This window comes from Frieseomelitta varia, unplaced genomic scaffold, assembly GCF_011392965.1.
Source record: "Frieseomelitta varia isolate USP_RPSP 00005682 unplaced genomic scaffold, Fvar_1.2 scaffold_954, whole genome shotgun sequence".
Lineage (NCBI taxonomy): Eukaryota > Metazoa > Arthropoda > Insecta > Hymenoptera > Apidae > Frieseomelitta > Frieseomelitta varia.
In genome coordinates this window covers 346,816-563,181 of record NW_025110761.1, presented here as the reverse complement: position 1 = coordinate 563,181, position 216,366 = coordinate 346,816, and the positions used below count along the sequence as shown (strand labels likewise).

General features: G+C 25.5%; 8 protein-coding genes and 2 long non-coding RNA genes across 19 annotated transcripts; 5 read left to right on the top strand and 5 right to left on the bottom strand.

Moving 5' to 3' along the window:
• Nucleotides 1-69,186: 69,186 nt before the first annotated feature.
• LOC122538047 (spindle assembly abnormal protein 6 homolog) lies at nt 69,187-73,443 on the top strand. The gene is made up of 4 exons (XM_043671774.1): nt 69,187-69,569; nt 69,789-70,315; nt 71,582-72,330; nt 72,531-73,443. The coding sequence occupies exons 1-4, from the start codon at nt 69,378-69,380 to the stop codon at nt 73,076-73,078; spliced, it is 2,016 nt and encodes a 671-aa protein (XP_043527709.1). The 5' UTR covers nt 69,187-69,377; the 3' UTR covers nt 73,079-73,443.
• Nucleotides 73,444-75,817: 2,374 nt separating this feature from the next.
• Nucleotides 75,818-78,676, bottom strand: LOC122538043 (pleckstrin homology domain-containing family M member 1). Of its 3 annotated transcripts, XM_043671769.1 has the most exons (4): nt 77,193-78,674; nt 76,822-77,114; nt 76,079-76,714; nt 75,818-76,005 (listed from the first exon to the last, which is right to left on the bottom strand). In XM_043671769.1, exons 1-4 carry the CDS (start codon nt 78,115-78,117, stop codon nt 75,841-75,843), a joined length of 2,019 nt encoding a protein of 672 aa, XP_043527704.1. In that variant the 5' UTR covers nt 78,118-78,674; the 3' UTR covers nt 75,818-75,840. The 3 variants fall into 3 exon arrangements, with proteins under 3 accessions (XP_043527704.1, XP_043527705.1, XP_043527703.1); XM_043671770.1 differs by having other exon boundaries at nt 75,818-76,022; nt 76,822-78,676; XM_043671768.1 differs by having other exon boundaries at nt 76,822-78,674.
• A 1,441-nt stretch (nt 78,677-80,117) lies between these two features.
• Nucleotides 80,118-80,811, top strand: LOC122538044. Its single transcript, XR_006308770.1, has 3 exons — nt 80,118-80,246; nt 80,335-80,501; nt 80,604-80,811. It is a non-coding gene; the product is annotated as an uncharacterized LOC122538044 (long non-coding RNA).
• A 2,577-nt stretch (nt 80,812-83,388) lies between these two features.
• Nucleotides 83,389-132,811, top strand: LOC122538045 (serine/threonine-protein kinase PLK1-like). 2 transcript variants are annotated; one of them, XM_043671772.1, is made up of 8 exons: nt 83,389-84,816; nt 117,692-117,796; nt 118,432-118,548; nt 124,041-124,255; nt 127,544-127,976; nt 130,845-131,290; nt 131,591-131,724; nt 132,182-132,811. In XM_043671772.1, exons 1-8 carry the CDS (start codon nt 84,034-84,036, stop codon nt 132,523-132,525), a joined length of 2,577 nt encoding a protein of 858 aa, XP_043527707.1. In that variant the 5' UTR covers nt 83,389-84,033; the 3' UTR covers nt 132,526-132,811. The 2 variants fall into 2 exon arrangements, with proteins under 2 accessions (XP_043527707.1, XP_043527708.1); XM_043671773.1 differs by having other exon boundaries at nt 83,393-84,816; nt 131,594-131,724.
• Nucleotides 99,045-99,411, bottom strand: LOC122538046. Its single transcript, XR_006308771.1, has 2 exons — nt 99,347-99,411; nt 99,045-99,247 (listed from the first exon to the last, which is right to left on the bottom strand). It is a non-coding gene; the product is annotated as an uncharacterized LOC122538046 (long non-coding RNA).
• Nucleotides 132,812-137,848: 5,037 nt separating the features above from the next.
• On the bottom strand, nt 137,849-162,824 carry LOC122538039 (fibrillin-2-like). The gene is made up of 19 exons (XM_043671765.1): nt 162,295-162,824; nt 158,973-159,278; nt 156,979-157,224; nt 156,058-156,205; nt 154,835-155,049; nt 153,885-154,046; nt 151,267-151,419; nt 150,991-151,128; nt 150,255-150,510; nt 150,016-150,188; nt 149,532-149,836; nt 148,756-149,330; nt 148,266-148,360; nt 146,954-147,291; nt 145,538-145,989; nt 143,334-143,661; nt 141,544-141,796; nt 140,661-140,790; nt 137,849-139,299 (listed from the first exon to the last, which is right to left on the bottom strand). The coding sequence occupies exons 1-19, from the start codon at nt 162,395-162,397 to the stop codon at nt 138,894-138,896; spliced, it is 4,782 nt and encodes a 1,593-aa protein (XP_043527700.1). The 5' UTR covers nt 162,398-162,824; the 3' UTR covers nt 137,849-138,893.
• Nucleotides 162,825-166,777: 3,953 nt separating this feature from the next.
• Nucleotides 166,778-171,738, bottom strand: LOC122538055 (protein SET). Of its 2 annotated transcripts, none has more exons than XM_043671792.1 (5): nt 171,355-171,738; nt 170,549-170,738; nt 169,474-169,679; nt 169,067-169,328; nt 166,778-168,962 (listed from the first exon to the last, which is right to left on the bottom strand). In XM_043671792.1, the coding sequence occupies exons 1-5, from the start codon at nt 171,610-171,612 to the stop codon at nt 168,937-168,939; spliced, it is 942 nt and encodes a 313-aa protein (XP_043527727.1). In that variant the 5' UTR covers nt 171,613-171,738; the 3' UTR covers nt 166,778-168,936. The 2 variants fall into 2 exon arrangements, with proteins under 2 accessions (XP_043527727.1, XP_043527728.1); XM_043671793.1 differs by having other exon boundaries at nt 169,474-169,670; nt 171,355-171,737.
• A 3,536-nt stretch (nt 171,739-175,274) lies between these two features.
• On the bottom strand, nt 175,275-201,436 carry LOC122538052 (carnitine O-palmitoyltransferase 1, liver isoform). 3 transcript variants are annotated; one of them, XM_043671786.1, is made up of 15 exons: nt 201,236-201,436; nt 188,552-188,713; nt 188,176-188,312; nt 187,812-188,088; nt 187,259-187,582; nt 186,807-187,006; nt 181,194-181,398; nt 181,018-181,125; nt 180,915-180,940; nt 179,181-179,246; nt 176,968-177,082; nt 176,469-176,738; nt 175,753-175,902; nt 175,468-175,677; nt 175,275-175,386 (listed from the first exon to the last, which is right to left on the bottom strand). In XM_043671786.1, exons 2-15 carry the CDS (start codon nt 188,690-188,692, stop codon nt 175,282-175,284), a joined length of 2,334 nt encoding a protein of 777 aa, XP_043527721.1. In that variant the 5' UTR covers nt 188,693-188,713; nt 201,236-201,436; the 3' UTR covers nt 175,275-175,281. The 3 variants fall into 3 exon arrangements, with proteins under 3 accessions (XP_043527721.1, XP_043527720.1, XP_043527722.1); XM_043671785.1 differs by having other exon boundaries at nt 201,130-201,320; XM_043671787.1 differs by lacking the exon at nt 179,181-179,246 and adding an exon at nt 178,724-178,786 and having other exon boundaries at nt 201,130-201,320.
• LOC122538053 (gephyrin) lies at nt 201,428-205,959 on the top strand. Of its 4 annotated transcripts, none has more exons than XM_043671789.1 (12): nt 201,658-201,676; nt 202,164-202,244; nt 202,486-202,637; nt 202,743-202,930; nt 203,290-203,497; nt 204,107-204,391; nt 204,457-204,523; nt 204,586-204,700; nt 204,804-205,079; nt 205,154-205,293; nt 205,375-205,562; nt 205,627-205,958. In XM_043671789.1, exons 2-12 carry the CDS (start codon nt 202,214-202,216, stop codon nt 205,858-205,860), a joined length of 1,884 nt encoding a protein of 627 aa, XP_043527724.1. In that variant the 5' UTR covers nt 201,658-201,676; nt 202,164-202,213; the 3' UTR covers nt 205,861-205,958. The 4 variants fall into 4 exon arrangements, with proteins under 4 accessions (XP_043527725.1, XP_043527724.1, XP_043527723.1 ...); XM_043671788.1 differs by lacking the exon at nt 201,658-201,676 and adding an exon at nt 201,954-201,971 and having other exon boundaries at nt 202,152-202,244; XM_043671790.1 differs by lacking the exons at nt 201,658-201,676; nt 202,164-202,244 and adding an exon at nt 201,428-201,452 and having other exon boundaries at nt 205,627-205,959.
• Nucleotides 205,960-206,320: 361 nt separating this feature from the next.
• Nucleotides 206,321-210,872, top strand: LOC122538038 (biorientation of chromosomes in cell division protein 1-like 1). Its single transcript, XM_043671764.1, has 6 exons — nt 206,321-206,664; nt 207,510-209,937; nt 210,013-210,146; nt 210,298-210,433; nt 210,580-210,760; nt 210,851-210,872. Exons 2-6 carry the CDS (start codon nt 207,645-207,647, stop codon nt 210,870-210,872), a joined length of 2,766 nt encoding a protein of 921 aa, XP_043527699.1. The 5' UTR covers nt 206,321-206,664; nt 207,510-207,644.
• The last annotated feature ends 5,494 nt before the right edge of the window (nt 210,873-216,366 follow it).

The window sequence follows — 216,366 nt, the reverse complement described above, 5'->3', positions numbered from 1 at the left end:
TTCCAAAACACATAAATTACCAACCCTGACCCAACTTATGCACTCATACATGGACACGCAGGTTTTTTGAAACTTTTCCTGCGAATACTACCACAAGCTCACATAAGTCACAAAAACGCAAAAGTAGCACAACATACTAAAATCTCTCATTTTTAATGCAGGTAAAGGGTGGAAATAGCCCAAGGCATTGCAACTACAACAAGCCAAAAGAGCAAAAAAAAAAAATTTTTTCTTTCGAACTCGTCGGTATGATATCACTGAATAGAAATTATTAAGAAGTACTAAACTTATCATTTGTTTTGCCTGGATTACATTTAAATATACTTAAAACTGAGAAAATGTTGCAATTTGGGGCAAAAAATTCTCAACGTGCGTGACACGTCATTCTAGCACAAGAGGTTAATGTAAGAACCGGAATACCAAAAACTCTATATGCCCATTTTGCCACTTTGAACTATATCTACAACATTCAACAGTCATCCTTCATTTGTCCATAATCCTTTATTATTAAATTTCCTTTTACATTCAGTTGGTATAATGATTCTCTAGAAAAACATTTACTATCAACTCTTTCTTTAAAAACCTAAAGCGATACAGCTGACTTGTATTTTTTTTTTTTATAATAATACGAGATATTTCTCATTATAAAAGTGTAACCATAATCTCTAAATTATATTAGCTATATTAACACATTGTATTCCAGGAAAGTCATTAATGGTAAAATGTTAGTAAATTATAGTTTAAAGGATAGATAAAAAATTTTTGAAATTATTCAATTATACACATTATACACAGTTTACTTTAGTTTTCAAATAAAAACAAATGAAAAGAGCAGTTAATATAATATAATACATCGCAATAATACGATATACTAAAAAAAGCTGAAAACTGACAGTTACCCTATAGTAAATTATTTACGGAATTAACAGATTTTGTTAATGTACCATTTGTTTTCACAAAAATATTACAAGAAAACTAAGTGTGCCAATACTTTTTAGATTCACTGTGTAAGATTCGATAGTAATGAAAGTGATCTGAAAAATGAAATGTCAGCACTTATAAATTATTAAACCGTTGGAAGAATGTTGTAAAATAAGAAGATTCATATTCCGATAAATTCATGTATTTCGCATGAAAAAATGACATGATTTTCTGGATACCTAATATGAGAAAAAAGGAATATGGAAAATGGAATATGGAGAAAATACATTTAGAAAAATATGTAATTGTCAAGCTTGGAAAAGAGGAAAGCCTAGAGAAATTAAATTGGCACTTATTTATAGAAACGTGTTTTTTTCTGATTAATATTCCAATCAACAGAGAAACGAATCGAAGGGAGAACGATGCATTGTGATCTTCTTCCTTGAGAACGTACAATCTCGTTCCAGCATGCTGCATAAAGATCGTGAATGAAGATTCATCATTGGGACTATAATTTCGAAGTTTTCTGTATCGTTAGCGTCCGCAACCAATGAAACTTTTATTTCACCGAGAAAATTTCGCATTTGAAATCGGTAAGACTGAAAAAACAAAAGATAAGTTCGCGAATATTTACTTGGTTTCCTCTTGACATTCAAATATTCAGTTTGTTTCGCTCATAAATCTTTCATTCGATTCGACTTCTCTGATACTGACGATACATTGAAAATCTATTCATTGACTTCTATATGAAAATGTAAAGACTATGCAGATTTTGATAAAATGTCGTTGAAAATGTTGAAATAAATTTCGAATAATTATTTATAATCTCTGAAGTAACGTAAGATGCGTTTCATTCTATTTTTAATAATAAATTTCAAACATTTTACTTAAAAAAAAGAGAGAAATGAGTTTTCAAAAATAACTGTCTCTATTAATTGTTTAAGTTAATTAACATAACTAATGCTATTTTCATCATTGGAGGCATTCTACAAGTTTAACATCATAAATAAATATAATAGGAAAATATTTAATTAAGTAATGTGGATTATCACATACCATGGAAGTAATAGTATTGTATTATTAATTATTATTAATCATATCATCAAGCAAAAAATTTTACTATTTCTAAAAGAAATATCTTAGTAAATCTTAATAAATTAAAGTTTAAGATAAATAGTTAATACTAAAATAATGTTCAAACATTCAATATCATGTATGTACAATACTACTGTACGTTGTAGAATATATATATATATATATATATATAATTCTTAAAAAAAAGAAAGAGGTAGCTGGAGAGGTGGGGTGGGGAGGGGGCAGCAATTATTTTTATAATAAGAGAAATAAAAATCTACATACAATCTTTTTATAAAAAGAATTAAAATCTTTGTAATAATATAAAAATTATGAAATACATTTCCATTAATTCTTTTTCAATATTTCTAGATTTTCCTTATACATATTTATATGTATAAGTTCAAAAATAAAAATTTAAAACATTATTAGTAATGTCAGTACTTTAGATAATAATCACAACATTGGAATATAATATTAATAACGTTAATGTTTGTGAATAATAAAAAAACAAATATGATATATTCTTTGTTAAGAAGTGTACTAAAACAACTACGTACTATGTATTTAGATATTTTAAATTTAATTATATTTGTCAAAAATTTTATCGAATCATTTTAACGTCCTTAAAAGTTTAAAACTCTGTTGAAACAGATTATCAAATTTTAAATATGTAATGAAATTATACATGATGAATCGCATCTTATAATAAAAGAATTTCAGTAAAATTATTGTAGCGTGTATATTCCACGAAATTATCTATTATACCCATTTCACTTATAGCGGGTACAAATGATTTCAGCAAATTAGGGGATAATTTTTTATAAAGAAATAAGATATAGAACAAAATCGTTCAAAATTTAGTTTTCGAAAACTAAATTTAGTTTTCAGGATTGAAAATTTATCAAGTGTATTTACATATATGGATAATTCTAGATTAAATAGCAATGAATGGACAATATAGCTCTACATATATAAGAAATATGTGAGAAAATATGTAAGAAACATGAAAAAAATTTTTTTCGTTTCGAAGTCTGATTCTGAAAAAAAATAAACTTTGAACATATTTAATACATGTGTACTCGATAAATTTTCGAATCTAATTTTCTCAGAAATAACAAAAATTTATTTCACGTTCGTTACTTATTTTCACAATTATTTACTTTTATTTAAAATTCACTGCAAGTATTAGGATAGGATTGTTGAAAATTAAATAAAACGGAATAAAATGGAATAAAAAAATTTTATTCTAGATATACTTTATTCTTATTTTTTTACTAGGAGAAAGAACCTGAACCTCATTTCCGGTTGACATATTATTCGTACTGTATATAAAATTAATATTGAATATAAAATTAATTAAGATATAAAACTGATATAAAATTAATCAAGATATGCCTACATTTATAAGAATTCTTATACAAAATGAAAATTATACCGAAATTTCTACGCAATGGGTTTACTAACTGAATTGAATTATAATTTTGTTCCTATTAAAGATAGAAAAATTGTAGAAGATATTTTTGTGTTATTTAATAAGTTTTATTACCATGTAGTGCAATTTTTTTTATAGAAATGCTTGTTTTTTTAGATAAAACTCTATGATTTTTTCTGTATGAATTGATTACTCAAAATAAAAAAGAAATACGAATTAGGAAAAACTCAATATTTTTCAAAATATTAATTTTTATATATTTTACATTCTAAATATTTTCTTACTCGTTTTCTTAGATTTTCCATTAGTTATTCAGCATTCACATTTGAACAATTTTTTCAATTTTCAATTTTAAAAATTTTACAAGAAAAAGTTCAAGAAAGTTTAAATTTGGTACAGTGATCAAGATATTGAACTGTACCAAACGATTTTTCTCCACGTATGTACTGAATGTCTAAGAATTATACAGTTAGTTTGTTAAACAATGCAAAATTTCTTTTTGCGATTTTTTTTTGCGATCTTTAATAGAAACAAAATTGTAGTCCAATTACTAAACTCACTTTGTGTAATTATGTATATATATGTTTCTCAAAATTATTTTTGCCAAGAAAACTGGAATTTCTCTATTTATATCACTTACCTGATAAAGCTAGTACAGACATTCCCAATGTTCAAAGTGATCGGTTATTAAATTGAATTCTCTTGCTTGCAAGTATTAAGAAAGATAGAAGATTTACCATTAACCATGCTAAACTTGAAAATAAACTGTACCTGAAACAAAAAAATGTAAAAATGTGAGAAAAATAATAAAAGATCCTTCAATGTATATTCTAAAAAGGATAATTACAAGTATTTTATACAGTTAACTTGGAGAACGAATCAATCAGCAAGACTTTGTGCTAACTATAGTCACGAGACCTGAGAAGGAATTCACGAAGGACGTCAACTATTTAAACATGTTCCGACTATGTATCCCTTCGTAAATTTCTGTAGCTTTGATATATTTCTTTTCTTCCTTTTTTTCTCCAATGTTTGCTATCAATGTGCTACAATGTTTTATTTGCAATTTAATTACATCGATTATTCATTCAAATATATTTCGATTATTGATTCTATATGCTATGTACTACGAATATATTATATACTATATACTGTGAATATACTATACTTTTATGTGGGTAACAAAACGAAAAAAATTGTTCAAAATTTTAAACAAACGCAAATATTAAAATTATCTGTATGAGAAATATTGAAATTAATTACAAATACATACAACTGATGTTGTACTTTCTATTATGATTTAGATATGAAATTAGAAATTTTTAATATATAGACACATATAATTTATATTATAATATCATTTATCCATATATCTATATCTCTATATATATCGTAAAATTATCCTAAAATTACAAAAATATATTTTTATATAAAATTTCAAACAAAGAAAAAAATATATATATACAAATAATAAATAAGTAAAATGAGTAAAAATACTCACTGATAACTTTGAACAATGGAAGATCAAACAAAAAAGATATTTTAATATTTATAAATACTATGAAACAATTGTGACCAAATCTTGTCATGATAGAAACTATAAAAAAATTCTCGAGAAGTATATATACTTTTATTGGAGAAGTATTAAACCTTTAAAGGATGGGGAGCTTATTTTTAAGCTTTATACTGTTTTCGTACCGATTTTTACATTTAATGGCTTGACAGAAAGAACTCGATCCGAGGATAATATGCATCCTATTGCTTGTCATTTAAAAATATCATCGAAAAATCCTTTAAAACAAAGTGTAATCTGTTCGAAAAAACATATTTGTCACAAATTAACGTTTATGCGTCGTGAATGTAATACACCTCAGTATATTGCGCCTTATCATCATCGGAATATATCATCAAAAATTAATTTTTTCTTATTATAAAGTAATAAATCCAAAACAAAGATAATAGATTAATCACAACCTTTTTATAGACTCCAGACTCGCTTATTTTTCGTAATTTAATACTATGACAAATACATTTGTCCTTATTTGTAAATATAAAAATTAATAGGAAAACTAGTCTATTCTTTGGAAAAGGTCAATATGCATATACATACATATACAGAATGTTACATGTATATTACATGAGAACAGTGGATATCTTACAAGAACTTCATATTATGAAAAAAATATTATTCTTAGGACATTATATGGCATAAATATTTTTTACGTTGGTAATGTCAAGCTAATTTTTTTAAATAAAATCTTATATTTTTTTATTTATTGTGTGGTAACGTTTGTTGGAATGAATTCAGCAACCCTGCTCTGTGATATTATCTTAAGAAACAGTATCACAAAATAATGAAATAATTTCGTGAACATGAACATGAACTCTCATTTAAATGTAACATGGTAGTAGCATACATATACAGAATGTATTAAATTTAAATGTCAAAACTTTGAGAGAGTGTAAAAAATCGATATGAATTAAGGAAAAAATCCTTTAAATATTTGTTCGTTTTTACTTCATTTTAAAGAAAATCGTGAAAAAAAAAGAGAAAAAAGTTTTCATTTTCTCATTTTCTCATTTACTCTTTCAATAAATTTATTCGATGCCAATTAACTCAGGAGAATAACTGAGAGATCAAATCGTAGTTTGAACATCATTAGAACAATCTAGCTGCAATCAGAATAGTCAAGTGTTGTAATGCTTGCATTGCTGCAAGAGCCTAGCATTTTGAACACTGTCTTCATTAAAATACGTGTAGATGATATTATAAGCTGATGATATGAGTAGTAAAATAGATAATATAATATAAATATGTGTAAATAAGTAAGTGTAAAAATGAAAACTTTTTTGTTTCTTTCCTCGCAAATATGTATACGATTGCTCACCACGAAATTATTAAAATATTTACAAAAATTTGTTTTAACATATCACATATTGACGTGCGTTACGAAAAATAACACATTTTTCGAACAACAACATGTTTCGAATTACCATAGTAAACTCGTTACAATTTACATTTCGCCACGAGTAGTAACATATTACGAACGCTGCAATGAAAGACAGCACGTTTCGAACAAACACGTTTGACTTTAGGCACTTATCGAGACAATTTAACTGATTTCTTGTTAAAATTCAATGCTTCATTCGAGAGATAAGTATGCAGCTAGATATTAATTCCGTTGGAGTAATATGATTAAGGTAAGTGATGATCCAAGGTTCAAAATAAAAATTTTAAAACGATATATTTCAAATCAGGACATTGTAAAATGCGTATGATGCAAAAATTCGATTCCTGTAAAAAAGAACGAAGACTTACCGCCAATGGTATCTAGAATAGAACAATTCAATTTTATAATGATACTGTTAATTAAATGAATTGGTTTATATTTATCCTTGATTAAATTTCACTTATTGAAATAAATTGGCTAAAAAAATGGTTTATTGCTTTATTTTTGCAATAGAGTCCTAGACAATTTATAAAACATGATATCTCTCGTAGCTAAAAGTATATTGTATTATTGTTCGCAGCAAAGTATCAAAATGTGTCGTTTTCCATCGCGAAAAAGCGTAACACGTTATCTTTTGTGACTATAAATGAGAGCATGTCACTTTTCAGAACCAGAATCGAAATATTCAAACTATTTGTAGTCAGGAAGAGTAGAATTTGGAAACAAACGAAACATAACGTATGCTAATATGTCATATAAAATATAAATATTGTAAAATTTCATAAACACTGTAATAAAAAAATCCGACTACTGTGGTTGTATTGGTGAAATTTTAAATGAACCTGAAAGTATGTATATATAGGAATTACAAGACATCTAATACAAATATTACAAAATTTAATAAATAATCAATTATTCATTTTATCAATAAGCCACAGTATCGAGTTGGACTATATTCAACACTAATTATATGCTTCAAATGGCTATTCATGTTATGTACTAATTTTTTTATTAAATATATGTTTGTAATAAATATCGCGTCATTATCGTATCGTATCGTTTGTATTATATCAGATTAATTTCAAAGTTTATCAATATATACTCATGAGAGTCACAAAGTGTATGTAATATATACATAAACGTTGTTTTTTGAATATTTTCGTGAATCACTATACAATAGAGTGAATCACCTAAGACTAGAAATTGAAATATTTTCGGAACGATTAATTATATCCAAAATTGTTTTAGACAAAAGTTGAATTATTATTAATTGAGTATTAATTATTATTTTTTAATATTATTACGGAAGGTGTTCAAAGGTCATGTTTGCTTTTCTTAAATAAAATGGTACATTGTTTAATAGATTATTCGATTCAGCTCGCCATTCTCCATAAAAAAATATCAAACTATTCGTACCGCAAAACCATTAGCTCAAGAGATATTATTTTAATTAAAATAATTCGGAGTAATCCTCGTAGAGTATCAAATTTATCTATAATAGCAATATTAGTAATAACAAGGATTGTGTAACGTTTTTAAAATTAATTATTTATTTTGATTAGAATACAACAGATATTTATTTCATTATTATATAATTAAAAAAATAGTTATTGCAAAGTGTGCTCAAAGTGATGACCATTAATATCTAAACACTTTTGTAATCTGACTTTCAACAAATATTTCACATTACTTGGTAGAAATAATATTTTTACATTCTTTGACAATTGTTGAGGTAAGTCTTGAGCAGGTTGTTGATACATTAACGTAGACTTTAATTTTTAGAGTCGGCTACAGAGAAAGACCTAATGAATTCAAATCTGGTGAATGGGATAATCAGAGACACAAAACACCATCTGACATCTAAAGAGCATGAAACTGAGCAAAGAAATTCGAACAAGTATCACACTGTAGTATTTTAGTTAAAATATCTTCTAAACTAATAGTTTTCCAGCACAAATGGTTTAATACTTTTTTATAGAGAATGACGAGCTGAATCGATTAATGGATCAAAAAATAAACCTTTCCATTTGAAAGACTAAAAGTCTATCTCGATAAAAAAATCAAAATAACAATAAAATAATTATATCCTCTTAAAAACGATGCAATTTCTGTTTGAAACATTTTTTCATACAACAAATAACTTACGACTTATTTCAATACTTATTTCAAGTTGTCAGGTCATGAGATTCACCCTGTATTATTAAATTTTTCTTTTTCTTGTTAATTTAATGTTATATCGTGGATTATATAAAATGTGAATGTTACATATTTCATTTATTAAATGCAATAGTATTATAAATATAGCTATCTGAAGATTCATTGTAACTATAATGTCATTTTTCAAAAGAATCAATCGTGAAGACTTTATCCCTCGTAACGAACAGAATATAGAATACGATGCAACAATACAAAATTTGGTCTTGAGTTTAAGGTGATCTTAAATTAAGATCAAGATCAAGAATTTGATAGCAAAATTTTTTAACAAATCTCCACCGATCTAGAGCTTTAGAATCACGGCTATGATGGCCACCGTAATTTCCCAATGTAATTTCCCATTTATATAAATTTGTGAGGCAAATACTTCATTAACATTTTAAATTCCAAAGATTTGTATTTATAAATATATTTGATTGAATAAATGAAACATATATATATATATATGTATATATTTATTTATCTACAAATTAATACTTCAAGCGTCAGCTATTTTGTTGGAAATTTTACCTAACCTGCCGCAATATTTACGAATTTTGTAGAAATATAGAAAAAAAAATAGAAATATATTTTTTTTCTGCACGAAGACGCATTTAAGCGGGCCAGACGCGTTTATCGTCAGTCCACATATTACGTCTTAAAACGGATCCAGTGCTTTAAATGTTACGACTTTATTATTTAAATTCAATATGTTGACAAACAAATGCAGAAATCGTTCTTATTTGAATAATAAGATCGTCTCCCAGAACTGGGGAACGTGGCACTCGAAGTATTAATAAAACCTCTTGCGTTTACTAATCTTGCTTTCTCCGTTTACACAATAGGAATTCAATTCAAATAAATGGATCAAATTAGCAAAGATTCGTCTAATCGGATATTGATCAAACTCTGGATTCAATAAGTGGAACGAAGTTTTTTCATATAAACGAAGCTCAGTCATATACATCGATCATATTATGAACAATATTTTTAAGTACTACAGGTACTTGAGCAAAAGTTCGATTTCGTTATCCTTTTGCACTGTACGTGTATTTTGTTTATATTATGTTTATAAATATTTCATTTGATTATCATTAAAGTCGAGTTACTTTTTCTCCAAAATAAAAATATTTATATTATGCGTTATGATGAGATTTCTCTAACAATAAGACAATTAAGATTAATTCTCTAAACAAAATCAAACATGAGCATATTTATTAATAATATGTCGATATCACCTCGAACGATATCAAAGATTTTACAATCTTCAAATCGAATAATTAATGCATTGTAATGTATTGATGAAATTAATGATTGACTGAAAAAAAAGATTAGCGTAATTTTTATCAGAATGTGACAAGAGTTACATACGCTATTTGTATCTTTATAACTACGTACATAGATCTACATGTGATAGGCTTGTTTTTCATTGTTTAAGAAGAATAATCGTAATACTTCAATTCGTAATACTAATCAATAAAGGAACGCAAAAAATATTAACGGCGCCATAAAGACAATTATCAAGATATCTTTAATATATAATCGCTATCGCATATCGTGATAACTGTAATCTGTGAATAGCACGGTAAGTAAACAAAAATTTCGTAAGATCGTGTTGCGTAGAAAGACCACCGCAGGTTACATCAAATGAAGGAACTAGAAAAACGTGTTGACCTTTCTGTGTTTCTTAGATAATAAATTTCTATTTCATCTTATAATGCAAGATAAGTACATATAACTAATTTCTAATTAATTTGCAAAAAAATCTGTCTATAAGAAATAAATAATTAAGTTAAATGATTAAATCAAATGTAACAAGTTTATAATTGTATTAATATTGTAGTATTTCATTTACATATATGTACGTATATGGCAATTTTTTAACAACTTTTAAACGAGTAGTTTCATTAATAGAAACACATTAAAAAATAATAAAATAAAACTAATAAAATAATTATATGAAATTATTAATATAGATAATAATTTTATATAATCGTTTAATAATATAAATAATAATAAAAAATAATAAAATAATAACACAATATATAACCAATATAATAACGTATATTATCCAAGTTTTATTCGAAAATTTTATTCGAAAATTGTACGGTAGATGTATATATTGATGCTGAAAGGGAATGCATATATTATATACAGGATGATTCATGTTGTAAAAAGTCATATCTTATTATTATATACAGGATGATTCAATTGTAAAAAGTCATATCCTTTCTTTTAATTACGGAAATATCTTATTATTATATACAGAATGATTCAATTGTAAAAAGTCATATCTTTTTTTTTTAATTACGGAAAATATAAAAGAAAAATATGAACGATTGAAAATGGACTGTTTATTAACGATCATATATTATCATATATCAACTACAATAATAATAATACACATCGACATATATTATCATATATCAACTACAATAATAATAATACACATAATACAATCTCAAATACAAGTGCATTTTATACAATTGCATTATTTTTTTAAATGGAAACAGTCTTCTTTCTCACGTACATAAAATCTTCTCGTTATTGAGTCTTACATAAAAAGATATTAAGAAGATATGAATGATTAATATAAAAAATATTTCAATTTTAATTTTGTAAAACTTATTTTCTGAGGAAATACGGAAAGATGCACATGCAGCTCAAGTTCGTTTTCGTTTTCTTTCATACGATAAATCCTCTAAAATTGAAGTAAAAAAGAAGAAATTGTTTTTAAATTCATCAATTTTTGATCATGTGACCCTATTACTTTTTTACATGGAATGAGAGGGTTTGATGTACGCAAAAAGAAAGAGAGGTTTTCAAAGAGAGGTAATGATTACAGTATAACATTTCCATCAGAAATGTTAAAGTAAAAAAATAGAAAAAATTTATAATACAATAAATTGCATAAGCTCTTATTTATATATTTTATAAAAAATCATTTAAATCTCTAGAAATGCACTATAATAATATAATATAAAAAAAAATCTGTAACATTTATAACAAAAATTATAAATTGATCTTTTTGATCACGTTAAAAAAGTAGTAAAGCAAGTGTAAAATGCACATACATACATTGTTATAGTTCCGCGAAAAATATAATACATAAAAAGATCATCACCTTGAATAAATTATCTTTTGCTTCCAATATTTTTTTCTAATTTTAAACAAAAGAAAGACATGACTTGTTAAATGCAATTACATGAGTCACGCACATCTTTATTTTCACAAGATCGTAAAAGTTTAATAAATGCAATAATAAATCTAACAGAAATTTATGTAATTATATATTTTAATTATATATTTATATATTTATATTAATCTATGTGCATTGAAAAATTATTAATTTAAAAACTATTTTAATTTTAATTTTGAAAAATTTATCACATAAAAAACTAGGAAAGATAGAAATTTATATTGTTTTTGTTTTTCGTGCAATAGGTTTTATAAAATTAAAGTTAAAATATCTCCTAAATTAATAATCTTTCAACGTAAATAAGTTATACTTCTTTATAAAGAACATTGATCTTTATAAAGAATGGATTGTCATCTTCCAAAATTCTACCAACTATAAAAAAATTATTAATGCTATATTATAGCTATTTAGTTATATAGCTATATTATAGCTATTTAGTTATATAGCTATTTAATTATATAGCTATATTTTATATTGAACAAGTTTTGTTAATAAAGTTTTTTCATATTTTTAAAAACAACGAAGACATTCAAATGTTAGTTCTTATTGGATCACCGTGTATATAAAATACAAAGATACATTCTTTACAGTACCTACACTACTGGCCAAAAGTTTGGAATCACTTGCAGATTTTTATCAAAATCGAATATTCTTACATTTCGTACTGATGCACTGCTAGTATACTACGTATTAAGAAGAATGTAAAAATTTTAAGATATTTAATTGTATTGTTTCATTGAAAACACTCTTGTATAGATTATAATCTCAATTTAAAGTAACGTTAAACGTGAACCTTCCTACCACGTAAAATGACTATCTGTTTTCGCGTTATATAGGGTTACCTGATTCTTTTGTTTATCCAATGAGTTTAGTACTACAATATTAAACGCCGATTAGTTGACGCTGACACTGAGAAAATTGATAAAAGTCACATTTACCATACATTGTTATCATTCTCGTTCACGAAGGCATTCAACTGAGATCAGCAATTAAAATTGTGCCTCCAATATTTGAAAATGGCAAAAACGAAACAGATTAGTATTGAAACTAGAAGTGCTATTATCACACTTAGAAAAGAAGATTATTCTTTGCGGAATATTGCATGCAAATTGAATATATCATACAAGGCAGTTCAGCGTACGGTAAAACGTTTTGAGAGCTCTGGCTGATTAAACTACAATCAGGAAGACCCAGGATAACGTCGAAGGCTGAAGATATTAGAATACAGATTATATGCAAACTTAACAGACGACTAACGGCTTCACAAATTCGTACAGATCTTAATCATAGTAGATCGACTTCAGTATCTCTGACTACAGTGAAAAGACGACTAAGAGCTGGTTGTTTAAACGGCTGCATAGCTGTCAGGAAACCATTACTTTCATAAAAAAATCGCAAAATGCAGTTGGATTGGGCAAAAAGTCACAAAAATTGGACATTTGAAAACATTTGAGAGTCCTTTGGACTGACAAGTTCAAGTTTGAAGTATTTGGGTCGCACCGAAGAACATTTGTTCGTCGATCTGTAGGACAAAAAATGTTGGCAGAATTTATTGTACCGACTGTCAAACATGGTGAAGGCTTAGTTATGGTGCGGGGGGTTTCTCGACCGTTGGAATAGGAGAACTGATAAAGTAGAGAATACAATGAGAAAGGAGGACTATAAGCAGATAGTTGAGCAACATGCCATACCACCAGGTTGCCATTTAATAGGTCGAAATTTTATTATGCAGCAGGATAAGGACCCTAAGCACTCATCTAAATTGTATAAAGGGTTCTTGTTGCTAAAAGAAATACAGGGGGGGGGGGGTTTGAAGAACATGAGATAACCATCACAGTTGCCAGATTTGAATCCAATCGAGCTTTTATGGGAAGAGATAGCAATATCCGATTTCACTGACACCAAAGGAACACCTTTGGCAAATACTACAAGAAGCGTAGAAGAATATAAAATTAGAAACAATTAAAAAACTCATTGCCCAGAATGTGCCAGGCAGTTATTAGAAGCAAAGGCGGCTTTTTCAATGAAAAGGCGATTTAAGAGAAATATCTGTTTCTTTATGAAAAAACGAAAGAAAATGTAAAAATTGTTGTCTAGACGCTTTAATAAATAAAATATCCTCAGTTCCTGTAAAAATGTGTAATTTCCTTTAATATATGTAGTTTTCCTTAAAACTCGTAGTGATTTCAAACTTTTGGCCAGTAGTGTATATATTTTCCCATAAAGAAATCCACTAAATAAGAAGCAATTGTATATTTATTTTATTATCAACAATTTATATTATTGAAGTCTTAAAGAAAATGCAATAATTTAAATTTTTTAAACAATATCTAATATCGTAACTATCTAATATCATAAATAAATAGATTGTAAGTACATTGTACATTAAGTATCAGAAATAAAAAAATGAAAATGAGTACAAATAACATTGCTTATTATTATTTATTTAAATAATAAAATATAAAACACAGATAATTGTTTTATGTATTAAAATTTTCCACTGTATGAGAAAATATCATTTTATAAATAATGCATGATTGATTTTCATAGTCATATGAAAGTGCCTAAAAATACAAAATATAAACAAATGTATTTTGTCAAACTATATATAATATAATATAACGCTAACCAGTACTGAAACAATAAAACATTCAATTAATGGGAAAAACATGGTGTAGGCTCAGTTAGTATCCAAAATAGACTTTGTACAATTATCCGATACATTTATGTAATAAATGAATGTATACAGGAAGAAATAATATTACCATTTTTGATCGCGTATTTTGTTCCTGAATAATATGTATCGATTTTATTAAATTGTATAATTGAGGGGAAATAGAAAAATAACTGTCATTTGCTCGTATCGAAATAATACAAGTGAACGTAGGTAAAAATTTTTCTCACGCATGATACGAAGAAAACTGAAACTTTATGATCACAATTATACTATTATTTAAAAATACTTATAAAAAATTATAAAATAATTTTTAAATTAATTATCAAAATACTTAATTATAATCATAAATTATTATTATAAATACTTAATTATTCTATTATTTAAAAATACTCAAACTCTTGTTTATTTTTTAACAAGACGTATCACGGGTAAATCAAATTGTAATGACTTTGTTTTCCATAATCATCAGAGTTAATTTATGTAGCATAAGTACAGGACTAATTAAAAATATGTAAAATGAAAAAATATATATATATATGCAATAAATGCAATAAATGTTGTTACTATTATAAACCGATCAAACAATATTTATGTTATATAAATATGTAGTACATCCATCTTCTTCCATTTCGTATCAGACCGATCGGAAATCGACCAGATAAATTGTATTTCCGACATTGTCGACGCGAGACAAATACATGTACAAAGAGTTTGTTTTTATCGAGACAGTCACCTTTTACATTTTACATCATGGAAAAAAAGAGAACGCTTTGCAAAAGCTTAACTTGTCAAGTACTTTGTTTTTTCAGTTTGCTCGCGTTAAGAAAACATTGTCTTCGACATAAATAGCACGCAAATCGATACCGTAATTAATGCAATTAACCGAACATTTGACAATTGAAGTGCAATTTTAAATTCATATAGTAAAAATATTGCGAAATTATCATATCGGAATATAATCGCAGCAGAATTTTCTACACAAATAAATAAATTATTTTACAGTAAAACTTCACTTGAACATTACTACAAAAACAAATTGAAAATTACGATAAAACGGATAATAGTAAAAATTATTAAAAGTATTTATTTTGGAACTAGCATAAATAAAATTAATAATTTTCATTGAAACGTATGATAACTTATTTAACAGAACGTGTGACCAACACGATTGCATATTTTTGCAACTACACCATTGCATTCTGTAACTATACCATTAAATATTCATTCATTAACCTATTAACTAATGTCAAATCCAGTTATATAACGATGAAACACAATGGATGAAGTAAGATACAAAACAATTTCATTGCATATGTGATATATATATAACAGAATGTCCCAGAAGTCATGATACAAATTAGATCAGAACAATTCTGTTCAGCGCACAATAAGACGAAAATTAAGAATGACAAAATTGCGTTGAGGGTTTAGTTTTTCGAAAAGAATGCATTTGAAAATCAGTTGAATACACGTGTACCGAACTGATAATTGTCTAATTATAAATCGCCAGAGTTTATTTATTATTATTATTTATCCATAAACACGTTCTTGGGACATACTAAACGTAATAACTTAGATAAAAAAGTTAGCGTATCGCATCATGTCAATCACTTGATAGGAACCAGGTAATGGTTTGATTAACATAATATAGTTACCAATGTAGTATCCAGATAGTAAACGAAACCTGACATCGTATCGAATAGAAAAACAATCACGATAGGAAATTTATTAATTTAATTTTTAGTGAAATTTATTAATTTAATTTGCATGTGTACTCGATTAATTTTCAAGTACATTTTTCTCAAAAACGAATGTAACGCAATATTGTCATTATTTTGAATCACAGAATCTCGCCTTAGCTCAATTTGTATCATGATATGGAACAGTGTGTATAATATGTATGTATATAGGAGAAATCGGAACAAGATGTATACAATAATGAAAGATGAAATTATCTATGCATTATGCATATGTAGTTCGATCAGAGCAAAATGTATGAAATTTATTGTTTAATTTTTTATCACTGTACGCTGATTAGTTAACATTTGTTGAGGTTAAATTTAATCATTTTTGTATGAAGAAAAAGTAAATATTCGTCCGACAATTCAATCTCTATATCTTGGATGAGTTTTACTTTTTATTGAATCATTTGAAAATAAAATAATTACATTTCGTTCGTATTATATTATTAATGTTTCACATTCTTCCTCTGGAGGCGAATATATCACAGTCGTACAACTAATTAATGTTAAAATCTTTTTTTACAAAAAAACTGTAGAAAAATATGCATTTACAAATAAAGATATTTGGAATACAGAGAAAACTGATAGTTTAGAGTTTAGGAAAAAAAAAGTAAATCTATAATTAAAGAAATGAAAAAATATAAATAAAAAACCAATTTAAAAACCGAAGATGCTAATTTTTGTAGCAGATCGATATGAAATTTTCTTTCGGAAGGATAGAGGGGAAAGTGTAATCATCTTAAATATAAAAAATTTTAAATTTTAAATTTCTATTAATGTTCGAGATATTAATAAAAACTTTCGGTTTTATAGCATTAGATTCTGCGTATACATATCAGCCTATCTGTAATCTGTAGTGTCCCATCTACTATCAATTTCTTTCTTTTTAATTTTCCTGCGTTACTCCTTAAAAACATAGAAGGTGGAATTGTGTTTGTGCTATATATTTTCCCGGCCCCTGTCTAAAATTTAACAAACTGATTCATATACTGATGATAAACTAATATTTCTTTACTTTGAGCACAATACTTGTGTTTAAATAAATAATAAGATTTAGCATTTGAATTTCTCACTATACGTTATTTTGTCTAAATCTGTGGAACATCGAAATTACAATAAAAAATGAAAATTGACAATAAATGATTTTATATGGGATATCCTTTAGATACTGTCGTCGACTCCGCTACTGTGTTGACGGTTATTCCACAGTCACCGATAACAACTACGCAGCAAGGACTGTTATATTACTAATATTTGTAAATGCAGAATTCAATATATTATAATGAAAGTTTTCTATCAATATCTCGGAATAATAAATATCCAAAATTAAAATTTTATATCTTACCCTCCAATCTATTCTCTATTTCCTAAAAATTTCATGTCGAACCGCTACCAGGACCTTTCGGAATTTTATCCAAAACGAATAGTAAATCTAGCCTACACATGATAAAAATAAATTAGAATCAAAAAGCGAGGACATTTTGCATTTAATTTATCTTCGGCTATTCTCAAAATCTAAACCAGTAAAGAGTGTCAATGTAGGTATATCTTGTATTACAAAAATATTCCTAATTATTAGATTTCAAGTTTTTATGCAAATTCAGTTTTTGTGAAAATAATCTAAAAAATAGAATCTATGCGGAAGTATGTTTCATATATTAAATGTTATCAATAGATATTATATTTTCGATATTTTAAAATGTATAAATATCAATTCTTACTTAAACTTGAAAAATGATTAATTTTGTCAATTAAATTTATATACATCATTTATGTAACTAAGTTACGATTATATTATGGCCAATTTGGAGGTTGATATACAGGGTGTTTCCGAAATTGTGCTACAACTGCTCAGAGTTATTTAAAAATAAGTTGAAAAAAAAGATACAACTTCCAGCAAAACATATTGAAATGATGAAAATTAAACTGTTAGTGAAAAAATTTTATTCTACACTTTTTGCTTATTTTTAAATATAACAAACGCTCTCCTGTTAATTATTCTGTTGCGTCTAGAATTAGTTAAAATCAAATATTTAGTCCAGAATTAGTAAATTTTTAAACTCGATTTTCTTGAAAACGAAACCTTAAGTCAGAAAAATTTATTCTTTTCTTTTCGACTCATTGTTTCGTGTAAAATCTCCTGCTGGTCAATTGTATAATACACACACACACACACACAATTTCGGAAACATCCTATATGTTTGATAAGAGAAGTTGTTTGTGTCGCCGATACAGGTATTAGAAGTACATGTTTGAAAATGTAATATAAATACAGTTCTATCTCTTTTGGTCGTCTATTGATTGCCTCGTTTCCTAAGTGTCTTTTCGAAACGGACCTCGAATTTCTGAATTACTTTTGAGAAGTGGGAATGAGCATTTGATGTTGCCGACAGACTCTAATGTTTTTATAGAATATATGGCCAAGTTTCATTTGAAATAGAGATAACATTTGGAGTAATGAATCATTTCCATTAATTTATTATTTTTATTTTAAAAATAACATTCAAAAAGTAACTTTATCTTACGCCCGAATCAAATAAACGATTTGGAAATCATTTTTTTATTTAAATTAATTCGTCGAAGTAAAGTAACAAATAACACAAAATAAAATAAAAAATTATTTTCTTTGATTGTCAAATAAAATAATTTCTGGCTCAAATAAAACTAACAGAAAATTATTTCTAAGTAACATCAAACCATGTGAAATGCTGTATTAAATTGTTTAAATAATTTTTCAAATATTTTATTTCAATAATCTTCAATTCCTTATTTTGTAACGCCTTACATTCCCGCGTCAATGACGCAATTTGTTTATTTTAACGTTTTGGCTGTCAACATTATAAAATTGTAAAGCATCACCAGTGGCTTGAACAAGGTCCTTAAAATACACGAAACGGTATCTTGAAGCACACAAAAATCGTGGTGTGAAAGCGTCGTTCATAAGACTACATTTCGGTATTCATCATATGTGTCTCGCTGCACGAGTATCCCAGACAGAAAGGCGATTCTGAATAATTGTGTGGCTCCATAAGACCAAAGTTGGGCATTATTCGAATAACATTACGAATAAATTCTTCGAATAAAATTTTATTCGAGTAACATTTCGAATAAATTCTTTAAATAAAATTTTATTCGCATAATATTTCGAATAAAATCTTATTTGAATAATGCCCAACTGTGACTGTAGAGAAGAGGCCGTGAAGCCATTTCTTGTGAAATCTCGAAATAATCAATTCGGCTACATTTACTCATCATTGAACTCCATATAACGAATAAAGCTATGTTCGAATAAAATCGTTATTCGTAAATAACGAATAGTTTTTCTTCGAATAAAATCGTTATTCGTTATTTACGAATAAATTTGACAGATTTATTCGTTATTCGTTGTTCGAATAAAATATGCCCAACTCTGCATAGGACTATATGTATTTTCAATATTCGGTATACGTGTACAAGTATCGCCGTATCGAAAAGGCCTTGATTAGTTATGATTCTAATAAAGTAGTTAAGCTCCTAGTAACTGCAGAAATAGAGGAGTTCAGATCAGAGAAGCGTTACGATAAAGTATTACTAAAAAATGACTTTAGCTAATAGCAAATGTAGAAATGCCCCTATAAACAACATGAAATAATATATTTTGAATTATAAAAATAATTAGCAATAGTCACATTAGTTTATAAGATTATCAACCATCTGTCGCTAATTTTGAAATAAATCAATCTATAAGCTCCTTTATCATTATACATACTGATTATAGAATAAATTTTATCATTATACTTTTATTAATTTTATCAATAAAAAAAAAAGTATACATATGTACCTGAGGATAATACTTACTACTGTGCTAATAGAATATTTACGTCAGATATGAGAGAATAATTATAATTATAATTATAACATTGTCATATTCATAATAATGTAATAGAATTAAGTTCTTTCGTATCGATACTGAAATATATTTTCATCAGATCATTGACATTTATCGTCATGCCTATAGTATACGTCGTATAGAAACTATATGATGACGATAATATATAAATACGTCATATAATATACAAACAATATCGTGACGATAAACTATATATTTATGTCGATAATATATAAGATGATTTAAACAATAAGATGGTTTTCTTGACGAAATATTTTATCATACGCAGTTAAGGGATTAATCATTCAAAATAAATTTTGAAGATTATTGTATAAATTAATATAAATTGGTTTTAATAATGTTGAAATCGAGAATTTAATCACAATCGATTGTCGAAAAACCATTCAAGCCTAAACGTACATCTATAACATCTCTTGTAATAATTCGTATATGCATGTTTTGATATACATTATATATCTATTCTAAAACTTTTTCATCACATAAACTAAATATATATCTACTTCAAAATTCTACTTTAAAATTATAATTTAAAAATATAATTTATTTACTTAGCAAATAAATTTGTTTAACTAATATGTAAGATGAAACAATACATTCATCCAGTAAATATATCTATACTTGTATCGCATATTTCTTCGTATAATATTATTTTTGAAATACTACACTTTTTAGTATATAGTGGCATAAATAAATATTTATACTATATTTTGATATAAAATATATACACACGAAATAAGAAAAAGCAATGTATAAAATAACATAACAATAATTATAATAAAATATTTCAGTTGTTATCATTCAATTAACAAATTATTGTTATTTATTTATTTAGAAACTAATTCCGATGTTACAAATTTGTATCACAGTAAAACTTAAAACTATTCACATATTTTGATATTGCACAAGCTGATTTGTAACAAGCGAAAATGTACAAGTAAAAAAGAGTTTTAAATGTATATGATTAATTTAAACAACGAATAACAAATTTTATTTATTCTTTCATACATCCATTTTTTTTTTCTTTTGAATTTTAAAGTCATGGACCTTTTGTTCACAATGAGAATGAGGAAGACATTATTCACAAACAAGTATGATAATATATATGAAATTATATACGATATAAATTGTACGTATAATAAAATAAGCTGAAGAAGGATTAAATATAACCAAAACGATCTGACGTAAGTATTTGTTAGTGAACACAATAAAACTAGTTATAGTGACATGTAATGAAATCACTTTGCAGCAGTCGGTAGAAAGAAGCGTCGAAGAAAATTTCACTTCCGGCAATGCTGTCAAGATACATTGATGTTGCTTCGACTCTGTCAAAGAGGAAGGGGAAACACTAAAGAAAAAGAAGGACGAGCTATGATGGATGGAAGAATATCAATTTCCCAACTCGTGTCGTGAGTTCCTCGCAATGTCTGCATTTCCACTTTCCTTGTGCCCCTTCCTTCTTTCCTTCTCACGCAAGTATATATATATGTACATAGATTTATTCTACTAACATTTCGACACAATATATAATTTCTGGAATTAATTGTGAAAAAAACCAGTCGAGAATTAATTGCAAAAGAAAACTACGTACGAACTTGTATCTTAATATATAGCTTAAAATAGAATACGGACAAAACTAGCTTTAAAAGATAAGTGATAAGAACATTTTTAGAAAACAGTATCATATTTAATAAAAGCAATGAATAAATATAAAATATATTTCAGAATAGACTATTGTCACCAATTTGATAGTAATAGATCATTAATATTCATTGTATCTTAAAGAGAACTTTCTTTTATCTGCATGTTGATTAGCAAACAAAAGATTTTCATGTTTATATTTGGATTGTTTTACATTTTCATACAATGAGCATGTCATGAGCCGAGTGATTAATATTGTAAATAATAATTGAAACGGTTATGTAGCCTGATAAATATTGATTGATTTATTGAATTAACTAAACATCATGAATGAAGCTACATTAGATTTAAATATTAATTTTAGTGTTCGGTTTAGTCATCACTTAAACCATATAACAATTTGTCAAAGTAAATTATTTTCCTTTTTTTTCAAATATATATATATGCTGATTTGTACAAATATACATACAGAATTATACAAAATTTATAATTTTTTTAATATATGCTATTATTTTATCACGCTGGTATTAAATTATTTTTTTATATTTCTAAAACTTTTTGGGCTTCTCTTATATATTAATACATTGTATTTTATAATAAAAGTATACATGTATATATATAAAATGGACTATAAATTCATTACGTAAAAATTATGATAACATCAAAGATTTCGGATGTACTATCTTTTTGTTGTTTTTTGTGAACTGTGTATAATTTGAAACTGTTCTCTAGGACCTACATAAAATTAATATCTTTTTTAAAAACATTGTATCATTACTTCGATTACTTATGGATAATTTTTTTCGTACATACGTATGTATTAAATCGTGACTGGTTGCATTTGCTGCTTTATAAAAGGCCGTCAAAAGTTTTTAAAATTTTATCTGAATAAATAAAATATGACTCGTGAAAGATCTTATCTTGAATACTAATACATACATGATGCATTAGGTTCTTTACATATATAATAAAAAAAATAAAATATATAATATAAATAAACTTCAGGTTTCCAAGTTTTTATTTGGCAAATAATTTCATCTTTTACTTTGTTTCTAACTATATCTCTACATATTAAGTGAATACCGGCTTAGCATAAAAGTAAATACAAAAAGAATGAAATGGATTTATATTCATTCAGTTCATTCAGTTTGTATCGCAATGCTATCAGCTGAAAATTATTTTAAAAATGTATCATAAAAAAACGAATCAACAGTACTTGAAACAGTTTTTAGATAATCGGTATTGTGTGACATACTACTATGTTTTGTTTAAAAAATATTTTCATTATATTTGAATTAAACTGAATTAATATATTGAATTAAGTTTTTTATATTGAACTAAGATGCAAAATATATTCACAATTAAAAACACTATAGTTGAATTGCACACAATGTTTACTACACGTACAAACGAAGACACGTAATTTGCAGTAAAATAGAAAAATTATAAACAAATTCATTATAAACAAAGATACAGAAAGAAAGAAACAATTGAGAACTACAATTATAACTGAAAAGAAAAAAAGAAGACGCAGGTAGTTTAACAAATTTCGTTTCCGAGGGATTCGTAATACTTTCTTGGTCGAGCGACGAACAAAGGAAAGAGCCAAGAGAGATTTGGCAACAAGGGAAGCCTTTCGAAAAGGATACACCATAGTGGCAATGATGGTGGCCAAGCAGGATGCTTCCACCCTCCAAAAAACATCTGTCGGAACACACAGCCTGCATAAACGCACGTTCGGTCTTTCTTTGTCAGCACCAGCTGTATGCCACGAAAAATACCATCGGTTCCTAAATGCTACTCACTAAAACACTCATAGCGTGTAAAAAATTCAGGTAAAAGCCGATAGCTTATTTTTGCAGACCTTTGACGGAAATCTTTTCGGCGAAATCTTTTCAAATTATACTTCGAAATAATATAATTTCTACCTCGATATTTCCACAATTATATGTTGCAGATTGATTTTCCTTTCTTTTTTTTTTTTTTTTTTAATGTTCGCAACTAAACAAATCAAGTTGCGCAATTGTAATAATAAAGTGAAACTTTAATTTTTTGTTTTAACACGGAGGCAAAATAAATTTGTATTATTAAACAAGTTTGTTTATTTCATTTACAATATATATTTAAAATCAGAAAATAAAACCAACATTTTCATAACATAAGCCGAACAATGCAAAAATATAATGAAGGAAAAAATTATTTAACGCTCCGTTGGCTCCATCATGGAGAGACATTTATCATCTGTATCGTAAGTCCAGTGGTTCCACTGTGGAGACATTTGTAGTTAACGGGATTACGTTTAAGATGCTTTTTTTTATTTTCGACGTTAATAATTTGTTTCTATACTTGAAACGTACTGTTTCTGCATTATTGATTAGGATTATAGATTATTTTTTTATTTCTTTTTTTACCGATAAAAGCATGGAAAAAGAAAATTGTTTTAATGAAAATTTAGAGCTGAGTAAAAGTGAAGACTTTTTCAATTTATCAATTAAAAGATAATTTAAATATTTTATCATCTAATGAGATTTTGATTCTGATAGTTTCAGTAGTGGTAGCAAAATCACAATACGAAATAGATGAAAAATGAGAGTTGCTGAAAGTGAAAGCGAAGATTTACTAGAAACCGTAAATGAAAATGGTGTGATGTTACAGAAAATTGAGAGATGTCAGAAAGAATAAATTTTTGTGCATGGCCAAGAGTTGTTGGACCACAAGTTCCTTCAAATATTGTTAAACGACTACATTATTTCATATTGTTTTTCACGAACCAATTGTTAAATGTGATCACAGAAACAAATAACTAAAAACATATATATTCTAAAATCAAAACAACAACGAATAATTCTATTTGGCAAACTTGGTGTGTTGTAAATGATGAACTCCAGAGTTATCATCAATATGGGTAAAATGAGTCTATCACAAAAACAAGAATACTAGTCGACGAATAATAAAATTCCTTTTTGTTCTAATATATTTACAAGAAAAAGATTTAACCAAATAGTCTGTATGCTACATCCAAAAAACATTTAATTCTCCGAATAAAGATATTAGAACTCGTATTCAACGAGTGAGTAATTTTTTGGAATATATAAATACAAAATTTTCGGATTATTTTATTCCTGAAGAAAATATCTGCGTTGATGGAATCTAACAAGCGAATACTGTGATACCTGTCCAAATAAGCCAAGAATGCACATTGGAGAATGTTTTGAAAGATATCACAACAAAGTGAACTTTAAAATGTAATATTAAATCTTAAATTTAAATTAAAACAAAACATATTTATAAAATAAAGAAAAAAAGAGAAAAAAATCATAAACAGCTGTTTTTCTTTTTTAAACGAAATTTCATTTCTGGCACTTGTCTACAAGCTCTTTCTTGTAGACAAGTGCTGGACCTGCTAGACGTATCAAACAAATAAACGAAGTTTCTAAAGGTTAATAAATATTTATTTTACCCTTAACTAATATCATCAGATGATAATAATATTAGAACCACAAAAATTTAAATTTTATATTATACAATTTTGAAATTTGTAATTTGATTTAATTTCACTGCGGAATCTCTATCGGAGAAAATATAAAATGTTTGTACTATTCTATGCATGATGACGTAATATCGAAACTTTCATTAAAATAATTCTGAATATATATTATAGTATTTTATTAAAAAAAAAAAAAAAACACTATGTAAATATTTAAAAAAATATTTTAAAAAATTTATTTTATTTAAAAAAAGTTATTGACATTTAATTTACTGAATGTACTGAATAACAAAAAGTATTTTTTACTGAATAATAAAGGTATGTTTTACAAAATCTATTTAGTTTTTTTATTTAAGAAAGTGGAAAAAAAGTAATAATTGATATCTTTTAGTCAACAGAATTTATTGAGTAGTGGTATATAGTGATATTATCATATGGAAAAAAATCTTGGAAATATAAAGGAAAACTTTTCAAATGTCAAGATGTTAACAAGGCCGGATGTTAACAATGCCTTACAATGGTAAGAATAGAAAGGAGTCTGGTGCATGAACCTGTAAGCCCTGACCTGAAGCATAGATTATAGATCAAACCTTGTCTCCGCAATATGAAAACGAATTTACTAGAAAGACCATTCATTCATTGAACAATACATATTCTATGTCAGACAAAGAAAAGGACGAAATCACTGAAAAATCCACATCTATTATAATACATATCCTTGAATACAGAAAGTACGAAAATTCCTGAATTTTCTTTGTCACTCATATTTTATTAATATTTTAAAAATTCGAATATTTTACTTTATTCATTGGAAATACTTTTCACGCTATATTCATCTATTTCAAGCAAGATACAATGTGTGTTTATATATTCATATTTATAATTATATTTATAATACAATGTGTGTTTGTATATTTATATTTATATTTATATTTATAATATGTTTTATGTTATTTAAAAATTGAAGTGACATTTGATGTTTCAATATAGTTCAACAATATGGTTCAGAATTCAATTATCATTTAATATCACATTCTTTTGTAAAAACATTTTGCTTAATGAAAAATTCTCTACCGAAGATTTATATTTGTAGGAATAAAATGACTTATCATAATTGCACATATAACTTTATGTCGTTTAAATAAATTCAAATATTTTACATTATTTCTTATGAAATAACATAAGCGATTTAAACATTTTATCTTTCAATTTCCTTAAAGATTTCACTCATTCTAATATACTTCTTATTGACATGGTAGAAAGAAGAAAGGTTAAATATGTAGGAAACAGCTAAATAGTAACAATTAATATAATAGTTAATTGATTAGGAAAGATACTATAGACCAGAGTCGGCTAACTGGCTGCCCGCGGGACCGTATGTCCGGGCCCTTCTCCCTACTTTTCTGATCGCTAGCGCTATCCCCTCCACTACATCGATCTCTCCAGTACATTGAAATTTCCTAGTCGTGCATGAGCCCCATTCTTTCATCAAATAGAGAAAGTAGTTTGTATAGTCCGTTGCGGCAGAACAAAATAAACCGAGTGGAAGCTAATTTTCATGGTGGAGGAACCGGCAGACTGATTGTGAGTGCTGCCCACGGCGGGGAAGAAGTTCGCCGCATCTGCTATAGACTATAGATGTAAGATTTCCAAAGCAACTTACTTCGTTTGATTATTGTAAATTATATTACTAAAAATAATAAATAAGAATACATGCAATAGAAAATGATACAAAATATGAAATTAAAACTTTTAAAATATTTTTTAAAATAAAATTTAATAATAAAAAGACTTTTACAATCTTATTGAAGTACAAATTAATCTTTATTATTTATTACAAAGAAAATTGGATACTTGGATATTATACATTACATATTAACAGAAAGATCTTGTAGCGTCAGTATTGATGTTTTCTCGCAACTGGCTGTTCGGCTATCGGTTTTAATGAATTTAATAAGCTAACTTCTCCTATCCTAGTGTTTAAAACTAATATCTGTTAGGTTTTCTTATATATTTTCTACTTTTTTTGGCTAACCTACAAATGGCCATAATATTTAACAAAAATTACTTTACAAAAAAAAGCTTGAAATATATAATATCTATTTTGAAATTAATTATTTCTAATTATGCAATTGAAAAGAGCTTATTTTACATTACATAAAAAATAACAATAAAACTGAATCTTTTTAAAAAAGATTGTTTTTTAACAATACAGTTTCCGCTTCAATAACTTAAATATCACGATTTTTCAATTCAAAATAATTTTACTAGTGTATCAATTTTTACTAAATTGAAATAAACGCAATCACAAAAATTAAAGTAAAAAGCAAAAATAATTTGTTGGTATCTTTACAGTCCCTTAGCTTCTATTAAGTGTTTTCAATGAAGTATTTCTCAATCGACGATGTCTCGTATTTACCTGAAACAAAAAATTAAGAATACTTTCAATAATCAATTATTATGCTCAAAAACATATATTTATATCTTATATTATGCATCAAAATATTTATTTTTATCCAAAATTGATCGAAGAGTGATAGATCTTATATCTATGTATCTCACGACATATATTAACTGTTATAAATACATGTATATATATGAAACGAATTGTTTTGATCAGTTCAATGATTATGAAGAGTTATAGGTCACAGTTTACAAAAGGAGAAATAAGAAATAAATACTGCAGAGATAAATCGGAGTAAGACAGGAAATGGTACCACCATTGGATTTCTTGTGGGTCAGGAACGTGGGTAGAAGAAACTAGAGCGCCCCTCCTACGAAACCTGCCCCTCCTCATTTCTACTTTCACCCTGTACTGATCCTTCTGCATTTATCCAGCTTTGTGAAAAGCATAGACTGGAAAATATTTGCTGAGAGTAGGTAGACTCTACCAATACACACTCTACGTTATTTTTTACACAAAAAACGAAAAAGCGTTGGCAGCGAGTACTTGAACAACACTGACTGTTTACATATTATAAGATTAGACAATAATACATGAAAGATCATTTATATTTATAGGAATATCACGAACTGAAGAAGAAAATATCATTTTAAGTCATAGAATATACAAAAAAATGTATTATCAGACCTAACAATTTTTACTAGAACAGTTAAAAGTACATACTATAAAAGGTATTCTTACAAAGATATATCTACGGTATGAAAAAATAACTGATAACAGATATTTGTGATTGATAAACATGGGTGGGTCGTTTTCCTCACGTTTCAAAAGTAAATCACTTATGATTTATGCGTTTAACCAGATGAACTTCTTTAAGTTGGTGTAGTATCCAAACATCGAGTTTACTCATTTACTATCCAAATGCCTTTAAATGATTTTCCACACTTGATTTTGATATGTTTAAAATTTCTGCAATGTCTCGAGTGTAGTGACGATTTGCATCGATTAATGCCTTTATTTTGTCGCTATCAATCTTCATTGGTCTTTCTGAACGCGGTGTCTTTAATGTTGAAATCACCAGAACAAAAATTTGGCAAACAACTTTTAGTACACGCGCTCTGATAAAGCATCTTCACCATGCACATGATATTCACAAATCTTTTTATGCGCGCTTGCGTCGCGTTTTTCCCTTTTTAAAAATAAACCAGCAAAATATGTCGAAAATGTTCGTTTTAATTTTTCATTTTTAAATTAAGTTGCAATAAAAAAAAAACACGACCAATTTGCACACAATTTTTTGAGAAAGTAAATTTGAAATGTCCTCTGTCAAGTGAATGAACGATCTCTAAAACGATTGAACTTACATTTACATACAGAGTCATTTACATTTCAAAACGCCTACAGTATCTGCAGGCAAAAACCGCACGGACTTATTGGCCAACCTAATACGTATGTATGTATATAGGGTGTTTCCGCAATTATTTCCCATCATTTTTATCGCAAGTAATAAACTTCAGAAAAACACGGAAAAGGAAAAAGTTTCACTATTATTCATGGGCAATATGCTGATGAAAATAAATTTTTTAAATTTACAATATTGTTCAAGAAATGGAGATCTTTTTAAATTAGTACCTATATTTTTTTTTATAGATTATAATAGCCGCAGCTGAAACGAATCCGTCGATCTCCTATATGATAGGATTAAATGAATAAAGGGGTCAGAAATGAAGAAAATATTGTCTGAAGAGTCTGTAGCATTTCAATTACTTCAGTACACAGAATTCTAAAACTAAATAAATACAGAGGTTACAAATCTTATACAATGAAAATCTCATTGAGAACTGTAGTGATAATTGTAATAACAAATCTCTGATTCAATCAATTAAAAAAAAAAAAATGATCTACAAAGACGTATGGAAATTGAAAACTGACAGCTTTTTTTACTCGGGGATTTTCAGTGCTCCACGTATGCGTATTATGATGACTTGTTATTGTATTATTGTTTTCAGGTAAATAGAAATTAGGATCATCATTATTGCTTTTTAATATCCAATTACAAAATTCCATACGTTTGAAATAAAGAATATAATCTTAAAACGGTATTGAAGAATCAGATGCAGATTTTTTGACAGTGATTCGTAAATTATAATTACAGATATAATAAATTACGTAAATTTATGTCGATAAAGAAGTCGATTTGTTCTCTTCACTTATATATATATATTTTATATTCTTTATTTATTTATTTATTTTTTTTAATAGGGAAAATAAAAAAAGAATATGAAACTAAAACATTTTTTTAAAAATGTTTAACAATATATTACACGTACAGAAGATTAAAAAATAAATATAAAATAATCTAATGTTTGAAAAGTTCTAACTAAATTTTCTGAATTTATTGGAAATATTAAAATATACACGTACAAATATATGCATATACTATATATATATATATATATATATATATATATATATATATATATATATATATATGTATATCACTAATTTAACTTGTTACTCAGAAGTTTCGAATAATGAAAATTCAAGACGAAAGCTGGTTAACAATTCTGAATCTTTCTAAGCTGACGAAATTTCAACTGTAATTTTAACTTTCATTATGCCATTCAAAATAACATTAATTAAATAACGAGTAGCTATCAAAGAACTCGAATATAAGGTTTTAGATAAATTCGTACTATATTGCTACAAGAATAAGTAAGGGATACATATATAATTTCAGTACATATATGTTTTATACAAAACATATATGTACTGAAACATGTTTTGTACAAAAACAAACATTATTTATATCATATGTATATTATTTGATAGTTAATAAGAATACGAAAAGATAACCGCAATAATTAAAAAGTAATTATAAATATAATATAAATAATTCTGTACTTAAAATAATAATAAAATTGAAAATGATAACAAATCCTGTTCAATGAAGTATATTTTAATAATAATGACATTACTTCGTAAGCATGGATATAATAACGTAATAATGCGTTTAAGCATATAATAACATAAAAATGCGCAAGATTACATAAAATGCGAATACATGAAGGACGATGATTTAATAACACTATTACATTCAAATTAATATTAATGCTTAATATGACAACAAAAGCCGGAAGTTCGATAGTTGAAGACATTGACATTCCTAATGAATCTACTTAAACCGAACGACGCCAAGCCCATACCTACAGTCTTGAACAAAGAACTTGAATACTAATCATCACTTATTATCTCTACCTGTCGCGCTATTTCTATCGACGAGTCTGGTCGAGTGTCATTCAGTGTTTCTACTTTTAATGAAAATTAAATCATATAGGACAGCTCATAGTAGTACTATTGTGATTTTCCATTAAAAAAAAGAAAAGGATTATTTGTTTTTCTAGCTTTTCAGGTAATTTCCAAAATTCTGAAGTACGTTTGATATACTTATTAACTTTTTTATATTATATTTTTTATATTATATGCCGAATGAATTACTTGAAATATTTTCTAAACGATTAATAATATATAAAACTTTCTCGTGTTATTATCATTGTTGCTATTACAGACAAATTCGATACTCTACGAACTTATTATTTTAATTAAAATATTTTTTGAATTAATATTTCTTTGGTATAATATAATATTTTATTAATATAATAAAATATTTGTATAAATACTTTGATACTCTATTATAAAGAGCTGAATTGATTAGTTATTAAAAATATACGATTTCATTTAAAAAAAACAAACTTGATTTTCAAACGCTTTCTATATATCAATATTAGGATTATAATTATGATTAATGCCTCTCTCGAAACTACTCAATTTTTGTCTAAAACATTTTTGAATATAAGTAATCGTTTCGAAAATATTTCAGTTTCTAGTCTTAAGTGACTTATCTGACATATATAACTATATATTATATTACATAATCATTCGTATAAAACTAAATCGTGTAAAATTATGAAACTTTTTGTGTATAAAAATAAAAATTCAAAAAGAAAAGTTCGTAAAGATCTTCAAGCATGTCAAGTAAACATGTGTTAAATATCTAACATTCAGTTAATTAATTTATAACTCTTCTCCTTCCTATTTTGCATATCATTCTATTAATTTATTATCAATATGATCCTTCCTCTAGTATAAAGTATTGCACTTTATTAATCATCAATCTGCTAACAATCTTTCTCAGCCTCGTCGAGTAATTTCTCTTTAAATAAATATCAACGCAATTATATTCTCGGATAAAAAATTAACACACATATATTATCTTTTTTCTCAAAAAGAAAGTGTACTCATAATATTTAAATTGTAAATCTAATAATCTATCGATTTTCGAAAACGAAGTCTTATTTTAAAAAATTTTATTGTTTATATTTTATTTTTTCAGAAAGATCAGACTTTATTTCATATTTGTATACTTTACAAGACACTCTGTAGAATCTAATTTCGAAAGTTACAGAATAAATTTATGAAATTCACATTACGATTACGTCATCTCTTTATATAGCTGATATAATTCTTATAGTTGACATGATGTGTAAAATAAATAATAAAGGAAATATGGAGATAAAAGATTGTTACAAAAATCTATCAATTATTACATTACAAAGAGACATCACAGATAACTACTGTGAATTCCAAAAAGCAATATTTATTATTATCGTTACATATACCATAAAAAAATTATGAGAAACTAATTAATTTAAATAATTTATATTAAACTACTTAAATCAAACAATTTCCAATATATTAAAACAAAAAATTATCAAATCTAAGAGAAATGTTTTTAAATCGTCTTACTTTAGTTTAATAAACGAATTGTATAATTTTTACAATTTTATGAGTCTGAATAAAAATTCTGAATTATCTATAATGAATTTGAACGACACATATTACGACATGTTATTACGTCTGTATTGAATAACAGAGACCCCTATTTTCAGATACTGCGTTTCTTTGATAATTATCGATTGAATATTACGCAATAAAGGCCATAAATACTTGTTTGATTTGTCTCCACTCGAGGGTTTGAATTGAATCGAATCTCTGAAACAACGAACAACCTTTTGCAGCTGCTATAACATGTGGTCTGCGGCCACGGAAATTTGCTTCCTGATCTTTGTATGTATGTATAATAGTTCTATTGTAACAGATCGTAAAATGGACAAGCTAATTTCATTACTTACAAAATCTTTTTTATTTTTAATAATAAAAATTGAAAATGAGAAAAATATTAATGACAAAGAAAAAAATATTAAAATATTAAACATTATTTATCCTACAGTAAGTAAGCAATTTTTTTCTAAAGGAAAATATTTTTTAATATTTCAAAATCACCAATGTTCCTTAAATAATACCGTATACTGTCATCATAAGATATGTTTGTAATTAATAAAATTGATGAATTTTCTTCTAAAATAATATGCTCTATGAATTTATTATTGACAAAAATCAAGATATTATTTATCTCTATTACATTATTTTCATGTTGATGCTTCATTTATTTTTAAATTTATTTCTATAATATTTACATACAAAATTTGTCTTCAATAATTTCATGTATTGAATACGTTTAAAGAAATTCATGATTATCGAAAAAGTTGTGTTAACACAATTAATTAGGAATTCTCAACATATAAAAATACATTTAATATATAAAGAATTAGTAGTCAATAAACCGCAGATTTTTATGCAAATCCTTATTTTCATATTCTAATTAAAATCAAATTATAATTATTATAATTAAAAAATAAAATCTTGATAAAACATTGTCCCACATACAAAATATTATAAAAAGCATTATATTTTGAATATTTTATCTATATATTTTTCATATTACATATTACTTAATTTCACGTTTTATTTCCCATAGATGCATAAAAGTCCGCAATCTGATGATTCATTTCTCAATAATTTGTAAACTTTGACAAAATTTACTTTTGTTAAAAATTAATCAAAATAAAAAAAAACTTACAAACGATGGTGTGTGTGTATATATATATATACACATTTGTATATAAGTGACTTTCAAATCACTTGGCGATATATATATATGTTTAAAAAGGCAAAGAGAGATAGTAGTAGATGTTAAGCAAGGTAGACAAAGCATCTTCAATCATAATGTAGAATTTCCACGAGTTAGCAGTATACTGTACAGCTTATTCTATTTCATTGTAACTGGTTTGTGAAGAGATTACGCATGGCGACCATTTACAAAACAATGTGTATACATAGATATATTCAACTAGTTGCACTCTTTTGTTTCACAAACTTGAGAGACACGCTCTATATTTCTTTCTTGTGTTTCTACTAAATTTTGAAAAATTATTACAAAGTATTTAAATATATCAATAAAAAAATGTTACATAAATCATGCAAATAATTATTAAAAAGGTAGAATGAGTAAAACATTCCTCACATTTCCACAACTGTTTCATCGAAAGATAACGATGAAATTGTTTTTTAAATTAAATATTTAATTTAGTAATTCTTTTTAGATACATACTTTCAAACTTTCCATAATTCTATGATGAAATATGATAATGAAACATATTTATAGAATTATATTCTAAATTTACAAAAATAATTACAATAATCAGTTCTTCGTCAAATTATATTAAAAGCATTATAAATTAATATAATTATTTTTAAGCTTAAACAAGAAATCAATTTTTAAAATGAAATTTTAATTCTTATCTTCTTAATATCAACATAATATTACGAAGTAACAAAACACACGTTGTTAACAAGCAAAATAATGGAAACAAAAAATTAAAATTCTAATAAAGAATGAATTCAAACAAAGGGAATTAAATTCTGCTTTACAGAGAGCGCATATTGTTTGTTACTGGAGCACAATAAATGTTTGAAAATTCTGTCAGAAGAATGCCTTCAAGTTATATCAAGATAATGAAATATACCCGATCCAAATATATGAAAGAAAAAACATATAAAATAACGGAAAAGATTATAAAATATAAATTTTTTTATAAATGTTTTTGTTTATTTCAGTCCAATTTATTTTAACTCATCTAATCAAGATATCAATTTTTTCCAACCTATTTAACTATGATTTTTATTAAAGAAACATGATTGATTATGAATTACAAATATAGAACATACACAATCTATATAGTTAAAGAGAATGACTAATTAGAATTTAAACAGTTTTTTATAAGTGAGGTAAGAGTTTATATTTTTAGGATCTTTTACTGTGTGTATACATACATTGTAATTAACACAGTTTACAAAGATGTAATTATATAAACTCATGAAATATAGAGAAAAATATATGTATAGAAAATACAAAGAATATATATAATTAAATACATAATTGTTCTTTTTGGCTTTGTTTGTTTAACATTTTTTCAAACTTTCCTTGTAAATAGCAAATATATATAGATACATGTACACAGTATCAAATACTAAATATATTATTAAATATTTATTATTATTAAATATTATTAAATATTTATTAACTAGAAAGGAAAAACTGATTCGCATATATATATATATATATATATATGAATTTTTCTTTTTCTTTATATAATCCTGATATTAGATAAAAATTCTAATATTAAATTCTTCAATTTTTTTCACAAAATAAATTAAATTAAATCGTTAAAAATGAATATTCAATACATACAATATGTGTATTTTCAGTGTTTAAGTCCAAGCAGATGTTACCGATGCCATTGTCAAAAATGAATTTTTATAAGTACAGTATGCGTTCACTTATTCAAAGTAAGAAACTAACAACAGCTGATATCATAACGAGGGATCGCTTATTGCATTACATGCTCCAGGTGTTTGGCAAAGACAACGACCATATTCTGAGGGTAAAAAAATAGGACACTGTTACATCGATTCTACATTGTTTTAAGTTTGATACTTGTACGTATTTATATTAAAACTAGTGCGCAACATGAATTTTACCCAGTGTACTTTACTAAATAACAAATAAACAATAAACTTGCAGTTTATTATTTTTATAATTTCTAAGCTAATATGAAATATGAACGATTCATAGACAATTTATATTATATTTATATTCATAGACAATTATTTTAACAATTTATTTTAACAACTTATAATTTTTCATCAGTGTCTAAACAACACACAAATCTTTAATAAATAAATCTACTTTTAGTATATAAAATTTTATTATCCTTATTATGGATTATGAATCCTTAGTATATGATAGTCCAATCGTAAATTTACTGTCACATAAATCTCATATTACACAAATGTATTCATTCAGCTGACAGTATATAAACTAGAAAAATCTGTTGAGATCCAAGCAAGACACAAGTTTATTTCATCTGCTATTAGTCGTTGTTGAATGTATGAGAATAGGCGATTGAATAATAATATTTCTAAATGGTTTTACAAGCATTTACATATATTTTTCAGAGACAAAGGGCAAGAGATGCGGCCTTGTGAATCTTATCATATATAGTTTTTGTACTCTAATTAAACAATCTAATCTATTGTTTGTGGCTACTCTGTTTGGGCAACCATGTGATACACAAAGAGCGGATAGAGTCATCCGACAGACGTATTCTGTAAACTGAATGTATTTAGTTTACAAAAGTAAGTTGAACCTATCACGGATTTTGTTGTTCTCTTAGAAACTAAACGGAAAGAGGTTGTTAATAGCAATAACAGTGGAATAGAAATTTCAATGTTGTAACATTAAGGAGATCTTACAACTTCAAAAATCATAAATCACGTACGATGTTAATGTGATTCTGTACAAATAAACAAGATGTAATTAAACATCAAAGATGGTTATACTAGGTTGGTAAGCAGTCGCAATACAGGCATGAGTCTCTTCCTATTTTTAATAGTACTAAATAGAACACTTTTTAAGAGCATGCCCTTTGAACAAGTGGAAGAATTACGTGGGACGAGCATCTCTGTAACGCCTGAACGCTGCTGCGCTTGATTCATGGTAAAAGGATGAACTGGCACAGAGAGAGAGAGAGAGAGAGAGAGAGAGAGAGAGAGAGAGAGAGAGAGAGAAAGACGCGAGGAAGGGACAAGCCGAAGGGAACAAATAAAACTAGACTGTAGAGACAGCTGGTCGCTGGGGCTCTATTCCTCCCCCTTCTCGCAGGGAGAGACATGGCACGGCGACGGCGAACAACAAGCCCATATGACGCACGCACGAATACACACAACCGTGTTGCTTGAACGTGACACGACGCACATGCACATCAACTACCTGCCTTCCTATATTCTGATCACCCTCCAAGATTACTGATATATGTATATCAGCGATCCTGAAAATTCATTCAATTTACTCTTTTCCATTCAAGTCAAATTTTCTCTATAGTTTCACGAACTAAACACGATTACATTCATTTTAGAATGCGAACTATACCTCGCAATTTAATGGATATCGTAAGATATTTTAAATAGCATACAATTTTTATTGCTTTTTAAAAGTATCAGGTATCAAGTATCAGTAGTTAAATGCGCAAATAAGTTGAACTAAAATATGTCCTACTTTTTAAGTTCTTTTAAAGAGATGAAGCAGATCTCTTTAAATAATACATATTAATATCAATATCAAAATAAAATATGTTCAATTAAAACTAGTTTACAAATTAATATTTGAAAAATAAGATTTCAAATTCGAAATTAATCCTTATGATAAAAGTGCGGTTTACATAATAATATAAATATTCATTATAAATAGATAATAATAAATAATAAATAATTTATAGTTTATAATTAATAAATATTTATGTTTGGAAGAATATTAAAATGTTAAAGCACACAACAGAACATATGTTACTCTTCTGCGCACACAAACAGCATACGTGACTATTGTCATGTACTTCTAAATTATACAGCTTGAGAAAATAATTTCTGTACATGATGGTAATTTATAATGTAAAATATGTAACAATAGATTAGTAAAATGAGAAAATTTAACTAATTTAAAATTATAATTTACATTTCTTAAAAAATATGTTATACAGTCGCGTCGGTATTTAAGTTGACGCTTACTCTTTTCGGGAAATTTAAGCTAAAAAATTTGTAAATGATATTTGATTTAGGAACGGAGTCATTTATTTCATTGTTATAACTATAACAGAGGCGATACATAATGAATGAACATAAACAATAAATAAAACAAAGTAAAAATAATAAATTTTTGTATTTCATCATAACGGTAATTAAGTTGACGATAAATATTTCTATGAATTGCAATATAAAATATAATGAATTTTAAATTAATTAATAAGAGGTTTGATAACCCTTGGCTTTAATAACCTCTAGTAAGCGATGAGGCATACTATTTATTAATTTTTTTAGTGTATCTGCCGTAATTTCATTCCACTTGCTTTTTATGGCTGTAATGAATTTCGATTTTGTGTATCTCTGATTTTTTGGCATTTGTTGCTCAAGTTCATCCCATAGATGCTCTATAGGATTTAAATCCGAGCTCTGAGGTGGCCAAGGGAGAATGAAAGTACTGTTTTCTTCGAAAAATTTGTTAACTATTCTTGCTGTGTGTTTCGGGTCGTTATTATGTTGAAACAAATAGGCCCTGTCAACTCCAAATTTTTCAATTGATTGAAATAAATTTTCATTTAATAACTCAATATATTTGGCAGCAGTCAGTCTTCCATCAATAATAGATAAATTTCCTACTTGGGTGTCATTGAAACAACCCCATATCTTTATATTCCCACCGCCGTGTTTGACAGTGGGTGTTATTAGTGTCTGTTTGAAAGCATCGCCCTTTTTCCTCCATACATATTTTTTCCTTTTGTTTTAATTCAATTCAAATTTCGATTCATCACTCCAAATTATTGATTTCCAAAATGAAATCGGCTTATTGTAATGTTCTTTAGCAAAATTTAGACGTTTCAGTGCATTCACTTTTGAAATGTATGGTCTATTTCTAGATCCGTCCATAAATATTGCTCTCATTAATGCGAGATTTGATTTGCGTGATCGATATTGGTAGATAAAAATTTTTTTTAATTTGTTGTGCTGTAATGAACGGATTTTTTTTTTACTTCATTAGTGATTAGCCGATCTTCGCGAGCAGTTGTTTTCCTTTTTCTACCCGATTTCACCCGAATTTTCAGGTTTACCTGTCTTTTGTAATTTTTGGCATATCTTTCTAACACCTTCTTTTGATATTCTAAACTTATGTGCAATTTGTTGCAAACTTTTTCCTTCCATTCTTCTTTTGTAAATGTGTAACCTGTCGGATACTTGTAGCTCTCTAGTTTTCGGCATACTATAAATAAAAGGCACTTATTGTCAAGAAAAAAATGTGTGAAAATAACCTACGGATCATTAACCTACTAATGAAATTAAAAAATAATTAAAGGATGATGATATTTCATTCATAAAATAAAAGATCTATTGCGTCAACTTACTTTCCGTCAGGTCTATATTTGACAAAAAATGCTTAAATGTACAATAACTTTGTTTCTTATAATGCTAATGCTTCAGCTGTTTGCAGGTAACTAAGACATTAAGCACTTAATGTAGACAGAAAACAAAAGAATTTTAAGTTATGTAAGAACGTCACTATAGCAAAGAAAACACAACGCACCCTTCAAATTTGCCGTCGCCAACTTAAATACCGGCGCAACTGTATATATATATATAATGTAATTATAATGAATAAAATATAATAAACATATGTGATTATTTTAACGATAATATTTAGATATATCTATTTATGTAAATAAGAACTTTTATACATATGTCTAGCTAACAACTCACAAAACTCATTCATATTTGCTGAATTCTTGAATGTCAAGTAGAATCTCCAATTTTAAACGTTATAAGTTGAATATTAATTGAAAATTGGCAAACTTCCTATTATATTAATCTGAGAGAAGCTGCATTTAAAGTGAAGTATCATATTTTGGAATAGAATATTCTTTGGATATATCAAATCACAAACAAAACATATAAAACACGTGCAAAGAGAATGTCATATTATATTAGTCGTAAATCAGCATTTCAGTTACTCCACGGATGCAATAATCATATTAATTAGTTAAAACGCAATTTCAAAATTTGATTCAAAATGAAATGCAAATTATAAACGCAATTTATTACAATTTTCGTCTATATAGTTATTGTAATAATTTCTTTCAAGGATATATTCATTTACTTCGATGCAAGTAAGATAGGCTTTTTCCACTTCTGCTGACCATTTAATTTTTTTAAGATTGATATAGAAAAGAGATAACAATAAATTTGTTGATTATTTTTCACATTTGATTTTTTTTTCGTAATTTGAGTAATACGATATCATTACAGAATATTAACGAAAGTCATTAAATTTCACATATATTGAATATTATATATTCAAAATTATTAAATGTTCAATTTATACACTTTAAGAGTATGAAAATACCATGATATAAAAAAAAAAAAACCACTTTAATACTATTCTCAGAAATTTTAACGAAGCAGATCAGTACATATAACGCATATATACAGTTATTTTGTGATAACGATGATAAAAAGCTATATGATTAATGCACTATATGTCTAAACATACTAATTTACATTATTATCGTATGTTTTGCTAGTATTAAAACCATCCAAGTAGCAGAGAAACCACTAATGCGATAGGTGTTTTGAGTGCGAGTCAGGCTTCGATTGTTGTTGAATGGTTTCCGTTTCCATCGCTTTAAAAGCTTGAAACCCGCAATGCTTTGGAAAGGGGAAAAATCGTTTGGCAGAATTTTACTCTTTCTCTTTTCTTGTTTGCACAGGAAACGAGAAAAACACAGAGAACGTGGCCGCGCCAGAGGATGAGAAACGGTGTAGTGAAACGAGGTCAAACTGCGAGGTCGAACTTCTTTTATCGTCTTTCCTTTGAAAATATCATATATGTATTTTTGTTCGTGCACGCGCTTCCAACTTTCAAGTTGAGTTTTAAATCTGCATTTCGTGCTATTTTTTAATTACCAATTTCATATGTAATGAAAATGTTATAAATACATTTAAATACTTGGTATCAAGTTTAAAAAAAGGAAAAATAATTGGAATTATAATTGTAACTATAGTTAGTACAATATTAAAAAATTTACTATGTCATTAAATCGAAGAACTGATTTTCGAGTGTATCATCATCGAGGTAGCATTTGAACGAAATAATTAATTACTTAAAAAAATAGAACGATTCTGATAAAAGAATCAACTGACAAACAAATCCGTCTGACTGAAATTTACTTCAACACAAAAATAAGTATAAATAGTTACAGAGATAAAAATACAATTAATCACATGATAAGCACACAATTAAAAAGTGATAAAAGTGCATATACGCTATCGTGCTAAGTGCATATAATAAAAATGATCTGTACATTTATGCCCAAGAAATTAATTTAAATTAAATTCCTGGTATAGTTTAATATGTAATACCTAAAGTATCACTATGTGTAGTGTGAAAAAATATCTATGTAGTTCAGGAATAGTAAAAATATGTTTAAAAAATTGCTTGAAACATTGATCACATAATTATTTTAGAGTTAAATGTGTTCGCGCGCGTGTTGAGCGGTACGAGGTTTGAGAGTGGTTTGCGTTGTGGACTGTACATCTTTTCCCTTGGTGTTAATTATAAGTATCGCGAGAGGACTATGCAGCTTGGACGTCGGACCAATTCTGACTCGTAAGCTCTCTCGGTTCCCTTTCCATCGACTTTTGGAAATCGCGGGCCCAAGGTGGGGCACAAAGGGCGGAAAATACATAAACTTTCTCCGGCGAGAATACACCCAGACCGTGGGCATTGTAGGATGGAAACTCTCTCGAACAAAATGTTATTGACTTTTGGCGAAATATTGTAGATAATATTAATGTAAGAGCTAGTGGAACATTATTACATTGATATATTTAATATCAATGTAATTATGATTTGTATTATCTGTATGATCTCTATTATCTGTATTTAAATAACATTCACATATAATTACAAATCAAATTGATATTAAAAATTATTAAAAACTATATTAATATTAATTTTAATTTTCACTCAATATCATTAAGTAATAGATTTGAATTAGTTAGAATATCTAATTTTTATTTTCATTCTATATTACAATAAAATAAAAAACATTAAAATATTAAGAAGAATTAATATTATTGCCATAATATAATATTAAATGCTTTTGGCAAATGCCAATATAAAAAATTTCATTCATAAAAATATTCGAGTTTATTGACCAATTAAATCTTTAATAAAAACTATAATTTTAGTCTTATATAATTATTGCTTCCAGAATTTTCCTCCAACCATTAATATATTTATTGTCCTCATTTTTATAATCATATAATTTTAATTTTAGAAATTGCAGTATAGATATACCTAAGTCAATAAGTTCACGAAATTCTTCTGCGACATGTTTATCTTCGTCCATTATGTTTATTCACAAACAGTTGAACACGTTTATCGATTATCAGTATCTTTTAATTATTCTATGCAGAAGTAGAGACCTGAGTTTACAGCTTTATCATTATTTGCAACAATATATCCCCAGTATAGTGACTCTACATATAGAATATCGGTTCGGACAGGAGTTTATGCGTATCAAATAAGCTTTCTTCGTATCTCATTTGTATTATTTTTTTTGTTGAATATAAATTCATTGAAAGATAAGCGAGTTATAGTAAGAAAAGCAACAGATAAATCTGGATGTCACTGATGGCTTGATAGCTGCAGAGATAATGTTCAATCACAGTACATGTTATTCAATTTTTATATGTCAAATAATGTACTTGAAAATTTGATAATATGATAAAAGAATTATAAATTATTTAAAAGGATTATCTATAAAATATTTTCGATGAAAGATTTTCATTCCACAATTTCGTTAAGAAGAAAAAACAGTGATTATGAATTTCGTATTATTCATTTTAACCAATATCAATTTTATACGATATGTAAAATCATGTAGATCGCAATCAATGTTGAAAAGTAAAACACTGTTTTCTTAAATTCTAATTTCATGAACAATGATATATTAAAGATATGCAGTAATGATATACTTATAGATATGCAGTAATGATATACAAATATGTTTCAGTAACTTCAAGTTACAATGTAATACAATCTAAACAGAATATTGCTCACCCCGCAAGCATGCAGGTATCAGAGTTCTACTCTTTCAATTACTTATTATTAGTTTCATATCGAGTTTCGACTGTGATGAAATTGAAATTAATAATCAATAATAATGTAACATTCGTTTTCAGAAAATTTCATCTCTCAAAAGGAATTTCATTAATATTATTGACATTTACTAAATGTCATTTAGTAATAATAATAATCTAAGAAGCAATACTTTTAATGAATTTTATTTGTTATTAATTCTATTCTATCATTTATCTGATCTTTTTTTATCTAAACTGACACCAAAATTTAGTAAATACATACTTTTGCTAATCATTCATCACATTCATCGTAAAACTAAAAATGTTCATAAAATAAAACATTTTTTTATAAAATTGAATAAATAATTGTAAAAATATTTAACAATACAAATTAATACATTAATCTACTAATTCATTATTAATATCAAGTAAGTCTACAAATTAATGCCCTATTAATGTAGGATCTCATATTAATTAAAACAAACTTTTTTGTTTTTGATATAGAACATAAATTGATACTAATCACGAAAATACAAATATTTTAATAAATATATCTATACGGTTTTATACTGGATTGGAATTCATATGTATATTTTGCATATAAAAATTTTAATATATTTTATTTAAACAAGAAGTTAACAAGAATATTGTTTCTATATCTTATAAATGTCTAGGTTCATATCTGTTACCAAAAATATTGTTTCTATATCTTATAAAATCATATATCTGCTTCAAATATACTAATATTATTAGATGTATAATTTAAGCCCTTCATAAGCCTAAACGAAATATATCGCGCCGTTTAAGGCTTTTTCATAAATTTCATCATGTAATATACTAGAACTTCATTTATATAAACTTATTGGGAAACAAATAATTTATTATAATTAGAATTGAAATGTTACGAGTCCATTGATTCTCCCCACTACTAATGATTTTTCATTCATATAATAAGAATTCAGAATTCAAATAGAAAAAGTTCATTTAATCAGATACTAACTAAAATTTATTTTAAACAAATGAAGTTCATATAAATGGAGTTCTATCAAATATCTGTAACTAATTCTTCTCGTATAACTAACAAAAGATAATCTCCAATCCGGAAATTTATAATATTCACATTCACATATGTATTTTCAAAATTATTTATTAAATTCCTGTATTTCTCGAGAAAATAAAAGAAAAATTCGTAATTATATTTAAAAAAGTTTTAATAAAAATCAGTTATATCTTGTCATCTTTTTCTTTTGTCTTATCTTTTTTCATCTACTGTATAATAAAAGACAAAATCTCATATGTACGTTCGTTATGTAACGTACATCTGATGTAACAGAATCCAGAAATTATTCGATTGTCGAAGCAGAGTATTATGCAATTTCTTATTTACTTAAAATATCGCACGTGAAAAAATAGCTTGCGAGTTAATCGAAAAATTGCCGAATATTCAGAATTCGATTTCACACCTACAGAATGACTTTCGATAGGAAAAAAAAATGTCATACCTCTGAATATGTTCTCTTACAGAACATAAAAAAAATACATTTTTATAATTTTCTAAATTTCTAAATTGCGGATCATCTCTTGTAAGTGAAATAAATGAGATATGATGTTGTGCATAAAAACAACAAAACAATACCGTGTTTCCTACTATCTTTGCATACTATGCAGTGTTTCGTTAGTTATTTTCTCTTTGGCGTCCGCGATATTTCAAGGAAAACGTCAGAATTGCAGACGAGATGGGTTGGTACGTATTTTTTTAATGTATTCTCATTTCTGACTTTTATACGACATTCTGTGTTTTTCTATTAAATCACGAACGATATCTTATACTGTTTATCTCCAATACAGTACTTACTCTCTTACAATTAGTAAAAACATTGCCACATTACGAGAGAATTATAAAACGAAGAACATTTTTTATGGATTTGATTCATGCAATCCACGCGTGGTGGTTGTAGTCCAAAACTGTATTGAATGTTTTATACGTTCTCCTTCAATTTTCTTTAATTCTTCTAAACGAGACAAGATGTCCCAAATTTAAACGGCTAAATTTCGAGTGCTTAATCTATAAGCAAAAAGAACAATATATATGTGTATAAAAATTCAACAAACGAAAGAAAAGAATTAAAACAAATATTGTATGCATAATATTTGTAAGTGATGATACGTTTTCTATTACAGTACACAGAAATTGAATGTACTATTACATTAGTGTAATTAAGTACATAATTTTTATTATGTAGTAATTTCATGTTGTTCTAAATTTTTATAATTTTTAATTCTTCGTTTCAAACTTTATTTTCTTACACTCTTATTAATGAATAATAGAATTATGAAGTTCTTCTAAAAATTTCACTGATTTTGAATTTCAATAAAACTATTTTCGTGCGTAAAAATCGGATAATCAAATAATAAAAAAAAAAATACATTGTTAAATCGCTTTCACAGATACAATATTCCGTTTATATCTCTGTAAGAAGCTGGCGAATTTTTATATAACATTTTTCTCTTTTTTGCCAAGAGATTAACTCTTTGTAATTTAGCTGTTTAAATTTCGGACACCCTGTGTTATATTATGCAGTAATTAGAATATTATTTTCTAAATTTTTTGGAGTTATTTACATACATGGTTCACTTATTCGTCGCAAAACATTGATTTCTTATTTAATCGAGCATTACACGTATTTGTAGGTTTTTGTACAGTTTTTTTTTTTTTTTTTCATATAAAGTCGGAGATAACTACTAGTTATCCAAAAACATCAATCTTTATGTAATATACATTGATCCACGAAAGTATTTAAAACGTAATATACTTATAATGGAAATGGACATAGAATCTCCAGGATAATAGATATTTTTAAATTTCTGTATGTATGATACTTGAGATACTTATGAGGATTATGTATGTTAATTTCATTACAATTGAACAACTGAGATGCAATGAATTCTAAAGGAGAATGATTTTATTATAACTAATACAAAATCATAGGTCACAAAAGTATTGAAAATCTAAATGAATCTTTCATATTAACTACAATTCTAGTAACTGGAGAACGTAAACAAAGATTACTCACTTCATATGCAATTAGTCTGCTGCAAAGACAATGTAGTATTTATGTTATAATTATATTCTTCTAAAATCAAGCTCATAAAATGAATCACAAAGAGTCGAAATTAAAAAGAGCAGAAAGAGAATCGATAACAAAATGGTACAAGGAAAATCTGCAAAGAATATTTTGAAATTTATAGATAGAAACATACAATTTATTATATCCTTAAAATATATAAAAATGAAGAAAATATTGCGAATAAATCTCTACTGGACGACCAAATCAACGTAGAAAGAAGAAAAGATTAATTCGTCATATTCAAAAAAGGACTATAATTACTTCCAAACAACAGCGTTATTGGTAGCAACACAGTTTAACAAAGAACTACATTCAGAATTATATCGTAGATTACTGAGAAAACACGGTTTAAATTCACGAGTTCCAAGGAAAAAATTATTCACTAGTAAAACGAATCAAGTCTTACGTTCAAAATACGTTAGCAAAGATAATTTATTAACAAAGATAATTCTTTATAGGAATAAAACAAAAAATAAGGGATTACATCCAAAAAATCCACGGCCTACAGTAAAGTATGGTGGAGGATTGGTGATGGTATGGGACTGCGTGATAGCAGGTGAAATGGAAAATCTTATTTTTATTGATGGGATTTTAGATAATAAATGTGAAATATTTGAAAATATTTGAAAGAAAATGATGGACAAGTTAAATTTGCCAGAAAATGATTACTTTCAACGAGTTCAAAGCATTTGACTAAAATTGTTAAATTATATTACTAAAATTGTTAAATTATATTAACACTTCATATACATTATCGCATCCAACACAAAGTTCTGACCTCAATCACGTCCCATAGAACATTTTTGGAATGAGATTAACTTGGACAGAAGATTAAGAATTATAAAAATTCGAAAGACAAATTAAAGTAAAAAATTCGTCGTGAAATATGGTAATCTATTGATGTAAATATTACTTCAAAATTATGGAAAATCATTTTCGAGAAGTGATAAACGCAAAAAATGAATCGACTTCTTACTGAAAATTCCAAAAATATTTTTATGATGTAATCATTGTGAATATTTTTGTGATGAATTTGTATTGTAAATACAATATAAAATAAATAAATAAAATACATAAAATTCAAATGCATGTTGTGATGATTTTATTGAAATTAATAGAAATTTAAAAATTAATGGAAATTAATAGACATTTGAAAATATCTATTCCAAAGATACTGTGTCTATTTTCATTGTAGGTATATCACGTTTTAAATACTTTTGTGGGCCAGTGTATTCGATAAATTTAATACAATTAAACCAATCGATATATTATATAATACCACGCTTCCAACATATAACTTTATGTCATAAACACAATCGAATTCACATAGAACGTAACTTTCCAGCGCGAATTTCTTCCGTTTAGGTGGACTAAACTATTTTGATAATAGTCGATCTTTCCACAATATCAAACTTTCATCAACTACAACATAATTACTTTCCCGAATGCTTCTTATGCTTCTTACAACCGCTGTATTAGCATGTTAATAAACGGTTGTATTTTACAATTTTCATCACTGTCATATTAATTATCTACATCAGTAAAATGTAAATGTTTCTAAATATTTATGAATTTCTTTCTGGTCATAACTTTTATACATTGATATTTCAGAAAGCCGTCCACCAAGATCATTAATTTTACATACTCTATTGAAAATCTTTCTGTCGTTTATATTTATTTGTGTATTTTACTATTAATTGGAAGAAGTTTTTCATTGAAAAAGTTTTAATCAAATGAAGGATTCGTATAATTTATCATTTTTGGCATGAAATTTTCTTGATGTTGGAATCTTACATTCCCTATCTTTCAGCTGTTCAGTTTTTCTGATAATAGGAATTCATCATGAAAGAGTGCGGTATTACTATATACATATTTACTACCTCTGTTTTTCATTGATGATCACTGCTATCATTGTCTTGTACTTGTAATCGTATTTTTTAATTTTTTACTGAACGTTTCTGCAACACTTTTAAATAACGAATCAAGATTAAACTCCTATACGATAAGTCCTTTTACAACTTTAATATTTACAACATGGGATATGCAATTTAATTCTTTGAACTCTGGAAGTAACAATACAAATTTTTTATAAAAAATTGAAAATTGTTTTAAGAATTATCACTCTTTAAAATATTATAAAAAATAAATTATATTATAACAATAATGATAAACAAATAAAAAATATCGAATTTTACCGCTGTACATTAATTTACCTAATTTATCTTAAAACAAATACAAGTGGACGCGCAACAACATTAAAAACAAATCAAGTTCAAAAGATTAATGATGTACAGAATAACATTATTAATACACGTGGCATGAGCAACAAAAGACAATTATAAAAAAAGACATATTTAACTATTGGTATAAAATAGACAAGATATCTTAATAAAATCATTAAGAGACTGATATCGAGTCGCAAAGTATCTCATCGGGAATGTTAAATCGACAGATATTAGATCAGAAAATATTATCAAGAGTTATGAAGGCATTAAGTAAATATGCCAGAAAATATAAAAAGTAATACAGGGTGTTCCGTAACTGGTGGTAGAAACCGAATAGAAAATGATTTTACGTAAAAAGAAACGAAAAGAAAAAATAAAGAATTTTTCCACTAAGGCCTTTGTTTCCGAGAAAATCGAATTTGAAAAATTATCAAATATATTCGAATTTAACACTAGAACTACCAGAGTGGTCAAAATGATTAATTTATAATTTTCTATGGAAATTTTATTCATTTATAACAGCGTATTTTTAGACACTCGAGTGATTTTTAATAAAATATATAAACAGAAGTTTGTGTTCTTTATCGTATTATTGATTTCTACTTGTATGTTGCACTTTAATTTCTTTGCCACAAATATTATGCTTTGGTCGTCGGTAGTTCTAGTGTTAATTAATTTCGTACTGAATAGGTACGAACAATTAACATAGTGATATTCTATACGTAAAAATAAGTAAAAAGCGTAAAGAATAAAATTATTCTATTTAAAGACTTAGAATATGTTTCGTTAAAAATTATCTTAGTACACGTATACTTGACAAATTTTCAAATATCGATTGCTCAAAAGTGAAGCATCTTCGAGAAAAATTTCATTTTATCTTCCTTATATAATATATTTTCGCACGTAGATCTGTCAATTTTCTTCTATCGCGTCTAGAATTAACTAAATTCAAATATACTAGATAAATTTTTAAATTCGAGTTTCTCGAAAATGAAGGCTTTAATTAAAATTTTATTCTTTCTTTTTGATTCATTTTTTTATGTAGAATTACTTCCTACTTGGTTATACCGAAACATCCTGTTACGAACATTCGGATATTAAATATCAAAACTGCTACAATTTTGTAAAAAGGAATCGTATAATAATCTTAAGCATAATTTTTAAAGCTTAAAGTCTCTACTTTCAAAATATCTTGTTCATTTTATTCTAAAATTTTTTTAAAAACAGGTGAGTAAGTAAAGACTTTTTTTCACGAAAATGTTATAAATTGTCATAATATATGATTTCCTTTTGAAATTATAACAGTTTCCATATTCAGTATTCAAATATTTAAATGTCCACATATTAATGGGATTCACTGTAAATACGTAAATACTTTGAATTTTCTTCTCAATGAACATTTATGAACTAATTAATCACAATAATTGATTATAAATGTATATTGGTCCGGAATTTTATTACAAAATATAAAATTAAAATTAATTTTCATTTTTAATGCATATCATTATAATCAGCTAGAATAATAATATTATTACCTTATAATTTATTGCAAATAACAAAGTTAAACAATTTTCTCCCCACAAGAAGAAATTTATAAACTAACTTTAGAAAAATACAATAATTACAATAAATTAGAAATTATTTGTATTTTATTAAATGTCGATTATTATTACGAATAATCTATGCAGATAATCTATGTTATTCACATCTGACTAATTTTTATTTCATCAATTTTTAGTTAAAATAAATTACTGCGTGAAAATTTTTTACAAAATAACAATGGCATTTCTTAGCAAAAGACAATCGTTTTTTTACATTAATTTTATTAATACACGGTTTGTATATAGCATTACAGCACTTTAATCCAGCATCATTTAGTCTTCGTATAATTACTTTTGTGGAAACGTTTAAATCTAATGTTTCTCGCACAGATTATTATATCTTGTCACTTTCAAATAATACGGTCTTGTATGGTAATCCTGCGTTTTCGTTCACGATTATATTTTAGTCTTATGTTTTTCGAGTTAAATACTTTTTATAAATCCTTCCTACTGCACAAAAACAATTAATCGTCGAATTTGATTTAAAATTTCTTCCGTTTTCGACATTGCGCTACTATTTTACAAACGATATTAATTTTGCACAAATAGAATTGATACTGAGAAGATTGTTTGAATTTTTGCAAGTGTTACAGAGTGTTTGTTTACATTTCTTGTCTCGTTGAAACCAAGAATGAAACCAATTTTATTGTTCCACTTATTTTTTTCTTCCTTCACAAATAATTGAGTTTCATGTTTAATATCGCTTGTTCGGGCAAAATGTAAATATAAATTTCAATTATTCACTAAATAATCTATGTACTATATGAGGATATATAATAAATGAAATTTCATATATTAATAAAATTTTATTATATAAGGACATAACGCTAGTTTTAATTCATTTAAAATTCATTGACAATTACTGCCACCTCCTGTCCACATAGTTTTGTCCCCAATTGTACGTAAAATACATATGTAAAATAAAATTACATATTTTTCTGCTTTTTAAGAGTTTGAAATTATTACAATATAAATGTTGAAAGCAGAAAATACACTGACACATATGACAAAATAACTTTATTCATATTATAAATAACTTTATTACAAAAATACATAGAAATAACGAAAAAATTAAAACATAAAGTAGAAATTTCATTCGGCATACAACTGAGATTCACCATGTACCCCGAGTTTGGTATACGCGGCATTTAAAAAAATAAATGAATAAACTATGTATTATAAAAAGAAGAAACAATCAGTTGCATGCGAGTATTCGATCTGGCATCTTGATCATATTTATTTGTGATTGTTAGAAGGTATAATATAAAACTGCTGTAAAAATTCTCTTTATTCGAAGTGATTTTCATTTATTTTATGTGACCTATGAGTAATTACAACACTTACCAAGATGAATCCATCGATTTCAACTTTCAAATGTCTAACAACGAAGAAAATCAATCCATTTCTCAACCATATACATCTATGATTACAAGTATGTAAAATTTTTTAAAAAGAAGTTCGAGCGATAACGGTTCACATACATGTTTGTACATGTATATTTTACATTTACGAAAACTTTAGTGAATATCAATAATCTAACTCAAATGAATGCAAATTCTTTCATGTCAAAGAATAATATTTAATGGGAAAAATTAATAAAAATTCTAATAACATAATCAAAAACATTAGCAATATAATTAAAACAGAGCAAAACGATCTTCAATCAGATGTTCTGATAAACTTCCGTTCACTTAATTAGTTCAGTTAATAAGTTTTTAAAAGATGTATTTAGAGTCGAAAACTCTATTAAAATAACACATGATTATTCTCATAATATTCTTACACTAAAATGTTAGTTGAAAACTAAAGGAACAAACATACAAAACAGAATCGATAAAATTTCTAGAATATTCAATACTGCTACGTTTTATTCACACACATCTGTGTTGTTCCACACGTTATTCTCGACAGACTGTGAATTGATTGAAATCAAGATTAAAGAATCATCACGCATATCCTTTGCTTATCTCAACTACAAAGCTTGCTTAATAAACAACTATCAGCTAGTAACAGCAAAATGTGTCTGCAAGGAACTAAAACAAATCAAACAATTAAAATTGAAGGTTATAATTCATTTATTACAAACTTAAAACATCCAAATCACTAGTGGAGAAGTGACTATATTAATTTATTAATAACCTCCTAATAAAATAACTTTCCAATTACTTATTTATTTTATTTATTAATAACCTTAATGGTTAAAGAAATATGAATTATTTTTAATATGTATAATATGTAATAATGATAATAATATTTTTAATTATGTATTAATATGTAATAATGATAAAAGTATATCCGAACATACAAGTCTATAGTATCTATATATGTTCCTAGCAATTACCAACTAAATGAATCAGGACTAAATCACTCAATTTATCAAAATCTTTCATATTCAGAGATGTTAACAGTTATAATATTCTTTTGAACTCTGATTCAGGTAAGAAAGTTAGAAAAAGTTATTCTGAATTATAAAATAATCTTCGTAAATGATTTTAAAAAAACTCACGTTAACCAATAAAACTTTCAGTACAGTCTATCTCTATACAATGCAAATACCTACAAATGCGAATGTATTTATACTAGTAAACGAATTATTTAAAATTGAAGAATTAACAAATGTAAGAATATCTTAAGAATAAGAATAACTCAATGGAATTCCAAATAGAAGTGCAAATATATCTTTTCATGGTGTCTAATATTCATTAAAAGTTTACATCTTCATATGAAAAAACGTAGTGTTCCCGGAATCATAGAATGGAAAAAATGATTAATCATAGACTTTGTTGGAATCTAACAACATATCTCCATATCAAAGTGGTTTCATATCATTTTATTTTATCATAAATCAATTAATAAATATAAAATCATTTACATGTGACAGCAACTAAATAAATTTTAATAATATTAATAGTAATGACTGAAATTTAGCCTTTCACAAAGATTTTCATGTATTCATTGAAAACATACTAAAAGCAAAGTGTACAACAACTTATCCAATCTTAAAATCGATTTAAAATACTAAAAATAATAGCTGCCAATATATGAAAGACAAATAAACAAACACATACTTACACATAATGTAACATTTCAAATATATTACTAAATTACCTAACAACATTTGAAGTTAATAATAAAATAATATTATATACTATGATTTCTCGTGTAACCGACATGGTAACGTTGCTTCTACGAATCCATTTTTGTTGTTTAAGGTAATAATAACAAGGAAAAGCCAAACCGAATGGAGGTTCGCGGATTTATCACACGCCTACGTTGCAAACGAACCGGTTCTTCGTATACATCTACTGCCTATCTATTCAATAGCTCGTTTCAATCAGATCGACGGCGAATTTTACCACCGCTCTCTAATCTGATCACAGAAACAGGACTTTGAAAGTAGTTTCTTCGAGAAAGGCACAATAAATAGGTACACGTAAATTTAATTGCGGCTGTATTTAAATTATTTATATCGAATAAATTACTAAACTCATAAGGATTACTGAAACGTATCATGAATTTTATCATCAAGTAGTAAATAATTTTTTCTTCTAGTATTCTGTTGAAATTAAATTTATACTGAATAAAATTTCACGTTTGTATAAAAAAATTCGTTTTACGTGTACCAATATTTAATGTTTAATATTTTGTTACTTTTCATGTCTAAGAAATGTACACGATACTTTGTAGCATTGTTGAGTTCCAAAGAAGACACAAGTATATTTCGTCTGCTATTAGTTGTTATTGGATATATGAGAATAGACGACTGAATGGTAATAATTCTATATTTTCACAAGTATTTATAGTTTGTAGAGGACAAAAAATGCAAATGACGCGTCCTTGTGAATCTTATATTATGGCTTTCGTACACTGACTAGGCAATCTAATCGACTATTTGTTAAACCTGCTGTTTAAGTAACTATGTAATTCACAGAGTCATCCGGTAGCATAAAACCACAATTATTATAGAACCAAACTTATCATCATACTATATGATGATATATAATAATTATATCGTATCATATCATATATATAAATTATTTTTTTTACAGATTTCACAAATTTAGATAACGTTGCGATATGCATAATATATCCTCCGCGTATAATATAAAAATACAGTAGACATAGTAAACAAAATTTGTAAAGGTAAAAAAAAGCAATTTCAACGAACACATACGCGAGTGTTTTATATGCAGTGCACAATGCGTACGTATACAAATGTACGTGTATGTAGAGAAGCACAGCGTGGGAAGGCATGGGAAAATTGTATAGAAGGACCAGGGGAAGGGGAAACTACAGACAGAAGGGAACGTCGACTCGTTGGACGCTCCGTTGAAGCGCAGAGAGGCAAGCAGCGGAGGGTCTTTCACGATGAGTGGGGCACCACAGAGCGAAGGGAGAGCAAGGGAGGCAAATAGTGAGGCGGCGAGCCAGACCTGCGCTGCCTCCAGCGCTTCAGGATTAAGGCCCGTTACGCAACGTAATAACCCACTGAATGTTTTTTAAAAAACATCGTGCAGGTACAAACTAGTCAGAAACTAGTCGGCACAAACTTGTTATAAATCCTACCAGTGAAAAAATTGATGCGCAACTATCATGCTTTTATTTTCTTTCCTTTGTTTTACACCTTATATATGTTATTCAATTTTATTAATTATTTATTAATTTATGTATTCCTGCAAAGCAACATTGTTTCAATTCATAGTGAATAATACCATCAAAAACGTAGCATATAATAACATGATACTATCTAAACATCAACATTGTATCTGAATACACAAACAGCAGCGCAATTCTTACCCATGTTATTGAATTGTCTTATGTACTCCATAAAATAAAAAAATTCCAACTTTCGTTACCCATTCATAGTGAGTTTTCAAATTAAAATACTTCAATTTAATTCTTCGATACTATGAAACGAAATCTAATCTCTATCAATGCTTTCTGATATTCTCTGTATGCGCGTAGGCACAAGCGTACATTATATACGTTACAACGTTGCCGAATTTCTGCCAAGCAGAGAAAAATGGCCACCGAACAGGAACAGAGAGAAACGAGGGTAAAAAGAGACGCACACAGAGAAGGGAGAATGAGAAAGAGAAAAGAGATGAAAGTTAGAAAAAGAAAAAGAGACAAAAGCCACTGTGTGAGAGAGAAGCGTGAAAGCCACTAATACCGTGAGCAAAAGAGGGGACAAGATGAAAGGGGAGGATACTCGACCCAGTAGCGTAACTACCATGAAGCAAATATGTATAAGTAGATATATATATATATATATATATGTATATATATATATATTATATATAATGGAAACTGATCAATCTACGATTCTTGATGAATAATAATGAAAATTACGAAACAATGTTAACAAGAAGAGAGCATAGATATTTAAAGCGAAAATTTAGAAAAAAAATGATTCGACAATTCGAGATTATAAAAACTGTTTTAAATTTACACTTTTTATTTAGAATTAGATTCACACACGAATAAATAAATTCTTAAATATAATATAAGGACAATATCAAGTAAAAAGTTTAAAAGGCTGTGTATGAATTATTTAGAAATATTTCAATCAAGTATATTATCGTATAGAGACTATATATATACTAGTATATTAATAAATTCGTAAATATTTTGTTATATTATAATTCTACGCAGCATTGTAATTCTACATATTTTATGATGTTATGTATTTATAAATTGTATTATAATAAATAAAACTACGTGATAATTCAAATCGTTTGGTAACTTAATAACATCAGTCCTAGTAGTTTTGTAACTAGATTTTACATATTAATGAATGTATTATTCAGTAAAATAAAAGTGTACTACTGAAAACAAGTTCTCGTTCATCCTGCTGCGGACATTTTTTGTGAATGCTCGAGAAGGGAATCGAGCGACCGTATGTTCCCCTCTTTTGATTACGCCATTGGCTCAACCCAGCGAGGCAGCACGAGGCAACCGGCTGCGCTGTTGCCAAGCGGAAATCACAGACCTACGGCATTTTCTTCTTCCACGAAGATGTGTTGCGTTCGCTTACCGTGTTGCCTCCAGTATCAAGTATGCTCAGAAATAAGTATCCCGATAATTAAATTAATCTTATTTAATACTATTTGATATAAACCATTAATCTGAAATTATCTTGCCTAAAGTATTAATCACTGCTACCAATACTGCTACCAAAATATTTTTAGACTAGACTTAGTAAATCCTCAAATTTAGGACATCTAGCAGAAATTTCCTATTATTGAAAATAGACTTGTCTTTCAACTAAATTGAGATGGTGCAACAGAGAAATAGTAAATATTATACAGGTAATCTACATTCGAAGATCGATACGTGTAGAAAGTGAAATTCTAAAATTATCAGATAATGATTTTAATACTTTCACTGTTACTACTACAACGTCAATAATTGACAGGTTTTATAAATCAGAGAAATCGCAATAGAATTCGACTGAAATACTATTACTCAATATTTTTGTACTAACAAATAACATATCATTTAAATTATTTATCTTCTGAAATAAATAAATATACATAACAAATGCAATATTAAAATAGTAACATTTATGTATATTGCTAATAGTAAAAGTACATACATTGAAACAATTAAAAAATCATCAAAAAATTATAAAAAATAAACAAAATATTATGGCGTTTTTGGAGTTCTTAAGAAATATTTGTTTTGTACAGCGTAATAAAAATTCATATTTGCAATGTTTTGGTACGTTTCATGTTTCAAGAATAGAAAATCTTGAACAACTTGTTGCTAATAATTATCAATCTCCATGTTTTATAAAAATTTTTAATTAAATGGAAGAATAGAAGCATATTTGTAGATTTATCAAAATGATTCATACAAACATTATCTATTTGATCAAATATGTAATTTTAATTTTTTTAAATTATGCTCTTGTCTAATGAATTAAACTACTGATATGAATAATTTTTCAATTATTATTACCTGCTGCTACTGAGTATAGTGCGTGCGGAATAAAGTTTGGCAGAAAGTAATTAGAATTTCAGCTGCGTAGAACTACCATCTAAACTTCCTAGTGTTCATCAGCTGGCACAAGCTAAATTTAACGAACATAAAGTTTTACAATAAAAACAAATTCAAACGAACGAATAAACTAATATTAGTTTATATTTAATTTATGCAGAAATTTATAGAAAAAAATTAATAAATTATCACTTTTCAAATAACATGCCTACCAATAATTTATTGATTATTGATTAATTGTATATATTTTCTTGAAATTGTTTTTTAAATAATATACATTATTTACAAGTTTATATACATCGTTTTTGAAATTAATACATTCGATATTTCTAATTTCACATATCGATCTTCGTAATTGAAATTAATTCAATACACTACACGATACAATAAAAATATATAATTGAAATATAGTAGTTATATGAAAAAAAATATCACTGAGCTTGAAAAAAAATGACCTTGTAAAAAATATTCTTACCAGTTATTGGCCTTGTGGATACCATTCATTCATGTTAGACAAAAAATATTTTGTATCATTGTAATATCAAGATTTAAGCGACCTCTTTTAAATGGATCACCCTGTATAATACCGTTTAATTACTCCCTGGGAAATATTTTTCTATCTCTAGCTGCTCAAAAATATATGTCTGTAATTTTATCGAGTCATGTATGAAACGTGCAGAGACAGAACACTAACAGTACAATGAATGTACTCGCTATTTTATATAAGTTTATAATAATTAAATACAAAATAAATTGTATTTAGTCAGCAAAATAAAAATCTATAAGATCGAAAATATCGATAAAATATTATTATTGTACGTATTATGCTAGCTACTCTTCTATACCACATACACCGGGTCGCGAAGATAAATTTAAAAATATGCAAATACAAAATTAAATTATTGCATGTATTACGGTTATTTCTCGCGTTCCAGATATTGCCTCAGAATTGAAATGCGTGTCTTTTGACATAAAAAATTAAACATACATTTCTGTTTAAAAAAGAGTGCGGCGATATCTGACGTAACGACCTCGAAAAAATATCACGTAAATCGCAATTTTATAATACGTCTTCGTGACGATTTTCAACGAAAGCAATAATTTACACCGTAGAAAAAAAAATTCGAACGCGAATGTTTGTTTTCTACTATAATGTCTTCAGAATATCGAAACAAGAATATCAATAGAGCAATACCACCACGGTGGCCAGTTTCGACAAATCCACATTGAAAAAAAAAAAGCCAATATGAAATAGAGGTCGATAGCGTGATGTCCTCGAAGCCAATCGGCAATTTTACAATGCCGTGGCCTCTCACATGAAAGATGTACATGGTATACACTCATGGTATATACGGATGCTCTGTTGCCACGTCTTGATTCAGTATAGACTAACAAAATACGTTTTCCCCACGGATCCTCAACTTTATACAGCACCACTGACTGATCTTAAGGCGACGTCAGCGATATGAGTATATCTCTTTAAGCAAAGCACTCCGCTTTAGCTGTTGATTCTCGAAATTATGCTGTATATTCAATTATTATCCGAGCTAAACTTTTAATCAATAACTACGCTTGTCTACATTTTTAGCAACTAAATAGCTTCAGTAAAAATAATTGATTATAAATTGTCAATATTCTATGAACATTGAATGCTGTTTTCTTTAAAACAGAACATTTTATTTAAAATATTTTGCATCTTTTTTATCATACGAGCTAAATCTAAAAACCACATTTATCAACATTCATAAATTGATAATAAGAAAAGAATAAAAACAACGTTGTTACAAATATTATTTTTAAAATTTATTTTATTATTATTTTCCTATAACTTTCCATTTATTTCGTATTCATTAAATTTCATGCATCAATTTGTATTTATATAATTTATGACCGTAATTAATATAAAATATTGATTTTTGATTCGATTTTCTTGAAAATCACACTCGACATTTCTTGTAACAGGAATAATTATTCAATCTTTGTATTTTAGGCTCCAAATGATTAAAAAGTAAATTGTAAGTTTTACTATTCGACTAAATAGCATTTAAAGTTACAAACCTTCAAATTTTCGGGTTCTATAAATTATACATAAGTTCTATAAATTATACATAATTCTACGTACATAATTTCTTTTTTTTTTAACTAAATCTTATGTACAGAAAGCTAAAAGAAAATTTATAGATTATTAAAATTATAGAAATCACATTGTGTTTAGAATTAATAATAAAAATTGAAATAACAATTTTTATAAATATATCTCAAAAATCATTTTTCTTACGTAATCTTCTTTTCACTTATCAATACAAACGTTTACATATGTTTAAAAGTAATAATCAAAAGTAATGATCTTAAACATCTATTTGTATTATTTTCATCACATGTAAACTTTACATATGGAAATATTCGCAAGAGTCCATTGTTTTTATTTTACATCATCAATTGCATTTTCATTTATAAAATTTAATTACAGAATATGATTTCTTTCATTATATGTGAAAATAGCAGTAGTTCTGTTATGCAGTAAAACCCATTATAGTTATGCAGTAAAACTCGTTAAAATTATCAAATAATTAGATATAATTGTACAATTTAAGTTGTCAACGAAAGTCATTTATTTTTATCATGTAATTACCAGATGTAAATGTTAAAAAAAAAAGAACTAAAACTTGGAATCCTTAAACACTGTAAATGAACAAAAATTTTTTGGCGTTATACTATGTCAACACTAACAGATACACTTCTCGACTCCAAAACAAGCCATGCCAGCTAAAACCTGTCTTTAGTTACCTCTTTCCCTATTCCGAGAAAGACAGGTAGTTAGAAGAGCGGACTTTCAAACATGGTGTAGAAGGATAACTAAACTTAAGAAAAAAAAATCTTGCTTAAAAAAAAAATATAATTTTCTTCAACTAAAAATTTTTCTTGTGCATCTATTTACGTGTTATTTATCAAGAATAAAATTATTTATTGTTTGTACACCTATAACAGTAGGATATTTTTATTAAAAACCTTACAGAAACTTACTATCCTATACGATTACATTAAATTTAAATCAGTTCTGTGAGATTAAAACATTGCACCTTTGCATTCAATTCATTAATGCAAATAATGGTATAAATCAAATAATTTATAATAGAAAATATACGATTTCACTTAGAAAAACAAACTTGATCTTTAAATGCTTTCTGTGCATCAATACTAAAAAATAATAATTGTATGAATTAACCCTCTTGAAATTATTCAACTTTTGTTTCAAATATTTTCAAATATTAATCGTTTTGAAAATATTTCAGCTTCTAGTCTTAGATGACTCATGGTATATCACATTATATACATAGGCATATTATTTAATTTTATATTATCTAGTAATGTAGTATACATGAAAAATGAATATTGCAAATTATATAATATAAAAATAAGACTATATATTTATGATAAAATAAACATATTTATGCTTTTTTATATTTTTCTGGTTCAAAATTTAACTGTAACACTATGCTTATTTCAATTTCCCTCATATACAATAAACAAATCCCGTGAAATATGTAAATATATTGTGAATTAAACTTCAAGAAATAAAACTGATACAAGTTGAAAATAAAGAATACATTACTGTTTTATACAGAATGTTTCAGTTTTCATGGTACAACTGAGAAAGATATGGTTTTACATGAGAAAGTAAACAGAAAATACAAAATAAAATTTCTAGAAAATTGAATATTTTGAATATTTCTTAAATATATGTACTTAAATTGGACTAATAATACTGGATATGATAATCGACAATACGACATTCTACGTACAATATAAGTAAGAAATATAAAAATATAGAATAAAATTTTTGTTTCCCAGAAAATTCAACTTGAAAATTTATCAAATAAATATTAAGATAATTTTTAATGAAATATACCCAAAGTCTATTTTCTTAAAAAAATTTTAAACAAAAATTTTTTTCTATTCTCTATTTCTACACAAAATCCTTCTATTTCTATTTTTTAAATTTTCTAATTTTATATTTGAACAAAAATTTTTTATTTTTATCTATTTTTACATGAAGACTATATTAACTCCTGTTCTCAACATAAAATTAACCAAGTTCAATATTTAAACTTGATTTTTTTCGAAAATTAAGTCCTAAATGAAAAAATTGTCGGCTTTTTTTATGCATATAAAATCATGTCTTTTCCCTTATACCAAACTGGCTATTCTGTACATAAACACTGGAAAAAGCTTACAATATTAGCGTATTATAACATATACATATTTATTGAAAATATTCTCAAAATTATTCAAATAAAAAGTAGGAAAATTAAAATTATCAATTTCGAACTTAGATGACCAAAAATGAAATGCCATAAAGTATTTTTTCCAGTGGTTTAAGGTAGAGAAAAAAATGTTTCTCAAACTCAGACACAATTTAAAATATATTATTTGCACTAATCGGTTTACATATATACATAGCTTGCTAGCTTGCTAAGAAATCACAAGGAACGTGTCCAATAAACAGAGCTACTAATACGCCACGTGACAATTACTTGATTATTCAATTATTCTCGCTTCTCAGTAACCAAATTTTTTATTTGACTTGCATATTCTACAATCTCTTTGTCTTTTTGTGTTAGTAATAATTTTTTACCTTCTAATTGTAATGCGATTTTATTTTTTTCTTGAAGAAATACATCATATTTGCTTTCTTCTTTTAATAAATATGAAGTATTTTGTTTGGATTTGCATAACGATAACATCTTTTTTAATTCAATATTTTCCTGAGACAGTAATTCATATCGACTTTTTAAATGAACTATTTGAAAGTTTGAAAGTATAGAAACTATATGAAATTTTTTGAAAGTTTTATTTTTGCTTTCTTGCAGTTCAATTATATGATTATTTGCACCTTCTAAATTATTTTGCAATTTTTTGTTTACATCCTTTAACTTCTTCCATCTCTGCTTCAATTTTCACTTTACTTGTACTATTTCTAATCTTCTTTTCTAATTTAACATTTGTTGTTGCAACTGTTCACACTTCTCTTTTAAATTATTAAGTTCTTCTATTAAAACAATATTTTTACTATTAAATTCATTTAACTGCTCAATCCAACATTTTTTATCTCTTCCAAATTTAATCTGTCTTTGACTTCTTCAATTTGTTTCTTCTTTTCCATTTTCAATTTTTCTATTTCTTCTTTGTATCGTTCTATATTTTCTTTTCTTTCCTTAACTTGATTTTGTAATATTTCATAGTCTGGCATAATAGTTTCTAATTTCATTTTATATTCGGATAACATATCACATTTATTTTTCAAAAGTAGTGTAATGTTTTCAATTCTAGATGTTCTCTCTCTCTCTTTCTCTCTCTTTTAAAGCAGTTTTTACTTCATTTAATGGCATACCGTATTTTCATGTTTGATGAAAAATACTGTTTACAAGAACTACCAGGCAAACAATAAAAAACATTAACTCTGAATACATTGATTTAAAACCAACTTATTGACGTCATTATATGACTTTTCTTCCTGAAGTATGGTCATTATATGAATTTATTTCTTCCTGAAGTAATTTGTTTTTCATTAGATCAGTTGTAATTTCTATTTCTAGAGCCATCACCATGAGTTTAAATTTTTCGGGTAAGCCAGCCAAGATTATGACTGCTAGGTATTTGTCTAATGGATTTCCAATGTCGTTCAATTCTTGCGACAGAGACAGAGCTTCAGAAATATATTCGTTCATATTATTAAATTCAGATAAATTAATTCTTAGTAATTTAAAGTTCTTGGCAGACTTTTGTCTTCGTAAGCTAAGCTTAGTTTTGTCCATGTTTCTTTGGCAGTAGTTACGTTTTTAAGATGAATCTGACAATGAGATTTCACATTCAGACAAATGATGGCTTTCTGGTCCTTTCCAGGCTCAAGAGTATTTGTGTCGGAATTATCTATGCACTCCCATAAGTTTAGTCCTCTAGCGACACTTTCATTACAAAATGAAGAGTAATTTGATGCACCGTCTAATTTTGGCTCTAGATTTGGTATACTACTAAGTATGATCGTTGGCGTATCTTGAATCGTGGTGTGTGCAGTCGCCATGTTAGAATATTCACATGCGAAATAACGACGAAGAAGTTGGGTTTTCGCAAATAAATGAATATTATAATTCATTGTGACCCGTTGATATTGAGAATTTTAATTATTAGTTGTTCTCAATATAGTTTTCTCGAATATTTTTTTTAGAAAAAATCGTGAAAGAACTTACTGAAATTTGTTCCGCCACGTGTCTGGCTTTTAACCGTCGTTTCCTTTTATAATATTGCGGAAAGATTCGTTTTTTCCCTTTTATCCTTATTGCCCTGAGCTCATAACCTATTGTTTCCAATGGTTTAGAAGGTAGAAAAGAAAATATTTTAACTCTTATTCGCACTGATCGATTTACATACATATATACACAGCTAGCTAAGTTTGCTAAGAAATCACACGAACGAGGAATGTGTCCAATAAACAGAGCTACTAATACACCACGTGATAATTATTTATTGACTAGTTACTTTAAAAGATTTCGCAATGAGACCAATTACATGTTTCTACATAAAGCATAATATTAATACAAAATTAAGCTATTCTTTTTTTCAATAAACGACATAAAAATAAGAATTCTGAAAACCTTCAATATTCTTTTTCTTTTTCTCTCACTATTCAGAATTCTGCACTCAAAATATACTACAGAAGTATAAAACTAAAAACTAACAATTTCAAATGTAATGTATGAATTCTTGAAAATACATGAATCTCTATTTTAAAAGAAAGTAGCTTATCATATCTTAAGCTTCGAGATGCAAAAATCTGTCTTTCTCAATTAATTTCTTAATACTGTTCTTGAACGAATTTCTAAAGACTGCTAGAACTTATCCATACACTTTTATCATAGAATAAAACTTGTTAAGTCTAAATATAAACTCAAATTTCTCAGAAAATATTCTTCGAAATTCCTCCTTAGATAATCCATCTTATTTCAATAAATATCAAATTTGAGCTAAAATTCAATACAACACTAATACTAGAGATGCTAGATCACACAATCATATACCAATGTGTTCGTCTCTAAAATAAGATCGGGTTGTGATCAATTACTCAAGGCATGGTTAAAAAATTTGTATTGTTGTATTATGGTGTCGGCATTAAATTAACCGGAATAATAACAATTTTATAAACTTTTAAAATCATATATAATGATGCAAATGATACTAAATGCAATAACATGAAATGTATTAAAAATATTTTTAGTATAAGTGAAATTACACTGGATTAAAAATTAAATCTTTACTAATCGAAAATGAAAAAATAATTATTTTTGCCTATGACTTCTTTACATGAGGACTTTTCAGGAAATGAAAAAATGGACAGAGTCGCAAAGGACAGAACTATTAACTGGAAGCTCTAAAATTCTCTTAAATGATATCTAAAAATTTTATAAGGAAAGTTTCAAATCTTTTTGAAATAACAAATGAAAAACTTTTAAAACAGTGAATTATAAGTCAACGAGAAATTTTTCAATAAAGAACTCATCATTCTCAATCATAAGCAACAAATAATATCAAATTGACTTGGACTTAGAATTAGTCACGCTAGATTTATATAATTTCTAAATCATTAACTTGTGATATTTACAATTATCAAATTACCGTTAAATACATTATTATCTCGTTTATATAAATTTTAGATAAAGAAAAAAGAAATTTCAAAAATTTTTAAAAATATGATATTATATGCATTACAAAATATAAATTTCTTAATCAAAGATGGAAAAATAATTATATTTGCCTGTGACAATATTTTTAATCCTATTATATTGCTCCCTTACGACGAAAATGACACAACTCAAAAAATGATTTTTTTTCGAGTTATTACTATAAAATTATTGCAAAAGCAGTCCTCGATCAATTACAAAAATCTACTTACTGATCTTTATAATTTGGGCGTAAAGAGGAATTATATTCCTGATTCCATGTAATACTGCTGCATTCTACAGGGTGTCCTAAATTTATCAAAACTTCAAGAACACGTAGGGGATAAACTAAGAAAAAAAGTCCTTCAAAAATTTATATCGCTTTTGCTCCATTTTGGAGAATATTGGTATTTTTGATCAAATAACTTTTTTTTAAATTTTGACTTAAAATTATTTTCTATGTTTAATTGCTTCTGCTCAATTGGTTTTATTTTCTTGTAATGATTATAAAATAAATTTCGCCGTATCTATTTCGTTTCACTTCTATTTGGATCTGACATATATATGTAGTATATCAATTCTTATCATAAAAAGTCATTTGACCCGTTAAATATTTTAAAACATTGTCTATTCTACGATCATTTCACATGTATTATTGGATAGCAAAAGTTTCTTTCGTTTCATTAATGAATAATGCGTGCATAGTACTTTATGTTTTACATTATGTTATTGAATTTGATTCATCCTGATCTATTATCGGGAATCTCATAATGCCATTTCCAAAATTTCTAGGATTTGTTAACGAAATATTGTTGGAGATGCATTATTATATTATTTATTGAACCATGGAGAAAATTTTGTAATAAAAGGAATAGATAATAATCAGGCGAGGATGTCTTATCCCGTTCTTCATGTTCTTCAGATGTTATACCGTCTGATTACTATTTATTCCTTTCATTTAAAAAATGAACCTTCTGCAGTAAAAGATTTGGCTCAATAAATGACATAAGAATTGACATTTTGAATATTTCACTAGCTCAGAAGTTTTAGAAAGATGACATTATAAAGTTTTCAAAGAGATAGAAGAAGTGGATTGTATATAATTCAATAACATGATTTAAAACATAGAATATTACGCATAAAATATTATACATATTATTCATTAATAAAACTTTTGGAACAACCTAATAGATGTCAAGGCAACAAAGTCTCAATTCTAAAACAAATTTGGGAATCCCCTGTTTCAATTCCAAAAGGAATTCCCTGATATCATCTTTTTACTTGGATATTTTATTTGGATTTTTTTATTGGATATCATCATATTGCAATTTGCAATTTATTGTAGATTATCGCAATGATAAAATGATTGGATAAAATAATTGGTATCACTTTTTTCACAGTGAGTTTAATTACAAATATAATATTGTTTGTATCATAAAAAATTGGTACTTGTAAAGTATCATTTTAAGTAGTAAGAAAAAACTTATGATGCTGGTAAAAATAAATAATATGGAAGATAATTGGAAAAATGCTCTGAGATTAATGAAAACAATTTGAAAATAAAGATGGCTTATTTGCAAGTGATGATGATCACTTCAATAGTGAATATGAGATGACTGATAATGAAGAAGAATATTTACGTAGATCTCAAAAGAGGATGAGGTTCCTGACAGATTCTGAAGACGAAAAGTAAAGAAAATGAAGAGCAGAACATTGAAATTGCTATAGATGTAAAGTGCATGACAAAAAATGCACATTTTTTTACAACCAGTTTTTATTATTTCATTATACAAATTTTATTTTTTTATTAATACAAATCATTTTTTATTATTTCAAACACTTATTTCCACAGTTACCTACATTCAAATGCAAAGAGATCATTTAACTCTTCTGGGTAAAAGTAAATATTTATAAAAGAGTGGTAGAAATAGCGTTAAAACAATATGTATTAGTGAAAGCCGTTTTAATGTAATTATATTTAAACTCATTTTCATAAAATATTTTTATGTAACAGATATACATATATATTTCCAAAAGAACCGTGCAAAAGATACAGTGCATATAAAGTAAAAAACGGCATGAAAATACCCAGTACAAATAATGTATTACTTTCAAATAGATCATATCAATATCTTAAACTAATTGTTATTTATCTTTAATTTGTTTGAACAAATTTTTTTATTTTATAAACATAGAAAGACAATTATAATGTGGATACATATAGACTTCATTCTTGTAAGGTCAAAGAATAATTTCAAACATGAAACGAGAGGCTAAAATTAATATAATATGTATATAATATAATATGTATATAATATTATACATTGAATGTACATTGAAGGTAATATTGAGGAAGAATTTTCGATAATTCAATGTCTTCACTTTATTTTGAATACAATAGGTTCTGTATAACTCTCTCACAAATTAAGATTAAAATAAAAATAAATTTCAGAAAAAAAAAAAACGAAAAACGCAATGCAAACGCAATAAAAAATATATTAAAGAACTTACGTACGTAAAAAATTAAATTCAAATGGAAATTTCCTCAAACTACTAGATTAAATTAAATCGTGTAAGAACGTAATTGCATGTTTTTTCGAAACCTTTTCTTTTTTTTTAAATTTGTAAATACACATACAATAAAACTGGGTTGGTATACATTTCACATGTATATCTTATAATATATTGTAGAAAGTACATTGTATGTAGAAATACAAGAGCAGGTCTTTTCAATAAAGAAGAAAACTTTTAATTTTTTTACACGATCAATACTTTCCACCTTACAGCATGAAATACGAACTTTCATGATCAAGATGAAAGATATACTCTGTCTATGTTTGTATTTTACGTATTCATAAAAGATTTAAATATACATATAAAAATACGTACATACATACAAATATATATAAAGAACGTACAATGCACATAATATGCAAAAGAATATTTAAAGTCAAATATCCGTCATAATATTTATGTACGTACAACAAAACGAAGTTTATTTAGATTTCATTTTTTCAGTTGTACACATAAAAATACGAAGTAGCATAAATATCTGCAATCTATTTATAACAGTTATCGATATGAATGACTATTTCAAAACTTGCATGAGATTTAAGTACATTTGTTAGAGGGCAGCACAAGATAATCAGTTACTGATCAGAGATGAAAAGGAGCGCTGTAAGCAAAACCGACCGACGTGTTCTTGACACCAGAGTTTAGAGACGAGAAAATAATTTTCTACTCAATATTTATTAAAACAAAATTATAGAGATAACATACACGTTATATTCAATGAGAAATGAAAACTTACCTCTTTCGGTTTATGTGTTGAATACATCGTCGAATTCAAACTGGTAACTATTGTATCCAACCTTTAACTGACAGAGTGCCAATTCGGTGGTTTTAATTTTCAACAGAACGTCACTTGTCGATTCATAGTAATTACACACTCACTTTCTCAACACTATCGTCCCGTAAATTTTCTCGTTTCAAGCAACGACAACGATTACTCAAACACTTTTTCAACGTATCATATCCAGGAACAAAATTATCAATCACGAAACAACCGCATGGCATGGCGACCGCGGTTACAACTCACATATACAGTGTTTTAAACGATACGTCACATCCTTGATCTTTGTTACTATTGGTCAATCTTCAGAGGATCGACCAATCAGCTTCGAAATTTCCGTAATAACGCGGGAAAGTAAAATAAACTCCGTTAGAAATGTTGAAAATACAGAAAAAAATATCAAAATATGCCATTTTGTTAATAGATTTAATCCCTAATATATTTTACCCCTAAATAGTACGGTTTTCTTAAGAAATATTAAGTATAACAGTCAAATGAAAAATTATTATTTTCAATTGCACAAAAGCGACAATCTATACACAATAAAATGGACTTATGATTGTATACCGTCGTCATTGTTCCATTACTTGAATTAAATTCAAATGGCTACTTCTTAATTGTATTACAATGGGTATTATTTATAATGTAAATGCAGAGAAAATAAGTTACATTACTGTTAACACAAATAAAAAATGAAAATTGCTAAATATTTTTACAAAAACATGACTTGTATATATATATATATATATATACAATATATGTTAAATAAATCACATTAATTAAAATTATCTTGATTTACAATAAATTAAGAAATACTAATGTAAAATAAAAATTTAAATATATTATAATATAATATAATTTAAAAATATCAGTAATATATATTAGTAACATATCTTTGTTTGAAGAAAATAAAAATTACTTCCAACTGCACATTTGTACTTTTATTTTAATTTTCGTATTATAAAAATAAATTATAGTGAGTATGTATTAAATCAACAATACATATAATCTGAAAATATATTAACTCATATATGTTTAATTTGAAAATATATTAACTCATATTTCTAAATAAATATTAAGAGAAAATTTCAAAAAACTTATTTTTAAATATTTATTATTATCTCAGCAACTGTATATGTAATTTTAAATTCTTTTGTGTTTTTTTATATTCTTGTTATTATAGCAAACTTTTAAAGCATATAAACAAACTTTGTTTAGTAATTGTGAATGACGACAATAGAATATTTTTAAGAAAACATTAAAATTAAATTAAATTAAGTGAATGAATCAAGTAATATATTTACAAGTAATGAATGGAAAAAATTTATTTGTAAAAATTTATTTAAAAATTTGGCATCACGACGAAACGGGATGAAGGAGGAGGGGAGTGTTCGTAATAACGCGTAACTCTAAGATGGCAGCACCTAAAATACGCGTTCTTCGGCTTGATATGTATTATAGAATTTAAAAACTTTCATGTAAACCTTTCATAATTTATGAAAAATTAACAAATGAAATGAAAATTAAAATACTGTCCTTATCATTAAAAATATCGGGTGATCCAAGACTAATAGATGTTTGTTGAACTTATGGTCAAATGATGAATTATTTAAATAATTCGATAAGCGGTGCAGTGACTGGTGATTCTGGCTTGCAGCTGAACAATGTAGAAGTATTATATAGTAAAGTGCAAAGAGTTTATATGAAACCGCAAAATAAAGAAGAACGTCAACGCGAGCTAAGGGTTAATGTGGAAAGTCATGCGGGTATTAGTCCTGTGTGTCGCAAGGTAACGTATTTTGCAATGTTTGTATTAACCTAATAATTTGTTGATATATTAATGTTGATCTAATAATGTTTCTGATAATTTTTCGTATTAGCGAAATTTTTCGTATTTCTATTTTTTTCTTTTTTTTGTTTACTTACTGTTGTACATTAAAGAATTTTAAATAAATTTTTAAATAATTTGTAGAAGCGTATAATGATATATCATATATTTATATTCCAGAGTTTGTGTGTTTTGTTAGCAGATGATGACGACCCATGTTTTCTTTATTCCTTGTTCATTACGGAAGAAGATTTTAAAATTTTAAAGTCTCAGCAAGGGCTATTAGTAGATTTTGATAATTTTGCAACTCAATTAATATATTTGTTAGAACAATGTCAAATACCTTATGGAAATTTATCAAAATCACCACCGAAATTTTTGTTATTGTTAGCAGAAGAAGGTGGAGAATGGATATTAAAATTGGTTGAAACAAATAACTTTAAACATTTATGTCATTTAAGCTTAAATATATCACCTGCGAGTGACTCAGATTTGAAGACACATATGGCCATGAAAATTAAACAATTGAAAGAAAATATTTTACAACAAAATAGAGATGCGCTTGCACTTGAAACAAGACTGAGTGATTTATTAAATAAAGTAGAAACAAAAACAGCAGAATTAGATCAATTAGAACAAAAGTATATGACTGAAAAGAGTCAAATGCAAATATTTTCATCAGAGCAAATAAGTCTTGAAAAAGATAGGTATGTATAACTTTTCTATAAGTATATATATATAATATATATATATATATTTTTTATATATATATATATATATATATATATATATATATATATATATATATATATATATATATATATAAATAGTCATAGAAGTACACTTTCAAATTAAATGCTCTAAAAAAATGTATATTACATTATGGTACATTACAAATTCTACATTGCTTCTATTTCAGTAATAAGATACAAGTGTCATAATCACAGATATAAAGTTTGAATAGCAGATAGAAATATTAACAGTATTTATAAATTATCTTTTGAAAAAAGTATTTATAAATTTATCTTTTGAAAACATTAAGACCACAAAAGTATAAGGATATAAAGTTTGCTATATAAACATTGCAATGTGAAATTTATGTGTTACATAAATATCAATATGAACATATAAACATTGACATAATTAGTTGATATGACACATTTACTATAATTAGTATTATGAATATTGACAAAATTAGAAAACTCATTAATAATGTGTTTAAAGAAAACAGAAAGAAGAGTCTCTGATAGAGATTAATAATTAAGTAGCATAATGAAGGCAAGTTATATAATGAAATTAAAAATTATTAGAAAGCTATAAATCTAAAATATTAAAATATTAAAAAAGTTAAAAAATTTATCTACCATTAGATTATCTTACAATGAAATTCACATATGAGAAATAAGAATATAAGAAAAATTTAAAACAAAATGTGAAAGAATTAGGCATGATAGACAATTTTCATTTCCAACAGAACAATGATCTTAAGCATACTGTTTATAAAAATGATACATAATCTATTACATATTTTGGAAACATTTCCCTAAAACCCAGATGTCAATTCTATTGAGCATGAGCAGAAATTGGCAAAGGATATCTAAATGTGCTACAAACTGAAAAGAAGAATTAAAAGACAAAATTATAAAATTTTATTATTGAGCAGTATTTAGAAAAAAATACAATTAAAATTTGATGAATAGAATGCAACAACATTTACAAAGTATTAAAATTTAGTATATTTATTCTAAATATGTGGTATACTTTTGTGGTGTTCATGTCATCGATTATTGCAAGAACTACTTTATAAGTATTGTTGTCATTGTCAAATTTTACATGTTAGTACATCTTCAATTTTACATCTTACTACTGGCATAAAAGCATCGTGGAGTTCATAATGTAAGTTTAATTTCAAAGTATACTGTATGTATCTATATATAACAAATATTTATTAAGTATTTCTGAAATTGTTATAGATTTGCCAAAGCACAGTTAGAGTGGCAATGTCAAAGTGAAAAACAAAAAATAGAAATAGAACGTAGACATACAGAAATTATAAAACAGCTTCATACTGAACTTGCAGAATTACGTACACAAAATTTAACATATAAAGATAAATTATCTTTTCTTGAAGCAACTAATATGGAACAATTTAAACAGTTACAAAGTCTTGAAAAAGAACTTAATGTTACTCAAAGAGATTTGAATCTACTAAAAAAGCAAAATTCTAAACTAGATACAGACTACCACGAGAAAGATAAATCAGTAAACAGTTTAAAAACAAAAGTTGCTGTACTTGAACAAGAATTAAAAGATAAAGGTGTACTTATTACCAAACATACTGAGATGTTAAAAACTGTTAAAGAACAAAAACAACATCTTGAAGATCTTTTAACTGAGAAAGAAAGTCAATTACAACGTAAACAAAATTCTTTACGAAATGTAAGTGATGATTTAGTCAAAGCTCATGACATATTAACAAAATTACAAAACGAACTTGCTTCAACTAAGTCTAAATTAAAATTAAGAACTAGTATAGCACTTGAGCAAGAAAGATTATTAGATACTAAACAAAAAGAAGTTGGGCAATTAGAAGTCAAAATGGAAAATTTAATGAAAGAAGCAAAAGATGCAAACACAGAGATTGAAAATTTGAAGGAACAACTCAAAACTCAACAAAGTCAGTTAGAAGAGAAAGAAAAAATAATAAAAAATAATGATAATGGTAATTTAATATTTTTGATATATTTTACTATAAAATTTTTATATATGTAACAATTAAATACAGAGATTAATAATTTTTCTTTCATTCACTCTATACTTATTTACTTTTTCTTTCTTTTAAATAAACTTTTGTTTTATAAATATTATTGTATTATTGTGTTATTATTGTGTTACAAATACTACTTTTTTATATTTTTACAGTAATTAGTTGGTTAAATCGACGATTAGCAGACAGTCAATCTCCATTACAAAATACTACTGCAGCAGCAGCAATTACTGTACCATCTTCAATTCAGTTAACATTACCTCGAACGAATAAATTAATTAGTAATAAATATGAAACACGTACACCTGCACCTAATACAGTACAATCAAATGCGTTATCTGGATTGCCACTAAGAAATCCCATTATACAAAATCCAAATATTAATCAAACTACACGTATGACAGCACGCTCAATGGGTGTTGGTATTACTGATAATACAATAGGCATATCAACATTTACTAAAAGTGGTGTTTCAAGTACTAGTACACCTATGGAACGTATCAATTCTTTGAACAAATTGCCTGGAAATGTTGCAGGTTCTTCTTCAATGCCAGCCATTGTAGAAAATAACAATTCATCTGTACCATTAAATGGTACAAAGACAAAAAGTACAAGTATTACACTACAAGGTGGGTTAAGAAGGGCAGGTTTGTCTGATAAACCAATTTTACCATCTGCATATTTTCCTAAAACATTACATTGATTAGATATAAAACAAAAATTATCAGTGTATACATAAAGTAATAACATACATCAAAGTTGTGATGTTGCCATACAAAAGTACTACGTATAAGATAGATGATTAATATTTCAATTAATGTTGAAAAATAGTACAAAATAGTTACACAAAACAAGTAACGTTAAAACAAGTTTTAAATTTTATATTTAAAGATTTTATAAATTTATGTGCATGTATTGTAAGGAAATTTTATATATATATATTCTTCTTACACCCTTATTATACCCTTTTTAAGTGATTTAATTCAATACTTATTGCTAAAAGAAGATAGCATAAATAAAAATTTCAAAAATTTACAGTTTTACCAGCAATTTTTTCCTATATTCTCGTTATATTAATATTATTAAAAAATAATAATAATAATTTAGAAAATTATGTATTAATCATTACATGCACATAATATTTTTTAGTAACATTATGTTTAACAATATAATAAACTGAATTCAAATTTTAAAACAATTGCCATATAAGAAATTAATTAATTCGTTCTTCAAATTAGATACTGCTCATCATTATATTACGAAATTATAATCTTATTTTTCAAATAGGTACCTGGGAAAGTTTTTATTGTACAGACTAAAATATGTAGATATTATAGTTGTTACAAATTTTTTAAACTATGAAATATTAGTCTCTAGTAAACTGATTGAATGATTAAAATCAAAGAATTCAATGTGTCTTATGATAAAATTAGATTAGAGAAATTTGTTATAAATTTATATTTAGTAAAATTCATGTAATGTTGTTTTAAATATATATTTTTTATAATTTTATAAATATAATAAATAAAAGCGATTTGTATATACTTTGTATCACATATTTTTAGAAGTAGTAGTATTTAGAAGATATAACGTAATATTTTATATTTTCAGTATTTCTAGAATTGATAATGAAAATATGTAAGATGTTTGTATAAATAAAATGAATTAGATGCTTCAAATTGATTAATTTTGATAAAATAATTAAATATATTAAACACATATAAGAATAACAAATTGAAATATTTGAAATACTCTTAATATTTGTTTTTCTATAACTTTAAAAGTACGATTTATTTTGATTATATATATATATATATATATATATATATATATATCTTTTTTTAGAGACAAAATATTTCTAGTCTACAAGGTACTTGATATATGTATATGCATTTCACTTTTTTCAATATGGTGACAAAATTTCATTAAATTGCATATGTTAGTTATATACATACAAAAATGTACATAATTTATTAATTACTAAGTGTTTCATATCATGAAATTTTATTAATGTTCAAAAACATTAAAATTAAAAAGTTTTATGAGTACGCATTTAGAGTGTGTATACTCTAAATGTAAAACACAATGAATTGTTACATCATGTATAATAACAAATGTAATAATAATACATATAATAACAGTATTAAATATAATAAATATAAAATAATTTAAATGACTGATATATTTTATTACCTTTTGTACATAAAATTTTTACAAAATATATATTACATAAATACATTTCTTACATACATTTAAAAATCCATTTTTAAAAATTAAAGCTTTTAGTACATTTTTAACATATTTGAAGTGTAGAAATAAAGACTTGATATTAAATATACAGCTTATTCTATTTTAGTTATTATAAGTATATAGTGTGAAATTATATAGAAGTAATAAATAAAAATAACGAGTACATATTTACAGTATAATGTTAAAAATATACCATATTCGGTTGAAATGTATATACAGAGACAAATTTCTAATATTTACACTTTTATATATTTTCATTACTATTTTTTTAGATATTTTAAAATAAATTCAATAAGTATAACAATTATATGCAAAAATAATTTGCTAAATATAATTTTGTGAAAAATTAATATGTAATACGTTCGGTTAACATCTTTTACTTAACATTTAAAGCAAAAAAGAATTGAATTGAATTATATATGCTTTTGATTATTAAAGTGAATATAATTTAAGTCTTAGAACAATCTATTTTGTACAATTTATATAAAATATATTAAATTATACATCTTTATAGAAATTTGGTAAAATTCCGTAATAAAATAAATTATGTTAAAAAACATAATTCTTTCTTTAACATTATTAATAAATAGCTCTAATTTCTATTAAATAGTAATATCATTATTAGTTATAGAATAATTATGTCTTTCTATACATTATGTAATACTATACATATCTAAAATAAAACTATATTCTAACAGCACTATTTTAAGATTTACAATTATTTCGATAAATAAAAACGTGACGATATAGTTGAGTTCAATTATTTGTTGCCTTAAATATTACGAGAAAAAACGTTAATCATGACATTTATCATTTTTCATTAAGATATGCGACAAATTATTATTTGAATTTATTCCCTACACATACTGGTAAATATCTTTTAAGATAATAGTAATGAAAAATATTCACATTAATATTTAAATCTTTGTAAATAATAATTAGATAAAAAATATATATGCCATAAACTTTTTGTTATGCAACTGAATAATTTTCATTTTTTTTTCACATTTTGAATTTGCAAGTTGAAAAGATAATATAACGTATACACACTTAAACTGAACAGCCATATGCTTATCAAAATAATCAGTTATTAAACTTTATAAAAATAAATTTTAATAAAAATTTATTCTGTCAATAATTAATTTATAAAAAAGAAAATATAAATACTTTGTAAATAAAAAATAAAAGTATGTGATTTATTAAAAACTCTATTTATTAATTTATGTCCACTGAGAATGTTGGTGCATCATTCAATGACAATTCTGTACAACCCACATCTAAAAGTGGAAGATCCATTCGTTTGCGTTTTCGTTCACATTTTGGACACGGTTTATTAGCATTTAAACACTCTGCATGAAATACCGCATTACAGGCTCCACACTAAAATCATATAATATCTAATAAATTTAGTTAAACTAAATTTTTTGTTAATTTTATAAAAATTTTTACTTACTCTGTATGTAGATTCCATATCAAAGGGATAAATAACTTTTGGACTATTGCAAATTTCACATATAAAACCTTTCTGACTACAAAGCCAACAATTTATAACATGATTTCTTGCAAATTCTACCACTTTCTGTAGATGTTGTGTAAGAATTCCATTAGATATATCATAAAGGTCAGAAACAGAATATTGGTGAACATGTTCATATAAATAATCTTTAGGTGTAACCTTTTTCTGTAAGGATTCGATTATAGGCTCACGACACGTAAATAAATAAGCTCTCAGTAAATTTAATTGAATTCTTAATGATTGTAATTGAGCCATACTATCTACAGCCATATAAATTCGTGGGTTTAAAACTTTAAGATCTAGTAATTTAGGGCAATCCTGTAAATATGCTGCAGCCTTATTACAAACTGAGTAACATTTTAAATCCCAATTATAAATTACTCGTGATGGAATAAGATATACATTTTGTGACATACAGTTTGAACAGTAATAGTTACAAGAGAAGGAGCAAACATGTGCTTTCGAAAAAGTCATACCAATTGCATGACCACATTCAAAGCAACTATAATTTTGTACATCTAAACCTTTTTCTCTGGGAAGCTTTCCCAATTGTTCGTCAAAGTTTATTGCAGCCTACAAAAATAAAAAATATACATTATACTTTATATTACACATGTATTATATACTATTTAAAATCTTTAAAATTAAAATAAAATGAACTGCAAATGAGTTATTATTACCTTATTTTCTGATTGAACTTTGATTCCATCATTAGATTGTTTTCTTGGATATTTTTTTAAAAATTCTTGTAAATCTGGAACTGATTTATTTCCAACATTATAACTTTGAATAATAGCATCATATGTAGGTCCATCACCAGGAGTACGAGGTGCATTTGTTCCATCATCATGAGACATTACAGATGAAGTTAATGAAGATTCACAGTCTTCAAATGATGTAGACCATCCCAATCTTCCAATCAATGAATTCCCTACTGTAGTTGTAACAATATCTTGTGAAGTTTCATGATTATCTACAATATTTTCAGATGTTGAATTCTTAACATTATTGCACATATTAATTTCAGGGTCAGACTTTGGGCTGTCATTACTTGAATTTCTGTCTTCTATTTTTTCTTCTATCTGTAAATCTTGTCCTTCCTCTTTTAAAGATGCAATTTCTTTTGAATTATTAGTCGAATTATTTATACCAATGTTATCTGATTTCTTATTAGCTAATATAATTTTTAAAGCTTCATCCTCTGTGATACAAGCCATATTGTTAAGAGCAGACTGCGATGAATTAAATGAACCTAAACTACCAATAGAACTAGCAGTTTCAACTTCATCAAAATTGTCACCATCAGTTAATTCTGTTGTTATTGTTTTTGCAATATCTACTGCACTAAATACAGGACAAGATTTCATTGGAGGTGACCATATACCAGCTAATAAGAGAGGAGTATTTGACCAAGAATTTAATAAGCTACTATTGCATGCAAGTTTAAAACATATGTTGTCTAAACTTTCAATTAGCCTCTGTGCAACTTCCACAAGGTCTGTATCTCTAATAAATGCAGACCGATTATAATATGGTTTTAAAGCTGAATTATCTCTTTTAATGGAGCACAAGTAGCTAGCTAAAAGACCTTCGTTCAGAGCCAATCGTATCCAAGCTCTGCAATATCCAACTTCTGTAGTAAGTTGACTTAACGTTTGTATCTGATCTATGATTTGTCGATGAGAAAATACCAATAGTGGACCCCAAAAACTCGGCTGCGGTACCGCGTTGAAATCTGGACCACTCAGAACTTCTGTTACGCGATTCAAGAGACTGTCTTTTAAGCCATGTAGGAACACAGCTTCCAAAACAAAACATAAGGTCATACTTTCGTCGCAGTTGCCAACTGTATTGTTTTCCTCCACTCCAGGTGCACTTTGCATTTCCATCACGCTGATGTTTAACTGCCTTTGCAACGAATCTCTGATTAATACAACTCTCTTGTTTGGATTGACCGTTTTCAAAAACGAATTCATCTTTTCGAATTTGATGTTCTCCAAATGCAGAAGTTGCGTTATTATGGCTTCTTCTTTCAAGCATCTTTGTAATTGTAATAGGGAAAGTTACCTAAATTTCAGAAGGTAACTCGACGAAATCACTAACTGTCGTAATGAGACGTAGTAGATATTACGTAAATTATGTTGGTATAATTCAAACATTACGCCGATACTGACAACGAAACAAGGAAGTACGGTCAGAAGAAATACAAATCGCAACGTGATATGGAAAGCACGCGAACTTCGAACCAGTAAAAACGCATATCAGCCTTATCTCTCTTGATAAATGTGTACTTAAGAAATAGGTTACATCATACAAAAACAAACTACACAGCTTTATTTGTTGGACATTCAACTTGAGAATTTGCAGCCATTATTTTCAACTAATAAGTAGTGTCTTTTAATGATAGTTTAATGTTAATGATAGTGATAACTCTAATTTCTGACACTTAACACATTTCTTCGTTGTTCTTTCACACAGATTATGAATCAGCAACATTTCCGTCAGTTCGAACCTTTCTTTGATAATAGTACATATCAAAACGATAGATCGCGCTGTGATATACCTACATCAATGCACGCTGTATTAGCTATGGTATTAGTGAATAGTGACATTTATTAACATCTGAGAATGCGTTTTTACAATTCTGATGTAAAGCATTTTCCAATATAAAAAAACTCCTTGATGTAAGATTAAAAATGGAAATTCAGTATTTTTAATGTCAGTGTGAATTGACGACGAATAATTTTCATTTTAATTTAAATTCTATTTAACTTTTAATTAACTAATTCTATTTAACTTTAATTAACTAATTAATTATTTTTATTAATGAAACTAATTCTATCTTTAAAATCATTATTTTGCGTATATTGGAATTATTTTATTAATCACAAATATGTCATTCTAAATTTTGAAATTTTTAATTATGTAATTGAAACATGTATTTTCATACAGAGTTAAGACTAGAATCGCTTTCTCATGTATAAATTTATATATTTTTCATATAGTAATTTTTGACTCTCAGAATTTTTCAACCAATGAAATGTGTTGAGATAAATATATATAGAAAAAATTAAGATGTTTAAAATACCATTATTATAAATTTATTCAACAATAAAATTTAATCAGTAAATGTATTAGATTGTAAATGATATAAAATGTTATGTTGATTTCATAAGCGCATAGAATTCAGAATTTAGAGATTGAAAATGTTGTTGTTGAATAAAATTTATTAAACGATTTCAAGCTTGACACTTGGCAAATTTAACATACTCGGTATTTTAAAAATGAGATAATCAATCAATTATAAATCAACTATGAATGATCATTAATTGTAGTGAATTTCTCTAGAGAATTTAGAAATTTTCGAAAGAAAATTCTCGAAGAGTTATATTAAGAGAACAAACAATCTGTTATTTAATTAGAAATTAGGTTAGAAAATACAAATGTCTGGACCATAAAATGGATCATAAAATTCTCAACTATGATAGACTAAAAATAAATTTTAATTATAGTAATTATAAAATTGTTTTAACATGGTTAAAATATATCAACTCTGCTGAATTGAAACTTGATTATTATTTTAAAAAAAGCTACAAATACTGAAACTTATTATAAATTTCGCCATTTAATTTGCAACAACTTAATTGTTAATAAATATTTAATTTGTTTTATTTCCACACAATATATTTTATTTATCTAATACAAAGAAATAATTGATTTACAATTAAAATTTTCGTTTTATGTATATTTTTTAATTAACATAATGAGAAAGAGTAAAAATAAAATTTATTATTAAAATATTTTAATAATTACATCAGTATATATATAACTATATGTAATGATTGAATTTTGCAACATCATTTAAATTTTTAAAAGATTTGACATTCTTCTGAATACTTCTCAAAGTTAAAATTAAAGGAATGAGAAATTAAAATAAAAAAGTAGAAAATGGAAGTATATATGATATTTTCAATTGTCGGCCAGTTTTAATATGAGATTCTTACGATTATAATAAATTAGGTCAAGGAGGCAATGAAAAAATTGCTTTAATCAAAAATTCCATGAGGAATTATAAAATTGTAAAGACTGGTACATCGTCTTATTGGTAATTATTTACATGTTTATATATACATATCTGCGGTCATGAACTGAAAATTTTACTTTTGATTAATTAAATGATACAATGATGCTAGGTGTAACGTGATCTGAATTCTGTCAGCTGATTCCAGTAAAGATTCGAACGATTAAGATTGTAAATTGTCATGCGTTGATATGTTGTGCTCCTAAAACTTCTAGTCACTCTGCTGGATTGCCAAAAACTGCAGGCTGCTAATTGGACCCAGATGTATATTAAAGCAAGGTCAGTTCCGTAAGGTCATATTTGTTTACACTATGGATTTACTGCTCAGAGATGAATCCCTCATATTGTTTCATGCGTTGTTATGTTCGTATGACTGTATAGCTAAGCCCAGATGGACACGTCTCTATGCCTACCTCTTAGCGTTTTGAACCTTGGAATTGGTAGTCAGGTATGATACAATAATAAAATAAAAGGTAACGGAAGACATGAAGTATAATCGCGGGAAGTCCCTGCCATAGAGAAAATTATAAATTAGAAAGTTACTATCCCTGGCTCGATGAATTTGTCTTTCGCGTTACAGTTTTTATCCCTATTGTGTTCAGCAAGACTGAATATTAAGTATGATATAAATACAAGTTACTTCATTGCAAAAGTGTAAAATTTTAAAATAAAATTAATTATTTTATGTTTTTAAATATTTAGAAAAATTAAATATTTTATAGATGTATTATTTAAAAAAACGTACGGATTTTGTAATTTAACTGCTATATTTGATTTGATAAGTTATGTTTATATACATAAATAGATGCAGTGAGAGACAAAACTATTTGTATAATACAGAAATTAAAAGGAAAATATTTTGTGTATTATTAAACATATTCGATTGTATGAAATTCTGTATTATACATGGATATTTATAGTAACAAATATACAGAAATAAATATTAATCAAATTGTGTATTTAAGGACTATTTCTAATTTATCGGATATGAATGATGATGAAATTTTAATGAAATCAGTTTCTGTTTTGCCAGTTTTTTAAAAAATTTGTTTATCTATGAATATTTATTTATTTTTTTTTGTTTAACATAATTATATATGTATAATTAATAATATAGAAAATATTTCTCTTTTTACTTCTCTATAGTAAATGAACAATATATGTATATATTTATAATGTGTATGTATATATATATATTTGTTTTTCATACTATATGTACCATATGTGTGTACATGTGTGTGTACCATATGTATATCACGCTATATCATGTTCACATTTATTAAAATTACTTGCGATAAATTCGCGAATTGCTCGTATACTGATTATAGGAAAAAATAATATGTTCACACTGGAATCGAGTACAAGCAAGCCTGGTTGCGAATAAGTCCCCTTTGATATACCGCCTGATAATTTATAATTAACGAACAGTGTTCGATGTTGTGAATTACTCGCGAACACTAGTATGGATACAATATTGTACATTTCCTGTTACGTTGAGCTAAACATTTGTAACTATCTTAAGATTAAAAATAATTTAAATAATGCTACTTTATTTCTACATATGTATATGTCACAAATTTGAAAAATTTATTCTATCTAATTTTATCTAAATAAATTCTTTTTATTTAATTTTAAATTATGAATAAATAAAAAGAAATTATTAATCACATATCGTTTTTGCATTAATTGTGCCCATGTATAATCAATCAAAAATTACATACTTAAATATAAGATATAAATTTAAATTTTCGAAGTAAAATTATAGTTTTAAAACGTGTTTCCAATTTCAATTAAGGTTTAAATTAATAATATGATAGAGTAATAGAAATTGGAAAATAAATATAACAAACAGAAAATGTAAGAAATAAAATTATTAAATATGACATATTTCTTTTACCGAGTTTTCATATATTCATAGAAATAATTAAATTAATTGAATGTATGTAAAAATGGCTTCGTTGAAAGAACGTTATCAAAGTTTGATTATACTGATTGCTGTATTTTATCTTTGAAATCAATTTTTTGAATTATCAAGTTGCTTTAGATTCTATAAGCAAGTTTTTCTTGCTATACCGTTGCTATATTTAGATATGCACTTAGCGCATCTCAAATGTTGGAACAGGTATACCTTGTGTGAATGACCGAATACGCATGATGAGACGATGCGTGTTCTTCGTTTGACGGCAGTAGAGTTTCTGGTATAGTAAGGAAGACAGATAGAGAAGAGACAACAGAAATGAACAGGTGGAAAGAAGTAGGCAGATTGAACACGAGGACAACGAAGTAAATAGTAGATTCAGGGCCGTAACGTTCTATCTATTATATCCTATTACGATTTATAAATTTTTATGTTGAATCTTATCCTTAGCATTATAATTAGTTGCTCATTAAAGAACTCTTAACGTTTTGAATGTATGTACATAGAGCGCGGTGCTTTCAAATATGTATGTATTAATAGCTAATGTTTAATACTTTTCTGTATAATATTTCGAGAAAACATAGGAAACTATATGATAATATAAAATATCATAAGAATGCATGTACATATGTATATATGTATATTTAAAATTTAAAGAACTTCCGTTCTACAAGGAACAGTATCATGATATTCGCGTTTCCTTTCTATACGACATAAGAAACAATGCATTTTCTCACGATTTACTGCTGCGTAGGAGCCTTATAGCGTTTTATCAGAATATACATAAAGCTAGCAGAATAAACGCAGAAAAAAGTACGTTCATAGCTTCTTGTATTATTGAAATGTTATATTTGTTATACACATAATTTCGAAGCATTACGAAAAAATTTGTTTGCTTGGAGGCAAATTTTCATATACAATATTTCGTTATTGTAATGTAATGTAGTTGAGCCACTTATGAGCAATTCAAATGTTAATTTCTTTTTAATAATCTTCTCACAATTTCTTTTTTCCTTCAAATTACTTCCCGATACTTTATTTTTATTTATCATTAAAAAATTTATTATTTCTAAAAATAATATATTTAAAAAATATATATTTCTTATTGATAATAAGTTGCAAACTGAAAAGTTCCGTTCGTAATAAATTGAAGAGATTTTGCAAAGCACGGACGAAGCAGAGGAATCTATAAAGATTACATTACTACAGCATGCTGGAAGAAAATGTCAAAGTTACGTCGGTTTTATCGACGGCACTGAGGAGAGCTCAAGTGGTGGAAGCGATGGCGGGGATAGAGACTGAGGGTGTCGGGTCGTCCGGTTGGTGTGCGCGGAACAGTGACGATTCGACTGGTTCAGTCGCTGGTTTGTGAAATCGTTATTACTCCGTCGATGCGAGGAAACGCGCGTGCGTTTTGCCCTAACAGCAACGTTACATAGTTACACGCGCTTTCGAATGTCGCTCGAGAACGCATTTAGGAGTTGTGGAAAGATTCGCTTTTATAACAACAGATAAATTATTTCACAGCGTGTTTGATGTCGCGACGCCGTTATCGAACAACCTCCGAGCGCACATGTATCATGGATGTCAAGGAGTAGGCGTCGTCCGTGTTAAATGCCAAAATCAAATATAACATGACATCGAATATAACATGATCGGAACGACAGAACGTACTGATATCATAGTGTATAAGTTAACGGAAAAACGCGTTGTGGCAGCAGCAGCAGCAGTAGCTGAAGGAAAAGAAGAAGAAGAGGAAGAAGAAGAAGAAAGAAGGAAGATTACGTTATTCAGGTTGCACTAAATAATTGATCCCCGACTGATCTCCAAAGAAAAGCAAAAATTGCTGAAAAGCCGTAGGTATTGTTGAATGAATACGAGAACAAATTGGAAATGTTACCTTCGAACACGCTCGAGATGGAAATCGGGAGTTCATCGCCTCCGAGGGGATACGAAACGAGCAGTAAAAGCCTTCTCCTGGAGACGATGCATACCGGTGAGTTGCATGCCGAAACAGCAGCTTGTCGTTTCTCAGAGACGGAGGTCGTTGCTCGATGTCAGAAGGGAAGCAACGAAACGACTAAAACCGCTCCCGGGTCTGAGCGTTCAAAAAAGATGATCGAATCAGCTGGCAGCAAGTCCGTGAACGATCGACCGCGTCAGAGCTTCTCCAAGGTATCCGCGTCCCTACAGAGCCTCGTTCGTCGAAAAAGCCGAAAATACGGCGGATCCTCGTTGCCCTTGGACGTAGATCTTTCGACAAATTCTGCACACCCAAGTTGCCTCCTTGAGCTACCTAGGGAAAATGGTGTCGTCAGCATTTACAATAAAAACGAGGAGGAGACCACTTGTATGAGCACGCGTACATCGACGCTTATTTACGCTTCCTCTGTGCAATTATACTCTAGAGGTGACAATAACAACGCGCAGAACGTTTCCTCGTCGACGAATAATATCGCGACTGTTACCACAACCACCACCAGTACCAATAACATAACTTCTTCGGTCAGCGGAAGCCGTTTCGGTAATACCGCCTTGTCTTTGATAAGGACTACCAGTGTGATTATGGCGGGACCATCCACGTCTTCCTGGAACAATTCCGCGGAGGAGGAATTAGATTACATCGTTGATCCAGTTCAAGGAAATGCCTATTACAAGGGACAGCTTCTCGGCAAGGTAAAAATCTCATGTACAGTTTCAGAGCAAAGCCGAACATGCATATGGAATTTTAAAACGAATGATATTTTATCGAGTGTTTGCACGTAGAATAAAAAAAAAGTATGTAGAGTTTTGTAGGATGTTTTGTTTTTTCTAAAAAAACGTTTCACTGTTTGAATTATTTTCGTATCCATTGTTTTGCACCGCGATCAATTTAAACGATACATCGTTCTACGTATTTTAAACTGTTACAACTACGTAAAAAAAAGAATCATTTAACAATTTACTTAGTCTCGTTTTAAAGCGTGAAGCTTTCATATTGACTGCCCTGAATCCGTTTTTTTTTCTCAAAATATTTTAACATTACGTAACGAATGAAAAAAAAAATTTGTAAAAATTCACACATATGTGAAAACATTGAAAAATTTTATTTATAACTAAATCACGGTCTTGAAGATTGAAGTTTTCCTCCTACAACGACCTTTTAAGGGGGTATTCTAATGTGAACTTTTGAAAAAAATCGATTTTTTTCTTTTGCATATTCTTAAAGAAAATAGTTTCAAAAATAAATCGCTGTAACCTTACATGTGGACTCCTAAAATTAACGAAGTTATGGTTGTTTGAAGGACGCGACGTCATTGTTACCGTAATACTAAACTTTAAAAGCTTTTTCTGGAAACTATGTTTGTCAGAACGATGTCCATGATATCTCAAAATCTACTTGACGCAAAATTTTAAGTACATGTGTGACTATAGCTTCTATCAGAATCAATAAAAAAATTTTATTTTTTATATTTTTTTAGGCTTCCGAAGTTTAACAAAAACATGCAAAAATCGATAATCGAACTTTGAAAAGTATCGCCACTTTTTTAATTACCGACTTTTTCCTTTTGTTTTGGTACCTGCTATAGCCAAACTCATACTAATTAAGGAACATTCACGTTTTTTTTATTTCCGACAAGCAGAATGGCCGGAATCATGGACACCGTGAGACGACCTTTTTTTAAAAGTGACTATGTTTGAGAGTATGCAGTGCCACTAATTTTAACTTTTTTTGTCCCAAAATATTTTAAAACGTCGTTGAAATACGTACAAATAAACCTTGTCAATTTGACTGCAAAAAGTATAATAGTTTCTTTGCAAAAAGTTCCATAACAAAGTTAAAAAAACACGCACTTTACACTAGAATACCTTAAAACTTATATGATTTTTTTTCTGTTATTTTATTGAACTTTGAACGTTAGAGTTAAATGAGTTAAAATTTAAGAAATCCTTGTATTTCGTCATTAACTTTAATGTTGAAAATTCAATAAAATGGCTAAAAAAAAATCGTACAGCAAATTTTAAATGGTCGTTATAACAAGAAAATTTGTTTTCAAGATTATAGTGACTTGACTTACGAAAAAAATTTCTTATATTTTTACACGCGTTTTTACGATTTTTGAGAGAAAAGTAGCCTTACTTTCCCACTCATTAAATATAAGAATGTCTTTGGAAAAAACGAACTTATATCAAAGTAAAAGCTTTATATTTTAAAATGAAACTAAGCAGATTGTTGTATGATTTCCTTTTACGAAGTTCGAAGTACCGACAATTTTTCATCATTATGTGTTCAATTATACTTCTTACTTAAATGAAAGGTAAATACTTATTGGTTTCTTCCTTACTCTTAATTTACCTGAGGTTTCCGGATTTTTAAAGATTTAATATCTAACTTTCACATAATACTTCAAACTTTATTTCAAATGTACAGTAAATCCTTTCAATATTCGGACACTAAATGTTGAAACTGTTAAAATTTTGTAAAAAAAAAATCGTACAATAGTAAACTTGGACTTATTTTAAGGATTAAAACTTATACTTTTAAAACGCATCGTTCATTTTATTTTAAAATGTTTTTACGTTAACAGATAGCAAAGTGAAGACATTTTTTTTCTCGAAAATTCTAAATTATCGTAGTATATAAAAACATTGAAAAATTTTTTTCATAATTGAATGTACAACGGATTTAAAGATTAAAGCCTCTTCTTTACAACGATTATTTAAAATTTGCTGTATAATTTTTTTTCTCGCCAATTTATTGAACTTTGAATATCAGATAAAAACAAATATAACGACCAAAATGTTATAATTTTTTGAATTTTCGTTATCTAATAATCAATATTTAAAATTCAATAGAATGGGAAAAAGAAATCAAGTTTCCGAACAAAAATTGTTGTAAAGAAAAGCTTCAATCTTCAAATTCATGTATGAAAAAAATTTTCCAATGTTTTACATATTAGTAATTTAGTAATTTATAACATTTTCGAGAAGAAAACATGTGACATAAAAACATTTTAGAATAAAATGAAAAAGCTTTAAACTTTAAAATAAGCCTAAATTTATTATTGTGCTATTCGTTTTTACAAAATTATAATAGTTTCAATATTTAGTATCCAAATATTAATCATTGTAATTCACTGTAATTTATCTGTTATTTGCAAAACTTACTTTTTTGTTTTTTTCATTTTTCTAAAATTGTATATTAGAAATGTATTGTAATAAAAAAAATGTTTCAATGATAAATCTGAATAAAGGGTTTACACGGAATATTTTTATTATTTCTATTAGTCTTTATCTATATAATTTTCTATTAGTCTTTATCTATATAAATTTCTATTAGTAACATTTGTCATAAGTTGTAATTCATGAAATAATAGAATTAACATTTGTACATTACATTTTGTAACAGGAGATTAAAAATGATTGAAAATGTAAAATCTTTACGTACTATTAATACTATATTTTTACGTACTATAGTCTTAATTATATAAAAAAATTAATTATATAAAAATAATGATAGATAAATTTTTTATCGTAAATATTCTAATATCTTATCAATTAAATATCTCAATATAAAGTGATTACAAGAATCCAATCAGGTATGTATTATAGATTTCGAAAGTTTATGAAGTTTTGAATTTTATAAAATGCAATTGTATATATTTTTAAAAATATAGAATTAAATACAGAATTATAATTTTTTTATACAATTAATTTTATACAATTAAATTCTATGAATAAAAAGTATAAAACATCATTGAAAATTTAGTATTTTAAAAAGTATTTTATTCTTTACCAATGTTATTTCCTTTTTGTTTTGTCAGTGGATATGTAATAAGATTTATGTAAGGAGCAACAACTTCACGGAAACATATTTTTAGATAACAAACGTAAAATATGTTAATATGAATATCAAATAAAACGTATATTTTAGTTACATTTATTTCATTGCATTTATTTTATTCATGATTCAAATTTGTTTCCATTGAAACAGAATGTTAATTAATAATAAAATATTTATAAAAATTACAGAGATGCGAATAAAATGTTATTTAACAATTAATTGATTCAACATTGCAATATATTACAATCTTACTTATTTATATAAATGAATTTATTCGTTTTATAAACTTTGTTGTAAAAACTGTTAATATTGCTAATATAAATAATCGCATTTGTCAGTTTTTCTTACTACTTCTTTTATTATGTTTATTTTCTTATTTTTTAAATTTAATTTTAAATTAAATTCTATCAAATTGCTCAATATTTAATAATTCTTTTAATTATCAATTATAATAATCAATGCATTTTTATAGTTTATAAATTGTTTATATATGCTACCATCATAATATATTGGATATCTAGAGTTTAATTAATTAACTATGATAGTACATACAAAAGTATTGCATCATCATTATAAAATGATGAGACTAAATTATTTCAATAATATTTTCAAAAAAAGAGCGACAAGAAAGTCACATAAAATTTTGTAATATAATTTGTGAAATAACGAATACACGAATAAATTACATGTAATATCTTTACATTTTTTAAAAATATACTTGTATATATGAAAGATTTCTAAGAATATATAAGTGTATGTATAAAAAATAGTATAATTGAACTAATAAAGATGAAAAATTGAAATAATATTTTAAACTATCACAACTTTCGGATAACAATTCATTTATAATCTCATTTTAAAGTGTAAAGCCTTTACTTTGATATCTCTAAGTTTGTTTTTTTCAAAAATTTACTTTAATTTTACTTTAATTTTAAAAATCTAACGCATGAAAAAACAAGGACAATATGAATACAAAAATACTACTCCTTTGTTGTCTTTCATACGATAAATTTAAAAAACTTAAAATATTTAGAATCTTCCTTACATTAATAATTTTTTGATTGTACATCGGCTAATACTTTTTTTTTTTAGAAACAATATCGAGCGATACTCAACTAATGCATTAGAAAATATATGATTCCATTTTAAAAAATCAAGTTGATCTTCCTCTCTGTCTCCACGTACGAAACAAGTTATTCACATCAAATAATGTGCCCCCTGAAATCATTTAACTTTCATTTGATATATTTTTTCGTATTATCAACAGTTTTGAAGATATTCGAGTGAGTCGATGTAAATGAGTCACCCTATATATAAATTGACATAAAAATGTTGGAAAAAATTAGTGTTGTTAGTAAATAATTGTTTCATGCGCAGAAATATTGCAAACTTTAACAATTACTCTTGTTTATCACTAGAACTATTGACAAAATATAAAATTTGTAGCAAGTTAAAGAGTAAGGAACAAAAAGGATTTACGATAAAGAACACAAGTTTCTACTTATATACATATTTTACTAAAAATCACTCAAGTGTCTAAAAATACACTGTTATTTACGTTATTTACGCTATTTATTTCAATTCTATGATTAATATTATATTCAACGTATTCTATGATAATATAAATGTATAATTTATAATATATATATATTTTATACAAATATATTTTAATTTTTATTTTTATTTGCTTCGGGTTTATTTTTGGAATTTTTGTTTAGTTAACAATTACAATTAATTTTGTTACTTGACAATTTACATTGAAGAAACAGAAAATACGTAAAATGGCCTCGTTCAAATCTAATATCTAAATATTATCATGATTATTTCAGAGACTATAATATTTCTACTTAACTTACCGACTATACTCAGTATGATGTACTTATATTAGTCACTGCAAGTAGGCTTAAGATGTTAAATATACGAACATCTTGTACGAGGATGATTCAATATTACCCTTAGACCTTCTTCTTGTTCTTTTGCTTTATTTGCTTACTAATTTCTTGTATTGCCAACATCGTGAGTCGTTTATATTTTTCGTCAAAATAATATTTGCTCTTTTCATAAATTACAATATAGTTTGTATAATTATCGTTGTCCTCTATAACGTAGACATCGATTACAGTGTAGATTTTCTTTCAAAGTATTTTTTATGTTAGTACTAATTTATTATTTTATGAAATTATAAATTTGATATTTAATAATATCCATCGGTTATGATAGTTTTATTTATGTGTATAAAATAGAATATTATATGTTATATGATCAAAATTATAGAAGAACTGTATGGTATCTTTAATGTTGAAAGCAACAAAATGTAGGAAGTGAATCATTCGCCATTCATTTTCGCATACCAAGAATTCTAATATGAAACGTTCAGAGAACATTCTGTCACTATAATGGAATTTATTTCCAGGAAAGTGATAATAAATGTCATAAACCGTAAGAAAGGAAGAAATTTATATATAAAATTTATTTTCCAATTATATTTTAAATTATTCTACTTCTTGTAATTATTACATGTATGGTTGATTTTTCTTGAAATCTTCCTGCGTAATATTAGTGTTATATCTAGAAAAATTCAATTTGTTTCATTGCGAAATTTTTGTATTTTATGAAGCTTTGGTTTCTAATAAAATCATACGAAGATACAGAAAACAGCTATGATAAACATAATTTTTATGAATAGTGATACGGTAATTAAAAGATTAGGCCATTCGACAAAATTTTCTGTCTTGATCGTATGAAAAATTTTCAACATTTTGTTGTATAAATTTTAATTCGATTATGTAGATTTTTCATAAAAATATTACATTCTTTATATTAACTTAATTGAAATTAATTTTGAAATTTTTTGAACTATTTTTGAAGATATTAATCCTCGAATCGCCAAGCCAGGCCCATGCAGAATTCTATTTTTTCTACTAATCGTAAATTAACAAAAAATCTTAAATTCATGGAATATTCTTTTTTTTTCTTTCTTATATAATTATATAATATAATTTTCGCCAAATGATGTTTAGTACAATGTCTACAATTCTAACATGAGTTAAAAGTGATCCGAATTGGTAACTTTTCCTCCTGAGAGTTAAAATAACTTGTATCTATTTTAAGGCTCTCATTTAATGAACAAGCAATTAAGCGTTGAAACGGAATTGTCATATTTATTTTGCGTAGCTAATATATCTTCTAAGATTTGAATTAAAATATTTAGTCACTATGACTTGATGTTAAACGAATGAAAGGCGCAATGCAGACAAGCAATTTACAATAAATTCGTCGTTGAATTTTCCTTGTAATTCACACGAGTTGCTTCTGTTACTTTACTGCCATATTTTGCGTTTGCTTGTTGTGTGTATTTAAAAGTGTATGTCAAAAAGTGTTACGTCAAATTACCATAAATCGCTTGTCTGAATTTACATGATAAAACAATTTATTGCATTAATATCAAATGACAACGTTTCGTTTGCTGCCAAGCAGTAATTACGTGTTGCGTACTTCCTATTTTAATGGACGCAAATTTACTGCCTAATTTGCCTCAAATTGATACTAAAAATTGCGTGCCATGTGAGCTTCATGTAAATCTGTGTATTTTGTACTTCTAAAAATACAAGTTCGCAGCGCAGATTTTATTGCAAATCGATTGTCTGCATCGGGTCAAAGATTCTATTATTAATATATTGATGTTTTTTTAATAAGTTTATATAATATTATCCTTGTCTGCTAAATAATACGTACAATAAGGAGTATATTTGAATACATAATGATGGAAAATTGCCAATATTTTAAATTGTTATAATTTGTTTAATTTAAATTTTATAATTTAATTGTTATATAATAAAATTTGTTTAATTTTAATTTTATAATTTAAATTGTTATATAATACAAATAAATCATATAATAATTTAATCTTATTTTAAAGCGTGAAGCTTCTAGCCCTAACTTAACTGCCCTAAGTTTGTTTTTTTCAAAGATGTTTTTACATCATGTAATGGCTAAGAAAGTGACAGTACTTTTATTTTTGGAAATATTATAAATTATAAAAATTCAAATGTGTGTGAAAACAAAAAATTTCTTTTCGTCACTAGATCGAAAATCGAAATCTTCCTTTTACAATGATTCCTCAAAATTTGCTGTACGATTACTGTATTTGCTTTTTTTGCCATTTTGAATTTTGAACATTAGGACGAAATATTACGATTTTTTGAATTTTTATCGTTCAATTTTAATGTTCAGAGTCAAATAAAATGACGAAAAAAAAAAACTTTAAAGCAAATTTTGAAGTGCCATTATAAAAATGAAACTTTTATCTTCAAGATCGTAATAAAATTAGTCATAAAAAATTTTTTTCTTTTTAAGGACGTTTGAATTTATACAATTTTTTAAAATGAAAAGAACATTTTTCTATTCATTACATGATATTAAAATATCTTTGAAAAAAAAACAAATTCAAATCAGAATAATCTAGCGCTTTAAAATGAGACTTTTAAATAATTTGTTATATGATTTTTCTTTACGAAATTATAACAGTTTGAATTATTGACAATTTTTCATCAAAATTAGTTGTAGTACGAAACTGACTTCATGAAAACAATTTGTATCTTTCATTTTATTTGGAAAGTCAAAGCATCCTACAAAACACTACATACTTTACTTTTTTTATATTCTACTTGTAAATATTTAATAAAATATTTTTTAAGTCAAAATACATATATATGTACTTATAGATAGTACATAATGTGAAATATATAAAATAAAAACATAAAATTTAATTTATTACATTTAAATCTTATATATTGTACACACGCATCAATTCACAAATTATATTTATAAATTTGTAAATTGTATTTCTCCATTTAGTGAGAAAAACAGTTCGTTTGTTGTAAGCTGTTCGTTCATTATAGGATACCCACTTTACAGCAATTCTGTAGCCATTTGAAAAGTACAATGTTCTTTTAAATACATAGTGTTTTTTTTTTTTTTAATTGTACACCATTTATATAGTTTAATTAAAAAGAAAGTCTATGCAAAGACATCTTTAAAAAGGTCGTACGTTCAAAATTACTTTGTCATCGCAAATACGAAAACGGAATCCTGTTATTCTATATATATAGAAAAGTATCGAAAACGTTGCTACAGAAAGAAAAAGATTCTCAAGCTTGTGAAGCATATTTTAGGTATCATATAACGTGATCTTCCTGATGATCCTGACATTTGGCAAGCGAAATCCGGTAAAAATTCCAAAAATATCTGAAGAGCATCGGTGAGGATCGATCGGCATCAGTTCACGGCTCGTAGAAAATATTCTTTGTCTCTGGTTGGTGCGATCGATTGGTAGCAAGATGCGACTTTGTGAGGCTTCTCGTTAATAGGAAAGAGGAAAGAGGAAAGAGAAAGACAGATGATTTCAGAGTATGTACTTACATACTCTTAAATTGTATCCTCTACTCGAGAAAACCGGTCATCATTTCGTCATCCTGATTGCTCGGACATTACTTCGTCTGAGCTTGTATCTTAGAAAATCAAAATTGAAAATCAACCTTTTCCTTATAGCTCGTTGCTCGATAGTTTCAATGTTTCATTAAAACTCATTTTTTGTGTTTCCACCATTTTCTGGCTGTGCTGTTGTGTAGCTTCCTGTGATCTACATCGTTCCCTATCTTTATTATTTTTGACTGATTGTTAGTATGTCAAAAACTTGTTATGTAACTTTATAATTGTTGACGTCAATTCAAAATTAGTAAACTTATGTTTTTAATTTTGAAAATTGTATATTTTTCTATATTAATTGATAATAAAATGATGCAGATCAGTCATACAGATTCATACTGATTCTTCATTGAAACGTAAGCAAGCGAAATGATATATCACTTTTTTTGAATTGATGAAAATCGCTATTCTTTTATATACAGTGGATGTTGAAAGTATTTGTACTCAATACTTTAAACTTTTAAATTAAAACTTTAAGCAACAAGAGTGCAACAAATTTCTTATAAAAAGAAAATTTTAATTTCCAAAACGGTAAAATTATTAAAAACTTTTTTCGTATTTTCATAAAAATGTTTGATTATGCAAAATTCTCGAGAAGAAAAGTATCTTTATTTACACCCTTCAAAATGATATAAAAATATTTTTGAAAAATATATTTATAATATTTCCAAAGATATTTTCAAAAGGCGTAAATGAAAGTACTTTTTCTCTAGCAAATTTTGCGAAATCAAATGTCTCAAAACGCAAGAAAATTTTATTCATAACAAGATCCGCTAAAGATTGACGATCCTACGTACAATATCTTTTCATAAAAGTATGAAAGTTTAAAATATACGTACTATTATACATAAAATTACTTTCAAATTTCAATTAGGATAATATAATGGATTTCATGATAATTATTCTCCGCTAACGTTAAAATAAAAATATATAACGATATTAAAAGTAACAAATTTATACTACTATACTATTAATAGTACTGTTATAGTAATATATTAATATAATAAGTATATAATAATATACTATACTATATACTATATACTGTAGTAATACTATAATAATAATACTATAGTACTAAATATGAGGTAAACTTATAAATATAACTTTTCCGAAATGTAGCGTTTCCGAGTTTTGAATTAAATATAGGAAAAAGAACATGTTAGTGAAAATTATTTTAAATATTCATTGCAAAATACTTAGTTATAGTTGTAAAATATAAGTTATGCTACATTTACCGATCACTTAAATTGTATAATTATATTTTTTTTTATATAATAATTATTTCTAACTATGTAAAGCATCTTTTGTCTACAAATTCACTTGTATACGCGTGTCAATGACACTCGTGCCTTTCACTGATGCCTCCTATATACATATACATCCTCTCTTGGTGTCTTTGGTGTGCCTAACCATGAGGATAAGTTCAGCAGATGAGCTTCTTCCTCTCCTTTCTCTGTTTCTCCTTATCCGTTCCTTTCTTGTGCACTTCCTTTTTTTTTCTTTGCAAGTGGTTCACATGCATAAAATATGTGCGCAGTTCTCATCGTTTCTATACAGGCTGGAGTTCTTCGTGTCTCTATTAATTTAATTTCATAGATAGCACTTCCTTGGGAATTCATTTTCCATTTCAAATTGCACAAAGAGGAGGAATGTGCATGATCCAATTAAGTTCGCTATAATTTGTTATCTATGTTATCTATCTTGAACTGTCGCCGCGTAAATATTGTTGTTAATATTTTCTCTTTACTGAGAGCGTTATTACATGCTGATAAAACACATCATTAAAAGGAGTACGCTATCTATTTTCAGTCTTAGATGAACATAATTCAATATGCTGTAATAAACAATTAAACGGTCAATTAATTCCCATTAATATATGACGTCGAATTTTTTAGTCTTTCTTAAGAGTAAATATTTTGAGTTTTCTATTCTTTTATCGCAGTTTAGTTGACTGTGTGGAATAATCCATTTTAACAATAATATTCTACTTAATTTCAAATGTAAAAACAAGAAGATTACATGAATATTTTCGTAGTAATAATAAATGACAAGTCTTACTGCATTAAAAAATAAAATCCTTCAATTTTATAAACTACTTACACATACTTGAATTGTTTCACCTTCTTGATATTATAATTTTTAATTTTCTAATAATTGTTGTAACTTTGAATCAGAATAAAATTGCTCATTTTATGTTTCAAATTTCAGTATTTGACAGTATGTTATATCATGATTGATAAATATATCATACAATATTTGTTTTTATTGAACTTTCTCCAACGAGAAGGAAAAATGTTAGATAACCTATAAAGCAGAATTTTGGTATCTGTGATGCGAGTTTATTAATTGCTGTTACATAACTTGTTAATCTTATGTGTTGTTTGATTGAACTTTAAATGAGTTTCAAGTAAAGATTTTTTAATAATCGTACAGAAAAAAGTTTCACATTACAGTATGATACTGCATGATAACTTTTATCTATTAAATGAAGCAGAAATTTTCCTTATCACATTATAAATTACTTTATAATATCAGTATTATTTTCACTTTATAATATCAGAAATTTTCCTTATCACATTATAAATTACTTTATAATATCAGTATTATTAATTGATAAAGCAATCGTTTTATATCCAATTTACTTACAGATAAAAAGAAGTTTAATTAGTTACTTGGAATTAAAATTAATTTAACTAAAGATTGATTTAATTAAACCTAATTTGAAAAGACAAACCAATTTACAAAATTCAGATTTTTAAAATAAACAAATGTGATTATATTTCATATTTCTTATTCTACAATTATTGTTTTGAAACAACTTTTCTTTCTTTTCAAATATTTACAAATTCTAGTAATACTTATTCTTATATAATTATACTTATTCTCTAAATAACAATTAGCTTTAATTACCATTAAGTAGGTATTAAATTGCTTAATGAATTATTATTAAATAATTATTACTATGAATAAATAGATAATTTACTATCTATTATATTCATACTTCTTTAAATATTTGTTGTGCTAGAGATATATTTATTAATTTATATCAATAAAATATACTTTATACAATATACAGGGTGTTTCACGAAAACTAGGCCACCTGAATATCTTTTCTATTAGTGATAGTACGAAAATTTTTCCTGACTGAACTTAAACCGATTGAAGAGACGAATCGGATAGAATTATTTTTTTAAAAATATCATTTTTTAATGTTTTCTTCAAGCTCATTGGTATTTTTTATGTGGGGAACGTGTAGTTTTTCTTTTCCATCATGTAGCTCATGAAAAAATACATTCAGATATGTTTATGATGTGACCTTCAAATGACCTTGGACTTCAAAATTTTTAAATTAATGTTTTAAATTTTAAAAAACTTATATTGAGCGAGTTTCCAGGTTGGAACACCAATAGAAATGAATAATTTTTAGCTGTATTAATGTAAATAATAAAACGTTTTCTTAAATAAATATAATCATCGAATCGTTTTAGTATAAACTACAAACATAAACTTTTTGCGAACTGAATTTGTCATATTTCTTGATAAAAAAACTTATATTTGTGAGCAATTTTTTGATGAAATATCTTGTCATCATATCTTGTATCCTTGCAGTCTTTCTATTTTCAATCACTTTTTATTGTTCTTGGAAAAATGATGTAAGATATTTCTTCGAAGAAATAGTAAGATTGTCTGGTTTTCAGGAATTTCTGATTTATACTGCACTTTAAATTCATACATTCTTTTCTTATTTTTGTATTATTTATATTATAAATTTTATGTTTTAGCATATAAAGAATATTTAATTGTATTTCTACAAAATATTAGAGATTTAATTTGTATAAAATTATTTATCTTTCTTTGAGATACTGTTACTTACATGAAATTATACTAATTGTAAATACCAAATGTTTATACATTAATATATATACAATATATAGAGTATTTAATCATATTTAGTAATGCAATCATTAGTTTATAATTTAATATTTTGTTTAAATATATTCCATTCTGTTAATATAAATTTATTTTTGTAAATGTATTAGGAGAAAAGATTATTAAACATCAAATTTACATAAAAAATATGATAAAGAAAAAAGAATTATAGAAATATGGAATTATTATTACTAATAAAAAAATATATTTATTTATATATAATATTATTTAAATTTAGAATATAATATAATATATAATATATTTATTATAATTCACTTATATTTTCATAATTATTATATTGTTATATTATTTACATTTTTATTAATGACAACTTATTGTTTTATTGAATTTATTTCACGATTATTAACTAAGAAGTGCGAAATATTTTTTGAATAGTACTATTGCCCTAAATATTTTTATGATATTAAATTTCGTCATTATTTAATGTATTATGTAATTTATTATGCAAAACACTATGCGCATAAGCGTCAAATGAAGTTTCTACCGATTATAATAAATGTTTTAATATTTAAAAAATTACAAATTTAATTGCTATAAATGTATATATTATGAATCATATCTTCATTTTGTATTAGAGTTGTAAGATGACGTGAAGATTGGAAATCTAGAATTAGATCTTATATTAGACTCTGGTCGTTGAGTTAACAATATGATTCTATAAGTTACAAATATTCCGACAGAAATCGGTATAAAATAAAAAAAAGGACATTTTAGATGATTGAAATTTATATTTTATGAATATAACTTTTCTCTAAACAGCGTTGTTTTGAAATGTGATAAATGTAGGCTCTTATTTGAGATATTTTTCAAAGATACTTTCATTCATTTAAAAACTTTTGAACTGTAATTTTTTTTTGTAGTACTTGTCATATGAAAGACATAATCATAAGTCAATAGTGTATCTTTCACAAGATAAGTTTTACAAAATTAAGATTAAAATATTATTTAAACTAATCAGTTTTTTATTTTGTTATCTCAATACTTTTTCGTGCAAGAATGAGAGAAGATGATTCGAATTATATAAAATGTATATCCATTAAAAATAGTAAAGATTCCATTAAAAAAAATAGTAAGTATATAAATACTTACTCTTGCGAATAAAATATAGTTATGGAAATATAGCTAGTTCTTTCATCTTTTTCCATTAATATTTTTTTCTAACTTCAAAGAAGAAATTTGTGTTGTCTCATTGTCAGTTGTGAAACTAAACCTGTACAGAGCAATAATTCCTCGAACACTGTAATATTTAAATATAGTAAGAGTCAATGTCTAATTATAAGTCGTCAAATAAAGTGGTAGTTAATAACATCATCATTTTACCGCGTATTTCAAAAGAAGTTACACGCTCAAATTAAGTAAACAAAATACTTATGATTTTTCACTTTGTATATATACAAATTTTTATTTTTAAATTCTAAATTTATGAAATGATTTTATTGTGTTTTATGAAATGATTTCATTATGCTATCTTATAGTATTTTAAATGATGACACGTCAAAATTCCTCGAAACCAAAGAATATTTTGAGTTTTAAAAATTGAAAACTTTGTACAGTAGAACCTCAATTATCTATCCGAACTAATTTTGTTCAGAACAATCGGATAATAGAATTTCTCAGATAATCGAATAACTCACATTATGAATACATTACATATGAAAAATTATAATTTATTACATAATAATTACATATTTTTTAAATACTTTTGTTTTCCTAATCTTTCTAAATTGCATTTTTTTCTTTAAGTTACTGATTCCGCTGGAGTATTTATTGGAATATCAACCCGGATTACTGACATTTGGATAATCGAGGTTCTACTGTGTCTTTTTCGTAATTTCCTTGAAATCTCTCGAAGAGAAATAAGAAGAATTATGGAATCAATGAATGACAAATCGTTTGTAACGTGAATGAAGAATGTTTGATTCTTGTAATATTCTGAATACATACTCAGTATGAATTGAGCTTGCGATTGCTTCTTCTCATTACGTTATTCATCGTCAACGGTATTCTTTGAAAGACTTTTCAGTACATTCGGCACTCAAGAGTTGAGCAAGAAATTAATCAACGATTAACTATTAAATTTTTTCAATAATATTTAATCGCAATTAATGATTACATTCGAACTTCAGTTGTCAATCATAAATAACAATTAAATTTCCACTTTCATTAGTTGCGATGAACGATTAAATAATAAATACAATTAAGAATCAAATTCTCACTTTAATTGTTAATTGTTAATTGTTACTAACGATTAAATTCCTTCTAATTTTAATCTTCAATTGGAGGAATTCATTAACAATTATTTGCTGAAGTTCTTTCTATAGCAAAAATTAATATTTTCTATGTATCTATATAATAATCTTGCAATAATGTATCAAGAGATAACAAAGCCAGTGAAATAATATTATCGTCTAATGTAACGAAACACAGTTTTTTATTATTGTTTATTTAACAAATTTTGAAAGAGTTCAAGATAACTTAATTAGGCTTACAGCTATCTAACTGATATATCCATATGTATAAGTCGCTCTATATTTTGATGATATAAACCAGAAATGTTTTATTTCGATTATATAATATGTATATCTTAACTCTAAAGCGTCGACGATTTATTGCAATTTTATAGTACATCTTAAATTTAAATGAAATTATAATCAAATTCGATGTACTAATTAACAATTGATGATTGATTAATATTAACAACTTTATTAGTTAACACTATTAATCAATTACATCAATCGTGAACTTTTCATCGGTTAATTTTATTAATCGTGAACATAAATCAATCAATTAAATTAAAAATTTGAATTGATTAATGTCCAACTTTGTCGGCAGTAGTCGAGAAAAAAAGTCAATAAAAAAAAAAGTAAAATCAATAAAGGAACAAAATTAAATTCAAAACTAAAATCTCAATTATATTTTTGTTATTCTTATGTTATTTTTACGTTATCTGTACTTTGTTTAACTATGATTAATAAAGATTTATGTAAAAACATTAATTTCAATTCTTGAAACAAGATCTTTTGATATTGCTTGAAAGGAGTTCAAGACAAGTTTAAGTTCGGAAATTTCGATATTTTACAAAATTTCGGATTCGAATTTTGAGAATTTCAAAGTCAGATTAGTTCAAGCTCATCCTTGTTAAAAGAAAGAATTGTATTTTTTCATTTAAGATTTCGTTTTCGAAAAAATCAAGTTTGGAAATTTGCCAAATATATTTAAATTTGATTAGTTTTAAACTGAATAGGAATAAATAATTAATATTCTATCTGTGAAAAATAAAGAATGAGAAATGGAGAATAAAATTTTTTTTCTTAAAACCTTTTCAATAATAGAGTTTGCATTTGTTTAAATAAAAATAAATTTAATAAGAATTTGTGCACATATATTTGCTGAATTTTTTAATTTAGTTTTCTCAAAAACGAAGCGCCTTATAAAAAATTTTTTATTTTTAATTATTCTCGGAATTATTCACTCCTGTTCAATTCGAACTTAATCAAATCTAAGAATATTTGACAATCAAATTTAAGAATATTTGACATCAATACGATTTGAAGCATCGAAAATGGAGAAAAGTTATTTTTCTTTTTGACTTCTTTTTACATGTAGAATTACTAGTGGATTGTATGTAAAACGATCAAACAGACATCCCATATGTATTTTCATTTATAAATACATATTTTTATACTTTTACTTTTTCGAATCTATAATCTGTTTTCTAACTATATATCATGCAACATACGTATTAGTGTGATATTTTAAATATTTTAGAATGTCGTTATAAGAATTATAGAGACAGAAAAATTTTAATTTTTTTTTTAAAGTAATTAAATAAGATAAAATAAGAAAATTCAAATTGGTTTGTAATGAACGTAAGATGATGAGTTACAACAAACTAATAGATCAAATATATCTATATCGACAAAATTATCTCAATTATTGATAAAGTAATATTTATATTAAATTTAGATTAAATATATCTGTATTGACAAAATTATCTCAATTATTGATAAAGTAATATCTAAATATGTTACTCTTATTACAGAAATACGTGCCTTTATTAAAGATCAATATTTGAAAAACGCTTTTTGTACATTCAAAAATATTGTTTTCTGCTCGAAGTTATAGAGGGCGATGGATATTGTATCATGTCATTTCATGTTGATGAAATACCACTTGCATGGAATTTATGATAACTCTTACACTGACATTTGTACTGTGCTTTTTTATGTATTTCTTAAATAAGATAAAAAATTACAGAGAAAAAAGATGTAGATGTAAAAAAATATAAAAAACAAAATTCTTTCTTTGTTCACGATTGCAATGCAGCATGTTGAATAATTCAGGTATATATTGAATGTAATATAGATGTATGTAATAGCTAATATAATATTCATATTGATTAATTATTTCAAGTTTGTTGTGAAATTAAGTATCGTGAATGACAATTTATTCAATAAAACTAATTACACGCGATTTGACAGTGACGTGATATACAATGAAATAAATAGGACTAATTTCAAATAAAAATTTATGCAACGTTTACTTTTTTAGACTAGATTATAATATTGAAACTATTTGTTTTTTAGGTGTTATTTGATTTATATAAATACAACCATATGCAAAATGAATTTAAGTCGAACCTTGAAAATGAATTTAGGTTGTTTAAGTTCACTAACCCTAAAACGTCACGCATAAAAAAGAAAAGTAATTTATTTTTAATATAACAGATTTTAATTAATATTTTAAATATCCTTTTATAAGACAAAAATACATTGTATTTTAATTTATATCCTTTAGTGGTATCGAAAATATACGAATAAAAATCTATTGTTGACTTTAATATATTTAATACATTGCCGAGTAATTTTCAAATTTTCAAATTACATGTAAAAAATACATGTTTAAAATAAGAAAACAATTTTGAATGAATTTGTGCAAATATATTGTTTGTACATGTTGGTGAAATTTGACTTCTATATGATTTATGTTGAGAGTAAGTTGACTCGTGTTACATTGATTTAAGTTTCAGGAAATGCATATCGTTTATGATTTCTTTTATTCAAAGAAATAAGAAAAATCATCAAAAGAATTGAATGAGTAATGTTTTAGCATTATGGATAATTTTTAAAAAAATTTTAGAGATTTCTTATATAAAAATAATTTTTAGCCTTTTTTTTTCTAATCAACAATGTAGTTCCAATATATATTATTTCCATAAAAATTTGCTAATTTTTTTATAAAAAATTTTATTAATACTTTTAATTACATTTTAGTTTTTACATAGATCTCAAAATTAAAAAACTAACTTGCATAATGCTGAATTATCAATGTGCAAATTGGTAAAGGAAAGATTAGATTACATATTGGAACGTATTCTAACAATTTTAATGGAATAATTGTCAAAACTTTATTGTATATCTCGTACATAGTACTATAGTATTATATATTAATGCAATATATTATACTTGCATAGATTCTCAATATTCGACATTTAGATTATTAAGTTTAGAAAATTATTACTTCAACGTTCGTATCATATGTAAAATTTAAGTATATTCGTGATTGGTAGAGTGTTAGGAATTGTTAGCACTCGTATTTTAAATGTGTTCTAACGTGACTCAAAACAGAAATGGCAATATCAAAGAAATCATATAATTTGAATTGATAGTGAATGGGTTAATCTTGTTTGATTTCTAGGACTATAAGTTGTCATTAGATAACTAATTTGGCTTCATGTGTCCGCTTGAAGTTTGATTTCTATCAGTGGTATAAAGGTTTTAGATGCTGGTCGCCCTCTGTATGCACTAACCTCAAGGAGAAACTCTATGCGACCGGTTTTAATAGAATGTATGTAGCTTATTGATTTGATTACAAAGAAATCTATGATTCATTCACGTTTCATAAAGAAATCATTTGATCTAGGATTCATTCACGTTTTAGATCTTATATTTTTGTTACATGTCCTTACTAGAGTTAGAACTAATTTTTTTCTATTGAAAGAAAATATGTAAAAATCCAGGATATAAATATTTTAAGTGAAATCAATGACTATCACAAAAGTGAGATATTTTTAATGATTTGTATTATTAGAATAATATATATATATAAGGTCTTAGGCATAGATAAGTTAATACTTTTTTGTAGAAAACGACCTGCTGCATCGTGTAATACAAAATTACATAATTATACTTTAAAAAATAGTAGTAACCTTCATATCTCACACGTCTGTTTAGAGACAAACTAAGTGTACCAAATTGCTGCCTTTCTAAAGCAGAAAAAAATGCATTTCAAACATTTTTTTCAAATTATGAATAATTTTGGAGATAATTGTATTTATAGATTAAAATGGGACACCCTGTGTATATAGATATAAACATATAAGTATTTATTACTAATAGAATAAAAAGTATTAAATAACAAAAGATAACGTAAATAAATATAATTTGACATTACTATTTATTTTAAGAACGAAGTTTTTAATTCAAGTAATACTTTGTTTTCAATATGTCAAGGTGAATTTAATTAAAAATTTTCTATTTCAAGCGTTTTATCGTTTATATATTGAGCGCGCATCTATTCGTTATTATTGATTACTTTGAGACAGAAAGAAGTAACATTTTATTCAAGTATAGACTATTGGATGTAGTTCATTAAATGTATTTGAAATATCATTTATATCTTACAGAGAATAGAACAATTCGCTGAAATTAAAAGCTTAAATTATTTTAAATATTTGTGTATGAATACTATGCTTGCTATTATTATTGTTACTTTCAATGTGTTAACAGTCACGTTAACTATGTTAGATTTTAACAATTATATGTTTAGATAAATTTAATAAGAAGAAATAAATCATTGAATAAATATGTTGATTACTATTATTATTAATGTTCTTTTGAAAAGAACAAGGATAAGTTTAAATTGAAGTCAAAATGAACATCGAGATCAAGGAAAAAAAAGATAAAAAAGAAATTAGAACATTCGGAATATTGAAGATAAACGGGATGTAATTGAAGTCTCATGCTCCTCTTATTTATCAATAAATAGAAACTATTCTGGCAGTTTGTCAAATTGAAACGTATATTTAGATAAATGTACACGTGAAAATGTCACCTGCTGCTTATTTCAAAATAAAAAGTATTGATATCTCTGTATTAAAGCATCTGATATTAATATAAATTAAATAATTAATCTCTTGACATACATATGTGCATATAGTGATTTATGAAAAAATTTGAATAGTTATCACTAAAAACATTAATGAATAAAAAGTGTACATGTTATATATAGCTTTTTGAAACTTTATTAGTATTACAGCAAAATATAGTTATTATAGTTATTTTCATAGGATTTGAAAGAAATTACAAAATACAAAATATTTATTACAATAGTTTGTACCAGTTACGAAAAATATTTCATAATATATTTGAATAAATATCTTAAACATATGGATAATAACATAGAGATGATCTTGTTGAATACGTAAGCCCGAGACTTATCGATACAATAAATTGATTTGCATCGAATATGTGTTTGCGATAATTTAGTATTTGTATAACCTCTCTATGTATATTTTAGGATTGTCTTAAAATTTAGTAAGATATACACGATAATCTTATTTTTCCACGTTTCGTTAATTTAATTGCATTTTATATTTCGACTGTCTTCGATTTTATTACAGTGAATATTATTACGAATTCATAAAATCTTTTTACGAGTTACAAAAATCTTAATATCTATGGACATGTATATTATTTTTTTAAAGAAGTAAATCATAAATAATAAAAAAATAATCTCGTTTAAAAATACATTGATTTCCAATTCCGTAATATTTTGCTATATCATAATTATCGTGTTAAAAAATGTAGGTTGTACAAGATGTATGTACACACACACACATATAAAATAACCACTTAGAAATAGCTGAATATACTTTATTTTGCAAAGTTAAATGTATACCTACATATTTATTTTGTCAATTTTTAAAAGATTTTTAGAACAGAATTCTAATTTTAGTTTTAAAATATTTTAAAAAACAGAAAACGTATAAATATAAATTCTTAAATGTAAAATATAAATTCTTCATATGTATTCTTTCTTCATATTATAATTTCTGCAATTAAAACAAAATATCTAACACAGAATAGAAGATTAGATATCATTAATTAACTGCAAATATTTTCCATAAACATAATATATACTCCAAACTGTTTTCAATTCCATTATTCTTCCATTATTCCATATAGTTCATTTTTAACGATTCCTATTTCTTTTTATTATTCCAAACATCTCAACTATCACCATAAACTTTTGCTTCTGTTTTTTTTTCCTAGTGTTTGATCAATGGTAAATCTAATTGTTCTTCCTATATTTTAATATAGAATGATATAGAGTGTTATAGAGTTGCACAATGAATGAATATTTACCAGCGAATATTCGTGTCATAGCAAAAATTAACACTTATTTGCTTATTCTCTTCATATTCAAATTTACACATTGGTAAATTTAATTGATAAACGTACATATAGAATCCTATAGATTTCTCGCAGAAGCATTCTCCTTCTTATTTATAACCTATACAGTACTATTATACATTAGTCTCATGACGTCTCTGATAAATTTCAGATTGGTAAGTCCTGTTACTTGACATCTACAATTTGTATTTTGAGCTGCAGTTAATGCTTCTATGATAAATTAATTTTTATAATTATATTATTATTTGGATGTAAAATTGGATATAATTTTATTATTATTTGGATGTTCCTTCAATTGTGCCAACGGATTTCTAATCATTTGTCGATTTTGTGTCGATTGAAATGTTCATTCCATGCATTGAATAGGAAATAACAATGAGTCATTAATGAATGAAGAACCGTTCTGATTTTATAATTAGTCGAGAAATTCAAATCAAGTCTAGTCATGATATCATTGAAAAAAAACCAGGCTAGTGAAAAATGCAAATGGAGAGTCTGAAAAAATTAAACAAAGTCTTTGGAAGAAGATTAAATTCAGTCTTGTCATGCTTTTTGTCATGACGAGAAATGCGCGTGTTATAAGAGGAAAATTTATTTGTGACAAATGTACTTAATTTGTGTTATATATTTCGTTCCTTTTTCTTCTCTTTTGATTCTTAATCCTTTTTGTATAGATATAATTCAGCATTATTTAAATAAAAATGTACAATTATATTCATAAAATATATGCAGTTGTTGTCCTTCTCTCCACAGATTGTTAATCAAGGAAAGTGAATAAATTAAAAATTACATTTTGTTTTAAAATACTGTCTTGCTCATTCATTGGGATACATTCATTTATTAAAAATTTACATTCATTCATTCAATGCTTTGCCAGATTTTTAAGGAACTTACTTTTAATTAAACATTGTTAAAATTGTGTTCAATTTGAAACAGAGTAATAGAATAATAACATTCAGAAAATTAAATAACGATTAATCTTAATATGCTCTAATAATAGAGTAATAATTTAGAGTAATAGCATTCAGTAGATTAAATAACGATTTATAAAAACTAATTTTAACAGTTTAAGTGGTTCATTCATTGATAAATCATTCTTTTCACCTAGATTTTCTTCTTAAACTTTGTTCTCTAAAATAGAGATCAGTTCAACAATTAACTAACGAAAGCTTGAATTTCTCAAAACATTAATTATTAGTTTCAATTGACACATCACAATACGAAAATAAGTTAGTAATGTTAATATTGATTCCATAACTTGACGAGAACTTTCGTTATTTTTGAGTAAACATATAAAAATATTTTTCTCAGTTTTGTATTTCTTCTATATCTCTATGAACATTTTGTACGAAACGTGGAAACAGAGTAAATATAATTTTGGTTTTTATAACGTGCATATTTATTTATTTATTCATATGTATATTTCGTCACACTGCATAGTCCTTGATAAAAATCGTTCAAAGGGCATCAATGTTTATCTTTTTCGTCGCAAACATAACATCCGTTTTCCTGCAGTTGTTATACTCATTGTCAAAACAGGGCGCTAATTTATTTTAAAATTCATGGTGGTCGCTTCTGTTAAACGGAAACGAAAGACGATGTTTCTTTTGTATCGCTAATGTAAAGTAGAAACACGTATAGGAAATGTATTTTTAGAAGACTGTCAGGGAGACTTAAAAATAAACATCCCATGATCATAAAAGCTTTAAATTATACATTTGACCTAATATTTTTATAATGAGTTATTTTTGAAACGTTTAGTACGCATTAATTAAAATAAGATGAAAACAAAAATAGTTGTAACAGTTCTTTGGTCTGATTTCGTTGTAACAAATTCTTTGGTCTGATTTCAAAAAAATTCATTATTCGATCTGAAAGCGCTTTTAGACATTAAATGATAAAGACATCATATGATGCAACAAATAAAACATTTCAAATTCATTATATATTTTATTATTATATATTTATAATTATATTTTTATATTTATATTTTATTATTATTATAATATTACATATTTTATTATATATTGATTATTAATATTTTCATAACAGATGCATTAAGATATTTGAAACATTTAGTACTAAATACTAATCTAGTTTAAAAAAATTTCTTCTTATTTGTATTAAGAGCAAATAACACGAATGGGAAATGTTATTTTTAGATATATAATATATTGTGATCTACATAATGTCACAAATCACATTCTGAAAAACCAAAGTAGATAGGGATTTTTTTGAGTTGACTGAAGGTTCAAAAGGGAACACTAATTTTTTTTAAATGTAATACCATATATTTTTCCTTTCTTTTAAATAGCTTTTATAAAACTGAATAACATTTATTTGAAACATATTTTATTATTTTGCATAAAGAGTTATGATGGAAAAAAAATATAAAGGGATGTCTTATTAAGAGGTCTTTGATCTCGCAGTGATGTCGAAGAGCAATTAAAATAGACATATTCTGAAGGAGAATTTATTTTATTAATCCTCGAGCGGCAAATTATTTCAGCAATATGCAACAAGGTGTTGAGTTCATAGCAAAGTACTGCTTTTTAGTATTTTTCCGAATAAGAGATATATATTAGAATTTTATTACATTTACAGACATATGGCTTTTCTCTTAAAGGTAACAATTATAATGATTATTATTATTACGAAATCATTATTGTTAGTTCTAAATCTGAATATCTAAATTGTAACTTCTGAATATGTATTCTAAATATAAATATCTAAATTGTATATATAGATGATGTTTTATCATTACTGTTAATGAAGATTGTTATTGTTTCGTGGAAAGGTTTCAAGTTTACATCAACTTTTACGTATTAAGATAATATTATTGAATCGGTATGATTGCTAATATTGCGATTATTCATTATTCGTTATTGCTGTACTACTTACTATTTTAAATATTTCAAATTTACTGCGTAATAAATTAAATCAAAGATATTTTCATTAAAGTTTCTCGTTAAAGTTGTTTCATTAAAGATTTTCATAAAAGTTAATACAAACTTTCGAGTTTAAAAAAAAGATTTCGACTATTTTACGAACTCGTGAGAAACAGAAACAGTCTTCATTAACAATAATGGTAAATTCAAACATCACTTGTGACAGACTATATAAGTACATATTTAAAAGCAAACCATTTCTAATATTTAATAAAATGTTCAAACATTTAATTAAACTTAACATTTAATAAAACGAATGAAGTTATTTGGAAGAAGGGCGATCCTGCCAAAATGTATGTTTCAAGAGATTCGAAGTTGAAACTTGAGTCGTGATAAGTTTATGAAATTGATTTTTAGTATGGAATAAAATGAAAAAAAAAAAAAAAAAAACAATTGTTTTACTTTTAATAAAAACTAACAGAGGTTAATAATTTTGATTTTTCCGAATATCGGGTTTTCTATTACATCGAAAGCAATTACACACGATATGTTCAATATTTTATTAAATGTATATTTAGGTAGATCTAAAGCAACAAAAGCACATATTAGTTTATTTTAATATTTATTGAATAGAAAACAAATATGAGAGAAAAATTACATTTGTAATTTAAATTGATAACAAATTATATATTAATGTTGCAAACTGAAAAAGAAAAGTTTTTGAATCTATAGTTAGAAAATTTTGTGTCTATAGAAAAGTCTGAAGATTATAAAAAGGATTATAAAAATATAACATTTTAATAGAAGTCTTTTTTCTGAAGAGCTCCGAAAAATGTATTAGGTCGTGTCACGTGAAATATCGGATTTGTGTTCATTCAACATTTGAGCGTTTGTTTTTTTTTTTTTTTTTTTATCTTTTGGGGTTTTTTTTTTTTTTTTTTTTTTTTTTTTTATTAGAGACTGTTTGGTATTTTTGGAAAGTTTATATTATACATTTAGAAAATATATTTTAATGAATTTTTAATTCTAGTTTCTTTCAATATGTTTAGTACTCTTTTTTTGTATGAATTTAAATTGAGTTTAGTTATTTCCTCTATTTCCTAGTTATTTCTCCAACAAAGTTTCAATTTTGCAAAACTTTGGTATCACTCTTTTGTCAGAAAATGTTCAGAAACATAGTCTCTGTAATTCAGGTTTTCGAAGAATTCGTTTTTAAGAACCTTCTTCGGAAAGGATATTTTTTCATTAGAATTCCATTGAAAGTGTCGTGGGTGTAAATGTTGCCTGTGTCAATTAAAATCGCAAATAATTTTCAAAAATATCTAACATAAACTTTTTATATAAAAATCCGACATTTCATATGACAGTAATACATACATATTTATTTTAATTACTCTTCAATGCTCTACTATGCCTCTACTGAAATCGCCTTGTATAATTTCTCTTAAACTCTTTAAGTACGTAAAATTATGAAAAAAAATTGAATTACTCAGTTTTATAAAAGTTATTTAAAAGAATATTTTATTGTAAAAAAAAAAAAAAAAAATAAATGGGAAAAGGTTTTCTTCGATTTTCTATTATCTCTTGTTTCTCAAATAATAATCAGTCTCTTGACATCATTGAATTTAAGAAAGAAAAATTAGTCGACATCAGTTAAAAAAAAAGTTTGTAACACTTCATGTAGACTACTTTGTAGTTATATTTAAATTAATAAATTTTTAAATTCGATTTCCCCCAAAAAAAGCATCATATGAAAATTTTATTCTTTCTTTTTTGGTTTATTTTTGCATGTAGAATCATAGCGTGATTGTGCAAGTGTAAAAATTTATTAAGGAATACTTTATATATGTATATTTTGAGTTTGCTTTATTTTAGTGTATAAATAACGAAAAATTTCGTTTGTTAATGTCTTGCGCACATAAATAATATTGATGGATAGTCTTTGAACGTGAAATATATACATATTTTTTATATATATATTCTGTTCGATATCCTTTTTATTTCCTATACTTAACTTTGCAATGAAATTACTTAAATAATTAACATTATTTTGGAAATTGTATTAATTAAGAGTGAGATAAATCATGACTGTAATATTATTTCTGAATATTTTAATAATTATTTTATTTCAGTAAAAATTGATAGTATAAAGATCAATATTCAGATTTTTAATATTCTTCACATATATAGGTATTGCATTGTATATCATGTATTATAATATATTTAAAAAAATTATATCAAAAAAATCATAGACATTTTAACATTTTAACAGATATTTTAAATATTATTCCACTATTTGACAAAATCTAAATTATATTTGCTCGTTTGCAAAATTTTTGTCAATGCACTTTATCTCTGTGACATGAAATTCCTCTTCACTCGTTTTGTTAAAATGATAAAATTATTTAGTAAGATATTTTTGAAGTAATCTTAAAAAGTGCGTGATAGTTTAACATGATTAAAAGCCGTCGTAAATTGCACAAGTGTTATCTTTCGTAATTGCACGAATTAAATGTTATCTTCAAAATTCAAAACGACGATGAAATATTTTAGCGATGGAAATTTTTTTAAGAATGTTTCGTGAAATTGTTTATTCAAATCGTAATAGATATTTTGTAAATCTTTCGACGTATAATGGTTTCAGTTTGTTTGTTTCTCCAATAGTTGAAGAAAAGTATGAAAGAATACATTTATAAATTTAGATGAAATTTTTCATTTATAAAAGATCTTTCATTTATTTAGGTAGTTTCCGAACGTCCGTTTGCTCTATTTATGTCGTACTTTGACGTAATGGAATAAAAAATTCACGTGGCTAAAACAGTTCGTTTTCTGACCGTGAACTTACGTTATTATACTTAAGATAATGTAAATTACATGTGACAATTACAACTGGACAAAAATTTACCATTTTGTTATTTTCTTACATTTCTAAATTTTTGTTCCCGTGTTATTTTCCTTTCAACGTACGTGAAATTGGTCAGTTATATTTTATCAATACTTTTTATCTTTGTTTTTATCGAGAATTTTCATTATAAAAGATTTATTTGTACAAATGAGTGTATAGGCACTATCTAATATACATTTTATCAGTTTACTGTTTTTATTTTAATTTATTATTTAATATTTTATATTTTGTCAATTATTTTGTAATGCAGAAAAAGTATCAAATGATCTTTTCTATACTACTGGATATGTGATATACATACCTATTTTCAAACGTTCAATGTCACAATATCACTGTTTAACATACAGTTTAAACTCTATTAATTATTAAATTAATCATTAATAATTTACACACTGTTTTATTTATCGTTCCATTTCCACTTTCGTTTCTCATTTCTATTTCATTAATTAGGTTTTTAATTCTTTAATCGTACAGTAAATGATACACGTGTGATTGGATGAATATACATGTATAGCGTACATGTATATATATATGTATATAACTTTTAATCGTGTGACGACATAAAAGCGACAAGCAAAGTTTTCGTAATGCCGGGGGTATTTTCGAACGAGTTATTTTGGTAATCAGTACGCTAATACACGCACTCTTTTGAACCAGAAACCGCCTATGACATTCGGTAGATTTACAGTACATTAAACAAATTTTATTTTTCATTTTTTTTTTTTGCTATTTGTTGCAACTTATGTTTAATAACAATTGAATGAAAAAAATCAATGTACTTTATATTCTCTAAAATCTAGTTCATCTACAAAAATATTATTACTGCCATATCATGATTCCGTCTGTATAACTTTCGTCTGCAAAATATCTCTAAAAGCAACGAAGATACTTGAGGTATTCAAGATAAATAGGACCTACATTTGAACTTGCGAATTCTTCGAACTTAATTTCCGGTAATATTTTTTATTTTTTAACTTATTATAAGTATACATTTTATAACTTATTAATATTCTAATAATATTTATTTTTGAACTTATCGTATTTTTGAACTTATCTTAAGTACAATACCTCAAAATGAGTCATACATATAAATATGTACTTAGAAGGAAATAATTATTCATTAATTACCACAATTTTTTACGTAGTTTACAATAAATGAAGGAAATGATCGAAGTTTATGTTTGATATATATTAATACAGGTACATTGATATAAATCGTGTATATTAATTATGCAAAATTCTACTTTTAAATAAACTATTTAAAACACTCTTTTTGGTGTTTAATTAATTTAATTAAATATTATATTATGCATGGCAAATGATATTCGTAGAATATAACTAGTATAATAAAAAATTGATCTGAGTTTAAATTTTACTTCATTATTATTGATAGAAATTTTATTTTTTGTAGAAAACGCTATGTATAGCTGTAACGAAGAATAAACTAAATTTTGAAATTGGAACTAGGATCCTTGGTACTAAGCGGATTTAATTACCTGTTAATTGTTGCAACACAAAGTTAATTGCTGTTGAAATATACCTATGTAGAAATTATACGTACTGTATTGAAATTAAAAAGTGATTCTATTTACGTTTCTAAAAAGAATATCTTCGTTAATCTTCCCTTTTGCTGAAAAGAAAGAAATGAAAAGTCGGTCGATGCTAAGAATAACGCAATGTTGCTCAGTTTAAGTAAAAGTGTCCCAGAAAGAATGAAAATGATTTGCAAAAGCAATGAAAGAGCACTATGTTGCGTCGTAAAGGTTGTTTTTAATTTCCTCCCTGTTAAAGCTACCGTAGTAAAGCAATAAAAGATATATATTTTTGTGGCACGATAGCAAATGCCTTTCACTTCGAGAAATTTGAATGAATGTTACAGGTGAAATTGTAGACTCTAGCATGAACCTTTTCGTTTTAAATTCTTGTTATTTTCATCTAAATTATTTTCCACTTTTGTTTGTACCTTATTCATTTTTTGAAGACTTTTTTTAAATTTGTCATTTAACGCAATTAACAATATTTATTACATTCATAGGTTTATTCATTTGCTACACTATAAGTTCAAAAACAAAAATTCTTGTGATCGTAGTAATACTTCTGAATAATGCTCATCTTTTCTTCTAACAAACAATGTACTATAGAGAAGCAGAATGTGAGAAATACAAAATTGCCAGAATATTGAATGAAATTCATAATTAATTATAAAAAACATAGTATTTAAATATTTATCAAACATTCATGCACTTCACTAATTTTTGATTTTACAATAAGCAACATAATTAAAATGTAAAGGCATTCTATTTGGTCTGTCTTATAAAAAATTTGAACTATTTTATATAATAATAAATTTATAAATATACATATTATTAATATTATTAATTAACAAAAGACGCAAATAAAATATTCGTCGCCCTCTTCAACTTGTACATATCACATGTGCCCATCCATAACACATGGTGCATTAAATCCATCGTTCTTTGGATTTGGAATGTAGAAAAAGTTCGTTACAAAATATACAAGCATCGCTTACAGATAATTCATTTATTTTTGGTTCTATCTTATATTGATGTATAAATATTTAATGCTTAGTAAATGAATGCATTTGGGACAAAACCGGGTATATATTTGGCTATAAGGCAGATCCAGGTACGCAGTACACAGTATCTGTATACATGGAAAATTCACTTATTTTGGACATTTGGTTCTTACAAAATTTTTTTTTCCTTTTAGTGGTTTGTACAATGTTTTCCAACTGATTTGTATTTTCTTCAGATATTATTCAGAAGGTCGCTTTTCCTTTTTCCCTATTCCTTTTAGTGGTTTGTACAATGTTTTCCAACTGATTTGTATTTTCTTCAGATATTATTCAGAAGGTCGCTTTTCCTTTTTCCCTATTCCTTTTAGTGGTTTGTACAATGTTTTCCAACTGATTTGTATTTTCTTCAGATATTATTCAGAAGGTCGCTTTTCCTTTTTCCCTATTGCTCCTTCTTATTGCTCACTCTGTGTGGGGAATAAGTTTAATTGTGTAGGGAAAAAATGTAAATGTTGATTCATAATTAATATTCTGTGACGGGGATGGAACGTACTCCTTCAACGTAGATGGTACAGCTTTTGCATCTTTTCATGCCATTGGGAAACTCTTCATTTCTGTTGATGTTAATGGTAAAACTTTTATAAGTGCTTTTCTGATATTTTAATTTGTTAGGTGTATCCTGATAGTTTGTTATTTCCGATGGGACATATAGATGACTGGATGCATTAACTCAGGATTAAAAGAAATTTCTATTTCAGTTGTTCTGAACCTTTGAACCCTTGATTTTGTTGCTCTAAAAAATTCAGCTTTGCACAACATGGCTACTTCGTAAATTGAATTAGAAATCAGCCACTTTCTAACTTCCTTTTCATAAGAAATATTTAACGGTGCCATAGTTTTCGCAATTACTTTATGGACTTAACGCTACTGCCCAGGGATGCATACAAAATAATAACAATTTAAATTAAATTATTAAAAACATAAAAACGAAAGACATGTATGTCTATACACAGATATTGTGTACTGCGTAACTGGATCTGCCTTATAACCAAATATATACCCGGTTTTGTCTCAAATGCATTCATTTACTAAGCCTTAAATATTTATACTTCAATATAAGATAGAATGGTAAAAAATGATCAAAATACTCTGTGAGGACTATAGAATATAAATATTATTTGTCTGAATGGATTCCTGAATGTGAAAACATTAAAAAGCAATCATTTAAATCACAAAACATTGAAACTTTTCAAATCGAAATTTTTAACTCTATCTGTACGGAACACCACGATGTTGATTGTTTCTGAAATTTGTAAAATAAGGTCGTGAGGTCCACTCAAATATTATGCGACAATTCGATTACGTATCGAAGCTCTTATTTTAAAGAGATAATAGTACTTGGTTTGACCCTATTTTCCCCTATATATAAATTTTATTAACTTGAATTCTGTTTTCAATTAAAAAAAATCCTTTATATTTCTGTTTCTTACATTTATATCTCTAATCAACGTTTTGAAGTGTAAAAAGCATGATGAATTAATCACAAAGTTGATGAAAAAAAATTATTGATTTAAAAGAATATTTAACAATAATTTATTGAAAACATACACGAAACAAGAAAAATTGTATACAATGAAAATTAATAACCACAGATGAAGAATATAAGAAAGAACATTTGGAAGAACTAATGAATGAAGAAGAACTAATTGCTTTTCTTTAGATTTGTATATTATACAAAACTTTTGTACTATCTGTAATTTTTTAGATATGACAATTTTCTACAATATTATTTAATTCTTGTGCAGTTTATTTTAGAAGTTACTATTTTGATTAATAATTTTGGTTAGTAATAATTATTTTTTTTAAAGTAATAATGGATAACAAGGTCAAAATTGAAAGCTTAATTAATAGTAACTTATAATTCATTATTGTTATATATTGTATGTGATTATTAGAATTTAGATTTCAGAGATAAAATAAAAGATTCTAACAATGTGTTTGATTATTAGTAGCTTGTGCATACGTATGTCCAATTCTTAATTTCGCGAAAATGATTTGTTTCCTTAGAGGGAAATATTGGTTGTAAAATTTTCTCGAATAATTACTTTTTATACTGATGTATACAAATTTCATCTTGTATAATCCTGAACTTTTATCTGTAATAAGTTATAGAAAATTATAATGTATTCTTGGATGCTATTATTATATTTATAAATTCATTCCTTGTTATAATGATATATGTTATAGTACATGATAATATATAAGTATTCATATAGTAAATATATATAATATATAATATAAGTATTCAAATAGTATATTCATATAGTAAATTTTCGTCAAAAAAATCCAAAATTATTACGTAATCTAGTGTAAATCTTTTTTTTTTAGTAGCATAAGTTTCGTTAAGTCAATTTGAATATTCATAGGATATATCATCACTAAATAATTTAAATCGTATGCGCTGAATCATTGTGCATTTTGCAATTTTGATTTTGATTTTGAAACTGAGTCACGTACCTAATATTATTTTTCATACTTTTTTAGAATATTAGTTAAATAATATTAGAATAAAATAAACATATCTGAATAAAGTTTTTTAAATATATTTTTCGATTTCGAAATCTAGTTTATATTAAACTTCTTTCTTAATTCAAAAGGAGTAATTTTTTTAATAGATTTTATCTGTTTTATTAGGAAAAATTGTGTTAATAAATTAAATAAAATTGTGTAAATTAAAATAAATTGTATGAATAAATAAAAGCTAATTGTAAGTAATATTCGACGATTCTCAAGAAAAATCAGATTTTCTTCACTTACGAATTTTGATATTGATATTAAATTTATCCGAAAAGGTTCTGTAATTAAATGTTCATTTCATATGTTTTAAATAAAAATAACAAAAATAACAAAAATGCAAAAATAATAAAAATCTACAAAATTTTATCATCTATATGCCATTTGATTTTTATATTTAGATTTGAGATTGAACTGGAATCACCGACATAAATTATAAATTATAAATCAGAGGAATTAGAATGCAAGAAATAGGAAAATGTTTATACGTAATATAATAAAAAAAAACATATATAATTTAAATATAAAGAAAATATAATTTTTTATAAATGCAATAGATATTTTATTTAATGAAAAACATATGATAAAGAAATTTTTATTTATATATTTTAAGAAAAATTTCTAAAAACACTTGTTTTAAATTTGTTACGAATTATCATTTTGACCACTTTGAATATTCTAGTGATAATTACTAAAAATTTAAGTGCACCTCCGTTTCTTAAATGTGAAATTAATTTAAGTTAAAAAAATTTTTTTAAACTTTGAATTTATAATAAATTTAACAATGAAATTACGGTATACATATTATATTTATGCTTTTGAAATTATGAAATTATTGTATATTACATTATGTTTATGCTTTTGATAACATACGATGTAAATTGTCTATATATTTTTGTATTTTACTTTCAGGGTGGATTCGCTAAAGTTTTCTTGATGACTGATGTCAGTAACGGCAATGAATATGCTTGCAAAATTATTCGAAAGAATCGAATGCAAAAGATTCATATGCAGAAGGTTTGTACACGTCAGTTACATGAATTAACATTATGCAGTTTTATTTTTTATAGTGCAGCTTAACATAGTTATTTATTATTAGTTCAATGATTTTTAGTAATTAATATTTTGTATATGATATCATAATTACATTATTTTAGAAATATTCACAGTCCTTCATATTTATTTAGTGTAAAGTTGCTTTCCCGGAATTTTAAATTTTGACATCAGGAAGATGAAATTCTTTTTGTAGAATCGCAAGTGTGTAACAGTCCAAATCATTTTTGGAATCGATTGGACACTTTTCAATTATGAGACTATTAATAAAATTCTCATGTTCGAGAAATTGTTTCTCCCATTCGTGTTGTGTAAAAATGTCACAATAAGTATACATTTATAATTTTCATTTTTCAGTTAGCAATGTAAAATAAAAAAAAAAAGGTGCAACGAGATATTTATGCTGCTTTTATCTTGATAGAGTTTAAGGATGCTTAATTGATTACGAGTTGAAAAAGCAACTAAAGGGTTAAAAAAAATACAGAGATTCCATCCTCTAAAATAACTCATGCAAAAGTTGTTATTAAGAATGTTGTACAAGTCTTTAAATTTTACAGATGGCCAGGAATGCACGTTTAATAATGATCTATTCCTTGTAGATTGCACGTGAGATTATGATCCACAAAGAGCTGAATCACGTGAATGTTGTCCAGCTGCATCACTACTTCGAGGATAACCTTAACGTGTACATGCTTCTGGAAGCTTGTCCTCGAAAGGTATCGTATGTCTCGTATACTTAAGAAGTATACCCTGTACAGTTTCCTACGATACATTCTCTCTACGCGTTCGCAAGAATTTCCCAGCCTTCTCCTTTCAAATTGAACTGATCTTTGTTGTATTCGAAGAACGAGAGAAGCACATTTACTTGTTGAATAAAACTTTGCTTTTCCAAAAAAGCTTTGCTCATGTTCGTCGGAGAGATCACCGAGAGTTCGTTCAATACCTAAAATTTACGTCTAATCGTGCAAGAATTTACAATACACTTAAAGAAATAAAATTATTTCACTATTCCCCTCTTCTCTATGTTTTTTATCCTGAAACGAACTGTTTCTTTTCCTCTAACTTTTCAATAAAATTTTTTATCTTTTGGACAACATATTTTGAAAGAATAGTTTGCAATACTTTAAGAAAATTTCTGTTAAAATATACTTAACAACAGAATTGCTGTTATTAACATTGAAGTGATTAAGGAATCGAGACATTTTTTGGAAAAAGAACTAATTTTGATTCTCTAAATCTATATTTCTTTTGGTTTCAAACTTCTATATAACTTTATATATAACTTATCTTCTATATAACTTTTAGTTTTAGTGCATATTTCGGGTAATATATGTTAGATGAAACCACAAGCATCGTATTATTTTCATGCAAAAAGAAAAGACGGTGTATTCTCTGTGACTAATCGTTCACTTGTTTGTACCGTTAGGATGTGTTGATTCGTCCGTTATCTATTATCACATACTGATTGTCTTTCGTTTTCTGAAATCATTAACATTACCAATAATAATTTCTTTATCTAATAAATCACGAAAAAGCAATCTTTTTATTAATGATAATTTAAATTTTTAATTAGTTTAAGATTATGTTAGTTGAAACACTAACGATGATATTAAAGAAGATGGTCTAGCAAGCTTTAAATTATAATTTGACAAATATAAAAGTCTTTAACTATAAAATTACACGAAGAAAATAAAACAATATTTTGCTCTCCTTTATATACAAATTGATTCGACGTGTGTCATGGCACTTGCAGATTAACAATAAAAATACTTTTGCAGATTAACAATAGAAATACTTTTTTTAATATAAAATAAATCAAGTATTATAGTTATTCCCTGCTGAAATATAGGAATAGAATTCTTGTATATCGGATCTTCACTCGTATTTATCTTAACTTGTTGAGTTTTGTTTTGTACCTATATTTCTACTTTCGAGCACCGTTTTCATTCGGATTTTGGTTCAAATCGAATATATTTACAAATTGATTATATATTGTTTCCAGCATTAAGTGTGCATAAAAAAGTGATAAATGCAGCAAGTTGACAATCTTGTATAAGCTTGTCGGTTGGACGCCTCAATTTGATTGAATAAATCGATTGATTCATCGGTTACGCCGGTTGTAGTTTTAACCTACGTTATTTCTTGTAGCCTTTTTATCTTAGGTTTCTTTACTTGCTAGCACACATCATACGATATACTACATATATATTTTTATTTTCAAATACGTACCTTTATTCTCTCGCTAATTTTCATTCAACGTATATTTCTATCAAATCAAATAAATTTTGATTGAAACTAAAGATGGTTTACATGAAGAAAATCTTAAATTTCATTTGAACTTTGACTGAAAACCCAATGAAAGTATAACGAATTGTCATTCCTTTTTCTTTTGAAAAAAGGACAAAATAGTTTATGAAAAAATTAACAAACAATCTTAGATAAGATAACAATCATTCATGACGTGAAAATAAAATATTTCCTTTGAAACAAAAGATTAGATGACTGTTAATTCTCAGAACTCTAAAGGGCAGAACTACTGCTTTCAAATTAATTTACATTTCCAGTGTGCATCATTAAACGTGACACGAAACCACATGTTTTTTTTTTATTTGTAATCTCATTCGCGTGAACAGTTAATGAAAATGTTTTCTGTTTAAATAATAATAAATTGATCTATTCGTTTTTTTTTTTATATTCATTAAGGTAGTATTATTGTGCATAGAGAAAGCAAAGAGTAATTGGACTGTTCGACAATTAAAGAGAATTAATAAAACTCAGGAAAAGATTTAATATAAGTACATAATTAAAATATGGAACGTACTGCACTTTGTTTCTCACTTTTAAACAGATTTTATTGTTAGTATATACTGTACAGTTTTATATTAATTTTATACTGTTCTGTGACATCTGATGATACAATACAGAAAAATAAAAAAATTGACTTTTTCTTAGTAAAAGTTATCGCCAAAGATGTTTCTCTATATATCGCTGGCGATTCCAGGCGTTAAAATTTTTCCGTTCAAACCTTGATTTAGATTTATGTTCTCAATAAAAATGCAATATGTCCATATGACGTTTTTTTTTTTTTTTTTTTTTTTTTTTTTTTTTAATTTATTTTAGTGTGTAGATTTATCAGCTGGACATGCACTAGTAAATAATTGTCGCAGACACATTAAATGCCGGTGTTTAACCTCTTGCGTTAGCAACTGGTTCACGGACCATAACGAGTGACCAAACCGTATACAATAATTTGTCTTCTTTTTGAATTCATCGGTATATCGCTGGATAGAAATTACTAAGAAGTAATAAATTTATTATTTGTTTTGCCTTATATTGAGTTATATTTCAATATACTTAAAACTGAGAAAATATTGCAATTTTGAGCCAAATATTCTCGACGTGCGTGGCACGTCATTCCAGCACAAGAGGTTAATTCGCTAAAGCCATTTGGATACGCCAAGCGCGATGTCGACCAGGTTTTCATTTTTCGCTGACTCGATCGTCGGAGCTTGGATGATTGTGCGCGCGTACATACATACGTGTACGGCCTCGAATATGAATAAAGATTTATAAACAAAAGGGCTGTTTCCATATAAATTGAACTTTTTATAGAAATGACCATAATTTTTGAAATTTTAAAAATTTCGACTTTTGTGATCGCACTGATAAGTTTCCTATTGATATACTATATCTCCTGATTGACGTTATCCTAAATATGTAGACTGAATAATAAATTATTTAGCCATATTTTTATTGTCTTGCCTGATTTTGATATCTCGATTTACATCGTTATTATTATTACGCAGCGGAAAATATTTCTGATGAAAGTTGAATTTTAAAAAGTACATTTTCCGATATTATTAATTGTGGCTCGTGTTAATAATATATAAATTCGTGACTTGATATTCTGACTTATTATATAAAGATTATGTGAAGGTTAACTTTGTTTTTTTTTTAGATAGAACTAATGAATTTTTTCATGCATCAATAGACACAATGTGATTTTATTAATTAATGCTGATTTAATTAGCTTTGCACAAGCTAATTATACCACATATTATCTAAAGTAATTTTGGGAGAAATGCTGTATATTTTAAAAAATGATATACTCTTTCTAAATTTGATAACATACAATCATTTTTAAGAATTGAAAAATCTTATTGAAATATCTTAATATACCATTAAAGAAAATATCTTATATATTTTTATTCAAAAAGATAAATAAAAATGTCAATGTACATATCACTTTTGTGAAACGATAGTACATTGCAAAAAATGTTTAATTTTTTTTAAATTTATCAATACAATCTTTTTATTTAGAAAATTTTTCTAAACAAAATATAAAATAACATTTTTATTTATTATTTATATTAACATTTATATATAACATATTTATTTATTATTTAATTAACATTTTTAAATTTTTAAAGTAAGGTTTGTTGGAAGATAAAAAAAAGCATAGAAAAATATAAATAATTTATGTTAGTAAAAAAAGTTTTAGATATTAGTGTCACTTTTAATAATCGTTAAAGACTTTAATATATATTATAGTTATTTTTTTAAATCCAAAAATAAATAATAATCATTTGATGACAGAATATAATTAAATAAGTCCTCCATTTTGATAACATTGTAGAAATGTTTGAACTGAAGCCATCATACATGTGGTACGAAAACCATACTTCTACTATGCATTAGTTAACATTTTCAATATCTTGCACACAATTTTTTGTAATCAAATTTCTCTACTATGAATTTGATAAATCCAAAATTACAAATCGACAGTTTTCGTAAATTTTTGACGCTCGTTAATATTCTTTTTTTTTTTTTCGAAAAAAATTAGCCAACATTAATTGTATCGTTCTGTCTATTCCTATACTCTAACTAATTTCCTATACTCTAACTAATTTCATGTAAATAGTCTCATCTTTCAATGACCTCAAAATTACCAGGGGTATAATTCTAAGTAATTTCTCCCTATACACACGTCATCATGCATAAATAATTTAATATCTAGTGCAATTCTATCAAAAGATTGATACTTTTGTTCCAGTTTCATAATTATGATCGACAAACATTTTCTACTGTTAATTTTTTTCATCTTACTGTAACTGAAATCAAATGTTTCGTTAAATTTAATCGGAAACAAAAAACATACTTAAAACATACCACTCAAATTCTATATTCCTAATAAATACTTGACACTTCATCAAATTTATAGAAACATTTTGAATGTAATTAGAAACACAATCATCTCTCTGATATGTATCTCGATCAGTATTGAATAGATATACTTAAAGTCATTTAAGTATGTCATCAATTAAGATGTCTCTGTAAAATTAATCTTCAGCCATCTTCGATTATTGCTTTTTTATTTGATATTATTGATATTAGCTTTTTATTAGTTGATATTAGCTATTTTATTAATTAAATTAAAAACGATTCATCTGAATCCAAATATTTATGCACGATTCTGAGATATATGCAAAAATTTTCTTCAGTATTTATGTTGTATCAGTTTGAGTTAGATATTCGCAGTGGGAATGTCTTATCTTTTTGTAGATAGATCCTTATTTTGATGTTCAATCTACTAATCAATATGTGTTTTACTTAACCCAAAGATCAATGTTAATTATATTAACGCAACATTTAATTTTTTTCAATTAATTTATGTTAGAAAAATCTCATTTTTATTATTGAAATAAAATGAAATTCCAAGAATTTGTTTAACATTTTGTCAGCGGGATATTTGAGATGACAATCACGTGTAAGAAATATTATTTATGTAGAGACTGTTAGAACTATCACTATAGAAGGTAGGATTTTATTATTTAATAGATAGTTTTATTTATTTATATCAATAATTAGTAGTCATGTAGATGTATTCTTCAACCATGACAAAAAAAAAAATAGAACTTTTATATTAAAATAACTGCTTGATCCTTAATGGATCAAAATCAAAATTATTTTGGGCTTTCTAAAAAATGATGTGTCTAATGCGATTTTATTATTCTTGATTCTTAGATAATATTAGATAATATATGTACGATAAAATACAGATAGAGATAGAAATTTACATAAAGATAAGCGAATTTAATCGACAGAAAATCATTTAATCGTGTATTCATTGCAATAAATGAAATACATATTATATAATATCGTATTATTGGAAATGTAAATATTGAAATTGTGTTATTTTGTTTGACAGAGCTTGATGCATGTACTGAAGTACCGCGGCAAAGTCACGGAGCCGGAAGCACGCTATTACATGAAACAAATGGTAACAGGTGTTGCGTATATTCACTCTCAGAAAGTTGTTCATCGAGATTTGAAGCCAGGTAACATGTTCCTATCGGATCGTATGATTGTCAAGATCGGGGATTTTGGACTGGCGACAAGGCTCGACGGACAGTGCAGACGAGTGTAAGTTCTTTCTTGATTTCTGTCTAATTTTTACCTAATTTTATTTAATTCTTTTTCATCGAAGCATATTTACTCAAACTTCACATTTAATGATCTATCTTTAAGAGTTTATTTAACTAATATTAAATGCTTAAATCATTTAACGTGATATTATTTAATTATTGCAATTGAAAAGTTATAAATATTTTCTAAAAAAAAAAAGAAGAGTAAATTGATATCGAAATAATGATAATTATATATGTAATTTTTGTTTGAAAATAAGACAAATAATATAGCGATAATATTATAAACAACAATTATTTGATAATTAAGAAGTTATTCATAACAGTTTTCGTGTACTTTATAAAATTTATTTAGTACAAAATATTTGAACTAACATATTATTTTAATTAAATTTAAATCAATATGTATTTTATCAACCCCAAATAAGTTATCGTTTACAATAAAATACCTACATTTCGAAAGAATGGCAATTTTGCAAAAAAATATATTGCAAGAAAACAATATTTTCAATAATTGCAATGATGCATGATTTTACAAAAATTGTTACAAGAGTATATATATATATATATATATATATATATATATATATATATATATATAAAATACATAAAATTTGTAATTATAGTTATTTTTATCTTATTTTAGATTAGATATGTTAGATTTTTTAAATTATATATAAAGTTTCATGTCCTTAATATCCTTAATGAAAGTGTTTCTTTCATTAATAATGCTCTTATTAAAAGCGAAAGGTATTGACATAATATAGAAACGGAAACCTAAAATTAAGCATTCTTTATAAAATTTTTATTCCTGAGATCTATAGACCATCAATTGATGGTTATAAATTACGATAGTAATATAAATTATAAATTTAATTATATAATTGTGATAGTTATATATTTTGTGTCAATTATTCAATAAGTACCAAATTTAATCATCATCGATAAAACCATCTTATCATGTGTGTGTGTTTGATCTTACATATGTAAATTAATATATATAATATTTATTAACCTTTTGAATACTATAAGCACATATACGTGTAGAAAAAGCTCATCATGGCCTATAGGAAACATACTAAAAGTTTTAATTATTATTATTAAATATTTATTAAATATTATATACATATATTACATATATTAAATAATACATATACATATATTAAATAATATATAACGTTAATATATTAAATATTACCTGTGTAATATTTATTACCATATTTTATGTTTAATTTTATTATACAAGATTTATTATACAGGCCAAATATCTAATTGTAAGTATCTCCTTTATTTTTAACAATATGAGAAGTATTTGAATGGGAAGTGGTATCATATATAGAACATTTTTTTTTCTTATGATCGTTTTTTTACGGATCTTTCTTACAACGCTAGTATTACATTGCTAGACAGCATTTATCTACTTTTTTTATTCTATTATATACCTATAGCATATATATAGGATGATTCTTAAATGCGTCGCAATATTTCAGATGGTAAATCTATACATTAAAATAAGTAAAAACCTATCATATAAATCTATGTCCTACATATCTTAATTTTCGAGATGTAGATGATTAAAAAAAATATTCGATTTTCTATTTATATTTTGATATGTACATACATTCATCAGTCTAACCAAGTAACGCATTTAAGAATCACAGGAAACATTTATGTGTATTTCGGTCTTATTGTTAGGTGATACATCTTGTATATATTAATATTTTATTTATAAAAACTTGTAGATTTTTATAAGATTATAATAGTTTCTTATAAAAATCTACAAGTTTTTAGTATATAAAATAGTTTTAATTCATGTTATTTTTCTTCTAAATTATATGAAATATTATATGCTATTTCTTGCTAAACATTTTTAATTTCAACCAATCAATGAATTAATTTTCATGTAATAAACAGTCTTTGCATTCTACTAAATTCAAATGATATATGAAGATTTTTGTGACTGGTAGTACAGTAGGATATGCCCTCCTAAATTAAAAATACAAAAAAATAAAATTTCATGGAATACGATTGAAGTAAAATGAAATTTCAAATGGTCTGTTATATGCTGCTCTCAAAATGAGTGAGTTTCACAGATTTTACGTCACACATTTTTTTTAAATTGAACTATATTTTTTTATACATCGATAAATCTATATTTAGATTTAAAAATTATTAATTTACAATATATTTATCTTCAATCATATGAAACTTATTGTATACTAAGTAACGGTGCTTTATATTCTCTTGTTAAATTTTACAAAGTTGACCTTAAAATATTTTAAACTAATTGTTTTTAGCTACAGATATTTTAGTAATTTTTTTATAGAAAGTAAAAAGGGACACATTAGCTAATATATAAAAAATGTATTTATAATTTTAAAATTACAAACATCGCGCAGTATAATAAATAAACTGAGGATTTTGATGTCTTTATAAAATGATTATGCATACAATACGCGAAGATATATATTGCTATACATGCGCGCGCATATAAAATATCCGAAGTAAAATGATTTTTAATTTAACTTTTAACATAATTTTTCTATTTAAATTTCATTTCTATGACCATAATTATGGCCATGAAATTCGTATATTAATGAACCTAATTTTACCTAATGAAAGTCTTGTCTATCTTCTATCATTTTCAAGTTATAACTTGGAATATCCTGTATAAATATTTGTAGTGTTACATACTTACTTGAATTAAAAAAATCTCATAAAGTATATCAATTTATTTCATATTTATCTTTGATATCATAATATTCTTTTACATCCATGTGTTATGATAAAAATTATCTCATATACATATGCAGAATTTTGTGTTTTTTATGTCTATTATAAATTAAGAAAAGAAAATATTGTTAAATATAGGGATTTTCACTCATCTGTTACATTCATACATTTATATAACATTAATTTTTTACATTCAAATTACATACAACATTAATATATTCAAATTAAACTTATGATTTCTTGCAGTTACCTTGTAGCTATTTTATAGCTAGTCTAGTTATAGTTACTGTTACTAAATTGACAATTTATTTTTCATAAATTATTTTTTTAAATGTTTGAAACAATGAAGTAAATCGTATATACGTTTTTATTATTTTGTAATTTATATTAATTACATAAATAGTTTTAATTGAGAGTTTCTTTGTAATTCGATTTACAGAATAGGCACGTAACGGAAACGTGTAGGTATCAACATATGTACGGCTTGGAAATAACAAGCAGCTTCACATTTAATGCACACGTTAAAATGGTGATAATTCGTTTGTATGCACAGGACGATATGCGGAACACCGAATTACATTGCGCCGGAAGTGTTGTATAAGCAAGCGTACAGTTATGAGGCGGATGTTTGGGCGCTCGGATGCATACTTTACGCCTTATTGGTAGGCCAGCCACCTTTCGACACAGCGTCACTGAAGGAAACTTATGCTAGAATATGTAACAATCATTACCGAGAAGTTGACGATTCAATAGCAAGTCGAAACGGGCAAGATCTCATCAAATGGCTTCTTCAGCCGAATCCTGAACTCAGACCGTCTTTGGAAAGAGTGAAGGAACACGCTTATCTCACTGAGGAATATGTGCCAGCCTCGTTACCTCGCATTTCTTGTTTCCAAAAACCACGTGCCTCTGTAATCGATCCTGTGTCGAACTCACCTTCGTCGAACTCTCTGATATCTAGGAATCAAAAACTTAACAATATTCAGGTAAATAAACGATCAATATTTATTATTTATTTTTTAATAAAAATTACACGAATCCTTATGCAACGATTAATATTTATTATTTATTTTTCAATGCGAATTATGCGGGTCTGCAATCTGTACGTAAGATTTTCGAAATTGTTGAAACCAACATCTTTCAAGACTTAGCATAAATATATCGCTTAAGTAAGAGATTATATAACAAAAGACACAACTTAGCAACATTTGATACATTCGATATTCGTTGGTTTAACTTATTTTTGCTTATACTGTAATCTAGCAATGAAATTTAGCATTTTAGATAAGACTGGAGGAATTATAATAATGAAAAAAAGTCACTCATTGTTAGTGGCTTATGTTAGAAATGGTGTTATAAATTAAGTTTATGATTGATGTTTAAATTCGTAATATCATCTGTGCAAGAAAAAAAATATATATTTAAATTTTTACATAAATTATAATATATTACAATTGATCTTTATTCTCACAGTCATCTCAAACTTGATGTGTTAATTATATTTTACGCTTATTAGTTAATTGAAACGTTAATTTCAAAATAAATTACATGCGAAAAATTGATACACCATGAGACAAAATTTAAAGAACATAATAATTTTAGGCATAATAGTGTCTGACACTTTAATCAGAACAATGAAAAGTCATACTTTTTGGATAGTAGATTATATTTAGTAATTGAAATACAAATTCTATGTATTCACATATTTGCATATTCTATATATCAGTTTAACTAAACTATTGACAATTACAATAATAGCACATATTTAAGATTTCTTATTTATCGTGTAAAAATCTATAATCACGTTCTTTGACAAGAGTTTCAAAAATTTGTAACCATAATCGTTGTGTACAAGTGTATAAGTGAACCTTGAGCGTAAATGAAGAGGATAAGGAAGACGAGAAAGGGATAAATTACTTCAATGTTCCAAAACTGTTTAAAATGCAGCAAAATAGTGGAGGCTGTCCACTCCTCAAGACATTCTCTAACCACCGCAATCACTACCATAGCTATTATATATTACTATCATATCTCGGCTGTCGTTCCCCTCGACTGTGCACTCTAATCGATCATTTTTGAACCAATCTAGCTCCAATATGCCAACAATAATGCATCATAACACTAACAAAAATCTAACAAAGCATGCACTGGCCTCAGTTACTCAAATATCAGAATTAAATTTATCGTTATAACGGACAACAATAATGTTGAGACTATATTGTGATAGCAGCCTCTTAGAAAAAAAAAAACAAAAACAAATGAAAGACAGCAATTGATAACAATAGTCCACTTCGTTTAACGCGAAATTCTACTGATCAAAACCATGATAATGTACTGTAGTATAATAGATGCAATAAATATTAAACACTGATTACGCTACTGAGAATACAAACCAAGATCTCAACAATAAAAGAAAACTAACTCTCACTTATCTTTTTGGAAGATATTGTACATTACCCCTCTACGCTAAAAAGGATCTATCCCAATAGCAGAAGACTTCTCATGTAAAACTCTGTCTAAAAATATTCTAAAGTAAACACATAAAAATAAACAACGCATATCGTAAGCTAATTAATTACTTCAAAATAAAAGAAGTGCGTATTATATGCATTAGTTGAAAAAGAAGATAGCTTACAAAATGTTAATCAGAATTGGGTAGTAATCAATTACCTTCTAATTATTTCTAATCAATTAATCAACTAAATATAATAAATATAATTATAGGAATCATATAATCATTAATTAATTAATTATTGTTTAAATAAATCAGTAATCTTGATTAAGTTTTGTAATTTGTAATTATTAATTTTTAAGTTATTAAATGATTAATTTGTATTTATATCACGACTTGTAACGTGTTATTTCGTCATATTGTCACAATACGTTCAAACGTGTTAATCACCTAGGGTTATGCTATTCGATATAGCTAAATATTATTGGAAACAGCTTGCTATTTGAACTAATTTGAACCTTGCAATAGATCAAGATTACGTGAGAGAATACGTTGATTTGCATCTATATTGTTGAATTTAAAATAATTTGTTACAGTTTATAATTCTCATACTATGATTTAGTATAAGAATGAATCACAATCATTTTTATATCAAATCATATTCATATCATAATCTTAAAATTTTGATCATTCGGCATTTTCATCAAGTCATACAAAAAATTGTGCCAATACTAACTTAAGAGTAATATGGATGAAACTTTCAATTTGATGGAAAATTTTTTTTTTACATATCTTGACAAAATTGTAGGTTTGTGTACATTGCAAAACAATGCAAATAATGAATATATAGTTTCTACAAATATACATAGTGTCGTTGATAATATTGGAGTAAATTATCAATACAATTATACCGATCAAAAGTGTAATCATTTTATGATCAATGATTTTCACTACTTTTCTTATTCATTAGTCATGATTAATATTCTGATTCCGCATTAACTATAATCGTCAGTTATTAATCAGATTGCGTTTTGCATCATTCTGTTGTCCCACCATAAGGTTAATAAAGAGTAACATTTTTATCTGCACGGAAAATTTACTTATTATATTTTGTATATAGGTATCAAGTAAAAGCATTGATCTTATATTACATGAATTAGACATTAAAATACTTGAATAATAGTTTTCTAAATTATTTTCTGTTAGATTTAGAGAAATTGAACATTGAACATTTCTATCTGAAACGGTGAAATATAAATGTCTTAGCACTACATTTATACAGTAGTGCACAATTTAGGAATAAATTAAAAGCTTAACGATTTTTAATTCTAAATTTTTGATAAGTTATAACATTATTAAAACATTCTTCATATCTCATTTGGTTTCTTCATTGCAATTACAGATTCATACAATCCAACAATCTCAACATCAGGATCAGCAACAACAACAACAACAACAACAACAACAACAACAGCAGCAGCATCAAGCAAACCTTTCCGAAAAAAGTTTACGGAAAGGATCAAAAGTGATCCGTTGGTTAGCCAGAAAGCTTCGAAAAGTGCCAAAATTTAGACAAAGATTGAGTAGCGTACTTTGTCCAGATCAGAAAAAAATAGGATACACGGCACAGAGTATGCAAATGCATCAAGCGCTGGAAAACTGTATCACAGAGATAAAGTGTAAAAACAAGCTGCGAAATCATCCACCTGTAAGAGATGTCGTGCCCCTGTTCATCACTAAATGGATCGATTACTCTAACAAATATGGCTTAGGTTTTCAACTTTCTGATAAATCTGTCGGTATTTTATTCAACGATCATACAAAAATTAGCTACACACATGATAGAAGGTCAGTATATCTTCCTTCAATGTTATGTCACAATTCTTTGAAGTACATTCTATTTTAAAATTCAGATAAAGATACTAAATACTCATTATAACATTAACTTTTTCGTTCGTATAACTTTATTAAGAAAAGAAAAGAATAGTTAACAATTTCAAGAAAAAAATTTAGTAAAAAGAATGAGTAACGTGACAGTAGTATTTAAAAATTATACAAATTTATATTGCAAAGGATTAAACATTTTTTTTATCTTACTATATTTAACTTATTCAAAACTTATTATATTTAACTTATACATTTGCAAAGAAGAGTGGAGTACGTGACAACCGACGATGAAATAACAAGGTATCATAAAGAGCAAGATGTTCCAGCTGCTTTACAAAAGAAACTTATATTATTGCAACGTTTTACGCAATACATGGACAAATTTATGACTGAAGGTAAATTATATTGATTATTATTTTATCATTGCTAATATGTCATAGGTATATTAAAACTTATAAATATAAATCATTTACTTTCCACTATGTGGAAAGTCTTTCTATTATTATATTATGGCGGAATTTGCAGTAATCACTTGAATCAAACTTGATCTCTATTATATTTTATACAATATAAAAAAAAAAACATTATATAGTCAGAAATATTTAATAAGATATATTTAGTATAATAGAAAAGAAATTATATATTTATAAAACTTCAATTTACCATGAAAATAAAACTTTTGAAGTTTTTGTTGTTATATACAGATTTGTTATATATAGATAAATTTTGATTCACAACTTGTTTTCGCAACGTTACTGCAAATACCTCAAAAATTGTGTGTAAAATGTTACGTGAAACTCTCTGTATTATAATAGAATAATACGGAATAAGAATTTGTTCATTATGTTTAAGGTGGTGAAATTAAAAAACATCGAGTTGCACTAAAACGGTCAAAAAACGTTTGTGTACCGCGAATGAGAAGATGGTTAAGAACTGATAAGACTATTATGATGGAACTGTCAATACCTCTCTTGCAAGTGAATTTCTTCGAGGATCATACAAAATTAGTAGTTTCGCAAGAATCCCCGAACAAAGGATATTTAATTACATACATCGATACTAGTAGACATACATCTTCATATTGGTTGAACGATATACGCGATATTGGCTGTACAGCAGATCTCTACGAGCGTTTATATTATGTTTACAAAGTATCGAGAGAATTTGCAGAAATGCATAATAACACGATTGCTTGATCAAAACTATATCAATAATAGATTTCGTATAGAATTGAAGTTTATTCAATTCTATACGAAATATATATATTTGTTTCGTTAGCTGCACTCGTTTCGTTTTTTGAATATATTTCTTTAGTCTTCATTTTAAAACTTATAAAAGGTGATTCATTCACGAATGCAGAAAAATTGTTCAAAAAAAATGTTCAAAAATGATTTACTGATTTACTTTAATGTAAGGCTTGTTTAGGTTTACATATTCGGATTATATTAATATATACGAAATTAATACGCCCTTATTGTTAATATTTTTTGTTGAATAATTTGTTTCAAAGCATATTTAACATTAATTTCATTCTTATAAGAAAAAATATTCACACGTACAAAATATTCTATTAATAAGTAATTTTAGAGACATAACGGTTTATTTGTTACATTAAAACATTTAAATTCAAAAGTTCTTTCGAGTAAACAAAATATAGTATTAGTATTAGTAACAGAATTTCTAAAATGTCAAAATATATTTGACAAATATTAATACAAACAAACGAAACGAACATAATGTATATTACTACATAATTGTTAATACAAAGAAAATGTCTAGAAATAACAAGAGTACTCAGAGTAAATAACAGAGTAATTTTACATTAAAATACTTATTTTTATATGATAAAATTGATTAGTAAATGAAAATTGAAAAATAGTAAAATAGTTAGTAAATTAAAATTGAAAAATAAAACATATAATGGTATTATCTAAGTTTTTTATTGTTGTATACAAATGAAATCTAGCAATTATTTTTTCATGTATATAATTTTTGTCAACGGTTTCTTATGAATTCAATTCGTAGTGCTAATAAAACTCGAAACAGTTCGAATGCAGCTAAACGAAAATAAGACATGGTTCAATATGTATGAATATGAATGCAATATTTAAGTTCTGTGACCGATTAATTTTTTTCTTTTCTTTATAAAATATAACAGAATCGTGATATATACATATTTGTATATGTTTGAACAAACTGAATGAATACATAGAGAACTAGTTTTACTTTGTTTTTTGTTAAAACTTTCTTGAAAATTTTTTTAAATCTAAAGATTTTTGTAAATTTTTAGTTGCAGGTAACGAAATTCTAAAAACGACATCCATGATAAAATATATTTTGTTTGGTTTTAACTTCGAACAATCGTGTTGTTCATACTTTGTAAAAATCGTATCCGTAATTATGACATTGATAATATTTAAATATATGTACTAAAATATGTACTGTGAATGCAGTATCAAACGTAATACTGTGTATATTTTTGTTATAATCAGATTATTTTAATTTTTGAAACTGATATAGTTGGACAGTTTTGTGTATCGAAAAAAATTAAGTGTTGGCACACAAATGTTTATGAAATAGGAATAAATGTTAATGTTTTAACATTTATTGTTCCATTATTGTTAACTTATATATTTTTTATACAAATACGAATTTTATGTATCGTGTATATTGCACTTAAATATTTGTAATAATGTTTCTTAATACAGTTGTTCATTCGAAACAACTATTTTAAACATGATTTATATCTTACAAATATATTTTTTTCTTTTAGTTAAAATTAAAGCTAAATGGGTATTTCAGACTAAATATATAATCCTTTTTTAAGTTTATATTTAAAAAAATAGTTTCAAATGAATGTGCTATATGCATATTCGTAACTTTTTTACATAATGCTTTGATTTTTGTAAGATATTTCATTGTAAAATATTGTTTCATATTTTACTGTTAACAAATGTTAAATTTGTGTGATAACACATGAACACTGTCTTATAATCGGTTTTTATCTGAATAATAACGGAATAAAAGTTAATATGCTTCCAAAATAATTACCAACCAATAATATATAGAGAGCATTTTCTAATATTTTCTTTTGATATATCATAGTGCAAATATTGTTACCTTTGCGTAACATTAGAATTGTTCAACTTTGTCTTCTAAATCATTGTTAATATATGTTAACAATAAGTATAAAATAATAAAAATTATCTTCATCGTATAGGGAAATCGAAACAATAAATGTTTATTTTAATATTTTGTGGTAATAACAAATAGCTTGTAATAAAAGAAGGTAAATTAAAAAAGACAGTACACAACTGTATTTAAAAATGGAATATTTATTAAGAAAAACGGTAAAATGTCACATGTTTACATTCAAAGTGCCTATATTGAATAAAAGTCTGTTTATAATGTAAATTAAGATTTTGGATTAATCTAACATAAAAAAGTTCAATTTAAAAAAAAAAGTTAATTAAAATAAAATAATATAGGACACTAGTTGAACAACTCTGATGTGAATTATTTCAAATAATATTCTTTAATGCTAGTTAATAGCGGAAACGTAACGTTAAGCGGACCAATTAAATTGGCTTAACTGATATGATGTAGCGCACATTGTTTCTGTTATGAATTACTATGTAGTATGTCACGTATTTCAATTAATCTATTTTCTATTTTCGAGAGTATATATTTTGTTTTATAAATCACAACATGATTTTTAAATGTGCCTCTATTTTGTATTTATTAATACAAATTTATTAAAAGAGTAACAGGATAATTATAGTTCGTAGAAGAATTTTTTGTTTCAATCAATTTGGTGCCAAATGCTCCTGCTTAATTGTTAAAAATATATAAATGACTCATTTATTTAATATTATTAGTCCCTGTAAATGTTTACAAATATTATTTTTCCGTTCGTTTAATTTCAGTTATTCAATTGTTACAACATTTTTGTGTTTTTAACATATTTAAATACCATAAATGAAAAAACTTTTTATTTCTTTCTATATCATTATGAATTGTAGCAAATATTTTCTTTAAATTACAGGGACTAAGTAAAGTAATGAATTAATAAATTATATAATTTATATAAGAAAATGAAACTCAGTACAGCAAATATACATACAAATTATGATGAATATGCAGTAATAAATAGGCAATATGTAGTAATATTTATAATATATGAAATTACGAATCACGTTCATATAGTATCTTGATACATATTTTTAATATTCGATGATACTTGTTCAAAATTGACATCAATTTGGATTCTGCATTGAATTACTAAAAAATAAGCAAGTGCGAATCAAATAAACATATAGTGCTAAACATTCGATTCAATCTTTCGCATTATACATCTAAATACAAATTCATATAAAAGAGTTAGTTAATTATTTATAATAATATGTAGTTATTGGCACTTCCAGCACTACACAAAATTTAAGGTTTTTAATTTGTAGTTTAGGAATATATAGGTTGTGTCAAATTTTTTTTTTCAATGAACTTATTATCTCAGCGATATTCTTAATGTCGACATTATAAAGAAAGGAATTCATTAATAACTCATTAATAACAAATATTAAATTCAGCTGATATTATAATTAAATTAAATGTTTTGTAATGTTATATAATTTATAAATAATTATTCATAATATAAATTTATAAATAATCATTCATAAAATACCAATTATTTAAATTAGTTTTCATATTTCAGATATTGATACATCTTTTACATTTTAGTTGCATATCTATTAAAGTAGCCTATTAATATTATTGAAAATTATTTCAAATTGTTCGCACATGCTTAAAAAATCTAAAGTTATTTGATAATCCTAGTCACGATGATTTTTCGTTTTTTAGATAAGATAAAAGCGAAAAAGATGTTAAAAAATATTGTCATTAATTAATGTTGCAGCGACTTATTCTTGTTGCATTCAAGCTATTAAGGCTGTTAACGCTATTATGATTATTAACAGTAGCAATAGTAGTAATATATTTAATATTACCATATATATTATGCTACTATATTATATCATATATATTACTATTATATATATTATAATTTTTCATAAGTATACTTACAACATTACGTACTAATATTCTATCTAAATATAATTTGTAATTTTTTTTTTATAGAATCCGTCGATAGATGCTTTCTACGTCTATGTTATCTACTTCTAAAAGTATGTTAATATGGAATCTTTTTGTAAACTAAATACATATGCATTTACGAAATACACGTTTTAAATACAATTTTAAATACTTCCACTAGGGATGAAACGGGAATTGAATTAAAATATACATGTATGAATACTTAAAAGAAACTTAATTTTCAAAAATATCGTTTAAACATGTGAATTTATAATTGAAACGTATGTCATAAAAATGTTACAATAAATTTTAAAAATGGGAAGCATCTATTACTGAATGTAGAAACTCGTTAATACGGATCTCACATAGAATACTATTAATAGCATGACGAAGAAATGAATGATATAAAAAGAAGTACATAATTAGTTGTTTTGTAAAATGTATGTTCATATGGCACAGCTGCAGCTGAAAAGCACCTTCATGCACATTTCTCTTGAAGTAGACTTTCACTTTGTTAGAATATACTTGTGATAAATTACGTTTGTACTATAATTAGAAATATGATCTTTTGATTGTAATTCACATTTATCAGGATATATAATTTTGTTTTCGAACTTCAATTGGATCTTATGAATTTATATTTAAACAAAATATTACAGAAAGAAAAACTAAAACTTTGTAAGCGCAAGATTTTATATTTTTACATGTAAAAATTTTTCATATCTTTTTTTTATTTCAATGCAAGACTGATATCTGCGGATCATGAACTGTTATAATTTCTTAAATATTTCTTTGTGTTCAGTATTGTAATTTTTATTCATTATTTTTAGTTATTAAGTGAACAATTTTTTTTTTTATTGCAATCCAGCAGATTCAAATCAGTTGTTCAAGGAAGTTATTATAGAACTAAAATATATAGAACTAATTTTAAAACCTGTATTTATTTTAAATATCATTAAAATTTCACAAAATTTTAGTCTATTTTTTTGTAACATTTTGTTTCAGCTATATTCGCATTAATGTCATTTTAATATTTTGTGAATCTATATAACTTCCTGCATGATTTATATTGTCAATGTTATCAAAATTATTAATATTTTAATTATTTTAAATTTGATGCTTACAGGTTAAACGTTAAAAGACAAATTAATGATGTTTCGAAATACAATCGTATGTTAATAACAATTTATATTAACGCAATGTCCCGTGAACATATTGCATTAATTTGTCTTTGGTTATTATCATTTATATCATATTAAAATGGAATTTCCTATAAGCGTCAAACGCACGTGTCTCGTCAGAAATTTTTCATACGCAACCCATTTGCTTGATACGAATTGTTGATTTTAATATTGATTATACATATTTGGTCTCAATTATTGTTAGTATTCATATATTACAAGTAAGGATGTATCGATCAATACACAATTATATTTTGTTAGCTATATTTTATTTTTTATCGATATTTTACATTGCAAATCACGTTGTGGCTGTTTTATACAACTAGATAGCAATTAATGCTAAAGATCTCAGATACGTTAGGATATGCAACCTATAAAAGAATATCAAGTACGCAGCAAAAAAATACATATATTTATATGCTCACATAATATGTATGTATACAGAATTTTTGATAGGATACTAACATAAGCGATGTTGTCATCATATGCTATTAAATATATTGCAATAATTGTAAATATTTTACAAATATTGTCATTTTTGACTTGGACAGATAAATTTTTTGAAAAATTGCTGTATACGTACATAATATATGATCGTTAGAATAGACTTATTGTTAAATATAGCGAAAAGAAACGTTTCGTTATTGAAGCGTGTTATAAAACTGCGATTTTAATAAGGTATATATTTACAAAATATAGTAATAGGAAGGAATTTAATTTAGAACGATTAATTATGATTTTATTTCGTTTTCTCATGTGTACAAACTCTAATGTATCCTATGTACATATAAATCAACTTATTTACTGAAAATATAATGTGAAATTACTGCTCCATTTGTCATAATTCATTTTATCTTTCTTTTTTATAGCTATCCCCAATGCTTTTTATAGTTCTTTTGCGTTAAAAATGAAAAAATCTTGCTTAACATTTTTTGTAAAATGTAATGGAAGCACTTTACAATAGACATAAAAAATTACCAAAAAATATTATATAATATAATTCACGTTTAATTATAATTTAAAAATATAAGAAATACTTTTTTTAAGAAACCAATTTACTGTAAAAGAATGTTAAAATCGTGATATATTTAAATTTTGTTGCATTTTGCGTCTTTAAATATTGCGTCTTTTAATATCGAAACATGCAATTTAAAATAAGAGTAAAAAAAGAAAAGGCAATCGACTGTAAAGTAATTAAATTGCGGTATTTAAAGCTTATTAATACAAACATCAATCAAACTAGATGACAATTTTTCTTCAAATTAAGCATTTGCTTTTTCAAATTTCAGGACTTATTAAAATTCGTATTGAGAAATGAAAATTAAAATTTTTGCTACTGCACTTCCGGCAAAGAACGTATTATGATAAACTTCCATACTTAAATCAAGTTCGATTTCCTGGGGGCCTTGTATGCTTCGTGTCATTATTAAAACAGCTTGCTGTGGTGCAGGCCTTTTCAATGCGAAACACGATTCCGTAGCGCGTTGTACTCCAGGTGGTGCACGCGCTTCCAAGAAGGTCATACTGAATTGCATCGTCGACCCTGGCATGTGATATCCTTTCATTTTAAACAATTCTTCCGGTTTGTTGGGTGCGATCGGTAACATGCTCACAAGAGTGATGAAGTTGTACGAATAATGCGATGGTTGTCTAAGACAAGCTGGATCGTTGATACGACAGGGCCAGGATTTTACACATCGGCTGCAATTTCAATAATTTACTAGTCTCAACAAATGCTTACACAAAAATTAATTAAATTTTATGTCTGTGTGTATGTACGGTTCCATTTAGACAAATCTAGCGTGTGATTATAATATAAGATATTTTCCTCGATAGAGAACAAGTTTTATTTCAAATATTTTTTCAAATAATGAATAGTTGCGGAGATTAAAGTGTATAAGTGAATTAAAATAAAATATTCTTTTTTTTTTGTTTCAAAACATTTTATAATATATACATATACACACATATATATATGTATATATATGTATATATAATAACAATATATAAAATAATATAATAGTCTTTCTCTATATAAGACGGATTTGTTATAAATTATATTTCCATATTATCAATATTTTTTAATGTTTTTATATGGTTCAAAGGATAAATCAGTTTGTCTTATTTCAAATTCGAAGAAAAAATTATAGTAATAACAAGTAGTATATTGAATGCGTCATTGTATTAAATTAAATATGTCGTCACCATTAAAAAAATGTCAACAAAAATTATCTTGGAAGCAAAAATCATAAACTATTTGTCGAATTTAAATAACTTTTTTTTGATATATATTTTTGTATCACATAAAAATAACAGAAATATAGCGTAAAATCTTGTATAATACTAGATATTTCATCAACTTCATTCAACTAATTCAAGTATTTTAAATAATATGCGAAGATAAATTTTGATAGTGATTAATGGTAAAAAATAGTTTTCTTTAAATGGATAAAACAACAAATTTAAATATAAAAATAAAAAAAATTATAGTTCGTATATAAAAAGCAAATATTAAGAAACAATATTATTTACGATATTTTGGTGACAAATTTTTTCCTCAACTATCATAAAATGATCAATATAAAAAATAATTTAGTTTTTCCAAAAGTTTCTACTTATTATCTGAAACGATGATTGTAGGGGACGTGTCTCTGATTGCGAGAATTATTTTATGGGACTGACCGTTGTCAACAACACATTTTAGTCGAAAACAAGACGACTTGATCCGTGATTGGGAAGGACATAAAGAGAGTTGGCCTTACATGCATAAGGACCGACTTAAACGCGACGCGAGTAGCACAAGATACAGTGAAGATAGTTCGATTCGGTTTGGTTTACGTGCATATTCCTCTCCAACTTCTACGAATGCGCCTGAGACGTCTCACCTCACTATCGACAAATCTCGCAACGATCACCCTTACTGTGTATTTCCAAAACGATAATTAAAATGACTTGTATATTTTATTATAAGTTTGTTCTATATTAGCTGCTCTAAATATTTATGATGTCGAAATTTTAGAATAATATTTTGTTAATATAAGTTCGATTGGAGATATTCTTACTTTTTTCTTTCATGATCACGATGATATCCCGTGGGACAGTTTATTTTATTGCAACGGAAGCCACCTCTGGTGTTGTGGCAAATTTCATCTGCTCCTCTGCAGACATTTTCTACTTGGCACTCGTCGATATCTTGAAAAAAAGGAAACAATCAATTATTTTGAAAGAAATTACAACAGTTGTATTATTGTCACGATGTGTTATTGTCATAAGAAAATCAAGGACAGATGAAACAACTTGAGATTCAAGTAATGGCCCAGATTTCCGATGACTGGGTCAAGTACAGACGATAAGTGTGTAACAACGAGATAATGGAGATAGAACACGCTTTAATAAACGACAAGAGTTCTTATCGTGCATACGCCACGTTTTACTATTGAATTTTTTATAGTTACAATTTACCCGTTACAATTAATGATAAATAATTTTTAAGGATGTATTATACTGCCGCAATGACAATGCAATGAAATACAAAACTTAATTAAAAAAAAAAAAACAGATTTTTTTCATCTGAAAACAATAATAATAATATGCTTTGAAAATACTGAAAATTAAATAAATTATTGAAAATTAAATAAATTTGGTTGCTGAGTTGCACTCAGCAACCAAATTTTTACCATTCTTTTCATTAAAAGAAATTAATATTTCTTAATTAAATTTATATTTTATTGCTGGTATTTCTTAGATTTCTGAACTTAAAAGTTACGTAAATATCGTGTATTTAGCAATTATTTCAAAAATCAAATCCCGAGTAAGAAAAATTCATTTTATATTTTCACTTTTTTACTTTATAATTTTATATTAATCTAGGTACATCATTTTTCGGAGGATTTTCAAAATTAACAAGTAAATGTAAGATTAATAAGCAAATAAAAATAATAATACCTTCGCAAGTACGACCGTTAAATCCGAGTTTGTAACCATCTGGGCATTTACAAGCATAACTTCCTGGTGTGTTTTCACAAATTCCTATACACAAATTGTTCTTTTTGAACTCCGTACATTCATCGACGTCTGTGCAAGAACGATTATCAGGATTCAACCTGAATCCAGGTTTACAAGCACATCTATAACTACCCCATACATTAAAACACATATGTTGACACAAATTAGGGGTTCGTTGGCACTCATCAATATCCTAAAATATTAAATAAGAAATCCAGGAATTAATCCGACAGTTCACACTCTCTTAATAATAAAATTACGTTCATTAATAAATAAAAAGATGAATCAATAGATAAGTTACACCACTTCTGCATTTTAAAAAAGATACAGATGAATGAAAAAATTCTTTTCCATTATCGACATAAATTATTAATCAATTATTATTTTTCAATATAATCATCGAATATTTGTAAGTATTTATCGTAAAGAACAAAATTTATTTCATTTGATTATCTATAATAATTTTAAACTTTGAAATATATAAGTATTGAAATATTGAAATATCTAAGTCTTCCTTTCATTTGGCCAAATAAACATATAAAATTATATGGCGAGAGATATACATAGATCATAAAATGAATATTGTTACTATTTCAATTGAAGTTTATAGAATTGAAAATGTTATGAAAAAGCATCACTTTCCTAGCGTTTTTTTCAAATTATTTATTTTTTTAAATGATTTAACTAAATTTGAATATCAACCCTTTCGCCATCAAGGAAATATTCGCGTCACAATAGTGTTTATGTCTCTTTATGAGACTATGGTAGCAAAGGAGTTAATTCGAATATTCTTACTAGGGATTATTACTTTGTGAATTTTCTTTCGTTATTAATATTAACAATTCTTCTCTTTATAACTTTTTTCATCACTGTTAATAACTTTCTCATGTTTGTTTTCTTAAATCGCTTTATATTTGATTTTGCTTTAATCTATGAATGTTATCATGTGTAAATGTTATATTCTCTTAATCTATGTATAAACATTAGAAAAAAGTTTCATTTAAAGTTTCGTTTAACGAACTCTATAATTTTTTTTTTTCTTTAATATACGTTATACTTCAAATTTATTTATGAATATTTTTTTCATATTTTGATAAAATTGCATATATTACAATCAGTGGTTGTATTTTCTGATTTGTAATATCAGACAATTTTTTCTAAAATTTCTGCACTATTGTATTTACAATCTTTATAAGAATACTAGATACAGTGAGCTATGATACGAAGAAAACGTCATGTTTACTAGTAAAAGAATAATACGGTATTTACTTGAGACTTTTGAAAAAGAATATATGTTTGAATGATTTGGCTAGGCAACAGAAGTTTTTAACCGTCGTCTTGAATATCTCGCCGTGTGATGACTATGATTGATATTCATGATTGTATAGAATATAATATCCGTAATCTTAATTTATCTTGCAAAATACAGTAGTGAACATCTCAAACTATGTGACTGATTAATTTGTTGAAACATATTATACGATAATAACAATGTTCTAGTGGTATAATCACATAATGTCAATTACAATATTTAGAATGAAAATTAACAAGTAGGTATAACTCACTGATTCACTAACGTACATACTGTTGGATGCATGCAAGTTTTCGACTTCATACCTTCGAATATCTAATATTCATATTTTTGAATATCTTTCATATTTTGAATATCTCATATTTAATTAATTATAATAAGAATCTTAAATAACAAAAAATAACACTTTGTAATTTACCTGACAACTACCACCAGCAGAACCACCAATATTTTCAAAACCACTTTCGCAATTACATCGGAATGAACCAACGGTGTTTTCACATCGACTATTTGATCCACATACATTACCATAAAGACTACATTCGTCGATATCAACACAGTCCTTATTCGGTCCAGCAACGTGTCCTGGCGGACAAGTGCAAACGTAACCACCTAGTCTATTTTCGCACGTCTGATCCGCAGTACATTCATGAGTACCATTCGCACATTCATCGATATCAATGCAATATTGTCCTGATATTGGATCCAAAGTGAATCCATTACTACATATCACTTTAGATACACACCTGAAATTTAAATATTGAACGATTATTCGAGAATTAAATTCAAAACTATAACAGTCCAAATTACGTTTTAGCCATTATTTTGACAAAAATAATTGTTGCAATTTACAAGATTTATACATCAAAATGTGAAGAGAATATTCTATTGCAATTGTTTACTAACAACAAGGAAAAAATACTCCAAAAAATAAATTTCATATTAAAATATAATATAAATTCGTCTTATTTGTTATAAAATTAATTTAGTGTAAAATTAATTTAAACAATATACAATATTTTTTTGATTTTTAGATCAAGAAAATAGGTATCCATTTTCATATAGATATTAAATGTACATTACAGAAGATGAAGCTACTAATTTAATCTTCTATTTTATTGTATTCTAAATTGTTGAAAAATTGATATTTTTTGCATTTTCTCGAAAAATTATCTTCTCTTATCAATAGACAATTTTCTACAAGTTTTCTGATACTTCTGATAAAATAAATAAAAGTTAGTCAGCTTTCAATTGATGCAGTGAATATAACAATTTAGATATAAAAATTTTCCAAAAAAATCTGAAGATAATTTTGAACTTTTTAAATAGCACTATATTGACATCGAGACGAATTCAACAATCTTAACGACCTTGGCTTTCGAAATTTCGTCTTAGTCAAGAGAAATATTACTATGAAAATTATTTTATCAAATAAAATACACGTTATTTATAGTCTTTAATAATATAATATATTAGTCTACAATAATATAATATACAACGAAATTTTATTTGTTGAAGATAATTATTTTGATGTAATTTGATGGCAATAAAACAAGATTTCCTTGATTAAGACGAAATTTCAAGAGCCAAGGTCATGTTAAGATTATTATGTAAATTGTTCAATTTGTCTTAATGCTCTTTCTATTACAATATAAGGTCAAAAATATATAGTATTATTTAAAAAATTCAAGGTTACCTCGAGATTTTTTCAAAAAAGTAATTTTTAAAAAATTTTTTATATAGCCGACTGAAAGCTAACTAAATTTTATTTTGAACTTTTTTTTTATATAATAACCGGAAGTACTTAAAAACTTGTACCTTGTAAATTGTATACTCTGTATGTGTACACAAAATTTGATAATTGAACTTTCAAAATGTTTTAGCTGTTTAAAATACAACACTGATAGTGGTATATGGAGACGTGTTTGAATGTAGTTTTCTCAAAAGCATGTATTTTTTTTTTTTTTTTTAATAATATCCTAAGATAAACGGTTTCAAATATATTATGTTATTACAGTTTATATCAGAGTTAATTTAAAATCTCCTTTTTTATCTTTTAATCCGCGAAAAGAAATTAAATAGTTAAATTTAAATTGAACCTTCTCTTTCCTCGCTCTTATTCTGCTATTTGCCATATTCAAATTATTGAAATTGATTAAAAATTTTTTTGATTTTTTTATTTCGAATAAACACAATCGTGAAAACTACGAGTTTTCCTTTTAAATAAAATTTTAGAATTTTATTGAGGAATGCATACTACAAAATGCTAATGAAAAAGTTTGCGTAAATTTTTTGTGCAAAAATATGAAAATAGACTTGAAAAAGTCTATTTGTAATTATATTTGTAAATTTATTTAGCAAACAACAGAACATGAAGAATTTCAAGTGTTTGTAGATCTTATTTTCTTTACTTCGACAATATTGTAATCTCATCTAATAACTTAAAAGAGTATCGAACTGAGGAAAATAATATATGTATAACATAAATTATTAAATTAAACATGTTTTCATTAAATAAATAGTTTACAAATAGTTTAAAGTGATCAATTTGTGTAGATGGCTCATCCTGTAAAATAAAGAAAATAAATTGACTAATACAAATAAAACAAATCTTTTATATACCTATAAGATCCAACAGTGTTCATACACCGCATCGTCCTGCCACAAATACTCGAATCTTCTTGACATTCGTCTATATCAACGCATTTTCCTCCAGAACCAGGTTCAAATCCACGTGGACAATTATACATTTTTTCAGTAGTTAATGAAGTAGAAGTAACAGATCTGAATGTAGATGTTGATTTACTAGTTGTAGTTGTCAGTGGCGTTGTGGTGTCAACACGAGGTTGTGGGACCGGTATACGTGGATTACGATAGCATCTAAAAGAGCCGAGTGTATTCCTACATTGATAACCTGATCTACAATCGTGTAAACCAAGCAGGCATTCGTCGTCATCTTCGCAGATTCCAGTGGCTGCATTCAGAGTATATCCAGTACCACACGACAGATAACGAGTGCAAGTATAACTACCTATAGTATTATCGCATCTTTGACCTTGCAAACAAATATCTTCCTGAAACGAAATTTTTACGTTTATTACATTTAAATGTAATTTCAATCAAATTTATTTCATATTACAATGATAATTACAATGATAATTATATCATTTTATTAATAATGATAACAATTATTTTTATTGGCTTCAATTTTATATTTCATTACTATTAATAATGCATCAAAAATACAAAAATATAAAGCTCAAGTTTCCTAATATTATTTTTCTAAATGTTCTAAATATTTATTTTCTAAATATGATTACATGTATATATCTATTATAATTTTTATCATACATATGTATATGTAGAGTACCAAGAAAATATTATTGAACTTATTTTGTTTTCAAAAACATAGAATAATTAAAATATGTAAATATTTCTAAATAATCGGGAAATAGTAATTTATAAAATATATAGCAAATAGATTCCTGGCTCTATCATTATGATAATCTTTTAATGTATTACGTATGTATTATATAAATATTAAGCATATATTAAGCTAAAAAAATTTAGCTCTTGAATTGTCAGAATATCTTTTAAATTTAAATTTAAATTTTTCTGAGTTTAGGTAATTTGGGTAACTAAAAATTAATTTAAAAAATATTTTATTCTGACCAAGATCAGTTATAATAATTACATGAAATCAGTTATCAATAAAATGATGTTTATAAGCAAACATAAAAATATCAAAAGCACGTCTGCAAGATTTGTAAAAAATATAATTTTTCGACATATAAATTGAATATTTTTTATTGCAAAAAATAAATTAATTTCAAAAGCGAATAAAAATTTTGAAATATATAATTGGATATTAAATCGTAACTATTGACATTAAAAAGATAAGTTTAGAAAAAACTTTATAGTAGACGTATAATCTTATAGGCATTAGTGTTTAAAGTAAAAATTGTAAATAAAATCTTTTATAAAATTTATTGATATTATTAACATCATAACTATTTAATACATCATCAAAATACATACCCGTGTTTGACACTCGTTAATATCCACGCAGGCTTGAGTTAAATTCTCACGTCTAAAACCAATTTTGCATTTGCATGTGTAACTTCCTATAGTGTTAATGCAGTCCTCGTTGCTACTACATGCATCATCTATTTCCCGGCATTCATTGATGTCAATGCAATAATTTTTAACAAGTTTTAATCCAGAGGCACACTTTTTGTTCGGTAGTGTCGGTGAAGGTGTCGTAGGTGGTTTCCTAGTTTTCGGTTTTGGGGGTGTTGCGCAACTATAACCACCTGGTTGATTATAACAAACTTCACCTTCACAAGAATCCAAACCTTCCGCACATTCGTCTATATCTGTGGAATATATATATATGAGTTTAACATATAACAGTTTATCTCTCATAAGTAATTTGTTCAAAAGATTTAAAATTTATCAAAATTTATCATGTTCAATAATAATATTATGACAAAAATTGGTGATTATAATTATTATTGACTTATAATTATTAATTAATATTAATTTAGTGATTATAAGTTATTTATTAACTAATAAATAACTTGAGACGATTAATATTTTACTGCTTGAGCGAGGAAATAAATTTTTAATAATAATGATTATTTGAAATAAAGCAATTGCAAGTAAACGATTACTTACATGCAAATACATTATTAGATTAGATAATAGACAATAGTTAAAAATAATCAGCTTTGAAAAAAGACTAATGAATAATCATGAATAGTCTTTATAATGCATGATCATTTTTAATTTAAAAAATTTAAAAAGTTGATATTGAATTATGAATAAATGAAATTAAATTAAAATAATTGTATTTCAATATTATAATATTTACACACGTAAGCAATAACAAAACATATTGCAAATTAATATATATTACATTACAACAATAATATAGCTTAAACAGTGCAGTATGCTTTACATGTCACATGCAATAAGCAAACATAAATGCTGTCTTAAAATATTTTAAAATATAATAAATAAAGATTACATGGTTAATTTAAAACACTTCAATTTTCATCCTGAAAAAAATTATAAATTATTATAAATTAATTTATACATTATTTAATTAATTTTGTATATTTATAAATTAAGACGAGAAATGTATAAAAATTATATTAATTAGATTAATCTATAAATGTATAAAAATTAAGTAGAAATTAGATTAAGTAGGCATTATAGTCTACTATAGAGATAAAGACAGACAGACAGAGAGAGGGAGAGAGAGAGAGAATATTTTAAAATATATATACTACTTTAGTTCCCATTATAAGTAAATTAAATTTGAAAATTAACATATATTAAAATATACCTGTGCATTTCCTTAATCGGGGATGATATCTAAAACCGGAAGGACAAGCAGGTTTTTGATGTTGACGTTGTTCGAACGATACAGGTCTTTCGCATCTAAACACGTTACAGTACGAGTATGATTTATTAATTTTATTCTATATAAAAATTTCAAATTGTGTATTTCAATAATTCTTTGATTATATAAAAAATATGAAATATAAAAATAACACGAAAATCTATTGTATAATAGAAATTTAAAATCTGTCTTTAAGTTCGTACGTATTTATGTATGTTTTTTAATTTATATTAATAAAAAAGCTACCAATAAGAAATCATATAAAATAATAATAAATATATTGTAGATTGTAATACATTTTAATTCCTTTCCTTTTTTGCTTTGTTACTTTATTGAAAGAAGTTATAGATTAATTTGACATAAAACTATCTATAAAAGAAGAAATGGAAAATTTCAGTTTTTCATGATAAAATATTAAATTAACAATATAGACCTGTAGGTTCCAGGTAGATTGAAGCATTTTTCAGAAAGTCTAAGATCACATTTGTGTTGGCCGAGGACACATTCATCGATATCTTCGCATTGTTTAGTAGCTAGATCGTATTCATAACCCGGTGAACAAGAAGGTAATCTGGTCAAACATTCAAAGCTACCGTTTTTGTTGACACAATACTGATGTAATTCTAATCGACAAGTGTGCAGATTTTCCAAACACTCATCGATGTCGATGCAATTGTCATCGAAAGATCTCTTATAACCGTTGCTACAAGGCGGTATCAACTCGCACAAAAAAGAACCATTCGTGTTAATACATTTATGGGTATCCTGTGGACAATCATGGCTGCCTAAAAGACACTCGTCAACATCCTGGCATCCTTTTATTGCTGTATTAAAATACCAGCCAGTGGTACAAAGTGGTGAACATTTAAAGCTGCCTGGGATATTATAACATTGTTCGTAGTCTCGACAAACCAATCCTGTTGCACACTCATCAATATCTATGCACTCTCCATTTTTTATATCTCTAGTATATCCGAGATCACATGGTTCAAAAAACAAATAATGATTCTATAAAATAAATTATACGAATCTTTTTAAGCGTTCAGATTATTTGTAACTATGAAAGAAATATCCAATGATTTGAAAAATTTAAGTTGTATAAGAATTGCATAAAGAAAATTTAAAAATAAACGAATAAATGTAATATATTTAATATGAAATGAATTTTTAGTTTGTAATAAAACAGAGAAACAATAAATATATTAATACCTGCATTATATGATTTTTCTTAATACTTAATGGTCTGTTAATTATTGTTGAACTTGTTGTTGTAAATACTTCACAAGTATAAGAACCATTTGTATTAAGACAAAATTCAGTTAATACATTACAAGAATGTAATCCAAGTGCACACTCATTTATATCTTGACAAGATTCTTCATTCGAAGAGTGACTATTATTACTTAGCTGAAAGCCAGGCGGACATACTGGAGAACATCTGTATCCACCCCAGAAATTTATACATTGTTCACTGATTCCACAATTTGATAAACCATTGTTACATTCATCGATATCTGTCAGAAGAATTAAAGAAGAATTAAAATTTAAAATAATCAGATTAATATATGATAGAAATAAAATTAATTCTTTATTAAATGAAATATAAATTATTTCAATGAAAAAATTCATGTAAAAAAATAAACAATAGTTAATAAAATTAAAATAAATAAATAAAATTTTAATATTCTCATACCGATACAATCTAAACTTTGTTGATCGAACACGAAACCTTCCTTGCAAGTCGTTGCTTGATTAACAACTGGAGAAATTGAAGTTACTGATTTGTGTTCCTTTCTATACGAATAAGCTTGAGTATCTTTAATCTTTCTATCCAAATTGATATCTTTATGATTTAATGGTTCGCATCTAATTAAATAAAATATAATAAATTGTATGTATATCAATGATTAACATTATTAATTACAAACTTACCTGTAACTACCTATATCATTAATACATTGTTCATTTTCTTCACATGAATGCAATTGTTCTTTACATTCGTCCACATCGATACATGCTTCCTTAGAATTATTTATCGGCTTATAACCCGCAGGACAAGTCAATAATTTGTCAGTTAAGAAAAGATCAGAATGATTCGAGGGTAAGCATTCATAACCACCTATTATATTTTTGCAAGTGGTATTTAAGTTTAAACACGGATTACTGGATCCGAAGCATTCATCCACATCTACAAATATAATATGTATAAGTAAAATAAATGAAAAAGAGCAATGTTTTCATAAAGTTTTCAATGAAAATTATATAAAAACTAATAAAAAATAACTTTTGTAATTAAAATAAAAAAAAATTATAGAATAGTTATTCAATTCATTCGGAATTTAAACAAAAGATTAAGAAAATTGTATTATTAAAAAGATGTAAGAAAATTCTTACTCACATGCAAGTAAGATACATGCTGGGTCAACGTAAATTCACATACTAGTGTTCACAGTAGACTATTTTCAGACGATTAATTAGTTAAGATATGGAAAAAGTTTATATACATGCACATACCTATAAAAACAGCTAAAAATATCAGAGGAAAAACTTATTATTAATGTAATAGATATTAATGTAAATAGTTCATCTCATGTAGCATATTAAAAAAGAAAAGTACATTCATAATACATTAAATAATAATCACATTAATAAAACATAAAATAGTTACCTGTGCAGGTACCTAAATTAACATTATAGGTAAATCCTTTATCACATTTTACATCACACTCATAAGCACCTTCAATATTACGACATTCCTCTGTACCCTCCAAACAGCTATGAATTCCTTCTGCACATTCATTCACATCTAAAAAAAGAAAAACAGTAAGAAAAAAAGAACAAATTGATATCTTTTCGTTAGTATCGCGATCACAGAAAGGTTTTATTATTAAATAAATAAATTTTATTCTTAAGTAGTTCATTTTTAATTTAACATTTTAAATACCTTCGCATTGCTGTGACAATTTATTGAATTTAAATCCAGCGGGACAAGATTTTATTCCTTTCATTTCTAGACAACTAAAACTACCTTGAGTGTTAACACAAAAATTTTTTCTTCCGGAGCATGGTTCTGATAATATAAGACACTCGTCAATATCTAAAATAATTATTGAAAATAATACATGCACGAAATATTAACTTATTAATGCTAAAATATTGCTTTCATGAGTAAAAAAATCATAGTAGATAATTTCAATTTTTATTGAACTCATTTAAATTCAATATTTATTGAAAGATAATTAATATAATAAATATTAATATAATATATTAATAACAGCTTAACGTAATATATTAATATTATAAATATTAATATAATAAATATTAATTATGACTTTCAAATATTAATTCTCATACAATTAAATATTATGTAAAATAATAACAAAATATTTTTATTTTTTTATACGTATAATTACACTTTAGTAGTATACCCATAATATTTCATATAATTTTTGTACGAAATCTAACGGAAGCTATTATTAAAATAATCCTTACACGTGCTAACATACAAAGTATTTCATTGTCAAAAGAAATTCATTAACTCAAGAAGCTATTATTAATATATAAAGAAATTGATTCTCATACATCTTAGTAATAAATGTTCTCAAAATCAAGTATTAATCCAGCAATTTTTTGTATTTTATTTAATAAAATTTGGAATTCCTAAATACATACAAAAAAAAACTATTCTTGTATCTTAAAAATTGGTATGTTCAAAGTTAAACTAAAAACATTTATATGATAATAGAACAATAGATAACAGACAATAGAACATATATCACACAACACAATAAATAATAGAACAGATATCTAATATTCAGTATCCCAATTTATTTTTTGCTAAATGATACTGCTAGCAAATAATATTTGTATAATATAATATCGCTCTCGAAATTATAAGAAACACTTCATTTTTAATTTTAGATGTTTAAATTTTTATTTTAAATTTAATGAATGGCATTTAAAGTTTAAAACAAAAACTCTTTATAAGAAAATGTAAAAATAATAATAATAACATCCAATAAATCAGTTACGCAAATATTTCTTTATATATTACCGCAAATATTTCTTTATATATTTTGTTTTCGATAGCAAGAATTAAATTTCAATTAGAAATTAATAGAAGACAAAAAAATTATTAAAGATAATCAACTTAAGTAATGTATTCTATTAATGAATAATTAATTAAAAAGAATGAAAAATCTGATTCATTTTCCTTAAGGACTGATACAAATTATTAACGAAATATTCTGAATAAATCTGTTAGACAGATGAGATTATATCCAATTTTAAAAAATTGCAAAGATTGGATTAAAAATAATTACGATATAAAAATATAAAAACCATTTAAAATTGTTTAAAATTATGAAACAGGAAAGATATATAAATATATTTAATAAAAAATATATAATTTTTTCGAAGTAAAAATGTAAAGTAATCTTAATCTAGGTAGTATTAAAAATCAATTACGCTTTAATAAAATGAAATATTATAAAATCATAAAATAAATTAAATAATTTAAATTAAAAAAAATAAGTACGTATCTGTTTTATTACATGTTGATATTATAAAAATAAGCCAAAAGTATTATGAGTATTTAAAAAACTAAAAAACTGTGTTTTAAAATATTATCTATTTTAGTTATCGGTACGATTGATAAAAATAAAACTAAAGTCAAAATTGCTCAAAAAAATAAATGACATTAAATATATTAACTAACTATTAACTAGTCACATTCTTGCTTTATCTTGGAAAACTAAATTCTTCAATATATCTAAAAATAAAATAATTATTATTTATTTATTGTATATATATGTAAATAATTTATATTTATTATTTGTAACTGTAAATACTTGTAAATGTAATTGTAATTGCGAATAATTGTAAATATTGTGTAATTCATAACAATAAGATTCTTCATTCTCAAATATTTCAAGTATTTTACATGGATAAGCTAAATTAAGTGAATTCTAAATCACCAGTTGTTAAAAATTTTAAATAATAATAATCTATAAGTAATCTATTGATCAATAAATCTACACTATCAGTAGTAACTGTATAAATATGATTAATGCAACTTAAATAAATAAATATGTATACAAAAATAATAACAATTGATTTTTTTTAATAAAAGATTATATTTCAATAGTAGATGAAGAAAAATTCATTCATAAACTTAATGTATTGTTATATTTTAGAATGATATCCAAAATAATATGTCATCTCAAATTGTTAAGAACAATAGCAACTTATGATATCAAAATTGAAATCAATATTTCTCATCAATTTTAAATTTAGACACATCTGTATTTGTAGAAAATTCTACTATTTTTACTTCATAATTTCTAAGAATACATTATCTTTGTGTATATTAATTTATGAAGTTATAAAAAAATACAGTATTATGTAAATACTTGATCTGTTTAGATTTACAGGAATTTTTCTTCTTCAAAAGATCTAAATACATAAAATAAATATATTTGCTAAAAATGGAAATCATAAAATAAATTACGATAAATGTACATTAAAAAGGTTTAGTAATTTTAAAATTAAATAGATTCATACCTGTACAAAGACCTGTAGCGGGTTCCCATTGATAACCAGGAGGACAAGTATCCTCTTCGTAAGAAACAGATCTAAGTTTATCTTTGGACGTGCATATATAAGATCCTATATTATTTTCGCAATGACCAGGACATACTTCTTTTTCTATACATTCGTTCACATCTAAGCAGTGGAACACATAATGCCAACGACCATGGACATAAGCGAAATTGCAATGCAAAATAAGAGAAAGGAAAATGCTCGAAGGTAAAGCTCATATTGTTAAACAAACATAAAATACGCTTGAAAATAAACTTGAAATTTATGGAACAATGAGAATTTCATAATATCAAAATATATTTAAAATGACAAATAAAAACAAGCAATTCAAATAGAATGAATTATTACGAATTAATTAAATATTCAAATTTGATTTCGAAGATGTAATGCGATTAGCGTGCATCTTATATAATGTAAATACTTACATATCGTATCTTTAGGAAAAAAGTGATGAAAGTCAAAAAACAAAACTTTTAAATTATTATAAGAATAAAATGTTGCAGAGATAGCCTTTGACCAATTATCAAAATTTTATTCATTGATCTTTATAATTTTGCCGGTAAAAAGGAATTATGTTTGCTTTTTCTAATTCGCGTGACATTACATTCGATAAATACCTTTTAATACCTATGAATTTTGTCCTAACTATCATTAATGAAAAATGTATATTGATAAGGTACTATTTTGAACTGCATTGTTTCTTTAATTAACAAAATAATATCTAATTCTGTTTAAAACCAGTTTTTCAAGTTGTTACTTTTTTCGCAAGATCGCGATATAAAATTGATTATAAAAATTGATTCATAAAAATATTTCATTTTGTAATATTCATATATTATAAAAATATCTCTCTTTCTTCATATTTGATAAAAATTATTATTTGACAAATTTAATATCTTTGTCATACTCACCATCGCAGACTTGATTGGTAGCGTTGTAACGATAACCAGTTGGACAAAGAGGTAAAAACTCGTTATCATCCTCCGAAGTTGTACTTTTGTTCTCGAATTTTTTTGGTAAACAAGAATGTTTATCCTTCGCTAATATGTAACCGGGATTGCAACTGCACGTAACTGCAACTCCATTATCCGTACAACGTTGTTCGCATGGATTGCTCGACTTGCATCTATGCCATATGCAATTGCACATTACATAGTATAATTATTGAATAAGAAAACTTTATTTTCTTTTAAAATATTCAATACACCAATTAATATTTTAAAGGGTTAATATTAGGACAATTCTTTTAAGTAAGATAACAATTAATTAATTAAAATAATTATTCTTCTTTCTAATTATTTTTAATTATTTTCTATTCGTTCATTTTATAGCAGCATATTATAGCAATATTTTAACTAACATTTTGAGAGTCATTAAAAATGTAATCATTTAAAATACAATAGATTTCTCTAAACCAAATATCTGATAAGATATTAAATCAATTGATTAAGATATTAAAATAGGAAAAAACTAAAAATATTGAAAGATATTGTTTAGGAACATAATAGAAATATTATATATACAAAAATATAATCAATAATAAATTAGCTGGAAGTATTAATTATCAATATATCAAGATATATTATAAATCTATAAAAAATAAATAAATTTTTTAAATTACTTTTAGCATTTTGAGGTTACAATATATTAAAAAGACCAAATGAATGAAATACCATGTTTTTTCAAAGTTTTTATAGAAAGTACGTTTTATAGATTATGTCTGAATGTGTCTATAAGTAAGAATATGTCTATTTACAAAATTTTTAACAACAACATAAAGCATTTTTGTAAAATAAAAAACTTGAATGTGAAATTTATTATTATTAATAATATATCTTAATTAATAAATTTATTAAGATTTTTATCATTTTATAATAATAAAATATCGTATTATAATAATAAATTGAATAATAAATTTATATATTACTGTATAAAATATAAATATATGTAATAAAATGTTTGAATTTAATACTAATGTAATTATTTTAATACCAAATATAAATAATGCTGAAATAAATGGTATATCAATTTTAAAAATTAACATACACATAACTTTAACAAGAAACATTTAAAAAATGTATTGTGAAACTTATAAAACTAAAATATAATGTATAAATATTTTATAAAACTATACCTGTCAATAGGTAAATCTTGTCTGCAAGTTTTTCCATCTTCCAATAAACTAAAACCTTCACGACATTTACAATAATAAGATCCTTGAGTAGGAACACAAATGTCAGAACACAATAATCCCTTCATAAGTTGGCAGATGTCATCTAATGCTATAAATTAAGTTTGTATGTTATATTAATTATAAATTATTCACTGTAATAATAATTATTTTTACTAATTGTAAATTGATCGAAAAGTAATGTAAGATATTTTTTTAAATTGAAGTTCTTAATTGAAGTAAATTTGATTATTAACGATTCCAATTAGAGTTAATTTTTGAAAAAATTTGATGGTTTTAAGAAATTTCAGTAATGGTTAGATCTTTTTTTTTATATGTGTAAATTTAGTAATTTGTTATTAACATCTATCTCTTTTCTACTTATTTTTTTATTTCTTAATTGTGTTGTTAAATCATTTATAATTTCTTCTAATTGTTTTCTATGTTACAAAATACTTATATCTTCATATCTTTTTATAAGAGTTTTTACATTTTTATAAAATAATCTGATTTATCTTTGAAATTTTAATTGCCTGGATAAAACAATAAATCATATTCGTACTATATAAATACGTTTCACAACATTGCCATATACAAAAAGAAATCGCGGAAATTCTTAGTCACACAATTATTTTACAGTTATTTCATAATTATTATTAATAACTATTTAACAGTTATCTTTTTGTGGACTTTACTTTCTACACTTCAAATAATTTTGATCATTATTTTTAGACTGAATCATAATTAAATGACAAAACAATTAGAATTTTATATTCTTAAAATTCTTTACCTTTTTAACGACAAATAAAACATTAATGTTTAATCGTATTTCATAAATACATTTTTACAAATTTATTTTTATAGGAATTTAATTTTATTTCTTACGAGGTGTAGGTATTGACAAAGAAGAAGAGGTTGAAGCCAATGTTGGAGTAGATAACGAAGACGTTGATATTGAGGATGAAGTATCAGTAGTCTCAATGAACGATGTTGCGTTTGTAGAATCTGTTGGAGCTGATGTTGTACTTGGTGACGCTTCGTGGCAACATTCTAAAAATGCAGGATCCCATGGATTTCCAAAAGTAAATTTCTTAAAAGCACATCCTTGTCCCATAGATCCAGTTAAAATACCTTTAATGAAATTTCGAAAGTATTGAAATATACAACATTGTTTTAAAACTACATAGGGAAGCGTCGACTATGCAGTACCGACCAAAATTAATTAATTAATTAATTTTGACTTTTCTTGAAGTGTTTTTAACACTTTATTTGACAAAAAACAAATGAATCTAACAATTTTGCTCTATACATTCTAGAGCCATATTATTTATTTCATTGTTTCCATTATTTTCACACGGTAAGTGTATACTTTGAAAATTGATAAAAGATTTTATACTATTATGTCTATTGCTATATTCAATTTATTAAGTATAGTAAAAAGTTTTGCAATTTTTTTCATATATCACTATTGTCTAAAATGTTAGTAATAAATCAGTGATCAGAGCAATCAGTTGAAAAGTTGAAAAACAGTTAAGAAGAGAAAGTAAGAAAAGATGTAGTAATTCAACAAATTAGAAATTGATTCTAATGAAGAAATCATCCATTGTGTCATTTGACACAACGTGAGTTTCTTTTAGAAAGATTGGATGCAGTGCATCGAATGTGAAGACTGGGAACATATCGAATATACAGACCACGAGAATAATAATTATTTTATCTGAAAATATTTGTAGAAATAAAATTTAAATAAAAATATATTCTTGCATTTAAATATCTTTGTTGGTCATTTAAGCATTGTTAATCGTTTAGAATTAAAAACTTATTAATTTAAATAATTGATTCAATACTGGACGATAATTTTCGGATTCCTACAAACTACGAACTTTTCATTTTCACGAATTATCAATTTTCAACACAAATCATTGTCCTCCATTTATTATTAAATTTCATTTAAATTACAAGCTTATTTTTGAAATTTTAATTTTTATCAACTCTAACTGAAGATTAGGAATGGATCGAAACATCAAAACCTCCCGAAACGTAAAAAATTTTCAAGTTTCGAGAATTCGAAACTTTGTTCTTTATTCGTGATTCGAAACTGTTGAAACTCAAATAAGAAAAATATAAAATCAATAAATATACCAAACGCTCTATGAACTTTTGTTTTTAAGAATATGAGCGTATTGTAATTCTGAAATGATAATATAAAATATCAAAATCTAAAGATCTTAAACAAGAATCTAGATTATATATTTTTGTATATCGTTATGTTTCTACTTATATTTTGTTTAACTGTGGCCAATAAAAATTTATGTAAAAGCATTAACTCCAGTTTTCAAAACAAAATAAAATCAGCAATTCAAGTTTCAAAAGTTTCGATATCTTACAAAGGATTTGACTTTCGAAAATTTAAAAATTAGTTTTGAATCTACCCCTAGTCAAAGAATCTAGACCTAAGATGTAACAAAAAAGTTTTTAAAACTGTCTACAGTGTCTAAAACATTAAAACTGTCAACAGTGTAAATAACTGTTTTCTACATGTCATATACACATGTATTATAAGGACCAATAATATCATATTTTATGATTTATTTTATTGAAAGAAAATAGTAATCTTTTTAATGTCCATTAAATCATTAAATTAAAACTCCTGTTATTTAAATTATTAAAATATATGATATTGAAATGTATATTTTTTTCAGTGTAAAAAGCAAAATAACAGTGACCGTTATGATTTCTACTATGATTTCAATGAATGAATATGAATAACAATTGCGTATCTAAAAATTTTCAGTATTAAAGCTAATGAAGAGTAAAAGATTAAGAAAATATTTTTTTCTTTGAAATTATTTGTAATATATCTATATAAAGAAAATTACCTAATTTACAAGCTTCACAACAGTCGCGATGATAATCACCCGGTCCTGAATATTTGCTTTTGGTATCGGAAACACATGCTAAACCAGCATGCGCGTCTAACTTTCCTTTCTTGCATTGTTCTTCGTGATAAGTTCTTATGCAACAGATATCCACAGCCTCTAAGCAAAGACCTTGTTCAACCGTTGGTACTCCAGACACCGGTCCTGTAAACTTTTCACACTTGAGTCCTTCCAAAGCCCAAGAAGTACCAAGCCCACAGCATTTCTCAAATTCTGCTTCCATTCTAGCTTCGCTGAATAATACTCCTGTTACACAAATCAAATATACCTAATAACTCTCAAAAACTATGTAATAATTTTTTCTTTTTTATAAATCTATAAGTCTTTTTTTTATAAAGCTTTAATCATTATTTCATAAAATGATTAAAATATCAAAATTCTCAATATTTAGCTGTCGACATTTAAAAATCTATATTATACCTAAAAACTATTGTTGACTCTGAAACTCCAGTTTATCGGTTCTCAATTTTACAATATACTTGATATTAAAAGTTAAATAACTATTCTTTTGTTTTTTTCAATGATTCATTTTTCTTTCATCGTTTCTAATGTTTAAATTGCCATGGAAAAAGTAAAACAAGGACATGAAATATAGTTATTTTTTATGATAAGCTTATGACGTAAAGTTATATCTTATTTGTCTATCATTTTCACAGAATTTAAATCTCTTGCAAAATCCATCCTGTCGCTCTAGCATGTGCAGCGATAAGAAGAACAATTGTAGTAGATAGATACTTCTTAACAATCTTTGTTATTACATCTTTGCTTCACAATTCGTTTTGTACGATATATTACATTTAATTTTTTATATAACAATAGTACAAGCTCATGACATTGCACACTATATATGTGTCAATTTTATTCAAAATTTATTCATATCGTCTAAAATATTCTCATTTACATAGTTTATTCACATAACAATATCTTTTTAAATTTTTAGATGTAGATTTTAAATGATTAGATAGAATAATATGATATAATATAAATATATATAATGTAATATAGGGTACTCCCTATTTAGCTCTATTGTATCTCCAAACGAATTCAATCATATATGAGTCATATGAATTAAACTTTTTCGACATATGAAATAAACGAATGAGTATCAGCTCATAAATGTTAATTTACGTTTGTTAAATGTTTTATACGATATTGTATTTTCGTTATATGTTTAATAAAGGATAATATTGTTTATTATAATAAACAGTATTCAGTCAATAGCTTGCTGTATTTAAACATCAAATTTTTAAACATTACGTTATAGTATTAAATTATGTACTAAACATTACGTTATAGTATTAAATTATGTACTAAATTTTTTGATATTATAATTTTAAGCTATAACTTACTTTAAGCTAAACTTTAGCCATAAATTTTAACATTTGCTGCTAGAAAATATAAGCAAAAACACAATAAATACAACGTTGTATTAATTTATCATTCATTTTTTAATTTGGAATAATAAATAATATTATTGCGATAATAAATTTTTTATTTTACCTAATATTATATTTATAATTTTTACAATTTTTGAATACATTTTTATATGTTATATAATAGTAAAAACAATTGCTATGATGTTTAATTAGAAGTCTCCATAAATCAATGAAGACTATATATACCGAATAATAACAAAACCATAATTTGTTCAATGATAAGAACGAAACCAGCACGCACGTTTCTTCGTTGTTTCATTCGAAAACTACACAACCCTTTCTAATTACCACATTTTACTGATATTATTATTATATACCATTATTTTACATTAATTAACTGGCAAATTTGATCCAAAAAAAAATTTACTTTTTTCTTAAAATCTTATCTTCTTATTTATATTTAAATATTATATTTATTTATTTTAATTTTATTTCAGATAAAATCACTCACAATGAATTAAAATTCTCTAAGTGATAAATTTCTTATTAGATTCTTTCTGATAATTTATATTAACACGCAATATAACAAGAAATACATTGAATATTAAAATAGCCGTGTAAATAAATTAAATTAAGTGAAATCATTTCAAAAGTATCAGTATCATGAAGTAATAACAGTATAAAAATAACAGTATCATGAAGTAATGCGTAATAGTGAAAAAAAAATTACATCTCATTTATAAACTGTATTTCTGGTATTTTTTATATTTTAAGAGAACAATTTATGCCAATAAATGACATATCAATTAAAGAAAAAAATATTCGCTTTAAAATTGATAAAGCAATCAATATATCCATCATTCTAACGAATTTTATTATATTCTTTTTAAAAAAATTTCTTTATAAAAAAAGCAGAAGTTTGAAAAGTAATTATATTTAATTATTAAAAACACAAATTCTTCATTTTTAGCTACGTAAGTAAATATTTATGTTATTTGTTTATTTACTCTAATTCGAAACTACATACATCTCCAAAGAAAGATTCTCTATTTCTTAATTTTTATATTATTTCTTAAATTATAAGTCGTTATCTAACTAATACTAATTTGCATTCTATCCTGAACACTTTTCAATTATTCGTTCTAAAAATCTATCGGACTTATGCGTATCAACTTCAATTATCAATTCTAAGAAAGCCATCTCTTTAATGCATATTTACTTTATCGTCTCCTTGTGAACTAAAAAAATTTAGCATTTAAATTGAAAAATTCACTTAATTTCCTCCTATAACTGACAATTAACCTGTTTAAATTGAGTTTGCTATACTTATTTAATAATACAAATATTTCGGATTAACATTTCTCGATTAACTTAACATTTTGGATATCATATTATCATCTAGTTAGGGCTCACACATTAGGTTGTACATTTTAATATACATCATAAAACATTTCCGAAATTTAGTATCGCTTACTTTATTACAGTAAAATTGAAAAATTTACTAAATTTTGCTGTTGTTTCTCTGCATTGTCTCGAATAGAGACATATAGCTTTCTTCACTCCTTCGAAAATTTATAAAATAAATAATTTTACTTGATTAAGTGACCTATCTTCTCAATGTTTATATTCTATTCTAAATGAGATTCTATCTTCTAAATTCATTATTTTTTCCTTTAAGTGATAAATAATTAAAAAATATGATTTGAACTTAATTAATAAATCTTAATTAACTTTATATTATAGCAAAACGAAAATAGATTAAAGAAAATATATCACTTATATGTAGTGTTATAGAATATATTAAGTAGAATATATACATATGTGTATACTATTACTCGTACTGTGTACAGAATATTACTAAACAGAATTTTTTAAATGAAAAATACCTTGTTTGTCCAAAGAGAATAGTTCCAATCGAGTAGTCACAAGTAAAAAGAAAATCGCACACAGATCGATGACTCGGATCATCTTCTTTCTTAAAATTCCCATAAAACGAATCGAGTGTCACATACAAATATCACAATTTTTTCAACTTCTCACAATTTTTAAGAAAATCGTCGTTGCCCGTATATGATTTGAATGATAAAAAAAATGTAGAAGTCGAAATCCTTGATTCGAAAGATCGTTTCTCTTCGTTCTCGGAGATGCGTTCCGAACAAACGCTCAACACGCATTAAAGCGTTCAGTTTGCCGGTAGCACGGTTTTCTTCTCTGCACCTTTCTGTGCGCATCTTATTTCTCGAATTATCCTTCTCTATCTTACGAATCGTTTCCCTTTTTTTCTTCAGCGTTGTCTCCGTTTCATATGCGCGCGCATAAATGTTAGACTGATCTTATCGTTAGTGATGGCACAGATCCGAAACTTGCTCAAAACTTCACTCTATTAACATCTTTGGATTTTTTCCTCTTTTATTTATATTGCTTATATATCATTATATATCTTAATATGTATATTATATGTCTTTATATATCGTTATATATCTTATTATATGTATATATCCTTGTATATCTAAATTTTATTATTATATAAATAATTTTAATTGTAATTTCAACTGTACGTGTAATAATTTGAAAATTTTATACAGTTTAGTTACTTATTGCTATACTACTGTATCTTTTAGTACATATGTATATTGTTACAGCTAATTTAAACAACACTTTTATAATTGCTAGTTCTTAAGTTCCGTCAGTTCTTAAAATGATAAAATAGTTGCTTAAACAAACAAAGTCCCAATTACATAGAATTAATACATATGTCATTACTTATGATTTCGTCGTTTAATTATTTTTATTTCATACATGGATTACTTGTCAAACCATAATTAGAAACTTTAACCACGAAATGAACAATATATCACTTTATATAATAATTTATAAGTTATTAATTTTATTGATTTTATTAATTCATTAGTTGTTATTTAATTTAAAATTTAATCATTTAAAATGCAAAACGATTCAAATAATATACGATGCTACTTTTTACCGAAATAATTTTTTACCAAAATTCTTGAATTTTATTAACTTGCACCGAGTTATTACTTTGCATATTTTATGTTTGCATGATATACCTCTGTATAATTAATAATAATAATAATGACGAAGATATCCATAAGAATTTTAATTTCATTGCTATGTAATATGTATGTCTCTTTTTCAAAAGAAACTCTCTCTTCGGGAGTCAAGAATGTGTTGATTATAATACTACATAGTGACCTCTTCTGTAGCATATGTTCCCGCTTGGATGTCAGAGATCCGTTTTTGCTGATGTTCTGTGGACAGTAGACGCTTTGTTGATCTCGCGAATTTCCGTACCACTCTCATATTTATCATCCGTGTCGTCCTTCGTTCACTTTTATCTGTATTAAATGTTTTATCTGTATATACATTTCTTGTCTTGATTAAAAATCAAAAATTAGACAGCCAATACTAATACCAATTTCTATTCAAGACCATTCTTACAAAATATGAATTTATTTTTTTTTTTTTTACTAGTTATTCTATAACGTTTAGTTAAGTAATAATCATAAAAATTATTTACATATTCTTTCTTTGATTTTGATCCAATCTATACCAAATCAATCTATATGTATATGTAACATACTATATACATATATTATCTGTTAATATCATAGTTCATGCTATGATTTTCAATGAATCTAAATATATTCTATAGAAAATACAGAAAAAACTTTTTTACTAGAAATTGGTTTTTCCTTTAATTGGCGTAAAGAAACATGGGAATATTGTTTTACAAAATTTTACTCAAAAATTCATTTTCATCGTGCAGCAGACATAAGTATTAAAAAAGAAATAACAACAAAAAAACAATAAAAAAAAAAGAAATTATCGTGTTTTTCTTTCGACGAATGTCGGTTAATCTCAGTAACAGAGAGAAATAAAAAAGAACGGGTAGCAGGAGTAACAGGCAGTAGGCCGGGAACCAAACCAACAAACTTGCGATGACCATGACACGCGTGACTCCGTAACGATCGTGTAACACCCAGAGATCACAAAGTCTTGTGTTGTGAAAAAATCAAATATTTTGTTACGGTGGTCATCTGTATGCTTACGCATCATCGTCGAACCTGGAGTTTCTTTTTTGCGTCCCTTTCAATGACAACATGTGAATGATCTAATTACATACATATGTATGTATATATACCCTAAGGAGGAACCAAGAAGTCGAAATAAATAACGTGTAACGATGATGTAATATGAGAAAGGTAAGAAATTTTTTTTTTATATCTGTAATATATTAAAAAGGTAGAATTATATTTTTAAAAAGTTCTGTCTCAAATTTCCTCAAAAGCAGTATTCTCCTTGACTATTTTAATTAAAACAATTTAAATTTAATTAAAACTATTTTAATTAAAACAATTTAACTTTATCCGAATATGTATTCGGATTATATATAAATATATAAATATATATAAATAAATATATATATATATATATATAATTAAGAATTAAATATTAACATATTATTATCATTATAGTTGTAGTAAAAATTATAGATATAATTATCTACTTATTTATTAACTGTAATAATTATCTTTATATATTTATATACTGATATAATTATCTATTAATATTTATTAACTAATATAATTATCTAATTATTTATAAAATATTAATTCAAAATTTCTATATAATTGTTTAAAACATATAATTGATTATTATTGAATTCGCAAAAATAGCGATAAATTCAATTGTCATATTATATTTTAAAATTTTTATTTTAGAAATAATAAAATGTTATTGTATATAGACAGAGAGGTTAATGGAGTAACATCCAAAACAAAATACGGTAAAAATTATGATAAAGTTTAATATCGTAATAAATTATGACCTATTGCAAAACAATTTCCGCAAACATAATTTTTTACAATATAATAGGTAAGAAAATAAAATAAAACTTACTGCCTTCGTAGAAAATACATGTTATTTTAAAGAATTATTTTTCAAATTTTTATAGATGTACAATAATCATTTATTAATTTGAAAAAAATGGTTTATTCTAACTTATCTAAACAAAATTTACTAGAAATTAAGACATTTTCAAATGGTAAAAAAAACGTCGATTATCCAAACAAGAAATTCAATTATCAGAGTACAATAACTCCATGATATTTTATGTACAGCATTTAAATAGGACTTGAATTATAAAAACTAACTTTTTCTACTACATTTTCTACATACGTAATGTTTTCTGCAGATGATACGAAACTTACATTACGCTTTCGAAAAAATATGGTAACAGAAACAAAAATGGATAAATACAGAAAGAAAAAATATTATAATAAATTGGTCATTATCTAGCACAAATGTACAATTGACATATAATTGAAATGAATAAGAGTACAATAAATACATCAAATTTTTCGAAAGAAACAAAAAGAAAAAAATACGTGGTTAATATGTATGTTTTACATATAATGTATATAAAAATATTTGCGAAAATATTAACTACTAAAAATATTCTTATTTTTGTTTTATTTACTACAACAGGTTTATTTTTTCATATAAATACTTATATTATTTGTATGTAGATCTTCATCTAATTGATTAATTGGATTTTTGCTATGTAAAATAATTTCTATATAAGTAAAACTATAAGTAATATTTATACTGAAACATTACGAAACATTACGGGTATTTTTTTTTGGCCTGGAAATTGTTTACTTTTCAAACATATCGTACTTTGAGAAACACCCTGTTTACTGTTTCTATCTTGAGTATTTAAAATATTAATTATCAAGGATAATTAATTTCCGAAATTAGTTCGGATAATCGTCGTTTAGTGTCACATCTCTGATTCTTTATACATCAACAAAACGTAATGTATTTTTTCAATGAATTTTTTACGTTTTAATAAAAATCATACAAAACGTTTATCATATATATGTTTCTAGCATGTAAATCGATTATCTGTTATCATTTTTTCCATTGTATCTCTTTGTCAACTGTTCTGTAAATTTTTACAATTTAAACTAGAGATAAACATAAAACGTAAGTCATACGTTATTTTTTAGTACAAACAATTGCATAAATTTTGATACAATTTCACAAACTTAATTTTATGTTCTTAGAAAGGAAGAAAATCAGAGATGTTTCCTAAGGTAGCAATTTAAATTAAGAGTACTATTTCTAAAAAACAATTTTACGGACAAACGAAAAATGATACAATAAAAATAAATAAGAAGATAATTCGTGCAAAGACAGTGCTTGAAAATTGATACAATCATATTGAATGTGTTTTGTTTGGGTAATGTTGTAAAAGTAAAAGTTGTAAAAGTAAATTGTTGAATCGTTTCTCGTATTAAAATTTTTTTGTATTCGCGTAACTTTAGTTTCAAATATAAAAACTCATTCCTATCTCAAACTGACAACTTTATTTCGTTCATTTACTGTATGATTGCGTGACACGAGTACGTCGATTGATTCTTACACCCAGTTGTTATAGCTTCGTCTGACTCTGATTCTCTTGTCTCGGACATAGGTATCCTTTGTGCGACCATATGTCAACTCGACGCAGGACTAATACGTCACATTAACGCATATTTTCATTAACATTGAATATTTTACTTCAGGACATTGGCTGATAATTATGACAGAATACGTCGCAGATAAGCGTACCTTATCGTTTTCTAGGAAGAATCAAATAATTGCTTACTTTGCTAATCTTTAAATATTCAGTACAAAAATAGGAATCTTATTCTAAGAGATTTTCAATATCATAACAATTTTGTGTTAATCGAAAGAGCTTTCTTAAATCGAAACTGTTTTATCCTAATAAATAGGTTTTACTTAAAAACATGTTCCTTCCATAGTTTTAAGTAATTAAATCAGATATAATTGCATGTTATTTATTTTGAATGATGTAATTATTTGATTTTTCCTAGACTCCAGAGGAAACGCTAATCAGATCTTTCAATAGAACGTTTATTTGCACTAAAATCTAAAATTGATCGCAATGTGCTCTCGGTTGGCACACCGCAGGAAATATAACAGAATTATAACTACTCCTAATTCTAACTTCACCTTTGACGCGTTAACAATAATGTATAAAAGTGCCGTTAGAGTTAAAAGTATGTGTCGAAATTATGCATGAAAAACGTTTGATATATTTTTTTCTTCGCGAAAGTGAAAAATTTATGATGTAAAATCTGGAAGAAGAAGAACGAGGTGGCCTTCATTTTCATTTTGAGTGTGACAAGTATTAATTCTTGATCAACTAAATAAAGCCATAATGAATATTTACTAAAATAATGGATTTTTCTATATTTACTGATTGCATTATACTAAATTTAATTAAGTCGTATTTATATATAAATTCATATACTGAATATGATATTTTATCATACCATGCAATATCATCAAATTTTAGTGTGGTACATTTTCAAAAATTACAAAAGAATACATTAAAACAATGAACTTCTTATATTTTACCTATATGTAAAAAATATGAAAATTTAATTAAGTTTAAAATATTAGTCCACTTCAATCAATGATAAACTTAATATGTACATATAACATTAAATTTATATTTTATATATAAAACATTAATCTATTATTATCGATATAAAAATCATAACATGATACATGATGAAAAGAACTTCATAAAAGTGTTTTATAGTTTCAAATAATATGAATTTGTAATGTTACATCGTATATATGATAAAATTATAATAATTTGTAAAAAAAATATGAATTATATTTTATAATGTGTAATGCTTTGTACACATTACTATATTTCACGATATGTTTTCAATTGACATTTAAAGTAAATTCAATTATTGAAAATATATAGTAATTTATTATTACTTGTTTTGCATTTCTAAAGCATTAAACAAATTGTAACTATGACATCGATAATTCATAAGTATGTTTTAGTAATAAATTACAATTTTTAATAAATGTATCATTTTACCATTTTAAAAAACCTCTATAATAAACATTAAACATGTATCCGAATTTACAATTACCATACTGTCACTCTCAATATTTGAAACACCTCGTTCTGGAAGTAATGCGATGGAATATATTTTTGTGACAAAACAAGACGAAAAAAGAACACCTGTCCACTATTTCGCTATACCTTATAATTTATTCTTTCCTTAATGTAGTTGTATCACGATGAAGAGGAGCAGATGTTCTTCATCGTATACTTATTATATAGAGAATGACTAGGCCATATGAATATAATTAAGGAATTTATACTATATTCCGGTACAATTTTAGAACAAAGTGCAAATCTAACTAATTTATCTCAGATAATCTTTTCTTTGTTTCGATAATTGAAAAAGCATCGTACTTTTATGTACAATTTCTTTTAATGTCGAAAACAATTAGGTCTATTAAATTCTGTTTTCTACTTTATTTCCCAATTGTCCTGAGGTTTATTCATATGGCTCAATATTTTCAGTCCTGCAAACTTTATTTATTTTCAATCAACTTGATGTGTATTTTTAGCGATTCCCTTTTAGTATCTAGACTGTAACCAATGTTATGAAAAACCAACTTTATTTCTATTCTGGTTCTTCTCCCTCACCATCTGTAGCACAAATATTAATTTTAAATTAATTAGTTCTTAGAAAATTACGTAATATAAATTTATTATAATACAATATTAAACAGAAGAAAAAAAATCATTTATACCTTCACGATCTACTTCATCATCTACCAATAAATCATCCTCTTCATTTACTCCATCATCTTCATCATTCACAGCCTCTTCTTCCTCATCGTCTTCATCTACATCTTCGACGACAACTATGCTATCGTCTCCTTCTTCAACTTCACCTGCTTCATCACCTTCATCTCCTCCACCATCTTCTTCCTCTTCCTCTTCTTCTGTATCGCAATCTTCACCATCACCTTCAATACCATTTTCAACATCCATATCGGGCGCCAAATAATACTGAAATCAAATAATTTTGAATATAAAAATCAAATTTCTTACGATAAAGTTCAAATATTATTATAAAATATATTATAATAAATTTCAAATAATAATAGATCTTTTTCTTTGATTATAGTATAAATAATTAATAATTAATAATTACCTGTAATGGATTAGGCCACATATCATCTTTGATTAATTCTGCTATTTCATCTGAACTTGGATCTCCATGATCCGTAAACCAATCAAAAAATGACCTGTGCTTTAATGGCCTTTTACGACCTTTTAATGGGGCTTTGGTTTTTGCTCTTTTTGTTAAATCTGCACCATCTTTCCAACGTATAGGTGTACTTTGAGATGCTGGATCTCCTGCAAAAAAGCAGGAGATACATCAAAACTATGATTATTCAACAAAGAATTTAATTTTTACTTGCAAATTCTTCAAAAATTATTAATGTTAAAATCATAAATAACATAATACATTTAATTCTTTCTATTATATTAAATATTAAATATTAACCTTATTAAAGAAATATTTAGAAATAATTTTTGATTCTATACAAATATAATTTTATTTTATTTAATCAATCATACGTAAAATGTGATCTATATTGTATATATCCCGATTTTATGAATTTATATATTATATATAATATTATATATTCCAATTAATATATAATATTTTAAATTAATTAAATAAATTAATATTATTCTATGAATTAATAACATTTAAAAATTTATTAAAAATTTATGAATATATAAAAAATAATACTTTTAAATGTAATAATAAATGATACGAGCAAAATTATAATATAATTAAATATTATAATATAATTAAAGCAATAGTATATGAGCCATTCAAAGGTCCAAGTGATTATATTTTATATTTTAGTGCTAAAATTCTTGATTGATTAATTTTATATATTTGAAAAAAATTTCCTTAATCACTGAATGCTCCTAAATGACAAAAATTCTTTTAGCTATAACAAATGAATTATTTCAAAAGTTAATGTTATTTATTTTATGAATCTTGTTAAATAGAAGTTATGCCTCTATTAATGTATCCTATAATATTTATTTGAGTTTAAATTTTAAAAGAAATACTTAAAAAAGAATGTAGAGATGTATTTTATCTACTTCATTACTTTTTACTTTTGTTGGAGTTAATTCTTTTGACAAATGAACAGCTCACATAAAAAATGATTTTAATGGAATTTTAGATTTAGAAATGTGCTCACCAGAAGAACCTAGATGGAATTCCTTTGTAAGGACATTGTTTTCAAAATATGGGTTTTCATCAAAATGAAAATTAATTCTATAACCAGACTTAATATCCTCAAATTCTTCAACTTCCAATTTATTTAAAAATCGAAGAGCATCTTCTTCATCTTCTTCTAATATTTCTGCTATTTCCTTATTGTTTACGAACTACATACTTAATAAGGAAATCTACTTTGATATATCGTAACACTTTTCTCAATATTACAATTTATCATATTTAATCATTTATAATATATAATATCATATATTATAATGTTTATATTATTAACGACTTATATTTTACGTTTTACTACTATGTTTTGTAATGTAAAAGTTTATGACAACTTTTATGTCTTACTATTTTAACATAATATTGAATATAAATTAAATATAGCTATGTACAAGGCAAAAGATGTGCGAAAGTATTATTTAATAGGTTGAAATTATAAACATATAACATCACGAAAGAAGTAAATATTTACATCAAAGTATGTGTAAATTATAATGTATAACAAAAATATATCATAAAGGAAAAATTGGACACACATGTATTTAAAGTGATGAAACATGCTAGAACAACGATAATATGAAATAATTTTTTATAAAGATAAATTTATATTGCATTCCGCGTGACCGCATGTAGTTATACATACATACTCGTATACGTATACAAGTAAGCAAGATGGCGACTAGCGCCGGTGGACGCCGGCATTGTCGAGAAACGTCAAAGATATATTAGTAACTATTATTAGCGAAACCATAATGTCATCGTATGAAAGGATACAGCAGTAACCCAAAAATTAGGTATCCTCTTGATAATGTCATTTCGCTTTTGGAAATAGGGCTTACGCAACTTATTATACTTCTTCTCAACTTCGAGGATTTCGTCGCTGGCCTTCTCATTGAGGCCATCGATTTGATTCTGACACCCGTCAATCTCTTCGAGTGTCTTTTGTATTTCAATATCGTAATCGCGTGACTCAACACCCTCGCCCGAACCTGGATCCTCTATTTCCTTAGCCTTCTTGTTCGGCGAAGCCATCGTTCGACCCGCGCTCTTGTCACCACACCACTACTCTCTGTTTATTTTCAGTACGCACTCACTCCGCGTTCGTCACCCTCGTGCAGCTCGTGTCACGAATTCGCGGCGCGTAAGCAAGCTAAACTACAGCCATAAGTTTCGCAGCCTATCTAGATGCGCAACTATATTACTTAAAACGTCACTAGACGAAAAAAGTTGTAACACTTTGTTTCTGTTACATATTTTTCATTTCACATCATTTCATATTTTATATTTTAAAATTTTAAGATTATTTCTTTTTTTGAATGTGCGTATTTTTATTTCAAAATACTGAAAGTATAAAATAACATAACTGAACTCTAACTTACATTACTGTAACAAAAATATCGCTTGCCATAAATATATTTGATATAGAAGCAGATATAAAATGTCGTTTACATTCACTTTATATTATGTTAACTTAAAATAATAATTTAAAAATATGATTAGAATTTATAGAAAAGTTTAATAAAATCTATAGAAATGACATAGACGTTTTACTATTAATTATACAATAATGAAATATATAAATACAACATATCTTTTTATTTTATTACATATGTATGTTGTAAAAAAATAATATTTGATATTTAGTGTTTTAATTATGTATAAAATACAATATACTCATATATGTGCCCGTTTTTATAGAAGAAAAAATAAATTTATTTATATATTTATAGTATAGAAAAAATAATAAAAACAAGAGAGTAGTTAAAATTTGTGGTTACGAGATTATATCTACTTTAATTTCTGTAATGACACACACATATTGTAGTACATAACATAAAATATTCAGATTTGAAGAAACTCAATTCATTAAACGAATTTTTTTTATTTCTATATTCTTAATTCTTTTAATTTCTATTTTCTTACTTTTAATTATTTCGGAACAAAATAGTAAATAATAAACAAAAAATAGATTATTACGTACCAAATGGATTAATTAAAGTTGACAACATACAGTTTGTTAATCAAATGTAGTAAAAGAAAAAAATTATATTTTCAACACGTAATGAACGACGATTCAATACATAAAAAATGAATTTATGAAAATTCATTCTTTACTCTAATTACATAATTTTTATAAATATTTAACCTCAATGACGGTACAGTAATTCATTTTTTTTTGTATTGTAATAAGATTATAAGGCCAACTGAGTTATATGAGAATTTATATTTATATTTAATTTTAGACTTATATCTATGTCAACAATAAAATATTAATAAATTATTATTATAAACCATTTTACTATAAATTATAAAGATATAATGGTCATACGAACATTTTAAATGCATATGTACATATGTATATATTTATTTTCACTTGAATCAGTATAATTATTACGTACATACAAGTATATGTAGTAATATATTTTGATATTTTCGATTTAATATTCATATTTTATATCGATATTGTAACATATGTATGTAAATGAAAATCATACAGTTAAGCGTGTATTATATACATACATATGTACATGCACAGATAACAATAAACAAATATTTAATATGGTCTATATTTGATAATGTATATCATATATTTGACAACATAAAACAATATTAATGTACTGTTTTATTTGTAAATAACAATTGTAAAATAAATTAAAACATTATCACGTAGAATATTTATAAACATTTATCGATTATTACATGTTATATAACTATATTAAAAACGGCGTAAATGAAAAATAAATTATAGATATAATTATAAATTATAATTATGAATTATATCTGAATTGAAGATTTTCATTGGCAAACTAAATTCTTTTTTATTTTATTTTGTTTTAATTTTTTAAGAGATAATTATAATATTTAAAAACTTTTTATTTTCTAAATGTAGTTATTTGAAATGAAATTAAAAAATAAATAAAATAATTATAAGTATGACATATAGTAAAAATTGATAAGTAAATATTGTTTATGTGCTTTTAATGTATTTGTACATTTATATTAATAAATTAATATAATTACAGTATATTATAAATCAGAGATTCAATACAATATTTTTGTTTAAATTCAGCTACTAAAAATTCTATATATACAATGTTGATTATATTCTATAAAATAACTCTACCAACATACAAACATAATACAATGCCAAAAAATATAGTTTTGGAATACTTTTTCCAAGGAAACGCGTATAGTTTGTAATTTATAAACTTCAGTTTTAATAGTTGTATAATAGAAAATCTTCAATATTTAATGTGCAATATGCAATACATCTTTGCAATAAATGATACTTATTTCTAATGTATTTTAAAATAATTAATAAAATATTTTGTGGGAATGGGAAAGGTTAGTGTATTTTTTTGTATTGCCTGTACATGAATAAGTTTTGTATAAAATATAGTTACTAATTACTTCAGACTTCAGGTGTTTTGAAAGATATAATTTCATTTATCATTAATACATTTCTTTTCTTTTTTGTTTACAACTATTCAATTATTACACATATAAAGTATGTAAGTATGCGAAATATATAATACAAAGTTATACTTTATTATTATATATTTAATTTTTTTCCTGTATACATCAAATAGAATAATATATTTATTTCAAAATTATAAAGTTATAAAGTTCAGTAGTAAAGTTATAAAAGCACCAATACCTTGAAATATAATTTTAACAAGGATACAGTAAAATGAATAGTACATTATACATATATGTATATATATTTTATACTACTTATAACATTAAAATTTTGCATTGATAGGTTGCAGATATTGACCTATGGCATATTATCTAATATATTTTAAAACTAATTACTAATATGATTACATTGTATTAGAAATAATGTGTTGTTAATATAAAAATACTTATAATAATTTTAATTATTAGAATTAAAATATAAAAATAGTAATTATTGATTAATTTTGCTGCAATACTAACAGTATTTTAATATTAACAACAATTTATATAACCTATTCGCAATTTTTAACAATTTCACTAACAATTCTATAGATATTGAATATAATAATTAGAATTGATTTTTAAAGGTTAGGTCACTATAATATTATTTTATTACCTATTTTATATGTTTATGTATCATATAAAAGACCAGTATGTATACGATGTATTGGAAGAATTTAAACTTTCTAATGTATAGAAGATATTGAACATTTAATAGTGAATGATTTGTAACATTAAATGTTTTATCTTTAATAAATTTGAAGATTTTATCTATTTTTCATTTATAAAAATTTATCTGAAAGTAAAAAATATAAAAATAGCAATATATCTTAAACACACTTTTTTAAACATTTTATGATATAATTTCTTAATTATTATTATATGTAATTGATAAACTTCTATTAAAAAATTTTTCCTATAAATATTCATTATAAAAATATAATTAAATTTTGTGCTTTTTAAATATACACTAGTACAAAATATTAATGTTTAATTTACAAAATTAGTAAATTTTAAGTATATTAAAATATTTTGCATTTTGCATTTTGCATTTCTGATTTTGCATATTTAGTTTTTTTTGTTCTTACTTCTAGTTAGTTTCTATTTAGTATTCCTTTTACAAACAACCTTACAAAATATTTTGTATATATAAAAGAATCATCTTAAAATATCTCAAAAAAGAAGATTGAAATCACAATTTTTCATTAGTATATTGCAACTGCAGGTTTCTTTGTAAAATGATTACGTAGAACCATTCTTTTCAGCTTGCAATTTCTTTCTTGCAAGAAACAGGTTCTTCATATCAGCTAATGCTCTTTCTATTTGTTTCGCAAATCTAGCTGCATTCTAAAAATAGTTTCAATTATATACATATTTTAGCTGTATTAATTATTTAATTAATTATATAATAATGATTTATATATTTACTGTTTCTGGAGAATTACGTTTGCATGAAATATGGAAAAATACAAGATTTTCGCCAGCGATAATATAAGAAACTCCATAACCGTCATCAGCTACAGGACCAAAACCCCCTCCTGCAGAGATACAGTTTGGATTTTTTTTCAAATTTATTAGTGAAGTTTGACCATGTGGAGTTTGTGAAGTAGATAATTTCCATGGTTCACTTAAAACTTCCTAAAAGCAAAAATTCTCTTTACACATCTCTAAAAAAAGAATCATATAATAATATCTTTTTCTTATGAACATTACCTTCAAGAAGGGAGAATCTACTTCTAAATATTTTGATACTACATATAAACAAAATAAGTGTCTATCTATTCCTTTACCACACATAGCATCTTGATAACCTTTTTGATGTTGCTTTGCTGCTGCTATCAATAAATTATATTTAGTTTCAATCTGTAACAAAAATAAAAAATAAATCATATAATAACAAACTAATTTTTAACTAACTGTTTACAAAATATGTTATAAATATTTATATAATTTTATAATGTGATGTATAATTACATTGTGAATATATAATTATTTATTAATTAGCTTCGTTTTATTCTTAATTTTTTTATTAATTATATGTTAAGGAATTTATTTTAGCATTTTTATAAAAGATAATGTTCAATAAAGAATATGAAAAATATTAGAAATTAATATGAAATCACAAGCAATAAATTTTTGTTATAGAAATAGAACTTATATATTACATATACTACATTATATTATAACATATATATTAGATATATAATAGCGAATAAAATTAAAGGATTGCTTTTGAAAAAACTATTTTTTCAAAAAATGTGTTTGAAATCTGAATAAATGTTTTGAAATAGAAAATTTGAAAAATTGAATCCTTGGATAATATGCAAAATTTAAATAGTATTCGAATTTTGTCACTTTGGAACATTATAATCTAAAACGATAGTTAATCGACATACGGCCCTTCTAATAAATTTTATAGAATTACTTACAGTTGCATTTTCACTCTCCATTGCTTTCACCCAATTCGTAGATTCAATTGTACATGGTCTCACAGTTTCTGTTCTTCCTTCTCGAAATAGTCTAGTCATAGAAGCTTCATAAGTTAAATTAAATTTTCCAGAATCACGGAAATATGCTAACTGTAAGGCCATTTGTATGTATGCATCCGGTGACATTGAATTAATTTTCATAAATCCTTTACCATAGGCATTATGTACATAAATGCGTAATTCAACATCATTTAATAAATTTTGTGCAACCTATTAAAAAATAATTAAGAATATACTCAACATAATGTTTTAATATAATTACATGATATTTTTTTATTGTATAAAATAAATAGAAAGTGGTTTCATTAAAAGTTTTAATAATTCAAACCATATCTATTATTACTATCATATTTTACCAAATATAAACTATAGTATTTTAGTTATTGATTAATCAACTGTAAATGTATGAGGCAAAGTTTTTTAATTTCATGACTCTTACTTGATTTGATTCTTCAATTGCAGCTATGCAGTCTGGATTTAAATTCCATTGAAGTCGAACAGGAGGTGGAGGTGTGAATTCTGATACTCCTTTATTATATCCATCTTCTTTATATCTATATTTGAATAATGAATTTTTCAAAATATACAACATGAAAAAGATACAAAATTTTATTCTAAATATATGAGGCACATGCATTAGTAAATAATACTTGCATAAGAAATTAAAATATATGACTTTTAATATTTTATACAAATGCAAATAATATGTAATACAATTACATAATAAATCTCCAATATCTTTAAAAAAAAAAAAGAAAAAGATATTAATGTATGAATCATTAAACTATGTACATAAATTGAGAATAATGATCATTTGAGTTTTTAAAGACTTTTAATATTCTAAAGGCTAATAAAAATATAATTTATTTTTAATTATTTAGTTTTATAAAATGAAAAAAATTTCAAATAGTTTAAGTTCTTATTATGTAACTCATTGTATTTACTGTATTTTTCTCAATTTACAAATATGTAGGATAAATTACATAATTGGTATAAAACATAATTTTAATTTCGTTCAAATTGCAAATATAATGATAAGAAAATATGACTTATTAAGGAAGTCATTACCTTAATTGTAAAAGTTTGAATTACTAAATTGGTATTCTCTACTAGTTAGATTAATAAATGAAAAAAGCATTAATTGTTTAATGATGATGACGTAATTACATTGTTTAATGATTTATTTTTAAAAAATTGCAATATATATTATATATTTACTAGCAAGAGTTAATATATAATATATACATATAGTGGATGATCGGTTAACAAACATCTCGGACTACGAACAGATCAGGCAACAGACTTTCGTGAAAGATTTTTATGTTCGAATAACGAACACTTCACACCGTGACGCTGTGTGTAAGATTTGTAGAACTGCATCTTACTGCCATCGATGATCGGTTAACGAACAATTTGGATAGCGAACATTGTTTTTGAACGGATTATGTTCGTTAACAGATCACTCACTGTATACTCTACATAAAAAGATATCTTCAGATATTGCAAAAATATTTATTATCTATTTGTTGTACATATAAGAAACTTCGAAAAGAAAAATGCTAAATTCATTAAAAGTTTATTAAAGAAAAAATAGGAAAAGAAGGAAATTTTCCATATGACGTTTCATTTTCGAGAAAATCGAATTTCAAAATGTATTAAATATATTTGAATTTTTGAACAATATGAAAAAAGAATACTGTTCTTATCTTTCTTTGTCTTTTATGTAATAGATTTTACAAAATTAAAGTTAAAATATCTTTTAAACTGATAATTTTTTGACATACATAAGTTAGTACTTTTTCGAGAATATGGAGCCATATCGATTAACGCATAAAAAAATATATCATTCTATTTAAAAAAGTGGAGATGATCTCGAAATTTTTAAAACGCCTCTATTATATATATATATATATATAAAAATACATGCACCACAGAATGTTAAAATCATGCAACTTTTGTATAAAAAAATTTTTTTACACAATGCATACCTTATTCAAGATGAGCAAGTTATGTGAACCACCGAGTATTAATTACATCGAAATTAGAGAAACACTAAATTTTGTTATTTTTTTACAGTGGAATGTATACATAGAAAAAGGCGTTCATTAGATACAAGTTAGTTTTAAATGGTAGAATATTATAGAAGAATATTTTTTATATAATTAAAAGCAGAGAAATATGAAAAAAACAATTACCCCATTTCCACATCATTAGCGATAACATATTCCCATAGAGATCCCATAATAGGTGCATCAGCCCTAGCATATTATAAATAAAATTATTTAAATCATTCTATGCATAAAGATATTAAAATTCTATTAATTAAGAAAAAAAAAAATAACAAAGATATGTTTATGAAGTAGAAAAAAGGAATGATAAAATATTTATAGATTTTCAAAGATCTATCTCTATTATTAAGACTTATACAAAATGCATATTGAAATTAATATTAAAAAAATAATACTTTTAAAAAAATATTTTTGAAAATAAGAACATACATTGTGCAAAAGTACTTAACTTATGTTAAATAAATTTTTTTTAATTTCTTAATCAGCTTTAAATAAGTAATGTATTATAATTAGTTTTTAAAGAGAATAAAAGCAAAAAAAGTAACCACCACCCTAAAAATTATTTCTTATTTAACTTTCTTACTCTCTATTGGTAATTTCCTGAGATATCACGTACTCCCATAAATGTGACATCACTGCAGCATCTGCCCTGCTCATTACTTTTCATTATGTATCAATTTCAATATGTCATGATTTTTTTTAATGTTTAAAATGAACTACTAATAGGCAACTGATTACCTTTCCTCAAATAAGAGATTATAGAAATATATGACAATAATTACTAATCCTCAAATAAGAGATTATAGAAATATATGACAATGTCATTCATGATCCATATAAAGTATTACATATATAAATCAAAATTTTACTTAGAATATTTAGAATATTTAAATTTATAAAGGTTTTTACTGTATTTTTATTTATTTGCTAATAAGTGTTATTAGTAGTATTAAATATTATTAGCAGTATTTACAAATGTATATATAAAAATTTATATTAAATAATGACTAATAAATAAAATTTACATTTTTATATATAGTACAGAATTTATATTTTATAGTTTTATGTAATAATTTTACTCATCATTTAACTGCATAGATCTCTTCATAGCTTCGTTTAACAAAATACGATTGCGATATTATTGTTAAAGAACTATGATTTTTTGAATTTGTATTAACACTTTATATGGATCCTAAATGGCAATTTAATTTTACATACGAAGATCAAATAAGCTAAATTTCAATATTACTGATATCAAAATAATAATAAACGAAATTTCTTTCCTTCTTTCTTTCTTTAATATAGAATTATTCGCAAAAACTTTTATGAGCTTCATAAAAAACACATTTTTATTAAGATAGAATACTGCAAAACTTCTCTATAATTGAATTTATTGTTTGTAAAGATAACTAAAAGCTGTTTTATTATTGCTTTTATTATAAATGTATCATATACATTATTATATATATTTTATTTAATAAAAATGGATTTTTTATGCGTATCGAGACTTTCGAAAGTGACTATATATCATTCGTATACAAAATATTATAAGACGAGATCATAATGGAAATATTTTCACATTTATCATTATTATAAAAATTTAATTGACATTAATAAAAAATATTTACTTTATATTAGAAAAATATGATTAAAATATTATACAAAATGTGGATAAAGAACTTTTATGGTTTTTTCTTTTATAATAATAATATTGCAGAAATTTAGACGAAAAAATGATGTTTACTTGTCAATTTTATTGTGACAGATCGTTTGTATGTATTGAAATACTAACGTTTTATTATACATACTATTATTCGAAGAATTAATAACTGTCTGAAGATTTTTTAACGTATTAATATCAAATCTCTTGTAAAATTCGAACAAATATCATAGATTGATATAACAAATGTGATACATATATATGTATATGATGAGAAAACATTGAAGAAGGCAACTATTTATAAATAGTTAAAAAATTTCAGGAAGAAGGATGAAGCAATGTACAAAACGATTGAATTTTCATATTGTACACTAATAAAAACATTCTAAATAATAGATGTTAGCAGTAAATTTTAGGAATTTTAAGAATAATAATTTCCATGTTCGTGAAAATTAAAAATAACAATTTTGAAAAAATTTTTTTATGAATTTTTATGCACTTATCCACACTTTCTATATACTACTCTATATTTCAATAATATACTACTCATTTCATTACAGATCATCTTTCTTTAAATTATTTTTTTATTTACTGCTTATTTATTTATATAGTTTAACCACATTCTTATTCTTTAAATAGTTTGATATGAAAACTCACCATGAATGTTCTGCATTAAAACCAGTCTGCAAATTAACAATATTTGATAATTATTTATAAATTGTATTTTATTATTTTGAAACAATATTACAATATTACTTACTCTACCATTACTGCCTATACACAAAGTAAAGGATTTATCGAACCATCTATCATATCCATTACCATGCAATAAAATTCGACCATACTGGTCTAATTTGTCTGGGTTTTCCTAGTAATATATAAAAGTTATAAATGTGACACATGTTTACAAAACATACAATTTTACTTTTTACTTACTGGATCATATATATATGGTATATCATCCAATGTAACTATAAATGCTGCTTTTTCAATGAGATCTAAAGATATTTTATTTACTCCTTTTGAGAAAAATTCTTCTCTAGCTATTGCCCATGCAGTTCTTTCACCAGCTGTTAAAGCAGCCAATTTTTCTTCACCTTCTGATGGTTCTGATTTATCATCCAAAATTTGTTGCATTTGTCTAAAACAAGATATAATATATAGTTATAAATATTTTACTTATTTTATAAATATTTAAAATATTTAAAATATTGATTTTTAATGATATATTCAATGATTTATTTATAATAAGAAAAATAAAATAACAACTTGTTCATATTATAAACTTCGTTAAACTTGAAATTGAAATTTAAAAAATATTGTAAATTGATAATTAATCATATATTATTCATAAGATAAACGACTAAAGAATTAATTATTAAGAAAATTAATTATTATTTGTGATTAACAGTTAAAGTTGCAACATAATCATTAATTACGATTAAAGATTATTGAAAAAGTTTAATCGTTGATTAATTTTTTGCTTAACTCTGTTGGCAAATGTTTTGCGACAAATTTGAAATCAATTACGTTATTGTTACAAATGTCAACATATGAAATGTCGATTCAAAACCAGCGATAACCCAGCTACATATGACTACTATCACTGTTGTGGTTGGAAAATGGTTCTAATGATTCAGATATTTAAATTTCGAATATCAATTTTTCGAGCACCTAGATATCCAAATAGAAAGATCTCATCGAGTATTTTAATTGAATAATACGTATATCTAGATTCCAATTAAGGGATATCGAAAGCTTGATCAATAACAGTTCTACTTTGAATATTTTGCTATTATATTAATATTATTTTAATACTTTATACTATTATATACTAGTATATTAAAGTAAATAAAAATAAAGTATTATATTTTTAATATTTAATTTAATTTACAACTAATTTATAAAAATTTATAATAGATCATTTCTTTTTATAGAATTAGAATTTTTTTATAAGTATAAGTTAGATGTAGGTCACTACATTACAAAGATATTATAGATAGGTAATATCAGATAGATTTCCTGTCGATGTATTATAATTGACTTTCGACTTTTATATTGTATTAGGTGTAGATAAATGCACGTTTCAGAAAGTCTCACTTTAAGATTAGTATTACATTTTTGCTCATTATATGCATGTATAGTGATTCTCATTAATATTCGGATACTAAATATTTAAACTTATAATTTTGTAAAAAAAAAAAAAAAATTCGTGCAACAATATAGAGCTCTTGTTAAAGTTTGTAGCCTTTACTTAAAATACATTATCCATTTTATTTCAAAGTATTTTTACATCACGTAGCAGGTAAATAAATGAAGATATTTATCTCTTCGAAAATACTGTAAATTGTCATAGTATGTAAAAACATTGAAAAATTTTTTCATCATTGAATCTCTACAATGGATTTGAAGATAGAAGCTTTATAACGATTTCCGAAAACTTGATGTACTTATAATGTATCCATAATATTATGATCAAATGAAGAAAATTCAAGAAATCGTAACATTTTCATAGTTTTAGTCTGATATTTTAGCCTGATATTCAAAATTCAATAAATTGGCAGAAGAGATTATACAGTTAAGTTTCGAGAAGTCGTTGTAAAGAAAAGACTTTAACTCTCAAATCCAAATGCCATGAAAAAAATTTTTTAAAATTTGTCAATGTTTTTACATACTATAATTTATAGCATTTTCGCCAAGATACTTTATCATCTATTACATAGTGTAAAAATATCTTAGAATAAAAGGAACGATGGATTTTAAAAATAAAGCCTACAAGCTTTAAAATAAGTCTAAGTTGATTATTGTACGATTTCTCTACAAAATTATAATAGTTTTAATATTTAGTGTCCGAATATTAATGGGAGTCCCAATGGGAGTCGTAATATTTATCAATGCTTACAAGGATAGAAGATATAAATAAAGCATTATAAGCGATCTTGTTTAGATCATTGTAGATAAATATTTTTAATTCTATTAACAAATGCATATTCATGTAAAATTTATACCACTGTGTGAAAATTCTTGCATTTCAGAATATTAATGCAAGCTATAATGTGATGTGAATTTAAAATAAATTTTATATTTACTTTATGAATACGACAATCCCATTATTTTTTTGTATTATTAAAAATGAAGTCATCATCTTATGATGACATTAAATGAGATATTTTAGATAAATATATTTATATATGCCTTTATTATTACTATTTTCTATTAATCGTTTTTAAGTCGATTAATATAAAATAAATATAGATAAATATAAAAATTCCATTTAAAAAATTGAAGATCACTTTTGTTATTAAAAAAAATTGCAAATATTTTTATAAATATTAAAAGCAATATTATTATTAAGCAAATAAAGTAATACGTAGCACAAATAAGTACTTTATTGCTAAGTAAATATTTTTATTAAATAGTTTTACTAAGTAAATACAAATATTTTTATTAAGTAATTTATTAAGTAATTTTGCTTAATATTTTAAATTTTTGCTTGCTTTTAAATTTAATATGCATTTTTCCAAGCATCTTTCCAAGAATATTTGAAAGAAAAAAAAAATCAAAAAATGTTAATAAATATGAGTTATTTAATGTTTGTTAAGCAAACAAATTCAAAGAATTACCACATTAAAATCGTAATATTAACATAGCCTGATCAAAGATGAAGTCATTTCTATGAGACAGTTATCATTTTAACATATTTTTCAAAGTTGCAAAAAAACCTACTAAAATATAAGATACATGATTTTTATGCATTTTTAAATTACTTTAAATAACTAAAGACATAAAATCTTAATAGAAATTTGTTTTATCTATTATTTTAAATATTATATATATTTTTTTTATTATATGTATGTGTTAAATTATAACTTTTGCAACTTAAAATTTTCTATAAATCCGCAGTTTATTGATGAAATATAAGAAACTATGTATCTTTAATTCTGTGATAAATCACTGTTTCACTTCAATATCTTAGTCAATATCAAGTCATTAGTTTAAATATAATTTAAAAAACTATCATCTTAAATATAATTTTTTCATACACTGAAACAGTAAATGAAAATGGTGAGGATGTAGCTTACGATGATAAAAGGATTTCAATAATTCCAAGTATAAAAAGAATGTAACTATAAAGAACTATGTAGTTAAAAAAATTCAACAGTTAAAAAATATGCAGCATTCTTAAATATTGAAATAAACTGAGTGTTCTTAATTTTCACTGAAATACGTGCAATTTAGTATGAAAAGTGATGAGTAGTAGTAGTATGAATGATTATGTAGTTTAGTATCAAAAAAATTTCATTAGTCGAACATTTTTGTTTTCCTATTAGTTCGGATATTAACTAAACTATTATAATGGATCGATTTAAGATTCCTCTTTATAAAGTTAATTATAACTTTTTTGATGTTTATAGTGCAAAATTTGAAAAAAAAAAATATTTTTGCTAAACAAAGAGAAAATAAAGATAATGTTGTTACATGACAATGAACATTTATCTATACAGGGTACTCCAATTAAGTGGCCACCTAAATATCTTTTTTTTATGATGATGCAAAAAATATTTTTTGCCTAACATTGAAAGGTCAATAATTGGTAAGATTTCTTGTTATTGTATCGTGTAGCTGGTAAAAAAATACATTCAGATATGTAAAGAACATGACCTTAAAGCGACATTGATATCCAAAAGTTCAATTCATTTTTTAAATGATTGGTTATTCATATTGCTGAAAAAAACGCATACGATTTACAAAATTTGTTCCATGAAAATCTCGATGTAAAGATATGTAAATGATATGGGTGGAATTTTTTTCCCATATTCGTATTATGATAATTTTAGAAGTACCACTTTTACACTCAAATTGTAGACTCACATGTGGATTTTTGTTAACTATAGTTACAATAATTCCTTTATTTCTTTCGTTATTAACAGTTTTTCGAATACTTCGCCAGTTTAAATGACTGATCAATTTCGATACATTGATCAGAATTTCAAGCTACTAGAAGAGATTATCATCGACGATGTAATAAATAGTAAACATCTTTATTTGCATTTATTGCAAATAAATTTCGCTCTCGATTGTCGTGCCTTGGCCAAGAGGCTACCTCCCAATAGAGGTAAATTTACAGGTAAAACTTAAATTTTCAAGATTATATTTTTCACATATCTGAACGTATTTTTTTACCAGGTACACGATGCAATAAAAAAAAATGTCATTATATGAAAAAAAATATCAATGATCTTGAATAGTCCTTGAAAAAAATATTCTTACTTGTTATTGACCTTTTAGATGCCATTAATATTAGGTAAAAAATATTTTTTACATCACAATTCGAAAAGATATTTAGGTGGCCTTACTTAAATGGACCACCTTGTATAGATTTACATGAATGTTTTATATTGAAAATATTAAATAGACTGTAGCAGCGAGAAAAACTATAAAATGAGATGATGTATAATTGGTCAAAATTTGTTTTAAAAACTACTATCTTAAAAAGTTTTTATCATAAAAATATTAAAAGAAAACAATTTTACTTTAAAAAATTATTTATTTTTTACAATATATTTTCAAATAACTTTTGTAAGACCATTCTTTTTGTAATATTAAAATTAAAAATATTTCAGTAAAACATTCTGTATGTAAAATGATACAGATATTTTTTAAACATTTTTATTATATTTGTTCCAATAATTTTGATTTAATTATAATTTTGGTTTTAATAATAACCAATTATGAAAAAAATACATTTAAAATTATTTAAAATCACATAGCACTACATTGAAATGTTAGAACATTTTATCTAATAATAATCATACTGTGATAAACGTTCAATTTTTTTCTTCCAGCTTCATAATGAGATTTTTTTTTATACAATTACTTCAAATGTCCAAATTTTTTTTACATATTTTTTTGTCATAAACTATATTTTTACTTATTAAGATTGCATAACTAGATACGAACTGGGGCAAAAATTAAAAAATTTCATTTGAAATGTTATGCCATAATTAAGTATTATTGAAATATATTGTAAATATTATAAACTATAGTTAATATATCGAGATGGGTTTGTTTTTTATTAATACTTTTTTTTTAGAGTAGGTCTATTTTATTAATGTGCTTATTTTATTTTTTAAATATTTAACATCTTAATATTTTAATTCTTGCGAAATTTTAATTTTTTTATTCTACTATACAGAAAAATCTAAGAACAAATACGTGATTTTTATAATTAATTTTAAAATTATAAAAAGAACTCTACTGTTGTAATACTTTGATCAAATAAAAGCACAAAATATTTTTAATAAAAGATAATTTTAGGATCATTTTAATTTCTAACAATTTTGTTTTTTTTTATAATAAAAGCAATTTGTATTATGTATTTAATTGTATTTAATTATATAAAAATTATGTAAATAAAACTTTTTAAGAAAATAATCTCATATCTTACAATTAGTATAATCTTATATCAATTATTGTAGTGAAATTAAAGTGTTCTCAAATGTATATAACTAAATATAAAAAAATAAAATAAAATTACATTTGACTTACATTTCAATTTCACAAGGTTGAAGGATCCTATTTTTGTGATAGATAAGAACTTTGAAATATTTTCCCTTATGATATACAACAATATGTTTAGAATCCTGATGGTGTACAATTTTGTCCGTTTCACGTCCTGGTATCCTTGTGGTATTAAATAATCTTTCATATTGCCATGAACAGAGAGGTACCAAACCTTGAATTAATATCTACAAGCAAATATGAGTTTGAGTCTCAAATATGAGAACTAATAAAAGTTTTATAATCTTTTATCAACCTGTATTTAAATATTGAAATATTTTGACGAAGCAAAAAGTATTTTATTTTAAATTATATATCTATGTCAGTAGAAAACAAATCATAATGAATATAAATTTACTATTAATTTAAAATATAATTTACTATGTAATCAATATAAAGGTATCTAATTAATTAGAAATAGAAAAAGATATTTTACTGACCGGTTCTAATTCTTGACGTTCAATGAGTCGTCTATACTGTAGACACGAATAAATAGCACTTGCAGCACGAGCAACTTGTACATGAGAAGAGTACATAAGAATAGCATCGATACCATAAAAGTTTGAATTCACCATTATGGGAGATCGTCCACGTAAATAAACATATTCTTCCCACCAATCAGATACATAATTTGTAGCCCACCAAGATTTTAAAATTAAATATCGTTGAAGTTTTGCACCAATGCCTTTTTGAAATTCATTTGCCAATGTCTCCATTCGAGAATAGTTTTCATCATCGAGCAATGGTCGAACACTTCGTAAATACTAATTACATATATATATTTTTTATTAATATCATGATTAATTATATCATAATAATAAATAAAAATATAATAAAAAACTATAAATATAAAAATAAATATAAATATAAAAAACTCAATATAACATAATAGAATCAATATAGTAGAAACTATCGAAGGCCATTTTCTATTCCATAAAAAGTGAGTAGTTATTTACAACCTGTATAGAATTATGAAATATTTTATAATCTAACCCGTTTCATTGTATCTTCCACTGAAGGTAGTGGTAGTCGTGGCAATGATCCTTGAAAACTATACAGCATTGGTTTGTGCCATCCAAAGAACAATTTCACTAATGTGCTCCAAATCTTAGAAATTCTTGAAGCATTAGCACCTTTTTCTCTCGATTCATACATCCATCCTTTGTACATAAGTAATAACTTTAAAGTATACCGTAGTACATATATTACTACCAACCACAAAAACAACCCAACTATAAAAGAACCTGCTAAGTGTGCCAATACTGAAGATCTATAAAAATACCAGCAATATAATTCTATCAATAAATAAAATGTTATTAACACAATCAAATCATTTAAAAAAAGAAATTAAATTTACCCTGGAAGATATGGTGCAGCTTTCCCAACAAGATCATAAGGTACTTTGTAGCCAGCAAAATGTATTGCAGTTACTACAGCTATGGTAAACCATAAACTTTCTAAAGAGGCAGGATATACACCACTTCTCAAATTATTCTAAAATTCATTTAATTATCTCGTTAAATCGTTAACTTGACTAGAATTAACTTACATTTTTGTTAAATTTTTACACTAAATAACTTTTGCCACATAAAAAAAATATATTTTATAATTTAGATAAAGCTTAATTTGATAGTAATTATATTTTACAAATAATAATATAATAATTCTAATAGAAATTTGATTTAAGTAAATTAAAATATTATAATTGTATTATAAATTATTTATTTACTTACAACAAATCTAAAAGATCTTTTCTTCCAAGAACGAATACCTGATTGCCATACCAAATGTAAAACTTCTCTATCAAAATTAACATCCCATCCTTCATGAGTAATGGAAAAACTAAATGCTACAGCTGAATGTGCTTCCGCCATATCATTTGTTGTTTGTTATAACTGAAATAAATATCAAACAAATTATAATAATAATAATAACAAAAATTAATATTTAAAAGTGGTAAATATTTAGTTTCAATTTAATTTTCATAATGTATATACTTTTCATTTCAAGTTTCAACTTGTATTTCAATCTGTTTGATTGAATCTTTATGATTTTTCTCATAATTCTTTCAATAAAAATTTATTTTTGAATACATATTACATGAATGTTATCAAATTTGTTTAATTTTTTATATTACTTTATGAAATATGTATATACAGGATGTTCTATGTAATGCGATGCACGGTTTTTCAGTCATTTGTGGTCACCTGATAAAAAAAAAAAAAAAAAAAAAAAAAAAATAAAAGAAAATTCATGAGTATTAAATGTATAACAAACAACGATAATTAGAATTTTAGAAATATTTATTTGATTTTTGGTTTCGCTATGAAAATAAACTATTTTTGAAATTTTAATTATCGCTAGTCTAATAAATACTAATACTGATAAATTTTCTTTGTCAGACGATCGCAAATCGCGATAAAATCACTAATCGTGATCGTTTTAAATAAAATATTCCATATATATGTGTGTGTGTGTGAGTGTACACCGAACATTCCATATATATGTGTGTTTGTGTGTGTGTATACACCGAATTTTGCCCATTCAATAACTTTTCAAGAATATCTTAGAAGATTAAATGTACATTCATAACACAACTATATACATATATATACATAATTATGTATAACTACACAATTATACCATATGTTTTTGTACTTTTTGTACTACACAATTATACCATATGTTTTTGTACTTTTTTTCATGAAGAAAAACTATTAAAGTTAAATATGACATATAAATAATTATATATAATTATGCATAACAATATCATAATTATGATTATTAATTTCTAATTAAATATAAAAATATACTTTATCTTAGAATAAAATTTAAAGACAATTGAAAATAATATACAATACTTTCAAATAGTAACAATTGATTTGTACGCTTCTGTTATACATATATGTATGTAATATACATGTATATACGTAACCTTGGACTTTGAACACTGCTCGTCTGGAAGCGATCATGATCTTAGCAAAAAATTACTTGACTAACTACATGCATAGTATGCACATATTCTAAATTGATATGTATTAATGTTTTCATCATATTAAATAATTGTACCTCCCAAAGTTCTAAGGGTAAAGATCTATATCATACGAATTTATTAAAACTTTGGGAGGAATATAATTTAATTTAATTTAACAATTCATTGTTAATTACATAATTTAATTTAACAATGTTTTTTCATAAATCATGCTATTTCATAAATTATTTTTTTTATATAAATATAATAATATATTTTTCTCAATTAAAATTATATTTTTCTCAAAAAAAATATATATATATTTAAATATATATATTTCATATAGATTCATACATATTAAAAAAATTTCTTTCAATTTTCTCTGGTTTTATTTAATTATAAATAATTATTACGTAGAAATTTTATATAATTAACATACAAATTATATTGTTGTAAATAATTTCAATAAAAATCATGTAAACAATTTTAATAAAAATCAGGAAAATACAATATCTCAAAAAATCATAAGTAGATATTTTTAAGTTCAATGTGCGTGAGATTCTTTATTGTATTTGTTATATTGCATATTTTATTTACTCTTTTACATTGAATATGGATATATAATATTGAAATGAATGATGATTTCAATGAAAATATAAGTAAAGTGGATAAAAAATTTTATGCAAAATATTTTTGTAATTTTTCAAAAATAAATAATTGAAATTTACAATAAATTAAAATTAATTATTTAACTATAAATTGGAGCTTAACTAAAAAAAAATATTCCTTTAAATAATAGAAAAACTATTACTAATACAAAATTCATACAAATTATATTTATTATTATTAATTTGTACCTGTAATTTATGCCTTGAATAATAGATATAATTTTTAAGAATAATCAAAAAATTTAATTTATTGAAACATTTGTAAATTAGAAAAATTTAAAATATTATACTTTATTATCAAAATTACAATTTTCGACTGCAACATATTGTACAAATGTAAGAAGCATTTATGCATCAATGCATATTATGTGCTGCAATTGTGGCTTCTTAAGTAAGGTCAACTAGTCTATTTCCTCTTGATCCATAATGTCATTTTTATCGTTTGCAATAGTATAATATCAGTATATTTTAAACAGCACAAATTATATAGAAAATATTAATTTTCTGATCTCATTTCCAATATATAATTTTATTAAAAACTGCCGTTTAATCATTTTTTAAATAAATTTGAATTTTTGAGAATCTGGTTAAAAAAACAAAACTTTAGTAAAAAATTATTTGAGTTAAATCTTATCTGTATAATGTATTTTGGATATTTTTTCATACTATATGCCTTCTGTACAATTATTCTGTATTTTTAAATGTCTTGTAAATTTATCATAAATGTATAAAAATTTGTTGCTTGTTTATGCCATGTAGTAACACAAAGATTATTCAACTTTCAAATATTAAAAAAAAATTTACAATATATTATAAAATCAATTTATGTAATATCAATCTTAACAAAAAACTTAAATTGATCGTACGTATTTTATGATATAATATATTTTTATATGCTTCAGAAGTTTAAAAATAGTATATATATTTTTTTCATCTTTTTCGATCTTAATTAACTTAAAATAAAATTGTTAAACAAAGTAAAAATATGTTTTTAAGATAGCTAATACTATTTTATTGAATGTAGTATAGCTACAAAGAAACGTTAATTTTATTCACATATTTCTCAAAATAATGAATCTTGTGTTTAATTACAGGTATCAATTATTATAGTATTTTTTAAATTTAAAAAAAAATGATTACTAAATTTATTCCCAATGTACATGTATTCGAATTAGTTTATATTTTGATTGTAAAAGACACACGCGCGCGTACACACACATCCACACATATATGTACATATAGTGTATGCGTAACTTACAATTAGAAAATATTCCACTACGACATTGCTGTGGAAGAGATCAACACTAAAAATAAGTTGCAATATAACCAGTGATATTGCATAAAATACATATTCGAAATTTTTGATTAGTAATTGTTAATGTATATGTACCGATATATGACTGAACTAATCGTGACACCTGTTCATAGTTAACTGTATTAATTTGTTTTATATTGTGGCACCTGAGTATCGAAACAAATTCGCTGTTCCCCCTCGTAACTGTCAAATGATTCAAATGCAATTGTATATAAAAAAGTGAAATACATTATCCAATTTATGATTGAATTATCCTGATTAAGCAACAACAGTAATATAAAAACGATATCTAATCTGTACACGATTAGAATATATTACAACATTAATTTTCATATTTCTTATATAGCAATAGACAGATATTATGTATTATTACTTATTTTGATTAATTATAATGATATAAAAATTTTAAAGAAATACAAATAAACAACAATACTAAACACATTATGGGGAAGTGAAATTTATATAATGTTGTAAAATAAGTAAACATTAAATTTCTATTACTGTAAAAATAGTACTGTTGATAAAAAATTATATGCTTTATGATATGAATTATATGCTTATTGATATGAAATTATATGCTTTTTAAATGCTTTTAAAAAAATATTTAATCCTATTTGAAAAAAACAAAGTGGCTATGAAAACGAATTATTTTTGAAATTCTAATTATAGCTATTTGTTGTACACTCAATATTGATAAATTTCTTTCCAAAACTTTTTTGTATTAAACGGCCGCAAATAGTTGAAAAACTGTGTATCGTGTAACGTATCAGTATAAAAATGTTAAACGATTAAAATTAAAAACTACATTTGCAGTAAGATATATGAGACATCAATTAAATTTTATAATAAACAATGTATATAGTAAACAAAAAATGGCAAAAATAACAATGATAAAAATGCAATACTAAACAATATTGTTTTGGACAAATTTTAACTGTGATAAGGCCAATTATCTATAATATCTGACCAATATAATGTTTATTCAGTCAAAATGAATAGCATTATTTACTATAATAAATTAATACAGCAAAAAAATCATTGGAAAACCGCAGTTTCTGATTGACACGAAATTTTGAAGCGATAGGTGGGAGCAGGACTCCAAATAAAATTTTTAAAACTTCGGATTTTATTAGTTGCTGGGATGTTAATAAAAGATTTTCCGTGCAATACATTGAATTCTACCTACAGACGTTACTATATTAGTTATTTTCACTGTAATAGTCATCGTCGTCAGATATCGAGTATAGAGTCCCACTTACATTCAATATGATTAAATTTCACTTTCGGGCACTATTTTTTTATTAATTTTTCATATTATTCACCTAAACGATAAGAGTTGAGATTAAGTTACATATTTTTCTAATCACTAGAAAGCGACTGGTAACTCTTGTCCGCGATGTTGTTCCGTGTTTACGTAGAATAATCTATAGATACTGAAGCCATGTAAATATAAAACGTAAACAATTAAACAGTTCCCCAACAATCACCGACGATAACTGCTACTAACATCGACCATTGTCATGTCTGTGTAAATAGAATTCAATATATTGTATTGAAATTTTGGAAATTAATAAAAATTCAAAACTAAAATTTTATATTTGGGATCCTTCTTATTCTCATTTCATGCTGAGCGAGAACTGATGCTTTTCAGAACAATCATCTACAATTTTTACTATCAAAATTAGTTAAGACTGTTTTTATTAGATACCACGCAAAATATCACAATTAAATAGTTGTTTGTTGAACAATCTATGAAAAAACAAAACAATTTTAAGTTTATTATATAATATATCATAATATTATATTTCTGTATTGTGTCTGTTCTGTATTGTGTATTGTTCTGTAATAATAATATATAATTAAGGTAATTGAAAATAAAGAAGAATCCATACGTCATCAATAAATAATATTATATAGTTGCTTTCAGTCCTTTTTTTCAGTCTTTGTTAGAAAATAGGCGTTTTAGTATTAGTATCAAATATAAAAACCAATAATAAAGTTAAAATTTGCAATTAAATATTATATTACTAAATGGTATTGTTTTATATATCTTTTTGTTATTTAAAATTTTGTAAAAAAAAAGTAAAACTTTACAAAAAAAGACAAGGAAAACTGTAACTATTCTCGAGTTTCCCTTATGTCATACGACAAGTTCTGCAAAATTAAAATTAGAACTGTTTTTTAACTTCATCGATTCTGAACCATATTATCCTAGTACTTGTTTTATATAAAATAACAGAAAGATTTGATATATGCCAAAAACGGTTTCATTTTGTTAAGAACACAAACTGCTGATGTCAATCGCGCACCTTTCATTATGTGCCGAAGGACCCATTGATATGGAAACGAATAACTCTAACTTGAATTGATACTGACTTTAATACATAAGAAGTTTGGTAATTTTACCGAATTATCTTGTATGATCTTCCTTAAAAAAAATGAATTAATTAAATGTCAAAATTAAATGGTAATTTTTTTTTAAATTTATGTATATATATATATATATATATATATATATATATATATATATATATGTGTGTGTGTGTGTGTGTATGTATACATTGGTATACCTACAATTGTATCTTCCTTTTTAAATAATAATTATACTTTTTAAATAATCTTTACAAAAAATTTTAACATAGCATACCATAATGCCATAAATTAATTTCTAAAAATCACAATTTAAAATCTATTAAATTATTTCAGCATATTTACAAATATCAATAAATATTTATTTGTATATGCATGTTTGTAAACGTGAATCGATTGCTGACGTTATAATATTTTTGTTTGAAAATTTATTATAGTGTAAGTATTTTATAACATCTGCAGATATACTTAAATAATTTGTTGGATTCGAATAACACGACGTATAAGTAGCGTTGAGCAGATCGGTGGCTTGCTGTCTTTCAACATTAATGAAAGTCAGCAAGGGTTCAAGATAGTGTTGTTTTAGGATTGGATTGGTAAGATTGAGGAATGTAGATTGTCATAAAAGAGAGCTTGAATTCGTAAATGACAAAATTTGAGTGAGTTTGATAGCCGAACCGTGACCTGTCGTACGTCGATGGGTTGCTCCGGAACTTCTGTGCGCACTGCGCGATTGCCAAAACATTAACTGTCCTGTTTTCCTTGTGCGTTGGTCTTACATCCCGGGATTACCCACTTGGGGGTCTGGTGGCGGGATGTAGCTGCACTAGACCCGCACGTGAGTAATTCCGGGATATAGTTGTGGATTCTACGGTTACGGGATTAGGGAGGTATGCTAGTTGCTTCCAGATGTGAGCGAGGTTGGTCCCAGAAAGTAGTATTTGCACATTCTAACGATCCCAGGATGTGTCGCAATATGTCTTGGATTTATGGATGCCGTAGAAAAGTTGCGATAAAGTCATTTATCGAGCCTTAGAATTGAGCGTCGAGCATAACTACAACAATGAAATAAAAGTAAGGAAAAAACATGAGGTACGGTCAAGGGAAATCCCTGCCGTGAAGAAAATGGTGAATCTGAAAGTTTTATTCGTGGCTCGATGAATTTATTTCTCGCATCTCTTTTTCGAGTTCGTTTATGATGGGGACTATTGCAATGAAAAAACTTACCGAGCCTTGGAATTGGTGGTCCGGTGTGACTACAATAGAAGATGCAAGGTAACGAAAGACATGAAATATAGTCACCGGAGATCCCTGCCGTCCAGAAATTAGAAATTATAAAATTGCTTTCCCTGGCTCGATGAGTTTGTCCTTCGCTCCATTTTATTCGGTAAGACCGGACATTATAACTTGAGAATCGGGTTTATTCAATGGTTACTCGCGGGACAAGAATAACGCTGACAGAACTAGAGTCTGCTCCGCGGTTGCAAGAGCATCTTTTATATACATATGTATTAAATTATCGCAGAGCGAGAAGAAAGGAATGAGGGTGAATTTTGTTTTTAGTAAATAAGGTCGCTCCGGTGGTCACCTGAAAGTATTCTGGCTTAGTACAAGCACTGAGTCGATATTGATCAAAATATTTTGGTTATCCAACAAATTTAACAAATTTTTAACTATTTAACAAATTATAACTACTTTTCAATCAATAAATAGAGAGAAAGTAAGTTAATACTTTTTTGTGGAGATTAAAAAACTACACCGGCTGACAGTATTAGATCTGTAGCTATTCATTAAAAAAGAAAAATGCAATTGCATACACCAATGCACACACATATATATATATATATAAATACATAAAATTATGCTTTTGACTGCCATTTAGATTGCCATTTAACTATTTATATATATGTACATAATAATTTTCTTATCTTTAACAGTTTAGGAAATACAGTTTGTTCCGCGTGGAATATTTTCTATTATTAAAAATATAAAACTGGTAAATAATATTTGATTTTGATTATATTAAATATGATATACATATACATATATACTTATATGGATAAGTATAGTATATAGTAAATAGAAAAGTATTTGCCATTGTATTATAATATATTATATATTATAATATTAATTAATTAAATATAGTTATTTTTAATCAACTCTAATTAATTAAATTATATCATTTGGTAAATAATGCAATAATGGAAATATAAATTAATTTCAAATGCGGAATTGAACGTTAATATTATAAGATCATATTAGACCCCCAGGTGGGTAATCCCGGGTTAAAGGATTCTTGTAAAAAGAAAATTTCAATCTTTAAGATAATAGTTGATTTAATTACGAACAAAATTTTTCAAACATTCAAAAATTTGAATCTGTAACATTTGATGGAGAAAAAAAGTATCTTCATTTTTCCATCCGTTATGCATAATAACCTCTTAGAAAAAAATAAATAATGAATTGTAATAAAGGCTTTGTGCTTTAAAATGAATCGAGGCTAATTTTTTCCCACAAAATTATAGCAATTTAAATATCGACAATTTTTGACAGATTGAAACGTAATGTTCGATTTTGACCGTATATTATTATGAACAATATTCTATTTATTTTATTTATTAGTTTTGTTATTTTTGTCGACACAAAATATAATATATATTAGAATAAAGTTATTTGATTCAGAATAATAAATTTTCTGACTCGTGATTTTTTTCTTCCAAAGCGATTTTTTTTTAATTTTTAGGATTATTTATATTTTTTTAAGTAGGTCTAATAAAAAATGTCTTTTTATACATCAATGACTTTAACTTTTTTAATATATTATCCTATATTTTTCTATGAAAAATAAGAAAAATATGAATATAAATATACACATGTACATATATCTAGTTTGAGCCTTTCATACGATAAATCTAATAAAATATAATGATTTCTGTATATACATAATTATATATTAATATATTTATATTAATAATTATATATTAATATATTTATATTAATAATTATATATTAATATATTTATATTAATAATTATATATTAATATATTTGTAAAGAATAAAAAAGAAGTACATTAATTAGGGCATAAAAAGATACTATTTAAAAAAATGTCAATGTTCTTGGAAAAATTACCTGAAGAAAAAAAAAATCGCAAATTAAAATATTCATCGTTGCAAATCAAATAACTTGACATATATTTTTGCCAAAATTGACAAAAATAACGAAAATATTACGATCTGCTTAATATGTTTTCAAGTAATATCATATGAGCACATTTTCACAATATAAATGTAGTAAGAATATAATTTTTATGATTGTATTCGTATTTATATTAGTAGGATTTATACAGGGTGGGTGAAAAATCGTAGTACAACCGGCCAGCGGGTAATTCTACATAAAAAAATAAGGAAAAAATGTGGTATACAATTTTTTCATCCAAGGCTTCGTTCTCGAAAAAATCATATTTGAAGTTTGCTCAATTATGCAATGCAATTTCCTTATCGTGTATTCCACCATCTTTTGTCTCTGCTCGTGCTAGTATTTGAAAAACTAAAAAATAATAATAGTTCAGTCATTTTTAATTTGTCGAGCACAATTATGTACGGAGCAACGAGGATAACATTTCCAATAGTACTTGTAAAGTAACTTGTAAAGTAAAATGAAAGTAATTAACTCCAAATTCGATTTTCTCGAAAACGAAGCCTCGGATAAAAAAATTGTATACCATATTTTTTCCTTATTTTTTTACGTAGAATTACCCCCTGATCGGTTGTACGATTTTTCACCCACCCTGTATATATTACTGGGATTAGATATAAAAAATTTATTCATGAATGCATAGAAAAGCTACTTTTTTTCCGATTAATCTAATAACGTTCCTTTTTTTTTATAAAAACTATGTATTATTATACACATATAGAATGTCCGATTTAAACGTACAAGAAAAAAAATTTTTTTCTTTGATTAAAGAAATTTAATAAAATACATCTGATTATCCAGAATGCCTGACTGACATTTGCACAAATTATTCGGCAACAGGAGCGAATCATATTTATGAAAAGAAAATTAGATTAATATCATACATATATTTTATATGTTTTATATATTTTATATTTTTTATATATTTTATGTTTTATATATTTTATTTTCTTTAAACTATTTTTCTTGTTTTTATCACTTCATAGGCATACTCCAGTTATATCCATTAATACCTCGTTCCCAAGCGATAAACATGATTAACATAATGTTAATAAATATTTAACAGTTATCGCAATAACATGTTTATAGATTCTCGATTCTTCTGCTGTTTCTTGAAATGAAGTCTATTCAATAGACATAACTAAATATTTAATATTTAAAAATAAAAATCATTTCAAGATCATATTGTTATGCATGTATTTTTTTGTTTACTGCACGATGTAATAACAAAATTATATGAAATTATAGATAAAAAAAAATATCGATGATTTTGAAAACTTGGGAAAAAAGTATTTTTTTCCGATATTGGTCTTTTGATAATCACGTTACACATCTGAATTAATTTTTTCATGAGTTATGTGATGCAATAGAAAAAAATACATGCGTAGTCATTTAAGAAAAAAAATATCGATGACCTTGAAAACTTCGGAAGAAAAACAACCTTTGAAAAATGGCTGCAAGGCATTGGCCACTTAATATCATTCAATATATAAAATATTTTCTGCGTTCTTACATTTAAAATGATATTTAAGAGTCATATTTAAATAACATTTTATATACATATGTTATATTCAGTTACTCACTCGAACACTAAATATTTAAATTGTTAAAATTTCTCAAAACAAAATCATACAACGATAAATCTGAATTCATTTAAAGTTTGAAGCCTCTACTTTCAAAACGCGCCATTCATTTTATTCTAATATGTTTTTACATTATGTAGTGCGTAAAAAAGTGAAGATATTTTTCTTGCTACAAAATGCTATAAATTGTTATGGTACATAGAAACATTGAACAATTTTTTTCACGATTAAGTAAATTTGAAAATTGAAGTCTTCTATATACAACGTTCTCTCAAAACTTATTGCATGATTTTTTTTATCAACTTATTAAACTTTGAATTCGAGACGAAAATGAACAACGAAAATGTTACGATTTCAATCTTCAAATCTATTGCAGATTCAGTCATAATTTGATCATATTCTTCAATGTTTTTACATTCTGTGACAATTTATAGCATTTTCGAGAAGAAGTGTTTTCTTTTTTTTACCTCTTGTATAACATGATATAAAAACAATTTAAAATATAATGAATGGTAGGTTTTAAAAGTAGAGGTTTCAAGCTTTGAAATGAATCCAGATTTATTGTACAATTTTGTTTTACGAAAGTGTAACAATTTCAATATTTAGTATCCGAATATTAACGTGAATTACTGTGTATGTATGTATGTATGTATGTATGTATGTATATGTGTATATATACAATACTTATAATATATATTAAAAGTTCAATTCCTAAATAATTGAAATGATACAAATTTCGCATGTATTATTAAAGTTACTAATAAAGAATTTCTATAGAATTTCTAGAATTTCTAAAGAATTTCAGCAAATGGCCCGTTCTCCGATTCTGATATGTAATTCGATTCGTTTCGTCAAATATATTAACTTTTTTCTCCATTATTTTTTACAGAAACTTTTTGTTTTCTTCTAAATTGAATTCTAAATATGTATTTTAAATAGTAAAGGTAAAGTTACATACATAATTTTATAACTAAAAACAACAAGCGGCTATTATTAGTTTTGAGTATAGAATATAGTCGACTAATGTGCAGAAACCAGTAAATTTACAAATAAATGTTAAAAGTATTTGGGTGTTGGATGGCTACCGGCTAAGATTCTCTAGTCCTAATCCAAAACTATAAAGCACAGCGTACCGAAGAGGGAACTGCTTCCTTTGTCCTTCTATCATCCCGCACTTTCCAACAATGCACAGTATAATACTGGAAGTTTGCAGTCAATTCAAAGGAATATTAAGAATTTTCGCAAAAAATGGTAAAAAGAAAAGTTAATGTTCTCGACAAGACGAGTTGAGTAACGTAGCATTTGCTACGATCGCGAGGAATAAACATCTTAATAAATATTAATTATTATTATTATAAAAACAAAACATTAATTTTTGATCATGATTATTTTTTAATAAAATTATTATCAATGTTTAGATAATTATATTTATAAAAATTAAGTTATATATATATATCGATACAGTAAATAAATCTATTAAATTTATTTCAAAATAGAACAAACTTCAAAGCAGAATTTCAAATATTGAAAATATAAACATATAAATAAAATAAACATATTTTTGTAAATATATCATGCATTATGCTATTTCTTTGAAATTGTTTTAATACATTACAATAACAGTGTCGAATTCGTAAAATGTATAAATTAAAAATGTAAAATGAAACATTAATAATGTTGTAACAAACACGAATATAAATTATTTTATAACATTCCATACAGAATATTGGAAATAAAGTAACCTTCCAAAAGTATTTTTAATTTACTTATTGAGGATTGTAAAATTTGTTACATGTAATAAATAGTATTGTTAAATTTTATGTATCATAAAAGTTATTTAACAGTATATTAACACAACATACTAAATTTAGAATATTAAAAAGTAGAAGGCAGTATGCGATATATATTTTTCGTATTACACAACTTTATAGTGTAAAATAATTATGTTCTCTTTTTTAAAAAAGTTTTTACTATATATACTGTTTGCTTTGTATAAATAAAATGGAAGTCAAAGGTTATTAGCCTTAAGAACTGAAACTTGCTTTCTGATTGGTTAAACTGAAGGGTGTGTGTGGTCGTGCCTCCCATCTTGAATTTTTTGCGTATAAGTAGGCCAAAATCATTTACTTAGTCACTATTAATAAACTCCTATTTTCTCATATGTTATGGTATAAATAAATAAATAGAAATTAATTATCAAAATATTACCAAGATCGACGAGAATTCTTGTGACGTATGAAGGTAAAGTTTATTGCAGAAATTTCACAAGACAACACAATTGTAAATCTTCAAAAATATCTCAATCCTTACACACCTTTCGTTACACTATCGTCACTGCGACTTAGTACGTAACGTAGCGTACTATTCACTTTGCTTTCAACTCCCTCTCTTGCATTCACAACTGCACCAAACAACCAAGTTGCCAACTTGTTGGCTAAACTAAACTATAAACGTACTGAATACTTCACAGCTTGTATTTAACATATTTAAGTTCTTAGATACTCATATAAACTACTATACAATGAATGGCGGTAACCAAAATATAATACAAAAAAGGATTTGCTTTAGCGCATGGATTAACGCATGCGTAATTACTATTTAGTTTTTAAATTTGTAACAATTTAACAATATCTGTTGATATGTATAAAAATACTATTATAATATTATAACACATGTATTTGCTTAATTTAATAAATTATACGTCTATTGATACAATTTCATCTTTTATATAAATAACAATAAAACTAAAATACGTGTATGTATATTCGCGTCCATATACAGATTATTGTATATATTTATATTGTATTTTTATTTACATATTTTTAGCTAAATAGCATCTTGATTTTTATTTTTAACAATCGTACATTTTATTTTTTGCTAAAATAATTGGTAATACTCAATAATATTGTTTTTATATATAATTTTTAATACTTAATAAATATGACTATTAATGAGTTTATGTTATACAATGGAGCATGCGTTAATGTTAACCAGAATAATACATAAGATTGGTAAGACTGAATGATAAAATCTTATGATTTATCTTTCAAGATAAGTTTCCAAAGTTATATGTTTCCAAAATTATTAAACATATAGATACATATTGTATATATTAATATCATTTTATTAAAATTTAAAGTTTTTAAATTTCTATTTTAATTTTTTACAACAATCTATAAAAATTATAATCATTGTATTATATACCAATTTTATTAATTTTGTATTACCACACATAATTTTAGCATTATCTAGCAAACAAATACATATCACGTGGAAATAATTATATGAAAGAATGGATCCAATAAGATTTGGATTATTAACAGGTAGCTATTACTGGTAGAATTTTATTACAAAGTTATTTTACAATTATTTAAAATTTTAATTATAAATTATGTTTTTATTTTGTTTTAATAATATATTCTAAAGTAATTTTTAATAAGTGTTCTGTAATTTTTATCATTGTTACAAAATAGTAAGGTCATGCTACATGTTTTTATCAAATAACAATTAATTTTGTGATTATATTTTATTTTCAATAATAAAATTTATAAATTTTATCATTAGTTAGTGATAGCTGTTACAAAAATGAAGATAAAGATAAAAGTGGTCCCGAAATAGAGCAATATATTAAGGATGAAAACTCTAACATTGGAAAGATTTTAAAAGGTCAAATACATCATAAAAGTATCATTCCTGATGAAGAATTTATGATAAAAGTAACTTCTTTTATGTATAATTTATAGTTAAGTAACTATTTAATGCAAAATTTTATAATTACACAGCCATATTATATATTATATATATATTCATATATTATACAGGATTTTTTAATTTCTTGGAGTGATAGTAGAAAATTGGATGTAATTCTGACAATTGGTGGCACAGGATTTTCTAGAAGGGATGTAACTCCAGAAGCAACGAAACAAGTTATTCAAAAAGAAGCATCTGGAATAGTTGCAGCTATGCTAATGTCTAATTTAAAAATTACTCCAATGGCTATGTTATCTAGGTAAAATTATTATCTTTATTTATCTTGCTTTCATATTTTATATTAGGTACAGTGACTCATTAAAAGATTATAGGAAATTTGTTATTTGGAATAAAATTTTTGTCTTACATATTATAAAAGACAGATATGACTTTAATCTTATAATAAATATTATTATTATTTTTGATTTCTAATATTTTAATTGAAAAAATGTTTAGAGAAGTTTATTAACTTGCTTGTTTATGTAACAAATACTTTTAATTTATTTCTATTTCTAACTTTTTTTTATTTACAAATATTACTCCATTGTTAAATATTTTTAAATTTTATTTACATTTTTTTTAACTTTTAAATATATACTTTAAATGTATGTTATGAAGAGCTGTATGTGGAATACGAGATAAAACATTGATTATAAATTTACCGGGATCACCGAAAGCTGCAAAAGAATGTTTAGATGCAATTGCACTTGTTATACCGCATGCTGTTGATTTAATAAGAGATAATAAAGACAAGATAAAAGATACACATGGAACTATGCAAAATATTCCAGAAATTTCTTTATCAGAAGGGCAAGGTAAAATATCGGTAAGGCCTTATTCTTATTAAATGAATAACTATTCATATATATATAAAAAAAAAAAAAAAATATAGAAAAATTGTTCCTATATATATTCTATATATATTTTTACTTGTAGCTTTTTTGCAGATGTTAGATAAAATGTATGCTTATAATATGATAGTTTTTAAGATGAATTTAAAATCAGAGAATTGTAAAAAACTGAAAGGAATTTTGTTATTTATTTTATGGAAGCTATACTTTTAAAAAACACAAATGATTAATTTAGATAAAATTTGGTAGGTGATGAAAGATGATGGATCTAAAATATAAAATTTCAGTTTTAATAAGTACATTTGATAAAATGAAATTTCCATGTGTAATAAAACTTCACTGCTGTTAGAACTTGTCAATTAAGAGATATGTGCATATGTAGTAAGCTTAAAGATTGATAATGCTCAATGAATGAAATGAACAATCAGCTAAGATTACTGGATTTCATATTTCTGATTCATTATCTCTTCTCATGATACTCACTAAATTTGATCTAGATTGACTATTATATATGACCATAAGTTTGTGTAAAAAGAAATATATATATTAGCTGAACATGACTGTATATATATCTTCTTTTACAGTCATGTTTGGCTAATATAGTTGAACGCAACAGAGAATCTCCATATCCAATGATTTCTGTAGAAGAAGCTTTACAGTTAATATGTAAATGTACAGAACCATTAAATTTTAATGATAAATTAGAAGAAGATCTAGAAAGATGCCATGGCAGGATATTGGATGGTGATCTATATTCTAAGTATGATTTACCGCCATTTAGAGCATCTATTAAAGATGGTTATGCTGTCTTAGCAAATGATGGAAAAGGCAAAAGAAAAGTATTAAGTGGAATAAAAGCAGGAGGCACTGTAAGTGATATCTTAATAGCATTTTAATGTAAGCGATACAAGATTTCAGTATCATGAATTTGTAGGCCACTGCAATTAAACTTGTACATGGTACATGTGTAAGAGTAAATACAGGTGCTCCAATTCCAGATGGTACGTTCAGTATGTTTCTCTAAAATATTTTTAATCATTTTCTTATTATTTTTAATTTAAAGATGCAACAGCAGTTGTTCAAGTTGAAGATACTAAACTTATAAAAGGAACTTCAGATAATATGGAAGAAAAGGAAATTGAAATTATGACAAAAGTACAATTAGGACAAGACATTAGGTACTTTGCGTTGATAATTAGCTTTAACTGTACTACATTAATAATTTTAATTGATAGTTGCTAATGTTAGTTAATGTAATAGTTATTTTTTCTTTTATTTAAGACCAATTGGTTCTGATATTAAAAAAGGAGAATTAATTTTAAAGTCAGGGACAAAACTTGGTGCAATAGAATTAGGTCTTGCTGCTGCATGTGGTTACAAAAAATTATTTGTCACTGATCTTCCAAAAATTGGTGTATTATCTACAGGAGATGAGTTACAATGTCCTGGAACTGCTTTAATGCCAGGGCATATATATGATAGCAATAAAATTACATTATTGTCGATATTAAAAGAAAATGGCTTTGATCCCTTAGACATGGGAATTGCATTGGATGAGTAAGTCTTCTTTTGTATATTATTTTATGTATTTAAAACATGTTATTTAAATTTGATTGTCATATGTTATGTAGTGAAAATATTATGGTACACAAGATTAAACATGCTTTACAACAAGTTGATGTACTCATAACATCAGGTTCTGTATCAATGGGTGATAGAGATATGTTGAAGCCTATTTTGCAATATTATTTTAACGCTACTATACATTTTGGTAATATGATCATTTAATAATATAATTGTGATTGTAATAATAATTGTGATTTTAATAAATGTTTAAACATTCAAATTTCAGGCCGTATAAACATGAAGCCTGGCAAACCAACTACTTTTGCAACATGTTTCTTTCAGAATAAGAAGAAATATTTATTGTGTTTACCGGGTAATCCAGTTTCTGCGACTGTTACTATGAATTTATTTGCATTGCCTTTACTAAAACAACTGTGCAAAGACACTTCCATCCCTATAATTGTGTTGGCAAAAGTATGTAATATATTTATTTTAAACTATTCATTTATGTAGTACTTAATATGTATTTTGATGATAGTTAATGTCGTCTTATAATTTGGATCCACGTCCTGAATATGCAAGAGCGATTTTAAAATGGAATGGTACGGATACTTTACCACTAGCTTATAGTACTGGAAATCAAATCAGTAGTAAATTACTTAGTTGCAAAAATGCAAATGCATTATTAATGTTACCTGGACGTAAAGCAGAAAAAACTGTATTGCAACAAGGAGAGATAGTACAAGCAATGTTGTTGGAATTTACGCAATAAATGTAATTTAGTAAAAGAAAATATCAAATAAAATATTTAACGGATTAATCTGTACATAATTTAGAAATATAAATTCTTGTTTGTTAAAAAAAAAGTATATTTTTGAGAACTTATATTTGTATGTATTTATATAATATTCATTATAATTGTATATTTCTACAATAAAATATTTTTCAAATGACAAAATTTTCTACAGATAAATTTATATGAAGTCAAAATTTGTTAATGCTATAAATCACAACAAATTTTAACTTATGTTAATGCCATAAAAATTATAAATCAGTTTGAAGATTTATGTCAAATTGATACATTATATGTATTTGTATATATGGAAATATTTCCTTGTTTATTTATTTTTATTTGTTTTATTCTTTTATTTTCTTTACATGTTAATCTTAATTTATGAACAAAAGATGAGAAAAATCTTTACTACTGTGATAATGGTGAAGTGATTCCATCTAGTGGAGATGCGAAGGAAAGCATAGAACAGAGAATCTGCTATTTGGTAAATGTATAAGAGGAAGAGTGGGGGGGGCCGCGCGAGGAAGAAAATGGCCGACAAGGCAACGGTAAAAGGGCAGGGACGTCGAGCGAGATACGTGTTTCGGGAGAGAGAAATGCGAAATCCGTGTTAGATCTCGTGAAACCAGACGGGAAGTATTAATAAAACTTCGCGTTATTGCTTTCCTTGGTGGTGTGTTCAAGTAAAATATTATCAGACTAGTCTATTGCATTAGTATATTAATTTATTGTTTAAAAAAGCGTTCGCGGGCCGTGCGTAAGAATAAAAGGGCTCGCTAAGAGGTAAACATAAATTATACGTCAGTTCGCATTTACTTTTTACTGTCTGATTACATTTGTATTGCAAGTACGTAAGTGATTTCGTTGAAAAATATATACTAGAGGCATTTATAATAATACATGAACCTAGCAAAATTTCGTACGTGACAAATTCATCGATCAGTAGAGTAGGTTTATGTTAGCCACTTGTGGCCATCTATGGATACATTTAAAAGGTATCCTGTTGTCCTTGTCCTTTTAATTTCTCTATCTTCACGATTAATGTAGATTTTGCATTTTTTTTTTTTTTTTTGTAAATCTTGCGTATTTCCTTTGGAAAATATAAAAAGATCATAGTGAAAAATTGTGAACAACAAATTTATATATATCTCTCTCTGATGTATGTTGTATGATGGAAGCAATGAAATTCAAAGGGATCGATTTGTCAACAAGTCGATGAAAGTTCGCGCACCCGACAGTCTTGATCGTAATTCTTTTTTATTTTGTCATTATCGTAAAATTTGAATATCTTGATACAATATTAAGAAGTTCTATTTTGTTTCTCTTGTACTTTAAGTGTAAACACGTTTCGTTTCAAGTAACACTAAAAAGTACTAGTGTCAGTTCGTCGTCATCTTGAGATTCGCATAGAAAAAAGAAAAGAGAATCGAACTTTTTTTCTTGCGTTTTACAAGTTTATTCAACGCGTAAAAAAGCAAGTTTCTTTTAAAAATATTAAAAATATATAAAAATTAAAAATTTGTAGAACAGTTTAATTAATTTGCTATTATATTTCACGTTATTTCTCTATAATGTAAAAAAGTGTTAATTTAAGTATGAATTTTCATACATTTGTTTTATTTTTTCAGATATAGTCAGATCGAAAAAAGTTACAATATTTATATTCTACAATGGCAGTTAGGTAGTTTTAATGGTTTGCTCAGTGCTTTTTGAAATATTGAGCATATTCCCATCAAATTGAAAATGTAAAAGAAACAATCGTAATGAAGCCACAGAAAAAGGCAGCAGTTGCCCGTAAGGCAACAAAAATGCCAACAATTGCTAAAAAACGTCGCTCATTTTTAGAAAAATCTATATCTGATATAAAAAAAGAGAAAAAGCCTAAGAAGCTTGAAAGAGGAGAGGATGCAAAAAAGAGAATAGAAAGTGATAAGAAAAAATCAGAGAAAACCGACGAGAAAAAGAAGATAGAAGATAAGAAAAAGATTGAAGAGAAGCGAAAAGAAAAAGTGGATGAAAAAAAGAAGTGCATGAAAGACCACGAAAAGAAATGGGAAAAAGTTGAAGAAAAGAAATTAGATAAAACGGATGAAAAGATCTTGGATGAATATACCTGTGACAGTTCAGAGAAAAAGAAAGTACAAAAAATAGAAGAGAAGGCAAAAGTGGAAAAACAACTTATGGAAAATAAGAAGAGACCTGAGAAAATAGAAGACAAAAAGAAAGGTGGTAAATTTGATGATGAAAATGTAGAAGAGCAAACAAAACTTTTAAATGTTACAGAAGAAAATGATTTGCACGAAGAGAAATTAGATATCCTTTGTACAATTGCTAAGAAAAAAAGTAAAGATGAGAAAAAGAAAGATTCAAAATTATTGAAGTCTGACATAAAAGAAAATATGAAAATATCTGTGATAAAAGACAAAAAGTTAGAACGCAAGAAATTTCTAGAGAAAGGTACAATAAATACTAAAACTTCTTTGGGACGAACTAAAAAGGATTCTAAGACAAAGTCAATGCAAAAAAAAGGTATTTCTAGAAAGACTGTATTAGCAAAAAAATCACATTTATCAGTAGTTCAGAAATTGGTTGATAAAAAAATTAAACTAAACAAGTTTGTAAAAGATGAAGAAACATCTGTAAGTGAAGAAGATGAAGCAATGAAAAGAACAAAAAGGAAAAATATTAATATTCCTAAAAACAAAATTATGCAAGAGAAAAAACCAAAGTTAGGAAAACATATGAAAGCTAAGTTGTCTTCGAAAACTAATAAAATAAATACTGCTTTAAAAAAGGATGATAAATTAAAAACACTTGTGGAAAAAGTTATATCTAAAAAAAAGTTAGATACAAAAGAAACAGAAAAATCATTGAATGAACATAAGAAGACTATAAATAAAGATGAATTAAATGAAGAAGCAAATACAACTAACATAAAAAGCGAATTAGTAGAAGACAAAGATATTGATAAAAATAATAAAGAAGAGCAATCACAGTCAAAATCACAAGATACTAAAAAAGTTGTTAAATGTGCTTCAAAAATAGGGAAAAAAATAATGAAAAAGAAAGTTGTAAAAGTGCGAATAGAGAGCACTAACCAAATATTTTCTTCTTCTGAAGAAACATCTTCTGAGGAATCTGGTAAACAAATGAGAGTTTGTGAAGATAATTCAAATGATAATGCTTTTTCTAAACAAGAACAAATTGGTAGTGAAAATATAGTTGACACAAATTTGAAAGATGAACCAATTAATGGAGATAATATGAATGGCAATTCGTTATTATCAGAATCAGAAAATGAAGATGATGATGAGACAAAAAGGAGTAAACAGAAGGAAATTAAGAAAAAAGAAAGAGCTGATTCACCATCTGATGAACGTGTTAGAAGAATGAGGTTGTTTGGTTTTTGGAGTGGCCCAAAGCGATATAGAGTTGCTTCCTTGAATGCATTGGCTAAAGTTCATTGTTTATATGAAAATGAAACTGGAGGAGTTTATCTTGGTGGGTTTTGTAAACCAAAGCCTGAAAAAGAAAAGCAAAAGAAAACTAAAGAAGAGAAAGAAGAACAGATTCGCAAAGAAAGAGAAAAAAAGATAGAAACTAAAATAGAAGAAAATATTCCAAAAAGAAAACTTAGAAATGTGCCAGGATTACGTGGAAAACATTGGGATATGTTAGAAAGTTCTTCATCTTCATCTTCTTCTGATGATGAGGGCGAACGTGACAAAAATATTGAGCACAACAAGAAAAAAATAATTAAACGGAGAAAGAAAAATGAAGAAGTGATGGATTTAAAAGATATGGTTGTTTGTAAAAGAATGGCAAGCCTTAATGCTACAGCTATTCTAGCTGCTTCATATTCAGACGAAAAAAATCGTTGTGGTAGTAGTTCTGATTCTTCCAGTGAATCAGAAGTAGAAATTATTAAAAAACGCAAACAAAATGATTCTGATATCGAGAAACGAAAATCGAGACAAAATCCAGAACAAGATGAAGTTTTAAAACCGTCTAATAAACTTGTTATTGTAAATCAAGATACAGATGTTACAATTACTGGTAGTGAATTAAATCTTCTTAAATTTACCTTTTGTGTATATTTACTGTTCACTAGAATGACATTTTTATTTTAAGGTGTTTATGTTAACCAAACTCGATCTACGCATCATGAAGGTTATTGTAGTATTGCTGGCATGCAGTATAGAATAAGTTCAACAAGCCATACTCAAACTGCAGCAACTGCAGTTGCTACTGAGCTTCATGACCAGGTTAGTGTTGTTATATATTTAAAAAATTTTTTTATTTCTGAATGCAATTTTCAAAAATACATCATTAGAAACATGTATTCATTAGAAATAATTAAAAAAAATATTAATATAAAAATTGTTAAGCTTGTAAAAATTGTTATTTTTGCAATAGCAAAAATTGGAGCAACCTTGCAAATCATATACACCATTGGGAGCACTATCTTCTATGCAGCCACCAGGGAGTCAAAGCAATCATCCAAACATGTCACCTCGAAGACATTCTGCATTTTCAGCACCACATCAACATGGTAAACTATCTACAAATGTTATAAATATTTATATAAATATTTATACAAATTAAATCATAATAATTTTAAAATATATTGAAAACTAAAATGATGTTTTAAAAGACAAGAAAATATAGGAGTATAATATGTGTGAAATCTAATGTTAGGATATTATCAGCCGGCTGGACCGCTGATACAGCATCCACCAACTTTACCACCTATTAAGGGACCTCCTCCAGAACCAACGCCTACACCTCCACAGAACTCTGAAGGTTCAGATGATTTAGTTGCAACTTCTACAACTTCTGGAGGAACTAGCAGTACAGGTATATATTTATACCCTATTAATTATTTTATGTTACAATTTTAAATTTGATAATGTGTGTCAAAAAATAATTTCTAATAATTTAATACATTGAATATTTTTTGATCTATTAGTAATATTCGTTTAAGAGTATAATTAAAATTAATCAAATGTGCTCTAAGTGTATAAATTTACAAATTAACAAATTCGAAAAGTTAAGAATTCAAAAGGTCAGTTATAATTGCATGAATTGCATGAAATAAATGATTAATATAATACAATAATGTTACAGTAATATAAATTATAATATATAATTTTTACATGTATTTTCATAATACATAATTCTCATAATATTCTTACATGTATTTCCATAATACATAATTCTTATAATTATAGTTTGAAATGTTTCTCTTTCTTAAAATTATTTATTATTATATTTAAGTAATATAACAAAGAAAACAATTTTAATAATCATAAATTTTGCTCTCATAAAATTTTTGTTAAATTAAATAAAATATTTAATTTTTAACTTTTAATTTCAAAAAATTTTTTAGTTTAAAATATTTAATCTATTTAATATTTGTTAATAATCCAAATAAATTTAAATTTTTAATAAATTGCATATTGGAATAAATGAATTATAATATGTTTTAGACATTTGGAACTAACTAACATATTTAAAAAGTCAAACATAGATATGTACAAATTTATGTTTTACAAAATTATGTTATGTATACAAAATTGTGAATTATAACAAATATTTAAAAGATTTTTTGATAATTAATGATTCTAAAAGTAATGGAACTGACTAATATTATAATTTTTAAAAAATAATGATTAATTATTTTTTTAACGTATTGTATCTATTTGAGTTTTTGATACACATTTATATGTATATATGTATAATATTTATTTTATATGTGATATTCATTATAACATTCTCGCGATTCCTTGAGTCATGGAAGTACATATTAGTATTATAACCTGTATGTAATTTAAAGGTCAATTTAACCCGGGATTACCCACCTGGGGGTCTAGCGCAGGTACATCCCGGCGACTAGACCCTCACGTGGGTAATCTCGGGTTAAGAACGAAGTAAAAACGAAGTAAAGGAAGAGAAGAAATGTAAAAGTTACAGTACAATAAGTGAATATCTTTGTTATTGCTTTGTTGATAGGTCTGAATTTACACTTTGTCATCCTATACTAATACTTACCTTTTTGCAATGTCCTCAATATATAACTTCTCTTTTTTTTAAACTATGCGTTTTTATTCAGAATTCTTTGTTATTTTTTGTCCGAAGAATTACTTTACATTGTTTATAATATGTAACTCATTTCTGATTCAAAGGAATAATAGCAAAATGATTTGTTGATTGTTTATTTATTATATAATTATTAAGAATTATTTATTTTACGATTCATATGATATAAAAATGTATAGATGTTCAAATAATCGAATTACTCATTATAATTCAATATCCGAATCGAAGTTCGAAGCAGATCTGAATATTCGAACTTGAATCTGAACGTTCGAATCGATTTCAGATTTTTTCTAAAATATTAAATTCTTTTTTTTGTATTATTTGTATTTTGAACGAAGAAAATAAGTTTAAGTAAGATGATTGAAACAAGAAAAATAATACGTTAATTTACAATCATATATACTAATTGTAAGATATAGACATTTTTGTTTTATTATAAGAAGTACATATATATTTTTTTGTTAAAGTAGCAATTTTTGGAAATTTAATTTCTTACAGTTTTTACCACTGATCCAGATTAAACTATTTAAACAGTTCATATAATATATTGTAATCTAATACAATTTATGTTTTTTGTCACATTTTTAGACATATCATCATGTATTGCAATACTGTATAATTTTATACAGATATTTGTAACGGAAATTTAAGAACGAAGCGAATTAAAGAATATTAATTTTAGATATTTTTTAATTCAATTGCAATTGAAATTTTGAGGGTATTATTATATTATAATCTTCTGAATCTATTATTATGTGAATAATAGAATGAACAGCGTAGTTTCTTCAGAACAAAATATTCCTATAATAAATAGTAATTTTTATTGTGTTTCAAATATATCTTCAAAAAGAGACTAGTCATCTTTATTTACTTTCTTGCAATGTTTATTTTTACTTTATTCTTACTGAAAAGAACAAAAGTAACTGCGGGTTTATTTTAAAGCATTCTTTAATATTTATAAAGTGGAATTCCATTGGTTTAGAGAATTTTGTAGTAGCGAAAAATCTAATTTATTTTGTTTTTTTTTTTTTCTTTCGAGTGCACTTGTAGCCAAAACAGAACATCAAAAATGTTCAGTACGAACTTTAATTTAGTTTCAGTACTTTTTAAATTTTTCTCAAGTCCTTTCTTGAAACTCAATTGTATTATGTGAATATTTTGTTCATGAAGATCGTGAATGATTGAGACAATTTTATTTTTCAACTTCCAATTATTTATGAAACTGATATATACAAGAATATAATCGGTTTGTTATAAAATTCATCTTGTATCTTCTTTTTAAAATTCTTTAAGAATATTGAAACATATTGAAACAATAAGTTACCATGTTTAAGAAATAATTTTTTGAATTTTGAACTACTTTTCAGTATGAATTAAGAGACAATTGTTCATTAATTACAATTATATTATTTTGTTTTGATTTATTCGAGGTATTGATCAAAGAGAGGATAGTCATAACATTAAATGAGACTTTATATCTTAGGTGAATATTGAAAAAAAATCAAAGTGTTTCTTACATCCCTTGCAACGGATGTAGAAATTATTGTATAATATTCAACATTAAAATCAGTAGCTGTAAAAAGATATAAATCTTGAAAATCTCGAAAGTCTTGATCATCTTGATTAATCATTAAAAATAAATCAATAATAATTAACTATTAAAAAATAAAAGTTTTGACATACATTTTCTTAATTGTTTTGTAGTGGAAATATTCTCTTCCATATTTTGGTAATTCTAATTTTTGCTTTTATTTTATTTGTTATTTGAAACTCTCTTAATTTTCTTTTCAAGTCCTACTATAGGTGTTCAATCGAATTTATGTAAGTTAGGATGAAGTAAATCTGATAAAGTATCTAATAAATTCGGTATATTCTGTAATAGTTATTCTTTGATAATGTAAGCCAAATGTTTGAAATATCTAATATTTTTATTGGTTCAGTGCAAATTTACGCTATGCTCATGTACGTATGCACGTATATGAGGGGCTTTTAAAACTCAAAACAAATGAAGTTATTAATATGATTTTATAGGGAATCCACAACACTAACTACACGCTTTTTATGTGCGTGTATTTTCTGCACAGGCCAACTAAATCGTGATTTCAATGATGTACATATATGTACTATAGACAGATTTATTTTATATTTTTACTTTTTGGCAGTTATTTGTAATTCATCGTAAATCAGTCATTAAATATCTCGCATTTGAATTTGAATAAAAAGTTAAAGTTCACGAAGAAATTTGTAAAATCTCGTACAGGTATTTAAGTTATTTTTTAAAGCGATCTTTAATGTTTGAATGTCAAATGAATCGTACAGAAAAATGTCACATGTCCATGTCTAGATCTTAAAAAATATAATGATATTTTTAAAAATTCTTAAAAACGTTTTATGGACAGTGGTGAAAGAAAGCATTCATGTACTGTGAACTATTGATTTCAAGTGATGATAAATAGAATCCAGTTTTCAAAAAAAGTATATTTTATCATTTTTCATACTTAACAATTCATTGTAACATACTTACATTCATTGTAACAATTAATACAATACTGTACAGAAATTAGCGGAAAGAAAGTATTTATACACTTAAATAATCTTACTAATTTAAATAAAGTAACACAGAAATATTCGATTTAGATATTTTTTTGTTTAATAATTCTAATCTTGCTTTATTCCCTGGCGTCATTAATTAAAACAGGGACATAAAAAAAATGTAGGAATTTAAATAAGATGAATTCCAGAAGTAGAGAAACGAATTGATAGAAGAAAGAAACTGGATAATTAAATAGCTCTACAAAATTGGTCAGATTGTACAAAAAGTCATGCAATCATCGAATATACAGGATGTTACTTCTTAATCAGTAAATAATTTTATTTGGAATTATTTGTTATTTGAAGAAATATTTCATGCAAAACTTCTGTTCTATTTTAAAAGGGAAATAATCTAGTGCTGTTAGTTTGTTTGTAAGTTTACACAAGAAATACTTAAAGGTCAACTTCATTTTTTAAAGAGAACTATTTAATTTTTACGCATTATTGGATACACGTCTGTATAAAGAAACATATTTATGATATTCTGTATAAAAAAAACATATTTATGTCGAAAAACCATTGGAAATATTTTAATTTCAATATTGTACATTCGTATTGTTAGTACACGATTAGTACGCTCACGTAATATTCAGTTGATCATATCTTGAGGCACTTTATTAAAAAAACAAACAAAAAAAGTACACCAGTGCGAAACAGAATTAAACAGACATTCAATATTAATGCTTCTGCAAATATTTGAATATGTTGCTCTGAACATTGACATATTTACGTCTCTTAATGTCATCTATATTATGAATATTAAGAAATGTAGAAAACATTAACTAAAACTGTAAAAAATATGAAGAAGAGAATATTTAACGCATTTAGAAGCGTCATTCTTGAAATGTTTATGAATGTGTAAGATGACATTAGAAGAAATATTTATAAATGTGTTAAGTTCAGGATAATATATTTGAACATTTGTTGATTTCTTTTAATAAAGTGCTTCAAGATACGATCATAATTATTTTGCACTATCCTTTACATCTTAAAAACAAAAATACCACGCATCATTGAAGTCTATTAATAATACATATTCACAACATTGAAACTAGTGGTTTTTCGACGTAAGTAGTTAGTGGTTTTTTTTTATAGACTAATACTCTTTTTATAGATGAATACTTTTCTTAATGTCAAAAATTAATGATTCTATTTAGAAAAACGAAGTTGACCTTGATATATTGTCAACGCGTAAACTTACAAATAAACTATCTATACTGGATTATTTCTTTCTTGAAATAACTTTCGTCTAAAACACTTTATCAAATAATGAGTTGTTTCAAAGAGAAAAGCATTTATTGATTAAAATGGGACATCTTGTATAGTAAACAAAAGGCGTAATCTACTGTTATTGAAGTATCGATCTGGTAGAAATTAACCTCTTAACCATAGATGAGTTAACTAATGAGTTAACTAAATTAAAGAATGCTTTTTCAGAGTGCAAAACGAGTTAGAATTAAAATTTTCTAATTTTCCAATGATAAATTAATTCGTCATCCTCGAGAGGTTAAGTATAAAGTTCGAAAGATTTATTTTATAAAAATTAAGATATAATTCTTTCAAAAATGCTCGTAATATAGCAAAAGAAAGTTATGTATCTGGAAATGTGGCATCATCGGAAACAATTATTAATGTAGATAATTCGTTAAATATAAAATATAAAATATAACATAGGTTTATACCTATATTTGTCATAAACCTTAAAATATAAATAGAAAAAAAGGTTAACATAAACTTACATCATAAAGTTTCATTCATCAGTGTTTTAGAAATCCGTTTTTTTTTTTTTTTTTT

Bases quoted from the DNA above. Each gene is read 5' to 3' on its own strand.
- LOC122538047 (XM_043671774.1), top strand. From the start codon at position 69,378: ATGATGAATTATTTAAATAATTCGATAAGCGGTGCAGTGACTGGTGAT. The intron at 70,316-71,581 runs GTATGTATAACT...AAATTGTTATAG, and splicing joins ATAAGTCTTGAAAAAGATAG to ATTTGCCAAAGCACAGTTAG. The intron at 72,331-72,530 runs GTAATTTAATAT...ATATTTTTACAG, and splicing joins AATAAAAAATAATGATAATG to TAATTAGTTGGTTAAATCGA.
- LOC122538038 (XM_043671764.1), top strand. From the start codon at position 207,645: ATGAAGCCACAGAAAAAGGCAGCAGTTGCCCGTAAGGCAACAAAAATG. The intron at 210,147-210,297 runs GTTAGTGTTGTT...TTTTTGCAATAG, and splicing joins CTACTGAGCTTCATGACCAG to CAAAAATTGGAGCAACCTTG. The intron at 210,434-210,579 runs GTAAACTATCTA...ATCTAATGTTAG, and splicing joins TTCAGCACCACATCAACATG to GATATTATCAGCCGGCTGGA.
- LOC122538053 (XM_043671789.1), top strand. From the start codon at position 202,214: ATGGATCCAATAAGATTTGGATTATTAACAG. The intron at 204,392-204,456 runs GTAAGTGATATC...ATGAATTTGTAG, and splicing joins GAATAAAAGCAGGAGGCACT to GCCACTGCAATTAAACTTGT. The intron at 204,524-204,585 runs GTACGTTCAGTA...TTTAATTTAAAG, and splicing joins AGGTGCTCCAATTCCAGATG to ATGCAACAGCAGTTGTTCAA.
- LOC122538055 (XM_043671792.1), bottom strand. From the start codon at position 171,612: ATGGCTTCGCCGAACAAGAAGGCTAAGGAAATAGAGGATCCAGGTTCG. The intron at 169,329-169,473 runs GTAATTATTAAT...ATTTGATTTCAG, and splicing joins TGTGGCCTAATCCATTACAG to TATTATTTGGCGCCCGATAT. The intron at 168,963-169,066 runs GTATAAATGATT...TTTGTGCTACAG, and splicing joins TGATGAAGTAGATCGTGAAG to ATGGTGAGGGAGAAGAACCA.
- LOC122538052 (XM_043671786.1), bottom strand. From the start codon at position 188,692: ATGGCGGAAGCACATTCAGCTGTAGCATTTAGTTTTTCCATTACTCAT. The intron at 181,399-186,806 runs GTAAGTCAAATG...ATCTTGTTTTAG, and splicing joins CAACCTTGTGAAATTGAAAT to ACAAATGCAACAAATTTTGG. The intron at 175,678-175,752 runs GTAATGTTCATA...TTTTGCTTTTAG, and splicing joins TAGATTCTCCCTTCTTGAAG to GAAGTTTTAAGTGAACCATG.
- LOC122538045 (XM_043671772.1), top strand. From the start codon at position 84,034: ATGTTACCTTCGAACACGCTCGAGATGGAAATCGGGAGTTCATCGCCT. The intron at 127,977-130,844 runs GTAAATAAACGA...TTGCAATTACAG, and splicing joins AAAAACTTAACAATATTCAG to ATTCATACAATCCAACAATC. The intron at 131,725-132,181 runs GTAAATTATATT...ATTATGTTTAAG, and splicing joins GGACAAATTTATGACTGAAG to GTGGTGAAATTAAAAAACAT.
- LOC122538039 (XM_043671765.1), bottom strand. From the start codon at position 162,397: ATGGGAATTTTAAGAAAGAAGATGATCCGAGTCATCGATCTGTGTGCG. The intron at 156,206-156,978 runs GTAAGAAATAAA...CTTAATTTATAG, and splicing joins TTTGTCAATACCTACACCTC to CATTAGATGACATCTGCCAA. The intron at 139,300-140,660 runs GTAAGAATATCT...TTGAAATTGCAG, and splicing joins CGTGATCATGAAAGAAAAAA to CCGATGTGTAAAATCCTGGC.
- LOC122538043 (XM_043671768.1), bottom strand. From the start codon at position 78,117: ATGAATTCGTTTTTGAAAACGGTCAATCCAAACAAGAGAGTTGTATTA. The intron at 76,715-76,821 runs GTAATAATAACT...TTATTTTTGTAG, and splicing joins AAGTTCAATCAGAAAATAAG to GCTGCAATAAACTTTGACGA. The intron at 76,006-76,078 runs GTAAGTAAAAAT...ATATGATTTTAG, and splicing joins ATATGGAATCTACATACAGA to TGTGGAGCCTGTAATGCGGT.